The 220,581-nt window shown below is 42.6% G+C and overlaps 2 protein-coding genes across 6 annotated transcripts; one reads left to right on the plus strand and one right to left on the minus strand.

Moving 5' to 3' along the window:
* The first annotated feature begins 3,000 nt into the window (after positions 1 to 3,000).
* Positions 3,001 to 165,818, plus strand: GLRA2 (glycine receptor alpha 2). 5 transcript variants are annotated; one of them, XM_048861070.2, is made up of 10 exons: positions 3,003 to 3,673; positions 5,778 to 5,911; positions 38,282 to 38,309; positions 38,404 to 38,471; positions 47,690 to 47,913; positions 64,214 to 64,296; positions 65,031 to 65,168; positions 71,431 to 71,645; positions 124,213 to 124,362; positions 164,322 to 165,818. In XM_048861070.2, exons 2-10 carry the CDS (start codon positions 5,882 to 5,884, stop codon positions 164,598 to 164,600), a joined length of 1,215 nt encoding a protein of 404 aa, XP_048717027.1. In that variant the 5' UTR covers positions 3,003 to 3,673; positions 5,778 to 5,881; the 3' UTR covers positions 164,601 to 165,818. The 5 variants fall into 5 exon arrangements, with proteins under 5 accessions (XP_048717019.1, XP_048717027.1, XP_048717007.1 ...); XM_048861062.2 differs by lacking the exon at positions 38,282 to 38,309 and having other exon boundaries at positions 3,001 to 3,673; XM_048861050.2 differs by lacking the exon at positions 38,404 to 38,471 and having other exon boundaries at positions 38,242 to 38,309.
* An 11,647-nt stretch (positions 165,819 to 177,465) lies between these two features.
* On the minus strand, positions 177,466 to 179,116 carry LOC125629942 (uncharacterized). The gene is made up of 2 exons (XM_048835288.2): positions 178,514 to 179,116; positions 177,466 to 177,925 (listed from the first exon to the last, which is right to left on the minus strand). The coding sequence occupies exons 1-2, from the start codon at positions 179,097 to 179,099 to the stop codon at positions 177,729 to 177,731; spliced, it is 783 nt and encodes a 260-aa protein (XP_048691245.1). The 5' UTR covers positions 179,100 to 179,116; the 3' UTR covers positions 177,466 to 177,728.
* Positions 179,117 to 220,581: the final 41,465 nt, after the last annotated feature.

Consider the following 220,581-nt stretch of genomic DNA (forward strand, 5'->3'; position numbering starts at 1 on the left):
CAGCTGAGAAACACAAACAGCTGTTAAGAGACATGGCTTGGAAAAACTTGGCTTAAAAAAGTTAAAAATGTACAGAACTTACTTTAAGGGTATAAACTGTAGCTATCAGTTGCTACGTCTTGAATGTATATCTATACATCTGCCTGCCCCTAAAAGCAATAGTCATGTCACAAAAACTATTTAAATATCCTCCGCAAAGAGATATCAGATGTAGTCAATGATTTCTTTGGCATGACATCCACAAACATTCCTGAGATTCCTCACATTTTTAAGCAGGTGGCAGTGTAGGTTAAAGATAGGTTTCAGAGTAACAGCCGTGTTAGTCTGTATTCGCAAAAAGAAAAGGAGTACTTGTGGCACCTTAGAGACTAACCAATTTATTTGAGCATGAGCTTTCGTGAGCTACAGCTCACTTCATCGGTTAAAGAGACATAACAAATATTTCCTGTTATTGGAAGAAGTTGTTACTTTACAATTTTCCTTCAGTCCAAATATTTAGGAATAATTTACCTAGTATTATCAGCAACTCCCTGCCTGAGAGTGGGAGCTAGGAAGGCATTCTGAAATGTATGCCTTTGTCTAAGGAGAGAGGAATTTGACTATGTTACGATATTTCCAAGAGAGTCTCCCAGACAGCGCTTCCCAGAATGAGATACCACAGTACCAAACATATGGCTTCTCTTAATACCATTTTAATCAGAATTATCTGCTGCAGGTATTGTTGGATGTCGGAGTACAGTGATTCAGTACAGTGATTCAGATATATTTGTGATATGTTGTTAGATATTGGTGGTAGTGATTTTAACAAATACACTCTGTCTTTGACATTTCATATACCGGACCTTCTAAGCTGCAGCTGACGTTGTTGTCCTGATGGAGAAAGAGGGGAGGGAATTGTGTTAGGTTTATATTTGTACATTTTATTCCTTTTGTGGTCTTTTAGGAGAGTTGTTGTATTATCATAAAGGAGCAGAAAATCAATGTCTGGTAACTTCTGTGCCTGGCCAATAAGTCAATTTTTTTTAAATGGTATGGTACCTGACTAAATACAAACAACTATTTCCACTTTAATGAATGATGCTAAATAGCCTTGATCCCTGACTAACTTGGGAACACAGCAACAGCTCTTCATAGGCAATTTTTAAAGATGATCACAATCATTAGAAAAAATGTATCATAAACTGTGGGTTTTTTCACATCAAAGAGAACGAGAAATATCTTTGTATTCAGTGTTTAAAATTATTTGTTTTCTGGGAACCTATTTAAAGGAGTGAAATAGTGTTTCTGGTGAACTGAGTTCATGGAGGGGAAGGAGGACAAGGATATAGCTGGACATAAAGCTGAGGTAGGAAAAGTAACTTCTTTGGGAGGTGTCAAAGGGGATAAATGCCTTTTCTTTCTCCATTGATTGATTTCCAGAATGCTAACATAGACAGCAGGTTCCAATAAATTCATTTATTTACCTAAAAGAAATTACTGGACTATTTTTATGACAGTCATAGACTCCATCCTCAGGTATGCAGGACACCTATGAGGGTTAAAGGTGATTTTGTGCAACCTTTTTACTCCCCCCTCCCCCAATGGTGGGACCACCTATGGACTACTTCAGTCCCTGATGCCCTTCAGGGCTGCTCTAATGTGTGTCAGCTTGTAACAACCTCAGAAATGCCATCACAGCAGTGATTAGCAATTACCATTACCAATGTTAGCTCTCTATGTACCTCAGATGCACCAAGTGATGTGGCACGTCTTTGCTGTATTAAGTTCTCAATCACACCAGGCCTCGCTCCACTTTATCACATGAAGACATAACAAATAAACAATACAGGATCTGGAAGAAACTTTGGACAGGGCATGGGACTTGGGCTCCATCACTGACCTGCCGAGTGACTTTCAGTAAGTCCATTTACCTCACCTTCTGTGGAAATGAAAGGCAAGAGAAGTGGGGGAGTGGATGAAGGAACCACTTCACCTGTCTCCTTCCTGACAAGGGGCAAACTGGCCTTTGCTGCTCCCACAAATGCTCTTGGAGGGCTCTCCCCCCTGCCCCACAAGCGCTCAGGTCTTGGGGCCCCTTCCCTCTTTCTCATAATGGCCAAGGAAGGGCCCTTTTCTGTCTGGAGCACACACCCATCAGGCAGGGGGGCTGCATTCCTGCCCCACAGGTAACCCTTTTGCACCTACAGCCTTCAGATACCTGGGTAGAGGTCAGGGGCTGCTCTTGCCTGCCCTTTCCCACTGGGACAAGGGGGCAGCTGTTTTCTCCCCCCTCTCCTGGGGCCCAGGAGGCGGTGTTCCCTCTCCCCGGGGGGCAGCTGAGGGCCACAGCAGGAGGGTGATTTTTTTTGCCTCTTCCCTAGGAGACCCAGAGCAGGAGGCAGCTTCCCCAACCTTCTCCACTGGGACTGGCAAGGGGGCCTCCTCTTCCTCCCCTTTCCCTAGGGCCAGTGACCCATCCTGTCCTTACCCTTCTCTTCTCCACAGAGGCCAAAGCAATGGAGGCCCCTGCTGTTTCTGGAGAGAGGGCCTTTACCTGCCTCCCCCACCCAGGCCACCTCTGCCCTGCCCTTCCCCCAGGCCGTGTAGACCGGTTCCCTTCTTCCGCTAGGGCCCAGGTGGTGGCTGCCCCCTGCTCAGCCCGTGGTGTGGACGGGCCCCGGGAGCGTTCCAAGGAGAGGGGCTGGGACTTGTCTGAGTCCCCCGGCTTCCGCCCCGCTTTGCAGCTCGGCCCTGTCGCCCTCCTCTCCCAGAACAGCTGGGCCCGGGAGAGGCGAGCAACCTCTGCACCATCTGCCGGCAGGCGCCGGGCGCCTCCCTGCCCCTGGCGCCGGGAAATGGAGCCCCTGCGATTCTGTAGCACACGGAGCCCGGCACACGGGGAGGCGGCGGGAGAGTCAGTCACTCTTTGGGGAGGGGACGGCTCTGAACTCGAGTCACGTTCTGTGCTTGCTGCTCCTCGTCCCCCCCACAGCCGGAGAAAGATGCATGCGCACAAGCGGGGCTCGGAGCTGTCCAAGTGCTGAAATTTATAGGCAGGGTGAGCTCCCGTCTCTCTCATTCCGGCACAGGAGCGTAGCTTTTTCTGCAGCCCACACCAATCATTCCACAGCAATATTTACAACTCGCTGCCCCGGAGGGGGGAAAGGGGGGGGGGGGAAGAAAAAGAAAAGAAACGGCCCCACGACGACTCATAGATACTGATTTCCAAAGCAAAAGGGAAATCAAACAAACCCACAGCAGACAGCTCTCCAGCGCGCCAGCGATTTCCTTTTGCATGATGTTCTTAAGATAGCAGGGCAATTATTATTTTATTTTTTTCATCATTCCGTAAAAGCAGCCGGGGGAACCACCAGTTCTGATGCTTTGTCTGTTTTGTATTGGCTGCTGGGGATGAGCCTGGGTTTGACCTGACCATGATTCCGAGGACTGGCACTTCTTATTTTTTACCCCCAATTTGTAGACATCCAGATCTCCTCTTTTTGATTTTCAAGAAAATCAAATTATTGCTGGATTTGGGAATCTAGACAGCACAAGGTACTTGCCCCTGCTTCTCTCTGGAATCGTTTCTGGGATATTATCCATAATCATCACACAAAACAGGAGGAATGAACGGGCAGCTAGTGAAAATTTTGATAGCCTTGTTTGCATTTTTCTTAGAGACAAACCATTTCAGGTAGGTGAAATAACTGTATGCTGATATTTACCAAAAGGTGTGGAAAACATAGCTATAAGCAACCACGTTACATTAACCTAGTTTATTTGCTACGTCTGAAAGTGCTTCATATTAATTTTATATAGGCAATACCTTTTACACTGGAAGAGCCCCGTTGCTTGGTAACACACAAAAAATCCCAAGTTTGTGCAATACATTTTCCACTTCTCTGATTTAAAGACACGTTTTAATAACATATTAATAACGTCTACATAGCTGAACAACATTTTCATCGTTTTTTTCCTTTTGGAACGCAATTTATTCTCTCCACTCTCATTGGAAGTTATTTAGTAGGTTGCCTTGTTTTTTTCCTCCCAAGCTGTGGGAATGATACAACCAGTTTTGTCAGGGATGTGGTTATTTGTATCTAGAGAACCAGCCCTCTGAATCTGGGAAGACCTTGAACCAATCAATAATTCCTTTACACTCCTTACTTCAAGCAGCCGTATATAGGAATGTTCTTGAAATTTCAAAGAAGGGAGGAGATATTGCTTCAGTTATTGAGTTTTCCTTACCATTCCAAAAAGACATTGGAAGGTTATTTGTCAAAGCAATGGTTCACCTGAGTTTTATTAATGTAGTGTGTGTGTGTGTGTGTATATACATACATATACAAAGTGTGTGTGTGTACAGTGACAGAGTGAAATATTATTTATATTTGCAAGTTTGGGATGACCACATCACTCAGCATGGTGGTTCCAAGTGGAAACACAAGTGATTTGTGTTAGGTCATTCCAAATAAGTATACTGAATGGCTATCCACTTTTTATTATTGTATATTACATTTTACCAGCTAAGTGGGGAATAATTTCTATCTTTGTTAAAATATCAAAGCAGTACCATGTCATTGTCAGAAAAATGGAACTTGCAAAATATGGTGATAATATCACAAACATTGAAGACAACATAGTATTCTAACAATTAAATATTTTAGTGGGGGGAAATAGTATTTATTTCCTTTAGATTTCAGATCATCATGTTTGGCTGTTTACAGATAGGTACTCACACACTGATGATAAAAAATAGTAACAAGAAATACTGCTCAAAGTGAATGATGTCTTTTGGGCAAATATTTAAATACACCAATACTGTAGAAGACATTGTGATAGGATTACTTCTGATACCTCTCAGAGATTATATTAAAATATAAAACAGATAATTTAGGAACCAAAAGAATTAGTCATATTTTAAACTCACTGATTAAATAATGGTTATGACAGAATCCATGTCCCTGCAGTCCAAATTTGTTCAAGTGCTTAGGGAACAACCATCTGAGATTCCCTTCCTCTGAAATATCTAATATGCTGTATCTACAAAGCTACAAAGGCATGGTGGTACTATTAACTTAATGTTAAAACCTCAAGACACAGACCTATTCAAAAAAGTCTGGATATAAATACAAATTGATGGTAAACATGGGGGAAAGGACTATTGTCATTGCTTGCTGTGGGTAGAAGATTAAAATCAGATGTGTTTGCTTCCCTTTTCCGGGAAAAAAACCATACAGCTGGTAAAAAATTGGGTCTTTAATTAACACCATTTAAAACCGACTTAGATGGAATCTGTAAAGACTATTGCTGCTCCTATGTTCTTGTTTTGTTTTGGATATTAACAAAGTCAACAATTTTCACTGTTTTGTGATGAGTTTTTCCAATCATTGTATGGAATTTTGAAGCCACCTTAGGACTAGCTTAAAGTGAAAACTGGTTTCAGTAGCATACATGTAACTCTGACAATAACATGAACTGGGAGATCAAAGTCCACACGAGAATGCTTTAAATAATCAGATAAGTTGAAGACATCTATTTAAAATCCTACAGTTTTAACAATTTTCTTTTTATAGTCTTATGTATTCTATAGAGCAAATTGTGATGCAGATATATTTCTTTTACTTGAAACTTATTTTCCCTTCTAAAATAAAGTTTTCTGATCCATTTTCTACCCATCTATTCATTAATACAATCAATGTTGATGAAGATTTTTTTAAAGAGTATTATAATTTCCTCCCTAAACATAAAGGCAATGAAGCTGAATCGTCGCTAATGGTGGCTAATAATTTGTTTAGGGCGGCTTTCTGTAAAGAACATGATTCCAGATCTGGAAAATCCCCTTCACAGACCCTGTCTCCTTCAGATTTTTTGGACAAATTGATGGGAAGGACATCAGGGTATGATGCAAGAATCAGACCAAATTTTAAAGGTAAGTTTCTCTATGTCTATTGATCAACTAATTGGAAGTCTTCTGGGCATATTATGGGTTTTGATAACTTTACATCTTTGGCCTGATTCTCCTTTCCACTATTCCACTTTTGCAGAATAATCATTCCATTGAAACCAATTATTTCATTGGCATAAAACTGGAGAAGCACAGTGGAGAATCAGGCCCTTGGTGCTTTAGATGGAGCCTTCTTTTGGAATTTAGCCATATATTAAATATTTGTAAAGGATCCAGGTTTTGGTTTTGCTAGAAGTCTCTTCTGTAAATCTCTCTAGTTGCTGATCTAAACAATAAACAGAAGAGTGTTCCAGGTTCCCTTACTAAATAAAATTGGATTTGCTGATTTCTGAAGTTTCTAGACATACAGGGCTAAATCCTGAACTCTCGAGCAAAGCCGAAGTAAAGGGGCTGCACTCACATAAAACTCTGAAGGAGATGAGGGAATTAGGGGCCAGGGCACCCACATAGTAGGCTTCTTCCAGCCATTACTGGCTATGAGGTAGGATAGTGGGCATAGCCCAATTCTCCTTTCCTATGCTGATTCAGGGTTACCTAGGTTTGTGCTTTTGCTTGGACACTCCCTGCCCTGCCCTATTCTCACACCATTTTCATTGATGTGTGGAGAATTGCCATAAGCATCTTAGCATCAGCACATGTGAGGCTGCAGATGCTGAGGCTTCCACAACTGTGGCCACTAGTCAGTGGATAAGCAGTGTTTTCGCTGCTTTTGTCCTCTCAGCATTCATGCCAGTGAGTTCAGGATTTGGTCCCCAGACAAGAACAGGGGAGATCAAGTTTTCTCTTAAGCGTTTAGAATGGCTCAAGAGCTCTACAGTTCTACCAAACTGCCTTTTTTTTTTTACAAAGAAATCTAGGCTCAAAGTGCATTTATTTTTTGAAAAGTGACTATGTGAAAATGTACTCTCTTCCTCAATAGCTCTGCTCCCCTGTTTGTGTATTTCAGATGCATATCTGTTGGCTTTGGTGACTTTTTTTTTACTTCTTTTTACTCCTATTAACCCTGCAATGAAAACTGTTGGTGTGAAAAAATATTGTTCAGCCAGTGGAGTTCAGCTAGTATGAGAGAGGGAGCTCACACATCAGTGACAGCAATGTTAATTACATTTCAAATCAAGAACCATTTTCTGCCTTCAGTCCCTCCTGTGAAAACTGCTGAATTTGTAATGTGGAATCTTTTTTACTGTTTATGATGCATGAGCCAGAAAGAAGCTAGTGTAACTTCCAATTCCAAGTAAAGCTGATGAAACTGCCAGACAAACTGTGGCCCCAGTTCAGGAAAGCACTTAGGCATTGACATCAATGGCATTTAAGCATGCGTTTAACATTTAGCATGTGCTTAAGTGCTTTCCTGTAGCAGGGGCTATGTTGTTATAGTAAAAACAACAACCCCAAACCATTTTCTGCTCTCACTCACACCCCATGCAGTCACATGGACTTCAGTGAAGTTTGACAGGGTGTAAAGGAAGGCCAAATTTGTCCTGAACTGAACAGATAAATAATTGTTAAGGACAGATTCTGCCTGGCCATTCCATGGGAGTGTAGTTGGGGAGGAGAGTGCAAGAAGCCATCCCATGCTACACCTTGTATACATAAGACCAGACACAATAGCAGTCTGTATACACAATGGTTCATAGATTGCTTCTTCCCTTCTTCCTGGGGGACATGTAGCACCTCCAAGGTAGAAGGGTGGGAGCAGAGAGGCCTGTGACTCTCTCCTTCAATGCACTGGTAAGCAGAGCTGACTGGCTGCGTAGGAGATAATAAGCTACATCCAGTAAAAGTGGGAATGCTGTTCCATTCCAAAGTGCTTGATATGAGTTACTTCCAATGTTCCCCACTGGTTCCAAAGGAGGGCTGTGCCTGCAAGGCATAGTTAAGTCTTGGATGTCAATAAACACAGAACCCCTCCCCCAATGCTGTTTTCACAAAGTCATTTTTCAGAGCAGAATTTCACTTTGTAGCATTTTTAAATCAGAAATTCACTTCGATATTTGCACAACTTCTCTTCTTCTGAATTTTTCTGTGAAGGATCTAACAGGTTACATCTCATTCTTTTCTATTGTCCCATCCTCTCTACAAAGCCATCATGTTTGGTGAACCAGAGTGAAGATGCTATGCATGGAGTTCTGAACTTCACGCCACCAGTGAAAACCCTGAATAACCATAAGCAGTGTTGTTGGCCTATTTACTATATATCCCAGGTTCCAGTTAGTTAGCTGAAAAACACAATTTTGGCCAATGTCCGGATCTCATTAAAATTTTCCAAAAAGTACAAGTAGAAAGCATTGTCTTTCTAGTTTTGCATAATTTCCCCTTAAAATAAATACATGAATAAATAAAAAGGCAGATGGCTTGTGGGGAGGATCATAGTGAATTTCTGTTATGAATCTGGATATTATAAAGGTGTTATTGTTCTGAGTTCAATATTATGATCATGTTACAAAATATATTTTAGTTTCTAAGATTTTACTGATCTATTTTACTTTGCTTTTGTGATCGGACCCATCCATACAATAGCAACATTCAAAGTAGCAGAAATGTATTAAAATATCAAATTATTACATTATTGATTACATTGTATATTTGAAAACAATATATTCATTAATTTAACCCACAAAGGTGTTCACAAGAAAAGTCTCTTAAAAATAGGTCTATTATTTGACTTTGCATATGGTTATGGAACAGGTAAATATTATTAACTGCATTTTACAAAAGAAACTGTGAACCAAAGTACTCTGGATATTGTTTATCATAGAATCATAGAATATCAGGGTTGGAAGGGACCTCAGGAGATCATCTAGTCCAACCCCCTGCTCAAAGCAGGACCAATCCCCAATTTTTGCAAAACAGGCGATGGGACCATTCCCCCTTGCAGGGTCCCAGACTTTGGGCTCCAGCACAAGCCCAAACATCTACACCACAATTAAACAACCCTTTAGCTTGAGCACTATGAGCCCAAGTCAGTGGACACAGGCCAGCTGAGGGTGTTTAAATGCAGTGTAGACATACCCCTAGGTGGCCTGCACTTTATCTTGCATTTACCCGGTACTTAATTTGAAGGTCCGAATAGCTTAACAAAGGACAGTGAAATGAATGTTAGTCCATATTTAAGTTTAAATATTTAAAGGCCCAATCCAGTTCGGATTTAAGTCAATGGGAATCCTTCCATTGTCTCAAGTCAGCATTGGATCAGGTGCTATCACTCAAGCTGATGTTTCTCTCTTTTAGCTACCTTGTCGGGAGAACCTTGTTTCTAAAAGATAATCATTGCAAGTTGTCCTGCACACACAGTTCGCTAACATAATATCAACATCCTGTCTTAAATTACAAAAACAAAGAAACTCTAAGTGGAGAGGGGCACTTTCTCTTTAACTTACTTCATTTTTTTTAGGAATAGCTGTAGTAATGGACGAGGGCATCTGTGCCATAATATGATAGCCAAGGATATGCTTTCTGGTAGATAAGAGCAAGAGATAATGAAGTAGTGTTGCAGTGCTCTGGCATGGATTACCACCTGTTTACCTCAGGCTGACTCAACATTATGTGTGGGGAGTAGATGGCCAGCCCTCTGTGGAGAAAGAGGTGGTTTGGGACTATTTAGAAAAGCTGGACGTGCACAAGTCCATGGGGCCGGACGAGTTGCATCCGAGAGTGCTAAAGGAATTGGCGGCTGTGATTGCAGAGCCATTGACCATTATCTTTGAAAACTCGTGGCGAACGGGGGAAGTCCCAGATGACTGGAAAAAGGCTAATGTAGTGCCAATCTTTAAAAAAGGGAAGAAGGAAGATCCTGGGAACTACAGGCCAGTCAGCCTCACCTCAGTCCCCGGAAAAATCATGGAGCAGGTCCTCAAAGAATCAATCCTGAAGCACTTACACGAGAGGAAAGTGATCAGGAACAGTCAGCATGGATTCACCAAGGGAAGGTCATGCCTGACTAATCTAATCGCCTTCTATGATGAGATTACTGGTTCTGTGGATGAAGGGAAAGCAGTGGATGTATTGTTTCTTGACTTTAGCAAAGCTTTTGACACGGTCTCCCACAGTATTCTTGTCAGCAAGTTAAAGAAGTATGGGCTGGATGAATGCACTATAAGGTGGGTAGAAAGTTGGCTAGATTGTCAGGCTCAACGGGTAGTGATCAATGGCTCCATGTCTAGTTGGCAGCCGGTGTCAAGTAGAGTGCCCCAGGGGTCGGTCCTGGGGCCGGTTTTGTTCAATATCTTCACAAATGATCTGGAGGATGGTGTGGATTGCACTCTCTGCAAATTTGCGGATGATACTAAACTGGGAGGAGTGGTAGATACGCTGGAGGGCAGGGATAGGATACAGAGGGACCTAGACAAATTGGAGGATTGGGCCAAAAGAAATCTGATGAGGTTCAATAAGGATAAGTGCAGGGTCCTGCACTTAGGACGGAAGAACCCAATGCACAGCTGCAGACGAGGGACCAAATGGCTAGGCAGCAGTTTTTCAGAAAAGGACCTAGGGGTGACAGTGGACAAGAAGCTGGATATGAGTCAGCAGTGTGCCCTTGTTGCCAAGAAGGCCAATGGCATTTTGGGATGTATAAGTAGGGGCATAGCGAGCAGATCGAGGGACGTGATCGTTCCCTTCTATTTGACATTGGTGAGGCCTCATCTGGAGTACCATGTCCAGTTTTGGGCCCCACACTACAAGAAGGATGTGGATAAATTGGAGAGAGTCCAGCGAAGGGCAACAAAAATGATTAGGGGTCTGGAACACGTGACTTATGAAGAGAGGCTGAGGGAACTGGGATTGTTTAGTCTGCAGAAGAGAAGAATGAGGGGGGATTTGATAGCTGCTTTCAACTACCTGAGAGGTGGTTCCAGAGAGGATGGTTCTAGACTATTCTCATTGGTAAAAGAGGACAGGACAAGGAGTAATGGTCTCAAGTTGCAGTGGGGGAGGTTTAGGTTGGATATTAGGAAAAACTTTTTCACTAGGAGGGTGGTGAAACACTGGAATGCATTACGTAGGGAGGTGGTAGAATCACCTTCCTTAGAAGTTTTTAAGGTCAGGCTTGACAAAGCCCTGGCTGGGATGATTTAATTGGGGATTGGTCCTGCTTTGAGCAGGGGGTTGGACTAGATGACCTCCTGAGGTCCCTTCCAACCCTGATATTCTATGTGCAAAAGCACATGCAATGGCATGATGGCCATGCATCTCAACAACTTAATCACAACATGGGTCATGGGGGTGACAGACAGCCTAAAATTAGAATCTCCTTGCATTTGTTGACCTTTAAAGTTATTTTAATTATTTTTTAATTTGTTACAACTCTATAGTCTAAAAACAAACTTAAAATGTAAACACACACTACAGCAAATCAAATGTGAAAAACCATTTTCCAGCTATACTAGTCTATCCTTCACACCAAATGCAGTCAGAATGAACACATCTTAGAGTCTTTCAGCAGAAGTTTGCAATGGATTCTCACTATCATTCAATCCTGCAGGCTGCTGAGCACTGCGGAAAGCAGCGTGAAGAGCCAACCAAAATGTCAGTATTGAGCTGGGTGAAATCCTAGCCCTGTCAAAGTCAATGACAAAACTCTCATTGTCTTCAATGGGGCAAGTATTTCATCTCCACTGTTTGCTCAGTACCTGTACACTGAGGTTTAACAAAGTAGGAAAAAATGAACACAGCCCTCACCAATGTGAGCAAATCTCTACATCCACACTGAAAAGACCACAGGTGAAGAGGGACAATGGGCATGAAAGGGAGTGGAGGTAAGATTCTCAGCTGGTGTAAATTGACCCAGCTCCATTCATTTCAGAGGAGCTATACTGATTTACACAAGTTCAGGATCTGGTTCAATGGGCATAGGTGCTTATATGCAATTCAGTGAATGCCCTAGATTTATTTTAGGATTTTCAATTACTCCTATTGCCAGCCAGGAGCAGCTCGCTCCAGTGTGCTTAATAGTTGTAGCTAAAGGAAAATATGAGTAGGTGAAGCTGTGAGGGACTGACCACTGGCATACCTGCTCTGAATGGTTCTCATGAAACAGTTGATCATATTCAGCCTGGCTGCGTTGACCTGAATTCAGAGGCAGGGATACAGTGGCTTTTGCTGGGAGGGTGTGGGGGAGGACATGGATGACAAAGACAGCCCAACAAGTGGGAAATTCTGGACAAGAAGGGAAGGTGGTCTGGGTGACCAGAAGATGTATTAACACATCTTCTCAGTAGTCTATGCCATGGAATCCTGCCTGTAATCTGAAGCTGCTCCCTAAGTGGAAATTCTGAGGGAGGGTGGTGAGAGTAAGAATACAGGACTTCTTTGACATGCTGACCTCACAAGACAGTTCCCCTCTGGGGCACGGGAGAATTAGCTGGTGCAGTGGGAAGTAACATGCATCTCCCTGCACGAGCTTTGGTGAATCTATTTTTCTCACAGCCAGTGGCTCATGATAGCTGTTGAGCGTAATATTCTCACCAGCCCATAAGCACCATCTCCCTTCAGCTTTACTCCATTCTCTTTGGCTTAATTCCTTAAGGGATCATGAGGATTAACAAAGCACCAGGCTCTGTCAGTGACTCAGAGTCACTCTCTCACATCCCTCCTCAGCTTCCCTGAAAAATCCAGCCCTATGTGTTAATTCACCTTTCCATTTTGCTGGAATTTTATAGTAAGGATTTTATGCAACATCCTCAAAATGGAATAGTATTTTAGTGTTGTTATTGCATGCCTTGGGACCAATCCTGCACGTGCCTCTGCAGGAGAGGGTGACGGTCTAGATCCAGTTATGCCAAGGGCCTCCCCATCTGGCTGACTAAGATAGTTATCTGCCTGCTTTGAGCTGTGGGGCATCATTAAGCAAGTGGAATGGGGGGGGGTCTTTGTGTGGCAGGCGGTGGGGAGGATTTGGCCCCATTGTCTCTGAGGGTACATTCTATTTTGGCATAGAAGAAGTTAACAGTGTTGGTTATAGTGATGTTGTTAAACTTCATGTTCATAGCTATAGTTACATCTAGCTGTTTTCCTTTAAGTCATGATTTGTTAAAAAATCTTTCCATTTTTGTGTGCACTTACATTTAGGGGTCCATCGGCAGTGCACTTTCCTTTTTCATCCGATAGTATAGTGCTGCTATTGCAATATATTGTGTGGTATCTTACCCCAAAGCTGTTGTTTCTGGGGCAAGAGTGCACGTGAAACTCACTCAAATCTTGTGAAGAGAGAGGAAGTTTGGGCATGTAATGTTGTGAAAGAGTAGCTGCTTGTTATAATTGTGCCATGTCATTTTTGTGCTTAGTCAGTGGGTTTAAATCGGATAATAAACATGGACTAAAAATTAGCCTCACAACTGTTACAGGAAATGGCTTATGCACTTTAGCTCCTTGGCACCAAGTGTCAGATTTTCCCTTATGTTTGAATCCATTGCTAACTTGTTTGTCCACTGCAGATACCTGAAATAAATTACATAAGCATTTAACAAGAGAAAGAGAAGCATTATGTGACAAGGCAAGGGGAATGAATGGAGCCACAGTTAACACGATACTGTCATTTCTTGATGTGCTAAGAGGAAGCAGTGTATGCAAATGACTCAACATGAACCAAAAAATTCCAATTTAAAATAAATACCTTTTTATAAACTCCTGTAAAATATAACAGATAAAAATTGAAAACCTCACCATGCAACGTTGGCTATGAAACTGGAGAGCTATGGCCAGACTTCAGTGGCTAGCAGCAATGTCCCTCCTAAGACCAGACAAAATGAGTTTTAAAAAACTGGGTATTTGTCATACCATTCAAGATCCACAAGAGACAAATCCAACAAATGGCAAAATCCTGTGGTGTCTTGACTGGGTGCGTCAAAGGAGCAAAAGGATGCAGCTTACCCTCCTGCTAGCGCATCCACATTGCAACTAGGCAGGTTCTCCTTTGAGAAGCAGGTGGCTGGCCCTGGCCAATGATCTGTCAGTCTGGGGACATGACCAAATAGTCATCCTCAGTACATATATGCTACCATTGCCTGTGAGCATTAGGGGGAACACCAGTATGAGGATAAATATCAGGAACAATATTCTGCCCTGAAATACTTCCAACTGAGTTGAGGAAGTTGTGTGCATATCTGAGTGAAGAATTTGGCTGTCTATAAGGACAAACTGTTCATAAACAATTGTTTTATCCTTTGTGTGAAACACAATAAAGGGAATGCTATCCAGCCTCAGTCTGTTGGCATGCACAGGTCATCTTCTGTTTTAATGGATACCATACCATAGCTATGCAGGAAACATCCTCTTTTCTATTTCTGTTTAAATTCTGCTATCGTCTGCACTGGTGGGGGCTTATGTTTCATGCCCATGACTCTTTAATTTAGGGTTCTCTTCCAATATACCAGTGAGGCCAATGGGAGTCCCATGGACTGAAAGTGATCACTGTCATTATGGTGTATCGTCTTTATTCAGAATCAGTGATTTAATTAAGCTATATCAGTGCATTTGACTGTTGCTATGGAATATTGGTCTGCTGCTGCCACTTAAACTACAGAGGGAATTTACGAAAAACAAATGTCAAAGCAAAACCCAAGATCTTTGATATCAAAGAAGGAGACAGTGATTTTCTGATAAAATTCTATTTAAATTGCTTTATTTTGATCATATTAAATTGCTAAATATCCTGCATAGATTTAAATATTTCATGCAATGGAGATTGATGCACTGGAATTACTCACTCAGCTAACATCTTGATGTGTTCCGATTGCCTTAGAAAACACATGCAATTGACATATATATTTAATGTGTATGGATATATAATGTGTTTATGTATTTATATATACACTTAAGAACATAAGAACAGCCATACTGGGTCAGACCAATGGTTCATCTATCCCAGTATCTTGTTTTTCAATAGTGGCTGGTGCCAGATGCTTCAGAGGGAATGAACAGAACAGGACATTCTTCTTTGAGTGCTGGTCCCTGTGTGTATTCCACACCAGGCACCTGAGTCCAGTAATTCTTCAAAGCAGTGTTCATTGGCCCACACATGCCCAGTAGCTCTCCTTGTGCTCCCAACCAAGGAGATAAGAGGCAGTGTGGGTCGATGCCTCTCCTGTTCCTTCTTACCACTGCATGGCCTGAGTTGGAATTGTGTCCTCCTTCACTCTGTTGTGTAACTTGCAAAGAAAGAAAACATGTGTAACTAGTTATATACCTTGGCTTAGTAGTTGGTATTTAAAGTATTTCTTTTCCCCCAGTTGGAGAATCCCTCCCTGGCTCCAGGACTATGCACAGAGTCCTGGGATTCAAGCATTGCATCTTCTTCCCTTGCTCCTTCTCCATTAGTAACAAACATCAGTGGTGCCTGTACTGTGTGGGTGAGGTGCATATCTCTGCAAAATGCAGTATCTGTTGCTCCTTCCCACCCAGAACTCAAGACGCCCGGGAGCTTAACCTATGAAAGCACCTGATGGAGAAAGCTGAGGTCCCTCCCAATCTGTGCCAGGGAGACCCTTCCCCCTGTATATTTCCACAGTGAGTTACTCCACTATTGAATTTCTTTTCATAAAGTTGTGCTTATATTGTTCCAGAGGAGGCATTGGTTACAACTCCAAGGGCAATACTTATCTGCTGTCTTGGATGAACATCCTCAGATGTGCCTTTTCTTCCATTCCCCTACTTCCACAAGTCCTGGGGAAGATACATCGTGACAGAGCCAACATCATTCTTCTAGCTCCCTACCGGCCCAGACAGTTCTGGTTCATGGAACTTCCAACAATGTCTTCCCACTCACCAGTCAGAATCTGCCCATTCCCAGATCTCCTAACATCCCAATCTGGGCTCATTCTAATTCATGGCCTGGTGTTTGGATGGAGTCAGAAATAGAATGCTCATGCTTGGCCCCCATTCAGAAGATCCTTAACCAAAGTAGAAAGGATTCTATTAGAACCTACTATCTGGCCAAATGGAGATGCTTTTTGACCTGGGCACAACTCCACCAATGTTCTACAGATACCTTAAGCATTCTGGTTGTCCTAGACTACCTTCTGTCCCTGAAAACTTCAGGTCTTTCCATTAGTTCGCTGTGAGTAAACCTAGTAGCGTTTAGTGCCTTCCTCCCTCTGGTGGGAGGATGTTTCATCTTTACTCACCCTGCTACAATATGATTTATGAAAGATCTCATCAGGACCTACCCACCAGTGCTTAAACCTACATCTCAATGGGACCTTAACCTTGTCTAGTCGACACTCACAGGTCTGCCTTTCAGAGCCCTGACAATGTGTGCCATGTCCCCCCTGTGCATGAAGAATGTAGCATTCTTAGTGGCTGTCACTTTGTACAGGGAGATCATGGAGCTCAGAGCTACCATGGCTGATCCTCCGTATACAGTGTTTCACAAGAAAAGTTTTCTGTCCGACTTCACCTCAAGTTTCTCCCTGAGATTGTTTCTGAGTTCTGTATCAAACAATACACTTATATTTATTTTCGTCTGAAACCCCACTCTTCCTCTGAAGACAAGAGACTTCACTCCTTTGATGTTCAGCATGCCCTGGCATTCCACCTGCAAAGAACCAAATCCATTAGGAAATCACCAAGACTTTTTAATCACCATAGCAGCGAGACGGTGTGGGCAAGCCATATCCTCCCAGAGGATTTCTAAGTGGGTTTCGGGATGCATTTTACAGTGCTATGAGATAGCAAAACTTCCTCTCCCTGGAGCTGTCACAGCTCATTCTATGCAAGCACAAGCTGCCTCCATGGCATCCCTATCAAATGTTCTGCTGCAGGACATCTGCAGAGTGGCCACCTGGAGTTCTGTGCACAAGTTTGTGACACACTATACCCTAGTTCATGCCTTGGCAGCAGTGGGATCAGCAGTATTGCAAGAATTTTTGCTACCAATTTCCTCGCATCCACCTCCAGTCTGAACACTCCTTGCCAATCACCCATGTGAGAAATACACATAGGGACCAGCTCTTGAAAAAGAAATGGAGGTTACTTATGGTAACTGGAGGTTCTTCAAGATGTGTTGTCCCTATCTGTATTCCACTACCCACCCTCCATCCCCTCTGCTTCAGATCCTGTTGGATTTGCGGTAAAAGGGAACTGGAGAGGCCTCAACCTGCACTGCCTCTTATACTCTTGGCTGGGAGCATGAGGAAAACTCCTGTGTATGTGTGGGCCAATGGACACTGCTTTGAAGAATTTATGAACTTGGGTACTTGGTGAGCATGCATACCCCACTGTGGAGTACAGATAGGGCCTACACATCTCAAAGAACCTCCAGTTACAGTAAGTAACCTCCACACTTATCGATGATCCATCCCCTGTCATCCAGTCCTATCTTCTGGCAGTCGAGGTTTAGGGACACCCAGAGACCATGGGGTTGCATCCCTGACCATCATGGCTAATGTCCATTGATGACTCCAAGATCTTTCTTGAGTGGTAATAGATAATTTAGACCCTATCATTTTATAAGCATAGTTGGGATTACATTTTCCAATACGCATTACTTTTTATTTATCAAAATTGAGTTTCATCTGCCATTTTCTTGCCCAGTCACCCAGTTTTGTGAGTTCCCTTTGTTAACTCTTCGCAATCAGCTTTGGACTTAACTATCTTGACAATTTTGTATCGTCTGCAAACTTTTGCCACCTCATTGTGTATGCCTTTTCCCAAATCATTTATGAATATGTTGAACAGCATTGATCCCAGTACAGATTCTTGGGGGACCCTGCTATTTTCTTCTCTCTTATCTGAAAACAGACCATTTATTTCTACCCTTTGTTTCCTATCTTTTAACCAGTTACTGATTCATGAGAGACCTTCCCTCTTATCCCATGACTGTTTACTTTTCTTGGAAGATTTGTTGAGAGATCTTGTCAAAGACTTTCTGAAAGTTCAAGTACACTATACCCATTGGATCACCCTTGTTCTCATGTTTGTTGATGCCCTCAAAGAATTCTAGTAGATTGGTGAGGCATGATTTCCCTATAAAAAGCATGTTGACTCTTTGCCAATGTATTGTGTTCATCTATATGTCTGATAATTCTGTTCTTTACTATAGTTTCAACCAATTTGCCTGATACTGAAGTTAGGCTTGCTGGCCTGTAATAGCCAGGATCCTTTTTTAAAAATCAGCGTCACATTAGCTATTCATCAGTCATCTTGTACAGAGGCTGATTTAAGCAATAGGCTACATACCACAGTTAATAGTTCTGTAATTTCATGTTTGAGTTCCTTCAGACCACTTGGGACCATCTGGTCCTGGTGACTTATTACTATTTAATTTATCAGTTTGTTCGAAAAACTCCTCTACTGACACCTCAAACTGGGATAGTTCCTGAGATGGGTCACCGAAAAAGAAAGGCTCAGGTGTGGGAAACTCCCTCACATCCTCTTCAGTGAAGTCTGATGCAAATAATTCATTTAGTTCTCCACAATGGTCTCATTTTCCTTGAGTACTCCTTTAGCATCTCAACCATTCAGTTGCCCCACTGAGAGTTCGGCAGGTTTCCTGCTTCTGATATACTTTAAAAAGTTGCTGTTAGTTTGTCTTTTGATAGTTACTTTTCAAATTCTTTTTTAACCTTTCTATTTACACTTTTACACTGGCTTTGCCAAAGTTTATGTTCCTTTCCGTTTTCCTCAGTAAGATTTGAATTCCAGTTTTTAAAAGATGTCTTTTTGTCTTTAACTGCCTCTTTTACTCTGTTATTTAGTCATGGTGGCATTTTTGGGTCCTCTTACTGTTTTTTTTTTAATTTGGGAAGTACATATAGTATGAGCTTCTATTATTGTTTTTAAAAAATTTTCCATGCAGTTTTCAGGCATTTCACTCTTGTGACTGTTCCTTTTAATTTCCATTTAACTAGCCGCCTCATTTTTGTGTAGTTCCCCTTTTCAAAGTTAAATCCTATTGTGTGGGTTTCTTTGGTATTTTCCTCCTGACAGAGGTGTTAAATTTAATTACATTATGGTTGCTATTGCCAAGTGGTTCAGCGATATTCTCCTTTTGGACCAGATCCTGTGCTCCACTTAGAAATAAATCAAGAATTTCCTCTCCCCTTGTTGGTTCCAGGACTAGCTGCTCCAAGAAGGAGTCATTTATGGTGTCTAGAAACTATCTCTGCATCCCATCCTGAGGCGACATGTACCCAGTCAATATGGGGATAGTTGAATCCCCATCACCAGGGTCTGCTGCTGCTCCCCGGCTAGAAGCATGGGCTGCCACACCCAGTCTAAGTTAAGGAGCTTTACTCTTTTATAACAAAGGTTGACAAACAAGCAGAAGGCAGTCTTATGTCAATACCTTGTCCCTGGCTTCAAGGCCACCCCTCCCTGGGGTCTCTGGCTCTCCAACTTCTGGCAACTTCCTTGTCTCTTCTTGGAGCCACAGCTGCCTTCTTGTATTTGTATACAAGCACTTATAACATTTGTCAGTATTTAGTTGTCCACCTTCATGTGATGTAACTGAATGGGACTCTCTCATTTGACTTTGGTTCCTACCTGTGTTTTATCAATGTTTGTCCTCTCCTTTTTACTAGGATATAGAGTATCCCCTTTAATAAATCATTCTCTAAGGGATGTGTCTGTCTGAATTGTGTGCTCCTCCACATCTGTCAGCTTTCCCCTAGCCCTTAGTTTAAAAATTCCTCTACAACCTTTTTAATTTTACATGCCAGCAAGCTGGTTCTGTTTTGGCTTAGGTGGAGCCCATCCTTCCTGTATAGACTCCCCCTTTCCCAAAAGTTTCCCGAGTTCCTAATAAACCTAAATCCCTGCTCTGAACACCATCATCTCATCCATGCATTGAGACCCTCCAGTTCTGCCTGTCTACCTAGCCTTCCACGTGGAACTGAAACCATTTTAGAGAATGCTACCATGGAGGTCCTGGACTTCAATCTCTTATCTAGCAATCCAAATTTGGCTTCCAGGACCTCTTTCCTACCTTTCCCTATGCTATTGGTACCTATATGTACCATGATGACTGGATCTTCCCCAGCATGGCATATACATCTGTCTAGATGTCTCAAGAATTCTATTACCTTCGCACCCGGCAGGCAATTCACCATGCAGTTCTCTCTGTTATCACAAACCAAACTATTTATATTTCTAATAATTGAATCACTGATTACTATTCCCTGTCTCTTCCTAACAACAGGGATCCCCTCCCTGCGAGAGGTATCCTTAGGACACCATGACATCATATGGAAGGAAGGTTCCAACTATGTGATTGTTTCCCTCCACTCCAGTTGGATGTTCTCCTTCCCTGAGAGTTTCATCCTCCTCAACAGCACAGAGGCCATCAGATTGGGGATTGGACCATTCTACTGGGTCCTGAAAAGTCTCATTTATGTACCTCTCTGTCTCCCTTAGCTCCTTCAGTTCAGCCACTCTGGTCTCAAGAGCCTTTATTCGGTCTCTGAGGGCCATGAGCTGCTTGCACACACATGCCACCTGCCCACAAGGCAGGTAATCTTACATACTGCATTCAGTGCAATAAACTGGATAGCCCCCATCCTGCTGCTGGACTTCTGCCTGCAATATTTTTGCATTATTATCTTGCAGGGTTGTTAGGTTGTTCTCTATCTGTGTGTGTGTGTGTGTGTTTTGGGCAGGGTGGGGGGGACGATTGGCTTAAGTTTATAGAATGTTTTTATTAAGTGTATCTGGCTCTCATGCTCCACCTCTGAACTCTCTCACAAAACTTCCCTGTTTGCTGCTCCTCTTTGCTAGCTCCTCTGGTCACTTAGTTAGTATTTTATACCCTTGTTCTCCCTGAGTTAGCCCTGCCCCCTTGTCAAGGGATCAAAAAGGGATTAAGGATCAAAGGATGGCAAGCTAGATCCTCTTTAGGGAGCTCTCATCCTTGCCTAGGAGGTTGCAAGGCTCAGCACACAGCCCCCCAAACAGAGCACATTATAAACTTCAATTAAGCAGGCACAGGGCAAGCAAACAAGCACACAACAACAAACTAACAGATGACAAACTCACCCCCAGGGTTATGTAATCTCCTCTTTTGCCTGGAGGACTCCCTTGCAAAACTGCCCTGATTTGCTGCTCCTGTTCACATATAAATGCACACACGCTCATAAAAAACTGAAAGTGTGGAGGGTCTGTGGCTCACAGGGACTTCATATGGAAATTTAACTGCAATTTTCATTTCCAAATGACAATAGCTTATAAAATCAGGCCAGAATGAGGTGTTTTTCTCGGAGAAAACCCCACAGCATATTTACCCTATGCTCAAATGCTAACTTCCTGTTTCAAAACAAAACTTTTTAAAGCTTTGATCAGATTGAATGGACAAGCTACAACCACATAGAAATAGCTGTGAAAGAGAATTTTGCAGCTTTCATGATACATACCCCCTTGGAACTACAGTTTTTCCACACTTTTAAAGTGTGTGTGCATATTTTGTATATTCAAAACAGAATGTTAATTCATTTTTTCTATAGATGAAAAGGTAAATATTCTTTCATAAATCACTGCAATTATAATTAATTTCGGTCAATTTCTGCCACTCTTACATTAATTAGCTCCTTATTCTGCATGAAGCTCTGTTGCTTTCAATGGGGTTACTTGTATAGTAAAATGCTGTTCAATGTGAATAAGGGTTGTATAATCTAGAATGTTCAAAATGCAGAAAATCTAGAACCCCTGAAGCCTCACTGAAGTTCCTTGCAGCTTCTAATGTCCCAGAAGACATAATTTCAGTAAAGCAGGTAATCTAGCACAGATATAAAATGTGGTTAGCCCAGTTAACAAGATGATGCCATTTCTTTTAATTTAATATACGGGAAGAATTGGTGACAATGACAGTTTATTGATTAAACGAATCACTGAAGTGTGTTTTAAGAAGGAATTTGAATGAAGAGAGAGTTGTTTGGTGCATAAGGGATGGGAAAGTGTTCCATGCATAAGAGGTAGCACAGAAGGAAAGTATAAAGGTGAGTGGAGAAGGATACAAGTGATGTATCTATACTAATCTAGAAGGCTATGGTGGAGTTTAGGAACAATTTAGAGAGAGTAGGATGAAATGAGAGCAGAGTTATACAGGGTCAAATAGGTGAGGACCAGGAGCTTGAGAATAAAACATAAGTTAATAGGTACCTAATGAAGGCATTCACATAGGGAATGATATGGCCTGAGAAGGAAGGGGAAATTATTTTCAGAGCAGCATTCTGCCTGGATTGCAAAGGGAACTAGTGGTAATACAAGGAGGTTAAAGAGCAGGAGGTTGCAGCCACTGAGGTGTTCAAAATGCAGAGAACTGTTCTCGTGGTAGAGGTGACAAGGTAAGCTGAATTATGATGAAATTAAGTAAAAAGCTGGCAGACTTTGGAAACAAAGTGAAGGAAAGGAGTCAAAACTGATTCTGAGTTTGGGCATGTGGGTGAGGGAGAATCATGGAATTATTGGTCTTGATCCTGTATTCACTGAACTCCAAAGCTCCAATTCACTTCTTTGGTAAAGGATCAGGCCTTAGAGAAGGAAGGGAGTGGGAGGATTTGGGTGTGAAAATAAGGAATTCAGTAATAAGATATCATATGGTTTGTGAAAATGTATATGGGTGAAAGTGATCATGAAAGGATAGATTTCATAATTCTAATGAAAGGAAGGAGTGGGAGCAGCAGAATAAAGACAGACTTCAAAAAGAAGACTTTAACAAACTCAGAGAATTGGTAGGTAATGGCCCATGGGGAGAAAATATAACGGATAAAGGAGTTTGGGAGAGCTGGCAGTTTCACAAGGAAAAATATTAAAGGCAAAATTGCCAACTATTCCAATGTGAAAGAAAAATAGGAATAGGGCTGTGATGAGTTGCCCCCCTTTAAGATGCCACCTGGTGTACTGAGATACCACTGAGTCTGCCTGGACCACCTTTAACCTGTCTTGCTGAGCCAGGCTCTTAAACCTCCTTTAGCACACACAGGCAGGGCTATGCAGAAAGACACAGACACTGAGATGAGCTCAGGGAAGGTTCAGCTTAAGGGACTTGCCCCAGCACTCAGGTGCCCACCTCTTGGAGTGCGGACCCAAAGGTATAGTGTTTTGTGCTGTATAAAATAATCTGCACAGTACAAGCTCATAAAAATTTGCCCTCTTCCTCCATGTGAAGAGAGATATGCACACCTTGTTGCCCCCTCCCCCAAGTTAGAAATTGCACAAACTGGGTTTAATAATAAACAAAACAAATGTATTAACTATAAAAGGCAGATTTTAAGGGATAGGAAACAGAACAAAGCAGATTACTAAGCAAAAAGCAAACAAAACAAAAAAGACAAAGCACGCAAACTAAGCTTGATTAACTAAAGAAATTGGCTACAAATAGTAATTTCTCACCCTAAATGTTGTCTCAGGCAGATTACACAGATTCTTGAAAACCATCTGCATTGGCCTGCAGCTTATAACTTCAGGTATTATTACGCACAAGCTGGACACCCTTCCAGAGTGGCATCAACTCTTCTCACCCCAGTTCAGTTCTTGTTGCCAGGTGTTTCCCAGTGTCTCTTTGTGGAGACAGAGGAGAACCTCAATGATGTCACTCTCCTGCCTTATATAGCTCTTGTGTATGGCAGGAACCCTTTGTCTTTCCAGTGGAAACACATTGGCATTCTAACGGGGCAGGAGTGGTGTCCAGAACCAGGTGACTCAGTCACATGTCTCTGCAGGTGCCCTGATTAGCCTTCCTTAATTGATTCTAGCAGCTTTTTGATTGGCTGCAGGTGTTCTAATCAGCCTGTCTGTCTTAATTGTCTCCAGAAGGTTCCTGATTGTTCTGGAACTTTCCCTGTTGCCTTACCCGGGGAAAAGGGACCTACTTAACCTGGGGCTAATACATCTGCCTTCTGTTACTTTCCTGTAGCCGTCTGGCCCGACCCTGTCACAATGGTCCATATTCCTAGCTTCAGATACAAAAATGATACATGTGTACAAATTGGATAAACACATTCAATAGATCATAACCTTTTCAGTGATGCCTCACATGAGCCAAAGTATATCCTTGTATAAAGTATATCCTAGTTATACCATATCCATATCACACTCCATATTCTTTATGGAAATATGCTTATAACGTCACAATGGCTCCATCAGAAACTCTTTAATGACCTGAAAAGCAAAAACAAATCCTATAAAAAGTGGAAATATAGACAAATTCCCAAGCAGTAGGACAAAAGAATAGTACAAGCATGTAGGATAAAATCAGAAAGGCTAAGGTACAAAATAACATACACAAAAGGGACATAAAAAGCAATAAGAAATTGTTCTATAAATACATTAGGATGAAGGGAAAGATGAAGGAAAGTGTAGATCCTCTACTTAGTGGGGAAGGAGAGCCAATAACAGATGAGATCAAGGAGACTGCGGTGTTTAATGCCTCTTTTAATTCAGTTTTTACTAAAAAGGTTAATGGTGACAGATACTCAACAAGATTAATATTAACAACGAGGAGGAAGAAATGCAAACCAAAATAGAGAAAGAATCGGTCAAAGAATATTTAGATAAATTAGATGTCTTCAAGTCAGCAGGTCCTGATGAAATTCATCTTAGGGTACTTAAGGAACTAGCTGAAGCAATCTCAGAACTGTTCGTAATTATTTTTGAGAACTCATGGAGGATGGATGAGGTCCTATAGGCCTGGAGAAGGGAAAACACAGTACCTATCTTTAAAAAGGGAGAACGAAGGAGACTTGGGAAATTACAAACCAGTCAGCCTATATTAGATGCCTGGGAAGATACTGGAACAAATTATTAAGCAATCAATTTGTAAGCATCTAGAGGATAATAAGGAATAGCCAGCATGGATTTGTGAAGAACAAATCATGCCAAACCAACCTAATTTCCTTCTTTGACAGGGTTACTGGCATAGTGAAGAGGGGAAGCAGTAGTGATATATTTGATTTTAGTAAGACTTTTGACACAATCCCACAACATATTCTCATGAGCAAACTAGGGAAATGTGTCTAGATGAAATTCCTACAAGGTGGATGCAGAACTGGTTGAAAGACCATTCTCAAAGAGTAGTTGTCAGTGGTTTGCTGTCAGACTGGGAGGATGAATCCAGTGGGAGTCACAGCAGTCAATCCTGGGTCTGGTACTATTCAATATTTTCATTAATGATTTGGATAAGTGTGGAGTATACTTATAAAATGTATGGATGACACCAAACTGGGAGGGATTACAAGCACTTTGGAGGACAGGATTAGAAATGAAAATGGCCTTGAGAAATTGGAGATTGGTCTCAAATCAACAAGATGAAATTGAATAAAAATGCATGTGTGAAGTGTTTCATTTGGAATGGAAAAAATCAAGTGCAACTACAAAATGGGGAATAACTGGCTAGGAGGTAGTACTGTTGAGAAGAATGTGGGGGTTATAGTGGATCAGAAGTTGAATATGAGTCAACAGCATGATGCAGTTGTGGAAAAGGGATGTTCTAGGGTGTATTAACAGGAGTGTCATATGTAAGACATGGGAGAAAATTGTCTTGCTCTACTTGGCACAGGTGAAGTCTCAGCTGAAGATCTGTGTCCAGTTCTGGGCACCACACCATAGAAAAGATGTGAACAAACTGAAGAGAGTCCAGAGGAGAACAACAAAAGTAGTAAAAGGTTTGGAAAACCTGACTAAGAGGAAAGGTTAAAAAGACTAATTATATTTAGTTTTGGGAAAAGAAAACTGAAGGGTGATCTGATAATCTTCAAATATCTTAAAGTCTGTTTTAATGAGCACTGGGCTCAATTGTTCTCTGTGTCCACTGAAGGTAAGAAAAGAAGTAATGGGCTTAATCTGCAGCAAGGGAGATTTAGGTTCGATATTAGGAAAAACTTTTAACTATAAGGGTACATAAACTCTGGAATAGACATCCAAGGGAGGTTGTGGAATCCCTGTAATTGAAGATTTTTTAAGAACAGGTTGGACACACACCTGTCAGGGATGGTCTAGGTTTACTTGGTCCTGCCTCAGTCCAGATGACTTCTCGAGGTCCCTTCCAGTCCTACATCTCTTTGATTCTATGGTTCTACATTAAGTGGGGGAGTACGTAGAACAGAACAATGGAGCAGTGCATTATGACTGAAAATTGAATTGTAGACTGGATTGGTGAGAATTTCAATATGAATCTTTTTTCACACACACACACAAACACCTACCTTTCACAATGCATCTTTTTTTTTTATCACATGGTTCTACCATGTGGTAGTTTGGATGAGTTGGTTTCATTGCATTCATAAAAAATATTAAAAATAATGGTGCATGGGGGGAGTTTGGCTTATCCCTTGCTGGAATGCAAATTTCATGATTTTTTATTTGACCATATTAAGGAACATCTCATTATAACATGCTTCTGGGGACACCCACAGCTGTGAGCCACTGTGTTACCCCTCTGCCTCAGCAAGAGTGAATTTTGCTGCAGATTAGACTGTGTCAGCTCCCTGACACACCTGTCTGTTTTCCTTACTGGCAAACTTCTTGAGACTTTACCAGTCTTAACCTTGGATAGGAGGTAATAATTAGGAAACTCCAGCCCCGGAGCTCCTCAGAGATGTCTCTTTGCACTGCACAGTACTTATCTCTGTACGTTCACAGAAGATATTAAGTTTGCTGCTCTTTTATAGAGTCAGTAAATTACATCGTATTAACTTATCTAGTGTAACCACATCCTGTCCTTCAAACACAGCGCTAAGGTGGTTTATAGTAAAAATAAAACACATTTGTTAACAAAGGGACACAGGTTAAGTGATAGCAAGTAGTAGGAATAAAGCTAGAAATGGTTACAAACAAGTAAAAGTGAAGATACGCTTTCTAATTTGTCAGACCTAATTTAACAAGCTAGAGTCTTTGTTCAAGGTAGTTTCCTCACCACTCTTCCTTTCCCCAAAATAGCTGCTACCTCTTAGCCTGGGTCCTCAAAAAGTCCAAGGTGCTGGTTTACCTTGTCTCCTCAGGTGAAGGATAACTTAGTCTTTTGGTGTGTCCTTATATCTCAGTCTGCCCATGTTTTCAGGGTTAAATTGATCCCCTGGGGTTCAATCTCCTGCCTCCTCTCAGGGGCTGACCCCATCTTGATTAAGGTATCTCTGGGGTGCTCCTATGTGATGCTTCCTGATGCAATTTTACAATATAAATGTTCTCTTCCTGAAACTCTTGATACAAATGAATAGCCCATTGAATTTGGCCACACCTGGTTTGAGGTGTTGGACTCTTTACTTTGTCTGGAGAAAACCTGTTTATCAACTCCTGACATGCCTGGTTTAAACACCTTTTAGACACAGACTTTAAAGGATAATATCCTTGAATATCCATAAAGCCACCCTCAGCATCGTCATATACATTTCCCAAAGATATTATTGACCAGTGTGTTATTTCAAATGATGCCTTAGAAGATATATTGTGTACAAATAGCATTGCACTAGTGTTTAGGGTGCCAAGGTTCACACTCATGCCTTGACACAGATTATGCACTTTACATGTTGATCAGCAGCACAGGGCCATTAATGTAAAGCAACTGGCTGTTTTCATAGACTATTGGGAAACAACTACCTTTGCAATCTGCTCACACGGGTAGTCCTGGAGCTGTCAGCTCTCATACCTGAAAAGCTGCTAGCCTCCCATTCTCTGGTTCCAATGAGCACTCTCTAGAGACCAGACAAGAAGCACGCTCCTGGGTCTTCACACACCAATCAGTACTATAAACAATTCATTCCAATTCCCATGAGGAAGAAATAAGTGGTAGCAATTGCTTTGTTACAGTGGAGTAATGAAGACAGATTTGCAGAGCTAAATGGCTTGCAGTGGAGTGATTCAATTAAATTGGAATGGAAGAGCATGAAAGAAGAGGACTCATATGGTATTTTTGGGTTGAAATATATAGGAAGAATTAAAGGTGTAAGACAAAGTTTTCAAAAGTGAGTTAGGCATCTAAGAATCTAACTCCTATTGCAAGTCATAGCATCATAGAATATCACAGTTGGAAGGGACCTCAGGAAGCGGCTCAGCCCGCTGCTGCTCAGGGGTTCCATCTGCCAGCTCCTGCCAGCCGGGATCCCAGCTGCTGGATCCACTCAGCCTGCTGCCGGTCTGGGGTCCTGGCCCTGCCCACATACAGTGGGTACTGTGACAAAGTTCCTCCTCTATCTTGGTGGGTCTTGCACTTATTGGCGGATTTCCTCACTTCGGAGCTTCATGGCAGCCCTTAGTTTGGCCGTTTTTCTGAACCCACAGTCCAGGTCAACTCCTCCTGTGTCTGACAAGGAGTTGGGAGGTTTGGGGGGAACCCGGGCCCACCCTCTACTCCGGGTTCTAGCCCAGGGCCCTGTGGAATGCAGCTGTCTAGAGTGCATCCTGGAACAGCTGTGTGACAGCTACAACTCCCTGGGCTACTTCCCCCTGGCCTCCTCCCAACACCTTCTTTATCCTCAACATGGGACCTTCCTCCTGGTGTCTGATAATGCTTGTACTCCTCAGTCCTCCAACAGTATGCATTCTCCCTCTCAGCTCCTAGCGCCTCTTGCTCCCAGCTCCTCACACGCGCACCACAAACTGAAGTGAGCTCCTTTTTAAACCCAGGTGCCCTGATTAGCCTGCCTTAATTGATTCTAGCAGCTTCTTGATTGGCTGCAGGTGTTCTAATCAGCCTGTCTGCCTTAATTATTTCCAGAAAGTTCCTGATTTTTCTGGAACCTTCCCTGTTACTTTACCCAGAGAAAAGGGACCTACTTAACCTGGGGCTAATATTTCTGCCTTCTATTACTCTCCTGTAGCTATCTGGCCCGACCCTGTCACAGTACCTACCTTCTCCCTGGTTCTGACCCATTCTCTTCCTCTCTCTCTGCACTGAGCTGAGGGTGGGAGTGCACTGAGCACAGGGCTGGGGGTGAAGAAGCAGGCTGGGGGCTTGGGGTGTAGGGTCTGGCCAGAAGCTGGAATGAGGGAGGGGGCTCAGGGTTGGGGCAGGAGGTTTGGGTGTGGAGAGCTTACCAGGGCAGCTCCCATTTGGTGGGAGGGGTGAAGGTGGGAATATGGGTGGGGGGGGGTGCAGGAGCTCCTGTTTGGTGCCCAGGGTGGGGGTGGGGATGTGGGGGATGCATTGGGTGTGGGGAGGCTGGGTATGTGGGGGGGGTGCAAGACTCAGGGCAGAGGGCTGGGGGCCTGTGAGGGGAGTGCAGGTGTCAGGGCATTGGGTGTGGGGGGCCTGGGTATGTGTGGGGGTGCCAGAGTCAGGGCTGGGGTCATGGGGGTGTGTGTGAAGGAGTCAAGCAGAGGGATGGGTGTGTGTGAGGGGGGGTCAGGGCAGAAGGCTGGGGGTGTGGGCAGGGGACATGAGGTGCTCACGGCAGGGGACTGGAGGGGGTATGCCCCGCTTCCACCCCCCCTTCTCCAAGGCCCTGCCCCCGCTTCTTCTCTGCCTCTGCCAGGAGCAGCGAGCATTCTGACCCCGCTCCTCCCCACCCCCCTCCGCAAGGGCCATCAGCTGATTGGCCGGCAGGGAGGGACGTATAGGAGGAGGAGGGGCAGGAACCCAGCACACTGCGGGAAGAGGCAGGGGAGCCAGCAGGACCAAGCTTCTGCCCCCTGCCCCCACGGGAGGGGGTGGGGGATGGCGGGTGGTGAAGAGCGGGCCGGGCCAGGCCGGGCTGGGCCGGATTTTTAATGGCACGCTGTTGCTGCCCCAGTAGGCAGCAGCGTGCCATTAAAAATGGGCTCATGTGCCATAGGTTGCTGAACCCTGCCCTAGTCTGTAACGGTGCATGGGATTCTTCCATCCAAAGTGCAGGACTCTGCACTTGTCCTTGTTGAACCTCATCAGATTTCTTTTGGCCCAATCCTCTAATTTGTCTAGGTCACTCTGGACCCTATCCCTTCCCTCCAGCATATCTACCTCTCCTCCCAGTTTAGTGTCATCTGCAAACTTGCTGAGGATGCAATCCACGCCATCCTCCAGATCATTAATGAAGATATTGAACAAAACTGGCCCTGGGACCGACCCTTGGGGCAGTCTGCTTGATACTGGCTGCCAACTAGACATGAAGCCATTCATCACTACCCTTTGAGCCCGACGATCTAGCCAGTTTTCTATCCACCTTATAGTCCATTCATCCAGCCCATATTTCTTTAACTTGCTGGCAAGAATAATGTGGGAGACCGAAGCAAAAGCTTTGCTAGTTCAAGGAGTAACACGTCCACCGCTTTCCCCTCATCCACAGAGGCAGTTATCTCATCATAGAAGGCAATTAGATTTGTCAGGCATGACTTGCCCTTGGTGAATCCATGCTGACTGTTCCTGATCACTTTCCTCTCCTCTAAGTGCTTCAGAATTGATTCCCTGAGGACCTGCTCCATGATTTTTCCAGGGACTGAGGTGAGGCTGACTGGTCTGTAGTTCCCAGGATCCTCCTTCTTCCCTTTTTTAAAGATGGACACTACATTAGCCTTTTTCCAGTCATCTGGGACCTCCCCCGATCGCCATGAGTTTTCAAAGATAATGGCCAATGGCTCTGCAATCACATCCGCAAACTCCTTTAGCACTCTCGGATGCAGTGCATCTGGCCCCATGGACTTGTGCTCGTCCAGCTTTTCTAAATAGTCCCGAACCACTTCTTTCTCCACAGAGGGCTGGTCACCTCCTCCCCATGCTGTGCTGCCCAGTGCAGTAGTTTGGGATCTGACCTTGTTCGTGAAAACAGAGGCAAAAAAAGCATCGAGTACATTAGCTTTTTCCACATCCTCTGTCACTAGGTTGCAGTGGGAGCCTAAGTCAATGGAACTTAGGCTCCTAAGACAGCTAGGTGCTTTTAAAATTTTTACCCATAGTCTTATTTTTATGCACAGAGATTTACACGTGTACCGTGTATTATGAAAGTAAGGAGACTGGATAGCTCAGGAGATTGGCAATTGCATATAGAGCCTTCACCTCTAGATCACTGGTCTGGGGGCAGAGCAGCTAAGTAGAGACTCAATGTTAGAGAGCCTAAGGGCTTGTCTACATGTCAAGTTACTGTTTGCTGCACAGAAACTTCCCATGTGATCACTGCCACAGCTCAGTGAAAGTTCTGGAGTGCAGCTTAGCGTACTACTGCTTGAAACCCTAGTACACTAAGCTGCATTGCAGGACTTTCACAGCACTGCAGCTGTGATCGCAAGAATGTTATTGCGTGACAAGTTGATGTGCGGTAGATTCATACCTGGGCTGTCTGCAAAGTAACTTCCTGTGTAGACAAGCCCTAAGTGAAATGATCTCAGTACAGTAACCCCATAATTGGCTCCTACATGCATTTCTACTGGGAATCTTATCAGAAAGGGACAGAAATTAATAGGCATGGTGAATGTACTATCCTATAATTCCAAGAGGTGGTCCCTCTAGTGCAGAGTTGAGCCTCTTGTATGGTGTGAGGAAACTTACCCAGCTCCTCTGGTTCCTGTCCAATGGACAGAGGTCATCACTCTTCAGGGATGTTAATCCAGCAACTTTCATGAGCTCTTTAATGCATATAAAAATTGGACTTAACTGAGATTTTCTTTCCTCAAAACTGTTCTGGGATTTTACCTACGTGACTCACATTAAATTCAACAAGAGATACTCAGCCAAAACCCTATGCAACACTTCAAAACTGTATTGCTGAATGTGTAGCGTTTGACCTCACTGTAAGTCAATATGCAGATAGCTCTGGTAGTAGCTACTCAAAAGGAAATGCTTCCTTTTCGTGACTCATTCTGTAATCATCTTGATCTGTCATGCCTCTGTCTTTGGTGGGAGAACAAGGCATTCTTGGTGAAGGGCCTTTAACTCTGGAACTTGCATCTCTTTGGTCTGACAGTCTGATTCCATTGACATTGAGGTTATGTATATGTTGCAAGACTGTATATTTGCTTAGGTTTTTTCTTGGGGTTAATCAAAGGCAGGACGCTTCCTGCTTCAGCGCTTCCTGCAGTCAGGGGAGGTTTCCACAGTCAGGGGAGGTTCCTGGAGGGGGTCTGATCTTTCGCGTGCTCTTGGGGGTGCTCCAGCTGGGGGATCCTAGCTGCTAGTCCTGGCCGGGCTGGGGAGAGACAGTACTTCCTCTTCCCCTGCATGGTCATTCTCAGGGGGGAGATCAGACCCACCTCTGGGTACCTCCCCCAGCTGCAGGAAACTCCACAGCTGTTGTCTTCAGAGCCCAGCTCTGAAGGCAGGACAGAAGACCCCTCACTCTGAAGGCAATGCAGCCGTGGAGTTTCCTGCAGCCAGGGGAGGTACCCAGAGGTGGGTCTGATCTCCCCCCAAAAGTGGACATGCAGAGGAAGAAGAAGTCCCATCCCACCCCAGCCCTGCTGGGACTAGCAACTGGAGCCTAGTGCCCAGTAGGAGCCCCTGACTGGGGTGCCCCCAGCCATGCCCCACCCTCTTCCCTCCAATAGCTAGATTTCATGGGGGAGATCTGATTTCACAGTCTGTGAGGCGTTTTTCATGGCCGTGAGTTTGGTAGGGCCCTACTCATGTATCATAGCTTTCCACCCAGCGTGCTTCCTGTAGACCCTGCCCCATGGACTGGTGCCTCATGGACATGGAGCAATGGAGAGCCCAGATCCTATGTCCATCTCTCTGTGCCCACTTTGGGGTGCTGTACGCTGTCAGGGGAATAGAGGATGGAACATTTCCTGTGCTCAGGAGCTGCATTTCTGCCTGGCCTTCTGCTCCTTGCACATTTTCCCCCACTGTGCACCTGTGAAAGGATCAGGTGGAATCAGGCTAGGCCAGGGGTGGGCAAACTTTTTGATCCAAGGGCCACATCGGGGAATAGAAATTGTATGGCGGGCTCATGAAATTGGGGTTGGGGTGCAGGAGGGGGTTCAGAGTCTGGGGTGGGGCTGGGGAGAGGCTCGGGGTTGCAGACTCCGAGTGGTGCTTATCTCAAGGGGCTCCCAGAAGCAGTGGCATGTCCCTGCTCTGGCTCCTATGCGGAGGCATGGCCAGGCAGTTCTCCATGCTGGCTCATCTGCAGGCACCACCCCTGCAGGTTCCATTGGAGCACGTTGGAGCCAGAGCGGGGCCATCCCATGGCTTCTGGGAGACGAGTGGTGCAGCCCCGACCTTGCGCCCTGACCGGAGCGCTGGAGCAGGGCTGAGCATGGGCTGGCTTAAAACGGCTCGTGGGCCGGATTTTGCCCGCGGGGCATAGTTTGCCCACCCCTGGGTTAGGCTGAATAGGTTTATTCTATTGTTGATACACGTATGTCAGTTCCACAAAATGCAATTCCATAGTCTCAGTACTACAGCAGGTGCCCAGAATTGTGTGTTGCCATAGTCAGATGATACTAGACACAACATGCTCAGTTAACTAAGCTATTGTAAAGAGGGAGGCTCTTAAAGATGATATTGGCTTTAGCGTGATGAAGCAGAATAATAATTTTGGGTCTATTTGTTTGTTCCAGCAAATTGGATCCTCGTAAAATACCATACAATTACTGCATTTCAGAGGTCCCTTAAGATCTTTGCCCTTTTTTTGTGCTTAATGGCTGAAATTATCATCAGTGAAGAACAAAAGAGATTTAAGGATATTAATGGTTACAATACATTGCACCATGGAGAATGTTTCTAAATAGGCACTAAAGGAAAGGGATTTCTATTTTTATTAGTCATTATCATACTTAGGGAAACAGCATGATTCACTCTGAAAAGACATCATAGTAAACACAGTACATCACTCTTTGGTGAGAAATGCCACATTTATAAGTAAGCATTTGGGTGACCACATGTACATTTGGTCCCCCTACTTCTTGCCTCTTGTGAGTGATGTGCTGCTGCTCCCTCTTTCCTCACAGTTAACACTCTAGCTAGGTGTCTCTGTTTAGATGGAAGTCGTATTTGTCCAAAGCTCATGGCAGCTAAAATCAGTATATGTTTTCCTGGCTCCTCTTCCGGTTTCATCAGTCTTGCTCCTGCAGGCTGGTATGGCAAAGGGGTGGTGCTATGGCCAGACTTTCTCCTCACCCCATGCTGGGAAGCATTAGATGCCTGTGGGGTGCAGAGAGTAAGCAGAGCCTGCATTCTTCTGAGCACAGGTGCTGCAACTTACATGGACCATGTAAGGTAGGAGGAAGGCTCCTTGATTTCCCCACTCATCCCCTGTGAACCTCCATAAAGGCCAGGTACAATCTGGCTTTCAGTTTTTCACCTGGTCCTTAGGCAAACTCACTGATTTCAATGTGAGTTTGTCTGGTATAGGGCTAGATTAGGCCTTTAGGTATATCCCTGAGCAAATAGTGTGTAAATTGCATCACTTCAGGGAGGCCCTGCACCTCAAAACTGGCACCTTTCTGCAGCACAGTTGTCTCCTTACTTCTCCCTTGCTTTGGGAGGTGGGGGAAGTAATTTGCTGCTGTCCTGTATCACCTGCAAACTGCAGAGTTCCCCAGGCCGGCTGAGCTGTGCTTACTGACATATTGGTGACTGGAGTCAAGGCTCTGCTCATTCCCCATCCATTCCCTGCCCACCTGCTCCAGGTTGGGGCAATAATGGGTGATTAGCGCTCTCTTATTCCTGTATGCCCAGACCCAAGATGGGGTTATACCACACTGGGCCATTAGTGGGGTTCTTACTTCCCTGTGGGAGCACATAATTCGAGGGAGACTTTAGGCCTAATGAGAGAGATTACAATGAGTTGTGACCTCAAGGATAGGCCCTGAATATGCTTGTCATTCTTTGCTCAGTTAGCCTGTTAGGATTTCACATTCATTTTGTGTATATGTGAAAAGAAGTGTTTTTCCTTCTCTATCTCTAGTTTTGCTTACACATCTTTCCGCTTCCCCCCCCCCCCCCCCCCCGCTGAGTTCATGTGTGTGCCTGTATCCCATTCTTTGATTTTCAATAATTATTCTTTCCTTATATACCCCTTTACTCAAATATATGTCCACGGAAAATTGTCAAACACCTGGGAATTGTTTTATACCTCTTATATAATGACAACACCATTGACATTGTAGTTAAAGGAAATCTGATTCACATGAAGAAAAAAGCCACCATGTGCAGACTGAACACTAGAGAATACAGAGTTTGGATGAAGGTGAAAAACTCTCCAGGGCAAGGAGAAAAGATAAATCTAGAAATGACCATATCTAGTAAATGAGGCATTCAACATAAGACACCAGCACCGGAGAATGTGCATCAAAGGCCACTGACAAAAGCAGAGTTAACAACTGGAAAAGTCTCAGCAGACATTGCTATGCACACTTAATTCAATTCAGCCGTACTCCTGTGTGATGGAGTGCACAGACCCCCTCTAGCAACTGACAGGGAGAGGCTTACATGCTACTCATAGAGAGAAGAGTCCACAGCTACATATCATAAATATGGGAACTGCCAAAAAAGTATGGCTCAGCCAACTCTGGAGAATTATCTCTAGGATACTGAGGGCTCGATTCAGGAAAACGTTCTGTGAGGTACTAAGTACTCTCTAGTTCAGTGGTTGCCAAACTTGTTCCGCCGCTTCTGCAGGGAAAGCCCCTGGCGGGCCGGGCCGGTTTGTTTACCTGCCGTGTCCGCAGGTTCAGATGGATTGCAGCTCCCAGTGGCCGCGGTTCGCTGCTCCAGGCCAATGGGGGCTGCGGAAAGTGGCAGCCACTACATCCCTCGGCCTGCGCCACTTCCAACAGCTCCCATTGGCCTGGAGCAGCAAACCGCGGCCACTGGGAGCTGCGATCAGCCGAAACTGCGGACGCGGCAGGTAAAGAAACTAGCCCGGCCCGCCAGGGGCTTTCCCTACAGAAGCGGCGGAACAAGTCCACTGCTCTAGTTACAGGAGGTGTGCTGCACTTTAAAGCACCAGCCTCTTTTAGAAGGATGCACACTAGGAAGTCTGGTTAGCTGGCATTAGGCTCAGGCCTGCTGGAGAGGTGATGAGATCGTACATACTGCAAAACGCTAGCTATCTGGCAGATAAGCAATTGTCCTCTTTCTGATGGATTCACGCTTCAGCTATCCTTTTTTGGGAATAACGCCATTCAGAAACCAGGATGAAGATTTTTTTTAATTTTTTTATTTTAAATAATCATAATAATACTTAGTTCTTATATGGATCCAAAACATATAGGTAATCCAGTCAGCAGAACGTCAAAACCCTAGAGTATGGTTGCATACTCAGCCATGGTTGATCCCATTCTAGAAGAGTAAAAAGTAGCCCGAAATAATGTAATAATACTTAATGAAAAGATTAGATGCATATCAAAATAGAGGACTTGATTTAACATCCAGTTTTGCTTGGTTTTTAGAGGTAGGGATTTGAGTAGTCAAATCAGGTGAAAGCTTGTGGGTTTTGGAACAGACCCTTAGGGGTTTAGAACAGGCCCTGAAACCTCAAGTGCAGCTTAAGAGGTTTTGCCACTATAATTCCAAATGCACTATTCGATGAGATAATCTTGAAGAAGGGATACAAGTGCATGAAACTTTTTAAAATTAAAAGTGTTGTGAACACTCTTTACTTAAAGGCATACTTCCCCTTTAAGGCCTACAAATGATTATCCCCAACACCCTCTGTGAACTACTAACAAAATCAACAACAGAAAAATCTTCAAAAGAAAAAAATAGAGGGAATGAAGATGTGCCAAACTGGACTGCTGAGTCATTTTGCTTTTTTATTACACGTATCTCCTATTCTTTCCCTGTACATTGTTTAACGAGGCCCCCATTTACAATGTGCAAACAGACTGACTTCACTGGGGCTCTCTGCAGTTGCAGCCACCAATCCCACATTATGAATGTTGCAGGATTGGGGACATAGAGTGTAACTTTATTTGGCAAAAAGCCTTTTTTGCTTATTTGTCTGTAAAGTACCTACTATAAATCATATGATGGATTTATAAATGAATGCAAATAAGGATACAACAAATTCATGACTCATTGATAAATTGGAATTATTTCAGGATAGCAAGGTGAAAGTGCAGAAAAGGAGCATGGATGCATTGCCAATATTTAAATATACAGAAATTGTTGGCCAAAATTCCGCAGCTGGAATGAATGCTTTGAGTGAGAAGATATGAAATGATCAAAATGTTGGGTTTACTAGACTGAAACTTGGGAGAAGGGAAGAAAAGGAAATGCTGTTAAAAACTACACCTCTGACTGAGAAAAAGAGAACAGTGCAGCACTTCATTTGCAGTAGCTTGTAGGCTGCTATTTGTTCCAGATAAAATAAAAACTTTTGTTAATAATAGTAAGATTGCTGGACTTCACTGGAATGCACTTTTGAACATCCCAAAGGAATGTTACTTTTAACTTTTACAAATATTCTGTACATCTCACAAAAATGCAAATGTGAAACACAGAGTTTTTACATATCAGGAAAATTTTAAGATTAAAAAATTGATAATGGGAAAATAGAAAACAGTATGTAATATTAACTGCATATGTGAAATCTCTCACTGCCTGAATTCAATCATCTAGCTTTAGTCCAATCTGATTGATGAGGAATTCATGTAAAAACACCTCTTTGTTACATCATAGCTAAAGAGCTAGTAGATAAAAATTAAGTATCATTTAGGCTCCCTTCATGTTCATACTTGTTCAGTGATTCCTAAATAATGGGGACGGTTGGAGTGGGGAACAGAGGAAATATAGTGTTGCTGTCTAGCAAAAGCTGTGCCTAGTCAAGATTGGTAGTGACCAAGAATTGTTAGGATTAATAGGTTTCAGAGTAGCAGCCGTGTTAGTCTGTATTTGCAAAAAAAAAAAAAAAAAAGAAAGAAAGAAAGAAAGAAAAGGAGTACAGCTGTAGCTCACGAAAGCTTATGCTCAAATAAATTTGTTAGTCTCTAAGGTGCCACAAGTACTCCTTTTCTTTTTAGGATTACTAGGCATCTTGGTGTCTGATGTGAAAAGGGTTGGTGGTCTGAATCCTCTTTTTAATGGACAGGAGTCTACGTTAATAGTTGTCCTTGCTGGAAGTCTCAGCAGAAAGGCCAAGGACTGAATGGAATAGGCATGATGACTGAACTGCCAGAGATGGTCTCTCCATCACTGGGCTGAGATGTGGGAAGATTACAATGCTGCTGTCTTTGTTGTTCTGGTTTGGTGGATCAACAAAGAACTTTTGTGTCTAATCTTGTCAATCGAACACTTTTCATAAATCCTTACATGAAAAAAGTAAAAATGTTTTCTGACAACACCAGTCTAATCAGAGTATTTGTTGTGATATTGTTTCTTTGATGGACATGCACATGACTTTGACTGTGAAATCTCACTTTTCTACTTAGTTTCATCCACATCTGTACCAGTCTGTACAGATGTCGATGGATCTGTGCTTTTGCTTCAATGTATATTGCAACATTTTTATTGCATTCCACAGGTCCTCCAGTAAACGTTACTTGCAATATTTTTATCAACAGTTTTGGATCAGTCACAGAAACCACAATGGTAAGTGTTATGATGCCACTGGCAAGAAAACAACAATACTTGATATGTCATGAACAGAACCTGTCAATTTTTCTATTTATTGTTCAACTTGCAGGTCCTCCTGTAAATGTTACCTGCAACATATTTATCAACAGCTTTGGTTCAATAGCAGAAACTACAATGGTGAGTGGGACTGACCATTGAAGCCATCTTGTGAAGGAGTGGGATGTGGTATAGAATGGTGCTATTATAGATGTGGGGATAGTTACTGAGTTCCTAAGCTACTAAGAATGTACCTATAGTATAAAAATACAATAAACTTTACATACCATAGTGCTAAAGGTCAGGAATAGCTACTGTTGGTATTTGCTTTTTTGTCGGAAACGGTGCTTTAAATAATAAATACTTAGTCAAAGGAGAAAAAAATATGGATATGACTTAAATAAATGTATAGCATGGATATGCACCCGGAAATCAAGGTTAACTCTAAGATAAATGTATGATGGCTCTGTCTCACATTTGCATGATAATGCTACAATTAGAGCTTTACATATTTTAGTAATCTCCAGGGCTATAAATTAGAATTGTGTGAAATTTCGTTAATGAAACTGAAATGAACCAGATACAACTCTTCTGACTTTAGGTTTTGTTACAGATGGGAAACTTCGGCCAGTTTCACCAAAACATGTGTGACCCTATAGGGGCAATCTTAACTACATTTCAGTGAATTTGGCCTATTTATGGTTTTGAGATTGAAACCAGGAAAAACTCAACTCAACATCAGGTAGACTGAGACAATTTTCTCCCAGATTTGCTTTGAGTCTTTGCTTTTGTTTGAACCTGACAACCCAAAGCAAAACTGAGTGGATGTTAATCTACACAATTAGGTTCACGGAAAAGTTTCCCCACAAATCCTTGTGAACCTTAATTGCTGAGATTCATACATCTCTACTATAATTTAAAAAGAGAAGAACTTTTGGTGCACATGCTCCCTTGCAGTACACATAATTCCTGTTAATGCTGAAGGGACTTTTTTAAAAATTACACAGCGCTCCTGACCGGTAATATTCTGCCATCTTTCCATTAATGGATTGTTACGCTACAAATAGGCCTATAGACTTTGATGGGGCTGTACATGGAGCCAAGCTATGGTGATTGAGGGTGATGGAGTCTTGTCCATAGTACTTTAAGTGTTCAATCCACTATAGAAACTGTAAATGGGTTGGCACCACAGAATGGATTCATATTTTGAATACTTGAAAATTCTGGAGTATCTGGATCCAGGGATTTAGTTCAGTCTACTATAGATAAGGACTATTGCAATTTGGATTCAGATTTAACCTTCCCCTGCCCCCTCCTACCTAAAAATCAGGTGTATTCACAACCCCATTGAAATGAGAATATACCTCACTCCACAACAAAATCCAATGAGATTCATATGTACCACTTTAAAGAAAGAGCTGTGAGCTATTCTGAAGTAATCACACAGCAGTTCTGACACTGTTTTGTTTAGTCCCCTTATGAGTGCCTTATAGACCTTCTGAAGTCAAAGACAGTAGAGATTTCTCAGCACTTGGCAGGATCAAACTCCTATAATCAATGTCAAGCACATTATCTATAAAATGACATGGCAAATCAAGCACAGGTTTTGAGTAGTATGGTTATAAATGTTGCCCTGAAATGTTTGCATTCTGAAAGAACGTGTGTGTATCTTAGCTAGTTAATAGATACCTGATTTAAATATTTATTTAAATTATGCCATCATTTTAAATTTTAAAAAGCACTGAAGAGATTTAGAAGCTCAAGTCCTACAGAAATAAGAGGGACTAATTCTCCTAAATCCTTTGGTGCTTTTGAAAAACCTCTAACTTTTCACTAAAGAATCGATGAACTGCATTTTTAACAAGCTAGGTAATTTTCTTACATTATATGAAAAGAGAGTGGCCCTGATATAAACAATAAGGGAATACAGCAGAGTGGAGGCAGTATAGGTTATAACTTACAGCAGTGGTTTTCAACCTGTGGTCCACGGAGCCTGGGGATCCACAAACTATGTCTGAGGAGTCTGCAAAAGGTGACAGTGAAAATAAAGTTTCAGATCCCAGAAAAGGCATTCCATTTTTCTGATCAATCAAAAGCATGTGAATATCCCCACTTACAGGTCGAAACCTCGAAGTGTTGTTGTTACCATAGAAACCCACAGTTTAGCGCCCTTTTTCATGCTGCTTCAAATGCCGTGTCAAGCCCATGCAACATTTGTAGCTGAATTCTGTTCAGTCGGTTTCAGTATAAGACTTCTATGGCAAGGGACCACAGGTTGAATTTCCAAAGGAGTCTGCAACTCCTTTTGAAATGTTTTAGGGGTCCTCAAATGAAAAAGGTTGAAAAGCCCTGACTTACTGTATTTATACATAGTCTTTTAAAGTGACCTTGACAAGAAAATCAAAACAACATTGACACTGAGAGGGAGGGGAAAAATCAGAATGCCACATAATTTATAACAATCAACAGACTTTATTTTCAGTATCCTTAAAGTCTTGGTCAGATTTCCTAAATCTAAAGGATTCTGAGAAGAAATTTCTATGCATATAGCCATGGGTTTTGCATTCAGTCACATATTTTTCTGTTAGTCTTAGCACTTATTGAGAGAGGCACAGCATTACGTAGCAAAAATCCTGCACGTCACTGGCTTTACAAGATGGCATTCAATGAAAATATTTGCACGACCTAATGCGGATTGCATTAATTAGACTCCTTCATTGCTTTGATTAAATCCCCTCATTGCATTTTATTATCTATCAAATATGTTAATGTGCACCTTTTCAATGTTCATTAACACATTCTGCTGAAAAAAGCTAAACACTCAAGTAAATGAAAACAAAGACCGTTGGCTTCCTCGTTTTGATTTATTCATCATATCTGCAGACAGTGTTGAATGAGTTCTGTTAAAGTGGGTGCTGTTCAGCTGTTTGATATTGATTTTCCTAATACTGTTACCGCATTAATAACTAGTTTAGAATATGTTTTTAAAAATATTCCTAGAGGCAGGCATCAATTACTGCTCATCTACTTCGCTTTCCAAAGTCAATTTAATTATGTGGTGAAAAGTTTAGCATCCCTTGTGATAAATAATTAAGGCTTTTTTTTTTTGCCATCTAGAACTCATTTTGTTCCCATCAAATGCTCTTGATGATTTTGACAAAAAAGTAAAATTAAAAAAAATGATACATCGTTAAGTAGGTTATACATAAGATTGAAAATCAAAAGAAGACGCTCATATCTCACAGGACCAAAATGCTTAAAGTACTTAGGATTTAAGTATTAAAGGGGATATTTTGAGAACATTGCTTGGAAGAGGCATATTGAAAATCTTTGGGGACGAAATTCGGCTCTCAGATGAGCTCACTAGGAGAAAGGCAGGATTTGGGGCCCAATCCTGCAGTATTTGCTCAGGCAAAATTCTTAACACCAACAGGCCTCATTTCTGACTTCTGAGTAGGATGAATACAGGAGTGAAATTCAACCCTGTAGGCCAGCATAAGTCCCTTGCCTCACTTAAGTTCCACTCAAGCCCTCTTTTGAAGGTTTAAATGGAACTTAAGGGGTAGATTTTCCTTGTGCGGGTCCCCTGCAGAGGGGTGAATTTCATGTGATATGCACAAGTTTCACTGATCTGAATGCATGAGAACAATTTGACCCTGAGGAGACTGGTGGAATGGGCCCTTTGTCCTTAAACAGTAACAGGTTCTGTGTTCACAGCCAGCAGAGGTTTTGAAATGACTGCATAGTTTGATACCTTTGTACTAATGATGAAAGGTTGGTGGGAAACTGAAGTTAATTTTGTATTTTGTTGGTGGGCTTTTCTTAAAAAAACCTCCGTATTAGCCAAACTCCACTCCCTTTGAAATCAGTGGGAGTTTTATTGGTGATTTCAATGGGAGCAGAGTTAAACCAATGCTAAGGACTTTTGAAAATTCCATCCTACATGTTTACTACCCTTATTTACTGAAGTACTTTAGCTTTGGGGTTTTTTATTTGTAATGGTATGAAATGCATACTTTAAAATGTATTATGAAAAATATTTATTTTTAAAAAATTCAGTTTATAAAACACAACTTGCAGTTCTGCTATGAGTTTTCACTCTAAATTCTATGAAATGATCCATAGAGACAAAATGCAGTCTTGTTAATTCTTCTGAATTGTAATACACAAATGGGACAGTATCACTTTTTTTTTGTTCCAAAGGAAATTGTGAGGATGATGTACATTATGCCAGAACAATGGTAGATAACAAAGGGCCGGATACAAAGCTTTTTTATGTTAATGAGAGTTTTTTCATTGTCTTTCCTTTGGATCAGGCCTTATGTTATGAAGAGTGGGCCACCTCATCCTTCATGTAACTCCACTGAAGGAAGTAGAGATACAGCGGGGATGAAGTTGGTCGGCTGACATAACTATTTTGAATGCTTTTACACACGCAGAATTAATCAGTAAAACCTCAGCATGAAATAGCTGTGATTAAATATCATAGATGAGTAATCTTTCTCAAGTTGAGCAACACTGCCAGAGAATTCAGTTGTTCATCATAGCTAATGACCAGGGGGTTTTAGCTATTGCCCTTGGAGAAGCTAAGAGCAGTTTATAGATTGACAAACTAATTGTTAATTATAGACATAACTAATTGCAAGGATATTATATTGCTGGAGTGTACTTTAATCAATGGTTGACATTTGGGAAAAGTTCTCTGCTGGCTTCAATGGCATTCCACCCACTTACTCCAACAAATAAATTAGCCCTTTCTTTACAACTGGTAAAGTGCAATAGAACTTGGTTGTGGCTGAATGGACAGTGTCATCTTTTCACTAGAAAAAACAGGATGCCAAGTTAGCCACTTAGGCCCTGGTTCAGCCAGGTACTTAAGCATGTGCATTACATTAAGCACATGAGTGGTCTCACAGAAGTCTGTGTACTCAGGTACCTGGCTGATTCAGGACCCTACAACAGGTCATTTAAAACTCTCTGCCAGATAATATTCATATTTAGAATTTATATAGCACAGTTCTCTGACCCTCTTGCAAATGCATTTGTGCTGCTGAGGCTGGGTGGGGCAGCTGATTCCCCCAGACACCTGAATCACATCCTTGGGTGAACAAAGCCCTGTTGGGGGAAGGGTGCGATGGAAAAAGGCCCTATGGAATGCACAGCGCTCTGACAGATCTCCAGCTAGCACTGCAGCTGTCTGCAGCTCAAGTAATTTAGAACAGTCCTGCAGCTCTTCTAAGTTACGGTGCTGGCTATTTAGGTCCCCAGCTGGCCCAGCACCTTCTACCGCCCCTTCTGCTCAGCCAATTTCCTGAGCTGTGCCTAGTATTAACTTGGTGCATTCATAGGTTGAGCCCGTAATCTTCAAAGAATTTTTGAATATCAACTAATAAATAATAATAATAATTAATAGTCAACCCTCCTTTGTGAAAAAGTGTGTGTGGTTACCCCCACTTGATAGTGGGGAACCGAGGTAAACAAGTTAAATGACTTGCCCAGGGCCACAGATGGGATTAGAACTTGGAGTTCTTGTTTCCCAGTCCTGTGTTCAGACCTCATTTCTCTGTGAGAGCAGCAAATGCAATTAGATAGTTTGTGAACTGGTTCTTCAGCTGGTGTAAATCAGCCCTCTGTGAGTGATTTAATACCTTCCACCCATGCCTGCCTTCAGGAATTTACCAAATAACTGATGTGCTGTTCGATATGCCATATTGTGAGATCATTCTCAGAAAAGACTGCTTTCCAGGATGATATTCATAACATCAGCAAAAAACATAATCTCAGAGAAATACAAAATTTTAGACAGGATACTGTATCATTGTACTTAACCTAGAGTCCCCCTAGCATTCCACACTCTCCTGCTCACCCTGTTGCAAAGAGGCAGCAGAGAAAGAAAACCAGGACTACCTTTTAAAGTTTGTGTTTCATTTTAATTTTTCATCTAGATGGGAAGCAAAAATAATTAGAGACAAACAGGGGCTATAATAATGCTATTCTGCTTCTCACAAAAATGTTCTGAGAGAGAACATTTCCAAATATACCAAAATGATCGATCTGAACATTATCCTTCCAGCTGTGTCAGTAAAGAATATTTAAGGCTGTTGATATTTAAATTCAGCTTTGGTATAATGTATATCATCCTATACTAACTCTTCTAACAAAAAGTACTTGGCAGTTCATTCCTTCTAATCTAAATTTAGTGTGTACTGCAGCTGATGAAAGCATATGTCTTTTATAGGTTTTTAGGAAATTTAAAGACTGTAATGATTTAAGTGAACAATTATACAAGTGTCCTGGAAATAAAAAATCCCTCTGCTTTCATTTAACTTCAGTATGTGTCCTACTGCAGAGAAATTAAAAGCCACTCACACACTTGAATATATTAACTTTATGTCCTAAGCAGTCTCCCTTCTTTCCTGCCAGCACCTGCCCTCTTTCATGTAGTAATTTTGTTAGAGTATTTTCATATCTTTGTAGTGGAAATTGTCCCATGTACATTTACAAGATAATTACTGTATTTCTAAGGCTGAGAAAATGAGAAAAGGAGACGCCTAAAGTTTGTCTCCTTATGTGATACAAAGATGCTTTGGCAATTTAGAACTCAAAATATTTGTTAAATTATAAACCATATGAAATTCCATAGCACAGAAAAAAATGACTTGTGAAAAATATATGTAGGCTTGTCTTTGAAGAATTCTATCAGTGCCTCTAATAATTGACTTTCCTTGAGCTCAGCCCCTCATTATCAGCCTCTTAGTACTCTCTGACACTCCTGTTTGGCTCATATCCACACAGGCAAAATTAAAAAAAAAATCACGCTACCAATGAAATCATGAAACATTATCCTATGGTTTCAGAAGCTTCATCAGTTGCTACACTAAGAGCTGTTTGAAATGTTTTGTCAGTTCAGCAACGCACTTTTCATCATGAGCCTCATGAATGAACAGTGGGAAACTCTTAAATTTGGAGGGGCTTATTCATCAGAGTTTTCATATTTGGCAAATAACTCACTGCATCACTAATCATAGGGAGAATATTATCTTACTTTTCAGTGATGATACATTTTTTAGACAGTGCAATTCAGTGGCCTAACTAAACAAATGTCAACTCATACATTTTCCAAGTCAGAAGTATATTGCTGCCATTTTCATATATTCTAACTACTGCAGAATAAATCCTAAATGCAGGATTTTTGTGCAGAAGATTGAATTATTTTGAGACCCTTTCACAAACAGATTTCTTCTTTCAGATAATATCATCAGTTTTAATAGCCTTAAATACTTCTGAAACTAAAATATTCAAGATGAATGGCATGTGGATTTCTGATAAACTATTCTCAGGGCAGTTAAATGTAGGGGGTTTGATGTCAGTTAAATATATAACTACAGCAACAAAGCGAGCGATGCCAGACCTGTATTTGTTGAGCATGGAACCTCTGGAGGAATGATACACTCAGAATATGTGTGACTGTCTTTCCTATCAACTTAAATGGGCTTTGGATCAGTACCTACATGCTGTTATAACAGTCCTCTTAATGGCCAGTTTTGCCACACTACTGAAGTTAGCTCTAAATGAACCACTTAGTAATTTCTGTCCTCCCAGTTGTAACTAAAAGGCTACTGGGCAGGAGAGTGCAATTAGCATGAAGATAAGTAGAAAAGATGTGGAGGAGTAGAGAATTAGAGAACACACAGAGGAAAACATACAATAGGTACACAAAGGTTATGAACAGGAACTAAGATGTAGATAGGAAGAGAAATTATATCACATAATCAGCTCCTATGGAATTAGAATCATAGAAGATTAGAGTTGGAAGAGACTTCAGGAGGTCATCTAGTCCAACCTCCTGCTCAAAGCAGGACCAACACCAACTAAATCATCCCAGCCAGGGCTTTTCAAGCCAGTCCTTAAAAACCGCTAAGGATGGAGATTCCTCCATCTCCCTTGGTAACCCATTCCAGTGCTTCACCGCCCTCTAGTGAAATAGTTTTTCCTAATATCCAACCTAGACCTCCCCCACTGCAACTTGAGACCATTGCTTCTTGTTCTGTCATTTGCCACCACTGAGAACAGCCTAGCTCCATCCTCTTTGGAACCCCCTTTCAGGTAGTTGAAGGCTGCTATCAAATCCCTCCTCACTCTTCTCTTCTGCAGACTGAATAAGCCCAGTTCCCTCAGCCTCTCCTTGTAAGTCATGTGCCCCAGCCCCCTCATCATTTTTGTTGCCCTCCGCTGGACTCTCTCTAATTTGTCCACATCCTTTCTGTAGTCAGGGGCCCAAAACTGGACGCAGTACTCCAGATGTGGCCTCACCAGTGCCGAATAGAGGGGAATAATCACTTCCCTTGATCTGCTGGCAATGCTCCTACTAATGCAGCCCAATATGCCATTAGTCTTCAGGCAACAAGGGCACACTGTTGACTCATATCCACCTTCTCGTTCACTGTAATCCTCAGGTCCTTTTTTGCAGAACTGCCACTTAGCCAGTCGGTCTCCAGCCTGTAGCTGTGCATGGGATTCTTCTGTCCTAAGTGCAGGACTCTGCACTTGTCCTTGATGAACCTCATCAGATTTATTTTGGCCGAATACTCCAATTTGTCTAGGTCACTCTGGACCCTATCTCTACCCTCCAGCGTATCTACCTCTCCCCCCAGCTTAGTGTCATCTGCAAACTTGCTGAGGGTGCAATCCAACCCATCATCCAGATCATTAATGAAGATATTGAAGAAAACCGGCTCCAGGACCGACCCCTGGGGCGCTCCGCTTGATACTGGCTGGCAACTAGACATCGAGCCGTTGATCACTACCCGTTGAGCCCAATGATCTAGCCAGCTTGCTATCTACCTTATAGTCCATTCATCCTATTCATACTTCTTTAACTTGCTGGCAAGAATACCATATCAAAAGCTTTTAGTACCTATCTCCTGGAGTATTGGAATCTGTTAATTTATAGATTGTGAATGACTGAGTTAAGTTACTCTTTGGGATACTTTCATATCTTTTTATTTTACGTTGTGATTACTGAACACTGTACAGCTAGTAATACTTTGATATTTCTGAGCCTCATGTTAATCCACAGTAATCCATGGGGGGTTGTAGTTAATATTATCTTCATCAGTTGAAAAGGGACTATTATTTTTGATTTGGAAAATGTACCTGTTGCACTAGTTTGGTGCAGTATGCCACTTGCACTGCCTTATTTTTAAATAATAGCTCTCTCATTCAAAGGGAAGAGTAATATGTAGGTTTATTATATCATTGGTACCGCTCTGAGCCTAAAAGCATTGTGAGCATCAGGAAAGTTAAAATGAACTCTCACCTTGGCAAGAGATTGACTTTTGTGCATGGCATTTCTGTAGGACTACAGAGTGAACATCTTTCTGAGACAGCAATGGAATGACTCGCGCCTGGCTTACAGTGAATACCCCGACGACTCCTTGGATTTGGATCCATCTATGTTGGACTCTATTTGGAAGCCTGATTTATTCTTTGCCAATGAGAAAGGTGCAAACTTCCACGATGTTACAACGGACAACAAGTTGCTGAGGATTTCTAAGACTGGGAAAGTGCTATACAGTATCAGGTAAACCAGCTTTTTTGCTTCTTAAGTCCCCTTGCTTCCATCTCTTTCTTGCCATGGCCACACTCATAGAATTTACATCTTTAAGTTTTATTGCCCCCTGTGTACACTCTAATGAGACATAAGCTCAGCAGAATAGAAGGCAAATCTGTCTATTTGGTGAGCTTTTACGCTTTACAAATTGGAATATAAGTGGCACAGCAATATCTCCTAGCCATGCTGAAAAATGAAGGGGTCTAGTGCCCTACCGATGTGCATCAGTAATTCCCATTAGCATCAATTGGTATTCCTCTCCTACTCGGAGGAGAAAATCAACCTTTCAATCTTTTTTGGGTTGAATTTTAAAAGTAAAGGGGAAATGTTGTTTTAAATGGCTGGAGAACATCTTAAGTGAAGTCATTCCTGCCATGTAATAACTTGGCATACAATAAATATGAAAATCACCCAGGTATCTGCTGGCCTTTGCATACATTTAAAAATCAGTGAAATTGCTTTTCATTTTTGATACAAAGTGCAGTGTAGTATATGGCATGCTGACTGAGTTTAGGCTGAGTTAATAAATGCTATTTGACACAACATAACTTGATGTGACCTTATAAAATGGGACACAGAATGATAGAGATGTAAAAAAAAGCATTGCTTAAGAATCGGCTGCAGCAAATCTACAGCACTCATTCTCTTTGATTAATTGCTTAATGCTTGTCATAGGATCTGAAGATGTACAGCACTCTAAATGCTATTACTATTATTATAGAAATTAATCATAATTTCTGAATTCCTGCAGACTTCTTTTCTTGCAGTGCTTGGTTTATATAATGTTTACATTCTTTCAGATGTTTAACTAGTTGCTTGATGAGCTGTTTCTTCTTTATAAACCTGAACAAAATTCTTATTAGCTATAATAGGAGCTATTCATGTGTAAAAGCTGTAGGAGAGTGAGATATTTCACAGCGTGGATATTTCTGACTAGGCATTTGTCATAAATATGAGTGGGGAAGGAACCTTGACAGCATTCTTAAGCATATGGAAACAGATTTTTAATATCTGATTATGATTGTTCTGTGTAATGAGAAAGTAGATTTGCAGTGGACAAAAAATTATGCCCACTCAATTTGCTTAATTCCCATGGAAATTCTGCAATAGGAACACCACAATATGTGGATGGGTTGGTAGGTAATGTAACTGTTCAGTGGGGAGAATTTGAAATTGGCATATCTTAACAGTGGGAGAAAAATAACAGCATGCAAGGGTGAAAACAGAACTCACAGAGTGATATACCATACATTAAACATTCTGTCATGGACAAATACCTCTTATTTAATCTCAAGAAAGAAATGAATGCTTCTGTTCATTTGAGTGACATCAGACACCATCTTACTGGAGGCAACAATGCAGTTGGGTGCCATTCTGAGCACAGATGGATAATTTTCCTGACATTTGTCCGTGCTGCAAAAGTAATATTTCAAGCTGTCATATCATATTTGTAAAATTCACAAAGCTCAATGAAAGTTAATTTGAAATGGAGTAAACACCGGTAATATTTTGTGCTAAGGAAAAGTGTATTGTTTCTCATCTGCATTGCACAGCATTAGCGTATATTGTACCTGGTGCTTCTACAACACAGCAGCGTGAAATTTACACATTAATAACATTTACAGTGAGCAGAACTTATGTTTGAAGGGTAATTGAGAGTTACCAATTAGAAACAATTTTAAAAATAATTATTTGACTCTCTTCTCCATATACTGGCCTTGATTGATCACTCCATAACTTAATTGATTTTAATGATGTTACACTGGAATAAAACTGAAGTAATGCAATGGTTAGTTAGTCCCATTGCATTAGGATGTTATAGTTGTAATTGCTACACCACTTTCATTACCATAATCATAGTACTTAGCACTTGCATAATAATAACATGTAGCATTTACTTCACTTTGAATGTTCAAAGCATTTTACAAATATGACTGACAAGTTACATCTCAGGCTGCTCTATCATATGTTTGTAGATGTCATAAAATCATGAGAAAGTTAATCTGAACTAAACATAAACCATATTTTCTCTAAAATAAAAGTGTAACAGTTTCCAATATGCACTAAATGAGAAGCTAGGCATTTCTATTGTGTCTGGCCTCCCCACCTACTGCTTTGGTAGCATTATAAAAGTATTTAGAAATGCAGCGAGATGCTCCACCACAGAGACACTCCGCTTATTTTGTTGTGTGCTCTAAGGGGCAAATCCTGCCCTTTGTTCTGCAGGCACGGAAGGTCCTCTGGCAGTTACAGTCAGTAGTTAGAATAAAGTCACATTCCCAGAACAACTTCACCATAAGCAGAGGTGCACTGTAACTTGAATGCATTTAGCTAATTGTGACTTTCATCCACCTTCCCTACAAATGGAGTTTCACTATACCAAAGTTCACTGTGTATATTTTATATAATAAAAATAAATTGAAAAGCAAACACTAGTCTAAATTAAAATATAAATCAACAAAATGTAAACCCCTAAAGTTGTGTGGTGATACCTTTCTAAAGCTCTAATCCTGCAATGAGCTCCATGTGGGTGGATCTCTGAGTAGAGGCCCACTCTCCTACAGTTCATTACAGTATCTGGACCAATGCAATATCATGACACTGATGAAAATCCTGTCTTCTCTTCCCACAGCCTGTTTCCCACAGTACATTTTGTTATATTTTCCATTTGCTTTTTGTGTCATGCTCTGTATAGATTTTAAGTACTTTGGGATGTGGATCGTGTCTTCTCTAGCACACTTTGGGCACTACAAACCATAGGCGCCGACTCCATGGTTGCTCCAGCCCTGCTCAGCATCTACTGGCAGCCCTGCTGATCAGCTCCTCTCCCTTCCCCCCAGCACCTCCCGCCAGTCGCAATCAGCTGTTCAGCGGCTTGCAGGAGGCGCTGGAGGGAGAGGGAGGAGCAGCAGTGGGGACGGGAAGCAGTAGGCGGTGGGGACCTGGGGGAAGAGGTGGAGTGGGGGCCAGGTCTGGGGCGGAGTGGGGGTCGAGCACCCCTCCTTCAGCTAAGAAAGATGACGCCTCTGCTACAGACAGTGAATAATAAGGACTAATAGTATTATATGACAAAATGGTTAAAAGATTTAATGGAATCCCTGAACATAGGTCTGTTTAGAAACCTTAAAAAGGCCATCAGTGCAGTTCTGACTACTCAGCTAGCTCAAACTATTAGTAACAGCCAGCCAGCAGGGGCTTATTTTACCTGGGTGAGAGGAGATTGAAAACTTTTGCTTAAATAAATGGGTTTCCTTGCCGCACTAGCTGCCCCCTTTGTCATGTTCATGTTATCTAGTGATTTCAGCCATATCAACTTGATGCAGAATGTGATGCACATAATCTAGGACCTAAGAGATTGGCTGAAGTCTTCTCCATCCAGATTAAATTATCAAGCAGACCATCACACTTTAAAAATATGAGAAGATGTTTGAGATTTTTGTGTTATTTAGTAAAGGGCTATTTGGAATTGCCTTGGAAAGAACTGTGGGGGAAGAGATTTGTTTTAACTATTTATCATTCTTTCTCCTGTATCCTCCTTGCTCTGGTTATAAGATATCATTGAGGAGCTGCCCAGGAAAGTACTCAAAATATTTCAAAATAGCTACATCCATTTTCAGATTTGATATCTCTATTTTGTTTGTCTTCATTGTGCTGGATGTGATGTAGCTATTTAGGTTATTGCCTCTTTCTGGTGTCATGTCCTGACCTTGATCCAACTGTAAAATGTTATTATGGAGAAGGGAAGAGAATCTAATAGGGAAAATGGTGTCAGTGTCTGGGGTGTAAAAAGGAATAATGCTGCTGAAACCCCATGGCATGGAGAGGAATCGGGCTCGTTGATTCCCTTCTATTTATGCAACAGAACCCTACCTCTGTACCCTCCATACTGCAAAAACCAGCTGCTATTGCTAGTTGCAACATCCAAAAGCCATCACTGGCTTGCCCATCCGAAAGAGCTGCTTTATATTCGTACCAATGGCGATCCCTCTGGAGTGACACGCCCATGCGCCAGTTGCTTTATCTCGTGCGAATCAGGAGATCACAGTCCAAAGCACAATCAATTCTCATTCCACAGCTTCTTTCTTTGTACTCTTTTTTTCCTGTTTGTTCTTTTCCTCTTTCATACCATGGCAATTGTGCTGAGTGCTGGAGAAACTGCTCCAGCTCCATCCCCAGAAGATGGGTCTGGTTATATCATGAGTAGGCTTGGCAGAATTCAGTTTTGTTTTTTATAATTTCAATTGAAAATATCACTATTTGTTTTAATTGTATTTGTTCAAATTTTCACTAGTTGAGCAACATTATGGGGTTTAGGCATTTTTAATCGATTTTAAATGTTCAGTTCTGGGCACTTATGGGGGGACAGAAAATAATGATTCTTTTATAGTAAAAGTTTAGATTCAAAAAGTTAGAGCTTTAAAACTGTTAAAACACTAATTGTCAAAATCACATGTCAAAATATACATAATAAATAGCCTTACATCAAACTGTAATAAGTTCTCCAGCAACATTTTTCTCCCTTTGCCTCTCTGTAAATGTCTGTTATAGATGGAAATATTTTTATCACTTTGTGTGTGTACAGTGAAATCAACATTTATCAACATTTACCCATAAAAATATAATCCTTCCAAGCATAATTATGAATAATAAAGATTACAACGTACAGGATACTTAGTGCCAAAAGCAGTCTCTAGCACTGTAGTATTTTAGATTTCCTACTACAACGTGGGCAAGTCAGTGCTAGTGGAAATGCAGTGGCCACAATGAATGAAGCTGCAATCATTTAATAATCTCCTCTGTACCTGTATCCTTTGTCCTATATGAAGGAAATACAAAGGCTAAAAAACTGACTCAACATTTGTCCCCAGGGGAGAGAAGGCAATATCAGCCAGATTATAAAATCCATTACTCTGGTGGTGAATTTTACTTTAAATTTTATTTTTTCAATAGACACTATTAGAAGAAAACCCAGACCTTTTGTCTGCAGCTGCAGAGGGTCCTTCTGCAGTGGGACTGGTGTCATCTACTGTGCCAACGGTTCTGGGCGCAGGAAGGAGGTTCAAGGGACTAGAAGGGAACTAGGGCATGGGTGGTTCTGAACAAAGTCAGAGGCTGCACGACAGCATAGTTCCTTCTGTTCCCTATAGGGTGTGTGTGAATGGTGGTCATGTGTAACATTCACTGGGCATTACTTCAGCACTGGATTGAAATAACCTCTGAGAGCTCTTTAGTTTGGCAGCTATAGAAGCTGGTAGCGCAGTACAAACAGTCAGCTGGTTTAGGTATACGCATTCCAAGATTCTCTTGGGGTCAGATTCTTAGTTGGTGTAAAATGGTGCAGCTCCATTTACTTTAATGGAGCTATGGCAGTTTACCAATTGAGGATTTGGCATGTGGTACTTAAATGATAATGTCCGGCCCAACTGAACATACTATGTAAATAGTCTAGTGTGCTGTAGAGAATGTTCCATAGATCTAAAATAAGGTATGAATCTCTGTGTTTACATTTGGTTACTTCAATTTATTTTATAATCCAATGTTAGGATTTAAGAGGATTTTGACTTCACTAGCAGCATTGTCTTGTCATGGGAGATTAACAGAGAGTGGGAGTAGAGAGGCCATTATTATGACTAACACCACTGTTTGCTATAGAAGAATCAGTGACTGTTGTGAACACTCCTCTCTGATCTCATTGGTTATACCAAATCCTACCATGATAATATTGTCCAGGTGGCATTTTCCCTTGGAAGCCAAGCTTTGCTAGCATAGGCTCCTGTTTCCTCTGGGGAAATTTCAGGTGCTTTTTATCTGGCACAAGAAAAATAATTCCATTATCCTTAGACAAAATTGTATGAAAATTCAGTGTTCTATGCAATGACTTTTTAAAAACATAAAGCTCTCCATATGGGCTTAAAGTAACTTCCGGAATTAATGAAAGCACATTCTGAGAATAACAAAGTGCAGAAATGCTCATGGAAGTAGAGCACCTTCATACAGTGGGCACACTTAAAATGCTTTTTATCATTTTGATAAATATTTGCCAGATTCATCTTCACATGAACCTGATTACAAAAATTAACACTGGTTTCAAATTAGTGAAACCTGCCATAGAGACCCCCTCTGAAGATAGAGACCACCTGTCATGAGCAACTACTTGCAGAAGCCCTGGAATGCCATCGGTCTCTGGTGTGCAAACCTTTGAAGAGAGACCACCTCTTACAAGTGACCACTTTTGCTAACTCCTGTAAGTGATCACTCTTGGCAGGTTTTACTGTACTTAAAACTGAGATGTCAGCCATTTTCATAATGACAGAAACTGGTGTCCTTCTGCTACAATCTGATGTCCACAAATACTTTTCCCACCCATCCTTGCTCTCTTCTTCTTCCCTTTTTGGTTCCTTTTATTAAGCCACCTCAGATTCTTTCCTGATATTTGCCTCAACCCTTGAAACAATTCTCCGCTTTTCTTTTGCTTGTTGATGGTCCCTTTCATCACCCTCTATGGACTTCATTATTCTCACTCCCCCATTCTACAGTGTCCAGATCTATATGGAGGATCTGACTGCATTTGTCATATTCCTAACTTTCCATTGGCCCTGAGTACTTGGTTTGATTATGTTAAAGACTAGTATGAGTGTTTGTTATGCAAGCAGCACAGCTATTGTCAAAACCCCATAGACAGTTTTGCTTGAAGAAAAATTAGCTTTTTAACGACACCAGCTGGTTGCTGTTCTCTGATCATAAGACAGTTAAAGTGAATTAAGGATCCTGACACTAGTAGCTACCTGGCAAAGCCCAAATTTATACCCCTTTACACACACACACACACCCCACATTGTTTCAATCAAAAATAGTGTCATTTTAATAAAAAATGATTTTTTTGGCATATCCTGTGAATAATTTGTACACATAGAGTTGTTCCTGATTATAAGGTTAAAAATTATTGGCAGGTGACTAGTTATGGAAATATGTGCTAATAGGATACTGCTGACTGGTTGCAGGCCAAGATACACATCTCTGTACATGAGTTTCTAATAGGCAATCGTTAAGTCTGTACTGAATTGTCAGTGACCCATGGCGACATCTACCACAGGTAATGATCTCCCTGTAAATACAGAAGTAGCAAGATGAAATGTAAAAGGGTGTAGCCGTGAGGCTGATTCTAAATGAGTGATGCAAAAAATCCTGTCCCTGTATCATGCATGCTTTCAGGAGTAACTGCCTTCTGCCAGTTGTATTTAAACATGTTGCTTAGGACAGAGGATCATGGTGCCAGAAGGAAAACAAAACCAGACCAAATAAACAGTGGTGTAGAGTAAATATCCAGTTCCAGAAACAACACAAGAAAAATCAGAGATGGCAATTTATTCTTCTTGGAGAAGAAACAGGTGGGTTACATTATTTTAACTATTAAATGAAATCATACTCAAACTTAATTTCATGGCATTGACTGAGAGATAATTGGAAACTCATTATATTCATTGGCATGGCGTATCAACAGACAGTAACTGCATTACAATGAAAAATGAGATACAAAGCAATTTTTCACTATTAATGAAAAACCTGCCACACCATTCCAGTCCAGTCACTGGGTTGTTAAGCAATATGTGAACCAAAATGAAGTCCTGTGAACCACTAAGGAAGCGTAGACAGAACATTCTAAGAAACTGAAGTATAGGAAGCTTCAGTCTGTATTTTGTGTTTTGTCACAATAGAGGAGGCTCTATGTTTTCCATAAGCCTCAGTTTTTGTTCCGTCTCCACATCTCAGAAACGAAGTTGCACGTGAAAGGGATCAAAGAGTTACTGGTGTGAAAGACTGACCATATCCTGAACAAACCTTATGGAATTAAGAAAACCTTGATTGAATTAGCATTAATACCTTTGGGGTATATTGTATTGAAAATGCAATTGTGTATGTGTTGCTGTGGCATTGTATATACCTTCTCTAGTAAGAAGTGGGGTTGCTACTAAACTTCCTTGTTATCAGCCTGTGAAGCCATCCCTCTTGGATAGATATGCACATATTATTTCAAACTGGATTCCCCAGAGACCAACAGACAAAGAAAAGACTTTTGGGAAAATAACCTGGTTTTAGATGGACTCGGGGCCTTCTTCCTGATCCAGCAAACAGACAGGACCCTGCTCATGGAGGGCCCCAATCCTTAGGGTAAGGTTGGAAGGACTGGGTCTGTCAGAATCCATGCTGGGGTTCCTGGTAAATTTATTAGCATGTGTATGGGTTTTTATTGTTTTTCATATGTTTTCTCTGTAGTGCTTTTACCTTGAGAATAAAGTAGGCTTACACAGGAAGTGCTGTGTGATAACTTATATCTGCAGCAATCCCCTTGTTATCAGTCTCTGAAAAGAAAGCACGCTGGTCTGTTTTGGCAGACTGTGCTGGGAAATACACAATGAAGGCAGGGAACTGTGGAGTCTGGACATACTCTGCTCAGAAAGGAGTGAGATGTGGGTCTCCAGCCAAGAGAGGCAGCAACTGGAGATCTGGAAGCCTGAGGGTGGGTGCCCTGGCTGGACCACTGAGGGGAAATACAGGTGCAGTTGCCTTGTACTGTGACAACTGGATCCAGCAATTCTGGAAAACATGAGAAAACATGCAGGTTGGCTGCTCCATTTTAGAAAGCAAGGGGGAACTGCCAGTAAATTATACAAATACCAGTATTGCCATCCCCAAGGATTCAACGATCATGAGTCAGGCCCCAAATCATGGGATGGGCTTAAAAATGAAGAGATTTTTAAAACATAATGAACTTGTTTTTTTTTCTTGGCCTGGTCTCTGAATCGTTTGGGTTTACTTGGATCACACTTTCAAGCTTTTCTCAGCAATCTTGAGGGCTAGAAACTTACTCTTAAAAAAAAAAAAAGCTGCAGCTTTCACTTAATCACCTGCTTCCAGGACTGGGGGTTTGTCATAAATATAAAGGGAAGGGTAACCACCTGTCTGTATACAGTGCTATAAAATCCCTCCTGGCCAGAGGCAACATCCTGTTACCTGTAAAGGGTTAAGAAGCTCAGCTAACCTGGCTGGCACCTGACCCAAAATGACCAATGAGGAGACAAGTTACTTTCAAAGCTGGGGGGGGGAGGGGAGGAACAAAGGGTCTGTCTGTCTGTGTGATGCTTTTGCCAGGAACAGATCAGGAATGCAGCCTTACAATTGTTAGTTAGTAAGTAATAAAGCTAGAAATGCATTAGATTTCCTTTTGTTTAATGGCTGGTAAAATAAGCTGTGCTGGAGGGAATGTATATTCCTGTTTTTGTGTCTTTTTGTAACTTAAGGTTTCGCCTAGAGGGATTCTCTACGTTTTGAATCTGATTACCCTGTAAGGTATTTACCATCCTGATTTTACAGAGGTGCTTCTTTTACCTTTTCTTTAATTAAAATTCTTCTTTTAAGAACCTGATGGATCTTAAGAACAATGAAAAATCAAAGGGTTTGGGTCTGTGTTCACCTGTACAAATTGGTGAGGATTCTTATGAAGCCTTCCCCAGGAAAGGGGATGTAGGGCTTGGGGGGATATTTTGGGGGAAGACGTCTCCAAGTGGGCTCTTTCCCTGTTCTTTGTGTAACACGCTTGGTGGTGGCAGCATACAGTTCAAGGACAAGGCAAAGTTTGTACCTTGGGGAAGTTTTTAACCTAAACTGGTAAGAATAAGCTTAGGGGGTCTTTCATGCAGGTCTCCACATCTGTACCCTAGAGTTCAGAGTGGGGAAGGAACCTCGACAGGGCTTTGAGAAAAAACATCCAAAATTGTGAGACTTGTGATAAAATCGTGGGAGTTGGCCACATTGCTGTACATATCTGCTTGTATATCTGGGTCCTTATATCATATTACCCATCACTGTCTTTGTGCTAACTCTGTGCTAGTATTTTATCATATATTAGTAAGGTAATAGTATTGTTCCCTTTCCCACTGGTAGGTTGCAGGTGGGAGTCTGAGAGAGCCTGGGGCAATGAGAAATGACACAAAGTGTTCTTTCTGAGGAGTGATGCTGCCTGTTGCCAGCTGTAGGTGAGGCAGCTGCTGTTGGGTGTGTTGGATTGTTTGACAATGTGGTCTTAGCTCATTGCTCCAGATGGGAAGCAACCAGAATTTTCTTAGCCCAGAGCTCTTCCTCCTCTTGTAGCCTATAGGTTGGTTTGGGTTAAGAAATAAGTAGAAGTTAGGTTTAGGGCCTAAGTTAGCCTAAGTGTAGAGGAGTACGGGCAATGGAAGTTGCTAGTATGAGAAAGTTAGAGATAAGTTAGAGACAGTGTTATGGCAAAGTAAGAGCTAGCAAGGACATGAACCAGGCTTATGTTACTGTTATAGCTGGTTGGTTATAACCGGTTTGAACAAGGTTTAATGAGTATTTTTAAAAATCGTGGGGGTTGTATTAAAATGCTATCTATATTGATAGACATTGGTGCAGATGTTAATTAAAAAATGTGTAATGTAAAGAGCTAGTAAGAAGGTGGCAGAAATATAATTATAGTAAAGGCAAGTTTTATTATAATGCTAATTAACATTGAGTATAAAAGGAGTAGTTTTGTTAAATTGCGATTAACATCAAAAGGATACTGTTAGGTTCCAGGATTATAAGGTTGTACTTCACTCTGGTGTCAGTGGACTGATCACCCATTGATACACCATTTCATCTTGGAGTGTGAGTCTAATAGTAGCGTTTGTGTAAGTGGTAATTGCATGTCTGTTTACTTAAATGATCATTTTTCTTTTTAATAAGGTTTGGTTGAATCATTCAAAGTGTTGCCTAGTGGGCCTCTGCTAAACAAAGTTTCTGTAACTGACCTAAAGGCTTGAACCTGAAAACAACATTGGGTTTTACTGCACCCTTATCTTTAACAGCTTACTATTAATTGGAAACATTTCAACTTAAAGGTTGCACTCTGCCCTGCACCCAGCAGTAAGCTCTCTCCCCCACATTCTCCCCCTACATCCAGCCCCATGCAACCAGCTCCACACATGCTCCCTTCCTGCTGCTCCACACTCAGCCCTGCACTCTTCCCCACACACACATTGCCCCACTCCCAGCTCTGAGCTCTCTCCCCTGCACCCAGCCAAAGATGTGGTCAGGCTGAAGAGAACCAACCCTACAATGAACCAGGAAGTTCTGGAAGCCCCAGGCTCCAGCATCCTCCTGTATTTCCACTTCCCCAGGAAGAACCAAAAGCCCAATCCAATCCTCCCTCCCTCCTGGGGTTCCCAGTGCCCCTTGATCCACTTCTCCCCAGGGACTGGGGATGCCCTGTAACCATGAGTGGCTGAAGGACTTGGGGCTGTGTAGATGCATGAGGGTACAGTGCCACTCAAATTTGGCCTGTCCACCCTTCCATCAGCACAAGGAGGTGGCTGGGTCAAATTTGAGTGAGTGGCATTGTAAGCTGGCACACAGAGTTGCTGCATCATTCAAATCTGGCCCAGCTGCCCCACCGTTATGATGCAGGAGTGGCTGGGCCAAATTTCCAGCTCTGGTCAGGGGCCATAGGAAGGTCCTGGGCTCTCTGCTTCCACTCATGCCCATGCCTCCAGATATCCCTGATGCTACAGTATTAGTTTACATCAGTATAAACCAGTGATATAATATACACCACAGTGACCAAGTAGAAATACAAATGATCAAAATTGCAGTCAACACATGCAGATATATACTAGCACATCCTCCTCCTACATGTGCACACACATTATTCTGTTTTGTTTAAACAAACTGACCTGCCGTGCTATATTGTCATTTCTGGAACAACCTTCTTCCAGTGAAGGTGCAATAGTATCCACTAATAAATTAGTAATTATCTTATTATGATATGTTAGGATTTGAAAAGTTGTTATTTTTGCTATGTGAGCTGACATTGAACAGATTTGACCATTACAGGCTTTCCAAAGCTCGCTGAAGTCAATGGAAAGACTCCCATTGGTTCCAGGGGGGTTTGGATCAAGCCTAGTAAGATAATACTGTTCTTTTAAGGCCTGATTGAGCACTTATTCACCTGAGTAATCTCAGTGTCTTCAATGGAACAACTAGTGTATATGCTCATCAAGGTGAGCAAGGGGTCTTCATTCTAGGCATTAATTTGCACTATTGTGCTACTCAGGATATGACACACCCCAAAAAGTCAAGCAGATAGAAAAATGTCTGTGCTACATGATGTTCTGAGAGACCCCCACTTTTTGGAGATAAAGAGGGTGCAGATAAAAACTGTACATTTCTCTCCTGCAGTATTTCCATTTACCACATTATTTTCTATTTCTCCCATTGTAAGTATAAGGAATACCTCTTTAAAAATAAATCATGTGAAGTGGTAAACATTCTGTTTTAATGTACTTATTTGTCATTGGATACACTGTGTAAAGAGGCTGCAATCCCCAAATCTATTTGCAAACCACTACATTTTCAGGGTAAAAAATGAAAATGCCATTATCCCTTTTTCTCAAAGTCATATATGATATCATATTGTGAGTTCTAGGGGTCCTTTTTCTTGCAGGATCAATATTCCATGCCTGTATGAGATTTGTCTTTTAGATCAAATGGGATTTTGGCTGTGAGTAATAGCACATCAGGCTAATCAAAAGTTAGCTCTTTAAAAATATGAAGTAGTTTAGTCAGTAGTTTAATGTTTGCTATAGATTAGCAATCTGTTAAATCCTAATTAAAGTTAGATATTCTATTATACTGCCAACAGAGTAAGAAAGGCTTTTATTTGAATTATGTACTGTACATATAATTCCTTAAAAGATTGAATCCATGCACTAATAGTTCTTGATTTTAGTTTTGCATAGCTCACCATTTATCAGGTATGCTCCATATGTATATCAGTTATACGCCATATGTAGCTTGAAGTATTTGTCTAGTACTGTCGGAAAATCAGAGGAAGTAATATATATATATTACTCTAGTATTTGATCTCCTAAAGTTTAAATCCCTGTGCTGCACAAAAAGGATTCATTCATTCATTCATTCATTCATTCATATGTATTAACTTTAGGAGATCAACTACTGCATTAGGGTACAAAACTGCAAGATTAGATAGGGAGATTGGAAGATGATCCATTGAAATACTCTGACTAGTTTTAAATATTTTGCTATTATTGGATTTTTCATATTAATGTGCCTGACTCAGGTTTGCAGGGCTCAGAATAAGGGGCTATTTAATTGCCGTGTAGACATTCAGGCTCAGGCTGGAGCCCAAGCTCTGGGACTCTGTGATGTGGGAGAGTCCCAGAGCTTGGACTCTAGCCCAAGCCCAAATGTCTACACTGCAATTAAACAGCCCCTTAGCCTGAGCCCTTTGAGACCGATTCGGCAGGTATGGACTAGCCTTAGGATTTTAATTGCAATGTAGACATACCCTGGGAATCCAAGGAAGTTTGTGGGTAATAGACAACTATTTTAGCGAACAAAACACTGTACCATTACAACTATATTTCTACAAACGAAGTTTTCTTGATGACCAGCCTCATCTTTTTCAAGAGATATGGGTTGAATTAGTTCCTTCTGATATTTTTCATTCACATCCTATTTGACTCTTCATTTGGGAGAAATATCTTCCATTGGTTTTCTGTAGTACCCATCACCATAATGTTTAAATACTGATCTACAGGCCTGATCTCATTGAAGTCAATTGAAAGTCTTCAGTGACTTCAGTGAACGTTGGTATAGGCCCTAAGCAAGGTATTGGATTGATTAGAACTAGGAGACTAATTTGTAATGAAAAATGTATTTCATGAATTTTGCCTCTTTGCTATCAGAATTCTCCTAGGAATTTTTTTCTGAAATTCTTGAATTTCTGTTTGAAATTAATCACTAATTTCTTCAGTGAATAATTCTTGGTCTGCAGATTGTTTGCAATGAACCATTCATGAACATTAAAAATTCATGCCATGTTATTTAAATTATGCTGTACTGGGTCTGTTCTATGATTGGAGGACTTCTGTAACTAATCAACAATGGTACAAATGTCAAGTTGTATATTCAGGTATAAAATTAATTTTTGTATAAAATCAGTAGTGATACAATTCAAAATACATTTTCAGGAAATATTCAAACATACAAGCTTAACATTTTATTTTTGTGAGCATTCTCACAAGTAAACGCTCATTCATAAAAATACTTCTGAAAAGCACGCATAAAAGGGGCACAAAGATATTCAACATGCATTTGTTTTAAATTTTACCCAACTGTAGGTGTGATAGCTAACCAATCTACTGATGGCATGTTATAGTACAGTAGATTTACTGCAGATACTTTTGTGGATTTTTTTGGGGTTGTTTTCTTGTTTTCTTCTTATTTACCTCAAATAATATAGTTTTTGAAATGCCAATATTTTTTAATGCCAGTATATATATATATTTTTAATGCCAAGCCCTGTCCATCTTTAAATCACTTAAAATCCACCTATTCAAATCCACCTATTCACAAGGCCCACCAACAGGGATGCTCAGATGCCACTCTTTATTTGGTAGTTGAAGTGAGTAGATAAGTTTGTGAGTTCCATGGGATAAGGACTGTCTCTATGAACCCCAGTTCTTCTAGGAACCAAAACAGTCCAGGGTGATTAAGGTGAATCACTTAGTTTGTAAACATGTCTAGAGAGATACCACCCTCTGGGGAGGCTTCCATATACGTGTTCAAACTGAGTTTTCCAGAGACCAAGAGACAGTGAAAGGGCTTTTGATATAAAGGCTAGGTTTAAACTGACTCAGGACCTTTTTTCTGATCCAGCAAAAGGACAGGACCTTCTTCCAGACCTCGCGGAAGGTCTTACTAGGGCCCTGTAAGACTGGGGACCTCAGGTTATCTGTTAGCATGTGCATAGGGATTTTCATTGTTTTTATACGTTTTCTGTGTAATGCTTTTACCTTAAGAATAGATGCGCTTGCGTAGAAAGAGCTGTGGAGTTACTGGTAACTGCTGGCAATACACTGCTCATAGCCCTGTGAGAGAAGGCAAAACAAAGGCACTGGCTTGCAGATTGGCTTGCAGGAGATAGCATAGTTTAAGGCAGGGAGCTGTGCAGCCTTAAAACACCCAGTCAGAAGGGAATGGGATGAGGGTCCCTTCCCATAGACAGATGATGGTAGGAGACCTGAGAGGCTGGGAACTCCAGTAGTGGACCAGGTATACAGGTGTAACAGACTCTTTCTATATTTTTGTACAGAATCTAGGCCAATGGAGGCGGCCTGAATCTGATTGGAGTCTCTGGATTCTGCTGCAATATAAATCTTAAATAATATCTCAGAGATAACTACAGCTTAAAATGATCAGACATCCATAACAATAATATTCATTTTGGTGGTAAGAATGATGGCAACATAGCTTGAAGGCATGGTATCTTTAAATCTAATCAGGTTTTTTTTTAATATGATATAAGTCATTTTGGTTACTACACCTGTATATGAGTCCTCCTGCTCATTTTTATGATTTTATCATCACATTTTCTTATTTTGGTACAAATGTTTTTCTCTCCCTGCACAGAGGAAACCGACTGACTGTACAGGGGAAACTCGTGAAACTGATTGTAAACAAAGTCCTGTCAAATGCAAAAAGTAAACTAAAAATTTTGAGAAAATTTAAAAAGTCTCTCAATTAGAGTATTCTTAAGTGTTACAGTAGTTAAGCAGTAGTAAGTAAAAAAAAAATCAGAGTTGACAAAGTTCCTTTAAGCTTACTTTCCCTGTCTATGCTTGTCTTTTAACTTTTGCATTCAATGTCTAATGTTGCAGATTTAGCCTTTACTACCTTTTTGTTTTTCAAAGGTCTGTGGCAAGGATGATGGGCTCAGCATTCACTTTATATGCATTACACTTTCTGTTTTAAAATATCCTTGTGATTGTGTTTTCACCATTTGCTCCCCCACTCCCTAGAACAGAAGCTACAAGAGTTCAGATCCTAGAGGGGATGACCTATAACTCAAGATGCTGCATTGTTTGGTTTCATTGGTATACATAAAACATACAGATTGCACAAAAACACATTGGCATATCCCGCTGTCTTTCTGCAGCCCCTGCTGCTCTGGGCTGATGCAATCAATGAGCATCCTGCTTGCTTATGGGCACTCTGTCTTAGAAGCTAGAATTCTAACACGAGTGCAGGACTCATCCCAAATCGCGAAGAGGATGGGGCGAAAGACTAAGCCTCTGGGTCTCTAAAGCTTGACTGAATCACTTTAAACATTGTTGGACTATAAATGTTGTGCTTAGGATATAACTTGCAAAGATTTCTAACAGTAGTTTCCTTTCTTGCCCATATTTAGGCTAACATTAACCTTATCCTGTCCAATGGACTTGAAGAATTTTCCGATGGATGTGCAGACTTGTACAATGCAACTAGAAAGCTGTGAGTAACGGGCTGACTTACCTAGTGAAGAACTGTGTTTTTTAAAATCAAATTTCACAGCTTCACTATTGTGCCTTTCAGCGGTGATCATCACTCCAGAAAGTCTCTGCAATCTGTAATCTGCATACTGAGACACGGGGCTGCTGTATCACTAGAGTGAAACAGGAGCTGGGAGTGTTTTAAGTGACTGTCCTTTTGCATTTTCACTTTTTTTTTCTCTGCATTGTCCACTCTGTTCTCCGCTTTTCTCTTTCTGCTGTGTATTTCTCTATGCTGAGTTTCAAAGAATTATAGAAGTCGTTCAATTTTGTTATTTATAACATCCAAAATATTGTAATCTAGAAATACTCATGTTGGTAGAGTGCAAGAATTCTGTAACCAGAGTGACGAAAATAAAACAAAGTACAGAAACTGATACATTGCTACAGTGAAATATAATTTGTGCTGCGAACATTAATATCCTTGACGGGCTATTAACATTGACTTTTTATTAGAAATAAACCAAAGCAGATATGCCGCACTTTTGAGGTTTTAGTTAATATTTTGCCTCTAGTACAATTACATATTTGATGCTATTTCAAAGTTTTGATGATAACTGTAGTCAGTGTAGTTCAGCTCCTGGATCAACTGGAAATGCTTGTATTGAAGTCTGCCCATTCAAAAGTGACGATATTTCCTGAATCATAATTTGTTTCCATCTGATTATCTAATGAACTGCGTTTTGTTTACTCTAGTTGGGTACACTATGAATGATCTGATATTTGAGTGGCTAAGTGATGGTCCAGTGCAAGTTGCCGAAGGCTTAACCCTGCCACAATTTATTTTGAAAGAAGACAAGGAACTTGGTTATTGCACAAAACACTACAACACCGGTGAGTGTTCTTCTAATTTTTCCATTAGTTATTACTTCTACTAGTATCCACAAGCAGTTTTGTAACAGATCTCATTTATTAGGTGTGGTGTTTGAAAGCAGGGGTTTAGGCAAAGCAGGAAGGCCGAGAACAGTAAAAATGTTGGAAAATGTAATATTTTGTCAGTACTTTCCCTTTAAAAATGTTAAATGCCTGTGCTTCATAGCTTGTGTCCGGAGCAGGAATTGCTCTGTTGGAGTTTGGATTTGGTTATTCCTTCTTCTTATGTTCCTTCTTCTATTACTAGAGGTTTGCAACCGTGGTAGCCTATTCTGTATGATTCTCTGCTAATCTATTTGTGGATTAATAGTTCTTTTGATCCACTCAGAATATCACATTGTCCATTCCAGATAATGTTTTTCTTCTTCATGTTCTCCTGCCATTAACTTTCAATTCCAGTGCCTATAAATATGCGTCACCCTCTGAACCTCTTAAAAAGTGCCCTGAAAATCAATTTTTTCCCATAAAATCACTGACTAGAGTTTGCTAAATTCTGATAATCTCCAATACTTTTTCCTTGGTTATGTGGTCTTGCCATGATATTTTAATAATTCTTCTATAATACCATAATTTGAAGGATTGCAGTTTCTTCATTATCAATTGTTTGAATGTCCATGTTTCACAGCCATAATTTAACATAGACCAAATATAAGTTTTAAGAGTCAGAATTAATCTTCAGATTTATGTCCCTTCTCTTCAGATGTGTGTTCTTCCATAATGTCCCCTTTGCTCTTGCTGTTCTGGTGCTGACTTCAGTATCTTATCTTCCAACTTCTGTAATGATGCTTCTGATGTACCAATCATTTTTTACTATCTGTATGGCTGTGTTGTTCACTGGAATCTTGTGTCCCACCACAGATTTTGTCTTGTCTACATTCAACTCTAGCCCATATTCTTTGACATATTTATAAATAATCTCCACTAACTTCATTGGACCTTCTGAATCAGCCAGCAACACTGTACCATCTTCACAGTGAATGTTATTCACCCATTTTCATTCATCTTAATACCTTCTTCTGTTTCTTCAATTAATTTAATCAAACACTCACTATAAATGTTGAATGAAGTCAGTAACATTATATAACCTTGCCTCACTCCTCTCTGGATCTCCATTAGATTTTCGTTTTCATCTCCCATTATAACCACCTTCTGATTCCAGTAAAATTGTTTTATTATTTGGAGTCCATATCAATCAATCCCAACAGATCTTAATATGTTGATAAATTTATAGTAGTAGATTTTGTCAAATGCTGTTTGGAAATCAATAAAACGCAAGTGTATTTTTTCCCTGTTTCATTTGATATTTCTAATATGAGCTTTAAGTCATAATGACATTTATCATGCCCTTTCAAGTTTGAAACTATATTGTTGTTCACTTATTTCCTTATCTATCTCTCCATGTATTTGGTCTTGAACAACTCGCAAAAGAATCTTAGAGGCATGCACTATTAGGCTGGTTGTTCTGTAATCTTTACAATCCATAGTGTTTTTCTTTTGGGGGATTTGGATACACAGTGAAATTGTAAAAACTTTTGACAAATCTCTTCTCTCAAATATATTCTTTATTACCTCTGGCAGGGCTTTCAAGCCTCCATCTTCTGTGCTTTTTAACAATTCAGCCAGAATTCTATCATAACCTAGTACTTTTCCATTCTGAAGTTGTCACGTTGTCTGGAATGGCTCACAACAGTGAGTGCAGACTGTCAGAAAACAGGGCAGACACCCCACACTGGTGGTGTGTCCTGTAATTACATTTCATCAAGCCAGTACCAAATTTGAACTTCTGGATCACTATTCCAGTCTTACCATGGAGTCACAGACAGTCCCCGCAGACTCTCCAGTCTATCTTGCCATCCAGACAAACTGGACTTTGTGATATCAATCCTGAAGCACTTACATGAGAGGAAAGTGATCAGGAACAGTCAGCATGGATTCACCAAAGGAAGTCATGCCTGACTAATCTAATCACCTTCTATGATGAGATTACTGGTTCTGTGGATGAAAGGAAAGCAGTGGATGTATTGTATCTTGACTTTAGCAAAGCTTTTGACACGGTCTCCCACAGTATTCTTGTCAGCAAGTTAAAGAAGTACGGGCTGGATGAATGCACTATAAGGTGGGTAGAAAGTTGGCTAGATTGTCGGGCTCAACGGGTCGTGATCAATGGCTCCATGTCTAGTTGGCAGCTGGTGTCAAGTGGAGTGCCCCAGGGGTCGGTCCTGGGGCCGGTTTTGTTCAATATCTTCATAAATGACCTGGAGGATGGTGTGGATTGCACTCTCAGCAAATTTGCGGATGATACTAAACTGGGAGGAGTGGTAGATACGCTGGAGGGCAGGGATAGGATACAGGGGGACCTAGACAAATTGGAGGATTGGGCCAAAAGAAATCTGATGAGGTTCAATAAGGATAAGTGCAGGGTCCTGCACTTAGGACGGAAGAACCCAATGCACAGCTACAGACTAGGGACCGAATGGCTAGGCAGCAGTTCTGCGGAAAAGGACCTGGGGTGACAGTGGACGAGAAGCTGGATATGAGCCAGCAGTGTGCCCTTGTTGCCAAGAAGGCCAATGGCATTTTGGGATGTATAAGTAGGGGCATAGCGAGCAGATCGAGGGACGTGATCGTCCCCCTCTATTCGACATTGGTGAGGCCTCATCTGGAGTACTGTGTCCAGTTTTGGGCCCCACACTACAAGAAGGATATGGATAAATTGGAGAGAGTCCAGCGAAGGACAACAAAAATGATTAGGGGTCTGGAACACATGACTTATGAAGAGAGGCTGAGGGAACTGGGATTGTTTAGTCTGCAGAAGAGAAGAATGAGGGGGGATTTGATAGCTGCTTTCAACTACCTGAGAGGTAGTTCCAGAGAGGATGGTTCTAGACTATTCTCAGTGGTGGAAGAGGACAGGACAAGGAGTAATGGTCTCAAGTTGCAGTGGGGGAGGTTTAGGTTGGATATTAGGAAAAACTTTTTCACTAGGAGGGTGGTGAAACACTGGAATGCGTTGCCTAGGGAGGTGGTGGAATCTCCTTCCTTAGAAGTTTTTAAGGTCAGGCTTGCCAAAGCCTTGGCTGGGATGATTTAATTGGGGATGGGTCCTGCTTTTGAGCAGGGGGTTGGACTAGATGACCTCCTGAGGTCCCTTCCAACCCTGACATTCTATGATTCTATGATTCTATTCTATAATGGTCACTTAAACCAAGAATCACACCACATCAGGTTGCTCCCAGTCCCAAGGTACCAATCACATACCCCAGCTCCAGTGGTTCTCTGGATCTTGCACCAAAGATAATGCTGCCAGCCAATTCTATAGTAAACTAACTAAAGGTTTATTAGCTGAGGGAAAAAATGAGTTATTGAGAGGTTAAAGCAGGTTATATATATATATATATATATATATATATATATATATATATATATATATATATATATATATATATATAGGTGAATCACAGTTTGTAATTCCAAATGGTGGCAATGATGTAAAAAACTGCCAGTTTCCCACAAATCTTTTCAGGGTACCTAGATTGTTTCTGGGGATCTCCACTTTGCATCTGGTACGCTTCCCTGTAGGAGTCCAAACAGTCCCGAGATGAAGAATCTTTCTTTGAATCATTTCCTATAGCTTCTTCTCACAGAAAACAAGCTGACACTCTCTCTACCCATGTGGGCTTTTCTTCTGATGAGTGAATGAGGAATGCACTTTGAGTCTCTGACCCCCAGGCATCACACACAATGGCCATTTGATTTGGAATTAACACTTTTTTTCTGATAAAGTCCTTCATTAGCATTCTACAAGGCTTCTTTGATGTATGATGAGTTATTTAGTTACAAGGGTATTTACAATGTAAATGCTTGCTATTACCTTATGACCGGACACAGATAAGTAAAAACAATACATTTAACATCCTATTCATTTTAGGAAGTTTTAACACCTAAAACACTTATACATTTAACAAAAAGAAAATAAATTTATTTGAGCATTAGTCTCTAAGGTGCCACAAGTACTCCTTTTCTTTTTGCGAATACAGACTAACACAGCTGCTACTCTGAAACCTGTCATTATACATTTAACAATCGCTTTCATCTCTGCTCATACACAAGTGAATTGGCCTGAATACACCCTAACATGACTTGGTCTGCCAGCGTCACAGAAGTCTTTTTGTTGCTGCCATGAATTTTTCATCTATTATTTGTGGGCATACTTGATTAAGCTCACCATGTCACAGTACCGTCTTTGGACTTTTGTGGCATTTTCTAGGGGCAGCAGTGTCATCCACCACGCCCTGTTAGTACTGACATCAAATTGTCAATGTCTGCTTATTTAACAGTTTTCCCTACCTATATGTCCATATCTAAAAACCGTTCCACTATCCACCACCTCTGGACACACTTGGTGGCAGAATCGCTGCCCCTGGGAAGTTTACCCAAAGACAAGTTTGGGTATTTGGAGTCTATGATATGCAGATAGTGTTCAGAGATTTTTATGAATGGTTTTCTTGGTAGCTGCTGGGTTGAAATATAAATCCTTCCCATCTAAAAGAGGTATTTCATTGTGTCAGCAGGAGAGCCAGTCTGGTTGCATCCGTTATATTTTTTCATTCAGTGAAATGACAGGACATGAGCAGTTCGGCCCCAATCCGTCAGTTAATGTTACATTGTTTTTTTATTAAACGAAACTACTGTTTAATTTTTTTAGTTGTTTGGTTTTAAAAAAAAAAACCCAATGCAGCTTAAAAATTGCTTCTAATTTCTATGGCCCAGAATGTCAGGGGATGAAAACCCAGTGGTTCACTGTCCCCAGGAGCTGTGGAAAGGGTTGAAATTCTGCTCTGTGGAATATGGGAGAAGACAGGCTGGAGTGGGGAGGGATGAGTAATCTCTGATCAGCAGCTTCCTAGCAAGCCCATGGGGATTCCCTGCATAGGATAATACCTTGTGTCCATGGTGTAGCAGTTCCAGCCCAGGGGAAAGATTTGGGGGCAGTGGTCAGCAAAGAAAACCTTGACCAGCATGGCAGAGCATGCTGAGAAGCAGTGTGCATTCTGAAAGGCCCCTTACATATGAATGGCTTTTGTCTCCAGAAAATACCCTCAGAACTGCAAGTTTGGAGAGTTGAAAAGTGTGGCTGCTCTGAAGGGGACAAATACTGCCTTCCCTCTGAGAAACATTCCATAGAGAACTCTGTAAAAGGAGGCACATGGAGTTTCCTTATTTTGGGGTTTCCAGCACTGGGGAGAATTGGGCACACATGTTGTTCTTATAATTATTGATAATACTGAGAAACGGTTGCTGTTCACAATGATAAAAAGTAAGCAGAAGTACCTGTGGATGTCAAGTGATTCCTGTTACCAGTTGATTGAAGTGGCTGAAGTTTGAAGTTATCGACCTATTCAAATTATTTAGTTGGGACCTAGCACAGAAAACTATACAATTTTTCTCTGCTAAATGTTCACATAATATTATAGTTTTAATTTTAATTTGTGAAAGAACAGCAATATTATTCAGCTGCAATCTTCCCCTGCCACTTTCCTGCCCTCCATCTCATTGCCTGGCATTCAGCCCTTTTAGATCCATAGGACTTCGGGAAACAGAATTCTTGAGTAACTAGGGTACACTAATGCCCTCTGTATTGTACTTGACCATTCAACCAGTTCCTGGTGAGATAATGCTCTCCAGCACCATCTGTTCAGCCAAAGAACCAGTCCCCTACTCACATCTGAGTGTCTACTTTTAACAGCTTCTTCTTCTGCCCCAATAAGTGTACCAATAAAATTTTGTTTATTAAGGATGAAGCAAGTCCAACATACTTAGATGCAGGCAAATGACTGGTCTACTGGTTAGATGGAGAGAGAGAACCTCTGGATGAGGTGAGGCCCACCCAACCAAAGGAGAATGGGACTCATTTGTTTAAAAAGTTTTTTTTTAGGGAACTAGACCTCTTGTAAAGTGATTACACAAAGTAATAACATTCAGTCACAAAAATAAATGGCCGCTGTTTCAAGTGAACATCATGATGTCAACTCTACCAAACTACAATGTTACCAAAAAGTTAAACCAGAACAATGTTTGTATATTGGGCATCTGCTTTTAGAGCTAAGACATTATGATAGCATGCTGTGAAATCTATATATGCCTGAGGTCAGGAAGCTAATTTATGCTCATAAAATAAGACAAAATGTGCAAAAACATTTATAAAAGCAATTTCATGTTCTAGGAAAGTTTACATGCATTGAAGTCAAGTTTCATTTGGAGCGTCAGATGGGATACTATTTAATCCAGATGTACATTCCTAGCCTGCTGATCGTCATTTTGTCCTGGGTTTCTTTCTGGATCAACATGGATGCTGCTCCAGCCAGAGTCGCTTTGGGCATCACTACTGTCTTGACAATGACTACTCAGAGTTCAGGATCCAGAGCTTCTCTACCAAAAGTAAGGAGTCTCTGCTTAGTATGCATTCCTTATTGATTGGTATTTTGCCAAGAAGTGTGTGTACATTTTTTTAGAGATTCTGTAAACCCAGTTTAATATGCTTACGGCATGAGAAAATTGCACTAGTTTAACTAAAGGTGTGATGATGTAGTTAAACTAGTGCAAAAGTCTGTGTAAACACTTTTCATTTGGTTTGAACAGGTTTTTATTGGTGTAAGTTTAAATCAGTTAGGAATCTGTTTAAGCTAAACCGAAATAAGCCACTCTTAAATCAAAATGAATGTTCGTATAGGGGTTCGCACCATTTAACTAAAGCAGTTTAAAACCTAATTTAAGTTAGACTGGCGCAATTTTGTTGCGTAGACAAGGCCTAAGTCTTGTGTTGAAATTGAAAAGATTTGCATATCAGTGGACATTAATGGTGCGATATAGTGGTGTGATGTCCACTACATACACATCCTTGCACTTTTACTAAAAAAAGCAGAGTTCTACAAATCTGAGGAACTGTAATGATCAGTGTAGACAGCACCTCCACCAATAGATGGTGCTGTATCTTAATGTTAAGTTGTTGTTATGTATGTTATGTTGTTGTTGTATTTGATTGGGAAGAGTTAGTAGGAAGTTTTAGTCCTGCCTGTTTGTGGTAGAGTTGTATGGAGTGTAGTAGCCGTGTTGGTCCCAGGATATTAGAAAGACAAGGTGGGTGAGGTAATATCTTTTATTGGACCACTTCTGCTGATGACAGGTTTCAGAGTAGCAGCCGTGTTAGTCTGTATTCGCAAAAAGAAAAGGAGTATTTGTGGCACCTTAAATTTGTTAGTCTCTAAGGTGCCACAAGTACTCCTTTTCTTTCTGCTGATGAGAGAGACAAGCTTTTTTTTTTTCTTACTCAGAGCTCTTCTTCGGGTCTGGTAAAGGTACTCAGAGTGTCACAGCTAAATACAAGTTGGAACAGATCGTTTAGCATAAGTAATTAACACATATTTCAATGGACCATTCTAGGTGATATGGCCAGTTAACACCTCTGCAGTCATAAGGAAGAAGAAGGGGAGAAGAAAGGAGGGGGAGTTAGTGGTTCTAGATCAGTGGTGGGCAAACTGCAGCCCGGGGGCCACATGTGGCCCATCAAGGTAATCTGATTCATAGATTCATAGATATTTAGGTCAGAAGGGACCATTATGATCATCTAGTCTGACCTCCTGCACAATGCAGGACACAGAATTTGGGCCCGCGAGACATTTTGCTAATGTTGATGATCCGCAGGCACGGCCCCCTGCAGCTCCCAGTGGCCATGGTTCCCAGTCTTTCCTTTTGAAAGTGTTGTGCAAGATGAGTATTGAGAAGTCAGATGTGGAGTGGCTGCTGTATGAAAAGTGTTCACCCACAGGTAATATGGCATTTTTGTCTTTTATCATTTCTCTGCATCAGTTCATTGGAGAGCATAGTGATTTTCTGGTTTCATCCACATAGTTGTAATTGGGGCATTTAGTGCACTGGATGCATGTCGTGATAGGCAAGTGTAGGACCCATGGATCTTGAATGTGGGGGTATTGATCGTCATAGCAGTGGAGATATTTCTACAGATTTTTCATCTGTTGCTATGGCAGTGTCTGGTGCCATTTTGAGTTTGTGTGTTCTAGTCTATGGAGAGCTTGGTTCTGATAGTGATCTTGGAGAGTTTGGGGGGTTGTTTGAAGGCCAGAAGAGGGGGTTCAGAAAAGATTTTTTTCAGGATGTGGTCCCAATCAAGTATGGGTTGTAATTGTTTAATGATACCTCATATGAGTTCCAATGTGGGGTGGTAGGTGACAGCTAGGAGAGTGCAGTTGGAGTGGGTTTTACTTCTGAATTGAAGCAGGTTCTCTTTGGGTATTTGGGGTGGCTGCTCCATGATGTGATCCACTCCTCTGGTGGAGTGTCCTTGTTTGGTGAAGGTGGTTTTAAGTATGTTAAGGTGTGTAGCCTGGGCTTTCTCCTGTGGGTATATTCTGAGGTATCTGAGTGCCTGGCTGTAGATAACAGATGTCTTGGTGTGTTTGGGGTGGTTACTGGAACTATGATGGTAGTTGTGGTGATCCCTGATTTCTTGTATATAGTTGCCTGTAGGGTTCCATTATTGAAGCTGATTGTGGTGTCTAGGAAGGTGTTGCTACTGTGGAAGTGTTCAAGAGAGAGTTTGATGGATGGACAGTGGTTATTGAATTTGTGTTGGAAATCTATGAAGGAGTTTAAGTCGTCTGTCCAGATGAAAATATCATCTATGTAACTCAGGTATCTCATTGGTTTTTTGGTGCATTTGTCCAGAAATTCTCCCTTGAGGTGGCCCATGAAGAGGTTGGCATACTGGGGAGCCATCTTAGTACTCCTGGCTGTTCCCATAGTTTGGACAACATGTTTTTTGTTGAATATAAAGTTGTTATGGATGAGGATGAGTTTGGCAATGTGTTTGGATGGATATCTGAGAGTTGTCCATTGTCTTATAGATATTTTAGGCTGGCAGCAATGCCATCCTTGTTGGTGTATAGGGAAGGTACATCCCTGGTGACAAGGATGACATTCTGAGGGAGTTTGATAATGTTACAGAGTTTCTGGAGGAAGTCAGTTGTGTCTGGAGGAAGCTGGTCCTTTATGCGGTGAGTGATTTGAGGATGGTTTCTATGAGTCCTGATAGTCTTTCAGTAAAAGTGTTGTGGCTACATATGATGGGTCTGCCTGTGTTCCCTTGTTTCCTTGTTTGTGCGTCTTGGGAAGAAAGTAAAAGGTTCCTATGACTGCAAGGATGTTAACTGGCCACTTCTTCTTGAATGGTCCCTTGAAATATATGCTAATTACTTATGCTAAAGAAACTGTTCTGCCTTGTATTTAGCTGTAACACTCTGAGCATATTTTCCAGACCTGAAGAACTGTATAAGCTCAAAAGTGTGTATCTCTCACCAACAGAAGTTGGTCCAATAAAAATTATTACCTCACCCATCTTGTGCTATAGTTATTTGCAATGTTCCAGTAAATCCTTTGATTCAGTGAGCATGTGTTACAACTGGAGGCAGCTGCTTAAAGATGGAAAAGCATTTTTGCTTGAGGGAGAAAAAATGTATTGTCATGCAAGTGAGACTGGAATGACTTTAAACAACTCAAGATCTGATGGTCCTCCAAAGTCTTCACAAGTCCTCAACAATTATTCCCATGTGCCCAGAGGTACAGACAAGTCTTATCACAATTCCCTGGGAAAGAATCACAGAATGAGCCAATGAAGCACAAATAATCATGGGAAATGCCCCAAAAGTCCTACTACCATACACTGGGGAGAATGAGACAGGTGAGAATACAGTAATTTGGGTAGATTTTTGCACTGTGTCTGCTCACTCCTGGTGTAAGCTTACCCAAGTGCCAATCATCTGAGCTAACTCAGGAATGAAGACATACTCATTGTGTGTTTGCACAGAATAAGATCCATTCCTGAAAGTATGTTGTATTCTGCTCTACTGTACCCTCAGTATCATATCTTGTCTTATTTAAAAACACTGTATTCTGCTTAAGTGGAGCATATGTTGGGAAACTTTGAAAATTGCACAGATTTTGTTGCTGTTGCTGTTCAGTTGGTAACGTAAAGAGGCACTTAAAAATCTGGTGACTACAACAGTTGGTTCAACTTCACTTGTTCCCTTAAAATATGTATAATTTTTCAAGACTACTGTGAAGAAGAAAATCTTTCATGTATGAATTTAGACTTCCAAGTGGTTGATTTCCAAACATATGCACAGTTTATTTTATTTGCAGTACCAAGTAAAGAGTTTGAAAGCATGTTACCAAAGAACTAACTTGATTCTGAACCAGTGTGTGCCGGTGGGCTTCTGAATATCGAGTTAGGGGCAGAATTAGACAAAATGTTTCCTGAGAATGCGATCTCATCAAGCAACCCCTGTTCTTGTTGGAATATTTCCTCTTTTGTTTGTATCCTCCTTTGTGGGGATGGAGAAATACTGGACTTGATTCTGTGCTCTTGCTGGTTTTACACATTTGCTGGATAGGGGAGAGGAGGAGATACCAAAGAGTTGGTTGTGGCTCCTTGATTCTGCGGGTAGTTCTAGTACATAGATTAGACTGCAAGTGGTCCCAAAGGGGCGCCTGCCAGCCAAGGATTGTCAGAAGGTAGCATTGCTCTGGCTGTGTTCCATCCTACCCCAACATTTTCCCAATATCCTTACACTGGAGGATTGGTCAAAGGGAAATGGATCTTGCTAGAGAATCTGGCCCATGTATTTCATTGGAGTTACTCTTGATTGATACCAATGTACGTGATATCAGACTCAGGCCCGCTGTTTGCAGTTAAGCAGAGCTATCCCTTATAGCTATGACTGGCCCATGTGAGGAATTTGGAAAGTATGTAACGTAGTTCACTATGTGAGGAGTTTGAAGTTGCCATTGGAAGAGTGCTCTTATATGAACTGAAAGAAAGCCAGCATGTCTGTCTGCTGGTCTTGAATTTGTTAAGTTGATGAGCAATCAACCATTCAGTATCCTGTATCTTGAAGTTCTTGAGGTTCGTCCAAAAGTAGTTTGCCTTTGACTTCAAAATGTCACCCTCGGGATCTAATCCTGCATTCCCAAATTCACGAGTAGTCCTAACTCATGTTAGTACTCCTGTTAATGTCAGTGGCATACTATGGTGAAGGCAATGGGACTATTTTTGTGAATAAGAATTATTCACATGCGGTGAAATTCTGCACTCAGTTACTCTGGTGTTATACTAGAACAAGAGTAAAGTCAATTTAGTGACCCTGGATTTACATGCCTGTAAATGAGAATAGTATTTGGCCAGTGAGTAGAAGTCTACAGGACTAGGCACCTAAATGAGCATAAATTGTGATACTTTACTAGCTGGAGTTGTGCTAATATTTTGACTTGTCTTTGGTTACATGTACTAGTAACATTTGAGCATGTTTAAAACAAGGCATGCACATTAATTGAAATGAGTTAACATAGTACATGAAGCGGACAAATCAGGATTAATAGATTATAAAGACAGAAGATGTCGCAGATTAATGTGGATATAAACAGTTTGAAATATCTTTTTGTTTCTGGAGTTTGAACATATTGAGATGTTGTGTCTTGTTTCCTTGGGGATCTTGACATTAATCCCAACAGGTGTGCCACTCTCCGATGTGTAATTAAAGGGATTGCTTTCTACCTAAGAAATACAAATTCTAAAAAGTGCCACAAAGCTGAAAGTACAGTACATATATAGCTGGGTACTTATATGGTCTCCATCTCTGTAGCACCTGACTGCTTACAAACCATTCAACGTTAGTAAAAAAATCAGCCAATTTTTGATGTTTGTTTGTTAAAGGGAGACAATTATTTTAAAGGTTCTTGTGCAATTAAGATAATAAATTATGTTTCTTAATAAAAATTAGGCATCGGTCTACCAATGATGACCTAGGTGCCTTTAGAGAAAATAAAAATATGAATCAAATTAGTATCAAATCTGAAATCCCAAACGACTCTTTAAAAATTATTTTCCAAATCCTGTCTTCATATCTGCCAAGATATAAAAAGCTAATCTGCCAACATTATATCATTTTAAAAATTGCTTCAAGCATGAATATCTAGCCGAATAATAGAAGCCAGGAGAATTATTATTGGGAAAAAATAGACACCACTTTGCATGAAAGCTAGCCCAGCTTTGAATACATCTTGCTGGTCAATAATTGTTTCCTTCATTGTTTCCCCCACATCCTTTTTATTAATGTGTACTTATCTTATTTACATCTTACTTTTATTTACGTGCATTTAAAGAGCTTAATTTTGCTTTTAATTTATGGACTGCATCATATGGAATATTTCTTCCTCTTCTTTATTTTATGAGAACATTACCAAAGATGCACACAAAAAAACAAACAAAACTCCCCAAACTTTTGAGGCAATAATTCCTTTCTTGAATGAAGTCCAAGAGAGAATAGAATGAGGAGGTTCAGAGCTTGCTTGCTTTTGTATCAGTCTCCGAACAGGTATGGTAAATAATGAGAAAGTGCCGATTAGAAGCAATCACCCATTATAAACTGCACATTTTATTGCACCAGTATATGAGATTATGTAACAGAGCTGCTTGAATCACTCTTCCCTACATTAATAACAAACACTCATTTTCCCCCATAGTGCTGCATAATGGTAGATCAGAGACAAGCCAGGCATTATGCACTCAAGCTACAGAAAAATAAAACATGAACTTCTAACTATAAAAAGAAAACAGAGAATACTGTAATCTGAAGCGAATGAAATGGATGTAATTCCCAGTCTGGGATTGTGGGTGCTGTGCAATAGGTAAAGATTGCCAAAAAACTTTTTTCAAATAATAGTTCGTATTACCTCTGTGGTAAACTATCATGTTAATTCTGTGGATGCTCTGATCTGTACAGTATATTGAAGTAGTTATATATACATGGCCATGTCAGTTACACTGATCAGAACTTGGCCCAAAATAATATACAAAACGTTGAACATTTTTGAATACTTCTACTTGCTATACACAAAATAGCAGACAAATTGGACACATTTTTACAGAAGCAGCACCAAATCACAAGTTATTACAGCTCCTAATTTGGCTACTCTTCTGGGGAGTGAAAGCTGCAGACTCTGCTTCTGAATGCATGAGCTTTCTTCTTCCTTGCAGTTCCAGCATGAAGTGTATCTTGGCGGTAAGTAGCCACTTCGACCTTCTCCCTTCCCAGAGGTGGACTAATAGACTCTGCTGCACCTAATTTCGATATAGGAAATGGTTTGGGGGAAGCCCTGATCATGCTCACAGCATGCCCTGATATTTTAAAGGAGTACTTGTGGCACCTTAGAGACTATCAAATTTATTTGAGCATAAGCTTTTGTGAGCTACAGCCCACTTCATCGGATGCATGCAGTGGAAAATGCAGTGGGGAGATTTATATACACAGAGAACATGAAACAATGGTTGTTATCATACACACTGTAATGAGAGTGATCAGGTAAGGTGAGCTATTACCAGCAGGAGAGAGAAAAAAACCTTTTGTAGCGATAATCAAGGTGGGCCATTTCCAGCAGTTGACAAGAACATGTGAGGAACAGTAGGGGAAAATACGAAAGCTTATGCTCAAATAAATTTGTTAGTCTCTAAGGTGCCACAAGTCCTCCTTTTCTTTTTGCGGATACAGACTAACACGGCTGCTACTCTGAAACCTGATATTTTAGTTAGGATTGGGTCCTTGTGATGGGATGTATAACCCTCATACTGAGCAACAAGGGGTTTAGGAACTACTCTGAGCTCAGCCAGCCCGCCCTGCCACACCTGTAGCAAATGCACCAACTGGAAGAGGAGTTAAAAGGCAGGAGAGCAGCTCATTTGGGGGCAGACCAGGGAGGAGAGCAGACCTGCTACCAGCAGCTCCGGGGGAGACGAACTGAGGGAAGGTAGAATCTCTCCCAAAACAACTGCCCAAAGACCCCTCCCTGAGGGAAGGGAGGGCCTGCTGCAGAGACAGCCAGAAAGGGAAACATTCCTTTCTGCTATGAACTCTGGACTAGATAGATCCCCTTTATTTTTGTCCCCAGCAGGGGAAAACCTTGGACTGGGCTGCCCATGAGGCTGCGCCATACCACAGGAGGAGGCAGTTGCCATGCTGCTGCCAGGAGGTGCCTTGTGGTGAGCAAACAACCCTCATGCTGCCTTACCTGAGAGAGCAACCTTGGGACAATTGCACAGAGGTGGTAGGAAGTGGCCCAGGGAGGGCAGCCTTGTCTCCCCGGCTGTCAGAGCACTGATAGCCTTCAAAGCATAGGTGCTGACTCTGTGGGTGGTCTGTGGTTGGACTACCCATAGGGGGAAAATAATGGGTGCTCAACACCCACCAGCCACAGCTGTTTGGCAGCTGGGGGAGGTGCTTAGGGGAGGGTGGAAAGCAGGGAGTCATGCACAGCTGGGGCCTCAGGGAAGGGGTTGGAGCAGGGTGGGAAGAGGCAGAGCAAGGATGGAACCTCAGGGGAGGGGGTGGACTGGAGGTGGAGCCTTGGGGTGGTGCACCCCTGGGAAAAAAGAAAACTCAGCATCTATGCCTCAAAGGGCCGTGGGTTGGAGCCTGGTGTAGTGAGAGGGCCCAGGTTCCTGTACTCCCCCATCCGCACATGACTGGCCCTAACTACTGTGCGGAGCTCCCCTACCAGCCAGCGCTGAGCAAGGGCTGTCACTATCCTCTCCTTGTTGCCAGAGAAGAATCCTAAGGGGTCATGTGACAAGAAGCACAACTCCCCATCAACAGCTCGGATGGGGAGTGAAGACATTCCCCAGTGATTTGAAGAGTTCTCTCCCCATCAATAGATATTGGAACAGGGGAGAAGATGAGTGAGTTTCTGAGCAAACAAGGAACCCAGAAAATTCCTGATTGGGCAACACCCCCTATCCTCAATTACTATAGGGAGGAGGCCCTTTCCTACCCTTGACCAGACACCAGTCAGGGGCTGACAAAGTCTCTGCTAATTTATCAAGCCCCTTCCAGGGGATTAAGGCAATGCACCACCAGCAGAGGCCTTCCCAGATGTTCACTTCACCAATCAGAGTCGATGGGTCCTCTGCCCATCACCAGGGATATGAACACACAAGGGGGAAAGACTGTCCCTCCCTCCTCATCCAGAGCCATAGCAACGTGTACACCCTGCATGGCCCCAGCAGGGTTTATGTGTTGGGAGAAAACTGTCTAAGTGTAGAACGCTGTCGGACTCCTGAGGAGATGTCAGAGCTGAATCGTAAGAGCATAGGTCTCTATCCCAAAGAGCATTGTATGGACTAAGGGCCTGATTCAAAGCTCACTGAAGTAAGGATAATCTTTCTATTCACTTCAGTGCTCTTTGGCTCACTAATTGGGGCACTTTGGAGCACTAAATTCTGAGAGCTGCAGAAACATGAAAAACTTAAGTCAGTTCTGAGCATCTGTAAAACTAAAGTCAATGAAGTTATAGGTGTCCAGTACCTCTGTGGATGTGGCCATATGTGAGAGCGATGCCAACAAGAAAAATAAAACATGGATGAGGAAGAGGTGAGGAAAGAGAACAGCAAACAAAGTGGAGGGACACTACTCTTGGGGAACATATTCTTCAGTGTCCAACTGTTTTCTGTGGGGATAGCTTACTTTTTTGTGTCACTAATTTCTGTTGTTTAAAATCTCTTCAGTAAACAGAAGAAGTTTTTCCTTGATGTAGTTATATCATAAAAACATTAATAAAAATAATTGAGAATCAAAGTTATTTTTGAGGTCATAGTACTTTTAATTTAACCTCAGTATTTTTGTTATATGAAGATAAAAACTAATAAATAATAAGATTGTGCAACTATCATCAGATTTGTTAACTGGGCACTTGGCTTATCCAGATTTTTTAATATTTGAACCGCTCTTTAAATGGTTAGGTCAACCTTATATTTATTGGTGAGCTATAAACTCCTGAAGGGGACAACATGTAATGGACAGCATGAGGAGCCTTAAAGCCTACAGTTGCCACCTGGCTTTCTTATTCTAAAATGATGCTGATTTTGATGAAACACCCCCACAGCAGACTAGCTTACCAGACTTTAAAGAGTCTAGAAATAATTTGGGGGTCACAAAACATCAGCAAATTGTACTCGGGCATCCATTGTATCCTGATATTGACACAGTTTCTTGGCTTTAATAAATAAGTAAATAAAAACGATCGGGGTGCTGGAACAATTTGTTTAGTGGGGTGCTTAGAGCCTATGAACCAAACTATAAACACTGTATGTAACGGAAACCAGTTCAAGCCAGGGGTTGCAACAGCACCCCCAGCAACCCTCGTTCCAGCACCTATGCAAATGATCCAGCAGGACAAAACCCACCTAAAATCGTAGTCCATGGCCAGATAACCACCAGCTTCTGCTTTTTTGTGTGCACATACACATGAATAGGTTTTAGTACTTATTTTATTTTGTTCTTTTGTAGTGCTGTTGTGCCTTTTTCCCTTGCTCTCTCTATTATGATTTTTATGAGTCAAATCATGTATTCCCTCCTTTATTCATATCAGTAGTCTTGTTCCTTCTGTGGGACATGTGCCCTAGCAGGGATCTCTCTTCGTATCTTGCTCTGCCAAGCATAAAACAAAATCTTACTGCATTTGTATTTAAACAATGTTCTACAATGTCCATTGTTATACCCCATGTTAGTATTTGATTTTGGTTATGGAGATTTGTTCAGTAAAAATCTACAGAACTGTGAAGTCACCTTGTTCACTGAAGAGCTTCAAAATAAAAAGGGGCTCAAAACAACTGGATAGACATTTTGCACAATGCAATAAATTGAAACAACTACTTCACTATAAATAGATTGTCACTGAATCCAAGGCTCTGTGCACAACAAATGCAGTCATGCAAATGGCCATGCAATTCACCTTTGTAAGCTTGCTCGTAAATCCCTACTTGTGACTCATATCTACAAGAATATTGCCTTCTTTCGCCCTTCAGGTTTTCCACCTGCCATCTCACCTTTCTGACTTCTTGCTCCTTTTGTGGGTGTGTTATTTTTGTTCTGTGGTTTCCCAGTGAAGGAGGAGTTCAATGGATTTCATGTTCTCCTGAGCTGCTGCCCTTAAAAGAACAAATTGGGAAGCAGTGTGAAAGAGAGCCTTCCAAAATGAGGAGAGCAGCAAGTCTGAGTAATTTCCAGCCTGCTCAGACTTTCTTGCAGAGGCGTGGGTCTATGTGAGTGTAAAGCATAAATGTCTGGCTCAGATTAAAGGAGATATGCCCCACCTTCTCAGTTTCTCCCCTCCCATAGGCTTTAATAGCTCTGCAAGGGACCTTGGGATTACTGGAGGAGTGAGCAGAAGTGGCCAACAGAAGAAGCCACGATACTTGTGGGGACAGTAAAAGCAAGATAGAGGATTTGGGTGTCACATAGAGCTCCTCAACTCAGTTGGAGCAAAATCTCACTCCCACAAACTGCATTTCAGTTCTGATACAGTACTGACACTTCTGCCCTGCCTTCAGAGCTGGGGCCTTGGCCAGCAGCCACCAGTCTCCAGCCACCCAGCTCTGAAGGCAGTGCAGAAGTCAGGGTGGCAAACCCGCGACCCCCTATAATAATCTTGCGACACCCCCCTTTACAGCCCCTTTTTAGGTTGGGACCCCCAGTTTGAGAAACGCTGGTCTCCCCCATGAAATCTGTATAGTATAGGGTAAAAGTACACAAAAGACCAGATTTCATGGTCCATGATGCGTTTTTCACTGCTGTAAATTTGGTAGGGCCCTAGTTATATCCATGTTCCAGATGTGGCTGATCCTTCAGTCCTTGCCCATGTGAAATTTTCATTTGAAGAGAGATTATTGCAGTGGACCCCTATGAATGGGTTCCACTGCATGGAGAAGAAAATCCAAGTGCTCAATGAGTACGTCGGCCAAACTTTTAATTGTTAATGTATTACATTTACACAGTACTGTAAAACTGACTCGGCTTTATAGTAAATATTCTGGTATTTACTGTACTACGAAAACAGTAGTCGCCGTAGTGCATGACTGCTAAAAATACACAGAAAGATGTGTCTGAATACCTCTGGGGTGGAGGCTGAGTACTTCTGGTACATTTTCTGAAGGTTTGATAGTGCTGACATTTAGCAAGGCCCATTTCAAAGCCTCAGACAAGACACAAGTTGTTGTGTTTCATAACACTGGTGGGATACTAGTGTTCTTTGCTTTATTCTGCACACCCTCCAGTACCTTACAGCTTTTAGCAACTCTCAGAGGGGTGTGCAGTACCACTATTGCACACACACCAGTGCCATGAACCTTCTTTGAGATTAGCAGTGTACAATACTGCAGCTCACTCATTTACATTAATTACCAGTCCTTCTGGAACATTACTTATGAACATTTTTCTGTTAATATTTTATTTGAAATAATGCTACTAGAAACCCTCCTGGGTTCCGTGCAAAGCATTTCCCTTTGCAGACCCGAAGGTAACAAGCTACTGCATTCCAATCAGCGCATTACTGTAAAACAAAGTGTATTGGGCAGTTGGCCCATCTAAGTTTTATTCATCAAATATTTCTTGGGACATGTGACAGGGTGCTGACCTCTGTCATTCCAGCTCCAATTAAGGGAGGTGAATTGGAGCTGACACAAGGAACCTGATCCTGATTGGCAGAGGTGGAACAGCTGCCAGCCTGATTAGCCTGAGGCTATATACAGGCTCAGAGTGAGGAAACAAAAGGGAGGAGAAGAAGAAGCCAGGGAGTGGAAAGAGAGGGATAGCTTTCCCCTCCTGGCTGCAAGAAAGAGAAGCCCCTAGGGCTGGAACCCCCAGAGATATGTGGTGAGAGTGGTGGGTTTGCACTGTGTAAATAAACTGCACAGGTGACTGCTGAGCCAGAAGGTCTCTGAGTGATTTTTGGAGCAGAGCAGATGCAGGACCAAGGGGGGCCCTGCTATGTCTTGTTACAGGACATAATTAAGTTGTCTGAAATAACTGATCTGAGCAACAGCATTTTCATTTGGAATTACTATTTTGAAACTCAAGCATTAAGCTCAACAACAGATGCTCAAGAGAGCCAAACAAATGTAGAAAGCATAGAAAACATTATTTCCTCTTTGGGTGTTTCACCCTAGGGATTGTTCTGTTGTCAATCCTGCAGAAATCCATAGAAGAACTTCCAATGGCTTAGGGTTGCCAACCCTCCAGGATTGCCTGGGACTCTCCAGGAATTAAAGCTTAATCTTTAATTAAAGATTATGTCATGTGATTAAATCTCCAGGAATATGTGCTACCAAAATTGGCAACCTTACGAGTGGCTTCATCTGCAACATTATTGGTCCCCAGCTTATCTAGTGATGCTATTAGTTATTTCAAACTGGACTGAACAAAGCATTAGAAAATACAGTGTACAGAACAATCCTGCACTGGCAGGAGGATGAACTAGATGACCTAATATCCTTTTCTTCTATAATTTCTGGGATATGACCTCACTAACACTTCGTTGCTGGTAGTGCCGAAAAATGCTTTCCTTTTCAGTGTTAGGGATGTCAGCTGTTGCAGCAGCAGAGTATTCTAAACATGGTCTTGGTACGAAAACAATTTAGTTTGCCTGCTAAGGCATGAAAACATGGTATGTGTTTCAGTCATGACTGCAGTTTATGAATCGTTGTCAAGATGCCTAGATAGTAAAGCTAAAACCACAACAAAGTTCTTTCTTTTCCTTCTTAGTTATCCTTTCTAGAAGTTGGGAGTTTGCTATTGATTCCACTTATGGTATTTTGTCGAAGGGAGAGGGAAGACTAGGCAAAATGAGCCTTGTGCATCACTGCTTGACCCCTTGTGCAGTCCTTTACATCTGTTGACAGTGGGCATAAAACATTGTCATTCTGATTTGCTCTACACAAGAAGCAAGGCTGTAGCGAATCAGGCCCTGTGGTTGTCCAAATTATATTATAGGAAAATTTTTAAGATAATTATGTTCGGAAAATATTAAATTTGAACTGAATGAAGGAGTTGGTTTGCATGATCACGAAACAAAAAGTAAACAAATAGATTTTTTTTTAAAGTGGGAAAAGTTTTTTAAAAATCCCTTCTCAGTACACGTATATGTATAAATTAGTGGTGCATGCATATATACTTATAAATCATTAACTTATGGTAATGGGGAGGACAAATCAACATATGGAATACATGCATGAGAGGACTTTTTTGTCAAACAAGTCTCTAGTTTTCATTTGCCTGAGATTGCAAAGAATGGGGGGGAGGGGAGAAAGAGGGGGAAGGGTGAGGGTGTGTGTGCATGTGTAAAGATGCCCATACTCTTAGAGCCAGGCAATGTGGTCAGTTGCTGTTTTGTTATTCAAATAATCAAATCACTTTATTTTGTTTAATGGAGCTGGGATTGTCTGAAAAGTCCTGTTTTATGAGATTTTTTTTGTTGCATTGTGCTAAATCTGCTCAAAATGAAAATAAAATCCTGCCATTGGGAGAGACTCAAGTTCAAGAGAAAATTCAGGCAGTACTGTCATTGTTACTCCTTGCCATTTTGTCCCTAAGGTTGGGGTGACATTTAGTGGTTATGTCATTAAGAAATCAATGACCAATAGCTTGTTTATGCACACATCTAGTAGGATCCTTGAGTGTGCAGACAAGAAATAGCATTGCCTGTCCACATCCAGAAATGGCTGAAGTAGTGATCCAGGCAGCAGTCTTACTTCTTTTTGTGTCTTGCTTTCTCTTTGTCCTTTCTAATGAGTGGCAAGGGTAATGCATTATTGTTGTTACTTAGTCATTTGTGGTGTATTTGCCATTTTTCAGGTGGGGTTTGTAGGAAGATAAGAATTCTTATGTTTTCTAGGTTGGCAGCTGCAAGAGACAGATGTTTTGTAACCTTGTCCAAACTGTGTGTCCTGTACCTGTTAAAAGCCTTGACAAGACAGTAACAGCAAATGTTTTTTATTGGTAAATTGGTTAATGTAAAACTTTCTTAGTGAGTGTGGCTATGAGAATTGATTAGCTGCACATCTTCCATATATTAATGAAGTTGCAATAAAAGCTTTTCACAGTTTACAAGATAGGCTCAGTCCATTTATCTAAGACTTTGGGCTTCTTGGATATGTGTAATGCACTGTACAGCGAGTTCATTTGGTCAGGTCCATTCATGATTTGCATGGTCAGACTGGCTTCCTCCAGATGTACTTGCCTTTTATTTAAAGAATGACAGCCTTAATAGCAGCTGTTGAACCCAACAGAGTTCAAAAATGTCTTCACTGATTTCTTCTCCTGCCAGCTGTTAAGCAGTATTTTTAAACAAATGCCAGCCACTGCTAACCATCATCATCATGATGTGCTTGTAATTCATACTCTTTTCAAAGATGAAAGCACTGTAGTAATAGCAAATCATCTTGAATAAAGAATGAACGTGAACTCTGAGCCATAGTATTAGAATTTGCTCTGAAGTCCTCTTTGCATACAATACACATTCTAGCAGATTTGTATTTCTCTTGCAACAGAGGTGGGTATTAGAGCTGGTTGGGAATTTTTTGATGGAATGTTTTCATCATAAAATGCTGATTTGTCAGAACCAAAGGAAAAGTTCTGTTTTGATTAATTTTCAGTTTTGAAATAGAAGAGCTGTCCCATTTTGACATTTTCAAAATGAAAATGTTTCATTCTTCAGTTTGAAACAACTTTTTCTTTATAATGTTAATGTAAAGTAAAAAAAGGAAACAAAATTTAAAAAGTTGAAATTGAAATGAAATGTTTCGAAATGATTGAAATGAAACATTGATTGACCAGATCTGAACATTTTTTTGGATATTAGATTTGTGAAAAATTTTGAGATTTTGGTTTTCTTGTCATGATTCAGAACAGGAAATATTTTTGAAATCTTAAATTCTCAAGGGATGGGAAAACCATATCCTCTCCCTCTCTGAGTATTGAAATGCTCGTGGGTCATTTTTGTGCTTGGAATGATATTAGGAGTCTAGAGGCACACCTTAATAACAAATCTTAATTCAACCATACGAGCAAGCTAGAGAGCTGGAATGTTCTGAGTTTGAGTTCAAACTGGTTTAAGGAAACCAGTTCAAAGCACTCCATCCACACAAACTCTAGCAAGGATATTAATTTACAGAATTACATCATCAGAAGAAAATATCATTGGCTGTTTCTATCGTCTGGGCAGAACAGTATTGCTTAGCAACTTCTAAGATTCATAGAATTTAAGTCCAGTAGGGGCTATTAGATACTCTAGTCTGGTCTCCTGTGTAACACAGGCCACTGAATTTCATCCAGTTGTTGTTGTTTTAACCTGGCTCTTATATAGTGTTTTTCATCTTTAAATCTCTTAGTGATTCTTGTAATGAGCCCTATAATCCATGTCTGATTAAAGCATATCTTCCAGAAAGGCATCCAGTCTTGATCTGAAGACCTCAAGAGATGGAGAAACCACTGCTTTGCAATGATTACTCATCCTCTCCTCATTGTCAAAAGAAATTGTACCTAATCTGAATTTGTCTGGCTTTAACTTTCAGCCCATGGTTCTTGTTATGCCTTTCTCCACTAACTTAAATAGCACTTTAGTACCCAGTATTTTCTCCTCATAAGGGTGCTTATAATCCATAATCAAGTCACCTCTTAATCTTCTTTTTGATAAGCTTCATTCTTCAGTCTCTTACTGCAAAGCATTTTCCCCAGTCCTTGAATCATATTGTGGCTCTTCTCTGCACCCTTTCCAATTTTTCTATCATCCTTTAAAAAAGGTAGCTACCAGAATTGGATGCAGTATTTCAGTATCCGTCTTACCAGTGCAGTACACAGAGATAAAACCACCTCCCTACTCATACTTACTACTCCCCTGTTTAGACACCCAAGGGCTGCAATTAGCCCTTTTTGCCACAGCATTTCACTGGGAGCTCATGCTCGGTTTTGTCCACTATGACTCCTAAATCCTTTACAGAGTCACTCCTTTGCAGGATACAACCCACCCATTCTATAGATACAGCCTGCACTATTTGTTCCTAGATGTATGACCTTGTATTTAGCTGTATGAAAAAGCATTTTGTTGAATGGGCCCAGTTTACCAAGCAATCCATATTGCTCTGTATGACTCTCCCATCCTCATATTCTTTATTTTTGCCATCCACACATTTTATCAGCAGTGATTTTATATTACTTCCCAATCATTGATCTAAATATTGAACAGTGTTGGGCCTAGAACTGATCCGAGTGGAGCCCCACTAGATGATTCCCCATTAATCAGAATGTCAGGCAGGACTGAGTCAAATGCCAAAGAAAAGTCTAAGTATGTTGCATCTACACAGTTACCTTTATCAACCAAATCTATTTAATCAAAGCCTTAAATCAGATTTGTTTGGCAAGGTCTATTTTCCAGAAAACCATGTTGATGAGCATTAATGACATTCCCATCCTTACTTTTTTATTGATTGAATCCCAGATCATTTATTCCCCTTGGACTAATGTCAGGCTAACTGGCCAATAGTTACTGGGTCATCCCCCTTCCCCGTTTGAATATTGACACACCGTTAGCATTCTTCCAGTCTTCTCAACTCTCCCCAATACTTCAAAATTAAATAAAAATTAATATCAGTGGGCCAGAGATGTCCTCAGCAATCTTTTAAGAATTTTAGGACTTTTGGATGCAAGTTATCTGGGCTTGCTCACTTTAAAATGTTTCTCCCTAGGCCTGAAGAGCTCTGTGTAAGCTCAAAAGCTTGTGTTTGTCACAAACAAAAGTTGGTCCAATAAAAGATATTACCGCACCCACCTTGTCTCTCTCTAGAAGATGCTGTTTAACATCCTACTTAATTACTAATAGGCTCTGATAAATTCATATTGCATTTCTGCTTCCTTCCAAATACAGAACAGAAATATTTATTGAACACTTTTGCCGTTTCTGCAACCACATAAACAATTTTACTATCTCCATCTAGTAATGGATATACAATTATATTTTCTTTTGTTTTTGATATACTTAAAAATGTTTATTGTTCTTAGCCTTCCAATTATGGATTTTTCCCTGATCTCTTTAGCTTTCCTTATCAATTTCCTACAGTTCATAATTTCTAATTTATATTTATTGCTGTCTACTCCCCTTTTTCCCATTTGTTAGATGTTGTGATTTTTTAAAATTTCTAATTGCTGCATTTATTTTCCCTCTTAGCCAGGATGGGCTTTTAACCAATGTTGTTGTCTTTTGCTCTTGTAGAATTGTGACTTCCACAATCTTTTATATCTTTTGTAGTTAAAACATTCCTAACATCACTAAAAAATTCAACAAATTCAAGCCAAGGTCTGTTTGCTGTATAGCCAATTTTGCTTAAATGGCTAACTTTAGCATTCTGAATGGGAGGAAACTAATAAAGCTCAATATCTTCCGAATTTTTATTAGGAACAGGGTGTTTTATTTTGTTTTAATTGTAGTGTTCTTTGTATTTGTATCACAATACAGCAATGATTGCAGGTATGTATTTGCTGCTGCAATGGGCTCTAACAGTTTACTTTCTTTCAGGCTAAGCTTGTCCATGGCACTGTACTGACTCATAATGAAACACAAACTATTTCATTAACTTATTGTATAACTTCCACACAGGCATCAAATAGTTAAATATCAAAATCCTGATGATAGAGACAGATGTACTAGAACACTAATAGGAACAAAAAACTGGACTTTGAAAGCTTCTATAACTTCTATTATATAGCTTCTATTTTCTTATCAGTCACAGAATATGCAGATGTACTGCTGATGAAACTGAAATCAAAGAGCAGAACAATTAAGTAAAGTCAAGTAATAACTTGCAAAAGATATAAAAACAGTTATATTGCACAGTGATTCAAATTCATTTAGCTAATGAAATACAGATCAACTCCAATATTGTATTAAGTACCATGCAGGTACACCTCTGCACCTACCAAATCCCAAGTGAGCTAAATGAGCTCCAAATGGGGAAATGCCAATGCAGTAGCAAATGCCTATACTGTACGTCTGCCTTGAACATTACATTTACTTTAAGAAACAAGTGGATTAGATCTCGTATGTCTGCTAAAATGATGCTGACCAAAATAGCTGAAATGATCAAATGGGACAGTGGGAATGTTTAGCAAAGAGGATATCAGAAAGATATGCTTTATTGTTTGCTTATATTTGTGTGTGCTATTCACTGAGGTGACTTTTAAAAAAAATTAGAAGGCAAGTATATGTAACATTAAATATGAATGACAGGGATTAGGAAAAAATAACTACACGTTTCTGGTTTTCATTAATTATGAGACAACAAAATGCCAGTGGCAATTTTAGCCTTAGAAGAAAGAAAATGATAGAGAGCTATTCAGCATCAAAGGTATATAGACGACCATTTCGGCAACTTGAAATGAACAAAGACTATTACAGTCTTCTTTAAAATATTGCCAAAATAAAAATGCACATTGGCTTTGGCATTTAAAACTAGAAAGTTTACAGTGTAGATTTTATTTTGTTCACACGTGCTAAAGAATAAACAGCAAAAAGAAGAAAACTGGCCAAGCATAAATGAGAGAGAGAGGGAGAAAAATAGTGAAATAGTATTAATGAAGCTCATTTAAAATAAATCAAAAATTATACATGCAAAGAAATTGCTCAAAGCAAATCTAAATTAATATTTAGGACATGGGTATGAGATTATTTTTGCTTATGTGCTTCATAATAGGAGCTTAAAGGGAGAGTGTAATGAACCCAGACTTTTGCCCCCAGAGGCTATTTTACTGTGTTTTCATTTCTAAAACCTAAAACAGAAAGGCAAAACTGAGTCGTAGCACCTATAGTAATGACTTTTTACACTGTTTCACAAAAGCTTCTGTATATTACAACCAATTTTAAATCACAGGGAAAATACAATCGTTTTTAGACCAAATGTACAATATGAGGAAAAAGTAGAAATTCCTGTCATAATGCATAAACACTGAAAATACTAAGGTGCAATTTTACCATTTAAAATTGGTACCTTCTTACCTAGATATGGTCCTTGTGTGTAGTCAGAGTCTGATCTACTGATTTTACTGATAAAAATGTTTTCACAAAATTTGTTTATACTCCTGTTAGCCCTGCAGAGTCAACACAGCTAAGAATGAGAGAGCTGTGGATGATATTCCATCTCAAGTATGATCTAAACAACTGTTTTAGTTCAAGTCTGTTACACCTCTGCAAACCCACTGAGGGCAAGTGGGTTACACAAATGACACTGCAGGTCTGATATAGAGACAATGGGGTTGCACAGAGTGCATAATTCAGCATGAAGAACCTCTATTACAGGTGAAGACATGTGTGACCAACAGGACTCAATTTTACTCTTGCAGCTGGAAATGAGAGAAAAGAAAGAGTCACGTTTACTTGTAAACTGAGCACATTTGCATTAAAAATTACTGAAACAACAAACAGGTAGCTATTTTTTTTTTTAATGAAGTCACTTCCCAGAGTGGACTGGCCCTTTAAAAAAGGCTTTTGTATCGTCGTCTAGTCAGTGATCGCAGAAAAGGGCTGTGATATTTCTCAGATATAAAAATTGTCTTGTAAGTTGGTCATTACACATTTCTGGAATTCATAATCACTTGACTGTACTTGCCCCAAAAACTTTGATTTATAAGCTGCTCATATTCCATCTTGATTATTGTTTGTGACCTATGTTGGTACTTTTGCATAGCAGAGAGTAGTGTGCCAGAGTGTATGGCTTCATGTCTACATACATCTGCCTATATTTTGGGGGCATTTGTACAATCATAGATTATAAAACCAGCAGGGATCAATGTGATCATCCGTCTAGTCTGACCTCCTGTGTAACTAGGTCAGAATTAATTTTCTGAATTAATTCCTGTTTGAACAAGAGCATCTCTTTTAGACAAACAACATAGTATGTTTCACCGTGGAATCAGAGTACCTAAGCCTCTCAATTATTCACACGCTGTTTGGAGGACTTTGTAGAAGCCACTGTGCATCTGCATGTTTGAGTGAGGGCGAAGTCAGATGCAGGCATATGCCAGTCACTGTACCAGGGGTGGCCAACTCCTCCTTTCATAACACCCATACTCATTTTTTACTTTCTATTTTTACACAACTTCAGTGGGAGTTCTGGATGCAGGATAAGGGTAGAATGTGGTTCTCAAGATTTAATGTAAGCTTATGGATGCTCTCCTACGCTTTAGTTGGCCCGGCCGCCTATAGAACAAATTGTAGATGCTCTCTGAAAATATAATGCTGAGCTTGTCTGGATAAATTGGATAAAATCTTGCAGTTTTATGAGCACTGTAGCTTTTTTATCTGCACAGAACACATGCAGAACATACAATAGAGATCTGCTCTGTGGAAAGGGGGACAGATTCTCAGCTGCTATAAACTGGCATGTCTCTGCTCAGTTCAATTTACACTAGCTGAAGAACTGGCTGGAGGAAGCTGGTTTTGGATGGAAAATAGTTTTTTTGACTAAACAATTTTTTTTTTTTTTTTTGAGAAAAAGGTCTGCTTGATGTGGAAACTTTGGTTTTATTTTTCATTGACACACCAAAGACCTGAAAACTGAAATATGCAGGTCAATACCTGTATATTTCTATTTGAATATGCTGCCACAGTGCCTGACAGGAGTTGGAGCTCCATTGTTTTGTGTCCCCATTCTCCACGACGGGCTGGATTCTTGAGGTGCACCACCTCCCTTCTCAAGAGGGGAAACTGAGGTGCACTGTGGAAGATCTGACCAGGAAGCCCAGTCTATACAGAAGAATGGGAGCATGAGGCACTGAAATGACAACCCACAAGGCATCCCAGCAGCACTTCCTAATAGATTTTTGTTATTGTTTTGGTTGACATTTTTTCTGGTTTTGAATTTGCCAAACTTGAAATTTTCCATAGGAAAAGATATTTCCAACTTGTTCTAGTTATGTGACATCAATGCAGTTCTTGGCTATTACTGAGGCATTTTAACACCATTAATATAATTTCATTTCAACTTTCCCTACCTTGTGCTCCCTTGGTCCCCTTTGAGACCTGATCCTGAATCAACAGGGACTTTAACTGTTTGAGAAATACAGTACTAGATCCATAGTCAGCGTCCAGTACATCCCAATCTTGTGCAGCCCTGGTTTATTTTTCTCATACTTAACTAGATATATTTCACTGCAGCAGCATCTGTTCTAAAGCTAGTAACTGTCTTGCATCTTGCATCTTGGTGTAGCGGTTTAGTTTTTCTAAATTTCACTATTTACATGAGTATGTATGAAAGTCAGGGGTGGGCAAACATTTTGGCCTGAGGGCCACATCTGGGTATAGAAATTGTATGGTGGACCATGAATGCTCATGAAATTGGGGTTGGGGTGTGGGAGGGGGTGAGGGCTCTGGCTGGCGGTGTAGGCTCCAGGGTGGGGCCAGAAATGAGGAGTTCAGGGTGTGGGAGGGAGCTCCGAGCTGGGGCAGGAGGAAGAGGTATGGGGCGGGGGGTGAGGGCTCTGGGTGGAGGTGCAGGATCTGGGGTGGGGCTGGCGATGAGGGGTTTGGAGTATAGGAGGGTGTTCTGGGCTGGGACCGAGGGGTTCAGAGGACAGGAGGGGGATCAGGGCTGGGGCACGGGATTGGGGCATGGGGCAGGGGGTAGCTCAGGGGTGCAGGGTGTGGACGGCGCTTACCTCAAGCAGCTCCAGGAAGCAGCGGCATGTCCCCCCTCTGGCTCCTAGGCGGAGGTGCAGCCAGGCAGCTGTGCTGCACACTGACCCATCCGCAGACACTGCCCCTGCTGCTCCCATTGGCCAATGGGAGCTGCGGGGGCGGTTCTTGGGGTGGGGGTAGCATGTGGAGCAGAGCCTCCTAGCTGCCCCTATGCGTAGGAGCCAGAGGGGGCACATGCCGCTGCTTTTGGGAGCCGCACAGGCCCCTGACCCTGCTCCCCAGCTGGAGTGCTGGAGCGGGACAAGCCCCAGACCCTACTCCCCAGCAGGAGCTCAAGGGCTGGATTAAAATGGCTGGTGGGCCAAATGCAGTCCATGGGCCATAGTTTGCCCACCCCTGATGTAAGTGATCTTAGTAGATTTCAAAAAGATGGGTTTTTTTCTTTAGTTTTGTAAATATTCTCCAAAAAAATGTAATAATTCAATGACTGGAATTAAAAAAAAGTAAGTGTTAAATTATATTTGACAAGTAAGCATGCAGTTTGCCAGGGAGCTGTTGCAAACAGCTTTCTCCTGCTCTGGGAATATTGCCGGGGCAAGTTGTATTTTGGTACATTTTAATACCTTTGCTTACAACTGTATTTCAGTACAGTCTTCCAAGAGGGCCCAGAATACTCAGCAATCGCCATTAATACCTAAGAATAAAAGGTACGTGTAATGGCAGTTAACAGCAATAAAAGAAGGACTTTCAGCTTTAAATTGGAATTTACCTCCTTTTTGTCTCTAAACAGAGGTTTCTGAAGATGACTGGGCTGGCCTAAAATTTGTACATTAGATAAGGTAGTTTCAAAAGTAAGCAAAAGTAAAAACAATTCACTCCACTGCTTGCTAATATGCCCATTTCTAGAAGCAAAGTTGAAATGAGCATATTTATAAAAAAAAAAGTTTTTTAAAACATTCTGTCACACACACACACACACACACACTTATTTCATTTTTCTAGCTGGAAGTGGAGTTGCTAGGATACCATAAGAAAGGTTGTTCTCTCAGGCGTTCCAGCTGTGACCAGAAACAGAAGTGCCTGATATCTTTGGAGAGTACCTGTTCTCATGAAATTTCCAGACCACTTTTGCGGACCCAAGAGATCCGGATAGTTTAAATGAGTGTCAGAGTGGAGCTATTGGAGGCTTCTCCTTTAGCATCATTCGTGTGAGATATGGCAACATGAGTAAAGACCGAAGCATGCACTTCCTCAGAACTGCTTCTATAAGCCTGCCTTTCCCTTCTGTCTGTGATAAGTGTTGTTCGGCTCCTGTGATGTTTACTGCTGTTATGGAGGTGAGGTGAGAAGAGGTTGATGGCTACATGAACACCCTGAGGCTCCAGTCATGATCAGGGCACGATTCTGTTGGTGTTGTACAAACACACAGTAAGAGACAGTCCCTGTCCCACAGAGCCTTCTAAAATCTAAAACAATAAAAATAAATATAAAGTTAATGGAAAATCTGCTCATTATGGATATTTAGGAACAATCTTATATTTGGAAGTTTAAAATTAAAACTCTAAACCAAATTTAAATAAAATGGGAAAACAGAATGTTTCCTCTGGTTGAATAGGACCTCATCTTTTTATGAGATAAAGTATATATTGTGAACGAGATGACTGAGGAAAAGCAAAGGAACGGGCAAAAGTAGTTGTAATGTACTAGACAACTGGAGCTAATTAAAAAATGTTTGCAATCCAGCCACAAGTCACACGTAACTTGTCTGCATGAAAGTGATCAGACGTGTATGTTTTAGTCAAAATCCTTTGAAAATTGTGATTTCAAAGTGAAATTGGGTAAAATGTGGTTAGTACTGGGTTTTATTCGTTTTTATTTGTTTGTTTTTCAAATCAGTGCCTAAAACAATGGTATTAGCTTGAAGGAAAAGTGAAAACGTAATTTCTTTAACAAACCCTGCCCCCCCAAAAAAACCCCTCCAAACATAACCCCAATCAACCCCTCCCCACACAAACCTTCCTTTAAAATTAATCACTATATAAAATGTTACCTATAAATTGTTTTAAAATGTAACAGATTTTACAGAACAGAACTTGTACATTCCATGCAATATTTTACTCGTAATATTTATAGTTCCAGATCCTTCCAGCCCAGGGTACATAAGTATAGAGATGTGGTGGCAGAGGACACAAAGAGTCATTCTCCTCCTTTGTACCCTGAACAATATCTGGACCCAGTCATAGTCTTTGTCTTCCCTGAACATAAATCCTGGACCAGGCTAGTGCTGTTACTGGCACAAACCCCATCAAAGGGGGCTGGGAGAGGAAGTCATGTCCCTACACTGTCCATTAGAACTAATCCAGCATAGGAGGTGGAAGAGCATACAAAGCCCCTTTACAAAGTGGGTGGGGGAGATGTCTGTCTAGCCCAGGGGTGGGCAAACTCCTTGGCCTGAAGGCCACATCGGCATTGTGAAACTGTATGGAGGGCCGGGTAGGGAAGGCTGTGCCTCCCCAAACATCCTGGCCTCCACCCCCTCCCACTTCCTGCCGCCTCACTGCCCCCCTCAGAACCTCCAACCCCCGTGATTCTTGTCCCTGAACACCCCCTCACAGGACCCCTGCCCCAACCGCCCCCCAGGACCCCACTCCCTATCCAACCCCCAGCTCCCTGTCCCCTGACTGCCCTGGCCCTTATCCACCCCCTTAGCCCCATCAACCCCCCCCTCCCTGTCCCCTGACTGTCCCAACAGCTATCCACACCCCCACCCCCTGACAGTCTCCCCAGGACTCCCACGCCTATCCAACTGCCCCCTGTCCCCTGACTGCCCCCGGGACACTCTGCCCCTTATCCAACCCCCCCCCGCCACTCCCCGCCCCCTTACCATACCGCTCAGAGCAGCAGGAGCTTGCAGCCGTGCCGCCTGGCCAGCAGGAGCGGTGGGCCAGACCGCTGGTGGTGCAGCGTGTTGATGCTGTGGGGGAGGGGCCGGGGGCTAGCCTCCCATGCCAGGAACTCAGGGGCCAGGCAGGATGGTCCCATGGGTCGGATGTGGCCCACGGGCTGTAGTTTGCCCACCTCTGGTCTAGCCTGTACTCTCCCGAGCTCCAGGAGGAATTCTGTCAAAGTCCACAACAGTTCCTCTGAGGGCTCCTGTTGTAGAACGGCCTGTCCACATCCCTCCAACTACCAACAATATGGGCCTCAATTTGGCCCAGAATCCATAAACCACTCCCTTAAAACAGCCCCTTTTGCTTTGTGCCAAGTAAAGAAACAACAGATTTGAACTCACGCTTGCATCATAAAACTGAAAATGATGTTCATTGTCTAATGTTGATGGGTTTGGTTTGACTAACATCTGCTTTTGCTGACATGGGTGGTAGTGGCTTATAGTCTTCTATATTCCATACTGAAATCCCTGAAGGCTTCCTGTTCTCTATCTTGGCAAAGTTTGGGTGGTGCAATACTCACATGAGAAGCTTCAGTCTATAAATGCACATGCTGGCTATCCACAGAGCATTAAACACAAACAAAACAATGACCTAAGGGGGGGGGGGGACATTAACTTTCTCCCCTTGTACTTTGTGGGAGATGTGATCCAGGGTTTAAACCCATTTAGACTAATTGTTTTTACAGGAATTAAGCTTCTCTGTTCACTAGGTTTACTCAGATTAGTTAAAAACAAACTCCCAATCAAAACATACTTAAGTGAAGAGAATCCGTTAGCTCAAATATCACAGAGAAAGTCTCATGTTAGTTTCAACTCTTTCTTTTTCCAGGAATACCAATGAAATCATAATGTCCCTTAATAATCTTCCCAAATGTGACTTTAGAGAAAAGGATTTTCTTCTAGATGTTGGCCAAAACCATACCCTTCCCACAAGCTGACAACCAAATGGAAAGATTTCAGTCTTCCTCACCGACTCCAACTCTAAACCAAGAAAGGAAAACTTCCCCCCCTCACCCACAGTCTGTGGAATGCACATAACTTTCACTTGTGATTCAGCCAATGAATGAATAACATTAATGACAGTGCTGACAAATTCCACTAATTTCAAGTAAAATACTAACAACCCCCGAAACTTTCTTTCATGGCAATGCAGAAAGTTTGATAGACACATCGTATCAAATCCACAGAAGTCAATTGAATTACAGCAGGGATCAATTTAGCTCTTCATATTTTGCCCGACGATCAATCTGTGACCCATTTCTGTTGCAGCAACTCCAGCTATTTAAAAGAAAATAATCCTTGAAATTCTCTCAGACAGTTATTTATTATATCATTGGAACCTTATGGTTACCAGCTCCCCTCAGGAGCAATGAAGCACTTAAGATTGGCCGGGGAAATAGCTGACTAGCAGTGGATACATTTACACCCATATTAGGATCTAAGATACAATGTGGAACTGTGAATTGGAAATCTGCGTGGACAAAAATGAGAGAACATATTCAAACCTTTGAGAAGCGAACTCACCCTATTTCACACAGCTCTCCTCGTTTGCGTGCTGTCTCGGTGCTGTCTCATAGGATATTAAAGCTCTACTGGTGCTATGAACAGAGGCTGAGAGATTGGGCTATTTAGAAACTGTCTGTAGTAACAGGTTTCAGAGGAACAGCCGTGTTAGTCTGTATTTGCAAAAAAAAAAGGAGTATTTGTGGCACCTTAGAGACTAACCAATTTATTTGAGCATGAGCTTTCGTGAGCTACAGCTCACTTCATCAGATGCATACCGTGGAAACTGCAGCAGACTTTATATATACACAGAGAATATGAAACAATACCTCCTCCCACCCCACTGTCCTGCTGGTAATAGCTTATCTAAAGTGATCAACAGGTGGGCCATTTCCAGCACAAATCCAGGTTTTCTCACCCTCCACCCCCCCACACAAATTCACTCTCCTGCTGGTGCTAGCCCATCCAAAGTGACAACTCTTTACATAATCAAGTTGGGCAAAATTCACTCTCCTGCTGGTGCTAGCCCATCCAAAGTGACAACTCTTTACATAATCAAGTCGGCTGCCCGACTTGATTATGTAAAGAGTTGTCACTTTGGATGGGCTAGCACCAGCAGGAGAGTGAATTTGTGTGGGGGGGTGGAGGGTGAGGAAAACCTGGATTTGTGCTGGAAATGGCCCACCTGTTGATCACTTTAGATAAGCTATTACCAGCAGGACAGTGGGGTGGGAGGAGGTATTGTTTCATATTCTCTGTGTATATATAAAGTCTGCTGCAGTTTCCACGGTATGCATCTGATGAAGTGAGCTGTAGCTCACGAAAGCTCATGCTCAAATAAATTGGTTAGTCTCTAAGGTGCCACAAGTACTCCTTTTCTGTCTGTAGTAAGGGTCATTGCAAAGTCACGCTACCCTGGGGAAGCAGTAGGAGGCATTCTTCCTCCCAGGGCGACTAGGCCTACTGTCGTCTTTTATGGGTTGCAGCTGAATCCTGCCCTGTGCAGCCAGGTATCCCTTATAGTTGGTGCATGTGGGGCAGAGCCAATGAATTGCAGATCCCTGTGCCTCTGGGGCACTCTGCACAAGGAGAGGAACAGGGACGAAGCACTCCCTGCTCTCCCCTGAGTGCAAGAATTGGAATTTTGCCTGGTCTTTATGCACACCATAAAAAGGGGAGGAGGTTCCTTATACCTGATGTGCCCTGTCTGTCGCCCCCCCCCTTCCCCTCCCCCCCGCCCACGGCCATTATACACCTGCTTAAGAGTCAAGCTTAATCTGGCTCAGATAAAAAATGTTCAGTAGGTCAAGCAACACAGGCCTGTATTTCTGAAGCCTGCGGTCTTTGGCTCTTTCTCCACTATTGCTTGTGCATGCAGTCTGGTGGGTAACCACAATATCGGCATGTTTGCAGCCATGAGTTAATTGATCCTCTCATGAACAGTATCTACAAGGGCATTACCAGAGCCAATATTTTTAGCCTGTATAAGGAGTCAGTAATTCTAAACAATCCAGTCCACTCACGTGAATGACCTCAAAAGAAAAGACCAGTTTATGTGCTGCAGGTAGCTAAACTGACAAACGAAAGTGAGATTTAGACAACAGTAACTAAAACTTGCAAAGCAAAAGAAGTGTCATTTAAAAGAACAAGAATTAAGTGGCGGCGTCACATACAGGGACACTAAGAGAATCAGAATGAACAGTTTCACAATGTCTTGGCTTCCCAAAATCAAAGTTCGTATTGTTTTCTATTATGATTTCAGTAAGGGTGTGCAGAGAAGCCGGTTGAACCTCAGACTCCCCATAAAAGTGAGGACACCAAAGCCTGAGACAGGGTAGAAGCCTGGAGTAAACTCTGAGACAGCACAGTAGGATAGGAAGGATTTGGCACAAGTATGTAGACCTGGTTTAACATAAGTACTTGATTGGGGTGAGGCTTCATTTGTGGGAGACAGGATTAGGGTGGTAAATGGATCAGCAGGCTGGAAACAGAATGGCTGTACTAGTTAAGAAAAGGGGGAACACCCAGGGAACCATTTACAGTGGGCAGGATAACAATGGATAAGATAAGCCTGGAGTGTAAAATGAGGTAAAGAGTAAATCAGGCATGGACAGAGCATGTTGTCCAGGGATTACTTCCGACAAAGTGACTAATCCCAAAGCATGCAATGCAATATATAGTAAATGCAATGCAATGGGTAAATGCATATAAAGGAAGAGGTTGTATGCATAACTTTAGATGTGTGGTACACACTCTACCCACCTGTGCTTGAGTTTGATCAACTCAGCGTAGATTTGCTGTATGCCAAATAAAGGACATTCTTGAGGAACCGAGTGGAAGTGGTCATGGGGGGGGAACCCCCAAAAAGTATTATGAACAATATTTCCCTGCTCTCAGCCTTTGCCAAACTGCTTTGTGTCTTCTCTGAAGTAAACTGGAAGCCATTAGGACAATAGCACATGTCCATTTTTTTATAAGTACACAAGCCTTGATATAGACTGAAGAGTAAAAGTGAACAAGTCCTCTGTCCCCTTTTGGAAAAAATGACAAGCTCCAGCTGCTGCTGACTTGTCTGTGATTGATGATAAGGCAAACCCCTGAGAACATTCGGGTATTCCTTTCTGACATAGTGCTTGTAATAACACTTTATCACTTGCTTAAAGACAAAGCAGATTCCAGTAGTTTGTCTTATATGTTGGCTCCTAGAACTAAGCCAGTGTGTGCACACATCTGCCACAGAGCTGTCAAAATTACACAAAGAGAGAGCGTCAGAGTCTATCATATGGCTAGGAGAGTAGTAACCCAGAGGGAGAACTTAGGTACCTAGCTGCCACTTTAGGCACTTAAGGCCAATATTTAGGCACCACTGGCATTCATAAAACTCCTGCTCATCTGTTGCAATGGAATGTAAAACTGCATTAGAATATTTAGCCATCAGGCAGTGCCATGTTTAGTATCTGAGCTGATAATAGCCAGAGTGAGCAGTGTCTTAAAGGGTAAGCATCTCTTGTATCTCTCTATAATGGAAGCTCTGTAACCAGTCCTTATCTGGTACGTCACATGATGTCGGAGGTAAAGGCAACCTAACTGCCAGAGAAAAACAGAAACAGAAGCGAAGCAGCAACAAATTTTGGAAGCAGGAGGGAAAAAAATGTTGCTAGCTTGATCTCATCAACATGCCACTCATCAATGCCCAAGAGAACTTCAGCTTTCACAAGTCTTTAGAATGGACAGACTGGAATAACATTTTGCAAGATTCTGCACTGCAACCAAACTCCACAAGGAAACTGGAGACATCCTGGTATCTCTTAATGTATGCTATGGGGAGCAGGTAGGGCATATCTTTAAATCTTTGACCTTTACTGAAGACAGTTACAAAGATGACTATGAAAGAGTTCTGGCTATGTTTTGTGCATACTTTATACCTTCAGAGATATGGGGTTTGTGAAACGGCAAAAAATTCAAAATCCAGGGGAATCAGTTGAATCTTTTATCAGAGCTTTACATACATTGGCTGAAAACTGTAATTAGGGGCCTATAAAACATGAAATTATGAGAGAGAAATTAATCATAGGGTTTGCAAATAAAAATATTTCACAGCAGTTACAATTAAAAGCAAACCTAATCCTGCACACACCTATTCAATTAGCAAGGCAGTCTGAGCTGGAGAAACAGCAAAACCAAGAGCAAATTGCTAAACTTGAGAAGCAAGAAGCTAGCTTAGACGCTGTAAACAGACTCAGCATGAGTATTAAAAGTATCATAAGACCCATGAAGCTAAGAATGACAAAATCCAGGTTAACTACAAAGCCTTTCAGACTAAATGCACAAGATGTGGGAAAATTCATAGCCCAAGTGATGTATGTCCAGCCAAAGGCACAAGATGTAATAAATGCAGAAACTATGGCCGTTTTGCAGCTGTTTTTTACACCAAAACAGTCAGGGAGTTGACTCACAATATAGAAAATCAAGAACTATTGTTTCTGGAATCTATCACACGTAATCACAGAGACTGTCTGGAGAGTGAAACTGAATAGTAATGGAAAGATTGTTGACTTTAAAATTGAGTCAGGAGCAGACATGACAGTCATATCAGAAGGGACTTACAATCACCTTCAACCCCTCTCCCATCTGAAAGCACCTGACACAGCCCTGATTTAGCCCTGGAGGTATTCTGAACTATATGGGCCAGTTCACTGCAGAACAACTTACACTCCGAATGCAAAGTTTTATGTCTTTGTATGTGATCAAAGGATCAAAGACCAACAACCTTCCCAGCCATGATGTGGCAGCTATGACGGGGTTGGTGAGAAAGGGGGAAGAATCCAATGGAGTATTTGGTGATACTGGAATTTTTAAAGGAGCTCCAAATACAAATAACCCTAAGTGACAATGCTGAACCATGTGGAAAAACAATACCTGTACCAGACACACCTTGGAAGAAACCAGCTACAAATTTATGCAAATTCAGAGGACATTATTACCTGGTCCTAGTGGACTGTTTTTCCAGAATAATGCACTTGAAAGATATAACATGTTGCAGTGTTATTGAGAAACTGAAGTGCACTTTTGCTCATTTTAGTATTCCTAAACAACTAGTGATGGACCCACAATTCACTGCAGTGGAATTTGTCAGTCCAAGTGAGATATGATTTGTATCATATTGTTAGCAGCCCATGTTACTGACAAGTGAATGGAGAGGCTGAGGGAGCTGTACAACCAACCAAGAAAATCCTTCAGCAGGAAGATCCATTTCTTGCTCTTCTGAGTTACAGACAACACCAACAACAGCTACTGGATATAGTCTAGCACAGCTCCTGATGGGAAGACCATTCAGAACTACTGTTCCAATTTTGGAAAAGAAACTGTCTCCAAAGTGGCCAGACATGAAGAGAGTAGCCAAATCAGATAAAAGGGGGCGAAAAGCTTACAAACATTTGCATAAGTGCAAGAACAACTGGGTCGAGAACCTGTTGACTGTCCAAACTTTCAAAACTAGCTGCCTGAATTTCATGTGCAAATATTTTCTATTCATCCATCGCGTACAAAACCCCACTTTTGTATCCCCATAGAGACATTTGCATATTCAAACTGTGCCTAATTATCAGTTTGTTTGTTTAAATACTGTCTTGTTTACATGAAGGAGGACTTCAAAGATCCATACGCATTTTGAAGGGTGTAGTTTATATCAAAATTTGGTCCACTAGCTTCAGGCTTCTAAACCAGTCAATTTCCATGAGTTTTTATTATCTGTAAAAGATTTAGCGTAACAAACTCATATTAAAAAAGTAGAAAAGCAAAATGCTGAATAGCTTATTTCTAATGTTCTTTCTCTAGCATTTGGGGTTTCTCAATCACACAGCGTATGTAAATACAGTGAATGTGTTTCTCTCGTCCTTCATTGCAGTTCAGGGCTTGGCTACACTTAAAATACTTCAGTGGCACAGCTGCATCAGTAGCACTTCAGTGAAGATCCTATCTATGATGACAGGAGATCTTCTCCCATTGGTGTAGGTACTCCACCTCCTCGAGAGGTGGTAGCTATATCAACAGGAAAAGTCCTCCTACACCAGAAGTTAGGTCGGTATAATTGTTTCAGAGTAACAGCCGTGTTAGTCTGTATTCGCAAAAAGAAAAGGAGGACTTGTGGCACCTTAGAGACTAACCAATTTATTTGAGCATAAGCTTTCGTGAGCTACAGCTCACTTCATCGGATGCATGCTGTGGAAACTGCAGAAGACATTCTATACACAGAGACCATGAAACAATACCTCCTCCCACCCCACTCTCCTGCTGGTAATAGCTTATCTAAAGTGATCACTCTCCTTACAATGTGTATGATAATCAAGTTGGGCCATTTCCAGCACAAATCCAGGTTTTCTCCCCACCCCTCCACAACAGGAGAGTGGATTTTCCATACCACTGAGTGATGTAGTTATACCAACAGGTTTCTAGTGTAGACCAAGCCTCAGACCTGGTGTAGACATCCCTGGTGTGATCGAGAGTGTGCAGAATAGGCCAGTTGCTACAATGAAATGTTTTAAACAGGTTGAAAGGGTAAAATGTTCTCTGGAGAGCTGAGGAAAAGTCTTTTGGGGTCTTTACTAGACAATTTTTTGCATGTGAAAATTGTGAAAAGTCACGTTAGCTGAGACAATGGTGAGCACAAGTGACCAAAGAATGTAAATCAGGGAAATTGTGTTTAGCATTGTATCAGCATATTGTGTCATTAAACAGTTAGCTGACAATTAGAGATATCTTGTTAGATGATTCTGAATGAGATCTACTCTTGTCTACACTGGCCAGTGTGTTATGATTAGCATCATATCAGCTACCTTGGCTCTTCATGGTAAGGTGTGGGCATTTTGTAACGTAGACCAGCCCACAGAATCAATGTGGTGTTTGATTTATAAAAACCTGCTCAATAGTTTCTGGAGTAAGTGTACAGAACATATTACAGGTTGCCATGTGGCCAGTTTTGCACTAAGGGGGCTAGATTATCCCATCAGTTGCACATGTTTCCTTTTGGGAGCCATCTGCTTAAAACTGGCAGAATAATCAGTCCCCTGAATACAGATTATTTTTCCAAATTAAAACTTGAACAGGAATTGCAGTAATTTAAGCAAAGGTTTAAAACTAAACATTGTTTTTAGAGAACAACAAAAAAAGCAGTGAATCAGTACGTGCTGAGAGGCACACTCATTCATTCCCTTCCCACCACCTACCCACACTTTATACATAGGTAATTCAGAAATGTCATTATGTCGGATACAATAGTCATTTAACAAAGCCTCTTGCAAAATGAGTGCAAATGATGATACACCATTGTCATTATTTCACCAGAGTGGTTTCAGATAACTTACTCGAAGGAACAAAATGCCAGCTGTGAATGTTAATATCACGCTGCTTTTGTTAAAGTTGCTGAATAACTGTCTTTATATTTACGCATAGATGTTGGCATTTCAAAATTATTTTAATGTGGACATTATTTTTAAGACTTTATTTTGAATCACTGTTTTGTGGGCATCTTTCACTCCCTTTTTTTACTGACTTCATACAACCTAAGAGTTTCTTCTTGTAAAATTGTTTTTCAAAATGAGGTCGGGAGCTGTAAAAGGAAAGAAGTATGCCTGTTCTCCATAAAAAAACAAATACCTTTAGCATTAGTGCAAACTCTCTGTTACATTTTACTTGGGAAGACAAGTTGACTGAGATAGATAAGATTCACATTTGCCCTGCTCAGTAAAAGAATAAAAGAGAAGCAGTCTCTAGCTGTAAATGTGCCATTGTTATTCACCCAAGGGTCATGGATGTCATTTTTCAAACATTGGTAAATGGGAGCAAAAGTAACCAGAGACTTTGGGATGCATCCTCAGCCACAAGGCAGCTTTGCACCATTCCAGCACCACAAAACAGCCCTAAAGACAGTTTACCTGTCGACTTGAGGAGTCACCAATGCAAGATCCTTGGGTGACATAGAGCCATTGTAATGGTTCCTATGCCCCCCCGCTTCCATACTTACACCCGCATCACAGTGAATGGAGCATAACCATGGAAAAGGGGGCCAGAGTGCCCTTACGAATGCAGTTTACAGAGCCGCAACCTGGTAGGGGACTGGCTCAGGACTGGGCCATCTGAGAATCACCGAGTGTAAATGGCACCTTTGCACTTTCCCTCTTGATGCAACTCAGGATCTGGGTCATTATTCTGGCATGCACTACCATAGACAAAAATATACATATAGGCAAAGTGGGATCTGAGTTTCTCCTATCTGCTTTAGGCAAGGAACTAACACTTTGACAAAGGAAAATAATAATCGTTTGAATTGGCATCAGAGGTTACTGTTCATTTAGATCTACTCAAATGAGGCTTCTGCTTGGCGTTATTCAAAACAAATAAAGTAATAGCACCTGGAAATATTGCAAGGACTTCCATTTGTCAAAGGTCACCTTCTCGTCTTTTCTGGCATGGCTCTGTTGGGGCTCAATCTTGTGATGAGCACTCTGGCCCTTTTCCAGCAAAGCCTATAAACTTTGTGAGTGGTACAACTAGAGTCTTGTAGTGTGGCCAGAAACCTGTTGACTAAAGGTGTTTATATGGAGAGGTGAGTGCATGTTTTTATTTGGTTGCCAACTGCTGAAGGAAAAGGACCTTAATAGGGCTGCATAATATGACATGTTGCCATGACATCAGATTTTATCAGATGCTAAGGCATCCTCATTTTACTTCACTTGTCTTGACACAACTAAAAAAGCGATGTAGAAAATATGTTACATTTCTCAATGAAGACAAATGCGGTATTGAAAGAAACAGTCACTACCCACAAATGATGGGTATTGTGCCATTACCTAAGGGTAGAAATGGAGACAGGAGATTCCACTATTACACATGAATGAAGATGAGCCCATTAATGACAGTGATGTTGATGAGAAGTGAACTACAATGAGCTGTTCACCAGAAAATTTAAGGTCAGGTAAAGATGCCCCAATAGACTCTCTTAAAAATTGCAATTATGACATCTTTTCACATGTATATTGTGGGTCAGGCTCACAGTGGACTGGGGGGGGGGGGAGGAAAATTCCATCTGAGGTTGTGTGACCTGCTACGCAGGGACTCACTAAAGAAGTTTAAAGAAGAAAGAAAGTGTTTAGCTGGAGGCAGAGTTTTCTGGGAGCCTCAGACATAGGTCACTAGAGAATAAAAGTAAAGGTTGAAAATAACACTGGTTTGGGATTTATTATATTCAATCCTGGACCAGGGCCAGAAAAGTACCTTTAGAGTTACTAATAAATATGCCCATGCCATAGTTTTGCAGTCTATTTTACTGAACACCTGTAGTTAGAATGTAATGCTTTGTGCTTCTTGAAAACATAGATTTCATATGGTATAAGCATTTAGTATTTCTACTGGCAAATTGCAAATTATGAGACATTAAAATCATGTCATTCTGATTACCAGCTTTTCTACTTGAATTCTAACATAACTCCGACAGTCATTATCTCAAGACTCATTAGAGACAGAAACCAGTTATTTATACCTCTTGAATACTTGGAAATCCAGCTCTCAAATGTTGTAATGCATTGATCACCAGCAGTTTCAAGACTTGCAAGACATCTGTTGCTAAAACTGTAAGAGAAAGACTATTTTAAAGTTCACAGAACTATATAGCTGAATTTCAGATGAAAGTATATTTTCCAAGCATTGGTCCTGAACTATTTATCAGAAAGGAAACTAGTTCTCTAATTATAAAAGGAGGTTAGAAGGTAATATTTGGGTAGAGTGGGAGAGAACTGTTGTTCAATTAAACAAGGAAATATTCATTCAGTTATGGCATTATTTGGGGGCAGAGACAATAAGGGCAAAGCCTGAAAAAAAATCAGAAAGTTCCCCAAGACCCTCTCCTTCCATCATCATTTCTTCTTCAGAGGAGAAGAAAGGAACCTGAAAACAAGTTGATCCACTGCCCGAGGGTCAATATTAGCCTAAATAGGATGTCTAGCAGCGCGAAAGTCTGTAGGTCGCAGAAAACTTTTAAGAGCGCAGGTAGTTTCTTTATAGAGTATTTGCTGTCTTGCAAAGTCTTATAGCTCTAATGATATTGTTGACCCATAGTGGAAACAGTGACTTAGCCCTGCTAATGCAGTGCTCATGAATCTGCTGCCATAAATTCTGTATATTAATAGTTGCTGTTTGTGCTGTTAAAGGGGTTCTTATGCTGCTATCTATTTGTTACCAAGAAGGGCCTCCTGTAACTGTGAAGTTGTTACTAGTTCTTCTTTTTTTCTCAATATTTTATCAAAATTATTTTAGAAATAAAATTGAAACTATGTACAAATTGAAGTCCAAAATCATATCCCAATTCCCTTTCCAGGCTCACTAGTTGAAAACACTGTAACTTCATGGATGTGTTCATACCACTGCTACTGCTGTTAGCAAAATACCCCCTCCCCCATGAAATATTGGTCTTGGGTGGGATTTGTATGAATAAAAGCAGTAATTAATCAATAAATGATAGTAGTTATTCACTTTTCATTCTTAATACTGATTTACACAATTGTCCAGACTCCAAAAAGAGATAGTTGGTATACGTAGCATTGTATAATAGATTATATACAGGTTTGTACTCCAGTTTGCACATGCCAGAAATTCTTTGTGAAAAATACATAGGGATATTGACAGGTGGACATCAGTGGATATACCCACATATAATGATGTAAATCATAAATGATAACAGACAGACATTTATTTACTTTTTTTACATCAGCAGCAATTTGATGGTGTTGAAGATATATTACAGCTCATGAAACCATGTCAACCTGGACTCATCTGCTAGTCCTCACTGTTTAATGAAGCCGAGATAAGCGTTAAACTCTGCAGTGATCAATGTAAAGTAACAGAGCTATACAAAGAGCAGGTCAATCCTTGTCAGCCTAATGTCTCTGAGGAGGACTCATTAATATATGTGGAAGGAATCTGGCTTACAAGAAGACTTTTAAGCATGAATTTTGTGATTTTAAAAAAATCTAAAACAATTCACAGAAAAACACAGTTATTACAAAAATGTTACAAAAGAAACAAAAACAAAAGCAATGATTATTTTTCAAACTAGAAAAGTGAGCTGCAAATACCATGAGAAAAGCACGTCATGTCAACGGCTATGTCAGTAATCTATGAAACTTCATTTTATATTTATCTGAACATCTATCACAGGTCATTCTTCTTTGGTCATAACTGCACTATTAGTAGTCTTGGAAGGATTAGATTTGTATTGGGAAATGTTGGTAAACATCAATTTCACTGACAAAAAAAATATCCACCAATAAATAATCAAAATCTACTGATAGGCAAAGTAAGAAACATGCTGCTTCAGAAATATATTAGAATTTGATTTAAGGTATTTGCTTTGTATCTTTTGAAATGTGATGTTGACAATTTGTGCTTTCACAGATATAAGCTTTAACTTTTTGAGTCTCAACAGCTGTTTTCTTTAATTATTGTCTGACTCCCCCATTGTCTGATCCCACATTTCCTATAACTGTGAAATAGGATTTCCTATAACTGTGAAACTTTAAATAGATAAAAATTTAAAAAATGATGAAAGCCAATAATTTGATATAACTGTGAAAATTTAAATGGAAGCAAATCTAAAAAAATGCTTTAAAATCAACATTGATATCTGTCAAAATTATCCAAGAAATAAAAATCGAATTCTGCCAAGCCAATCAGCCAAGTACATTGTTGAAGAGCGCTTCCTCTAAGTGTCATGTATTGGTCATTGCCAGGAGTAAATTACTAGATTAGATGGTGAGATCTTCTGCAGCAAATACTAGGTATTTAGGCATAAACTGTATGACAGTGCCTCCGTGACATTTAGTATACATAAGAAGGTATTGTATTTCAAAATGCTACACTGGGAGAGGAGGGAGGAAGATGGCTTTGAAATTCAGAAATATCAAATTAAGCACCAAATGATGCCACAGATCAAAGAATTCTGAGCAATGGTACCTGTGTTCACAATTCTTCATATTATTCTGTCTCTCTGTGTTAATGGGGAGTTATACGTCAGGGATGCACACTAAGGGGCATATTTCCAGCTTAATGTGCAATGATGTACAAACTACACCCTTAAATTGTTCCAATTTGTTGTCCTAGTGACCTGAAATACAAAACTATTAGGAAGGGCAAGGTTTAATAGTACCCGTATTCTATTTCAATCAATGAAAGTGGAAGGCTTGTCTGGCTAACACATATCTGGTCCTTGTCTGCAATCAGGGATTCTGGTTTTCAGTTTAAACCAAAATTTGTTTTAAAACATTTACAATAAAAAACAGGAAATGGCAAGGTCCCTTTAAAGGGTCATTCAATGGAGTTAGTTATTTTAACATACAACTACAGTCTGTTGCATACAATTTCATTAAACATATTTGCAGTGAAAAGTCATGGTCCTAGAACATAGGTAGGTAACAAGGCTTCCTGGTCTTGATATCTTTGTAATGAGAGAAAATACTTTTAATAATTCCCTTGAACATCATATGTATGCACAAATTATTAGATTAGAGTATCATATTATTTGGTTATTACCAGGCTTCTGCACTAATCACACCAAACCACAATAAAACACCAATTTAAAAAACCCCAAAACCTAAGCATGAGAAATCTGTGATTAAACAATATTATTTATAATAAATGGAAGTGTTGAAAGCCTTCTCAAACTGTGTTTTAAATATGTTTGTCTCGGTAAAGCCCTGAAGTTAATTAAATAGGTATACCAGTTTATAACAAGGGAATTGCTCTTCACCGTAGGAGGCTTTGTCTCAATAAGGTCTTAAGAGGTAAGAGGAGGGAATCCGTTATGGAGCAATGTTTCTTAATGGTTTGTAAGTAACTCCAGCTTGGTAAATTTCAGTAGATGCTTCTTTCCTTAGTTCCCAGCTTTTCTTCATAAGCCGATTCCAGCATTCCTATCGGAGGAGTTGCTCATATAGGTCAGTGTCCTGTCTCCAACAGTGACCAGTGCCAGCTACTTTAGAGGAAGTACAAAAACTCCATAATGGACAACTGTAGCATAACCTAGCCATAAGGGTAGTTTCTTCCTTGCTCTAGTTAGTGGTTGGCTTATGCCGTGGGACATAAAGGTTTATAGTTCTTATTTTTGTCCTATCTAATATGAATGTGGATGTTCTTGTTGATATATCTTTTTTAATCCTATTGAGCTCTTGGTCTGAATGCAATCTTGTGATAATGAGTTCCACCGTCTAATTAAGCACTCTGTCAGAGGCAGTATTTCCCTAAATTTGTTGCTTTTCAATGTTATTGAATGATCCTTTCTCCTTGTTACGAGAAGCAGTAACTAGAAGCATGAGACCTACCTTCCTTATAACATGCATTATTTAATATACCTTTATCATACCCTTTTTTATTAGTCTCCTAATAGTCCTGATCATTTCAATCTCTTCTCACTCAGAAGGATCGCACCACACCTTTAAGCAGGGAGGAATTTGACCAGCTGGCTGAAGGAAGGGGAACAGTGCTTTATGGCTGCGAGGGGAGGGAGAGGGAGAGGTCAGAAACTGCTGCAAAAGTGGGGAGAGAAGCGGTCAGCCTGGTGATGCTGACTCATCACCTAAGAACTGGAAGGGCGGAAAGGTTTAAAACAGGCATCCCTGTGTGGTGAAGCCCCCTTTTACATGGAGCAGACTGAGGCAGCACCCACTCTCCCTCCCTTTTTGGTGGTGAAATAACAGGTTTGGTCAAGACCTGCTGTGGGCATTGTGCTAGCTGCCCCTTTGTAGAGGGCTGGGAAGGATTTTTTCCCTCACCACCAGATTGGCGTAGGTGGAGTGTATGGGGGTGGGGGGGCAGGGTTTGGGAAGGGCTCTGTTGAGGTGTGGGATGAAGGGAATTAGGCTATATGTTGCAACTCATCATGTAAGTGTGGGGTGGATGTCCAGTGCAGGTACTCCAGAGGGGAGGTACAGTGACCGGAAGAAGGCCTTGGTGAAGGACTTAGAAAGGAGATGTTGGTTAGAACAATGGAATGGTGTGGAGGGGCTCCAATGACTGGTAAGGCAGGAAGCCAACCCCCCTTTCTTAGCCAACCTTAACCCTCCTACAAGAGGAGGGGATGGTAAGGTCCCAGCAATGGGTTGGCTGGAGGACCTGGATGGAAAAAGAGTGGGGGCTGGGAGAAGCCCACTGGAGAGTTATTGAACGAACATGGGGTTACCTGCACTGTACACTTTTATCTGCCGGGCATCTAATGATAAAGTTGCAGCCTGATTAAAACCATATCAGGTGTCTCCTGTCCTTTCAGTATAGCCGCACAATGACATGTGAAGACTTTACAGGTCTTTCCATGTCACAGTCAAATAAGTATTGCATTAAAAGTAAAATCTAAACTCTGCTAAAGATTGAGAGACATGCCTCGCCCTACTGCAATGTGTGGAGTCCATGTGGTTAAAAATCAGTGTTCACAATCTCTATTTATAATGCTACTTAGCCATCCACTTGGGACCTTCTGAAAATAATTGTATCGAACATGCTGATCAAATATGATACAAGTCTATCCAGTCAGAAAATCCATACAAAACCAAAGCTTTGTTTCTATGCATTACCCTTGAATTAGGTTGCATCTAAAATTCTGTTTTCCATTCTGCACAATTAAAGTTCATTCCACACAATACATTTATCTAGTAGCTTGTGTGTTTTCCTCAGTGTCTAGAAATGGCCTAATGAGCCTGTATATTCACAAACATACTGAAAACAAGTTTAAGTGCTTTCAGGATAAAAATATGTAGAACTAAGGTGGGGAATTGCAAACAATAGGTTGTTATCTGCTGAGATGTCATGAGGCCTTGTAAAGTAGGAAATAAAGGAGGTGGCAATCTATCAGCCATCAGCACTAGCAGCAGACTGGGTCTCTCTCTCTCTCTCTCTCTCTTCGGTGCCTCCTGCTGTCTTTAGGACAACAGGAGCTGCTGCAAAGACGGAGACATCATGCTGCAGCTAGTCCAGCCAACTGAGAAAAAAGAAGAGAGCAGAAGATAGGTCCTCTAGATTGAAGAGGTTAACTATCTCCAGCTGTTGCCCCATTGCATGCTGGGGAATGAGAAGATTTTGCCTCTGCCTTTCTCCTCAGATTTTTGAGAAACACATTATGAAAGGAGAGGAGCTCTTGCACTAAAGTGAAGGGGGCTCATATAGTAGCTAGATAGATTACATGGATGTAGGTGTGCTCAGTCATTAAACCTGCAAGGGACCAGAAGAAGATACAAAGGGGGCCACTGGGCAGAGAAGAAAGAGTAATGAAGTTCTCTTCTTCTGCTTAGCTACCCTCTCTTCGTCATTGCAGCCTCCAGATGGAGAGGAGGAGAGCACCTGTTGAGAGGAGTTGGGGCTGTTGGGGGAGGGAGAAACCCTTTGGACTGAGGTGGGGAAAGGAGTAGAGATGCGAGGGAGCAAATTTACTTACAGATCATCAGATCAAATGTACTCATGAGTGACTTGAGTGGGCTTTTGCAAAAAGTAATGTTTTCATGAGGAAGGAGAACATGATTCTTTCAACACCATCATCTCTCCTTTCACTCGGGCCCACATCGTGCGGGATCACCTTTGATTCTTCCATCTCTCTTGTCTACACTTGTCGACAGGCAAGAAAGCTGGTTTTTTATTCCCAGCTGTGTTGCTGACTCTCTGTGTGGAGCTGGGCCAGTTGTTTAGTAATAATCTCTATCTTGGTTTTCCCATCTGTAAAACGGGGCTAATACTACTTTCTTCTCATGCAGAGATAATATGAGGCATCATTAATGTTTGTAAATTGCTGTAAGACCCTTGGTAGGAAGAGCTATAGAAATTCTGAGTATTGTTATTTAAATAACCACTAAGTATAGCCTACTCCCTGCCAATGTGATGTTCTTTCATGCAGGAGGTTTTATTTCTCTGGATCTTCTTCTGGCTTGGTGGCCTGATTTTTAATTTATTTATTTTTCATCACAAGCATTGTGCACTTGTAATGGCAGGTGAATAAATGTCAGCTTATGTGAGAAGCATTTACTAAGGTTCAACAACAAGGCAAACACTTCACTGCAGCTCTGATAAAGAATGATAGAGGAAGGGTTACTGAAAATTCCTGACATCTATTAATAACTTATCAGCCATAAAGTTATCTTTTAAATATAGCGTTTAAGTTTTTCTCTTCATGTTTCTAGCCATGTGTCACTCCTCTCTTCAATTTGCTAGCAGGGTAATTATTTTTAAACAAGAATTTTTCAGATATACTTATCTTTAATATATACATTATAATAAAAATATTCTGTACCAGGGTGGTATGTTCTACAATTTTGCATAGAGATACAGGACTCTTCTTTGGTCCATACAGGAATTAGAACGCTGCATGTTGCGGCTAATTCTGATGATTTATTATGGAAGATGTGGCTTATAAACTTCAGCGGGCTACCAGAGAGGTGGGTGTGAACCTTTTCTCTGGTCAGAAGGAACTAGAGGCAGAAAGAGATTGGTGCTGCAGGAAACCATAGGGCCAACTGGGGTTGGCGAGAAAACTCAGGGTGAGGTCCTGCTGTTGTTGTTTGATTTACCATAAAAACCAATGCCCTGGAAGTCGGGTGGGCATGACACCTGCTCACAATTAACATTTGTCATCTTCTGTACCAAAATTAGTGTGTCCTGTGAACAGAATTTTCTAGCAAACAAATGTGTTTTAAAATGTCAGGAACGAGTTATGATTTCAAAACCTGAGGTACATGATTTAAAACGCTGTGCAGTGTGTTTTCTGAGCTTTTTTAAAGTGTTGAAAGTTAAAGAAAGAGTTAAAGTGACTCATTACACTGCTGGTAAAACTTCAGGCCTTCATTGATCCCTGAGCAGGCAAATGGGAGGCAGCTTGTGCCCAATTCCAGGGCAACCAAAGCCATTTTCTTACCTGGCACAGGTTAGGTCAGCCCTGATGTTCTTCTGAGTTACCCTCTGACTGCAATAGCCCGAAGAGCCATTGCAGAATCACCTGGACATAAGAATGCCTTGGCCCATCCCTCTTATGCACTTGACATACCCCCTGTCCAGTCCATGCCTGCTCTGACTTGTCCCTTGAGCCTATTGTGGGGAGCGAGGCACAAAGTTGACTCTCTGGCACCCTTGGAGAATCTCTTGCACCAAAGATATTTAGTTGCTCTTTATGTTGGCATTGAAGGGCAATGGTGAATCATAGTCTTGGTGAGCAAAACATCTTTCTTCTTGCTTAGTAAAACTGTAGCCCAGGGACTGTAGAGAAGAAAAGCAATGGAAACACTTACGAACTCTATAGGTGGTACATGAGTAGCTGGGGATCTACCACAGGGCATCGTGACTTTGTGCTCTGTGAGATGGTATGTACTCTCAGCAGGTGGCACAGCACTGGCCATCCTGCATTGACAACCCAATATGTTAGATGTAACAGCACAGGTCTGCCACTTTACAAGTAGAGGTAAGGGAACCTGCAGGGGTTTTGTGTGTACTGCAGCGAGCCTGACCCTGAATGCCGTATTTTCCCTGAGCAGTGGAATACACTCTTCACCAAACACGGGAGAGCAGAGAGTGGGTGGCTTGTCTCCAGCCTTGTTTGCACTGAGAGTTTGTGCTGCAATATAATGAAGTTGTACTGCAAACATCAAGTAAACTTAAGCTTTCCTTGTTCGGGTTCAGCAGACTTGAACATGTCTTGATCATGTGTGATCAGATTCCCATGCAAACCATTTCCCCCAGCCCTGGTTACAATGCTGTGGTCCTACAGTTCCTAAGACAACTCTTCATTGAGGGAACTGCAAAATCCTGCTCATAAGCTCACAGCTGTGCTTTTGGATTGCCTCCATCTGTGGAGAGGAGTCCCTGCAGACACTTTTACAGCTTGGTGATATTCAGATACGGGCTTTTCCAATCCAGAGGTAAGAAGCTCGTTAAGCTGGAACTTTGGCTGCAGGAAATACAGAATATTATCACACACCTGGTATGTTTAGCAGCAGCCAGTGGGTGAGGAACAAAGGATCAAATCTTGAAGCACTGGCCTCTCTGTTTAATCATGCCTTTCTGTCGTGCGGGGGGGGGATCTACCAAGAACCCAGCCAAAGATCCTTATGCCACAAAAAGTGACTTATTTATTACTCTGGAATGTGGAAGGGAGAAAATAGATGTGATCCCTACAAATGAATGCATGTTAATGGGCCTCTGTACAACAGACACCAAACATCCTTCATGGAGGAGGAGCATGTTGCCCCCTTACTAACATTAAGTGGGGATGTTTTAGTTGCTAGCTCCCAGTACTAAAAGGGAGAAGGGTTGATGGGGAATCAGGACCCTGAGACTGACAGTCCCTAGGAGCAATGGGGAGAGAGGCCAATGCTCCAGGTCAGCCTGAATGACAGGGTGGGCAGGCTAATCAGGGAGTCAGGAGGTCCCATCCTCCATGTGAGCTTGATTTGCGTGGGTCAGACAGAGTGGGGCCGAGCTGAGGAGAAAGCAGGGGCCCGAGCTGAGCTGGGGAGCAGATCCGTGCCAGATCCAGAGGGGCCAGAAAAGCAGCCCAGAGAGAGCAGACCCTGTCCTGGGAGCAGAGCTGCAGCAACCAGAGCCAGAGGGGCCAGAAAAGCAGCCAACGAAGCAGGTCAGTGCTGGGAGCAGAGTCACAGAAGCAGCCTGCAGAGCAGACTTGCCCTGGGAGCAGAGCTGCAGCAACCAGAGGCAGAAGGGCCAGAGGAGCAGCCCAGGGAGCTAGAGGAAGAGCAGCAGCAGCGCTGAGACCGAGTGGTGCAGCTGCGGCTGGAGCAGTTTGGAGCTGGGTGGGGTGAGCAGCTGGGGAGAGCGAGGGGGACCCTGGGCAGTGGGCCCAGCACAGGGAGACGCCTCAGCCAGGAGGCTCTGCAGGCCAGACTCGGAGGGGGATTGGTAACCCCGACAGGGAGGGGCAAATGCTGGGAAGAAGGGCCCTGCCACCTAGAGCCTGAGAGCCTGTGGCCACCACCAGAGCGAGTGTCCAACTCACAGCATCCCTGCAGCACAGCCAGAGCCTGAGAAGAAGGCCTGGAATTTACAATGAACAGACTGTGAATTGCCCTGACGTTCCAGAGACACTGTTTGTGATGTTCTCTGCCACAGAGCAGGGTGATGTGTTTCTTTGAACCTTTCCCATTTTTCCTTATTCTTTTTTAAATTAATTGTTGATTTAAATAACTTGCATTTGCTTTAAATTATATGTAATGGTCAGTGGGTCAGAGAAGTGCCCAGTGCAGAGAGAGTACCCCAGAGTGGGGACACCTTAGCCCCTGTCCTAGGTGACCACAGCAGGGTTGGGGGTCGAGCCCGCCAGGAATCCTGGGCCCACCCTTGTTGGGGTTATGAGGACTTTGCCAGGCAGGAGCGTGGAATGGGAGTCCTCAAGGGCAGGGAGTCCTTTGGATAAAGGAAGTGGGAGCGAGGACTCAGATCCTTTCGCTAGCCCACTTCGCCAGGGTAGTGCAGAAGCCAGGAAAGTTCCCCACAGTAGTGGGACTATTCCCCTGCTTACACATGCGCATGTCTCTTTGCTATTCCCCTCTCATCAGCCTTGGCAATTGTCATGGTCAGGCCACCTATGCTAAATACCTGGCCCTGCAATGTAGGTTGCAGCTGAGGATTCCTTCCCTGAGCCTTGCTTTGGGGTAGCACAGTTTCAAGCAGACAAAGCCCTTGGCAATAGAGTACAAATGAGAACATAGAGTCAGATGAAAATATTATAGTACAGGTCAGAAAGCAGAGGTGAGAATGGAGTTTTACCCAAAGTTTGCCACTTCCAGACAAAGCCCTATCACTTGGCTCTGCTTCCAAACATCCAAATCCCTGCAAATTTGAACCAGAAGTCAATAGGCTACTTTATATCTCTAACAGCATAGGAGACCACTGCATTCTGATCTGCTGTGTTAGCATCAGTGTTTCAGAAAGTGATTCTGGTCAATCAGAATCATCAGAGAAAATGAATATAAAATGTGATACTATCTATTCTGCTCTACCCTGGATGCAAGTGCATAGTGCTCATGAGCACTTCTGGGAGTTACGTATGTGCACTGAGGGGAGAATATACTCCCAGTCAACTGGTTTTCTGCTTCTTCATTCCAAAGGCTGAACTTATTCTCTCTAGGTTTGTAAATACAGCTGGATCATAATTAACTTTAATTAAAAAACAGAAAAGAAACAAGTTTCTGGGTCAGACATCTCAGACCATCCAGGGCAATTAGATCTTGATTACAAATACTGCTCTGAAATTGAAAAATGCATTGATTGAGTCATTCAACCCAGCATACTGTAAACAGGAAAAATATCATGTGGGTTGGTTGTTTATGGTCTCAAATCTGCTTTGGGTTGTTTGGGCCTGGTTTGATCTCAGAGGCATGCAACCTAGGTTGCAGACCCTTGGCCAGTTAGTTCGATTGTGTGGTAATGCAAGCCCCTCGTAATATCCTTTTTGCCAGTCTTTTTTTTCCAAATATAGGAAGAGGATAATTTGATAGGGTGCACATTCAGGTACTTTTTGTCACATGATCTTTATCTAAAAATTCTTCAACTACCCACAAAGAACAAACTTGCCTGGCTTATATGTTTTGATCAGATGGAGGTAGCAATACTGAATATAATGCCAAAAGAATCAGACAGGCTTACATCTAAGAATGATGATGCTTAACCCCTCAAAAACCATAAGCGTGTGCTCAAGTATCAGATTAGGAAGACAGTATGTGTGGTCAAGAGTGAGCGTAATGTAATGGGGCATCTGATTTCCCCATACTCAATTGTTTAATCTGATGTTGTTGTTAATGTTGGTAGGGCAATTGTCACTAACCAAAGGACTTGTTTAATTTATCTATTACTAATACAGAGAGACTGACAGTCACAAAAATAAGCAAATGCCTTTTATCTCCAAACTATGCCTTGGAGGAAGTCCACAATTTAGGGAAGAGGAGGAGCAGAACGAGGGGGAGGAAATAAACGAGTCTTTGGTCTAGTCACAAACAGAGCTCAGGAGTTTAAAAGGGTATTGCCCATGGCATATTTTTTCTAAATTTAGGTTCTTCTTGTTTGTTTCAGTGAACTGGATCACTTTTAATGGTTTGCTTAGTTGTGACTACCATAGAAACTACAGTATGGTAACTGTGTGTTGGAGCGTACTGTAGTTCCCTGAACCACAGCACTATTTTCGTGCTATCAAGTCGAAAAAACAATAAATACACTTATACATACCCACACCTGGTATAAGTGACAACAACTACATTATCAGTTTTCAATTTGGTGGTTATTATTTGGCTTACATGGAAGAACGGGGTTCATTTATTCTAAATTCTCGTAATTTTAAAAAGAGCCATGCACGAGGTCATTCTATTCAAAGGTCAAAGAATCCTGAGCTCTGGAGCAATTCTACCCAACCAGGTAGTAAAGGTACTGACAGCACCCTAGCTGGCAGCTGCTGAGTTGAATGCAGATTACTATTCACCTCAGATGACCCTATCAGATAGAATAAGGAAATGCACATATTCTGCTTGGTTCTTCAGAGGAAAATAAAGTATTTTCTGGACTTAAGTTAATTTAATTTTTTTCAAAGTGGACATTTCAGAAATTAGTGACCACAGCAAAGAGATTTACTGATGTTTCTGATGCAGCCATTCAGAATGTATATAACAATGCATGTAGAGATTTCTTGTTTCAGTGAATCTTAAGAATGTTTAAGTATATTATCTCTCAAGATGAGTACTTGATCTTGGTCAAATTGTACCTCTCAAGTTAATACATTTTTGCAGTGGACATTAGTGTCAGCATGTTGCTCTGTGTATGATTTTTAACAATGGTGTTTTTGTTTCAAAATCCTATTAGCAGTCTTTGTTTCCTGAAGCAGAGCATGGTGTTGTATCTTCTATTTCATCTTTCACAGTTGTTTTCATCTGTGGTCTTTCTACCCATGTCCATTTCTACCTAGCAACTTAAAATGTAGGGCCCACGTTTTCATATGTGAGTACCTAAGTAAGTGTTGACTTTATTGAGAGTGAGGGTAATTGGCACTTCTGAAAATCAGTTTAAGTTCTTAAGTTTAGGCAGTTCTTGACTGCTGTAGCTATCTCTGCAGTGCACACTACACTGATTTACAAGAATTTTAAAGTTAAAAATTGCAGTTATCATGCTCCAGGAGTCGCATGCCCAGGAGGACTCTGATAGCACAGCTGCAGTGAAGCTGCACTGCTGGAGAGAGAGGGGGCTTCTGAGGGCTAGAGTTGGTGTTGTGGTACAGGATCTACACCATGGATGGTCCTGTCCTTCCTTCATCCTGCAGGATCAGCCAGGTTTGGGGGTGGGTCCCAGCACGCCCAGTGGAACAGAACTCTGCAAGTGATCTTCGTGGAGATTTTCTCACAGAGTTCCATCCCATGAGTTTTAATATTGGAGGGGATGGTCTAGGCTAATGCATTTACTAAGGCAAATCCAGTACATACTTGATGCCAAATTTCAGTACTGGCATAAGCAGGGACAGCCGTATTTGTCTTCAGTTATGCTTCGTTTTATGCTGGCTATCACCCAGAGAATCTGGCTTTTGAAATTAGAGGGTACAAATGACCATAACCTGGAAAGTATTGCAAAGACAGAGACTAGCACAAAATATCAGGGAGGTTAGGAACATGGACTTGAATTAACAAAATAAGATTCAGATTGGGAAAACGCAAGTTAATACATTAGGCCCAAAATAAGTACAGTTACTATGCAGGAGTATAGTTATTACGACAGGTGTACCCATCTCTGTGTCCCCATGGTTCAGCCTTAAAAGAAATATAATCTCTCTAGTGTCCAATTTAAAAGCCTGCTTCTAGGTATAGTTTATTCCTGTGCATATACAATCATCCACAGAACCCTCCATGATAAAACCAGTCTTCCAAACCCCCAACCTACAACTGATACAATCACAGCCATTTTCCATGCCCTTTCCCAGGACATAATTTCCAGCTCACCCTTCCATGAGTCCATCTCCAGTCTGTTCTCAGACTCTTTTTGCCCTTGTTCCAGGGCTCCACTCTCCACGCCATCCATCTGAGAGCTCCCAGATTTACTTCTTTCCTGCAACTCTTGGCTGGTTTGTAGCCCCAAGTCAGGTATCCCATGACTCAGACATCCACTCACTCAGCCAGACATCCCTACCTGTGAATCCTGCCCATGCTCAGGGAATGTCCTTGATCTGGGCTCAGTTTCGTGCAGCCCTCCACTCAGGCCTGCTTCCTGCCTGTGAGTCCTACCTCTCTAGCGTCAACCCTCCTGAGTTGGGCTCACCTTCTCCTAACCAAGCTGGTTCTTCCCCTTGTTTCTCAGGGTCTCTTCACAACTCTCCTGTAACTCAGCAGGGTTTCCCCAGCCTGGCCATTCCTCCAAATCAACCTTTTGTTCTTCCTAACAGCTCGTACCAGCTCTCCTCTCTGCTCCTGTTTCTCCCTTGGGTCTCTCCTTTCCTCCTCAGGCAGCTCTCACCTGCCCTTCTCTGTCTATCTCACTCAGTCTATTGTGAGATAACTCTCTCTCGTCCATCTCCTTGCTTTTCCTTTATAAGATCCTGTTGTGTTCTTTTAACCCCAACTGGGAGGCAGTTTATTAATCATGGGTAAACTGAACCGTGCTTCCTTTTAAACAGGGCAGTCACCCTATGACAGCTTGCAAACACAGCTGATTTTTAAAGGGCCAAATTCTGTGCTGATTTACAACTTAGGGAACTCCAGTGAATGGAGTTTTGGGTTTTGCAGAAATATGTCAGAGCAAAAATTAGTCCTTCATATGTACAGTATAGTTTGGCCAAATATCAACTTAGTGAAGATAAGAAAGGTATAAATGCTAAAAAGGAAAAGGAATTCTTCTGTCACATTTGTTATGCTCAGCCTTATCATGTCTGGTTCTTGGTGCAGACAGACCTCATTCTGAAAAACTTTCCTCATTAACTCATCCTAAAACATTTACAGAGCATCTGAATAATTTATATCATTTATGGTGTGATTGGTAGGGAGCCATAACGCTCTAAAAAAGTCACTAGAGCGGAAGCTCTGCAACATAAGGTACATGGCAATTGAGTGAGTTAAAGAAAGAAAAATACAAGAAATGCTTAATGGACTTCCTGAATGTGATAAAACTGAACAAGGCGATGGTTCCAAACATCAAATTCTTAAAATACTCTATAGAGTAGGGTGAGCCAATGTGCTAGGACTTTTTAAAGGTTTTCTGGAGGTCACTCTTAAAAAAAATCCAAACCTTTTCAATTACACTAGAGAGAGAGAAAATATTTCCTCGGAATTTGCAGTATTTCCTATATAAGGAATTACAGGAAATGCTGAAAATGCTGAGGTAAATTGAACTAGATATCAAGGGCAAAAGTGGAAAGTTTTCAAAGGTAACCGCTGTGGTTTTCGTGTCCAGGAATTACCTTGGGGCATTAGCTCACTGTAGATGGATAATGGCACAAGTAGGGAACAATCTCACCTCATATGCCGGCTGTGACAAAGAAACAGCTAGGATTGTGGGTATGGAAGTCAAGGAGGCTGGAGAAATAGTGCTGTTTGGTGAGGAATAGGGCAGAATTGAAGGAAGAGAAAATAGACTTGGAAGCCAATGGGATCTCTTACATTACATTGTGGTACCAAAAAACAACAACAACAACAAGTGACTGCCATGAGTTAGTTTGTATGGGCCTGGAGAAGAAGTGAATCCTTTAGAAGGATTTGAACCAGCAGAGGGAAAGGGCCTGACTTAGAGATTGTTCCATGTATTGGGGAACTTGGAAAAAGGCACAAAGGTTGATTTCAAAGCATTACATGGGTTTTTAGCTACATCAGTCACTTACTAGGATTGCATAGGTAGAATGATGCATAGTGCTTTGGAAATGAAGGGATTGATGCTACCCTATTATAGGACTTTTGCCTTTTTTTAATGTAGTATTACATTGTGATTGCTTTCTTGTCCTCATTGAGCGCTGTGTCATGCAGAGTCAAGGGAATCAGAGAAGATTAGGGTTGGAATAGACAGCAGGAGGTCATCTAGTCCAACCCCTGCTCAAAGCAGGGCTGACCCCAACTAAATCATCCCAGCCAGATGTTGGACAGCTATCAAGTATGCTGCTGTTGCTACTCACGTGATTTCAGCTGAGCAAGGTGGAGTTATAATAATCCAATTAGCTCAGCAACTGTGTGGATGCAATTTACAGTAGCACTACATAAGTGGCAGGCAGGCTAACTCCGGAATTCCTTTATTAGGTTGCCCTCAGTGCCTTATGCACATGAACACGGGATTTGCTCAATCAGAAATGCTGATCCTTGGGGCTTCATGTCCCACAATGCAATGTCTGTGGCAGCACATTCCAGGTGTTTGCGCATTCCTAATGTGATTACTAAGGTATTTCTACATGAAAACAAGCTGCCCCTTTAAAGATGCTAACAAACAATCACAATGCCAATTACAGCTATGTTTTTGAAGAAATTATAGTGGCGTGATTATTAATATATCTCAGCCTGTGGCGCATGCTTTCCAGATTGCCTGGAACATGGAGGGGTTTGCACTGTGCAGAGTGCTTAAATACTGCTGCTGAACAGTCCTACAAGGGTGTGGCCTGCAACTTCAAATACACCTGCTTTGCATCTAATTTAAATGCCTGGTTTCCTAACTTTATACCAGGCTACTAGCCCCACCCTATCTCACCCTACTGACATATCCAGTTTGGCCACTCTACACTGCAGGGGCGGGCATGACTAGACTCATATGCTCAGGGCAGCAGGTTAGCCTCCAGGGAATGCTAAGTAGTAGTGCTCAGAATCTCTGAAATTCTCTGCGTGCTGCCCAGTGTCATGCAGGACAAAGCCCTGTATCCTTTCTGCAATTCTTAAAATATTTAATTCCTTTGCACATACGGCCTTCTAAGCCCTCTGTGCACAGGGCCATCTTTAGCACACTGATATTAATGGAAATGCTCCCATAGACCACTATGGGTTTCAGTCAGACCCATAAGGCTGAAGCTGTTCATATGCAAAAACAAATTAAATGGGCATGCCCTGTTAGAAGTGTGAAAAGGTGACCAACAGCAAAGAAACAAAGTAGCTTTGATAATATGTGCAAAGGGACCCACTGCAGAGAATTGGCCAATGTGTTTACTAAAAGTACTGAAGAGTTAGACAGATATGATGTGTCCTTACCTGTTCTGTCATTCAGACAACTGTGAGTACTTATTGAGTGCAGATGTTTACTTTGAAGTATATTGTTCAGCCACGAGGTGTATCAGTGTGCTTTATAATGTTCTAGACATAGCGTGGAGACAAAGCTGGAACTTCTGCTATGTTGAAGTCTGTTTGTGTTTGTAGTTGTAGATGTTTTCTGTAATAATAATCTCCTATTTAAGAAGGACTGTGATTCCATATATGACTTATCAGGCATTCTGTTTCTGTTCTCTTCTAGGTCTCCTATGTAAAAGCTATCGACATCTGGATGGCTGTGTGCCTTCTCTTTGTGTTTGCTGCATTACTGGAATATGCAGCAGTCAACTTTGTTTCAAGGCAGCACAAGGAGTTTCTGAGGCTTAGAAGAAGACAAAAGAGACAAAACAAGGTACAGCTACTTTAGACTCACATTCTAAAGCTTCCTTTCCAGTGACTGATTACTCCTAGATAAAAGGAGTTGAAAACTTGCAACAGGTTCCAGCTGCAGTTCATTACCCTTATAAATAGGTGTCAGTGGATGGTCATTGATCCTGTGTGTCTCATTCTCCAACCAGACTTCCTGAGGCAATTGTGACTTCGTGTGTTAAATACCAGATATACGAGGCTGTAGATACAATTCCAAATCTGCAGGCATGTGTGCCAGAATTGCTGCCACTGAAAGCCTTTATTTCCAAGAGTAATGTGGTGGCAGCAGAAGCTGTTTTATTTGTACTGTAATTCCAGTTGAAGAAATACTGACTTCTCTGGAGGGGAATGAGTTGTTAACAGGCTAATATTAGCAAGTGACAATACTATAACTACACAGCCCTAAAAGTGTGTGTATTGATCAACAATAGCAGTAGTTATACAGTAGTTGTGATACTCTTCTTTCTTCACACAACGCACAGTCAACTTGTGGAACTTTGCCAGAGGATGTTGTGAGGGCCAAGACTATAACAGGGTTAAAAAAGGAACTAGATATGTTCATGGAGGATAGGTTCATCAATGGCTATTAGCCAGGATGGGCAGGGATGGTGTCCCTAGTCTCTGTTTGTTTGCCAGAAGCTGGGAATGGGCGACTGGGGATGGATCACTTGATGATTACCTGTACTGTTGATTCCCTCTGGGGCACTTGGCATTGGCCACTGTCAGAAGACAAGATACTGGGTTAGATGGACCTTTGGTCTGACCCAGTATGGCTAGTCTTATGGTCTAGGATCACTTGCTGTGATGACCTGTCTTTACTCTTTGTTAATTTGATTCTTGTAAATCAATCAAATGTGAAAGATACAGGAAATATTTTGTTGTAATAAAAGAATGTCAAATGAGACAAGAGCAGCTATCCATTTGGGTTGGTTTTGCTTGATTTTCCTAGGAACTCTGATGCTAGTGTTTCACAACAAGGAATAAAGTTTCTAAGACTTCCTTTTTATTTTATTATTTCCACTGTTATTTGTTTGTTATTTGTTTGTTGACCATTCACAGTTTATTTCCTTTTGAAGTGATCCATATGGTTTTGCATGATGGTCTTCTCTCACTGTGCCTTTCTTTCTTTCTTTCTTTCTTTCTTTCTTTCTTTCTTTCTTTCTTTCACTGTTGTGCTATTTCCATTCTCACTGCTGCTATCTGTTCTGACAATCTGGGGACAGGCACTGGCTGTGACTGTTGGGAATGAAAGCATCCAGTTGGTGCAGCACATGAATGGCTTGCAAAGCAAAGAGTCGTCAACATATAGGAAAGTGAATCAGATTTACAATTCAAACTCAAGGGTAAAACCATAGAGAGAAAGAGGGACCAAGAGAGACACTTGGTGTGAAAACAATGTCATAAATCTGCAGCACAGCCTGTTTTCATGGCATCACATGTAACCTCTTGTGTTCTCTTTGCTGAATGCCACAGCAAAATATACAGTCCTATCCCGAGTATGAAAAGCTGTTCTATGCTATACATTTCGACCCCTTGTGCTCAATCTTTATCTCCACACCCCCACCCCATCACTACATTCATGGCACTGTCATCCCCAATTTTCTCAGGAAAAGTGCATTTGCATTGTGTAGCCTGCTTCCCCTGTAAATGTACTTACTGTGTAGTGAGTGGAGACAGGAGAGTAGACAGTGCCTGGAGACAGAAAAAATCTCTTTTATCTCATCTTTCAAATGAATATATTCCAACAAAACTAGGTTCGTGTAGTGAAATGCACTTTGATTGACATGACGTTCATTCCTAAACCTGAAACCCTACAGTGTTCCTTCTCGGCATACTCTGACTCTTGTTTATTGGGTTGTGAACACCATGAATTAAAAAGAAACCAGTTTACTGATTTTTTTTTATTGTTGTTCTTTTGTGAGGAGCAGTTGGTCTGAAACCTTTTATATTTACAGTATACACCACCCAGAGTGAGTGTTATTTTAGCAGTTTTGCAGTAATGTACTGGCAGCTGATAGACCCAGATTATGGGTGAAAAGTGGGGGTGGGGGTAATAAACTCAGCACTGGAGGGAGAAATACTTTTAGGGATATTGCTCATTATACAGTGCTGGTGGCTGACCTATAAAACTCTGGTGGTGCAGATAAAATGGAACCAGAATCTAAACCTCCCTGGAGTTGTTGGTTTCCCAAAACAAAAACACAGCTCATCTCTGCTCTACAACTGGCTATTGTTTTATGCCTCTGACTCTGACCAAGGTCAGTAAAAAAGTGATTTCAGGAGATTTTGCTGCGTTATAGAAGAAGCATCAGCTTTCATGATCAGAGCAGACCCACACAGCTCCTGGTGTGAGCCCTTTCTGCTATCTTCCCTGTATCATTCAATAACCTGATTGTTGTCAGGTGGAGCCATTAGCCAGGTTGGATTCCATATGCAACTCAGAAGATTGAATAGTGGCATTGCCATGTGAACAGAGTGCTTTTGCCCCAGGTGTGACCATACACAGAACTGACAATAACAAGAGAATTGTCAGGTTCTCGTTGCAAGGTAAAATTAATTGCTTTAATATGGCAAGCATAATGTGCATTCCTGGAAACCACATTCAAAATAGCAAAACTAGTTGAAGTAGGTGCTCTGCTGTGCAGTTCTTTTTAACCTTTTGGAGACACCTAGATGAGGCCAGCATAGGTCTGATTTCCCTTTTTCCTAAGGAAAATCTACAGAGATCTCTCCTGGATTTCCATGATGGCATTGCCCCTACTGCACATAAGACCAGGATCATCCATATACAGGCTGTGTACCTCTGCAGTATTTTTGGCCCCACTTTTTGGCAGGCTGGGCTCCAATGGAGTTGCATTATCAAGGTATCTGTAGTCATGAACTGGGTCCAGAGAACAACCACCACAGTGGTTTGCTCTTGGGGAATGTTCACTGGGCCAGCGGGAGATGTTGCATATTCCCCAGAGTCACACACCAGGCCTGCCACTTCCTCCGCGCAGCATCAGTTCACCAGGTGAAGATCTCCAGCAAGTTCCTGGGGAGATGCTGACAAAGAGGCAGCTGATCGCCTATCTGTACAGTGTAGATGATTGCCAAGCAGAGATCTTGAACGTAAGAATGGCCATACTGGGAAGACCAAAGGTCCATCTAGCCCAGTATCCTGTCTTCTGACAGTGGCCAATGCCAGGTGCCCCAGAGGGAATCAACAGAACAGGTAATCATCAAGTGATTCTTTCCCCGTCACTCATTCCCAGCTTCTGGCAAACAGAGGCTAGGGAAACCATCCCTGCCCATCCCGGCTAATAGCCATTGATGGACCTATCCTCCATGAATTTATCTAGTTCTTTTTTGAACCCTGTTATGGTCTTGGCCTTCACAACATCCTCTGGCAAAGAGTTCTACAGACTCTGTATTGTGTGAAGAAATACTTCATTTGCTTGTTTTAACCCTGCCGCCTATTAATTTCATTTGGTGACCTCTAGTTCTTGTGTTATGAGAGGGAGTAAATAACACTTCCTTATTTACTTTCTCCATACCAGTCATGATTTTATAGACCTCTATCAGATCCCCTCTTAGTCGTCTCTTTTCCAAGATGGATAGTCCCAGTCTTATTAATCTCTCCTCATACAGAAGCCATTCCATATCCCTAATCATTTTTGTTGCCCTTTTCTGAGCCTTTTCCAAGTCCAATATATCTTTTTTGAGATGGGGCGACCACACCTGCACAGAGTATTCAAGATGTGGGCATACCATGAATTTATATAGAGGCAATATGATATTTTCTGTCCTATTATCTATCCCTTTCTTAATGATTCCCAGCATTCTGTTCACTTTTTTGACTGCCACTGTGCATTGAGGGGATGTTTTCAGAGAACTATCCACAGTGACTCCAAGATCTCTTTCTTGAGTGGCAACAGCTAATTCAGACCCCATCATTTTATATGTATAGTTGGGATTATGTTTTCCAATGTGCATTACTTTGCATTTATCGACATTGAATTGTCATCAGCCATTTTGTTGCCCAGTCACGTAGTTCTGAGAGATCCTTCTGTAGTTCTTCGCAGTCTGCCTGGGACTTAATTATCTTGAGTAGTTTTGTATCATCTGCAAATTTTGCCACCTTACTGTTTACCCCTTTTCCAGATCATTTATGAATATGTTGAATAGGACTGGTCCCAGTACAGACCCCTGTGTGACACCATTATTTACCTCTCTCCATTCTGAAAACTGACCATTTATTTCTACTCTTTGTTTCCTATCTTTTAACCAGTTACCAATCCATGAGAGGACCTTCCCTTTATCCCATGACAGCTTTCTTTGCTTAGGGACCTTGTCAAAGGCTTTCTGAAAATCTAAGTACACTTTATCCACTGGTTCCCCCTTGTCCACATGCTTGTTGACCCCCTCAAAGAATTCTAGTACATTGGTGAGGCATGATTTCCCTTTACAAAAAAACATGTTGACTCTTCCCCAGCAAATCATATTCATCTATTTGTTTGACAATTTTGTTCTTTACTATAGTTTGAACCAGTTTGCCCAGTACTGAAGTCAGGCTCACCGGCCTGTAATTGCCAGGATCAGCTCTGGAGCCCTTCTTAAAAATTGGCGTCACGTTAGCTCTCCTCCAGTCATTTGGTACAGAAGCTGATTTAAATGATAAATTACAAACCACAGTTAGTAGTTCTGCAATTTCACATTTGAGTTCCTTCAGAACTTTTGAGTGAATACCATCTGATCCTGGTCACTTATTACTGTTTATCAGTTTGTTACAAAACCTCCTCTAATCACACCTCAATCTGGGACAGTTCCTCAGATTTGTCACCTAAAAAGAATGGCTCAGGTTTGGGAATCTCCCTCACATCCTCAGCCGTGACGACCGATTAAAATAATTCATTTAGTTTCTCCACAATGGCCTTATCGCCTTTTGAGAGCTCCTGTAGCACCTCGATCGTCCCACTGGTGGTTTAGCAGACTTCCTGCTTCTGATGTACTGAAAAAAAATTGGTTTCAGAGTAGCAGCCGTGTTAGTCTGTATTCGCAAAAAGAAAAGGAGTACTTGTGGCACCTTAGAGATGAACAAATTTTTTTGAGCATAAGCTTTCGTCAGTTACAGCTCACTTCATCGGATGCATTCAGTGGAAAATACAGTGGGGAGATTTATATACACAGAGAACATGAAACAGTGGTTGTTACCATACACACTGTAACCAGAGCGATCACTTAAGGTGAGCTGTTACCAGCAGGATAGCAGGGGGCGGGGCGGGGGGAGAACCTTTTGTAGTGATAATCAAGGTGGGCCATTTCCAGCAGTTGACAAGAACATCTGAGGAACAGTGCGGGGTGGAGGAGGAATAAACATGGGGAAATAGTTTTACTTTGTGTAATGACCCATCCACTCCCAGTCTCTATTCAAGCCTAAGTTAATTGTATCCAGTTTGCAAATTAATTCCAATTCAGCAGTCTCTCATTGGAGTCTGTTTTTGAAGTTTTTTTGTTGAAGTATTGCCACTTTTAGGTCTGTAATCGAGTGACCAAAGAGATTGAAGTGTTCTCTGACTGGTTTTTGAATGTTCTAATTCTTGATGTCTGACTTGTGTCCATTTATTCTTTTACGTAGAGACTGTCCAGTTTGGCCAATGTACATGGCAGAGGGGCATTGCTGGCACACGATGGCATATATCACGTTGGTAGATGTGCAGGTGAACGAGCCTCTGATAGTGTGGCTGATGTGATTAGGCCCTATGATGGTGTCCCCTGAATAGATATGTGGACACAGTTGGCAACGGGCTTTGTTGCAAGGATAGGTTCTTGGGTTAGTGGTTCTGTTTTGTGGTGTGTGGTTGCTGGTGAGTATTTGCTTCAGGTTGGGGGGCTGTCTGTAAGCAAGGACTGGGCTGTCTCCCAAGATCTGTGAGAGTGATGGGTCGTCCTTCAGGATAGGTTGTAGATCCTTGATGATGCGTTGGAGAGGTTTTAGTTGGGGGCTGAAGGTGATGGCTAGTGGCGTTCTGTTATTTTCTTTGTTGGGCCTGTCCTGTATTAGGTGACTTCTGGGTACTCTTCTGGCTCTGTCAATCTGTTTCTTCACTTCAGCAGGTGGGTATTGTAGTTGTAAGAATGCTTGATAGAGATCTTGTAGGTGTTTTGTCCATCATGTGCCAGCAATGCTTGACTAGAGACTGGGAGTGGATGAGTCATTACACAAAGTAAAACTATTTCCCCATGTTTATCCCCCCCCCCACCCTCTCACTGTTCCTCAGACGTTCTTGTCAACTGCTGGAAATGGCCCTCCTTGATTATCACTACAAAAGGTTCTCCCCCCGCCCCGTCCCCTGCTCTCCTGCTGGTAATAGCTCACCTTAAGTGATCACTCTGGTTACAGTGTGTATGGTAACACCCATTGTTTCATGAGGGATAGCTCAGTGGTTTGAACATTGGCCTGCTAAACCCAGTGTTGTGAGTTCAATCCTTGAGGGGGCCATTTAGGGGTCTGGGGCAAAAATTGGGGATTGGCCCTGCTTTGTGCAGGGGGTTGGATAGATGACCTCCTGAGGTCCCTTCCAATCCTGATATTCTATGATTCTATGTTCTCTATGTATATAAATCTCCCCACTGAATGCATCCGATGAAGTGAGCTGTAGCTCACCAAAGCTTGTGCTCAAATAAAATTGTTAGTCTCTATGGTGCCACAAGTACTCCTTTTCTTTTTATAAAAAAATTGCGATTACTTTTTGAGTCTTTGGCTAACTGTTCCTCAAATTCTTTTCTGGCCTTCGTAATTATATTTTTTTTACACTTCTTGGGGCCTTGAGAAGGCTCACAAACACATAGCTGGTTTGCTGGGTCATCATTCACTGCCCTGAAAGGCTTGGACAGAGTTTACAGTGAAATGCGCATGCTGCAGTCAGAAGACAGCTTCTAAATAACACACCTGCAGAGGAAGGATTACAAGGCCACTTTCATTGACCTAATCGAGATCTCCTTTAATTGCCACGAGCTCTTGTTCCTCTCTGAGGCAACTCCCAGAGCACAACGTGAATACACACACAAAGCCAGTCTGTTACAAACATATATACCATCTCCACAGGTTTACATGTGGTACGTGAACAACAGAGTAACCAACTAGGTTCATACACATCCTTAATGGGGAGGTCTCTTAACTTTCATGGGGGTTTAATGCTTCACGCAGACATACGGCTTTAAACTAGAATGCACAGACATCTTGCTAACCCTCACAGTCTTCACTAGAGCCTCTGTTTATGGTTTCATAGCACTAGGGCTAGAGCAGAAAAACAGATTGTGATCTACAAGAGTAAACCCATGAGATGGGGCCTAAGGGGAAGAAAACTGCAACAGTTCCACTCATTGAGTTTGCTCTGAGGTCTTCTGTTTAGGGAGAAGGGATTGTCTCTCCATGGAAGAAACAGCAAGCATGAACTGCACACTAGAGATCCCCCAAGATCCACATATATCTGCATAGGTCCAAAGGGACCTGATGGAGAACCTGGACTTTCATGTGCAGGCTCTGCATATCCACTTTATCTGTAGAGCCCATGAGACTTCTTACAATAGCTGCCTCCAGGTTCTCTATGAGTAGGTCACCAGGAGCCTTCCTATAGACCAGTGTTTTCCAAACTTGTTCTGCCGCTTGTGCAGGGAAAGCTCCTGGCGGGCCGGGCCGGTTTGTTTACCTGCCGTGTCCGCAGGTTCGGCCGATCGCAGCTCCCACTGGCCACGGTTTGCTGTGCCCGGCCAATGGGGGCCGCGGGAAGCGGCGGAACAAGTTTGGGAACCACTGCTCTCGACTTTGATGATTGGTGCTGTGTGTGTGTGTGTGTGTGTGTGTATATATATATATATATATATATATATATATAATACACACCCCTAAGAGAAATAGGAGAATTGTAATTCTTCAGTGGAGAAGTGGTTTGTGGAAAAGGTAGTAAAGTCAGAGGTGGAGTTCCAGTGGAGAGCCAGGAAATATGAGCTTATTTGGCTTATGAGATGAGAGTTAGACCCAACCAGTACTTGGCTAAGTGATCTCCAAGGAAAGCCTAGGTTGCTGCAGGAAGTAATACTGATAAACCAGTAAGTGGCTTTCTTCTCTCTGCTTCAGTAGTGAACCAATGCCTCACCATTGCAGTGCAGAGCATTGAGTTATTAGAGGGAGGTGTCAACTTTCAGACAAAATAAAACCTGAGCTGCTCCTGACCATGTGTAATCATTAAAGATCCCATGGTATTTTTCCTAGAATCAGGACATTTCCCAGTATCTACATTGCATTCTGGGGGATCACATTCTCTCTGTGCAGTTTCAGGTGGCTATAGTAGTCACTTCCTGTCCTAAACAGTTGTGTAGTTTTCCGTGCAGTGTTAAAAACCCATTGTAAAAGGAATACCAATTACATATATAAAAAGGAAACAAGGTGAAGGTAAAAGGAATAAATGGATATTTGCACTTTTGGATCTTACAATAGTGTTTTGTACTCCTATGCACGTAAGTACATTGCAAATAATTTGAGAATTATTCTCCTAGCACTAATGTATGTATTGTGGCTGCCATTTTGGCTAAAACCAGGGATTGACCTGGTGATTGGCAGCACTAAAAGCACAGCTTTCCACGGCTTGAACTAAAGAGCTCAGTTCTGCAGTGGGAGGCTATAACGGACTTACATCCCCTGTGGATCAGGCCCAGAGGGATGTGTCTAGCTGCCACTAACCAGTGGGTTACATACTCCTACATATAAATTGGCATGAGTGTTCTACTCAGATTAAAGTATTAGGTCTGAGATTAAATTATTATATCAGAAAATGACACTCCTACTAAACCAGGCCTGAGATCCGTGGTAGAGCAGCCTAAAGGGTATGTTGTTTTGCGGGTGGGATGGTCAGTTGATAGACAGGTGGCTGCAGTACTCAAACACAATCAGTATGACTATTTGTCAAGATAAAATATTTACATATCCATAACCTGAGAGAGAAAGTAAACACAGACTAAGGTTGTTTATAAAGAAGTGTCTCTACTTTAATTGAAATCTCTTTTTATCGGGCTGCCGAATAATTCATTTTCTAAAGTTTCTTAGCCTTGTATGTAGTAATAGTCAGCTTCTGAAGCCTGGCTTTGCCTTTAAAACATTCAGTACTACTGTCCCCAATGGACATTTTTATACTCTAACATCCTTGTGTACAGCACTCTGTGGTCTAACATGCACAGTCTGCATTATGTAACATGCCGCATCATGTGAATAATGGAAGTGCTTGAGGAAAACCCTTTTTGCTGTGCTATTTTTGGCACTCACATAGCAAGCTCAGGCACGTGAGTTTCATTGTGAAAAACAAGAGTCCAAATCTGAATGACTTCCTCTCTCTTTAACCTCTTGTTTACTTAATGGATTAAAGAGGAAGTAGGTTTTGTTGTAGATAAACATCCTGCAGATATTCTGGTAATTTTTCTTTCTTGAAGGCAATTACACGAGCACTCTACTGTAACTACACAGGAAGGCTAACAAAAGATAAATATACCAAAATTGGTGTTTAGCTCTGAATTACAGTGAGACTTGTACTACTGCATAGAGCCTGGTGAATGGCAGGGACAATCTATTGACAAACATATTAGCTTAAACCAACTTGTGATTTCATCTGCCCATGCATGCCCTTTTTTGTGAGAATGGGGTATTTGTGTGGCAAGGAACATATTCACACTAGAAGGGCTTGCCCAGCTACTCTGTTTCTTGGTTGTGTGTGTTAGCCAGGGAAGGTCTCGAGATGAAGGAGATTAGGAGAGTGAAAAAGCCAGGAATTTTGAAGCAAGGAGGGCCCTGAGCCTAGCGAGTGAGTTTTGGTGGCTCCCACAACAGGAGAGGATGAAAAGGATAGCATGGGCTGGATCCCACAAGAGTTCCAGCCTCCACAGGTCTTCTGGGGTGGGCTTGAGGTCTTGTGGGATTTGGCATGAAATTTAGAGCCATGATAGGAGCCTTGTTCTCAGGGCCACTTCTTGTTTGTTGGTTTCTAGCAGCCAAAGAGGACCAGAGCATGCAGATAACATGGGTCATAGGCAGCAGTCTGGCAATGACCAAACCCTGCTCAATTATGCAGGACACATGGGTGGCTGGCTGCAGGGCTGGGATAAGATCAGTTGGGGCAGCAGAACAGGTTAACAGAACCACTGCAGCCACTTGATGCAAGGAGCCATGTGTTCCTTATCTTGGACCAGGATGCAACTGAGGAGGTCAGGAAGGAGAGAGAAAAGAGCAAGAGGCCAGGAAGGAAACCACGTCCAAAGTGGCCAGGGAGAGGGCAACTCATGGAGATGATACAGTCCATTTCAGATGAGTTCGTTGCCCAGAAAACAATTGTCAGGTGCAACGTGAGACTCCTGATCCTTGCTTCAGGGTCGACAGATTCTGATAACTAGCACTGGAGGTCACAGAGGTGCCCAACCAGATGCTGGTGGCCGTATTGAATCTTGATTCCTAGAAGCAGTATCCACAGCTAAGGGATCACTAGCACCATGCACCTTTTTGGCTCACACAATGGCGTTTGAAGAGTGTCAGCCATTCAGGGGGGTTGTGGGTCTACCCAGGGCCTGGCCTATATCAGAACCCCATATCTGACAGTTCATGGTCTTGCTAAATAGGCAGGGGCTGGCCCCACGGACAATAGCTAACCAATTAGCTGAGGTGTCCTTTTATTGAAGGTCTGTGAGTCATCTAGACCACTGCAGGGATTCATGGCTTATAGAATGCTGGAGGGTTGGGCCTAGGCTGCTGAAACATGAAGCAATGTCTACAGGCCAGTGACTTGTAGATCCTTAAGCAATTAGTTGAGGTTCTTCCTCAGATCTGCCTTTCAGGGAGTGACGCTGAATTCTTTAAGGTTGGCTTTCTTTGGGGCCTTTCAGTGAGCTGATCCCTTCATCCAAGGGAGTCTCTTCAGCGTGGGCTCTTGAACTACACAACGTGCAGTCGGAGGATGACTCTCTACAGCAGTGGTTCTTAAATTTGCTCGCACCGCCCTTCTTTGTTTCTGTAGTAGTTTAAGTAGGGTGACCATATTTCCCAAAAAGAAAACGGGACACCCCCAGCCATGTGCAGAACAACCCCTAGTTCAGTATGTTTATAAAAATGATTCTCTAGTGATTCTGACTAATGAACAAATTTGTAATAATCCTGAAGGGCTCACATACAATTCCCAAACACAAAGGGGGGAAAGGGGAAAATCCAACAAATAATTTGCTTAAAATGACTAGTTCAACTAATTCTATTACTGTATGTATGAATGCACAGTCAATCTGATTCATTAATACTTGTGACAGATTAGTGTATGTCCATATGTATTTAGATCAAACTACAAACTCCATGTTCTTTTGTGAGTGACATTTTGATTGTAAGAAAGTATTTTGCCTACACTTTTTTGCCTTTTGCCTCCTTGTGTTGAAAGCTCCATGGAGGTGTGAGAAGAAATTCTTGTGCCTAGCAGTAGGCTAGCAATGCAGAGCAATCAAGGGCTGTGAATAGAGCAGGGCAGGAAAGTTTTCCTGGCCCATTAAAATTTTTGAGATTTCAAAAAAGTTTCCTTTACCAAACTGGGATGAAAAGTTGAGAGCTGGGGGGTGTGGAGAAGCCAACCAAAAATCCCCTAACAAATTCAGTTTGGGGCTATTGAAATATTTTGTTCTGACAATCTGGAAATTTTTCATTTTGGCCATTTTCTATTTAATTTTTTTTTTATGATACGTAGCTTACATATTAAATACAAAAGTCATTTCAAACCAGAAAACCAGATTTTTTTTCATTTTGAAAATGTTGAAACCAAATGACTGAAATAGACTGAGCGGTGTTTATACTGTGGAAAACAACACAAAAGGCATAATGAAAAATGCCCCACCTATGGGCAACGGTGCAAGGGATGTGGGCAACAGACCACTTTATGTCCCAAGGCCACAGCTACTCCAGGAACTAAAAAGCAGCAGTAAATGCAGTGATTGAGATGTAGAGACTTCCAATGAAGAGGAAGATGTCTGCAGTGTGACTAGCATATCCAAAGACTCTCAGTACACATGCATTGCAGAAGAAGGCTGCCAGCCATCTGAAACCATGCTATTAGACCAATGAACAGTCTGATTCCAGATGGATTGTGAAGCCAGCTGCAACATAATCTCAGCAACACTGATACGCAGCAACATTACACTGGAGAAATGTAACCAAGTGCTAGTGATGTACAGTAAAACTATTCTGAGGCCAATGAGCAAATGTAGGCTGTAGATAAGAAACCCATGAAACAAGTGATGTTAGCTGACACACAGGAATACCACCCACTCTTGGGCACCAAGGGCAGTGCAAGCCATGGATTTGATTGCTGGACAACACCAGAATACCCTCAGTGTGAGAGAGGAGAGAAAACAGTCACAGTGGGCCCTGCCCAGCATTCTAAAGGAATATGAATTCATACTGCAAGAAGATGGACATTTAGAGGGAAAGCTAAAGTTAGACTGTGCAGCCCATGATACTACCAAAATGCAGAGTTCCCTTAGCCCAGGGGGAGCCACTGAAGAAGGAATTGGAAAGCTTCCAAAAAAGGCATCATTAGACCCACTGAAACTAACACAGAGTGGACGAGTAGCCTGCTAGCGGTGAGAGAACCTTCAAGTAAACTGAGGATCTTGCACTGACCAAAAACAACTGAACCATGCATTGAAAAGAAGTCACTGCCCATTACCAATGATTGAGGACATGCTACCCGATTTATCCAGGGCAAAAGAGTTCATTGTGAAGAATGGATTCTGGCATATTGAGCTAGATGAGCCATTCAGCCATCTGGCAACCTTTTCCACACTTTTTTGCAGGTGTTTATTTTGCTGGGTATGAATGCCTGTGGCCACCAGCTCAGACTCAGGGGAAGAGCCAACAGGTGTTGGTGGGGCCATGCGTGGTCACATGCCTCCTCCCACCCCCATTTGCTACTTGGTTTGTACTGAGCATACTCTGTAACCCTGCTAAAGCCAACTACCCTCACTCTGCCCCCCAATTATCAGCAGAGAGGGGTCACCTCTGCTCAGAAGTGTTCCAGTGAAACTGAACCAGGCACTACAGGGGCTCCCATGCATCCAGATTGTAATTGATGACATTCTTATCATAGGAGAAGGAGATGGCAAGGAAGAGGCAATACAGGACCATGATACCAAGTTGCGACATCTCCTAAATAGGTGCTGGGAGTAGAATATTAGGCTGAATATAGAAAAGCTGAAGCTGAAGAAAACTGGAGATCCCCTATATTGAACATCTGATGTTCAATCTGACTTTTGTGGGACTCCAGCCAGACCGTGAGACGCAGAGAACGATTAAGGAAATGAACACACCAAAATACGTTGAAAGGAGTCCAGCGATGTATAGTGATGGTCAAACTATCTTTCCAGATTCTGTGCACTCCTTTTGGAAGCCTGTGAACTCTTGACACAGTCAACACACAATGATGCAATGTGGGAATGGCCAGAGACACAAGAACAGGCACTAAAAGAGTAAGGCACCAGTCCTGAAGTACTGCAACCCACGGGAACAGCTAGAGGTACAGTGTAATGCCCAAGAAGGAGGCCTAGGAGCAGCACTGATGCAAAGCCAGCAGCTCACAGCATTTGCCAGTAGAGCCTGATAGAAAGAGGATATGCTCAGATAAAGACACCACAGTAGAGGCTCAACTTAAATGTACATCCCAAATTAAAAAAACATAGAGAACCAAAAAAGAGCCACCATGGCTAAACAACAAAGTAAAAGAAGCAGTGAGAGGCAAAAAGGCATCCTTTAAAAAGTGGAAGTTAAATCCTAGTGAGGAAAATAGAAAGGAGCATAAACACTGGCAAATGAAGTGTAAAAATACAATTAAGAAGGCCAAAAAAGAATTTGAGGAACAGTTTGCCAAAGACTCAAAGTAATAGCAAATTTTTTTTAAGTACATCAGAAGCAGGAAGCCTGCTAAACAACCGGTGGGGCCACTGGACGATCGAGGTGCTAAAGGAGCACTCAAGGATGATAAGGCCATTGCGGATAAATTAAATGAATTCTTTGCATCGGTCTTCATGGCTGAGGATGTGAGGGAGATTTCCAAACCTGAGCCATTCTTTTTAGGTGACAGATCTGAGGAACTGTCCCAGATTGAGGTATCGTTAGAGGAGGTTTTTGGAACAAATTGACAAATTAAACAACAATAAGTGACCAGGACCAGATGGTATTCACCCAGGAGTTCTGAAGAAACTCAAATGTGAAATTGCAGAACTACTAACAGTAGTCTGTAACCTGTCATTTAAATCAGCTTCTGTACCAGATGACTGAGGGACAGCTAATGTGACACCAATTTTTAAAAAGGGCTCCAGAGGTGCTCCTAGCAATTACAGGCCAGTAAGCCTGACTTCAGTACTGGGCAAACTAGTTGAAACTATAATAAAAAACAATATTGTCAGACATATAGATGAACATAATTTGTTGAGGAAGAGTCAACATGTTTTTGGTGAGGCATGATTTCCCTTTACTAATCTACTAGAATTCTTTGAGGGGATCAACTACTACTAGGGGAGGGATGAGCTGTGTGTGCAAATCAAGACTGTTTTTTTAGAGAGTACCAAGAAGTAATCCCAGAAGATTTAAGAGCTGATATGAGATGGATGCACGTTTCACACCTGGGGATAAAGACATGTCTGAGATGAGCCAGGGAGTATATACAGTGAAGTGTATCTCTTAATAAAGAGCCAGTTTAGCTTTAGAAACAAGTCCTATCATGTTATTACCAAACATGTAGTGCATGAAATAATATGTACTAGGGTGACAAGCCTAAATTACTAAAGAGTTTGCACTTCACTTGAGTGAGTTTGTCATAGAATTTACTCATAAACAGCAGGGAACACATCAGAAATGAACTCTGCAGTTCTCCAAATTGTGAAAGGTGCTCCCCTGCTGGGTGCAAATGTCTCATTCTTTATTGTACCTAGAGGAGAGTGCAAACTGAAAATAGGGCAAGCTAAACTGGAAAAGAAGTTAGGAAGCAAAGTGAATATTTTGATGTTTAAAAACAACAAGAGCAAACTTAAATGCACCTGTTTGAAGAAATGTGTTATATTTAAGGCCCTGCTTAATTTATGAAATTGCAAATCCCGCAATATTAGGCTTCCAATGCAATTTTTATGTTAATTAGCTCCAGCTGTCAGCCCCGCCATGCACCGGGTTCCCACTGTCATCTGCAAGTAATAAAGGTTATTACTTTTCCATGATTTTCCATGCCTTGACTGCAACTCAGCTGTAATTATTTGACAATCATCTCGTGATTCAAATAGGGCCTAAGTTATATTAGCAAACCCTTATTTTTCCCAATGTTTTAAATAAGGTAATCCTAATTCTCTATCAGAAGAGTTCTTCAACTCAATAATTGCATTCTGTCTACCCAAGCTCCCAATCTTGCTCCCACTAGAGTCAATGGCAAAACTCTTTTAGTAATGACTACTTCCATGAGTAATGTCTCATGGATCAGCTCATCTTTTGGAGTGAAGCTGATTGGAAAAATTGTCATCAAAAAATGTTTTTCAACAACAAACTGAGGGAAGCTCCAGGGAGTATCTCTGACAGCTGCCCCCAGGACTCCCGGGGCGTAATGGACATCCTGTGGAAAAGATAATGCACTCCCAAGATTTGTTACCTTTTTGGCTTAAGCTCCATAGGGCTGGAGGGCAGATGCTGTTTGCCCTGAATGTGGCCCACTCACTCCTCCCCGCATCCCACCCAATCTCTGTCCCCTTCCTTGCCAAGATCCAGGACCCAGGGAATATCATCCATAGGACTCAGGAGGATTAGTGTTGTAAAGAGGGCCGAGCCCTCACTTCCATTTGGGAGTGAGGCGATCCATGCGAGGAGGGGTCCTTCTGAGCTCAGGGGACAGTCCAAGCCATGGAATTGAATACATGTCATCTGCATAGCGCCTCTGAATTTTGCATTTTTTTTAAACCACAGTGTTTCAGAATAAATAAATACAACCGGATTCCTGCAGGAAAGTGAGAGAGTAACAAACACACTGCAGCCAGGCATCATGTAGGCAAGGCTTGTGCAAGATGACCAATGTATTTTAATCCTGACCTGCAACAAGTCCGCCACGCCGGTGCTGACCCTCTCCAGAGCATATAACACCAATTGTTTCAAATTATGTGGTAAATGTGGGAGGTGGACAATTGTCTAATAGGATCCATGAAATACACACTTATATGTGACCCAATTAATCCCATTCTCCAGAGGGGAAAAAAGGCTGCAGATTGAATGTAATCAGTGGAAAAGCATTCTGTAATGATTTTGTCCAAACAACATTGTGCAAAAACAAAGGGTGCACCTATGCAGTGATAAAAGACCCTGGGCACAGCTGTGGCTAGCCCGGGTTAGCTGACTCAGGCTTGCAGGGCTTGAGCTGCAGGGCTATAAAATTGCAGTGTAGACATTCAGGCTTGAGCTGGAGGCCAGGTTCTAGGACCCTTCCACTCCTGGGGTCTCAGAGCCAGGATTTCAGCCTGAGCCCCAACAAATACATTGCAATTTTATAGCCGCACAGCCCAAGCCCCACAAGCCCAAATCAGCTGACCTGGGCCAGCCTGGGCCACTTTTCTTGCAGTGCAGACCACACCAAAAGTGCCTTGTATTAATTAGGCTGAGAATTTGATGGTTTGCAAAACTTCTTGGGTGAAATTCTGGCTCCAATGAAGTCAGTGGGAGTTCTGTCATCGACTTCAGCCAGGTCAGGATTTCACCCCTTAATTTTTATTTTTTTTTTTGGGAAGGAGCGAAAGAGTGGTGGTTTTGTAATTCTGATTCAAATCTGCAAGCCTTACTACTTGTAATTTAAACTCATGGGGCCAGATTCTGACACCCGTACTCTGATTTAGTTGCACCTCACTTCTTGGTCAGTCCTCGCAACCCACTCTTCTGTCGGTTCTGCATGTAGTTTTCCAACATGGGTATCTCTCAGCTGTTCGTATGAAGTAATTTCATTTACTAGAACACTCTGTTTGTGAGTCACTCATTCATTTTTAATGCTGTGCCTTCTTGATCAGTAACAGAGAGTTGCCTCCTGGTGCTCCATAATCTTCATCTGCCAAAAGAATTGCTAATTACGAATGGAGATTGCAGTCCATGTTCATTAGAGAGAAGCTAAATTACAAGTCAAAGCTCCCATCTTTCTAGGAGAATAAGTTTTTTGGTTTTTTTTTTTTATCCTCCTGGATAAAAAGTTCTTATGTCTCTAACTGTGCAGAGCTGAACAGACACTTTCCAAGAGATTCACCTAACTGCTCCCTTGTAACCTGTAACTGGTTCCTCATCATGCTTGCATTGAGGTCTGACCCCTGCAGTGCAATTTACCTGTGTCTTCAAGCCGATAAAAATGAGCTATACAACAAATAATTCTAGCATAGACCCAGCTCTGCTATGATCACTGTTTTCAGGCTTAACAGAGCATTGGGTAGCATCAAATACTGTCACTTTTCTTGTTTACTACATCTGCTGAGTTTCATTCTCACAGGCTTTGTTCTGTCCTCACCCCAGCAGGCCAGGGAGGCTCCAGTACAGACTCTAATCCCCATTTTAAAGAGCCAACAAAGAGTGATGCCATTACCAGCTAGCACAATATTTGTCTTCTGGTTTTCCTTGCCCCTACCTGACTCTTCAGTTACCACATAATTTCCCTCACCTCTGAAATCCTTGTGTGAAATTCCCTCGCCTCTGAAATCCTAGCTTTATTGTCCTGCTTGAAATCTTTCCTACTTCATCTATTCTAGTTCTCTCTTTAATCCCATCAAAACTGGATTTCATTCCCTTCACTCCAAAACCAGCCTTACCAAGACTACTAATGACCGGGAGCCTAGTTTTCTATGATAAAAAAATCCAAAATTCTCTAATAAAAACACATTGAAATGCTGAGCTTTTGTTTCCCAAGCCACAATATCTCTCTATATATCTGTCTATCATCTATCTATAGATAATAATATGTACACTATCAGTGGAACACAATGTTTTACTGATACAGTGAAACCCTGTTTATCCGCTCTAATTGCCAGATCAGACCATCAAAAATTTGGGTAACCTGGAGAGTTTAAGGCCCACTGCCCAAGCCCAGTCACTCGGGGCTGACAGCCTGAGCGCTACTGCGCAGGGCTTGGGCTGTCAGCCCCAGTTCGGTTAACATGGAGAGCTGGATAATGAAGGCTTGGATAAACGAGTTTCTACTTTATACGTTTTTATTTTTTCTCAAAATGTAAGAACTAAAGATTCTCCGTAAAAATATAAATTCCACATTTTTCTGTGGCAAACTCTGGTTTCTAGGATCCCTGCTAATAACATCTTCCTAGCTAAGCTCAAGGCATTCTTTTCTTCTTGATTTGTCTGCTGCCTTCAGAACGGCTGGTTGGCCTTAACTCCTCTGCTTCCAACACTGTGCTTCACTACTCTTTCTCCTGTCTTTCTTTAACAATTCCTTTGGTGGCTGCACTACCTCTCCCATGTATTTTTTATGTATTTTCTATCTCCAGATGGCCTCTTACCTAGCCATCTTTTCTGATGTGTGTGTGTGTGTGACTAATTTCTTGTAGCAATCACAGCAGAAGTGAGTCATCATGCGGGATCTGAATAAGAAGAGGGGAGTAGTAATAGTTATTTATTATGAGTAATATCATTATTGGGTATAATGTCTGTACTTGAAAACAATTTTAATAATGTGGCCAGAAATGCATAACTGTGAAAATATTAATTCAAATTTCACACCGAGAGCAAAAGAAAGATGTTACCTGCTTGAGCTAAACAGTCTGCAGTCCTGCATTGTAATCCATAGTTAGAATGCAAATAGAGTTATGTCTACAGAGTGCTTGGTAGGGATGTCAACTCTTGGCTATTTCTTATACTTGCAAATAAATTAGACAATGGAGCTTTGAACTTTGCAATGGAGTCATGCAGCGGTCTGCTGTTTCTCCTCAGGATGGAAGGCCCAATTCAGAAAGGTTCTATATATAGCTAGACCAGTCAACTCAGCACTAACATTTATGAATTATTTAGCACCTTTCCAAAATTGGTCATGAAGTACTTAGTAGTACTTAACCTTAGTGGTCTTAGAACTGAGTGAGTGTCCATTGGGGCAGCTGGGAATGTGCACATATCCCACTGTGAATGAAAAAGAGGTGGGGGTGAGAACATAGCATGTAAAATGAATCAAGAGAGGTCATAAGAAAAATAAAGAAGCTAAGTATTAGATGAAAGCAAGACGGACAGATTAGTGATACAAAGTGCACGAACTCTGATTTTGCAAATGCTCGTGTCTTGCTAGGGGCCCAATCCAGCATTCACTGCACAAAAGTATCACTGACTTCAGTCTGCTAGGAAAGCAGGTGTGATGCTGACAGACCAGGTGCCAGCTCTTGCCAAGTCTGTAGGTGTCAGCTGAGCACTGATGAATTCATAGCTGGAAATCAGACCAGCTCACCTGTATATTAGTATTGTTCGAGATGGGTGTTAGACGTCTAAGCATGACTCTAGAAATGCTTGTAAGTTGCTTCATGCATTAATCTTACTTGTTATCTGAAAGTTTTGCTTTATCATTGTAAAAATGCCTAGTCTGAACTTGTGAACTCAGACAGGAAGAGTGGTTCACCCCACCCAACAAAGAGGATTATCAAAACTAAGTGGGTCATTGTAAGACATCATGTTACAAAGACTTTGCTAATTGCCCCTACACAGGTTAATGCAGAAGGTCTCATCCCATCAGTTTGAATTCTGGAAGAGGCAACTAAAGATAGCTGATATGAAGATTTTTTTTTAATCTTTTTCTGTTTGGACTGTCACAAAGTCTGGAGCTAAAAAACAAAAGCAGAAATCCCCAGAGTCAACCTGAGTTAGACCTAAAAGACATTCAGTGGACAGATTACTATATCTCTGTCAGCCTTTGGAACCTAAGGCTGTAACACATTTGTGCTTATATGTTGACTGCTTTAATTTGTAATAACTCTCTAATTCCTTTTTCCTAGTTAATAAATCCTTAGTTAGTTTACTATAGGATTGGCTACCAGATATATCTTTGGTGTGTGGTCTAGGGTACCAACTGATCTGGGGTAAGTGACCGGTCTCTTGGGACTGGAAGCAACCTGAATATTTTGTGATTATTGGTGCAAGTGACCATTTCTCACTAAGTCCAGCTTGTCTGGGTGGCAAGATAGATGGAGTGCCCGAGGAGACTGCCTGTGACTTCATGGTAAGACTAGCACAATGATCCAGGAGTTCACATTTGTTACTGGGTTGGTGAAATCTAATAATACCACCAGTTTTGGGATCTCTGCCCTGCTTTTTGACAGTTTTCCCTGAGGCTGGCATTCACAGCTGTGATCCCCTCCGGCCAGCATGACAGCAGGATTGGGTCCTAGTTGCGCAAGGAGTTCCAGTTCTTTGTATTTTCTTTCCGTGTGTGTGTGAGAGAGAGAGAGTGAGAGAGCGCACCAGTCCTAGTATGATGTTTAAGGTCTCGATCATGCTAAGGGCTGTGCACTCCATTAAAGGCAGCACTCAGCAAGGTGCATGAAGAACCCTGTAGGTTAGAGCACTAGCTGTATGGTTCTGTTGGCTAAGACAATGTGAGATTGGGGATGATGCAGGTTGTCAAGGTTTTTACATCGCACCTGTGCTATCCAAGCATTTGGAAACTGAGTTTCTAGTTTCAGCCCTTTGCTGTGACTCCTACTTTATACAAAGTTAAAAGTATGACATAAATGCAATTGAATGGCTAACAGTAGCAATTCTCTTTTAAAATGCATTCAAGTCCTACATTTCCTTGGTTTGGAGATGTTGTAGATGTGTTTGTCATGCACAGCAAGTGAAGCATTTCCATTTTTTAGACATGGGTTGAGCTCTTCATGTTCTGTTCTGTTGCCGTTTTTATGTTCTGGATGTCAACGTGGGGGATTAATAATGCTGTTCCTCCTTCTAGTGACCAAGGGGATTGTCAGAGTATTAAGAGTCTGACGCAAGCAGATTTTGCAGGCACAAAAAGTGATGTCCAGAGTTCTTGCTGCAGATAAAAAGATTCTTTTTGAGTCTATACAAAGAAGGACTTACGTGTCTATTTTTTTTCAAATATGCAACCACCCTTTTAAGTTTCACTACTGTGGCCCACTTATATTCTTTTATTATTTTTATATGGTGGGGATGCATCTTTGTGTGTTGTCCGTTTCTCTTATTTGTTCTTAGATCATCATTCTCTTTTTTCTTGAGGCTCATGTTGTGTTGTTTTGAGGTAAATATAATCAACTTGTATTTTGCTTTTTGCCATGTGAAGACTCAGGACTTTGTCATCCTTCTTTGTTCTGGTCCTGTGTTATCTTGCGGGTGTTTGTGAAATCTGGGCCTAATAGCAGACAAAGGATCTTTTTTTTTTATCAGCTGCATACATTTGATCTCAACATTTGTTCTTTCAAGAATACTTTTCTTATCCTATATGATCTTATATATTGTTTCATTCCAACAAAGAACATATGTTCTTTGAGTTCTGTTTAGTTTTTCCTCTCACATTTCACTTTCCTTACTGATATCCCACTGTTCTAAAGATAATGCCATATGCTGTCTGTGGCCTTGCATTGTAGAAGGATACCTAAGTTCCAGTGGGCCAGATCTGCAGCATTGAGACCCACTCAGCACATGAGAGAGAGAGAGAGGGCTGTTAGGGAGCAGATTACAGCTCCTTGATTCTCACACTGCAGCTGCTCTGGCCTTGGTGCAAGTTAGAGCATGCTAAGATCTGCTCTGATTTATGTCAGGTGATTATGTTCCCTAAGGGATCATACGCCAGCTGACAATTGGCAAAGCCATGTGGAGTGCAGATTTTATTCTGTCCCTGTTCTGGGCCCTCCTTACCAAAAGGAGGGAGTGGTGGTTGTCGGAGCTGGCACCAGCTTTATACCAACTGAGAGCTTCGTCCAGCCGGGGTAATTCTAAGCTGGGCAAGTACTGCAAGATTCCAGCTCTTTTGTCCTGCATGGGACGCACACAGCAGTTGGAACTGGTGAAAACAATTTGGCCTTGTAGGTTGTTCATTTCTGTCCCACTCTTATGGAGAGAACTATCATGCAGCAGAGTCAGAGGTTCAGAGCAGGTGAAAATATTAATCAGTGCTTTCATATAATTTGTTCCATCGCGTGGCTATCACATGTTATATCAGTCAGTGAATTCATCACCGAGACTTGTGAGGGTCCAGCTCCTCAGTGAGGCTATACCTTCTTTTTGGATGTGCTGACCTCAAGCACAGTATTTTTGATGACGTCCTATAATTCTCCTTGCCTTCCAAGGAGACTTGGAAAAAAGGTCAGTTTTTAAAAAACAAGTATTGTCTCAGCCAAGAATCTTAATAATCTTTTCCATTCTAGGACTGGTCTCTCTGACTTCTCTTTTACTGTAACAGCAGAGGCTAAACAACTTTTGAAACTCAAATCATGTGATGTGAGTTATATAGGGATATGATTTCATATCCTTGTCAGTCTCCCGTCAGCTTGTCTGTCTTTTTAGTCTTTGCTTACCATCTCAGACTTAAGAACTGCTCCCCATTATCTAGACCCTTTTAGAAGTTACTCCCAATTCTAACTTCTGCTTTGGTTGGGGAAGCAATTTTCAAGTTTTGCGTCATGAGCAAAGATTAATCCAATAATTATTTTATGGTAGCACACAAAAACTTAAATGCACAGTGGAGTCTCAGAAAGCAGATCTGACTGTAGAATGTTTGCAGTTAGCTTAGCAGTCAGAGCTCTGTAAAGATTGGTGGCGAGAAGGCAGAACTATGGATTAAAGTGCCCAAATTACTTTTTTAAGGTATGTGCAATCTTCATTATCATCACGCAACATTAGGCGAATGAAAAGAAAGTAGAGACTATATCAGAGGTGGGCAAACTACGGCCCACAAGCCACATTCGGCCTGCAGGACCGTCCTGCCCGGCCCTTGAGCTCCTGGCTGGGGAGGCTAGCCCCCGGCCCCTCCCCTGCTCTTCCCCCTCCCTTGCAGCCTCAGCTCGCTGTGCTGCCCGCGCTCTGGGCGGTGGGACTGCGAGATCCTGCCGGGCAGTGCGGTGGCGTAGCTGGCTCTGGCCGGGCGGCACGGGTGCCAGTCCTGCCGCTCTGAGTGACATGGTAAGGTGGTGGGGGGCAGGGAGTGGGGGGGAGGGTTGGGTAAGGGGCAGAGGGTCCTAGGGGGCAGTCAGGTGATAGGGAGCAGGGGGTGGTTGGATGGGATGGAGGTTCAGGGGGGGGGGCAGTCAGGGGACGGGGACCGAGGGTGGGGTTGGATAGGCGAGGGAGTCCCAGGGGGCCTGTCAGGGGGTGAGGGTGTGGATAGGGGTTGGGGCAGCCAGGGGAAAGGGAGCAAGGGGGGGTTGGATGGGGGTGAGGTCCCGGGTTAGGGTCAGGGGACCCCAGGAGGGGGTGGTCAGGGGACAAGGAGCAGAGGGGTTGGATGGGGGGGATTCTGAGGGGGGCAGTCAGGGGGCGGGAAGTGGGATGGGGTGGATAGGGGGCAGGGGCCAGGCTGTTTGGGGAGGCACAGCCTTCCCTACCCAGCCCTCCATACAGTTTTGGAACCCTGATGTGGCCCTCAAGCCAAAAAATTTGCCCACCCCTGGACTATATTGTGCTTCTATAATTCTATAAAAGGCAGCAGCTAGCCATATTGGCTACTAACGTGACACTTGTAGTTTGAGTCAGAAGGACCTTTACAAAGCTCTGTAGACAACACTGGCAAATTGGCAGGTCGGCACACAATAGCTATTTCATTTTGGGCCTTGCAGCAGTACACGTTTTAGATAAGTGTGTGACAAGAGGGCAGTATTGGATTTCTACACAAGGATCTGACAACCTAATAAACAGCAGCCATATAGAACGGCAAAAAATCATATAATTTATCACCTTTGAAACAGTAGGCAAACTAAACACAACATCATCTTATAATGCTATAAGGAGGAACTGCCTCTCTATTTTTTCTTTGTTTTATATAGTTATTAGAGCAGTCCCTGGTGAGCAGAAAGGGAACATATGACTATGTCATACCTTGGATATAATCTCTTAATCAGAGAATCACAGGACTGGAAGGGACCTCGAGAGGTCATCTAGTCCAGTCCCCTGCGCTCATAGCAAGACTAAACAGATTGTTGTATTTATTATATTTTCATTTGTTTTAGGAGCTATTCCAAGACAGAGAAGTTGGAAGCAACTGTTTAAACATGACAAACACATTTAAAATGTCCCCTGCATAGCTGTTCCTTGTGGTGATGTCTTAGTGGCCCAAGCATCACATTCTGAAATTCCCTCAAACCAGTTTCCAGGGATGACGCAGCCCTTCATCCTTCTGAGGCAGGGGCATTGCGTTCCATGCAGCTTATTTGTACATGGAAGTTTAAAAACAGAGGCTATCAGAGACTCCATTGCACTGTTTGTAAGAATGGGGCTTTGCCTTGTTCTCCTTGGCTAATATTCCCTCCCCCCCAACCCCCGTTGTGCAGTGTGATCTCAGTTTGGCGGCTGCATTTAGCCCCAGAGGTGGCTTCATTTGAGGGTTACTATATTTTCCTGTACAATGGGACATATATTCCTCTATATTGAGAGGCATTTGGAAATGAAACTTTGCTTTGATGTTAGCTGTCACAGGCTTATACTTAATTTTAAATTGAAATCTGCCTGTTGTACCCGCAACTGTGCTTTGGAAACTTGCAAAGAAACATCACGGGGGGAAAAGTCATACAGTAGGTAGTACACTCCATCACTGTAAGCTGGGCAACTGCTCTAGATCTGTACACAAGGTCCTCTCATTTTACTATCTGTCCAGTTACTTGGTCCCCTTCACTGTCATATCTAGGTGACTCCCAGGGGCATGTGTAGGAATTTAATTTCACCCCTTTTGACAGGGCCAGTGGGAGTTAGGCACCTAAATACCTTTGAGGATCTGGGCCTGTGAGATTAAGAGACTGCTCAAACTCACACCGTCTATGGCAGAGCCATAAATTGAGCCCAGGTGTCCTAAGACCCAGTCCACTGACTTGCAACATGATGGAGAATGATGAGAGGGAACACAAGAGATGGTCTCCTGCATCTCCCCTGATGAGAGGGAACACAAAAGATGGTCTCCTGCATCTCCCCTGCTGATTACATGCCTGCAGGGAGACCTGTACCTGTACCTGTTCTGTGGAGGCCCCAGCCTCTTTCAAGTGGTCAGACAGGGACAGCGTTTCCAGCAGCCTCCTTCCCCACATAGGAAAGCCCCCAAGAAACATGGGCAACATCTCAGCAGCAAAATCCCGTGGGGCCTGGCACAAGCAACAGCAGCACTTCGAGATCAGCCAGGAGAGGTTCCTTCCTCCTCATCCCCCATGCAGTGGGAGTGGAGATTAATATACAGAATTAAAGAGCCAGGGAAGTTTTTGACCCAGCCACTGGAGCCGACATTCACAGCCGCCTCCATTAATCACAGAGCAGCTGCCCAGACACTCCCCAGCACTGCTGCGGTGGCAAGGCGCTACTGACAGGGATCTGGACAGAGAGAGAGCAAGGAGAGCCTGGTAAGGAGCCTTCAGGAGCCTCTATTCCACAGCACATCCCTGCCCAACCCTGCAGTGGCTCGGTTACTCCCTGCCAGCAATGTCAGCCCAGCACTCTCTCCCAGTGCAGCAAACAGGCCAAGGACTCCCTGTGAATGTCCAGATTTGGAGCCTGTGGTGCTCCTGGAATGGGTTCCAACTATCTCCAGGCCACTTCCAGGAAGTTCCCTTTAACAAATCATAAGACCCTGGGAAGTCCCGTTCCGGGCACAGTTCAGCACAAACTCCTCTCTCTCTCAGGGCAAGAAAGCTTCTCAAAAGAGCAACTATAAAGTTTCCCCCCCTCACACACACACTTCTAGGGAACCATCAATCTGAGGAGGAGGAGGATCAAGTGGAGGAATAATAAAGTCTCACAAATGTTCAGAACCCTTTCGTCACTTTAACATAAAGCACAAGAAAGCCCCCAATTTCCATCTTCTAAAGAATCTGATTTGGGGATGCCTCTAGCACAGGCGTTCCCAGACTTTTTTCCCTGAGGCCCACCTGTGCAGCTGCAACAGGCCCTGCAACTGAGGGCATCAGGCCAACAAGAATAAACAAACACCAGAGAATTGCCCGCTGACACCCTAAGTGCCTCACATGCTTTCACAAGCAATGCTAACGTGGGTGGATGGTACTGCAAGTATGGTCTCTCTCAACCTATTTAAAAAAAGAGCTTTGAACCTGAGGAGGAGTCAGGGTATGCAGAAATCATCCTAGATGTCCTACAAATGGGAGCAATTGAACCCATCCTGTCTTTTCAGAGAAAAAAAAAAGCTTTACATTGTATTGTTCCTTGTTTTGTTTTTTGTTTTTTTAAATGGCTACAGGGCACGTCTCGACATCAAATATCTCTACAGATCATTAAAATTAATAAATAAAATAAATAAAATAAAATTTTCAAAATGTTGACCTTAAAATCCACACTCACTGCCATCAACGGATGGGACTGAATGACATCTATAGATGTGAAGGATGCCTTTCTCCAGATCCCAACTCAAGAGCCTGACAGATGCTTCCTCAGTTTTGCTCTGGGAGCGCAACGTTACCAATACAGGTCCTTGCCCTTTGGTTTAGCTACAATGATGCAAGTGTTTACGAAAGTGCTGGTAGTGTTAATAGCAGCTGTCAGAAAACAAGGGTTCTATGTCTATCCCTTCCTGGGTGACCTCCTTCTCCAAGTCTCATCCAGTGTCAGCCATAGCCTGTGCCACTGAAGCAATAAAAACACTGCAGAGCCACCGTTTTGTGAGTCAGTTACCAGTCTCAGCATATTCCCAATCTCTGAGTTACTGTCCTCTGCAAAGTTGCTTATTGAAGGAAAGGCTGGAGAAGCAGAGAAGTCTTTTCAAAACAGCCAGCCTCTCCAGGAGAGTATGCATTCATATGCCTCTGTCTCATCCGTGATCAGTGGTCTCCCATGTGGAAATTCTTAGTGGGTTGATGCTCACATGGGGGCATTATAGAGCTTTTTCTTATTCCTCTCTCAACTATCTTTTATCCACCCACCAGCAAAGGCATCTCACACCAGGAGGATTCTAGGGTCATTCACACAGATTAAGGACTGTCCAAGGAAGACTGTCCAATCTAGTCCAAACAAGAGAGCAAGCACAGCATAAACTTGCGATAGCTCAGGGCAATCCATATGGTGTCAAGACTCTGCTCCCATATTTTGACTTACCTCAAGTGCTAATCATGACAAACTACATCTCAGCCATGTCATACATCTACAGACAAAGGGAACAAGGTTTGCAGTCCTTCAAAGAGAAGCTCACCTCCTGACGACTTGGGAAAAGGCCAATGCGCAGTCAGTTTGCTCCCAGATCCAAGGCAAAATTGAATGTTACAGCTGACTGGCTCATCAGGCAAAAGTTAGATCATCCAGAAAAGGAACTACACCTAGAGGTGTTTCATCTCCTGGTAAAGGAAATTTAGTCTCTCAGTGACAGATCTGTTTACCTCCTACCTAAATGACAAGGTTTCAGTGTTATTCTTTTGCTGGTGGGATCACAGAGACAAGGCAAAAGATGCCTTGTTGCAAAGATGGCCAAAAGGTATTCATATGCTTTCCCACCCTTTCCTCTCCTCACCAAAATGCTACAGAGAAGCAGCACTGGTAATTCTGGCATCCCCATTTTGGCCAAGGAGACCTTGGCTTTCTGATCTCCTTGACAGGGTACAAAGACCTCCCATCTGCTTTCCATCCAGAAGGGACATGATATTAAAATGGCCAGTTAATCTCATGCATCAAAATCCAGACAGTCTGAGCCTAGCTGCCTAATTCTTGAACAGAGCCTCGTAAGCCAACAAGGTTAGCCAGTACATCTACTAACTGAGCGTATGCCAGGGTTTGATGGAGCTTTAACCACTGGTGTCAAGACAAGGGTCTTAAGTCCTCCCCCAACTCCTCCGCACCCCAAATCTGCATTGGTACCATAGACTCTTGAATTTCTTCAAAATGGACTCTGGCAGTTCACACTCGCAAAGAACAAGTTACTGCTTTGCCTTGCATCCTTTATGCAGTAGAGACGTAGTGAATCTCTTCTGACCCAGATGTCCAACATTTTTCTTACGACAGCAGCATCTCTGCTACCTCCTCCTGCCCTGCATAAAGTTATTCTATGAGACCTTATCTGGTTCTCGGTGCCGTTACAGACCTTCCATGTCAACCACTCACGAAGGTGTCCCTACTTTTTAATAATTAAATGGCTTGTTTTATGACTATCATGTCTGTTCACAGGGGTTTGGGGTTAGGAGCTCTTTTCCTGGAACTTCCACACTGCACATTCCCTAAAGCTAAAGTGGTCCTCAGAATTGACCCTAGTTTCATATTAAAGATTAGCTTCAGGCTCTATAAAAGCACAGGACATTGTTCTTCCATCCTTCTGTTCAGCTCCAACCCATTCAAAGAGAAACTGTGGCATACTGTGGATGTCTGCAGAGCTCCTAATGTATCTATTCCAGGGGTCGGCAACCTGCGGCACGCATACCAAAAGGTGGCAAGCGAGCCGATTTTTACTGGCATGCTGCTGCCAGCCAGGGTCCTGGCCGCCGGCCCCGCTTAGCCCGCTGCCTGCCTGGGTGAACGGAACCCCCGGCTGCCAGCGGGCTGAGTGGGGCCAGTGGCCAGGACCGCGCTGACAGGAGCCGGCGGAACCCCAGACCAGCAGTGGGTGAGCCACTGCCGGTCTGGGGTTCTGTCCGCCACCCAGCTCAGTCCGCTGAGTCTGGGGTTCCAGCTGCCAGGCCCTTGCCAGCTGGGGTCCCAGCCATCTGCCCTGCTCAGCCTGCTGCCAGCCTGGGATACCAGCTGCCGACCCTGCTCACCTTGCTGCTGGTCTGGGGTTCCAGCTGCCTGGCCCCCTGCCAGCTGGGGTCCGGGACCCCGGCCCTGCTCAGCTCTCCTGCCGGCTTGGGGTATTGGCAGCCAGCCCAGGGCTCTGCTCCTGGCCTGGGCCCAGCGCTTTGCAGCCCTTATAAAAAATTACACTACAGTTAGCTTAAAAACTTTTTGTATATTACAGTAATGGTTAAAAATGTATAATGTTAATAAATACATAATTTTGATGACACAAAGTAGTTGTACTTATGTGCCTGTGCTTCATTCGTGTTTTCAATGATTTACCGTCTAAAAAAATCTCACATGTCTCGCACCCCCGGAGGGTGCGTGCACCCCAGGTTAAGAACCACTGCACTAAACTGATAAGATAAGCATTTTAATTTAATTTTAAATGAAGCTTCTTAAACACTTTAATAACCTTGTTTACTTTACATACAACAATAGTTTAGTTATATAATATATAGATTTATAGAGAGAGACCTTCTAAAAACGTTAAAATATATTACCGGCACGCAAAACCTTAAATTAGAGTGAATAAATGAAGACTCGGCACATTACTTCTGAAAGGTTGCCAACCCCTGATCTATTCACTGCACAGCTCAGGCCAGAAGGACAAAAGCTTTGTGCTCTATTATCCGGTGTCAGACTTTGAAAACATCCATTTCCAGATGGCTGAGATATCATATATCAGAAATTTACAAATCAAAAAGCCTAGCTCCATCTTCCAATGTCGGAGCTCTCTCCCTCAGAGCCATGGCAAATTCATGGGCAGAAAGATCATATTCCTCATACAAGTAAAGCAGCCACCTGAGCAACTGTTCATGCTACCTTCAAAATTCTACAAGCTGAACATCCAGCCATTTGATGCTGCCTTCAGTAGACAGATGTTCTTTACTGTGGTATCCCAGTAACTATTAGGAAAAGGTTATCCTCTTTCACATCTATACATAACTGAATGTTGTTGTTCTCCACCCCCCCATCCCTCCCAAAGTGGGCACTTCTATGAAAATCTCAATGTGATGGCTCTATGGGCATCATTACAAATAAGAATAGGACATTTTTTTCTGTCTTATCTGAACATTTCCTTTCTTGGAGTATTGAGGTCCACAGATCCCCCTGCCCTGTATGGGGTGTTAATTGGGAAAATATATTGAATAATAAATTGGCACTCAGTGTTTGTTTGTTCATTGAATTCCTTGCTCTGCAGGAGGGTTGTTCTCTTTTGTCTTAGATCTTAATTTTCCTTACTGATATAAAGTGCTAGGCTATGGAAGTGTCTCAATTGGCAGTTTCTCAGAGGTGGAGCCACAACTCCCCTGCCTCTTATTGACAGGTTTGGCCTTCCTCTGGGGCTGCATAGAGCAGAGTGCCCAACGTCCTGGGTCTGGAGACCTCATTAGTCCATGAAAGGACAGTTTCAGGTAAGACATGGATAAATTTTCTTATTCCTTTGAACCACCCAGGCAAGCATAAAGTGGCTTTATAGAAACCCTCTCATGTTTTTTTTCCTTTATTGGTGCATGCACACTGCAGTCCTTCCAGACTACACATCTGTGTAAGAGAAGAAGGGAATATGTGCTTAGATGCTGTTCTCAATTTGGGTCTCCCAAAGATGTAGTGGATGCCATGCACTACCTTGGATAAAGCTAGTCAGACTGTGACCATTTTGACCTGCATCACCTCGATAGTTGGATCTCCAGCTCTGTACCAATAAATAAATAAATAAATAAAATAAAGCCATTTAGAAACCTTTTGAAAAAATGCTGTTTTTTTCAGGGGTTACCTCTCCATGACCCCTAGCTCAAAGGACCCCAAATTTGGGTCACTAACCTTACCCTGCATCCTTCTGAGATGCACCAAATTTTCAAAGGAATCCAACAAAACAGGTTGATTTTAAATGACTTAGAAAGGTAGACTTTTAAATAGAAGTTGTGAGACAACCTTACCTGTAGGGGTGCTGCTGCACCACTTTAATAACAGAGACGCTTCCTGCCCCAAAGAGCTACAGTCTATGGGTGTGGATGTGTGTAGGGTTTGTGCATGGATTGGGGTACATTGGCAGAGCTGTGGGGTGCAGGGGGTTGGGGTGCACTGGGGGCAGGGGGAATTTGGGGCTGCATGGTTCTGCTGCACTGGCAGAGCTGGCGTGCCACACCTCCCTCATCTGAGCCCCCAATCTCCCTCACCTCTCCTACTTCCCATCCCCATTTATCCTGCTCCCCAAAGCCCCCCTCCCCTTGCTGCAGCCCCAAATCCCTCTCCCCTAATTCCCCCACTCCTCCACCCCTTAATTTCAAGACACTGACATTCCTTCAAGTATAAAAAGAACATATTGCAATTGATGTTATTGAGTGCCAAACTTCATTCTCTAAGAATAGAACCAACAGTAGTTGAAAACACATCAGTTTGAGCCTTATCTTTAGCAAACACCTAAAGCTTAAACAAATATTGCTTATCTATTAAGCATGTGTTCCTGTAGGCGTTGTGTATGCTAATACAGAATTTAGCACACAGTTATAAATTTAGAACATATAAGAAAAGGCAGATGCCATTACTGTACCTGTTATTACCGGGCATGGCACTGCAGTTCCAGCACTATGCTGAATCATTAATCTCTCTTCTTATGGATAATTTAGCAAGTTATTGAGTTTTGCGTAGCATAGAGCACCATCTAATATGCATGATTGGCAACTCTTTCTGTTAAGCTCCAAACTTAGAAAAATAACAAAATCCCACATTCTGGGTTTGCATACTTTTAGTATTCATTTTCCAAAATTCAGTAAGCGGATCATGCAGCAAGTTTCTGAGCCATCAGAACAAGCCAAGACAGGGAAGGGCCGATCAACATGATTCAACGATACTTCAGTTTTTCATGTCAGGATCTGGGAATGGCCTATTTAGTGAAATGTAGTACAAATAGATCATGAGCTGTTGCAAAATGTCTTGCATAATTAGAACTATTTTGAGATATGGGAAACTATATGAATTTCCAAAAACAGATGTGTGTTCTTCTGTTTAGCTGGTTTTCTGTTCAACTTCTATTTAAAAGTCTACATTTCTAAGTCACTTAAAATCAGTGTAAGCATTCAAGCATGTTTAGTTATTCTCAGAAACTAAAGAGAGAGAGAAATTCATGTACCTTAGTAGCCAAGTCTATATTGTTTTCACTGAAACAGGTTTGGCAATCAAGAGCCTGTGACCCAACGTTTTTTATGTTAGTGTTCTTAGGAGTCCAGCTGGGCCTCAGAACTGTTCCTCTAAGAGCAAATTTTTTTTTGGACAAAGGATGAGAATGCAGAAATCTGAAGTCCACAAGAAGCTCAAATGTTGACTATGAGGGCACTGGGTGAGGTTATTGGGCTAACAAATATCTAAAAGTCACATTCAGCAGAATGCTCCAGCTGCTTTGTACCCTCCTACATGATCCAGTGACACGGAGAAAGGAGATGCTTTGGAAGAGGAAGATAAGGCGTTTGTTTAGTAGCAAGTTAAGAAAGAGAAACTGAGGTGCAGGATTGGATGGAGAGACACAAATTTGGGGTACAGAGATAGATATGAGAGTCATCAGCATAGATATGATGATTGAAACTGAGTGAAGTGATGGGCCATGCAAAGAAAAGGTGTAAATCACGAAGGCGGGAGGAGAGAGCCCTGTGGCACTCCTATTGATACTGGGAGGATGAACAAGAAGGACCCACCAAAAGAGATGCTGAAGTAACAGTTAGAACATTAGGAATAGAACTGGGAGAGGACAGAATTGCAGAAGCAGTGGACAGGTCAAGAGTGAGACGCTGTGGGGACCTTGAGATTTGGCTAAGAAGAGGTCACTAGAGATCTTTGTGAGGCGGTTTTGGTGGAGTGAAGGGGACAGAACACAGACTGGCAGAGATCAGTGAATTTTAGGCAATAATTATAAATGACATATTTAAAGAGGTTAGAGATTAAGGGAAGGAAAGAGATACGGTGGAAGCGGGACAGTCTGGTGAATCCAATGGCATTTTACTGAGAATGGGGGAGTCCCCTGTATGCTTTTATTTAGAGAGGGAGGATCCAAAGAGTAAAGAGAAATTGAGGAGGAGGGAGATGTTGGGGTTAAATCAGGTTAAGAGGCAGGAGGGAATGGACTCATAGGAGCAGGGTGAGGGATTAGAAGTATTCAGCAGGTGAGGGCATTAATCCTGGAGGAGAATGAGAAGAGTGTTGGCATAGTTACATCCGTGCATCCCCACCCAGTCTAGTCATAGCCTTAGAGAAGGAAAGGAAAGGGGCTGGAAAGAGAAATCATGGGAAAGCTTGTTGGTCTTCTCTTTGGAAAAGAGAGCGAGATCTTATATGGAACAGGAGGAGGGGGCAGGAAGAGAAGAAGATTTGTGAAGGGAGTTGCATGTGGCAAATAGACAATGGATGTGATGGGCCTAGGAGCCAGTGACAATGGCAACATGATGCTGTTTGGCCAGGACCATTTTGAAAAAGAAGGATGAGCAAACCACCCCGGTGAAAATCTGCATGGTCTTGAGACTTTCTCCAGAGGCAGTGGTATGGGAGTGGGAGCAGAGAAAACAGGCGATGGCCAGGGCTGGGGGTTAGCAGGCTGATGATATGATGGGAAAAGGAGTAAAAGGGAGAGAGTGGGCTGCTGAGATTTTACTGCAGCCAGCAGAGGCAAAGGAGGAGACAGCTGGGAGGAGGAAACTGATAGTGGCATGTAAAATAACTCCTATTTCCGTAATTCCCTTTTTTCCATTAAAGACTGCTCCTGTTCTCTGCTGGATGTATCACGCTCCTGTTCTCAAGACTGGAAAGCAATAAAGTGGGCTGGCCCACTATACAGATGAGTTAATTTTTATCCCATTGAGTATTCCCCAAACTCCTTCCAAATCTATCATACCATAGACAACAAGTAAGGAATGCAGACCATTATAGCAAAGAGATGCCCAAACACAAATACATGCAATGCAGTCTATATGGTAAACAACTATCAATTGTACAAGACCATATAGCAAACTTGGGCTTGGTGTACATGATTATGGTCAAATTTTACACAGGCCTTATTTCATTTCCATCCTATGCATATTATTAATGACCTTGTGGGAGTTTGCATTTATCACTTACCCAATGAAAAAACTATTGCGTAAAAGGTTAACAGATCAGATTGCTGTATCTTTGAATGCCTATTGATCTTTAATCTTATGATGTCTCATTTGCTATGAATAAAAAAATGTTTTAATAGAATGATCCTTTTATAAAAGCAGATAAAAATGAAAAGACAACGGAGAATTTGTGGTAGTAAATTCCTAATAGCATCAAGCTGTCAGGATGTTTTTAAGATGCAACAACTTTGTTTAACCCAATCTCACTTCAGAGCCACGTAAAAATCACCAGTGAAATCCAGATGATTGAGATTTTTGGCTAGCAGAACATAAATGATATGCAAAGCCAGGAAAGAGGATAATCTATAGTATGTAAGATATGGAGAAAACCCAACACTTTACTGATGAGAAGCTCAGTGCTTAAAACTGATAATCGGAAAAGGCATTGATTTGTCAATTGTCTTTATTTGCCGCAAAAAACCCAAACAAACCTAATGGAACTTGCATGTGAATACTTTTAAGACCGTGCAGACATTCCTGTCTATTTTTAGCAAAGGATTTTAAATTATTAATATCATTTGAAATGTTTAATTAGTTTTGAGAAGCATTTGCATAAATTAAATGCATGAGGTCTGTCTGAGGAAGCTGTGGTAATCTCTCTCTCTGGATGTTTGTGGTTTTAGTGTATAGTTTAAAGGAGAGGATCTATCAGTGGAGGAAAAAAGCATGTTCTTTTCCTTCTCTGCATGGCTAATCTTTAGCTGGAGGAATTATATGCATGTATTTGTTATGTTCGACCGAAGTAAGTGGCAGTGATATGGGAAACACTCAAAGATGGCAGGGGAATTCAGCTGGTTCCCCACATCCCCACAACGTGGCATGGATTGTCCTCTTTTATCATTCCTTCTTTTGCTCTTGGTAGCTGCCAGGCTTCCTTCTTTGCTGGGGAAGACTGTTGCTTGCTCAATGCAACTACAGGGGGAGTATGGGTGCATAAGGTACTCACTTAATTTCCTGTAGAGGCTACCTACATTGTGGGTCACAGCTCAGGTTGGGGAACCCTCTGTAGGGTTGCCACTCTCCTTTCCATGCATATGAGTGGGATGTAGGTAAGCATGCAGGGCATGGGTGAATCCTTAAATCCACCCTCCCTCACCCATTTCACAAGCCAGCAGGCATAAAAAGGGAAGTCATCACTGTCTATCAAAAGGCTGCTGCAGGTGACAATGCTTCCCCAGGGACCACACAGTGACTCTGAGATAGGCGTTGCCCCTTACTTAGGGGAGATTGTATTCTTACAATCTAGCCCTAAATACGGTCTCACTGAAAAGAGGGAAAATTGAAAGAATTGAAAACCAAAGCTGAAAAAATCAGGAAAAGATTCCTAACAGTGAGATCTGTTGGGCTGCCAGCCACACTAGAACTGTAACCAAGTCCTAGGAGTCAGTTAAGACACGACAACGCTACATCATTTTGTCCTCTTCACTGGATCAGGTGACCGGGACTGTCCAGGACAGAGAATAAGTCCCTCAAATTGATTCGAGCTGAAGCATAGACCATAGAGTAATTTCCCAAGGGAAGTCGTGGAAGCCACATTGCCTGAAACATTTAAACCTTGGCTGGGTGAAAGCACTTGGGAATTTACTGTCAAAGAATAATCCCAGTGCAGCAGACAACCTCAGGATCTCAATTGTTGGCTCTGGTGGAGGTGTTTCCCTTGCCGGACTGTAGCGGTGAGGGATACATGGTGGTGGTACCTGGAGGCTGTCATGCACCAGGTGCACAGAGTGAGCAGAATTAAAGCCCCTTTAAAAATGGGCAACCATTTTCCACTCACTGAGAGCAATTAGGCTGGTCAGAAATTCATTCCCCATAGAAATCAATGAGAAAGGCAGGCAGACTTGTGTCAGGGAAGTTTATCCTGCGTATTTACAGTTTGGGAAGTTTTTAGGTTTTAGCAAATGTAGTTGTAAATTAAATTGTATTTGGTTGCCTTGTCGGCAGATAGGGTTCTGGAGTTTGTCACTGACCCACAGACCTCACCCAAACAGATCTGGTTTTACATTGGTCTAACTACACTGACTTCCCTGGAGTGAGTGCAGCTTTAAACTTAAACAGAGTGGAATCAAGCCCAAATCAGCTTTGCTCCCACCACACCACTTCCCTTGGGTCTCTGTGCATCTCTGATCTCTGCCTCTCTGTCCTGGGTTCTTCAGGCATTTGCCTCTATTGCTCTGTGTGCTTCATCTCAGCTGGGATCTCTGGGTTGGAGGATTTTCCTGCATGCAAACTCACTTCTTTAATAAAACTCCCGTTCCCTTCTGTCACAATTTGGCAGCCCTGTTAATGATTGTCTCACATTTTAATTAAAATGCAGCACTAATTACATACATTTAAAATAACCACACTATAGTCTACTCAGACCTGCATAAGCCCAGGCAGGACAAGGAAAGTGAGGTTGTTATGCTATATCCATTTGGTGCAGAAAGGGAAATAACCCCCAAAGCGAAATAATGGGAATGAATGCTTCTGCTATGTATACCCAGAGGCAGACTAATGTGAGATTCCCGCTGATATGCTGACCAGACGACTGTGTGTACATCACAAATGGACTGGCAGAACTGTTATCCAACCTGGTTATGGAGTCATAAGAACAGCCGTACTGGGTCAGACCAAAGATTCATCTAGCCCAGTATCCTGTCCTCCGACAGTGGCCAATCCAGGTGCCCCAGCAGGAATGAAGTCTCCAAACTTCATTGTCCTGAGAGACTTTAACATCCAAACAGAGTCATTCACATACCACAGAGGAGCCCAGATAGTTTGGTTCTCCAGGCAATCCACTGGATTTGATCAAGCTTGGTGTACATGTAGAGAGCACAGTAATTATGCCCTACACAATGGTGTCGCCTCCTACAGACAAGTGTCATATTTAATTTTCACAGCACAATTCTTCTGACAGTCTGGGAATGAACAGTTAAGGGACACAGCACTTCAATCTTGCTCATATTTCTTTTTCATTTATTATAAACCCATGCAAGTTACAGCTCTCCATACAAACTAAACTACACACACACACCCTTTATCATTTCCATAAATGGACATAAAATTAAGAATATCTTACAGGGAGACCGTTACATTTCATTTCCATATCATGGAGCCTGTTTCTGAATGTTTCTTGGCCACAGTTCAGGATCTGGGCCAACAGCTGTTTCTTTGATTGCAAGTGTGTCCCATTTGTTACTCAAGTGTGGAATTTGGGAGTCTTCGTAGACCATTACCAGTGAAAATGGCTGCTTTTTTTCTGTCTGTGCCTGGCTAGGAGATTGGGACTGTTTCACTCAGCTGTGACCCTCCTCTCGATAACCCACATCTTTAATTCATCTAGACTGGCTAGTGGCAATGTGCTGTATTAGGCTAAGCTTGCATTCATTTAGCAGTTGAAGCAAGTTCACTTATTAAGTGGGCACGACACTGACACATTATCTTCTGCAGTGGATGTTTGTTGGCTTCTAGATGGAGTTTAACATAGATTTTTAATTTAGAAAGCCATAAATAGTGTGGGGCTTGACTATCTGAGGCCTTATCTACACACACACTTGAACTGATTTAATTAAATCTATTTAAAAACACACAACTGTAGTTAAACTGGTGCAAGTTTGTGGTTAGCTTAGACCTGAGAAACTGGCTTTCGGTTTCTGGGCTACAAGCACATTGAGGAGCTGGAGCTGAAAGGCACCTTAAATTTGGAATACACTCCCTCCCTTGGTCTGATATAGCCTGAGTCTGTTGATGTTCAAGGAACACAGCAAAGGCCATTCTGGGAAGAGCTAAAACGTGTGAGATGGAGAGAGCTGGGGGTGGGAGAATAGAAGGATGTGAAGTTGGGTTATGTTTCTTGCAGAAGGGCTTGGTTTGTTGGGAGCTGTTGCTATTTCTCTATTGTTTTGTTTTATTATAATGGATTGTATTTTGCATGTCATCGAGGCACCTAGAAACTAGTATTGTATATTTTCAGTAAGTAAAATAACTATACTTCCCCCACCCTGTGGGCTGTTGAGCAAGAATAATTTATCATGCAACAGAGAAAAACCAGTTTGTTACCTGTTGTAAGAACATCTTGCTGCTTGCATTTCTATGTGTATCTTTGGTATTTTTAAAGGTTACTGAAAAAGCTCTTTTTAAAAACAAAATAATAAAGGTAATACTACCGTATTCCTACAGTATAGCATTTTCTATCTTTGATATCCTGCACATATAACAACAACTTATTCTTTACAATTCATGAGGTAGGTATTTATTATACTCCTTTTGCAGATGGAAAAATTGAATACAGGGGCTAGAATCTGCATTCAGTTACACTGGTATAAATTGGAAGTGACTCCAGGTGTGTTATCTGGATTTACAGTAGCATAAGATCAGAATCAGGCCTGGAGCATTGAAATGATTTGCCCAGCGACACACAACAAGGCAGTGGCTGAGTTGGGACTAGAACTCTGGAGTCTCCTAATCCTGTGCTCAGTCCGATAGGCTATACTTCCTCCTAAAGCGCCCTCACAAATTACAGAATATATGTATATATTTAAAATAAATACATGTGATAACACAACTGCTGTCCTTTAATCACCTTCCACATCCTGCCTTTGTATTTTGTCTACAATGGCTAGTGACCCAGAAAGTACTGCAGGCAGTGGCTCTGCCTGCATTGTAGCAGGGTTTAGGACTGTCACTAACTAATGCAAGAGAAGCACCGTGCCCTGAACTCGTGTCTCAGCAGTCTCATCTTTAAGCACTTTACTTATTTATAATAATAGTAGGAGCAGAACTTCTACCTTTTTAGCTTTTCCCAGAAGGACTGAAAATGAACAAATCGCAACAAGAGAGCAAAACATTTCGCTTTCACGCTGCTGAAGATTTGAGATGAAAAGGACCCAAGCGATAACAAGCCTTGTGTTAATACAATTATACACCTACTGGTGATTATAGCATATGGCAGTCTTCACACCAAAGTACTTGGGTCTGAAAGGCACTATTTGTTGCCTTCACTTCTTTTATTCTCACTCAGTATAACTAGTTTCTTTTATCATGGCTTGTGATGCATTGTTGTTTGCTCACATCAGTATGTCAGCTCTAAGGTAAGCAAAGCAAGCTTGATGATGCAGGTGGTACAGATGGGTGACCCTCAACAGAAGGAGAGACAGTGGAGTTCAAAAGCTTCACACGAGCTGTAGCTCTGGCCCATTGTTTTTTGCAGTCCCTTGCCCTGTATTGCCATTAGAAAGCTGTGGGTTAGAGACATGAGAGAGCACTCTGCACTCGTGAGCCTCAGGAAAGTTTATTTAAAATCAACAGTGAAATGTCTGTCAGTCAAAAAAAAAGTGAAATACTAATAATAATAATAACAGTGAAATAAATAGCACAGCAAGTGAGTTCTCTACGCTCTTCTTGACTTTTCTTGTCCTCAGCCACATCAAATTTAGGAACTAGGGCAGCTTCTGGGCTTGCATTTCATCCCGAGTAGAACGCAAAAGAATGGAGTCACTTGTTTGGTGATTTTGAATCATTCGTGGAGGGCTGACAGTAATTGTAGCTCAAACATTGTTATTTTATCAGCTTGGCAAAACGGTCATGACAATTTACCAGCTCAGGCACGGAGTCTTCATCACCTAGTTATCAGGATGATGATAAAGGGCATGATATTTACTCACCTGTCAAAAAATATTATACAGCTTGAGGTGAGTGAACCAGTGGAATTTTGTAGGGCAGGGTTATATTAACTCGAACCACAAAGCTTGTCTGCTGGTTTGTTAAGGAACTTTGCAGTGCTCCTGGATGCTACAACCTTAATTGTATTCTACACAGACAATTGATTGCCTCTTATTTCTGTCCTTTATTCTCCAGGAAGATGACGTCACCCGTGACAGTCGATTCAATTTCAGTGGTTATGGGATGGGTCACTGTCTCCAGATCAAAGACGGCACCGCAGTCAAGGCCACTCCTCCAAACCCCCCTCTGGCGCCACCAAAAGATTCAGAGTCCATCAAAAAGAAGTTTGTTGACCGTGCAAAAAGGATTGATACAATATCCCGAGCTGCATTCCCACTAGCCTTCCTCATTTTCAACATCTTTTACTGGATTACGTACAAAATTATACGGCACGAGGATATTCACAAGAAGTAGGCAACTCTCTGGGGTTGCTGGGACCTTGTAGCCAAAGCGATTTGCTTGTAAATAAACCATGAAATGTCTTTCTGTCATTTGGACTGAGGATTTTTTTTCACCCATGCTACTGAAGAGAATAAGACAAAAAAATGGAACAGAAGAAAAAGCATAGGAAAAAAGTGACTGACTACCAAAAAAAAAAGGCCGTGGGACCATGCAATACGGATCCCCTTACATACACTCAATATTGTTCTTCCAGATTCTTCATTGATCAGACATTCTTAAACAGGGCCAAATTTTTCTCAACAGTGTCACTAAGATATTGAAAAAAATAAAAACAACCGACCAACCTGAAACACCTATTATGGGACTGTAATGGCTACAGTACAGTGAGTTATAAGAGGACCAAACTTATTCAGGATAATGCTGCCTTTCTATTTGAAACAAGTCTACTGAGCTACATTCCATTAAAATGTCTGTAGTTAGCAGTTCACCACGAAGTCCTTTTGTGCGTTGTCACTGATTTCTACTAACAGGGAAAAATGATTTATACTTTAATATCCTTGTGGGTGTGCATTTTAATATTATCTTGCTTTATTAGAACTGTAATTTTGGGGTCAAACTTGTGTATTGTGCTATTTATTTGATAGCTGACACTCATAGAAACCAGTTAAACTGCCCATTTTATTTTTGTTCTAAGAGAGTGCACTTATTTCATTTCATTTCTGCTGTTTTTACATGCAGCTTGAGGTGCCAAACTGTATTTTACCTATTGTGCTACTCTGTACCACACTATTTATTAAGAACTTGTTTCCTGGCTGGTGTAGCTCAGTTTAGCATTGACTTTCTGTTTCTTTCTATTACTGCTCTCATTGTAGCTGCAACTGATAGCTCTGTAGGTAAACACAACTTGTTTACAGACCTCTAATTTATATCTTTACTCAAAGTGGCGATCATTTTAAATATCATTGACTAACCTAAGAATTTTAAAACTGTACTGTGATTTTCATAACCTGTTACCTTTTGGTGCCAGAGCTACATGGTTCAGATCCTTGCTACATGTTTTAAAGTAGGAAAAAAATAAAAAATTGAAATAAAAAAGGTATTTTTGCTTACACAGAAAAAGAAACTGTAAGATAAAACATAACAAGATCATTTAAAATTTTACACTTGCCGTAAAAGCATTTATTAAAAACGTTATTTGTTCAATTTCAATAAAGCTAAGTGTGCTACTAATTTTTCTTTTCTTTTCAAGCTCCTTTTTCATTCGGGGTAGTGCTATTTGCAATAAAGGCCAGCTTCTCAGTCACGCCAGCAGCGGAAAAGGGACTTAAAGCAGCAGCTGGGGGAACTCGAGGAAGGCCTACTTTAGTCCTCCTGAGCTTCCTGCTCCCACCACAGCAGAGGAGGCACTCCAGGGCAGGCGAGGGGGTGAGGATGGATCTTAACACACTTTCAGCAATCCTGTTTGACTGAGCAGAGCCTTGAGAGCTTTTATCCATCAGCACAAGTTATATCAGCCCTGTAGTGCCTTTGGGGAGAAGAGTGCCACCCAAGGCAGACCTCTGTATTGCAGGGTACAATGGGAGGAAAAGGAGACCCTTCCCCCTGATAACCTGTAGCCTTAGGGGAAGGTACAGTGAACTACAAACCAAAAGCCTCTTGGCTCTAATCTTCTCCAAACTGGTCTTAATATTTCTGTGCACTTCACAAGCTTCATCAACTAAGGCCTCACATACCCCTATTTTAGGGACTATCACTTGCCCACTTAACAGCTAAGATAACGGAGAGGTTGGATGTGGTTAGTGCAGTCAGACTGAGAATAGAAGCCAGCTCACTCACAGGACACAGCCAAGTCTCATCCATCCAGTTTGCCACACTGCCTGTCAGAGGAAATAGCCCAGATTATGTACTTGTGTAGCCAACAGTCACAATAAGGACCTTTGTCCCTCTCTAGTGGCTAGACTACATATAGAGGTTAGTGAGTCTGATTAGCCTGGGGGCTGTAGAAGCATTAATTTTTAAGTCAGATAGTAGCAGCTCATGCTCAGAGATTACAGGTTCGTTTTCTACAACCAACCCAAACAAGGATGTTGTTACACTTAGCTACTCTCTGTCTAACCACTAAACCATGTCTGTGTTCCCAGAGCCAGGAAGAGAACCCAGGAATCATGATTACCAACATTCTAATTCACAAATAGTTCTGTAACTCAGTGATAAACTGTATTGTCCGCCGCCACACACACACAAACACACACTCTGGACTTGCCCACCAGATACTCCTATGGTTGAAGTGGAAGAGGTCTCTAAAGGTTTAAATGTATCTAAAGGTTGTGGCTTCAAACATGACTGATGAATCATGGGGATAAAATATGTAAATGGACAGGAGGATGCTGGAATAATTGTCAAAATTACTTTTTAATTGCACAATTATATTTTGAGGTGAATGAGGATATTGTGTTTATTTCTTATATTTGTAGTGTTAATATTCCAGGAAATGGGAGTTAATGTCCTTTTAAGCACTAAGTGGCGGACACATTACAGGGATAGTTTAAGAACACTGAAGGTGAACCCCTGGCCCCACTGAATGTGAGTTTTACCATTTACTTGAATGGGGTCAGGATTTCACCCTGACAGCAGTGGACAGAAGATGTTGCCTGTCTGTGCAGAGAGTGGAAGATCCTGCCTATGCAAAAAGGTCAGAACTTTAACAAACTCATCTTTCCAGAAAATGCACTTCAGTCTCAAAGGTGTGACAGTGTTGAGGAGCATGGAAGTCTCAAAACATTAGAAATGAGCTTCAGAGCCTGTTGGTGACCAGTATGCATCCAGTCCAGTTTAGCAGAGATTAAAAATTACTCCCATCAAGTGGATGTTTGGTAGTCCCTATCTGAGATGAGTTTGGTGGGTCTCAGGTCCAGCTGCCGCAGCACAAACTCACCAGCACACTTTGCACTAACTGGCTGTTAGTGGCTAAACAACTTCTTAGCAGATGTTCCCAAGATTGGGAGAACTCTGAGTGGGAAGCTTGCTTTGCTGTTGCCCTGCAGATAAACCCAGGGCTTCATTCATTACAGCAATACAAGCTCTAAATCTCTACAATTTTTTTAAAGATAAAGTTTATGGCTATAAGGAAATTAATTGCAGACACACAAATTAGCTCATTAAGTAATTTACATATCTGTCACATGGAGCAGCACAAAATGTGTCAGTTATGCTAGAAGTTGGGAGGGAAAGACAGCAGCCTGTTTTGTGTACTCCTGACCTCTCCCACACCAAGGAAAATAAAAACCTACGCTTTTACTTAAAAAGTTCCTGGTAACATAGAGTTGCCAGCAGCAAGACAAAAGATGAACCAGAAAAAATGGACCATACCGATTAAAAAAAAAAAAAAACGTGTCAGAGGACTTACCAAACAAAGAAACAATGGTGGCTCAGCATCAGGAACTCTCTCACAGGAAATTGTGGTGCTCAGAAAAATGACGTCTACAGTTAGCCCTGAGTTCTGGGGATATTAAAACCCTCTCAAAGGCTGCTTCTCAAATGAATGCTCATGTGGGTTTATCTGGGGGAACAAAACTAAAAAAATTACACAACCACGGGGCAGATGAATTAAATGCTGAAGCAGCTTCTTTTAAAGGCACGTATGGAGAAAATGGAAGAGAAACGAGTATTTTGAGAATAGATCTCAAAGGAATAACCTTCACATACTAGGACTGGCAGAAGGGGCGGGGGGGGGAGAGTCAATGTCCTTGCTACAAAAACTGCTACCTGCCTTGTTAAAGTTGCAGGGGCACTTTCCTCCAATTGAAATAGAGAATATCAAATTCAGATAAGGAAGTCAAGAAAAACCAAGCCCCATGATATTTAAGCTACTCACATTTAATGACAAAATTATGATAATGAATGCAGACTTCCCAACAGAGCTTAAAAAAAGGGAGTGGCATTCCACTGTCTGAAGAAAAGCCTCAAAGGAGCTGATATTACATAAGTAAGGCTGCAAGTCTGTCACAGAAGTCATGGATTCTGTGAATATCCGGGACCTCCGTGACTTCTGCAGCAGCTGGTGTGGCTGACCCGGGGGCTACTCGAGCAGCCCCTGGGCCAGCCGCACTGGCTGCTGCTGGGGCAGTCTCGGGCCACCGTGTGAGCCCTCCAGTCCCAGAAGCAGTGGGGCTTCAGCTGATGTGCCCCACCCTAAGCAGCAGCGGGGGTCTTGGGCCTCCCCCAGCCCCAGAGCATCCACGGTGCCCCCGGGCCGCCCTCTGCCCCAGATCACCAGTGGCACCCCAGGGCCACCACAGAGCACCCAAGATTTAGTCAGGGGAATATAGTACAAGTCATGGGCCATGAAATTTTGTTTACTGCTCATGACTTTTACTAAAAATATCCGTGACTAAAACGTAGCCTTCTACATAAAGTCTTAGGTATTTTGCTATTTCACACCACTGTATTTGGGTGACTCTGCTAAGTGCTTGAGGTGACCAGAAGAGCTTTAGCAAGTGCTTCACTAACAGAGACCAGGTGCTACCAAGAACAAGAGTATCGCTATTCAATTTAAATGTTCTTAATTGATTTGTAAAACAGACATTTTTTCTCCTCAAAAAGCTATTCAGCTATTTCGATCTTATAGAAAAAGAAGGGGGTCTTTTAAAAGACTACATTAACTGGAAGAAAGTGGAAAAATGCACAAATAGTAATAAATTCAAGTTTTCTTCCCCCTCCAACCCCCTTTTCTTTTTCTTTCTTCCATTTTGTTCATTCTGTAAGACAACCTCTGAGGATATTGAGTTATACTGTACAAATAACAGGTTTCAGAGTAACAGCCGTGTTAGTCTGTATTCGCAAAAAGAAAAGGAGTACTTGTGGCACCTTAGAGACTAACCAATTTATTTGAGCATGAGCTTTCATGAGCTACAGCTTCATCGGATGCATACCGTGGAAACTGCAGCAGACATTATATACACACAGAGATCATGAAACAATACCTCCTCCCACCCCACTGTCCTGCTGGTAATAGCTTATCTAAAAGGATCATCAAGTTGGGCCATTTCCAGCACAAATCCAGGTTTTCTCACCCTCCACCCCCCCACACACAAACTCACTCTCCTGCTGGTAATAGCCCATCCAAAGTGACAACTCTCTTCACAATGTGCATGATAATCAAGGTGGGCCATTTCCTGCACAAATCCAGGTTCTCTCACCCCCTCACCCCCCTCCAAAAACCACACACACAAACTCACTATCCTGCTGGTAATAGCTCATCCAAAGTGACCACTTTCCCTACAATGTGCATGATAATCAAGGTGGGCCATGTCCAGCACAAATCCAGGCTTTCTCACCCCCCCCTTTTTTTCCCGGGGACACACACACACACACACAAACTCACTCTCCTGCTGGCAATAGCTCATCCAAACTGACCACTCTCCAAGTTTAAATCCAAGTTTAACCAGAACGTCTGGGGGGAGGGGGGGTAGGAAAAAACAAGGGGAAATAGGCTACCTTGCATAATGACTTAGCCACTCCCAGTCTCTATTTAAGCCTAAATTAATAGTATCCAATTTGCAAATGAATTCCAATTCAGCAGTTTCTCGCTGGAGTTTGGATTTGAAGTTCTTTTGTTTTAAGATAGCGACCTTCATGTCTGTGATTGCGTGACCAGAGAGATTGAAGTGTTCTCCGACTGGTTTATGAATGTTATAATTCTTGACATCTGATTTGTGTCCATTTATTCTTTTACGTAGAGACTGTCCAGTTTGACCAATGTAAATGGCAGAGGGGCATTGCTGGCACATGATGGCATATATCACATTGGTGGATGTGCAGGTGAACGAGCCTCTGATAGTGTGGCTGATGTTATTAGGCCCTGTGATGGTGTCTCCTGAATAGATATGTGGGCACAGTTGGCATCGGGCTTTGTTGCAAGGATAAGTTCCTGGGTTAGTGGTTCTGTTGTGTGGTATGTGGTTGTTGGTGAGTATTTGCTTCAGGTTACGGGGCTGTCTGTAGGCAAGGACTGGCCTGTCTCCCAAGATTTGTGAGAGTGTTGGGTCATCCTTTAGGATAGGTTGTAGATCCTTAATAATGCGTTGGAGGGGTTTTAGTTGGGGGCTGAAGGTGACGGCTAGTGGCGTTCTGTTATTTTCTTTGTTAGGCCTGTCCTGTAGTAGGTAACTTCTGGGAACTCTTCTGGCTCTATCAATCTGTTTCTTCACTTCCGCAGGTGGATATTGTAGTTGTAAGAAAGCTTGACAGAGATCTTGTAGGTGTTTGTCTCTGTCTGAGGGGTTGGAGCAAATGCGGTTGTATCGCAGAGCTTGGCTGTAGACGATGGATCGTGTGGTGTGGTCAGGGTGAAAGCTGGAGGCATGTAGGTAGGAATAGCGGTCAGTAGGTTTCCGGTATAGGGTGGTGTTTATGTGACCATTGTTTATTAGCACTGTAGTGTCCAGGAAGTGGATCTCTTGTGTGGACTGGTCCAGGCTGAGGTTGATGGTGGGATGGAAGTTGTTGAAATCATGGTGGAATTCCTCAAGGGCTTCTTTTCCATGGGTCCAGATGATGAAGATGTCATCAATATAGCGCAAGTAGAGTAGGGGCTTTAGGGGACGAGAGCTGAGGAAGCGTTGTTCTAAATCAGCCATAAAAATGTTGGCATACTGTGGGGCCATGCGGGTACCCAGAGCAGTGCCGCTGATCTGAAGGTATACATTGTCCCCAAATGTAAAATAGTTATGGGTAAGGACAAAGTCACACAGTTCAGCCACCAGGTTAGCCGTGACATTATCGGGGATAGTGTTCTTGACGGCTTGTAGTCCATCTTTGTGTGGAATGTTGGTGTAGAGGGCTTCTACATCCATAGTGGCCAGGATGGTGTTATCAGGAAGATCACCAATGGATTGAAGTTTCCTCAGGAAGTCAGTGGTGTCTCGAAGGTAGCTGGGAGTGCTGGTAGCGTAGGGCCTGAGGAGGGATTTACATAGCCAAACAATCCTGCTGTCAGGGTGCCAATGCCTGAGATGATGGGGCGCCCAGGATTTCCAGGTTTATGGATCTTGGGTAGTAGATAGAATATCCCAGGTCGGGGTTCCAGGGGTGTGTCTGTGCGGATTTGATCTTGTGCTTTTTCAGGAAGTTTCTTGAGCAAATGCTGTAGTTGCTTTTGGTAACTCTCAGTGGGATCATAGGGTAATGGCTTGTAGAAAGTGGTGTTGGAGAGCTGCTGAGCAGCCTCTTGTTCATATTCCGACCTATTCATGATGACAACAGCACCTCCTTTGTCAGCCTTTTTGATTATGATGTCAGAGTTGTTTCTGAGGCTGTGGATGGCATTGCGTTCTGCATGGCTGAGGTTATGGGGCAAGTGATGCTGCTTTTCCACAATTTCAGCCCGTGCACGTCAGCGGAAGCACTCTATGTAGAAGTCCAGTCTGCTGTTTCGACCTTCAGGAGGAGTCCACCTAGAATCCTTCTTTTTGTAGTGTTGGTAGGGAGGCCTATGTGGATTAGTATGTTGTTCAGAGGTATTTTGGAAATATTCCTTGAGTCGGAGACGTCGAAAATAGGATTCTAGGTCACCACAGAACTGTATCATGTTCGTGGGGGTGGAGGGGCAGAAGGAGAGGCCCCAAGATAGGACAGCTGCTTCTGCTGGGCTGAGAGTATAGTTGGATAGGTTAACAATATTGCTAGGTGGGTTGAGGGAACTTATCCTTGCAACAAAGCCCGTTGCCAACTGTGCCCACATATCTATTCAGGGGACACCATCACAGGGCCTAATAACATCAGCCACACTATCAGAGGCTCGTTCACCTGCACATCCACCAATGTGATATATGCCATCATGTGCCAGCAATGCCCCTCTGCCATTTACATTGGTCAAACTGGACAGTCTCTACGTAAAAGAATAAATGGACACAAATCAGATGTCAAGAATTATAACATTCATAAACCAGTCGGAGAACACTTCAATCTCTCTGGTCACGCAATCACAGACATGAAGGTCGCTATCTTAAAACAAAAGAACTTCAAATCCAGACTCCAGTGAGAAACTGCTGAATTGGAATTCATTTGCAAATTGGATACTATTAATTTAGGCTTAAATAGAGACTGGGAGTGGCTAAGTCATTATGCAAGGTAGCCTATTTCCCCTTGTTTTTTCCTACCCCTCCTCCCCCCAGACGTTCTGGTTAAACTTGGATTTAAACTTGGAGAGTGGTCAGTTTGGATGAGCTATTGCCAGCAGGAGAGTGAGTTTGTGTGTGTGTGTGTGTCCTCAGGAAAAAAGGGGGGGGGTGAGAAAGCCTGGATTTGTGCTGTACATGGCCCACCTTGATTACCATGCACATTGTAGGGAGAGTGGTCATTTTGGATGAGCTATTACCAGCAGGAGAGTGAGTTTGTGTGTGTATGGGGGTGGGGGGGGGTGAGAAAACCTGGATTTGTGCTGGAAATGGCCCACCTTGATTATCATGCACATTGTAGGGAAAGTGGTCACTTTGGATGAGCTATTACCAGCAGGATAGTGAGTTTGTGTGTGTGGTTTTTGGAGGGGGGTGAGAGAACCTGGATTTGTGCAGGAAATGGCCCACCTTGATTATCATGCACATTGTGAAGAGAGTTGTCACTTTGGATGGGCTATTCCCAGCAGGAGAGTGAGTTTGTGTGGGGGGAGGTGGAGGGTGAGAAAACCTGGATTTGTGCTGGAAATGGCCCAACTTGATGATCCTTTTAGATAAGCTATTACCAGCAGGACAGTGGGGTGGGAGGAGGTATTGTTTCATGATCTCTGTATGTATATAATGTCTGCTGCAGTTTCCACAGTATGCATCCGATGAAGTGAGCTGTAGCTCACGAAAGCTCATGCTCAAATAAATTGGTTAGCCTCTAAGGTGCCACAAGTACTCCTTTTCATTGTACAAATAGCGGGTCAGACGGAGGAGCCTGGAGTCTCAGTCATGAGTTAGGGGCATAGTTGTGCTGTCCTAGGAGAAGCTCCAAAAGGGAACTATGCCTCAGAGAGTCATTATTCCTCCTCTGCCGCAGAGGCGGGAAGTAAGTCTCTGCAGTGCAGCTCATCCCATTCCCTGCCTACCCCACCCTCTCCTCAATGAGAGATGCTTAATTCAGCAAGAAGGTAATGACTGGACAATAATACAACATTCACTTACTACATACAGGCCATGTTCTGGGTTTGTACAGGACTAATACAATGGGGTCCTGGTACGTGTCAGGTACTATAGTCATATTAATAATACATTTATCTTCCCTTGATCTTTGTGCAAAACTACTGTTGGCATCAATGGGAAATGCAGTGTGGATTAAGGCTGGTATGTCAGGCTACATTTATATGTTGTCTTATGGACCATCATTAAAAATGGAATTTGACTCCACAAAATGAGTTTGATTCTGCAGGCTTAGTAATAACATATTACTTAGCACATATAAGGCTAGATAGGTAATGCTGGAACCAGCAACATCATCAACCCAGTTCTTGAAGTTCCACAAATCTTTTTTTGCTATTAACAGATAGTCTAAGCAGTGTTGGTTTGAACTCCTTATGAATACATTTGATTTCAGTTCACTCTCTGAGAATCAGGTGCATCAAATAGATAGGTTTATAATACTCGGGGAGATTGAAAAAAACCACACAGGACCCAAACACAGGAATAACACCTGGTGCAGATGACTTTCTAGCTGACATTTTTTTAAACATTGTGGGCACAGCTGGTACAAATCAGACAATGGATTCGTGGAAATTTCTCAGAAAAGAATCCTGTCTTGTGGCATAAGAAAGGCATTTTTATTTCACTCATTTAAAGCAAAAAGATAAGGACAAGCCTAACTATGGCAATTACTGATCCATCTCCTTCCTGCAAATGGCATGTAAGGTTGTCCAGGAAATCAGCAATGTGACTTAGGGTATGTCTACACTACGGAATAAGGTCGAATTTATAGAAGTCGTTTTTTTAGAAATCGGTTTTATATATTCGAGTGTGTGTCCCCACAGAAAATGCTCTAAGTGCATTAAGTGCATTAACTCGGCGGAGCGCTTCCACAGTACCGAGGCTAGAGTCGACTTCCGGAGTGTTGCACTGTGTGTAGCTATCCCACAGTTCCCGCAGTCTCCGCTGCCCATTGGAATTCTGGGTTGAGATCCCAATGCCTGATGGGGCTAAAACAGTGTCGCGGGTGGTTCTGGGTACATATCGTCAGGCCCCCGTTCCCTCCCTCTCTCCATGAAAGCAAGGGCAGACAATCGTTTCGCACCTTTTTTCCTGAGTTACCTGTGCAGACGCCATACCACGGCAAGCATGGAGCCCGCTCACCCTATGTCTCCTGGGTGCTGACAGACGCGGTACGGCTTTGCTACACAGTAGCAGCAACCCCTTGCCTTGTGGCAGCAGACGGTGCAGTATGACTGGTAGTCGTCCTCGTCATGTCCGAGGTGCTCCTGGCCACGTCGGCTGGGAGCGCCTGGGCAGACATGGGTGCAGGGACTAATTTTGGAGTGACTTGACCAGGTCATTCTCTTTAGTCCTGCAGTCAGTCCTATTGAACCGTCTTATGGTGAGCAGGCAGGCGATACGGATTGCTAGCAGTCGTACTGTACCATCTTCTGCCAGGCAGGCAAGAGATGAGGATTGCTAGCAGTCGTATTGTACCATCTTCTGCCAGGCAGGCAAGAGATGAGGATGGCTAGCAGTCGTATTGTACCATCTTCTGCCAGGCAGGCAAGAGATGAGGATGGCTAGCAGTCGTACTGTACCATCTTCTGCCGAGCAGCCATGAGATGTGGATGGCATGCAGTCCTTCTGCACCGTCTGCTGCCAGCCAAAGATGTAAAAGATAGATGGAGTGGGTCAAAACAAGAAATAGACCAGATTTGTTTTGTACTCATTTGCTTCCCCCCCCTCCCCTGTCTAGGGGACTCATTCCTCTAGGTCACACTACAGTCACTCACAGAGAAGGTGCAGCGAGGTAAATCTAGCCATGTATCAATCAGAGGCCAGGCTAACCTCCTTGTTCCAATAAGAACGATAACTTAGGTGCACCATTTCTTATTGGAACCCTCCGTGAAGTCCTGCCTGAAATACTCCTTGATGTAAAGACACCCCCTTTGTTGATTTTAGCTCCCTGAAGCCAACCCTGTAAGCCGTATCGTCAGTCGCCCCTCCCTCCGTCAGAGCAACGGCAGACAATCGTTCCGCGCCTTTTTTCTGTCCGGACACCATACCAAGGCAAGCATGGAGGCCGCTCAGCTCACTTTGGCAATTAGGAGCACATTAAACACCACACGCATTATCCAGCAGTATATGCAGCACCGGAACCTGGCAAAGCGATACCGGGCGAGGAGGCGACGTCAGCGCGGTCACGTGAGTGATCAGGACATGGACACAGATTTCTCTGAAAGCATGGGCCCTGCCAATGCATGCATCATGGTGCTAATGGGGCAGGTTCATGCTGTGGAACGCCAATTCTGGGATCGGGAAACAAGCACAGACTGGTGGGACCGCATAGTGTTGCAGGTCTGGGACGATTCCCAGTGGCTGCGAAACTTTCGCATGCGTAAGGGCACTTTCATGGAACTTTGTGACTTGCTTTCCCCTGCCCTGAGGCGCATGAATACCAAGATGAGAGCAGCCCTCACAGTTGAGAAGCGAGTGGCGATAGCCCTGTGGAAGCTTGCAACGCCAGACAGCTACCGGTCAGTTGGGAATCAATTTGGAGTGGGCAAATCTACTGTGGGGGCTGCTGTGATGCAAGTAGCCCATGCAATCAAAGATCTGCTGATATCAAGGGTAGTGACCCTGGGAAATGTGCAGGTCATAGTGGATGGCTTTGCTGCAATGGGATTCCCTAACTGTGGTGGGGCCATAGACGGAACCCATATCCCTATCTTGGCACCGGAGCACCAAGCCGCCGAGTACATAAACCGCAAGGGGTACTTTTCGATAGTGCTGCAAGCTCTGGTGGATCACAAGGGATGTTTCACCAACATCAACGTGGGATGGCCGGGAAAGGTGCATGACGCTCGCATCTTCAGGAACTCTGGTCTGTTTCAAAAGCTGCAGGAAGGGACTTTATATTCCCAGACTTTATATTCCCAGACCAGAAAATAACTGTTGGGGATGTTGAAATGCCTATATGTATCCTTGGGGACCCAGCCTACCCCTTAATGCCATGGCTCATGAAGCTGTACACAGGCAGCCTGGACAGTAGTCAGGAGCTGTTCAACTACAGGCTGAGCAAGTGCAGAATGGTGGTAGAATATGCATTTGGACGTTTAAAGGCACGCTGGCGCAGTTTACTGACCCGCTTAGACCTCAGCGAAACCAATATTCCCACTGTTATTACTGCTTGCTGTGTGCTCCACAATATCTGTGAGAGTAAGGGGGAGACGTTTATGGCGGGGTGGGAGGTTGAGGCAAATCGCCTGGCTGCTGGTTACGCGCAGCCAGACACCAGGGCGGTTAGAAGAGCACAGGAGGGCGCGGTACGCATCAGAGAAGCTTTGAAAACCAGTCTCATGACTGGCCAGGCTACGGTGTGAAAGTTCTGTTTGTTTCTCCTTGATGAAACCCCCCGCCCCTTGGTTCACTCTACTTCCCTGTAAGCTAACCACCCTCCCCTCCTCCCTTCAATCACCGCTTGCAGAGGCAATAAAGTCATTGTTGCTTCACATTCATGCATTCTTTATTCATTCATCACACAAATAGGGGGATGACTACCAAGGTAGCCCAGGAGGGGTGGTGGAGGAGAGAAGGAAAATGCCACACAGCACTTTAAAAGTTTACAACTTTAAAATTTATTGAATGCCAGCCTTCTTTTTGGGGGGCAATCCTCTGTGGCGGAGTGGCCGGTTGGCCGGTGCCCCCCCCACCGCGTTCTTGGGCATCTGGGTGTGGAGGCTATGGAACTTGGGGAGGAGGGCGGTTGGTTACACAGGGGCTGTAGTGGCAGTCTGTGCTCCAGCTGCCTTTGCTGCAGCTCAACCATACCCTGGAGCATACTGGTTTGGTCCTCCAGCAGCCTCAGCATTGAATCCTGCCTCCTCTCATCACGCTGCCGCCACATTTGAGCTTCAGCCCTGTCTTCAGCCTGCCACTTACTCTCTTCAGCCTGCCACTTACTCTCTTCAGCCCGTCACCTCTCCTCCCGGTCATTTTGTGCTTTCCTGCACTCTGACATTATTTGCCTCCACGCATTCGTCTGTGCTCTGTCAGTGTGGGAGGACAGCATGAGCTCGGAGAACATTTCATCGCGAGTGCGTTTTTTTTTCTTTCTAAGCTTCATTAGCCTCTGGGAAGGAGAAGATCCTGTGATCATTGAAACACATGCAGCTGGTGGAGAAAAAAAAAGGGACAGCGGTATTTAAAAAGACACATTTTATAAAACAGTGGCTACACTCTTTCAGGGTAATCCTTGCTGTTAACATTACATACATAGCACATGTGCTTTTGTTACAAGGTCGCATTTTGCCTCCCCCCACCGCGTGGCTACCCCCTCAACCTTCCCCCCTCCCTGTGGCTAACAGCGGGGAACATTTCTGTTTAGCCACAGGCAAACAGCCCAGCAGGAATGGGCTCCTCTGAGTGTCCCCTGAAGAAAAACACTCTATTTCAACCAGGTGACCATGAATTATATCTCACTCTCCTGAGGATAACACAGAGAGATAAAGAACGGATGTTGTTTGAATGCCAGCAAACAGACACTGCAATGCTTTGTTCTACAATGATTCCCGAGTACGTGTTACTGGCCTGGAGTGGTAAAGTGTCCTACCATGAAGGACGCAATAAGGCTGCCCTCCCCAGAAACCTTTTGCAAAGGCTTTAGGACTACATCTAGGAGAACCGCAAATGCCAGGGCAAAGTAATCCTTTCACATGCTTGCTTTTAAACCATGTATAGTATTTTAAAAGGTACACTCACCAGAGGTCCCTTCTCCGCCTGCTGGGTCCAGGAGGCAGCCTTGGGTGGGTTCGGGGGGTACTGGCTCCAGGTCCAGGGTGAGAAACAGTTCCTGGCTGTCGGGAAAACCGGTTTCTCCGCTTGCTTGCTGTGAGCTATCTACAACCTCATCATCATCATCATCATCTTCTTCGTCCCCAAAACCTGCTTCCGTATTGCCTCCATCTCCATTGAAGGAGTCAAACAACACGGCTGGGGTAGTGGTGGCTGAACCCCCTAAAATGGCATGCAGCTCATCATAGAAGTGGCATGTTTGGGGCTCTGACCCGGAGCGGCCGTTCGCCTCTCTGGTTTTCTGGTAGGCTTGCCTCAGCTCCTTCAGTTTCACGCGGCACTGCTTCGGGTCCCTGTTATGGCCTCTGTCCTTCATGCCCTGGGAGATTTTGACAAAGGTTTTGGCATTTCGAAAACTGGAACGGAGTTCTGATAGCACGGATTCCTCTCCCCAAACAGCGATCAGATCCCGTACCTCCCGTTTGGTCCATGCTGGAGCTCTTTTGCGATTCTGGGACTCCATCATGGTCACCTGTGCTGATGAGCTCTGCATGGTCACCTGCAGCTTGCCACGCTGACCAAACAGGAAATGAAATTCAAAAGTTCGCGGTTCTTTTCCTGTCTACCTGGCCAGTGCATCTGAGTTGAGAGTGCTGTCCAGAGCGGTCACAATGGAGCACTCTGGGATAGCTCCCGGAGGCCAATACCATTGAATTGTGTCCACAGTACCCCAAATTCGAGCCGGCAAGGTTGATTTAAGCGCTAATCCACTTGTCGGGGTGGAGTAAGGAAATCGATTTTAAGAGCCCTTTAAGTCGAAATAAAGGGCTTCATTGTGTAGACGGGTGCAGGTTTACATCGATTTAACGCTGCTAAATTCGACCTAAAGTCCTAGTGTAGACCAGGGCTTAGAGAAATTATTCCTATCCTAATACAGAAGCACCAAGCAGGGTTTGTAAAAGGAAGGCTTGAGGCAGATAACACCCGCAAAAATATTTCACTTAATGTTTCAGGCACAAACTGTCAAGAAATCCATCTGCAGGCTTATCTTCTTCATGCTGACAAGGCCTTTGAGCGGGCTGACTGACTGTATTTGATGGCAGTGCTAACCAAATCTCGATTTAGTCCAGCCTTTTAAAGATGGCTAGAGATCCTGTAAACTCCGTGCTTGCATCAGTCTTAATGAATGGTGTTATGTCAGAGGTCTTCCAGCTACAGTGGAAAGCAGCAAGGTTGCAATGCTTGTAAAACAGCACCCAAAATTAAAAGGCATGCAGAAGACATTTTACATAATCCCGCTACCTCACTTCCACACCTAATGGATTTAATTGAAAACTCTGTCTCTATGTCAAGATTCCACATAAAAAGGAAGCCAGACTTAATGGATATATTCAGAAGACCAGACCCAATACAGTATTAACATCTACCCTTCTGTATTTGGAAGCGGAATAGACATATGGGCATAAAGGTGTGTACGCAGCTTTTGATTCATCCACTTGAATTTAGATCACAACATAATAGAACTAAACAAAGATACAGAAAGATGTTGCAGCTACCCTTGTATTACTGAGTAGGAGGGAAACAGCTGAACTGAACATATGTCTTAAAAATTATTTGCAACCTGAGATTATTGCAAATGAAAATTGCTGCTAAAATTTTCAAAGAACTAAAATTAATTTAATGCTTTTAATGGGAAAATAAAAATCCTCTCTAGGATTTTTTTTGAGGGGGGTGGAGGGGTTGGGGCCAAATAAGGCTGTCTGGAGGAAGAGTCAGTCTTACCAGACTCATACTTCTTTCCACACTTGCCCTCTCAGAAAGAGGGCTTGTCCTAAACATACAGCTAAGGGTAGTATAAAATCCCTTCTTTACCTGTAAAGGGTTAAGAAGCTCAGATAACCTGGTTGGCACCTGACCAAAAGGACCAATAAGGGGAGAAGATACTTTCAAATCTGTGGGGGAAGGGTTTTTTTTGTGTTTCTTTGTGTTCTCTCTGGGTCAGCAAGGAACCAGGGCAGGAAAAATACATCTCCTAAAGCCATACCTGAACTAAGCATCTAAGATTACAAATTGTAAGTAATAGGAAGGAAATGCATTAGATTATCTTTTGTTTTATCTTGTGAATTTTCCCTAGGCTAAGAGGGAGGTTTATTTCTGTTTTTTGTTGTTGTTGTAATTTTAACATTTTGCCTAGAGGGGAATCCTCTGTGTTTTGACTCTGACTACCCTGTAAAATTATCTTCCATCCTGATTTTACAGAGGTGCTTCTTTTACTTTTTCTTTACAATAAAGTTCTGCTTTTAAGAACCTGATTGGGGTTTTTAGTGTCCTAAAAACCCAAGGGTCTGGTCTGTGCTCACCTTGTTTATTCTCAAGCCTCCCCAGGAAAGGGGGTGAAGGGCTTTGGAGGATATTTTTGGGGAAACAGGAACTCCAAGTGGTCCTTTTCCTAAATCTTTGTCTAACTCACTTGGTGGTGGCAGCGATACCGTTCCAAGGACAAGGAAGAATTTGTGCCTTGGGGAAGTTTTTAACCTAAGCTGGTAGAGTTAAGCTTAGGGGGTTTTTCATGCAGGTCCCCACATCTGTACTCTAGAGTTCAGAGTGGGGAGAGAACCCTGACAGGGCTTTTTTAAAAATGAGTAATCTATCCTCGTTTGGCTGCAAATAGATAATATGTTCATTACACTATCTGGGGCACTAAATGGACTTCCCTTGTCAACCAGACTACCAGCTTCACTGCCTAGGAATCCAATTTGCACCGCATTCTGAGCTGGACTCCAGTGCATCAAGAACATCACCAATTCCAAACTAGTTAGTTGGCTTCTAACACCTACATGGAAACACCTACGCTTTCCAATTCAATTTCGGACCATTTGTAAAAAATATTAGAAAGACAAGGCATATTAACAAAAAACTGAACAATTATCCTTAAGGCTACATTTATGTCACCGAGGTCACGGTATCCATGACTTCCAGAGACCTCTGTGACATTTTCAGCTTCAGCCCCATGGGCTGCGGGACCAGAGCTGGCAGCCAGCGGGGCCCTGGCAGGGTTCCAGCAACAGGCGACAGCAGCGACAGGGGGCCCCTGCAAGGTTCCAGCGACAGGTGACAGCCTCCTGAGCTGACGGGGACAGCCTCGCGGGCGGGAGGGGGACGCCTCAGGCGAGCAGCTGGGGGTGTCCCATTTTCTCTTTGGGAAATATGGTCACCCTGAAGCTTCCACTGCCGCAGGCAGAGGGGGCACCCCACAGCTCCCAGCCACCACTGTGGTCGGGGAAACCATGGAGATGCAGCAGCAAAAGTCACAGACAGATTATGGCTTCTGTGAATTTTTGTTTATTGCCCTTGACCTATCTGTGACTTTTACTAAAAATAACCATGACAAAATCTTAGCCTTAATCAGTCTATATATGCAGAATAAATCTCATTGTCCTTTATCACTTAGCTCTTTGTATCAACAGTTGTACAAGCTTATTAATACATATATACAAAGGCAATGGGCCATAATAACTGGAAACAGCATGGTGTGGAAGATATGGACTAGGAATCAAGAAAGCTGAATTCTCTTCTCAGGTCTGCTGTCACTTCATTTCTCTGTGTCTTTTCCCCCTACTCACTCTAATTGTCTTGTCTGTTTAGAAAGTAAACAATTTGGGACAGGGACTGTCTCTTACTATGTATATGTATAGTGCCTAGCACAATGGGTACCTGATTCTGGTGGAAGTCATTCAGAACTACTCTAAAAGAAACAACATTCTCTGAGGGCCTGATCCAAAGCTCACTGAAATCAATGGCAGTCTTTTGACTTGAGTAGGCTTTAGATCAATCCCTAATAACGATTGCTTTAAAACATTTGACAGTAGGATTCATTTAGCAGGGGAAAGGAGTAGATGGCTCAATTCTCTTCAATATCTTCTGGACCTAACACTCAGGAGAAATGGGCACAAGAACTCAACATATCTCAGACAGTAATTGGAAAAAACATTCAACAATATGTCAAGAATACTTCTAGTTCCTTGACCTTAAGATGCTACCAAAACAAAATACCGAATCAATATTATTAGTCCCCCCAGCAAAGTTCTTGAAGGGTAAGTTAACATAACACAGCCAATGCTGGTGGTGCTGACAGCAATATGTCCATTTATCTTAGAGCCCCACTTATTTCATGCCAGAAACAATGCTTTTACAGGGACAAGTTATATAAGAGGCTCTATAGCCTCGGGAACTAATGCACAACTGTCACAGATCTGGTCAGGTACTTCCAGCCAGCTGCCTACTGGACTGCTGTGAGGCGAATCCAAGTCTCTGAGCCCCCTGGTGTTTTAACCTTGCCTGGGTTACAGCAGGCTGCAGTGTTGTTTCTTTCCTTGGCCTCTCTGACACATTTCCTAGGCATCAGCTCTCAGTCTGCTGCCCCTTCATGGAAATGGAGCCCCTCAGTCCAGCTGCCATAGGCCGCAAGTCAACCCAGTATGTTAAACATACACTATCCCAGACTACCACCAAAGATCTGAGCCTTCGGAGTTACAGTTTTACGGTCACAGGAGGCAGTTTTGAAGTACACAGCACACATGGACACTTTGTGCAGAATCCTAATACTACTGATCTTTTACTAACAGATAAAGCACAAGAGAGTACAGCTCATTTACAAAACAATGAATATCCTAAATGCAAAGCCCTTTGCTAATTCACCCTTCCCTGGAAAGTTATTGGGGCACCATATGTGTTCAGGTAGTCAGGATTCCCCCTGTCTCATCAGGCTCCTTTATGCAGTTGTTCATATCGTCCCCAGATGATACCCAATAGAGCAGCATCTGTTCCTGGATTCATCTTCTCAGGTGATCAGAGACCTCTGCCAGGTGATTTTATTGCCAGGGGACCTCTCTAGTTTGGGAGCCAGTCTCGTATTTAGAGCTATTCCACTGTAATGGCAGAGCACTCAAGAATTAATGACCTTCTACTGTCAGCCTTGTACTGCTATCCTGTTGGAATTTCAATACAATCAGGAGGTAAACAACAGAGAAGGCAACGGCTGCCCATTCAAAATGGAGTTCAAGCTTGGTAAAGACACATGCAGAGAGTTCATAATCTCACACAGAATTCATAAATTGTACAGACAGATTCCCAAATCATCACAACAGTCCAACCAAAACAGTCTCATTAGGCCTTCCAGGAGATGTGAATCTGCTTTTCAGCATCATAAAGTGGATTTCTGTTGCAAAGATATTGGCAAATACAAGTCAAACTGAGAATATGGTAGCTGGAAGCATCTTCTATAAACTATATGGTAGAAAGAACTGTATGGTAGAATACAACACATGAGGTCACATGGAAGGATTACACTCCTTAGTACTTTATGCAATATACTTATAAATATAGGATAGGATTTTCACAACCTCTCTGTGCTTTGGCTTAACTCTGTTAACATTGAAGTCAATGGGTGTTTTACTACTAACATCAAGGGCAGCAGAATTAGGCCAATGCTGATCACTTTTGAAAATCCCATGCCTGTCTTTTTCTACAAGATCTCTATTTTCACTACCATCAGTTCCAACATTGGTTGCCTTTCCTTTTGATGGGTACTCTCTTTGTAACCATGATAGAACAATCTGAGTGGTCCTTTGTAAAGTATGCTGTGGTACTGAATGTTGTGATCTAATGCTCTGAAAAGATCTTCCTTCTTTTTTTTTTTGTTATGTATATTTATATAAAAGATGAAGATAGATATAATTACAAAGAAAAAAATCAAGTTATTATTGTTATTTATCATTTACATTACAGCAGTTCCAAGAGGCCACAACTGAGATCAGGGCCCCGTTGTGCTAGGTGCTATACAAACACAAAGAGAGAGGTAGTCCCTGCCCCAAATCCTATAATCTAAATAGACAAGACAGACGAAGAGTAGGAGGGGAAAAGAAAACTACAGAGATGTAAGTGACTTACCCAAGATCACTCAGTGGGTCAACCCAGGTCTCCTGACTCCCAATCCAGACCTGAAACTTTTTAACACAACTGGCATATCTTCTGAAACGTTTGGTAATAGGCAAAACTCATTCGGCAGTACTCTAAAATATATATTTACAATGCTAAGCTAAATAGCATTTCCATTCCTTTCAGGATATCTGCTAGGAACAACTTTCACCTAATGCAGTGGTTCTCAAACTTTTCCACTTGTGACCCCTTTCACATAGCAAGCCCCTCCCTTATAAATTAAAAACGCTTTTTTATATATTTAACACCATTATAAATGCTGGAGGCAAAACAGAGTTTGGGATGAAGGCTGACCGCTCACGACCTCCCATGTAATAACTTCACAACCCCCTGAGGAGTCCTGACTCCCAGTTTGAGAACCCCTGAGCTAATGTAATATAACTGGAAACCCTATTATTAAAAGCCTAATAAAACACAAGGTGCCCCAAGCAAGAAAAGAAAATAACACCACAAATAGGGGGAAAAGAATTTTTAGCAGGGATTTTCATTAGTGCTTTCACTTCATCAATCTTTTATTTCACATAGGAGACACCACATCTTCTTTTTGTGTTGTTAGGCAGAGGATGTTAACGAACATAGGAATCTGGAAATGGAGAAGTCTGCCACTGTGCGGTTAAAAATGGCCCATTAGACAGCAGCTGTGCAAAAGGGAGTGTAGTAATTTTTTTTAAGAGACTAACATGACCAGACTTTACTTGCAGCTTCAAATGCCTGTGATGATCAAATAACCCTTACCTGACTGGGAATTAGTGTATCCCTCCCATGATAAGCTAACAAATGCACTTCTGTGGGGGAGAAACAGAAGATCTTCAAGATTGCTGTAAACAGAGGTTGCCATACCTACTTTCAGAGGAATAAAGAGGAAAAGGTTCATTGTCCAGCAATTAGAACAGGAAGAAAGAGAGATGAAAGAATTGCATGCTACAGGTGAATATGGTGTCACTTTTGTGGGAAGGAGGGGAGAAAATCTGTCCTTTACACTGAAGAATATCACAGTGCTCTACTTACACATGAAAGGAGTAAATCTTAAACCTCAGTTCTTGAGACCCTTCACTCTTACAAGCTCAAACCAAAAACAAAGGAGGGCTCATGCACTTACCAGGGATGAAATCCTGGCCGCCCATTGAAGTCAATGGCAGAACTCCCATTCACTTCAACAGGGCCGGGTTTTCCCTCTTCATCTCTACTAACTTTTCACACTGTCTTTCCTCTTTGGTGTCCAACGATCTCTAAAATCAGCTCTAAGAATTAAGGTCCACTACTTTCTGAAAAACAAACAAAAACCAAACTAACTAAAATCAAGAATTTGCTGAGAACATTTACTATGTTTAACCAAATTCTCTGATCAGAAGCTGAAATTAAACTATTGCTTTAGCAACATACTTCAGTACTGTGGTGGGTTTGGTTTTTTAAGAGAAACTGTTTCCAACTGTTTCTTGACGGGATCCACCCATTGATGAATCTCAATGGAGGTTCATTTCAGTATGCAATGGTTTTCCTTGGTTTCTGACACTCAACATTTCTAGTGTAGCTCTGTCTGTTCAATATCAGTGATTTGTTCTGATCTTATGGCACTAAAGCTTGGTCTAAGCTACAGAGTTAGATTGACATTAGGCAGCTTCTGTGGACCTAACTATGTCAGTGTACACATTACAGCCTTGCTCCCACCAATGTAAGTGCCCTACTGCACCGACATAATGACTCCACCTCCACGAGAGATGCTGGGCTTATGTCCGTGCAGTTAGGGCAACACAGTGTCTGTGTAGACACTGCATGCCTTACATCAGATGTTGGCGGTCACTGAAATTAACAAGAAAGCCAGCTCCTGGCTCCACAGCTGGGCTGCTGCCAGGTCGCTGCTCCAAGCCGGGCTCCCGGTTTGGGCTACCACCTAGGCTCTCCACTCCCCGCTGGGAGCCATGCCGCCCCCCAGGGTCCCTGCTACCTGCTGTGAGCATGGCAGCTGACTGGACTCCGGGTGTGGATCTTCCCCTCACTCCCCAGAGGCAAGAAGCCCCAGGCGGTTTCCCTACACTCCCAGTTGGGAGTGGGAAGGTGAGAAGCCCCGGGAGGCAGCTGGCCTCCTGGTGGGGAGTTACACAGAGCTAATACCTTTGGCTCTCGGCCCCCATCTCCCCCCACACACTGCCCCTCTTCTGTCAGTGGAAGCCCTTCTGATGAGGATGTGCACCACTGACAGAAGCAGGGTAGTGTGGACATCAGCCACCACAGTAAGGTCAATTTAAGACTGTAGTGTAGACATGCCCTAAGTCAGCAGTTCTCAAACTGTGAGTTGGGACCCCAAAGTGGGTCACGACCCTGTTTTAATGGGGTAGCCAGGGCTAGCTTTGACTTTTTGAGGCCCACAGCTGAAGCCGAAGCCTGACGGCTTCAGCCCTGAGTGGCAGGGCTCAGGTTCCAGGTCCCTGTCCCAGGGCTGAAGCCCTTGCGCTTTGCCCCATCCCCACCTGGGGTGGTGGGGCTCGGGTGGGCTCAGGCTTTGGTTCCCCCCTCCTGGGGTTGTGTAGTAATTTTTGTTGTCAGAAGGGGGTTGTGATGCAATGAAGTTTGAGAATCGCTGCCCTAAGTTAATGAAGGGGGATGTATTATCGAAGCAAATTTGCATATTTACGAGTGTAACAACAGAGAAAATGTAAATGCAAAGTAAGTGACTCTGTCTGAAAATATCAGTATCCCTATCACACCCTCGTCTCTTTGCTTCCCTTAATCTCTTTAGTCTATCCTGCTGGCTGATGTCCCTGAAAATTTCACTTACTGTAGACATTGTAGCACAGAACAATCTGCCTTACTTATCTCTGACCTGTTTATGGAAAAGGTCCAAAAGCTCCCTTAAGACTGATTAAGTCTGATCTGCTAATATACTGTAATGGATTAAAATACATAGATCAGCTGAAATAGCTGAGGTACAGCTTGGACATCCAGCAAACTACAGGATATGGATAACTATAATGTGTTTTCCTAAGCAGGCATTTTGTGTGCTTTTGGATAAAGTTTCTGGGTCACACTTTAAGAGATAAGAGTCTAAAATAAAACATTTCAGTTAGTAGTATGACACATCCTTTCAGCAAATTAAATACCACATTAATATTACTGAACCAAAAAAGAAATGGGTACTCAAAATCCAGAGGGAGATCCTTACCACCACCCCAGCCCCTTTATGGTGGGTAAAAGTGTGAGAGTGGAAAAGAGTGTCTACAAACCCTGGGTTCAGTCCCATGGTGCAGGAACTGAGGAATCCTTCCAAGGATCCCACTGTAAGCCCTGGCATACAGTGTGTAAGCCCTGCAGCACACAGGGCATCACTCTGCAAGGATTCTGAGCACTGCTGCCCACCGGGTAGCCTGGGAAGGCTGCTGTAACTGAGATGGGCCCTCGGGGCTGTCTAATTTCAGCCAGGGTCATGCCAGCCCCTGAAGCAGCTCAGGATCAAAAGGACACATGGGTGGCTTAAAACCATCACAGAAACCTCCTAGAAACACGGCACAGTATTTCACTCCTGAAATGCTACATATGCGAACTGTTCTCTTGAATTGCAATTCAATGTTAGTATTAAATATTGTTATGCTGGAAGGCGTTAACGGCTGCCATCAAGCCTGATTTTGATCTGTGGGCAATCACAGACCTTGTTAAAGTGACGGCAGTGCTAGCCACCTGTGTTCAAATTAAGGCTATGTCTACACTACAGCCTATGTCGGCATCACTTATGTTGCTCAGGGGTGTGAAAAAAAAACAAAACCCTGACCATTATCAGTGACACTGACATAAGCGCTCATGTGCCCAGTGCAATGTCAGCAGGAGAGCTTCTCCAGACACAGCTTCTGCCGCTTGTGGTTTTATTATGCGGACGGGAGAGCGCTCTCCCGTCAGCATAGAGCGTTGTCGCCAGACGCCCGGCAGCGGCACCGCTGTATCGGTACAGCTTCGCTGCTCCAGCACCGTAGGGATAGACGTGGCCTAGATCAGTGGTTCTCAAACTGTGGGTGAGGACCTGCTAGACTTGCTAGGGCCAGGGGCCAAAACCCAAGCCCAACCCCCATGGTCTGGGGCCGAAGATCAAGTCCCATTGCCCAAGCTGACGTCTGAGTCCCACCATCCGGGTCCAAAACCTGAGGACTTCATCCCTTAGTGGCGGGGCTCAAGTCACAGGCCTCTGCCTGGGGCTGAAGCCCTTGGGTTTTGGCTTTGGTCCCTCTTCCCGGAGCAGTGGCGATCAGGCTTTAGCTCGTCCCCCCCACCTCGTTCCGGGGCAGCTGGGCTCGAGCTTCGTTCCCCCCTCCAGGGGTCATGTAGCAATTTTTGTGGTCAGAAGCGGGTCGCGATGCACTGAAGCTAGAGAACCCCAGGCCTAGATAGAAGAAGCAATGCATCTCTTTATGGAGTAAGACAGCTGAAACAATAGCAGACACTGCCTAAGGCACTAGCTGCACACAAGGCTGATCAGCAGCTAAGCCCTGTGGGTTGAAGGGTTTCCCTGGGGACTGATTGTAAATGCAGGGAGTGGGGCATTGACTGATGGAGCTGTGTGTGTAAGACAGGCAGAAAGCAACGAGAAAGTCAGCAGAAAAAGTCGTGCACAAGGCCCTGAAGGTGAAGAGAGATAGAACCCCATGGGGCACAGGACTTGCTGACAAGGCAGGCTCGAAACTATGAGCAAGGAACCTGCCTGCTGCTGATCATTCCTACTGTGTTCAGGGAAACAGGACTTTGTGTACATTCTTTGTAAATAAACACGATTGTACTGAAGAACAGCTGACTCCTTCCTTCTTCTTCCACGGAAACAACCTGGCAAGGCCCAAAATATTGGCTAACTGTTCAGACCAAAAGGCAACAATATTATTAGAATGGTCAGCTGGTCAAATGGCCAAGGTTTATTTTATCTTCATTAGCCATAGATCTGACAGACCTCTTGTCTATTGAATAAAAGCTTTGATATTTAGAAATATAAATTTATCTAGAAGACAGACATTAAGGTAGTAAGTAATTACAAATATTGTATTCAATACTATTCTTATTATATTAAAAATACTATTCATTTTACTGATGTTCATATTTCTGATTCAAAAGAACCATTCCCTCACAGAGATAAGCCAGGACTTTAAGAGAATAGGAAGCCTGCTACTACTAGCTAATGATACTATTCTTTTAGCTCAAGAAGACAATGCTTTTGAAATTGAAGACCCTGGCTTCTATTCCTACTAAAGAACCATATTGGTGCATTTATGCTAGCACCACTGGAATAAAGGTCATAGAATATTTCTATTATAAACTCTTATTTTAAGGCATATATCTGTTGGCTGCAGAAATCCAATACACACTGAAACGTGGCATATAATATTTCAGCCCAGGAGTACCGATTTTACCTACTGTAATACTCTCTTATAGAAAGCAAAGGATATATCGGGACACTCAGTGTAACAACTCCAGCCCACCTAGCCAGAACTAACTTCCTCCTAGCACCCCTTCTCCCCCAGCCAAGACAACCTCATAACATCATACCAAGACAACACAAAGGTAAATATACAGCACCACCTGGTGGAGGTTCTGTCTGCACTGGGGCTTTGAAGATGAAAAAGTGCTATGTAAGACTTAAGCAATATAATTTTATATTCTGCATTCATTCTGGATGAAATTCATCCCTTTGCAGAGGGAGGGTCATACAAGGTCTATGTACTTAAGGCCTAAAAATAGGGCTTCTGTGGGAGTTACATGGTGTATTTCTAGCCCTTGTGCTGGCGCTCTGCACAGGCCTTGATTCCATCCTCTCCGTACAAGCCTTCCACTGACATGAAAGAGTTCTGCATACACCCTACTCTGCAACTGAGACCTGTATGGTGGTTCAAAGATCAGCAGTGGCATTCAGAGAGGATAACTTTCCCATACAAGCTATTTTTCCAGTTTACGCGCCTTTAACTTCAATTTTCATAAGGAAATATTGCAAACCATTATTAGCCTTTAATATGAACTCATATCTTTGGGTATTAAAACCCACTAAATCTCAATTTAAACCGCTGAATTACTTGAGCAGAAAAGCAACTTCAATGAAAGTATAGCAATTACTCAACTTTTTATTTTAAAAAAAGGATCATGTAACTTTATACTGAGTTATGTGCAGATCCAACGGTTAAAGACTTTCCAAGCATACATCACCATAGTTAATTACTGCAGCTCCTTTAAAACAGGTGTGAGCTAAACTATTCTGTCACTGTTCCAGGAGTATTGCCTGTCTGGGAGATTTTTATTTATTTTATTTTTTTGGTAAACTATTCAAATCCTGCTGCGAAGTTCAAGGATGCAGGATTTTTTTTTCCCAGGCATTTTTACAGCACCTTAAACTATGTCTCATACAGATTCAGAAAATCAGGCTGCCTGTAGTGAATAAATCCTTCAAAAATAGTGATATTATTAGCTCTTTTGTGTCACTGAACAGACAAGCTAAACACTGAAAACAGCTATTTCATTAAAGATTAAGGGAATATCATTTCATATTTCACCTGCTCCATTAATATCAAATAAGAATTCTATCCTTCCTGACACAACTAAAAGTACAGGATAAGATTTCATAGATATTGTTTAATCTGTCTTCCAGAGAAAAAATCTTTCAAGGAAAACTCTTTCAAAATCCTTGATGGTTGGATCTCAGAAGGTGTCTGGGCCTAGCATTAGTCTCTTTTTAAAAAAATAGTGTCGTTTGTTCATTCTGAAACTACTACGTCAGATTTTCAAAAATCATTAGTTGATTTTAGATGCCTCTGATTTTTGGGATGCCCTTAACGGGACCTAAATTTCAGAAAGGGCTGATGGCTTGTTTTCTGAAAATTAGGCACCTTTAAAATGTTTCAAGTTGGGCACCCAAAAACTGAGGCACTCAAAATCATTAGCCACAATTGAAAATGTTTGCCTTAAGTTTTACAATAAAATAATATATATTAGCAAAAAGTTCTGTTACACCATGCACTGTAAGGAAATTCCATCTTAGAGCGTTATTTTGTAAACTCCTTCCGGGATTTCTTTCACAATTAATAGTTTGTGGACAAAATTCTGACGTCCGCAACAGTGAAAAACTGGAAAGCTGGTGGATCCAGCCCTCTGAGAATGCTCCTTGCGTGGGGGATTCCCCCATGGATACTGGACACTATTCAAGAAGGCATAGAGAAGCTCATGAGAGAAACTAGCAGATGGATGGAACAAGCTGGTGTCACTGGCACAGAGGGGGTCGGGGCAGAAAGAGGAAATGAGAAACAAGAGGGAGGCTGATATTTATATTACAATGGCACTCAAAACATACTAAGCACTTTACAGATATATAGGAAGACGCAGTGACTGTAATGAAGAGCCCTGTGGGACAGTTAAGTTATGACAGCCTGACCCTGCCTGCCTACAGACAGCAACACTATGTATCTGCTCCCGCCTTCCGCTTGCTACCACACCCTCTACATCAGGGCTTGTGAGAGGCTGTCTACTTCAGTTCCTGTGCCACACTCACACAGTTTAGCTTAGTTTACCCACTTTTTTTTAATCCACCTGATACATTCACACACATACACCAGCTTCATTTGTCCCTGTATCTAACCATTGTTAGTTCTACTACTGATTCCAATGAACCAGAATGAACAGGCATGACCCCAAAGCTGGCCTATGGGTTTGTAATGAGTTTCAATTATGGGAAATCCATATTCACGTGAATTCACTTTTTCTAAGCTCAGGGCCTCTGAGCCCATTTTGAACAGATCATGGCACAGCTTTAGACTCCTCTGTTTTACTTCTGAACAACAAAAGTTAGCTGAAGACTGATTACAAAATATATCTTCCACTTAAACACAAATCAAAATCTGGAGGGAATCTAGACATTTGTCGCAGCCTACTTGTTCTTTATTCTTCTGCTCTGTTGCAGGACCCAACTCTACAAAAATTGAGGCCCAGATCCTAAACTAGTATAAATTGGCATCGCTCCACTGATTTCAGTGGAGTTATGCCAATTTATACCAGTTGAGATTTTAAATCTTTCAAATTACCAGGCCTCCCTGTTGTAAAATTACAGACAAGACTTTACCCAGCCTCCTAAACCAAGCAGTATGGTTATGCATTCACAGGGCCCTTCCACTTTTCAAATCTCAGTTATCTTTGCCCTGTATTTCAGTTTACTCATTTGAATTTATAAAAACAAATGTGAAGAGGTGCCAAGGCAATCTTGGCCTTTCTTTAAGAACATACATCTTACCAGGGAGACAAATCCAGCAGGAGATCCCACCATATGCTAGCAATAAGCAGCAAAGGCCTAACAGCAAAAAGGTTTTAAAAATACCCTCCTGTCCACAGATCTTCCTAAAGCAATACACCTTTTCCCCCCACTCCGGGGGCACTTTTCACTCCAGACTTCCAAAGGAGCGTTACAGTAGTTCTTAGGAATATCAATATCAAAAGAAGAATTTCTCCACATAACTGGGTCGGGCTTATCCTTTCTGGCAGGAACACAGCATATCCAGATGCTTTTGCATCTGATCTGATCCCTTCTGAGTTCAAGTATCCTGTCAGGAGCCATATGTTGCTGTACCAGTGATTCTTAAGGTTCTCCATCCCTGCCACTTCCTTTTTTAAAAAAAAATTTATGTGCGCAGTTTTCATACAGAGCCTACTGATATCAGGGTGGAGTGGGGGTTTCTGGCACTGTTGTGCTTCCAGTCCTGGAGAGAGGGGAACAGCCTCCTTACTGACCTACTGCAACACTGTGCAAAGGAGCTTGGGGAGGGGGATAGAAATCTAAACTTCAGAATAATGCCAGAAGAACTGACCAAATAGCATTCCTGAAGGGAGGGTACTTACTGTGGCGAAAGTAGAATACAAAGTTTTCAGATCCATTTATCAACAAACTTATACAGTAATTTCCATTTTAAGGAAAGAATAGCAAGCATTAATACTGAGCCAAGAACATTCATCTGTACGTGCAGAACTTTTTGTAAGTTCCTGCCCCTAGGAGGGCACTGGAGGGCACTACCTTTTCTCTTTCCATTCCACCCCTTTTCTTGGTGCTTGGCTTCTTGGAGGGAGCAAGAAGTGGGCTCATGGGGACTCTTCTTGTGTCTCCTCTTGCACAGGTTACACAAGTCGGGGGAAGGCCTCCCATTCCGTGCACCCTTGCAAGGACAGATAATCTGTCCCTAAGTGCTCCTACCTCTCTCATCAGTGTGGATCACAGATGGAGGGAGAGTTCAGATAACGCTGCCAAACCTGCAGTGACAGGTCATTGGGTCCCCATAAATGTTAATGTGATGTTTACTGCTCATACTCTGGTGCCACATGGAGTGCAAGCTGTTTCATGCTGGCTGAGAGCTCTGTGAGGACAATAATTTGAGCTTCCTGGGGAATCAGGACATCTCCTATCACTGCCCTGGCTGGAGAACATCATGGGTTCTCTTCTATTTACCAGGAAAGTTCAATCTACCGTTCCCCTAACTTTCCCCACAGACACACCCCCCAGTTCCAGACACATCATTACTTCTCCTTTCAGTTCCCCACAAGACTCAATCTCCTGGAATTTGTGTGACAGAAGAGTCTGTGGCAGGTGATGTGAGAAGGTCACACACAAGCTTGGGCCTTGCAGAAAGAGATTGCAATTTCCCGACTTCACAGGGAACTCCAGATCTGCTTGAATTGACCCTGCATAAATAAATACAAGCCTTCCTTTAACAGTGAGTGATCACAGTGCCCTCCATTTGGTAATAAATAAATAAATAAATAAACAAACTCTCTCGGCCTCCTCCAAATCCCCGTCTAATGCTTTTTGACCCTTTAACTGCTTTGCCAGGAAGATTGCTGACGTTGTTCCACTCAGACCTTAGCCAAAGAGCAGTGTAAGAGCACCTGGGGAGCTTAGTCTGGCCTAATTTACTTGTAACTATATGAATTATTCCGTAGTAAAAACAGAAGAAAAAGAGTTTTTAACGGAGAAGTATGAGCAAATGTAAAATATTCAATAAGGAGGAGAGAAGAGCTGTAGCCTTCCGTTTTCCTCAGAGAATGAAAGCCAAAGATTTGTAATGGAAGAAAGGAATCCCAGAGTGTTTGCACAAGGATTTTGGCATTAAGTCTGTAGCAATTCAAAAGCATGAGTTTAAAGTTATCCTGAAATTGTTTTAGAATCGTGTACATTACCTTTCAAATCCTTCTACAAATGTTATGTTATCCTTCAGAAGAATATCAGAAAAAGTTTTCATTAAACCACTGCTGAAATCTTTTAGGAATAGTAAATGTACCCTTCAAAAGTAATACAGCATTCATTGAAGAAAACGATTAGCATTATAGTAGTATAAGATTGCTTAACCAGAATATGTTTAAAACTATTTTAGCTCTGATAGCTCATGAAAAATACCATCTACTGGAGACAAGAGCCACCTGACATAGGCCAACTCACCAAGGATGTAGTGGGTTCTTCATCACTTGAAGTGTTTGAATCAAGCTTGGATGTCTCTCAAAAGAGAAGAAGTAGCTCAACCACAAATTGTTGGACTCACTGGGTGAGTCTTCTAGACCGAGTTACACGAGAGGTCTGACCAGATGATCACAATGGTCCCTTCTGGCCTTGGAATCTATGCATTTAGACAGACAACTTCTGCCTCCACCTTAGCTCTGGAACTAAACCCTTCTGGCAGAGTTGTTCTAGGGTTCTTCAGGAGGCGTACTAACAGTGTTTCTTCCAACAGTGGCAGCCTCTAAGAACCTCATTAAAGTGTGTTTGCACAAACAAAGGGCCACGAAAAAGATAAAACAGCCTAAGGACAGCGTGTAGGATGTCTATATACACATATACATTGGCAGTCATACCATCTCAGACTGTGATCTCATCAGCACTTCAGCATACACTAAGCAGCAACAGGTTGGCCAGTATTTTGATGTGAAACCTCCTTGGAAAAGCTCAGGAAGCTGCAGACACTTGGATACTATACTATGGGGGTAGATTAGATAAATATATTAGGTAGATAGGTATGTTGAATCACTTTCTTCAGAGTCAGCACTGAATAGAATGTCTCCATCTTGGTTCCAGGGGACTGAATGATGCAATATCTTATCACTCTTCTCTGTATGATCCTGGTGATCTGGCCAAATTCAACTTGGATAATTGTGTTCTGCCTACCTCCGATTTCCCACACTAGTCAGGGTAGACTCAAATCAATGGTTTAAACAGATCAGTTACCTCTTTTTAGGCAGACTGTATTTTTTTAATTAGACTTGTTTAAAACTCAGATTATATTTTACAGCCATCTCCTTCGAATATGTTCACTCCAAATTATCATCACTTAAATTAACTGAAAATAAATTACTTCCATAAGTTGAATCAGTATGTCGTGAATTGACGTACAATTGTAAGCAAAGCAAATAAAATTGGATAGAGCAATTATATATCCCAGACTACAAAATGACTGTTAGTGTTCTCTGAATCTCAATATTTGCAACTTAATGATGGTTGAAGAATTAAAACAGGCCTTTGTAACTGAGCGGGCTCACCACATTTTCTAGAATAGGATAAATAAATCCCTACACATCCTCATCTTTATTTTGCTTGAAACATGAAGACTAACTTTGCTGCTTTGTCCATTTCCAGTCAGATTCTGAAGTTTAAATGAAGTAATCCAACTAGGAAGAAAATTATCTATTTCCCTCTGTTAGGCTTTTCTCAAGGCAGTATCAGCATAGTATCTAGCTCTGGGATTTTTAAAGGGAATTTATTTCCAATTTAACAATTGCTCTTCGGAGGCAAACTGAATTTTCTTGGAGCACATGTTAATTAGTTTGAGGACCCATTGTCTCACACTCCTTAATGTTTCTCTTCCTGACAACTATATTTCAACAAACCCTTCAAGCAACCTTTCTTTAATGAATTATAGTTTCAATATAATTCATTCTACTTTCACACAAGCTATGGTGGTGATCTTCGATGTCCCAAGTCATGAGCATATAGCTGAAGCCAAGTGTTGAAGCAGTGATGCCAGCCAATTGCTAAATATGCGCAGAGTTCCAATGCCTGAGAGTAGATATGAAGTGGAATGAAGCCACTCTGCAGTATCATTTCTGGCTCAGCCTAAACAATGGTATTAAAGAATAGAATCTCCGTCTGGCCTGGGTGCCTTAGTCAACCTGTGTATCAAGGTCAATGACTGCCTGACCAAACACCATCAGTATAAAAGATGGTCTTCCCAGCTCCCACCAGTTTTGGCCCTGCCATCACCAGTCCCTACTCTGTCACCTGGAAGCTTGCAAGTTGGTCAGGTCCAGCCTTTCCAACATGGAGAAGAATCTACACCTGGCATTGGGCCCATGGCTATACTGAGGGGAGCCAGGACACTTTGCATCAAGCTGGCCTGTCTAGGTCCATGGTGCACCCTGGTTGGGATACACCAAGCCCCAGCCCCAATAGGGGGGTTTGGGCTGGGGGTGACAGCCTTCTCCTCTCCCCAGCAGAGCCGACACCAACTCTTGTCTGCTGGCACCCTGGTGAGGGCCAATCACCATCCAACATATCTCCAGCTCCCTCTCTAGCACTCCAGAATGCCCAATATCAATCTACAGGTGCTGGTGTACTTGGGTGCCTCAGGCAATTTCATGGACCTGGGGTTCACCCAAACACTCAGTGCAAGGACTTCCCCAAGTTAGTGGAGTCCAGAGACAGGTCACTCCTTTGTCAGGACCGGTTACCCACCAGACAGCTCCCGTAGAGGTAACTACCCTTTGAGGCCACTGAGAAATTCTCCAGTTTAGACTAATTTGTGGACTGCATTCATCAGTTGACCTTGGCGTCCCCTGGCACATCGCCCATGGTCCATGCGTCTACTGGCAGTTGGGCATGGTATGCTTTAACTCCTCACCTTGCTGACAATCCTGTTTCCCCAAGAGCTGACCTGGGACCAGCACCCCCCTTTGGCATACTCCGCCCACCAAAGAATTCAGAGATATGAAGGAAGGGTCCAAAGGCAACCCCTAATAGCTCCTGGGATTCCTGTTACATATCAATACTATGTTCATGTTTTCGACAAAAAGAAAACTAACACTCTACTGTCCCATCGCAGCTATGACTGACCCATTGACCTCAAACTGGGAGAAGAGGTTCCCTTTGGGTGCATTTACTCCCTCTCCGAACCCAAACTATAGGTTCTCTGGGGTTATCTTGAGAAAAACCTGCAGAAGGGGTTCATTCACCCCTCCATGTCCCAAGTGGTGTGCCAATCTTCTTTGTAGTGAAGAAAGACAGCTCCCTCCATCCTTGTATGGACTACTGAGCTCTGAACAAGATTACAACCCAAAACTAGTACCTCTTACCATTTTTAAAATGAGCTGTTCAAAAGACTCTACTCTGCCAAGGTCTTCACAAACTGTAATCTCCACAGAGCTTACAACCTGGTGAGGACCTCGAAAGGGGCTGAACGGAAGATCGCCTTCCATACCAAGTATGGCCATTTCGAGTATTTAGTCATGCTGTTTGGGTTGTGCAATATCCTGGCAACCTTCCAGCCAGTGCTTAATGTGTGCCAGGGCTTGCCAGGGCTGAGCCCCCCACACCTCTAGGCTTGGCAGTTCATAGCCCTGGCACCTATGGACTTGCTGCATCAGTTATGAAAGTAAAAAAATTGCTTGAGCCCCACTCTCCTTTTATTATAAATTAAACACTGCTTCCAGCATTTCATAAATGACATCCTTAGGGACATGCTGGACCAATTTGTTGTCATTTACCTGGACAAGAGCCTCATTTTCTTCAAAAGTCAGAACCTCCATAATCATCATGTGTGCACTGATGCCAAAACCACCTCTATGAAAAGCCCCAGAAGTGAGAGTTCAATAAGGACACCGTGAATTCTTGGGATGTATAATCTTGCCCAAGGGACTCACCATGAACCCCATGTAAGGTGGCAGCAATATCCGACACACCCAAGGACATATGCAGGGTGCAGCAATTTCTGGGATTTGCCAATTTCTACAGGAGATTTATTGAAAAGGATTCGCTAGTCTACAGCCTTGCACCCATAATGGCCCTCCTGCAAAAGGGGACCCAGTTTCCTGGTCCGTGGAAGCTCAGCCATCCCCTGATCAACTGAAAAAAGCATTCACCTCAACACCCATTCTGATTCACCCAGACCCTACTAAACCATTTATGATTGAGGACGATGCCTTGAACTTTGCCATAGGTTCAGTATTATTTCAACATGCAGGCCCCTGCAGTCTACTCCACCCCTGTGCATTTTACTTTTGGAAGCTAACTCTGGGGAAAAAATTATAATATTTGGGACAAGAAACTACTGGTTATTAAGGTGGCTTTTGAGGAGTAGCACCAGAAGGAGCCAGATTCACAGTCCAACTCCTTATGGACCACTAGAACCTCAAGTACCTATGGACTGCTAGGTGCCTTAACCAACACCAGATCCATTGGTCCCTCTTCTTCATTCTTTTCAACGTTGTTGTGGCCTGTCACTCAGGGACGAGAAATGGGAAGACAGGTGCCATATCCCACAAAGATGAATATCTTGAACCCAGCAAAGAGCCCTCTGCCTCCATGCTCAGGGCATCCAACTTTGTAAATAGCACAATCAACAGCAGTATGATGCCCTCCATCCATTCCCTATTCCCCGATGACCCATTCACATCCCAGATCCGCCAGACCCTGCACAACCCGTGGGTACCCAAACCAAATCCAAGTTCTGACTATGGAATGGCCTCTTCTATTGCAAGGGTTGTATTTATATTCCAGAGGGACAATCTAGGTTTCAGATATTGAAACTATGCCACAATTTGCTACTTGCAGGCCATTTTGGCCAATTCAAGAATTTGGCTGCTGCAGATTTAACCTACACCAGGTGCATCGGGAGCCCAAGGGACACATGAAGTCCGCCAAAGAAGCCTACAAACACCATGTGGACCAAACCTATCATGCTGCCCCAATCTGCCCATTGCGGACAAGATGTGGCTGTCTGCCCAGACTCTTAAATCAATCCACCAAACTAGACTATCCATACATTGGCCCTTTCAAGATTATGCAACAGGTAAACCCAATGGCCTTCAGAATACAGCTGTCTAAGTCCTTGAAGATCCACTCCATCTTTCACATCTCCCTTTTAAAGGCCTACACTGAGAATCCATACCCAACCCTCTCCAAATCTCCACTGCCACTCATAATAGCCTATGGACAGCACGAGTACTTGGTCCACCGAATCCTCAATTCTTGGTGAGTTAGGGCCAGGTTCCAGTACCCAGTAAAATGAGAAGGCTACATGCCAGATGAGCAGTCTTGGGAACCAATAAAGAACATCAGTGTCCCAGAACTATTCTCAGAGTTTCATCAGAAGTACCCCAAGAAACCAGGCCCCAAAGAGGTGCCCTCAGGGGATTGAGGGTACTGTCAGGAATCAGGGTCTGCACCGGAGTGAGTTTGGAAGCAGATCCTACAGCAGAGTCTCTCTCTGGGCAACCTAACAAGTGCAGCTGGCCTATATAGGCTGCCTGATTGGCTATACCGCCTGATTGGTGGGAAGAGTCAGCAGATTGGCTCGTAAGCCCAGCAGCAGATCAGCAGCTGCTTAAAGTGCTTGCCCATGGCTGTGATAGCTCCTGTGCCTCCTTGTGCCCAGCCTTACCCCTGCTTTGCCTCACTCCAGGTAACCCGATCCTAACCCTGGCCTCAGATTCCAGACTTCTGACTTGGATCTGAGCCTTGGCTCTAGCACCTGGCCACTGATTCCTGCTCTAAAATATAATTACGAAGTCCAGAAAAGAATTTGAGGAACAGTTAGCCAAAGACTCAAAAAGTAATAGCAATTTTTTTAAGTACATCAGAAGCAGGAAGCCTGCTAAGCAACCAGTGGGACGATCAAGGTGCTACAGGAGCACTCGAGGGCGATAAGGCCATTGCAGAGAAACTAAATTAATTCTTTGCATCAGTCTTCATGGCTGAGGATATGAGGGAGATTCCTAAACCAGAGCCATTCTTTTTAGGTGACAAATCTGAGGAACTGTCCCAGATTGAGGTGTCATTAGAGGAAGTTTTGGAACAAATTGATAAATTAAAGTAGTAAGTCACCAGGACCAGATGGTATTCACCCAATTGTTCTGAAGGAACTCAAATGTGAAATTGCAGAACTACTAACTGTGGTTTGTAATCGATCATTTAAATCAGCTTCTGTACCAAATGACTGGAGGATAGCTAATGTGATGCCAATTTTTAAAAAAGACTTCAGCGGTGATCCCGCTAATTACAGGCCAGTAAGCCTGACTTCAGTACCAGGTAAACGAGTTGAAACTATAGTAAAGAACACAATTGTCAGACACATAGATGAATATAATTTGTTGGGGAAGAGTCAACATGGTTTTTGTAAAGGGAAATCATGCCTCACCAATCTACTAGAATACTTTGAAGGGGTCAACAAGCATGTGGACAAGGGGGATCCGGTGGATATAGTGTAGTTAGATTTTTAGAAAGCCTTGACAGGGTCCCTCACCAAAGGCTCTTAAGCAAAGTAAGCTGTCATGGGATAACAGGGAAGGTCCTCTCATGGATCGGTAACTGGTTAAAAGACAGGAAACAAAGGGTAGGAATTAATGGTCAGTTTTCAGAATGGAGAGAGGTAAATAGTAGTGTCCCCCAGGGGTCTATACTGGGACCAGTCCTATTCAACATATTCATAATGATTGGGAAAAAGGGTTAACACTGAGGTGGAAAAATTTGCAGATGATCCAAAACTACTCAAGATAGTTAAGTCCCAGGCAGACTGCAAAGAGCTACAAAGGGATCTCACAAAACTGGGTGACTGGGCAGCAAAATGGCAAATGAAATTCATGTTGGTAAATGCAGAGTAATGCACATTGGAAAAGATAATCCCCAGGGCTGTCCCTAGCCATTTGGGTGCCCTACGCAGCCCCCCGCAGGGGGATTTGTGGGGCCCCAGGCCTCCCCCTTTTCCCCCACCATGGTCTGGGAGGCAGGAGCTGTGGGGGGCCACTTTTTGGGGCCCCATAGGCCCAGAGTGGCCCAGGTGATTAGCGGGGGACCAGGAGCAGCCCGCTCTGTTTCCCTCACCCCGGCCCCAGCCGTGTCACTTGGAGGAGGGGGTTTGGAGGAAGGGATCCCCCCCCCACTCATCAGCAGTGGCGGAAGCAGAGCAGCTGGCCTCAGCCCACTCTACTCCGACAGATCCCACCCAAGGCACTCCGCTTCCTGCTGCTGCTGAGAGAGTGGGGGTGGTCCTTTCCCCAACCCAAGTGACATGGCTGGGGCCGGGGCAAGGGAAGTGGAGCGGGCTGGGGCTGAGTCGCTCCGCTTCCCACTGCCGGTGAGTGCATGGGGCGATCCTTTCCCCACACTCACCGGCAGCGGGAAGCAGAGCAACGCGGCTGGGAGCTGGTGGAGTGGAGCGGGTTGGGGCCGGGTTGCTCCGCTTCCTGCCGCTGCTGTTGAGTGTGGGGTTGCTGGGGGAAGAGGTGGAATGGGGGCAGGCCGGGGCGGAGCAGGGGGGAAGGGTAAGAGGCAAGGTGGAGGGAGTTGTCCGGGGCCCCATACTCCCCTAGGGACAGCCCTGCCTCTTGCAGTGGGTGCAGCCCTCGGGGGGGCTGGCTGAGGGATAGGGCTGGTCACTGAGGCTGGTGCTGCAGCATATGCAGCACCCAGCTTCCTAGGGCACCAAGAAATTTGGGGCAATTTGGTGCCCCAAATTTCATGTGCCCTACACAGCTGTATATGTTGCTTATGCCTAGGGACAGCCCTGATAATCCCAACTATACATATAAAATGATGGGGTCTAAATTAGCTGTTACCACTCAAGAGAGAGATCTTGGAGTCATTGTGGATAGTTCTCTGAAAACATCCACTCAGTGTGCAGTGGCAGTCAAAAAAGCGAACAGAATGTTGGGAACCATTAAGAAAGGGATAGATAATAGGACAGAAAATATCATATTGCCTCTATATAAATCCATGGTTCGCCCACATCTTGAATACTGTGTGCAGGTGTGATCGCCCCATCTCAAAAAAGATATATTGGACTTGGAAAAGGTTCAGAAAAGGGCAACAAAAATTATTAGGGGCATGGAACAGCTTCTGTATCAGAAGAGATTAAAAAGACTGGGACTTTTCAGCTTGGAAAAGAGACGACTTGGGGGGATATGATTGAGGTCTATAAAATCATGACTTGTGTGGAGAAAGTAAATAAGAATGTGTTTGTTTACTCCTTCTCATAACACAAGAACTAGAGGGCACCAAATGAAATTAATAGGCAGCAGGTTTAAAACAAACAAAAGGAAGTATTTCTTCACACAATGCACAAGTCAACCTTTAGAACTTTTTGCCAGAGGATGTTGTGAAGGCCAAGACTATAACAGGTTTAAAAAAAGAACTAGATAAGTTCATGGAGGATAGGTCTATCAATGGCTATTAGCCAGGATGGGCAGGGATGGTGTCCCCGGCCTGTTTGCCAGAAGCTGGGAATGGGTGACAGGGGATGGATCACTTGATGATTACCTGTTCTGTTCATTCCCCCTGTGGCAACTGGCATCGGCCACTGTTGGAAGACAAGATACTGGGCTAGATGGACCTTTGATCTGACCGTTTGGCCATTTTTATTGTCTTATGCTCTCTAACCACTAGGAATGACTGCCCATATCCCAGTCTCTGGCACTGTTGGAGCATTGGGGTGGGGGTGGGAAGGCATTGCAGGGGGGCATCTTTAATTCTGGTATTTTCTAACTTTTGAGTGCTTGACTCAAACATTAAATGTTCTTTTAATGTAGTTTGTGTGTATAATAGTTTGCATAAACTGACTTAAAACAGCCATCACAATTGCAATCGCATAGGGAGACTGAGCTTCACATGTCATAATTGAATGCCTCTTTATATTTCAGACAAGTGTGCTTTAACTCAGTACCCCAAGTAAACAGATCTATTCAATCAAAAAACAGGTGTGGGATCTTCAAAACAGATTATGACAAAATTGCGACGCTATCGCAACCGGAATAGGAAGAAGAGACGGAAACTGCGCAAGAAGAGGAGGGATAAAAGGCGCAAGAAGAAAAGTCACGGGAAGAAGAGGAGAGGTAAAAGACAAACCTACTTTACAGTAATATTCGGAATATTACAGTAGCTCTTTAATATGATTTGGAAAAGGTGTGCCAAATAGTTGGCTACGCAGATTGGCTAGCAAAGGGGCCCAGACTGAATAGATACAAAAGTCCACAGAACAGGATCAGCATGGGTATTACCAGTACAAGGTTTCCCTCCTGCTGCCAGGGTATCTTCACGGACATAGCACCTCAGACTAACATGGTAGTTCAGTCTCCATGCCATGTCCAAACCACACTTGCATCTCTACTGAAACTGCCAACAAAGGTGAAAATTAGTTCCAACTGCTGCTCTGTTTTCTGGGATATGGACAGCTGTCTGTTGGGAACTGAACTAGGAGCATTCACTCATTACATACAGGATAACACACAGCCATTAGATGGTCACTGGGCAATATATGCATATCAATTGAGTGGGCTCTATTCACTTCTCCCCTTTTCTCTCATCTACACAGTGTACAAGTGCTTCTACAGGAGCTCTTAAAGAGTCAGCTGTACCTTCTCACCTATCTCTGCAACATGAAAACAAGCCTTTCCAGTTCAAAGCAAGCTGAGGAGACACTTTGCAAGACCCTGGAGCTTTTGTAGCATGAGACTTAGCTAACATCACATTTCGTATTCTGTTTCCTGATGTATTTTTTTTCCATGGTGAAATGAGTGTTCCAACAACGAACAGCAATTTGATCAGGTTTTTTTAGTAATGTGTGAATTGGTTTAAACAAAGTAGGTATACAAATAAGACTTACCCATAGTGCTTAGTGCTGTGATTGTGCCAGATCTAAGATATGGGACTCATTACTGATCACTACTTGAAGGGGAGACCACCAAAGAAAACTGCAGTGCACCAGACAGTTGAGTCAGTGATGCAATAGAGTGTGTAGCAATCTCGCCACTGGGTCAGTATTGAAACACAATGTCCCAGAGTGACATTAAAGGTCATTGTGATGCTGGAAAATGTGCTGTCCTTTGAATGAGAAGTAAAACCGTTGCCTTGACCACTCATTATATTAGAGACGTATAATAATGTATTCCCATTCAAAAAATGATGTGAAAGTGGAGGTAAAATTGAGAGTCCATTACAATAATTTAGGGGAAACTATGCTACAGCAAATACTTGTGGATACACTTATTCAGATGGTTCCACAGCATGTTGAAATGGGGCATGTACTGCTGTTTATTTCTATGCAAATGTAAGGGGACTGTTGCCCCCTTACTAACATTCAGCATGGGTGTTTTAGTTGCTAGCTCCCAGTACTAAAAAGGGGGAAGGGTCGATGGGGAATCAGGACCCTGAGACTGACAGTCCCTAGGAGCAATGGGGAGAGGCCAATGCTCCAGGTCAGCCTGAATGACAGGGCGGGCAGGCTAACCAGGGAGTCAGGCGGCCAGGGAGGTCCCGTCCTTCATGTGAGCTGGAATTGCCTGGGTCAGACAGAGTGGGGCCGAGCTAAGGAGAAAGCAGGGGTGCAAGCTGAGCTGGGGAGCAGAGCTGTGGCAGATCCAGAGGGACCAGAAAAGCATCCCAGAGAGAGCAGACCCTGTCCTGGGAGCAGAGCTGCAGCAACCAGAGCCAGAGGGGCCAGAAAAGCAGCCCACGAAGCAGGTCAGTGCTGGGAGCAGAGTTACAGAAGCAGCCTGCAGAGCAGACCTGTCCTGGGAGCAGAGCTGCAGCAACCAGAGCCAGAGGAGCCAAAGAAGCAGCCCAGGTAGCAGGAGACAGAGCAGCAGCCGTGCTGAGGCAGAGTGGAGCTGGAGTAGGGGCTGGAGCAGTCCAGAGCCAGTTGTCGTGAGCAGCTGGGAAGAGCGAGGGGGTCCCTGGGCAGCGGGCCCAGCACAGGGAGACGCCTCAGCCAAGAGGCTCTGCAGGCCTAGCTTGGATCGTAACCCCGGCAGGGCGGGGGCGACCCTGGGAAGAAGGGTCCTGCCACCTAGAGCCTGAGAGCCTGTGGCCACCACCAGAGCGAGTGTCCAACCCACAGCATCCCTGCAGCACCGCCAGGGCCTGAGAAGAAGGCCTGGGACTTACAAGGAAGAGACTGTGAACTGCCCTGACATTCCAGAGACACCGTTTGTGATGTTCCCTGCCACAGAGCGGGGTGATGTGTTTCCTTTAGCCTTTCCCATTTTCCTTATTCTTTTTTAAATTAATTGTTGATTAAATAACTTGCATTTGCTTTAACTTGTATGTAATGGTCAGTGGGTCAGAGAAGTGCCCAGTGCAGAGAGAATACCCTGGAGTAGGGACACCCTAGCCCCTGTCCTAGGTGACCACAGCAGGGTTGGGGGTCGAGCCCCCCAGGAATCCTGGGCCCAGCCTTGTTGGGGTTACGAGGACTCTGCCACACAGGAGAGTGGAAGGGGAGTCCTCAAGGGCAGGGAGACCTCTGGGTAAAGGAAGTGGGAGCGAGGACTCAGATCCTTTCGCTAGCCCACTTCACCGGTGTAGTGCAGAAGCCAGCAAAGTTCCCCACAATAGTGGGACTATTCCCCTGCTTACACATATGATGTATGTGCATGTGTTGATAAGGTTTAATGTGTATAGTATGTGTGTGTTTAACATGCCCGTCCGAAAGCGGTCAAATTTAAATTCCTGCGCACGCCCCTCGTTCCAGTGCAAATTGAGCATTGGCAGATCTTGTTTGAGCCCCTGTCCAGTGGAGAGTCAGGACTCCTCAGGCCTACTGCCTGGGGGACCCTTGGCAGTTCAATCTCTAGTCAAACAAATAGGAGCTTGCGGATTTCCCAGTCAGGCTCAGTTAGTGTCTCTCACACTGGCACCCCTCTGCACTAGCTCCCCTGCCCAGCTGCTGCTTCTGCCCCATAAATCCCACAAAACCCTGCACTCAGCTGTAGCATCTGGCACTCACAACCTGTTCCCTGTGTGGCTCTTCATTCAGCACCTGGGGATTCCTCTCTGCATCTGCCTTCTCTGCAGCTCCCTGCTTTCCATGCAGCCACTGCTTCCAAACACAGCCAAGCCACTTCCTGGTTCAGGACCTTACCATGCCAGAAGGAAAGGGATGTGCTGTGGGGAGGGGACTGATCGGGGTTGTGGCTGATCTATCACATTTAGTAGAGGGTTGCACTGGAAGGGATTTGTCATCCATGTACTGTTAACAAAAGTTGAGTTTTTAAGGGGTTTGGTGCATAGGGTTGCCAGTATTCCTGGAGATTTCATCACATGACATAATCTTTAATTAAAGATTAATCTTTAATTTCTGGAGACTCCAGGACAAGCCTGGAGGGTTGGCAACCCTATTGGTACATGGTGCAGCAGGTAATACAAAGTTTCTTGTATAATGTATCCAAGGGAGAAATATGTTCAGAAATCAGAGTTTACACCAGAAAGTGATGATTCATCAAAACTGAAACTTTCTGCATGCGTCAATTTAGATGAAATTCCAGTGGAAGCCACACAGGTTTCCAATGGGTCCTTGTCTGCCAGGCAGGTTTCCATCTGAATCCTGCCTAGTTTCCTGCAAGCTTGCCCACCTGGCTCCTTGGCCGCCTGGCTGGTGAGTTCTGGCTTCCACCAGATGGACTGCCACATCACTGAGGCAGCCTGCCACGTGGACTGTCGGGGAGGGGCTTACAGGGTCACCTGTCCCAGGGCAGCCTCCTAGGCAGACTGTCCAGAAGCCAGGGCTCCCATACCTCCTTGGCTTCCAGAATGTGGTGTATTTGAAAACAGTATTGGAATTGCAGGCTGTCACTTTAATTTGCAAGGTATTTCCTGGTCCTGCTTGCAGGCTAGGGGGCATTGTAGGAAAGCATGCAATTAGAATCAGACTGGACTGGAAAAAGCCAGGCTAGAATAGGGTGGAGTCAGTTGTGCCTCCCTGCCTTAGGGAGGCACCTGCTTTCTCTCTCTTGGTTTTTGGTTCTTGTGTGTTAACGTTCTGGATTTTAAAACATAAAGCAGTGTTATGGTGCCACTTTCCAGAAAGAGTGTGTGTGTGTGTGTGTGTGTGTGTGTGTGTGTGTGTGTGTGTGTGTGTGTGTGTAACACAGCTCCTCAGCAACACCAGGTGCCCCAGGCTGCTAGCCTTACCAAACTCCCAAGCCATAGAAGCAGTTAAAAAAGGTAAACAAAATGTTCTGACTTTTTCAAAACAAAACATTGGAATTCCCATTTTACGGAAAATTTCAAAATTTCATTTTTCGTTCTATTTCAGATTTTTTTTTTAATTTTGGAATTTACCATAGTATGGGAATTCCAGTTTCTAGCCAGCTCTGCTGGAGAATGCACTCTTCCTTCCAGAGTCTGGCTGCCTGGAAGAAGGAGGGAGGCAGAAGAGGAAGACCAAGGTGCTTACCCCACGGAGCCCTCAAGGAGCAATACAAAGGATTTAAGGCAGTGCAGGAGTCCCTTGTCAACCAGCCCTAGAATGCCAGCCCCTGCCTCCTTTGAGGTATGTTTTAGCAGGGGTGCAGAGGAAGGAATCAGTCTTACACAGGCAGAGCAAGACTAAGTAAGCCCCACTGAGACAGGCTACTACATCCCAGGAGCGAGACCTCACCAACTACAGCTTTACCTGGCTCCCGCTGGGTGTGCTTTTCATCCTGCTGCCGTCTTCAGTGAGAGAAGGGGAGATGAACACTCCTTTGCTCTTTCTCCAGACAAGCTCCTTGTATTGATAAGGAACTTGAGGGCGCTGGCAAGTGCTTCATTCATAACAGGAGGCTCTTTGCATTTGTGGGGATCGCCACAGAGCTATTGAACTGTCTTCACAGAATATTTTACTCTGCAGTGTCATGATGGTCAAGAGTTACACCCAGTGTGCAAGGGGCCATTTGAAGACTGAAAGAGAGCTCTCTCTCTTCCCCCTCCCCATTTTAAGGGGGGAGCAGTATGTGGAAGAGGGGTGTTTTAATCTTCCATTGCTTTTATTTGCCTTCAAATCACTTTGGGCCGGATTGCAATGGGGCTGCTGGATAAGATACTACTCAACGTAGTAGAGGGTGGCAGAATATCACCCTTTATGTGTCTGAAGGAGAGAAAACATGGTCCTCTTTTTTTTTTGTCTTTTATTTCCAGCCACTCAGATTTTAGATGCACAGCAGCCTATTGCCTCTGAAACTCCACCCCATCTGGATGACCAGCGTGCTGTAACACAGCCTTCTGAGAACTTACTGGTTTTGTTGTACACGATAGCTGTCTGTGATGGGGTGAATGCAGCGGAATGCTGCTGAAGCTATCATCGCTTATAATCTTCCTTTGAGAAAAGAGTAGTGTGCAGAACTTTCAACTAGGGGTGGAAGAACAGCCTTGAAACATACAAATTGTAACAAATAACGTCGAGCGGCAGGTATGCCAGTCTTTGTGCCATCGGGAAGACGGATATTGCAGATGCTCTTTGACCCCATTTCATCGTCCTTAAGTAGCACTTTTCCACCATTTCCTCCACTGCCACAGTAATGGTGTTTACGTAATAATGCATACGTAATTCTGGTGTTTTATGTGGTGGTTTGCTTGTAAAAGCAGGAATGAAGCCATTTTTCCTTCCCTCTCCTGGAATTCACAATAGGGCGTATACAGCTCCTATCTGTCATTCCTTCAGGGCTTCAGGAAACAGACGACCTTATTTAGAACAGACATCACTCTTCTCTGTCATCAGTATCTCTGGGCTTAAACAAATGTCAAACTTTGTTATACTTTGAAGCGTCCGGTGCCATCTTTAGTAAGTATGGCAAATATATATACACATAGATGATGCGCCAAACAGAGATCCTCTTTGACAGATTTCATTCAGGAAATAGATTTTAATTACCAAATTATTATCTTTCACTGTCTTTGGCTAATTATCATATCAATTTTCTAATCTTTTCGAAGAGATAGTTATTTAAAAGCAAACTGCTCAGTTCCTGTAGAATTAAATTCCTAGTGAGACTTTTTAATGCATCATTGAAGAGAAAACCAGCAATTCAGATACTTTAATGTAACCATAATGGGGCTTTCATCTTGTATGATAGATGTACTCATAAGACTAGGCAGTAAAATTATGTAAATGGGCACTATGAGGGTCAACTTCAACACATTTTGAACACATTGACAGGGTTTCTGCTCTGGTGCACACAGAGTAGTCACATAAAGGACCACATCGTTCCCTAGTGTAACTCCACTAACATCACTGAAATTGCAGGAGGAAAGAATTTGTCCCAAACATTCTAATTTAACCTTGGTGCAGTCAATGTGGGGTTGTTTCCATCCTTTTCTCCTCTGTAATCTGAATCAGCAAAAAGATATTTATTCAGCTGAAGAATGCATGTGCTTCTCCATTAAGAGGTCTGTCATGGTTTCCTTTGGGGCATTAACCATCTTCCTCCATGTTTTAAAAGCAAATAGTCCACTCTAGGTGCTGTCTCAATCTAGCTAAAAATAATAAGAAAAGTTGCCATTCATACTTCCTGCTTGTATCGTTCGGAACTCAATTAATTGGCTGCATTCTCACCCTTATCTATGTTTGTTCACTTTCTGTGAATACTCTAGAGAACAAGTTGCAGGAATGTTCAGCAATTAGATGTTCAGCAAATAGACCCCACAATTTTTGAGTGAACACCACAGAATATTACTGGAAATCAAATTTTAAACTTTGGAAATATGAATTTTTGCACCAAAAACTTTAAGAATTGTATTCATCCAGTCAACGAACAGATGCAACATCATGTGACCAGTGCAGCCAATAAAAAACCAGTTGACATAAATTTTAAGATTTTTAAATCATTTAAACAAACTGCTTGGTAACCATATCCAGATTATGAGTTGTTCAGATAAATGTGGTGAATAATGTCAAAATGTGAGAAAACTGTAACCTGCTTTCAGACCATTTCTGAAGAGAAAAAGACTAAAATTGATAAATGCATTTATTTATTATGAATTATTCATTTAGGTTTAATGCTGCTGCTTCTTGGATGTATTTCTACAAACTTGATACATCCTCTCCACATCCTATGTAAACCTAATGCTGAGACTCTAAAGTAAAGTGGTAAGCATAGATTAAGACTCAGATATGACTCTTGAACTATATAGTTTCATACAAACCTATTTCATGTCTGTTCTCTACAATACTTTCTGAAATAGACCTACTAGCTATCCTCATTCTCAACTAGAACTTGTTCTTGATGTCTGCCCCTTAATATAAACTTTCACTGTAATATGTATATGATATAGAGAGAAAGACTCATAAAAGAGGTGACGCTACAGTAAATTCATTGTGTTATTCAAGTGGATTATTCACCTTGAACCTTGCCTGACTATTGTAACTGGTCAAGGGCTGCTAAAACATGTGCCAGAGAATAAGAAAGGTAAGCTGAGATATGCGAGTTGGAATGTAGGAATATTGACTGGAAGAAGCTTCAGTTATGTATGGTCTTAAGGAGGAGAAGAGACTAAATGGAAAGGTTGTAAAGTTAAGATGCTAGTTACAAAAATCTACTATTCAGGGAGTTCGTCTTCCCAAAATGGTTTTGGAGTTTGTGATGGGGGTGCAACTCACCACGCTAGCGCCTCCTGCTGGTTGTCTTGTGGATCAGAGCCACAGGTCAGTACGCCAACTCCCAGTGGTGTCTTGCCTGCTGTCACTTGTGCTCCTGGACCCGTGTCGCTCCAAGGACTGCGGCGTCCTCTTCATGACACAGCCTTCCGGCTGCGCCACTGTCTGTGCTCCCCCCTTCCAGGGGAATGTAGCACAGTCCAACCATCCAGCCACTTCCTCAGTGGTGAGTGGGGGTGGGGGGTACCTGGGCCCACCCACTACTCTGGCCCAGGGACCCTGTAGATGGCAGCCATGTGCTGTGTCCCCTCCAACCTCTCAGTCTACTTCCCTGGGCCACTTCCATGCGGACCCAGCACCTTCTCCACCCTTATCTCCAGGCCTCAACATACGAATCTTAGCAGTCAGCCAGGAGCTCGCTCTTGCTCCCCTGACCCTGCCCAGCACTGCCCAGTCCAAGATCCTAGGATTCTTCCTCCTGAAAGGCAGCCAGTCCTTCCTCCTTGAGCTCCAGGGAGCAACTGAAGCTGCTCTGCCCTCCAGCCCTAATTATATGGGCTTGACCGGCCCTGACTGGCTGCTCCTCTCAGCCGCTCTCTAATTGGCTGCCTCCTGCGCAGCCTTCCTAGGGCTCTAATAACCCAGCCAGTGTGGGGCAGCCACCCCATCACACACCCTCCCCCTCAAGACCAACTTCCCCGCTTCCCTGCTTTCCACACAGCTACGCCTGCAGAATGACCATTTCCTACTTCAGGTTCTCCACTAGGACCAGCAATCTGCCTCCTTCCTCCAGGGTCTGAGTCCCTATCACAGCCTGTCCTGTCCTGTGTGGGTTCCCTTGTCTGTCTGGGTCCTCTCTGTCCCAGTCCTGTTATTCAACACCTCCATACTACCCCCTGCTGGGTGTGGGAGCTGGCTCCCCACCAAGTCCACGGTCATCACTGCCACATCCACCTTGGCAGTCTCTGACCCAGCTTGGCCTCTGGGCACCTCTTTTCTATCCTGCCTTCTCCTAAGGGGGCAATGCCTTTTTATATGGCCCTCCTCGTGGCACTGAAAGCAACCTCTTTGCCTCCCCTTGGCCATTGGCCTCCCATTGTCCTTCCCTTTGTCAGCCCTTTCCCCTGGGCTAGCTTTGACCCTGCACCTATGGTCCGAGCACTTCCTCTGTAGGTGCCCTTGCTGCCCACAGGTCCAACACGTTCATCCCCACCCTGTTCTCCTCACAGGTGGGACTCTCTTGGGCTCTTGCTTCTTCCCACTCTCTAAGAGAGGCTTCTGTCTCCCATCCCGGTAGGGGCAGTCGCCCTTCCAGTGTTCTTGCTGCCTACAGGCATAACATTCGCTTGGCGCCACCACTGGCCTCCTGGCCCTGATGTGTTGCTTCTCCGTTCTCTCGCTGCAGCCTCTGTGGACCCCCTCCCACAGCAGTTTAAGTATATTGCTGCTAAGCTAGCTGGGCCAGGTAGGCCCACAAGCACACGTGTGTCTACTACTTTCTCTGTTGGGTCTGGAGTTCCTTCAACAGCAGGGCCTTGCTGCTTGTCAGCCCCTTTTCGCCGGGGTACTGACTCTGGAGTCCAGTCTGGGAGGGTGTATGAGCCCTTCGGAAAACATGCTTTCACATATGGCAGCTCCATTAGCTCTCCGCCTTTACTGTCTCTGAAATAGTGTTAGAAGTTACGAGAAGATCAAACTGACTGATGAGTGTTAAATTGTATTGGGAAAAGATAACTATCCATATAGGAAGTGGGTATGCAACACAGTTAGGAGAGGGTCAGAAGGTAAAAGAGGAGTTTTTCCATTGAGTTGTTGTTGTGCCTTATTGGAAACAGACCACCCAATGAGAAGATGATGACTGGAAAAGACCTAAATGCACACTGGGACTCTGAAGGCTGGATACGAACAATCCATGGAGGGCATGGCATTGGAATCTGAAATTCTGAGGGGGAAGTGGTCCTATAGACTTTTCTGGCACTGGACATGATGATAGTAAACTCACACACTTTAAGAAGAGGGAAAGCTACCTCAATTTATGCCAGTGGAGGACACAAGACCCAACTGATTTATTTTAAAGAAGAAGAAGTGATAGCTCACAAATAGTCAGCTGTAAGGTAATACCCAGCAAGGGCATTGTGAACCAGCTCAGACTTCTTCTTATGGACTTCAAAATGCAGAGACCTTGGAAACATCTGAACCCCTAGAATCAGAAAGATCTAAGAAGTAGAAACTTAAATATGGGAATAAAAAATATTTAAAGAAGTAATGTGCAAGCTTCCAGACTACACACAGGGATGGATGGAGGATAACTGGTATAAACTGAAGTGATAATTGAAACGGCACATGAAGTCCTAGGACTGGTGAAAACAGTGCTGAGAAGGATAATAAAGGAGACTGGTCGTGCAATACTCAAGTTAAAGAAAAAGGTAACCTTTAAAAAAATGGCAGGCCAGCAACTTGAGCAGTGATAAGATCGTGTATGTGGAGGTGAAAAATAAGGCCAAAGGAAATGCTGAGACAGTTAAAAATTTGGGTTGTGATAAGCTATATAGCTGACTAGGAAGCTATGAGGAAGGAAAGACCATCTGCAAACTCACTAAGATGAGAGAGGAAACGAAATGGGATACAAACAAATTTATTTATATTAGAAATGAACACGGGAAATTGCAAACAAATAGTGACAATCAAAGTCTGGAGTGATGATTTTGAAAGAGTGATGAATAAGGAGAACCTAAGAGAGGAACCAAGAACATGAAAGCTGAACCAGGGCATGAGAGGCTGCATATAGGAGGAAGAGGCTGTAGTGGCACTTAGAAAAATGAAAAAATAGAAAGCAACTGGGCCAGATGATGTACTGGTGCAGACGCTTAATTCACTGGGAAGGGAAGGAGTCAAGTCTATTCAGTGATATTCTTAAGAAAGAGAATATACTGGATAATGGTATAAAAAACCTTGTGGTGCCCATTTTTAAACATACAGGAGATATTACACTGTGTGCTAACTACTGCCCAATTAAGTGGATGTCACATGCTGTGAAAATATGGGAGAAGATTGTTGAAAAGTGCCTGTGTGGAACAGCTGAAATTTAGAAGGGTCAGTATGGATTTATGCCCAGGAGTACAACTGATGACATGTGTTCTCTACAAATCCTCACACAGAAAAGACATGGCAACTGGTCATGGTCTTTTGGACTTGAAGACGGTATACAATCATGTAGTAGTAAGACAATTAGTTGGGTGGAGTTTGCAAGGGAGAGGTATGCTGGAAGCATATGGAGTAACCACCATAGTCAAAACCAAATGGGGCTACAGCAGATAATTTCCTGTAAATGTTGGCCTGCACTAGGGGTCAGTAACTAAACCTTTTTTTTTAATTTGTGATCATCTGGGATGTGACAAGTGAGAATATACAAAGGGAGCCACATTGGAATATGTGGTTCACTGATGACTTAGTTAAGTGTGGAAGATCGTGAGACCCTGCAAAAACCAACTTTGAACAGTGTCAACACAGTTTTGAGCAGGCAGGAGTTAGAGTGAACATCGGTAAGACTGAGGCTTTGATAACTGAGGGAGGAGGATTCACCATAAAGGACATCATAGGCAGAAAGCTTAGAAGAATGAAAGAATTTAAATACCTAGGATCAATGGTTGCTAACAATGCTGCCCTCTTGAGTGATGCCTGGCATTATACCAACGCTACTTAGTGCAAATAGAGGCAGCTGATTCCAGTTCTCTGTGACAAAAAGATGTCTATAAAGTTAAAAGGTAGAGTGGATAAAACTGTAATTCAGCCCATCCTAATGCACATAACAAAGATTTGGCTAGCCACAAGAAAGGAAATCTTCATGTTCTCTACGATGGAAATGAAGATGTTGAGATGGTCAAATGGTTGGACACTCTATGACGGGAAACAAAAATGGGGTTGTGAGGGCCTAATGCCGATTGCCCCAGTTGAAGACAAGTTGAGAGAGGCTAGGCTGCATTGGTACGGATGTGACCAACAGAGATCTGAGACTTATATTGGTAGGATGGCCCTTGCAATGATTGTGGACGGAAGACAACCAAGTGGGCTGCCAAAAACTTGGATATCAGCAGACCTTAGAGAGACCAATTTTCATGACAGCAAGGCATACAACCACGAGTTTTGGAAGAAGGCTATAAAAGTCGCTGACTGCAAATAGGAAAGTAGCAAGAAAGAAGCCAGGGGCTGGGGAAAGAGGGAGTGTGTACGCATTAACTATCTCTCTATGGGCCATAGTAAGAAAATCTTGTACAGGGGTGGCAGAAATTATGCCAGAGGGCAAATTATACTACATGCTGGGTTGAACAACAGAGATGAGGTGAGGCTTCATGTTACATCAGGTGCAGTTCACGGCAAAAAATCATATGTAAAGGTGTGGAGCGGGTGGTTGGCTGAAGGGGTATGTACTATAATGGACAGCTGCACAGTAGTCTCACTGAACATGCACAGAACTTTGTAACCCACAGCAGGATTGGACAGGATACAGATACTGACCAGTGGAAGCATTACATAAAGTGATGTGTCATAGTAAAAGAGCAAAATTACATTATTCATATCATTATCTACTGTACCAGGGGAAGCAAGCATGATGAAATAGCAATGCATAAGTTATACCCATCACAAGACTGTCCTCTAAACTGTGCAAGATGAATGACATTCAGTTATCCTGTGATGATAAAGTCAGATACCATCCATAGCATTCTTCACAGAGCAGAGGAAGTATGCTCCCTTTGTTTACTGCTCATAAGTTACCCTTGAAGTGAGCACAGGCTGAAACATCCAATGTAATATCCTTTTTCCATGGAAAAGCATTCACTCTCCCATAGATGGCAGATAGGTTTAGGCTTATGATGACTGTATTTCCCTAAACTGAAAATGGGACACTGGACCCTGTCAAGCCTTACCGCTGGTCCTGGGCCCCACCACGCCTTGCTACCCACGCAGGGCCCCACCAGGCTGGCCTGAGCCAACAACCCAGACATGAGGCTTTTTTTAGGCAGAACTGGGCATTTGTCCCATTTTCTCTTGGCCGAATGTTCCTCTACACCCCCTAAGGGCAAGAGTAAATGGGACAAATGCCCAGTTTTGCAAAAGAAGGCCTGATGTCTGGGATGAGTTTAAAAAGGGAAGCATCCCAGCCAAACTGGGATATATGGTCACCCCATTTAGGACACACACACACTTATTCACCTACTGAAGGCACCATAATAGTGAAACACGTACCAGTTCCAAAGGAAGAGTTGTGGTGATGTAATTTGTCAGAACAGCTCCTACACTAGATTGTCACTGAGAACCCTACTAAGGTAGGTGACAACATTGACTCTATGCTGATCCTGACTCTCAGAAAGTCTGTCTACACATAGTAATACTCACCAGCAACCACACACCACACAACAGAACCACTAACCCAGGAACCTATCCTTGCAACAAAGCTCGTTGCCAACTGTGCCCACATATCTATTCAGGGGACACCATCATAGGGCCTCCTCACATCAGCCACACTATCAGAGGCTCGTTCACCTGCACATCCACCAATGTGATATATGCCATCATGTGCCAGCAATGCCCCTCTGTCATGTACTGGACAGTCTCTACGTAAAAGAATAAATGGACACAAATCAGATGTCAAGAATTATAACATTCATAAACCAGTCGGAGAACACTTCAATTTCTCTGGTCACTCGATTTCTGACCTCAAAGTGACTATCCTTCAACAAAAAAACTTCGAAAACAGACTCCAACAAGAGACTGCTGAATTAGAATTAATTTGCAAATTGGATACAATTAACTTAGGCTTGAATAGAGACTGGGAGTGGTTGAGTCATTATACTAAGTGAAACTATTTCGCCTTGTTTATTCCTCCCCCCACTGTTCCTCAGACGTTCTTGTTAACTCCTGGAAATGTGCTGGAAATGGCCCACCTTGATTACCACTTCAAAAGGTTTTCTCTGCCCCCACCCCACTCTCCTGCTGGTAATAGCTCATCTTAAGTGATCACTCTCCTTACAATGTATATTTTTTCATGGTCTGTGTGTATATATAAAATCTCCTCACTGTACTTTCCACTTTATGCATCCGATGAAGTGAACTGTAGCTCACAAAAGCTCATGCTCAAATAAATTGGTTAGTCTCTAAGGTGCCACAAGTACTCCTTTTCTTTTTGCGAATACAGACTAACATGGCTGCTACTCTGAAACCTACACATAGTATGGAAATGTTATTAAAATACAAGGTGAACAAAAGCTTTTCAGTAATATTAAACACTTTTTTACTCTCCAGAAGAGGCCTATCTGATCAACATCAGGTCTTCACACCACACAAGCTCAAAAATGTCACCCATAAAGTACAAAGTTAGAAAAATGCTAAGAATGTAGATTGTACAATTGATAAACCAATCATGATAGCCATCTCCCAAGCAAGCTTCTCCCTATATCTTCTCTAGAACGTATATAATACTTTTGGTCAAATATAACATTTGGAAATGTTGCCATTTTTCACTGAAGGATTTTTGAGCTAATATATTTTTCTGGTATTTAACCAGCTTTAATCATCCCTAAGTATAATTGTCCTGCCTATAGTCATCAGAGAACAATAATGAAAGACAAAAATCGCTGGTTCTCTTTAACCATGAGTTTGCTTCTGACACAATATCACATGTCCTGTGGCCCATATATTCGGATTGTTTTTAGCTAGCTTACTTTTCACCTTGACATGCTCACTTTGTGCAGTTTCTCCTTAAGTCCCTGCTCAAACCACAGTTACAACTGATATAGATCCATAACAACTTCCATCACCATTTATATCACCAGTGTATTCAGTCTCCTTGGTTCTCTCAACACTTTCCTCCATGTGACTAGATAACAGACAGTGGAATTTTATTAGAAACTTCCACCTCTCTCTAACTATATAACAGAGGTCAAAAATGCTCAGGTAGCTGGTATAAAGTGGCATAGCTCCACTGAAGCTGCCTGAGCATCTGGCCTAAGTTTTATAAAACACTGAGTTGGTCGAGGGTGTAGTTTTTGGTCCTGTTTTAAGCAGAGGTTATTGATTGCCAATTCATTCAAGTTAGGTAACAACTGTAAATGCTAGTTAGACACTGTACAAAGTTTTGCTGCAGGACACAGCTCAGCCTTGGTTTACCACAAATATTTGTATCCTGAATAACATCTTATGAAGTGCCTAGACTAGCATTTAGAAGCAGGGGAGTTAATTCATGTTAACTGATAATCAGTTAAAAACCAAATCTAAACCCAAATTCTAATCAAGACAAACTTTCTCTGAATGAGATTTGGATGATTATGCATCATATGTTAAACCCTTTCTCACACACCTGTAGGAGAAGACCCCTGCTCAATCTGTGTCCACTTCATATATGGTACAACTCCAGGATTAAGCTCCAAGTAAAGCAAGGAGTTAGAGATGTTCTCAGAGTACAGTACTACCAGCTCTCCTCCTGAATTGTCACTGACATATTGACATCTCCTGCTCAGAAACAGACAAGAAAAGTAGGCCATCGAGTAAAGGAACTGTAATTTTTTAGACTCTAAAATTACACTTGCAAATACTAAAATGCATCTTTGTAGAAGCAGCACAGTGTAAATGTCTATCCAAGGAATTTATCCTCAGTCACTTATGTGTGCACATCATTGCTCTGACTCAAGTTGCTCCTTCCTCAGCTATAGTAGGAGTGCCATGTGGAGCCAGGTGTGTTATCTTTCTTGAAATTTTTATGCACAGATTGGAGAACAGAGCACCAATCAAAGATGACGGAGCAGACCCACCATCCCATTCCCCCTGTAATACGTACACCAGCTTAGCAGGATACAACCAGGAAAAGAGACGTAAAATGGACATTTGGAGAAGTGTGGCTAGCCAAAAGCAGGACATTTGAGTGAAATGGCCAGTACACAACAGTCCCAAAAGACCTGTGAGAAATATTTTCACCACCAACAAAACAATGCTTTCCAGAGGTTTCCAGCAAAATAAAGCAGTTGTTTGTTTTGAAATGAACTTTTAATTAAAAAGGCATATTCTGCAAACAGGAAACTTACAATTCTTAAGAACCAACTCTCTCCCCTTCCCCAACACTGTTTTTACTACAAAAATGATTGCATTGTTTACCCTGCCAAACTTACAAGTAGAAACTATCATTTTGGAGGAAAAATTATACTATACTCAGAGGCAGGTATGCCTAAATATCACCTAACTTTGGGACATAGGAACAGACATACCTGACATCCGATCCTTTATCCTGTCTATTACTCAAACCAGAGGTACCTCACACAATATTTATATGAACATAAATTCACAAATTTTAGCAAAGTGAGAGATGAGACTACTAAGAACATAAGAATGGCCCTACTGGGTCAGAGCAAAGGTCCATCTAGCCCAATATCCTGTCTTCCGACAGTGGCCAATGCCAGGTGCCCCAGAGGGAATGAACAGATCAGGTAATCATCAAGTGATTCTTTCCCCGTCACTCATTCCCAGCTTCTGGCAAACAGAGGCTAGGGACATCATCCCTGCCCATCCTGGCTAATAACCATTGATGGTCCCTGAATTTATCTAGTTCTTTTTTGAACTCTGTTATAGTCTTGGCCTTCACAACATCCTGTGGCAAGGTATTCCACAAGTTGCCTGTGCGTTGTGTGAAAAACTGTGTAAAACTACTGTGATTTATTTATGCTTTATCATAAATCATGATCAGCTACATTATTGTGACTAAAATAAAAATATGATATTTTGTAACTGCAGTGTTTTTAATCAAAGGATTTCAAAGTACTTTAAAAACAGTTAAATAGACTAATAAGTTTTTCATAACAGATTAGTCAAATCACAATGTTTAATTAGCTGCCATAAAAAGGATGGGAGCAAGATTTGGTGTAGCAATGGGCTACACAGCCAATTCTTAATAAATTACAAATTGCAGTTCTTGATCTGGTCAGTAGGTGGCATGAGGCTGTGTATTGTAAAAGTTAAGTACTGTACAGTAGAAAAACAATCGTATTGCAAAAAAATGTAAGAATTCTTTTAATTCTGTTGATATACAGTTTGCTGGCCCATCAGTTGAATCTTGCTCACCTCAAGCCAGGAATTCAAATAACATACAGATTTCCATACTAAACTACACCAGCCACATAAAAATGCAAGTACCAATATTCAAGGAATTAAACATTAAAGCTCAGTTCAAAAAAGCATTTATGCTCATGCTCACATCCATCCCTATTCAGCAAAGCACTTAAGTACATGCTTGCTTAACTTTAGACATGTGCTTAAATCAAATTGTGGGGCTTAAGCATATGGCCTGAAGTTAAGCATGTGCTTAGGCATTTTGCTGACTAGGGACAGATTTTGGAACAGGGACTTTAGCACCTGATTCCCCTTTCACACTAGTGTAAATCAGCAATAACTCAGCTG

Source organism: Caretta caretta, chromosome 1, assembly GCF_965140235.1.
Source record: "Caretta caretta isolate rCarCar2 chromosome 1, rCarCar1.hap1, whole genome shotgun sequence".
NCBI classification, from domain to species: domain Eukaryota; kingdom Metazoa; phylum Chordata; order Testudines; family Cheloniidae; genus Caretta; species Caretta caretta.

Coding starts and splice junctions, on each gene's coding strand:
- LOC125629942 (XM_048835288.2), bottom strand. CDS start 179,099: ATGCAGAGCTCATCAGCACAGGTGACCATGATGGAGTCCCAGAATCGC. Junction 177,926..178,513: donor AGGCGGAGAAGGGACCTCTG/GTGAGTGTACCT, acceptor TTTCTCCACCAG/CTGCATGTGTTTCAATGATC.
- GLRA2 (XM_048861062.2), top strand. CDS start 3,606: ATGAACGGGCAGCTAGTGAAAATTTTGATAGCCTTGTTTGCATTTTTC. Junction 71,646..124,212: donor CCAGAGCTTCTCTACCAAAA/GTAAGGAGTCTC, acceptor GTTCTCTTCTAG/GTCTCCTATGTAAAAGCTAT. Junction 124,363..164,321: donor GACAAAAGAGACAAAACAAG/GTACAGCTACTT, acceptor TTTATTCTCCAG/GAAGATGACGTCACCCGTGA.